General features: G+C 41.0%; 4 protein-coding genes across 6 annotated transcripts; 2 read left to right on the forward strand and 2 right to left on the reverse strand.

Annotated features, from left to right (window-relative positions):
- The first annotated feature begins 710 nt into the window (after positions 1-710).
- On the forward strand, positions 711-9,756 carry haspin (histone H3 associated protein kinase). Its single transcript, XM_056265063.1, has 18 exons — positions 711-793; positions 1,490-1,668; positions 1,778-1,882; positions 2,205-2,375; positions 2,468-2,555; positions 2,677-3,278; positions 3,586-4,378; positions 5,176-5,350; positions 5,571-5,731; positions 6,305-6,490; positions 6,688-6,773; positions 6,862-6,924; positions 7,102-7,193; positions 7,276-7,355; positions 8,100-8,188; positions 8,288-8,430; positions 9,210-9,312; positions 9,414-9,756. Exons 2-18 carry the CDS (start codon positions 1,502-1,504, stop codon positions 9,616-9,618), a joined length of 3,309 nt encoding a protein of 1,102 aa, XP_056121038.1. The 5' UTR covers positions 711-793; positions 1,490-1,501; the 3' UTR covers positions 9,619-9,756.
- On the reverse strand, positions 9,739-51,472 carry fam184b (family with sequence similarity 184 member B). Its single transcript, XM_056265064.1, has 19 exons — positions 51,002-51,472; positions 42,127-42,306; positions 41,330-42,001; positions 31,460-31,595; positions 30,424-30,575; positions 28,467-28,739; positions 26,925-27,020; positions 22,918-23,097; positions 22,506-22,612; positions 20,250-20,367; positions 19,993-20,175; positions 19,461-19,677; positions 14,663-14,793; positions 14,409-14,572; positions 12,951-13,115; positions 12,356-12,464; positions 12,160-12,264; positions 11,774-12,027; positions 9,739-10,424 (listed from the first exon to the last, which is right to left on the reverse strand). The coding sequence occupies exons 1-19, from the start codon at positions 51,158-51,160 to the stop codon at positions 10,334-10,336; spliced, it is 3,492 nt and encodes a 1,163-aa protein (XP_056121039.1). The 5' UTR covers positions 51,161-51,472; the 3' UTR covers positions 9,739-10,333.
- A 1,369-nt stretch (positions 51,473-52,841) lies between these two features.
- On the forward strand, positions 52,842-74,574 carry ncapg (non-SMC condensin I complex, subunit G). 2 transcript variants are annotated; one of them, XM_056265098.1, is made up of 23 exons: positions 52,844-52,906; positions 53,302-53,338; positions 53,600-53,717; positions 55,413-55,619; positions 55,751-55,979; positions 56,120-56,265; positions 56,467-56,551; positions 56,994-57,189; positions 60,724-60,873; positions 60,998-61,138; positions 61,333-61,456; positions 64,917-65,006; positions 65,093-65,278; positions 67,722-67,832; positions 68,030-68,149; positions 68,699-68,920; positions 71,147-71,328; positions 71,847-72,009; positions 72,116-72,286; positions 72,449-72,572; positions 73,844-73,888; positions 73,979-74,045; positions 74,149-74,574. In XM_056265098.1, the coding sequence occupies exons 2-23, from the start codon at positions 53,319-53,321 to the stop codon at positions 74,273-74,275; spliced, it is 3,024 nt and encodes a 1,007-aa protein (XP_056121073.1). In that variant the 5' UTR covers positions 52,844-52,906; positions 53,302-53,318; the 3' UTR covers positions 74,276-74,574. The 2 variants fall into 2 exon arrangements, with proteins under 2 accessions (XP_056121072.1, XP_056121073.1); XM_056265097.1 differs by lacking the exon at positions 53,302-53,338 and having other exon boundaries at positions 52,842-52,906; positions 73,979-74,574.
- Positions 74,575-75,983: 1,409 nt separating this feature from the next.
- On the reverse strand, positions 75,984-102,111 carry lcorl (ligand dependent nuclear receptor corepressor-like). 2 transcript variants are annotated; one of them, XM_056265065.1, is made up of 8 exons: positions 101,953-102,111; positions 97,687-97,752; positions 95,403-95,482; positions 94,979-95,108; positions 91,345-91,557; positions 90,934-91,003; positions 80,391-84,811; positions 75,984-76,448 (listed from the first exon to the last, which is right to left on the reverse strand). In XM_056265065.1, the coding sequence occupies exons 1-8, from the start codon at positions 102,047-102,049 to the stop codon at positions 76,435-76,437; spliced, it is 5,091 nt and encodes a 1,696-aa protein (XP_056121040.1). In that variant the 5' UTR covers positions 102,050-102,111; the 3' UTR covers positions 75,984-76,434. The 2 variants fall into 2 exon arrangements, with proteins under 2 accessions (XP_056121040.1, XP_056121042.1); XM_056265067.1 differs by lacking the exons at positions 75,984-76,448; positions 80,391-84,811 and adding an exon at positions 88,374-90,233 and having other exon boundaries at positions 101,953-102,100.
- Between the last annotated feature and the right edge of the window lie 186,247 nt (positions 102,112-288,358).

Genomic DNA, 288,358 nt, shown 5'->3' on the forward strand with positions numbered 1-288,358 from the left:
GCATCATGGACCATTTTGTAAAAGACCATATTGTAAAAAATAAACAAACAAACAAACAAACAAACAAATAAACCTCACAAGGGAGCATCCCCTGAGACACAACTCTGTTGAAATGACTATCAAAATAGATGGTTTGAAATTGCAACATGATTGTTTTGAAAAATATATATAAGTTGATATAATTTCATAACTTGTGATAGGATATGAAGTAGGAATGAGAGTAGTGTCTGTCGTCACTCGTCTCAGCAACTAGTTGTACATCAGTTTAGTTTATACTTTTTTATTGTCCCCTTAGGGAAATTTGTCTTGGGCTCAGTGCATTTCCAGAATAAAAAAATAACACATAAAATATTCTAAATTCATCACAGAATAAATCGATCACATGATGTAGCTGTTCATTGTTTCTGTAATAGAAGACTTTTTATTTTGTAATTATTGAGTTATTAAGTAGTCTCGAGAAGGGATCTGCATCATCCTCAGAAATGAGTAGGGTTTTTCTTGTGTCCTTCCGTTTTACAAAACACTACAAGCAAAGAAACCGATCTGGCGCAACAGGTGCCAATGTACAGTACATGGCCAGTAGGTGGCGGTCATGTTCCAAAGGAGTGAGCGGCCATTAAACACGAAGAAGATGAAAACCCAATCAGCGACTCTTTTCAGTTTGAATGCGAGCGGTTTATTATCATGGTGATTATTGGTACTGTTCATTGTTTCTGTAATAGAAGACTATTTTTTAATTATTGAGTTATTAAGTAGTCTCGAGAAGGGATCTGCATGTCGATAACACATCGAGGTAAATTCAGTTGTCAACATAACGCTTTTTTATTTTTAAAATATGCGCATTGGTTTCCTGTAAGTTATATCGTTAGCTGCTACTGGTTTGTCCGTGTATTCAGTCGATTTCGTGTTAACGCTACTTTTAGTGTTTTCGAGAATCGAGAACAGTGACAGTTTTCATGTTTATTGTCTACTTGTTTTGGTTGTTAATGTTTTTTTTATATCAGTAACGTTATTCAAACTATGTCAGGAGATTTTTGGAATAATACGCAGATTCATATACAATTATCTAGGAAATGTACTAAACACATAAGTCTAAAACATCTCTTGTAGGCAGTCAAATAATGCTACTTACATGTTTATTGACATTAAGAGATGTTAATTAAATTTTTATTGACATTAAGAGATGCATCTCCATCTGTAAATATTATTGTCCAGTAACATCAAAAATACAATAAAATACAAGATGCAAATACAGATTTTTCAGAGGTTATGGACTGGGAAACTTAAACATTCTTAATGAAGTTTTACAAATGAAACACTTTGTTGTCTTCACAAGAATATGCTCATTAGCATGGCAAAGGGGTTTCGTTTAAAACCATGACCTTGCCGTTGCTATCATTTGCTCTACTGTTTGAGTTACAGGTTCAAAAAAGAGTTATGTTGGTTCTCCATTCTTATATAATAATAATATTTTAATTCTACACTCTAGTAAAGATCCAAGATGAACGCAAGAGGAAAAAATGGGCCGGTGTTTATCAAGACATACAGTAAACGGATGCGAAAGGTGGAGCCTTGGTTCTCCCCTGACCTGAAGAAAGCAGCTTTCTCTTTTTCAAGCACTCCTTCATCAGATCAGTCCATACCAGAGGAGACACAGCCCAAGAAACGGTAAAACATGCTCACCCACTTATTCAATTTCAAAACTGTGGTTTGACTTTTTTTTATAGTGAAGCTGTTATTATCCACACCAGTTTATCATTCCTTTCTCTGTTCTAAGGAGAAGAAGAGAAACAGCCTCTCGCCCTGCTAAGAGCAAAGGCATGACTGCCATAAAGGAGAACATGAGTGATGAGGAAAACTATGCACCAACCTCACCATTCAGGTCAGGACTCACGACTGGGACATAATGCCACACCAGAACACATATTTTACTCACTTTGCGTGGAAAAAATGAAATGTCCTCACAGAGAATGTTATTTGACTGCAAAGTTGTCAACTTCCAATGATGTTTAATGAATTAGGCTAACATTACAGAACTGCAAAATTCCATTATTTATTTGTATCTTTTTTGAAGCACAGTTTTAATGTTACTTGAATTTAACCCCTAATCTTATTTGACTTATTTAGAAGATTCTAAAACCCATTAAAAATGAACTGAACAGTTATCTTTTCCTTCACTGTTCTGTATGCCTGTTTCTCTGCAGAAAGAAGACAAATGCAAAACCAGTAAGGACTACAGCTGTGAGAAAGACTCAAACAAAAAAGAAGGCTAAAATATATAAACAATTAATACTCAGCAACAGCAGTGAAAATGACGATGAGTCCTTTACGACGAAGAAAGGCCATGCAAAAACGTCTGCTGATAAACGTCCTGGGTAAGTTTTATTATACGTTTTGTAAAAACAAAATCAGAATGTCGTAACTGTTGCTTGAGTCCGGATCAGTGAAATGCTTTGTATCTCTGTAGTTCCAAGAAAGTGTTAGACCCTCCCCATCTGGGCAGGTTTGTCACTCATCGCAAAAGACCAGCACCACCCATGCGAACTAAGCAAATTGTAAGTAACAGTATTTATTGTTATTATTGTTTTTTTGTGTGTGTAACATGAGAAAATGTTGATGGATTGTCATTGTCAAAATCGGTGTTCTTGCTTCTCCCCTTCTTCTCTTTTCACCTAGTCTGTTGCTGTTCACCGCACGCTAAATTCCTCAGATGATTTCCTCCCTGTGTTTTCCCAAAAGAAGCGCAAGAAGCCGTTCTACATGGAACACCATGACTCAAATAATCATGCTGCTAACAAGAACCGCAAACGCACACAGAACCGTGCGACTCTGGCTGAGGTCTCTTTCAATGATAGTGATGACCAGCAGCTTCCGAGTAAACGTCCCCTGCTGTCCAGCACCCCATCACTGGTCTGCAGAAAGCTCCAGAACTTACCAGAGCCCTCCATCAGTGAGATCTCCTCCCTCAGCTTTGATGAACTTCACCAACCTACTGAAAACAACAACAGTGCTCATAGTTTGAAGAACGTTAAAGCGTGTGACCACACCGCACGAGAGAAGACAAGTCAGCAGCTCCCAAACCCAGACATCTCTTCTGGAGAGAGAGCGGAGGGTGAAGAAGAGGATGCAGTTGTGGAAGAGAGAGCTGGGTATGGAGAGAGGGATCAGAGAAATGAAGGATCTGAAGCAGACGCCACGTCTGCACAGGCAAGCAGAGGTTTTGGATGCGTGTTAACACCGTCACACCTAGAATCCTTAGCAGAGGACCTAAAGGAGAGGTGAGTAATGGCTGCTAATTTACAGAGAGAGGAGAAAAAAAAACCTATTGGTGATTTATGAATGTTTTTTTTACATCAAATGTTTTCATCACTAGCCAAAAGTTTTGAAACCATTTTTGAGTGTGTTTCTCAGCAATTTGTTACGTAACATTAAGCTGTCCCTAGTAGTTGTAATAATAATAACCTAATCATAAAGAATCATGAGTTGGTGTGTTCAAAACTTCGACTGCTAGTGTATGTACAAATTGTCACGTTTTTATTTGAATAAAAAGTGCCAATTCATTTCTGTCTGTTTATGTTGATATAGATGTCGCACAGTGGATGTAGACTTGGCGCTCAAAAGAATCGATGTCTCAGACCATCTGTCGTTGCAAAGCTGCAGCAGGAAACGGGAAAAGAAGATTGCCTCAAACTGTTTGGAGTCCTCCATGGCAACTAGACAGAACAGCCAAAACTTTGTAACTGCTTCATCCAGCTGCTCTTCACTATCCAAACTGTCCCTCTATATCTCCTCTTCGAAGTCTCTTAACACTTCTTCTTCAACTGAAGCGATTGGCTCAAATATGTCCCTTCTTGACCGTCTTAAAGCTGAATGTCTGTTATCTTCCCTCACTGTCTGCATTCCCCGTCTTGACTTGGGTGCGTATCATTTTGTCCACCAGGGGGCAACAAAAGCTCCCTGCACTGACTCGCCACACAGGCTCCCCATCAGTCGCAGGGAAATTGCCACCTCTCCACCTTTTAAGGGGACAGGGAATTATATCCCAAACAGTCCAATAAATCACAGGACTCCCAGTAATGCTGAAGCGGTTGTTCGACACTTGTCTGCATCATTCCAACCACCTCCAGTCTCTCCACCTGCCTCTGCACCTCATAGCAAAACACGACCGCCTGCTGTGCTTAAAGAACGCACAGGTGCTGGTACTGGGACCGGTCGTAAAGTTTGTGTGAGTGGACTGAATGTCAGCCGCTGGTCAAAGAGGGGTACTGGAGAGTTCAATGAAAAACGGAGGAAAAAGGAAGGACGAACAAAGGCTGTGTCTGGAGACTACAGTTCTGGGTGCAGCATGTTATCTGCTGGAGCAGACACTTATGCAGCGGTCAGTTATTGTCAAGAATACATTCATGTGCTTATTATTTTGCTATAATATTTACTTTTACAATATTCATTTTCTCACATTTTTTGAGAATTAAAACTGTTTATTTACGTATCATTGTCTTTCACTGGAATATAGTTCACAGCAATCCACTTTACGATTGAGTTATTTTTTCGTACTTAAACCATTTACTCATATGTTCTTGTATCCCATCTGTAATTCAATTTGGAATTGCTTATTTCAAATCTTTATTACAAAATGTATGCATGGTCAAGAGGAATGTATTTTTAGTATTCCTTTTTTAAAAAAATAATGATTATTTCATAATATTATGGTAATCACACTAAATTAATATGTTAAGCCTACAGACCCATATTAATTTTGTTATCGTAGCTTTATGCAATTTTTGTCAACTTAATTAATCTTATATGTCTCTTATCTTATTTTATGAATATTTATATGGGCATTATTATTATTATTATTACAATAAGCTAAATTTATTTATTTATCCCAGACCAACATCTGACTACCCAGAAATATGCGCTACCTCTTTGAGATTCAGTGTTTTTATTAGTATGTAGAATGCAAAGTCACCCCTACACCACGGGGGGTGTGTGTGTGTTTACGGCCTCATTTGGATATCTTCAGTTTGTATTTAGTAAATGAAATCAAAGTATTTTGACTTCCAATTCTCCAGGGTGTTATTTTTCAGGGGGAAGGAAAATGCCATTGTTTTGCAAAAACCATTAATTGTAACCAAATGTTTCAGCTGCTTGTCTTTTTTTTGTGCGTTCATGCAGGAAACAACATGTGGCTGGCTGCAGGGCACCAGTGGGATTGGTCTGGCTGTGACGCCTATCAGAATGGCGCAAATGAATCTCTCCTCCATCCTGGCCAACTTCACTCCTGACACACTCACGACACACTCCTGGGGCCGACTAAAGGCAGCACTGTCCCTACATAAGAAGAAAACTGGTATGTGTTTACTGTAGCAGACCAGATAATAAGCCAGTAGACACAAACAAAAGGTCTTTGATTCATATACCAAACTGCCCAGGGTTTGCATAATTGAGAATGGTACATGATGGTTGATTTTTAGTGCCACCTTTGTTCTGTTACCTCAGAAAGCATGTAAAATGGCCTAAAGTTCTTGTCACCTTTCCTAAAATGTTGTGTATAAATGTGTGTACTGCAGCATTTCCGACCCCTCGGCGCTTGGTACAGTCTCATCTGAAGTCCCCAGGCTCTGGTTTTCCAGCTGACACCACTAGTTTAGACCTGTTTGCTTCCCCTCTCTTCACACCATCCAGAGTCACACCTTTACGCATGCTCCGGTCCACCATGAACACCCCCATGGTAAAGACACAGAGATATATATTCACTCCTCTTTTTTTCCTCATAATTATGAGATATAATCTTGCAATTCTAAGAAAAAGTCAGATTCGTGAGAGAAAAAGAGAGAAAATGAAAATTCTGTCATCAAGTTGTTTAAAACTTATGAATTTCTTTCTTTCTGCTGAACACAAAAGAAGATATTTTGAAGAATGTCGGTAACCAAACAGTTGATGGGCCCCATTGACCTCCATAGTATTTTTTTTTTCCTATGGAAGTCAATGGGGTCCATCAACTGTTTGGTTACCGACATTCTTCAAAATATCTTCTTTTGTGTTCAGCAGAAAGAAAGAAATTCATAAGTTTTAAACAACTTGATGACAGAATTTTCATTTTGAAGTGAACTATTGCTTTAAGTGTTACAAGTATAATAGAATAATGTACGGTCTGCAATATAATATAATTTTTAATGCTTTTTTTTTTTCAGTTACTTTCTCAGATTTTTAATAAGTCTCTTTATTCCAGTTATTTCTCTATTACAGCTGATCTCTGTGATGTCTCTTTTCTCCCATTTTTTACTCTGCCTTTGTGTTCCAGACATCATATGATGAGGATATCAGCGATGCAGAAAAAGTGTATCAGGAATGTCAGCAGAGCGGCCCACTTTCCTTTAGTGACTGTATCCCTCCAGCTCGCATGAAGCACTGTAACAAGATTGGCGAAGGGACATTTGGAGAGGTCTTCTCAACTATAAACGATTCCAATGAGACCGTTGCTCTCAAAGTATGTGCTCAATTTATCCATATACAATTTCATTGTCTTACACATCACAGGGTGACTTAATGCAAACACACAATATATTTAAAATACATTTTGAACTTCTGTGTATCTATATATGTAAATAGATGTTTAGTCACTGAATTGTAAGCAGAATTATTTCGTAAACATACAAAAATGATGTTTAAATGTAATTTCCATAGATCATCCCAGTAGAAGGCAGTCAGCAGGTCAACGGTGAACACCAGAAAACATTTTGTGAAATCCTCCATGAAATCATCATTTCCAAGTAGGATCTCTGGCATATCTCAACAAATATGTTATACATTTGAATGAATGGCGTGTAAATATTCAACATATCTTCAATGTTCCTACAGAGAGCTGAGCAGCCTTAACCTAAAGGAGATTAACAAGACAGATGGTTTCATTGGGCTCAACAAGTATGCTTCTACTCTTTATTTTTATTTTTTATATAGCTTATATAAGTGTAAAATGAGGTGATTGGAAGTTTGCATGTTACATTTCTAAGAATACACATATAAAGAAGGACATTTTGTTTAGAAAGAAATCGTTTTTCTATAATTTTACCTTGGGTGAACGATTCGTTTACTTTTTAGTTTACATTGTGTCCGTGGACGTTACCCTGAAGCTCTGCTCAAAGCCTGGGACAAGTTTGACCGTCAGAAGGGATCAGAGAATGACAGACCTGGTAAGCTAAATGTGTGAACAATTTATGTCTTTAAATAGTTTTATATTTAGTGACCATTAATGAATTGCTTCTGTTGGCACAGATTTCTTTGATGATGAGCAGCTGTTTTTAATCCTGGAGTTTGAGTTTGGAGGGAGTGATCTAGAGAACATGAATGGAAAGGTACTTGCGTACAGGTTTCCATATTTATACAGGTTTGTCTATTCCAGGTATTCTATAAAGCCTGAAGTCCACTGAACATCTTTGGTGTGAATTCAGGCCCCTTCACTTTAGTGACTGACCTCGCTGATGCTTTTGTCATTGTATGCCTTAACTTGAATTGATTTTGAGTTATTTCACCAAAAAATCTACATTCTGTCACTCATATAACTTGGTTTCATTTTTGAAACACAAATTAAGATATTTTTAATGAAACCACCAGTGAAAGTTCATTGCACCAAAAGTTCAAAAAGGATAATAAAAGAAATTCATATGAATCGAGTAATTTAAACCAAATCTTTTGAAGAGACACAATAACTTTTGATCAACAAACATATGCAGAGCACATCAAATATGGTAAACTGAAGCTTAACCTTATTTCTTAACCCTAAAGTCTTCATGTCTCTTCGGAGGACTTGCATTAAAATGTTCATTTAATTTGGATTTAGTTTACAATATCTTTATGAACTTTGTTCAAAAAAGTTTTGGTGGACTGGCATAAATTTGTGTTTTGAAGAACAACAAAAATCGTACGGTTTGGAACGGTACAAGGTAAACGATAACAATTTTCCTTTTTGGGTGAACTATCCCTTTAAGAATTACTTTAATATCTCAACCTGTTTATTAGAAGTGATTGTCCATAATATACTTTGAGCTATATTGTATCATTATGACAACTTAAAAGTTTGTTTGTGTGTACCATTGCAGCTAACCTCCATGGCCCAGGCCAAGAGTGTTCTTCATCAAGTCACCGCAGCTTTGGCTGTTGCTGAGCAAGCCCTGTGCTTTGAACACAGGTAACAAGTTTGAAGCTGAAATTTAAATGTAGATGCATACAAATTTCTGTATATGCTGTCAGTGTAAGCTGATGCAAGTGGTGTGTGCTGATGTTTCAGAGATCTTCATTGGGGGAACATCCTGGTGAAGAATGTCAAGCACAAGCACAATGAGTTCATTCTTAATGGAACGGTGCATTCCATAGAGACTCGAGGGGTTCATGTCAATATTATTGACTACTCGCTCTCACGTCTGGAGATCGGTCAGTCCAATGCAGAACTCTTTCTCTAACTCCTTTTGGCACAAATATTTTTCAGTCTCATAAATGTAGTTTTTAAGATGCTGGTGTTGCAAATCCCATGTTTATTAACTATTATCCAACATTCAATTAATTTAGCATGTATTCCCCCAGCCTTACTCTTAAAATGGTGACCTTCTCAACTGCAACTCATCTAACAATTAAAATCATACATTATTTTGAGATTCAATGAACAGTTTGAATCTTAAATGAGTCTTTAACTTTTTATTTTATTTTTATAAATGTTGTTGATTTGCATTTGTAAAGCTAAACCATCCCAACCATTCCAAGAAAAATGATCAAAATAAACTTACATTTCCCATAAATTAACTACAAATCAATATTTGGTCCCAAACTAGCTAGCCATTAGTGAAGGACAAATTCGACAATTTTATAACCAGCTTTGTACTGTTGCAATGTTGGTACTGGTTGTATATTTAAACAAGCAATATGTACTTTTTCTTCATGTTACCTGCATGTCGGACTTGCCGACAAATAAACAATGTCTTTGTGACTCTGTAACACGGAGAGAGAGAGTACACATTTGTAGGATTATCCGTGAACGTACTACGGTCATTGTAACAATACAAAGCTGGTTGAAAATGTATGCTTGTATCCTTTAGGAGAAAGTTTAATTTAGTCAAAATTAGCAAAGTTTACTCTTGGTACAAGAGTTGAAAATGTAGTAAAACTGACACACGTGAATTGGAAAATAAGTGCTTGAACACTTTTCTCTCTCTCAGATGGACTGACGGTGTCATGTGATATCTCTTCTGATGAAGAGTTGTTTATGGGACAGGGAGATTACCAGTTTGACGTCTACCGCCTAATGAAGAAAGAAAACAAGTGTGTGCTTCAGCCTCAGACAGAAAGATATTTAAAATTCTTTCATTCTAAATGAAGGATTGATGATTCTCATTGTTCTTTTTTCATTCTCTGTTTCTCAGTAACTGCTGGTCCATTTATAATCCCCATTCCAATGTGTTGTGGCTGCACTATCTGGCTGATAAGCTTTTGAGTATGAACTACAAGAACAAAGCCAAGTCCAACCAGCAAAGGACACTAAAAAGTGGCCTCAAATCGTTCCAGTCGGAGATCCTGAATTATCCATCAGCTACAGAAGCTCTAATGAACTGCACATTCTTTCAGTGAAACTTTTGTTTTAATTAACACAATATATAGACCTGTATATTTAGATTTACCAGTCCAGGGCACGTAAAATGTTCTATAAAAAAGGATATTAAAAACAAATAAAGAAAATGGCCTATCATGCAATTTAAAAAACAAAAATATGTAATTTATTGATACTCGTTAATTATCTTGAGATGGTTAGAGTTTTGGCATAGTATGGCGAACCCAGCTGTTCTTGCATTCTCTTTTTGTTTAAGAAAAGTCGCAACATTCCACACCATATTTCCAGCAATCCAAACTTGGCAGTTCATTTTATTAATTAATAGAGGTCCATGTAGGATTTGGTGCAGAACTGTTCATCTTTTTCCCTTTAGACCTTGATATCATCCTTTTGCTGGGAGAGACCACACGTGAAGCATCAATGGAGGAAGCCTCTACACAGGAACATTCTCTTCTTTCAGATCTTTGATATGTCCACTCTGACCGTAGTGTCCTGTAGTCCTTCAATGTTTATGACCGAATGCATAATCTCTTTATTTTTGCAACAATTTAAGACATTGGGTCTGTGTGCTGCATTTTGTTAAACAGGTTAAACAGGATAATAGTGAGATGTGTCCTGTAGAAAAGCTTATTTGGTGTTTAGCTTGCAGTTGAGTGTAATTATGCAGAAAAGGAGACTTTGGTGATCCTGTTCTCAATATGTTGGGACAGATACAGCCAAATGTTCAGTGGGACCTCAAAAAGAGAAATATTTGGTGAACCACTCCTGTTTTTGAGGGTCTTGTCCATCAGGCCCTGTTTCAATAACCCTCTGCTCAGCAGGAGTCCTGAAACACAAGCACAAGATTAGAACTAGAAATATAGATATGACATCTTGGTAGAAAAAAGGTTTTAATACTGAACCAGGAAAAGGTTGTTTGTTTTTTACATCAAGACTAGGTTATAATGTATGCACCTAATTTTTAACATTTGTGTATTTGGTTTACAATAAGTTACCATTAGTTAACGCAAGTTAATGTATTACTATTAACTAACAATGCAACAAATTTGTTACAGTGTTTATTATTCTTCGTTAACGTTAGTTAATAAAAACACAACAGATCATTGTTAGTTCATGTCAGCTTGGGTCCATTAAATAACAACTTTGGATTTTAATTATGTATTTGTAAATGTTAAAATTAACATGATCTAAGATTAATGATTGCTTTACAAGTATTTTTTATTGTAAGTTACTGCTGTTGTGTACTGCATATTTTTGCCAATGTACTGTAGTTACCTATTCCATACTTTTGTTTTATAATGGTTGGTAAGTTCACTTTTTTTACTGTGGAAAAGTTCAATGCTGCTACTTGCATTATACAAAAGGCATACAAATTAAATAGAGACTCTAAAACAAAGTATTTGATCATTTTGGCATATTTATAGTATATTAATATTATATTAAGTTTTGGTTACACTATTTTAAGGTGATGTCACATTGTAAGTACTGAGTAATATTAATTAACTACATGTACTTACTATAGAGTTAGGTTTTGGTTTAGTGTCTTGTAATTATGCATTATCTACTGTTACTACTATGTACATATAGTAACGTAACTACGTCACCATTAAATAAAGTGTTACCTAAGTTTTAGTAATATTATGTTTTTAGCTTTATTTTGGTTGACAAAAATGATTTTTTTTAAATAGTTTTAGTTAACAATAAAAACCGGTTTTGAATTAAAAATATGATTTTGTATGCAATTTCAATGCATGTTGTACATGCAATATGAGGTGATTTTCCTTGCAATAGAAAAGGCACTACATACTGAGGATTTTTAACTGAATAAAAGCAACTGTTTAACTATGCCGTTCCTGTAGCTCAAACAGCAAGGCATGGTGCTAACAACGCTGAGGTCATGAGTTCGAAACCTGGTGAATGTATGAACTGAACTGATGAAATGTATATTTTGAATGCAATGTAGGTCACTGGATAAATGAGAACATAATTGCATATTATTCATCACATTTATGCATTTGGTATTTTCATGAAATTAAATAGCCATTAATAATTCTCATTAAGAACAAAATGTTGAGATATGTATTAATCTACCTCAAAAGGGTTTTTAAAAAGCAAAGGAGATTACGTTCAGGATTGGCTGGTTAGATCTAGGACTGCTGGTATGCGGGAGATTACCTGATGTGCTGGTTGTAGTTCATTTTAAGCTGGGGCTGATGTCGCACTTCTTGTGAAGGTGGGCGGCTGTGTCTGATAGAGGCTCTGTGTTCAGCATGAGGGGAGGTGGGGGTGTGTGTCCTTGTTAGGGGGGTCCCTCGCCCGCTCTGTTCCACACTGGGTAATCCACGCTCAACTGGTGAGCATTTGGCCTTGGGTGACCCCCCATTGTATGAGCAGAGGTTCGGGATGCTAGTTTCCTCAACCACCTTTTTCTATATACAGAAGACAGATTAAATCTGAAGCTTCAATAAACATCCTCTCTCAGTTATTATATGATACTTGATGAATTGTTTTTTTGAAATTCAGTGTTGTGTGGGGTTTGGAGCAGTGTGTATGTGTGCTACCTTCATAGTAGGTGTGAGGGTTCGTGCTTGTGTCCTGGAGTCATAAGGCTTCAATATTTCATCGCTGCTGAGAGTTGGATGCTGGGATAGCTGGTGGAGGTCCTCCTGAAATAGAAAGAGAAATGAATTCAAGAGAGATGAAGAGACACAAGAGTATGAGTATCCTGTGTCTCCCATGTGTACATGCGTGTCTAACCACTAGACTTTTGATGAGTTGGTCTCTCTCGCTTAGCTTGTCCTGTAGTTTAGCAATGGTGTGCAGGTCTTCTACTCTTCTCTTTCCTCTTTCTTCCCTTTCTCTCAACCTACAAACATAAAATACAAGCACACAAAACAGACATACAAAGATTAAATAAACGCAACAACAACATTAATATATTAAATATATGGCCTTGAATACAACTGTGTTTTAGACATTCTAATATAGATAATATTAATCATTTGAACAGAACCTTGTATTTATATTAGTACTGTATTTGCAGCACTTTTTCACATCAGCAATGAGTCTGTAATGTGATACAGTGTTAGGCGTGGTAAAATATAGTAAAATGTGTTAAATGGACAGGTACTACAATTGTATAGCTAAAATTATTATCAAATTAGCCATTATATTTAATATATTAGCATTAAAGGTGCAGAGGATGTGTGAAACTTTGACAAACACTCCAATTCTGTAGAAATCTGTAGAAAATCCTAGTCGTGAGCCATCGTCATATATTGTCTTGCTTGGGTTAATTCTGTATGTAAGTGTGGTTTGCGTTTTGCATTATTGATGTGGGAGGAGTAAGTACTCTGTTTCCAAGGCAACTATGCGGGCCTGTAGTCGTGTTTGGGCGGTGCTGAAGTCTGATATTATGGTCTGGATCTCCATTCTGTGCTCTCTCTTTACACTCTCCACGTTATTCCTGTGATCAGACCCATCCGCTTCTCCAGCTGCATCTCGTTCCTCTGGGAAACTGCATGTCAGATACAAATACATCAACGTCACACATTTTCTGCTTTGCACGCAGAGCTATATCAGATATTAGATTTACGCACCCCTAAATATCACGAAAAAATGAAGTTGGTCATTTGGTCGTTCATGCATCTTTGTTCTATTTAAAATCACTTTTCCACCCAAAACGTGCAGGTGTTTGTGGGTAGAGCAGGTGCTCAGCTGGCAGATCTGCAAACTCTCATAACCGGCTGAGCGAACAATGATGTAAGTGTTACTACAGCACATACCCTGCCTACGAACTTTATTTACAAGTCCTTCGAGTTTTGAAATCAGGTTTAAATCCAGGTAATTTAATTCAGCTTATTTATGCCATGACAATATGCGTTTGATGCAACAGCCAGTAGTTATTAAATAGATTTCAAATAAAATTCCTCTAAATCAATTCAACATGGCATTTCATTAAATAAAATCATGTTATTTGAGATAATAACGGGATAACGGACAGAAACTGCCCGGAGCCACTGTGCAAAGCGACGTACACATCAACAAGATCTACGGAATGCAGATCTTATCTCTGCATCCCACACTTCAAGTTTTTTGCTAGTCTTGCCAGGCCAAGTTGTTATTCTTCAGAAAACATTACTTGATGAGGACATTCATGTTAGTGTTTCCAGGTTTGACACCAGCAGGTTCAAAGGGATAGTTTACCCAACAATGAAAATTCTGTCATCATATTTTTCCAAACCCATCAAACTTTTGTTCATCTTTGAAACACAAGTTAAGATACTTTTAATTAAACCTGAGTGATTTCTGTCCCTCCATTGAATGGCCATTCCACTAATATTTTGATGTTTCATAAATACATTGTTAAAGAAATCCAAATGAATCGATAGTTTTAATCCAAGTCTTCTGAAGAGACTCAATCGCTTTATATGATGAATTAAAGCTTTTATTCACATATGAACATTGATCAACGCACATACATGGTCAACGGAAGATGAACGGAAGTCTTATCAGTTTTTGAATGACATCATTTTTATCTTTAGCTGAACTTTGTAAAAGAGATGATTTTCTGTAGTGTAAAATGTATAGAATAGTTCCAAATCCATTTTCAGTGGAAATGGGAATAAATAAGCAGTTATGTGGACAAGATTTTTTGCAGACAGGCAACAATCAGTTCTCATCACTGACTGCTGTGTGAGTATGCTTGTGGTCATCTTGTTATTGACCTCCTGTCTGTGTGCGTGTTTGAGGTCATCTAGTTACTGACCCTCTGTGTGTAATTTTGCTTGTTGTCATCTTGGTTACTGACCTCTTGTGTTTATGATTGTGGTCATCTTGTTCCTCTCTTTGTGCACTTATTGCGCTTATCCGTTCTTTCAGATCTTCGTTCTCTCTCTTTAGCTCCTGAACCTCGCTGCTCTTCTCATCCAGCTGTCTCTCTAGTGACTGTAAGCGGTTTTGCTGCTTCAGATCCTGTGAGAAGGAGACAGGGAGAGAGAGAAGTGATGCATCCCTTGAGACAGTGTAATTGTGTGTGTGTGTCTGTTTGGGTTGTGTGTGTACCTGCTGCAGGGCCATCATTTGTGTGTGTGTGTGTATTTCGTTCTGAAGGTCTTCGATCTGCTGCATGTGTCTCTGGGTGACCTGTCTCACCCACTCTGTGTGCTGCTGGGTCAGCTCTGCCTTCTGCTTGTCTACACACACACACACACACGATAGGTACAATAGATCAGACATGCTTACAAAGGTCCTTTGCTCTACTTTAGGAGTCGTGGCACTAGATGTCGCTGTTGTGCAAAATGCAATGCATGATCATCAATTAATTTTAAGGAATAATATTATTTTTCACACAAATTTGTTTTATAAACCTTTCACAATACGACAGCAGTTTTGTTGTTGTTTACAGGCACATCATTTTCTAATTAACATTCACATATACTCTGGTAAATTAGAGCTATGGGAATATTATCAGCATAATATGAATAAACCAAATATCCCAAAATATACCAAATATACCAAAATATCATGCTTTTCTTTTCTGCCTGCACTTTCCATTTATCATGCTCCATTTTAGTCCTTTAATTAACATTCATTTTCATGTCCTAATGATAGCAGATAAGGCTAAAGGAGGAGTTGGATAATATCCGTATAAAAAAATAAAATAAAACCTTTGATACAACAAAAATGTAAATTAAATGCCACAAGTCAAAAGATTTGCTTTTGCTAAACATTCAAATTTCAAGTTTATCATGGACTGCCAAATCTTGACAAAAACTACACTGCCAAAATGTACACATATGATAAATTATAGCACATCTGTGCTTTTCTTCATTGGTGAGCCATGCTAATTTAATTCTAATATGTTTCTGAATAGCTGTATGTAGCGAAAAATATGCAGTATCTGTCATTTTGTGATATTTTGTCCATGTGAGTTGTGTTAGACAATAGGAAGCCAGTGGTCCTCAACCTTTTTGACTCCAAGGCCTGCCAGAGTCAAAGACAATATTTGAAGGCCCACAAATATATTTCTGGTATTTCTACTATACAAACAGAGCTGCTCTTATTTTCATACTCCTATTCCACCACATCCGAAAGGTGCTCTATGGGATTGAGATCTGGTGACTGTGGAGGCCATTTGAGTATAGTGAATTCAGTGTGATGCTCAAGAAACCAGTTTGAGATGATTTGAGCTTTGTGACATGGCACATTATCCTGCTGGAAGTAGCCATCAGAAGATGGTACACTGTGGTCATTCAGGGCTGGACATAGTCAGCAACAATACTCAGGTTGGCTGTGGCGTTTAAACGATGCTCAATTAATTAATTCAAATGAAAGCTTAATACTAACGGGCCCAAAGTGTGGCAAGAAAATATCCCCTACATCATTACACCAGCAGCCTGAACCGTTGATACAAGGCAGGATGGATTCTGAATGTTGCAGCAGGAATCAAGGCCCATCAGACCAGGCAACGTTTTTCAATCTTCTCTTCTCCAGTTTTGGGGAGTCAGTGCAAACTGTAGCATCAGTTTCCTGTTCTTAACTGACAGGAGTGGCACCCGGTTTGGTCTTCTGCTACTGTAGCCATCTGCTTCAAGGTTCAACATGTTCAGAGATACTGCATACCTCGGTTGTAACGAGCGATTAAGTTACTGTTGCCTTTCTATCAGCTCAAACCAGTCTGGCCATTGACCTCATTGACCTGGTCATTGATCTACACTTGACCTCTGGCATCAACAAGGCATCTTCAGCCACAGAACTGCCGCTTTCTCTTTTTCAGACCATTCTCTGTAAACTCTAGATATGGTTGTGGGTGAAAATCCAAGTAGATCAGTTTCTGAAATACTCAGACCAGCTTGTTTGGCACCAACAACATGCCACAATCAAAGTCACATAGGCTACGTTCAGACTGTCAGTCCAAATATCTATATATATCTATATATATACAGTATATACAGCATAAAAACAATGAACAGCAAAAACAAAAATGAAATGATTTTTTACAAATCCATTTCAAGCTTTCAATCCATATGTGGTTTGAAATCCTATTCAAATCGTGTTTCTGGGAATCCGTTTCTGGGAATTCTGATCAGATTTCGTGTGGTTTATGTGACTTTCTCACGCCACGTAAAATGTAAACGTCAGACGTTGTTATAGGAAACATGCTGAAATACGCTGCCAAAACAATGCTGTGTTGTTGCAAAGTGCCGGACAAACGGAAAATTACAATATAATGGAGACATGTTTTTAAACCGGCGGAGACGACAGCACAGAAAAAAGCTGTGCATACCAGCCTCCTCCGGTTCTGCCTCTGCCTCATAAGACGCAGTAGTCGAGAGCGGCGGCTACACATTGGCTGCGTCCGAAAACAGATAAATGCTGCCTTAGGAAGACGCATTCCAAGGTCTGAAGGCATCAAGGCATGTCCGAATCCAATGTTAGCTTCACTTCATGTCTCCTGAGATACCTTCATCTGATCGGTTTTTGAAGGCAGCATAGATGTATCCTTCACTGCCTTTGATATACCACAATCCTGTGCTTTCCATTCTGTGACAGTTGAGCTAGAAAAATAAAGATGGTGTCTGAAAGTTGCGGCTGGTCATCAGTGTCTGCGTAAATGTACAGTTTTGATCAACGTTTTCCACTTATGATGTCATTTCTAGCGAGAAACTACTATTGTAGTAATTAAATATTCACTTAGTTTTCACCAAAGCTCGCTCTATTTAGCTGTAAATCATTAAACCGTTACGCTGCCTCAGAAGTCTGTCTGAAATCAGTTTCGTAAGGTACCTTCATGCGCAGACGCTGCCTGCAAAGTCATTGCATGATAGGGTAGCGAGGCAACAAGTCAGCAGCCTAAATTTTCGGACGTAGCCATTGTCATGTTTCCTACCAACGCAACGGCATTGCCATAGAAATGCAGATATTCCAGAAAATAAAAGGGCGGCATGGACACACAAATTGGATCTGAACAGTTGCGATACACAGTGTGGACGTCAATAATTTTAGATGAAATTCCAATCGGATATACAAATAATCGGATTTGGACTGACAGTCTGAACGTAGCCTGAACGTAGCCTTCATGTCTTCTGAGATGCATCTGATCGATTATTAAAGGCAGCATAGATGTATCCTTCACTGCCTATTATATGCCATAATCCTGTGTTTTCCATTCTCTACGCTGCCTCAGAAATCGGTCCAAAATCAAATTTAGTGAGGCACCTTCATGTGCAAACGCTGCCTACAAAGTTATTGCCTGATAAGGCATCAAGAAACTTTACTGCCGTACAATGAGAGCAGCAGGCGTAATGATATGACGCAGCGCCTGAAAATAGTTCCGTTGTGTTGACGGAAGGTAGCCTATTTTCAGGCGCTGCGTCATATCATTACGCCTGCTGCACTCATGGTACGGCAGTAAAGTTTCTTGATTATTACGCAGGAATGAGAGTATAGTTCCTAGCCATATCAGCCTAGAAAATCGCAACTTTACATTTTCCGTCGGTCTTAGTGCACGATGTAACTACAGAAGAGTCAAGCATTAAATAGGAAAAATATCGAAACTCTTTGGTCATTTTTTTTTTTTAGAAATGCTAATTCGCCTTTGGCTAAGCCCTGTCCCCCTTAGTTACTGTTGCTACGTCCGACAAACAAACTTCATCTGGGCTCTGGTATCAACATGGCTTATGCTGTGACAGCTCTTCCTGCTGAAATTTGATCAAACTTTTATAAAGCAGCAAATAAAGTGTCCGATAGAAGTAGGCAAAAGGGGCTGCAATATACGTTCGAAGGCTATATTTACGACATACAGGTGAAACGCAAGGAACAACAAGGCATTCAAATAGAGGCAAAAGCATAACGTACCGGTCACAGTCAAAAAATGAATCACCGCATATCCTACTAATCGAGACGGAGGCTGGGACTAACAATATCAAGGAGCAACACTGTTCATGCAGAGCTGGGTAGGTCTCTATTCACTTCTATAATCGTTATTACAAAGCAAACGGACTACGCGAGTATAACGTTGTATTTATTAGCAGCGTGTGCTAGACGACAGTCTTGTCAGGATTTGACTTCGGTTTTGTAAAGGGAAAAAAACGGACACCCCCCTCCAACCTCTCTGGGAAACGCGTATCTGTGTTACAAATGCCCCAGGCACAACGTTTAACCATATTTTTTGATAAAACTACGACGGTAATAGCCTGCCGAGACCAAAAATATGAGACGCCTGTGTTAAAGTCAATGGAGCGCTGTGAAAAAGTGTCGGACCTCTCTGGGAGCTCGTTCTTGGCTGCGCTGTGATTGGTCAATCTGCATTCTAGGGTGTGGCTTAGCCAAAGGCGAATTGTCTTGTCCACTTCAATGATGTATGCTAAGCTATGCTAAAAGTGGTACCGCCAGAACCGGAGATCGGCTGAATGGATTCAAAAACGGTAAAACTCAACAGTTTAACTCTGGGGGAGTTGTAAAATGAGCCTATTTCCAAAAAAAGTGGAGTATCCCTTTAAGAGAACAAATGAAAATAAGAAATATGATTTCAGCTTACATCTAGATTTTTTTTAGCTGTTTTTGCTTATTTTAAACTTTGTTTTGTCTTATTTTAAATAATTTCAAGCCATCTTGAGGCCCCCTCTGTGGTCTGATAAGTGGGTACCAGCTCCCTGAATGAGAACCAGAACCAGAGCTTTAGGACAATAGGTACTGTTTTGCTTGATATATATATATATATATATATAAAAAAATGGTTCTTGTCCCTTTGGTGTGATAGACTCTCTCTTTCTATAGACTTCACTCTTTTTCACGTTTTATACCAAAAATGTAACTTTGAGGTTTGCAAAAAACATTCTGTATGAGGTGTGATGCTTACCCAGCTGTAGTTTGTGCTGAGTGAGTAAGCGTTGTCTCTCTGACTGAAGTTCTTCATTGGCTTGTGTTTCCAGGGCCTGAAGAGCACGCTGGTGATTTAACCTCTCCACACGCAACAACTCCTCCTCTCGTTCACGCCACCTCCACTTCTCCCTCTCCTCTTCCCTCTCTCCTGTAGCCTTTCCATCCTCCTCATCCTCATCTTCCTCTTTTACCACCTACAGTACACAGATACAAAGACAACACAAAATTAACAACATGAAGAGTTCTTTCCACAGTTGTGTGTGCCATAATTCCAACTGTTTTTGTCCACACAATATCAGTCAATGGACCCTAACATCATTAGACCCCATTTACTTTTTATTATACAGAAGAAGAAGAAAAAAAACCTAGGCATTTTTCAAAACATCCTCTTTTGTGTTCCAATGAATGGAAACCCCTTTAACGTAAATCTCTGTTATAATAATGATGATAATTATATTATTAATCATGAGAAATATTTTAATATCCTGACATCACTAGTGTATACGCACCTGTAACTGCTGCCTTATCAGTCTCTCTTTCTCTTGAATGGTGGAGTGAAGCTGAGATCTGAGTGAACTGTTCATATCTCTTGTCTTTTGGATCTCCTGCTTCATTCTTTCCATCTCTCCATTGGCGTAACGTCTCTCTCTCTCTCCTTCCAACTTCTCAGAGAGTGCTCTCCTCTCCTCCAACTACACAGAGAGATGGAAAAAGAATGTGTGTATGATGGGTCTGACCGTCTGAGGAAACTAACATTGTGTGTTACCTGTGTCTGCAGTTCTTCTACTTTGTGTTGCCACTGTTGGTTCAGCTTTCTGATCTCTTCTTCTCTTTCTCTCTTCAGTTCCACGATCTGATCAGAGAACTGCTTCTCAAACTGTAGCCTACACACACACACAAACACACACATATTCTAATAAATAAAACTACACCCTCTACCAGTGGTGTAGTCCTAACAAAAAAGTGATTTTCTATATTCTGGAGGTCCTTGGCATCAAACAGTTTTAAAAACCACTGATCTGTAGACCGCGCGCTCTGTCTTTTTCTCCTGCTCTCTCTCCCACACACAACGAGACATTGAAGTCATTTTTACCTGGCATTGCTTAAGCGTGAGAGTGTCTCCACTCACTGACAAGCTTCTCTGACGCCTGTTAACTACGGTAAGTTGTTAAGGGTGGGGAAAGGTAGAATGATAGAAGCGATAACGCACCAATTACAACAAAGAATCGCGAGTTTCACAAAACATCATGGGATACAGTTAAAGGGGAAGCTACTCAACCATAGACTATGGACTTCTGGAGCAGCTAAACAAGAGGGTATAGAGACAAGTGCATATGGCTTCGACTACACCACTGCCCTTTTTACACAATGATTTACACACAGTGGGTCTCATTCATGAAACATTCGTAAATATACAAGTAAATATGAGAGTGATTTGTGCGTAAAGAGACCTTCCCGAAAACTCATCTCCTGATTCACAAATACTTCGTAAACGTCAGATGTGATAGTGAAATGTGTGTGTGTGTTAATGAATTCCAATCAGTCGTAAATGGGACATGCGTGCACGCTCATTCTCAATTACCATAAATCCCGCCCATTAAATCCGACTGACAACTATATATGGGCATCATATTATGAGACCAAACGAAGGATTTCAACATGTCTTCTCAAAAGCGAATGAAAAAGAAAAATTTCTCAGATGCAGAAATCGAAGTTTTATTATCAGAAGTTCATTCAAAACACCACATTTTATTTTCAAGCATAGGCTACATAGTGGCGTATCAGGTCCTAAAAAAAAGGAAGCTTGGCAGCATATTACAGATGCAGTTAATGGAGTTGAAGTTTCATCTGTTAATCAAACAGTCCCAGAAGTAAAAAGAAAAAACGTATGTAATTACTATATATAATATTTTTTCAAAATGCTGTGTAAATATGTACCCGATTAAGGTGAATTAAAATGCAGCCTTATAGTTGTTAATGAGCAAAACGTTCGGATGTTAAACTCACTATTTACGCGTGGCTGGGAGCAGGTGTAGATTTCTTTCGTACCAACTAACATTTGGAAAATACGAACATTTTAATGAATCCGAAAATTTACGCCAGAACCACTTTACACACGATTTACACAAAAATTCGTTCTGCTCGTGTTTCATGAATGAGACCCAATGATGATACAGTAAAAAAAATGTTTTTTTGAAGGAAATTAATCTTCTGTTTAGCAAATATGCATTCAATTGATCAAAAGTGAGAGTAAAGACTTTTAAAATTGTTACAAAAGATTTCTATTTCAAATAAATACTGTTCTTTTAAATTTTCTATTCATCGAATAATCCTGAAAAATGTATCATGGTTTTCATAAAAAAATATAAAATCACACCGGTGTGATTAGAACATTCTGTGTGTCACGTTATCAACCGCTAAATTCAAAGCTGAATTTGCTCTTTAGCAGGCGCTGAGCCAGAGATAGACGCGTTTAGCGCTGGTCATATATCACAACTGTTCAGTGTTTTCAACCATATAATGTTTATTTTATGTTTCTGACATTTAAAAACAGACAAGTAGCAACTAGCAAAAAATCATAGTTTCATTTGTAAAATAAGCCTATACACTGGAAGCGGCAATAATCCTGTTGAGGTGTTTTATTGATATCCGATATTCCGCACATTGCGTAGGTAACTATAAAGTTTACTTTAATCTTAGAATATTGTTGGTGCAAATAGTGCCCCAAAGTTGTTGAATTTCTCAGCTTTGATGCTATTAGTCACATCGATTTTTCGCGTGCGGGTGGTTGGGGGAATCCGTCCAAAATGTTACAAAATATGAAATTTTAGCCTTCTGTTAAAATGACTTTTACTGATCGATCGACTTCAAAGAACAGCCGCTGATTCACAAAAAGCGCTGTACAACACTGAGATGTACTTGCAGAGGTGCAGTTGCTTATATGCTTTAAATTAGTTTGTTTCACATAATAAAAATTGATAATTGACTGAAATGATCTTGTCTCATTGTCGTTCAGACACACCTGATTCTCTCCTCTATACCATGATTGGACTGTTGTAGAATGTCTCTCTCTTGCTGTAGAGCAGAAATCTCTGCCTGTAACACTTCCTTCTGTGCAGCAAACTCCTCCTGTGGGACACATAAAAAGAAAGGTCGACAAGGATAGATAGATTCATGGATGGAAGGAAAGATCCATGGATTAAGGGAGAAAAAGAAGTAGATTGGTGGCTGGGTGAATGTTGATGTCTTTCTTTCCTTTGGGCGGCACAGATCTGCTGAGATCAGCAGAAGCTAGTGCTGCCATAAGGGATTTGCAGATCTGTGTGTGCTTGTGAGTATGTGTGATAGAGCTGTGCAGTAATGGAAAGGGACATCACTGACACTTTGTCCTCATGTCAGATGGAAGTGTGTGTTGAGCAAACTGGAGCGAGAACCTGTATTTGCTGCATACTCCTGTGCATGTTTTCCAGTTCTTCTTTCACCCGTACACACTCCAGGCCATATGCTGACTGCCGCTCCACCTCTGCGCACTCCTTCTCTCTCTCTTTTGCCCTTTCCTCCTCCTCTTCTCTTTCTTTCTCCAGCGTTTGAATCACCCCCTGCAATTTCGCCATCTGCAAGCCAAGAAAACGCAGATCAGGAAACATCCGTAAGAACCATATGAGCATGTGGAAACCACTCAGGTGTGATATAAAATTCATGTGAGCCATACAAAGAAAATCAATTTCAGTTAAAACAGTGGTTCTCTGGGCCAGCGCCCCCTATCCAATATCCAGGTCCCGCCATGTTATGAGCGAGCAAGAACGAGTGAGAGTTAACAGATGAAATAAGTACAAAATTGTAATTTATTAATACAATTGAACTATACTCCACAGTGATTAATCCTAATGATTAAATTTTTTTGTACATTTTAATGTTAAATTCATCAATCTGGTGCACTTTGAGAGTTCAAAATTAAATTATATTCAGTGTTCAAATTAAACAAAGGAAAATTCAAACATCTTTTAGTTGTGTCTGTCTACATTATATTGATGTTATAATGTATGTTTATATCAAATAAATGCTGTTCTTTTGACCTTGAAAGGATTCTGAAAACAGTTTATCTGATAATAAAAAAAAAATTTTTTTAACTGAGCAGCAAATCAGCATTTTAGAATGATTTCTGAAGGATCATGTGACACTGAAGACTGGAGTAATGATGCAAAAAGGAATAAATTACATTTTAAAATTGAACAAATAAACTTGTGGAAATAAGAGACTTCTTTCAAACATAAAACATTTATTGACCCCAAACTTTTCAACAAAACTAGTGTGTATTACAGTGAAAAAATCCTACAAACTTATTATATATGAATTGCAGTGGTAGTGTCTGAATGCTATTAATACCACTGTATGTACGTTATCTCTGTTGTGTAGTAAAAAATGCAGGGCAAGCGCATATTTCACTGTACATTGTAAAAGCTACAGAGAAGAAGCCTAATGGCCCGCTTAGGGATCTTGTTGATAAACATTTTAATAAGCTCAATAAGGTGTCACAGGAAATTGAGTCATCTGTGTGTAGCAGTGATTCTCAGTTAGTGGGTCATGTCTCATTCTTGTCCCCATAGGGTTGTGGATTGCAGGTCCAACAAAAGAGAACCGCCAGTTAAACAAGCAATGTTGAAGCGATTGAAACAGGAGGACATAAATTGTTTGAATCACAGCAATGAGAACTGTTAGTTCATTTCTAATAAAACAATTGCTCATGAGGATAATTTATCACAACATTAATGTCAGCAATTCAGCAGTACTGTCACACTGTGTGTTCTTCATTCTCAAAGTTTTCTCAAAGTGTCAGCTTGGTGCACAGCGTGAATCAGATTACCCGCTTTTCAGTCCTGTTAATTTGCTCACAAAGTTACCATTTGTGAAATTGCTTTCAGGATTCATAAATCACTTTGCAGGTGCTATTTAATCTGCATTGGTTTCATTGAAGTCTATGGCAGCCCGTAGAACCATATAAAAAGTTTGGCACACAGATAGAGGACAGTCTGAATATTAACCAAAGCAATTTTGGAGTCTCTAACTCAATCCATCTAGCACCACCAACTGTTTAAATTTGCACTCATGTATCTTTTGAACCGTAAGGGCTAGAAACAAAATTATTTTTTCTCTGATAATTCAATTGCACCCTATGATATAATTTCCAACATGAATTAAAATTTTTTTCCAACAAACCAACTTTTTCGAACATACTGTTTGTCCGATTAACCAGATCATCTTCAGACCATGCCAACAAAAGCACATGGAATTCTAGTTGATTAATCAAACTGTGTTTGAATAACTTGCAAACGAATTTTAGGAAGAGCATGCCAAAGTGAATGCTATTTCTCTGAAACGCTTAAACGAATTCAGACCAAACTTAGTTATGACAGCCATGACCTGAGGGTACCTGCACAGTTTCGGCACGGGTGCCACCCAGTGGCAGCTGGCCAATAGAGGGCGCTAGGGTGCCACCCTCCCTTAAGCACACACACAAAATAATAACAATAATAATAATTATTATTATTTTAAATTGATATTTATGATATGAAAAACAATCATCTGTGCAAAATTGATGCTTTCCCTATAATATCTCCTCTGCCTGTTCGCATGCCTCAAGTTCAACTCTGGGGGGATGGAGAAATAGCCCACAGGAAGCAGGTCTGTGAAAGCAGTTTAGCCAATTGCCGATTCACGATTTAAACATTTTTCAAGATATGACAAAAAATGTAGCCAATCAGCATCCTCAAATATATTCCGAAAAGGGTGATTATTTTATCGCCCCTAGCCAGTACTTGGGGCTGGATAAAGCAAACCAGCATCTCACTAGTTAAGTTTTAATGGATGACAATTGTAATCAAGGAAAAGACACCAGCATATTTCACTACGGTCATGTGCTTTATAACGTACTCATGAAAGGAGTGTGTTTTGCAGGAGTTTGCAAGAGTCAGTTGTGTTTATATGGACATCAGATGCTCCAAGCATAGACAAGAACACTCAAATAAAAAGAAGATCCAAAAAAAAAAAACAAAAAAAAAAACAAGAACACTCATTCAGACAGAGGACCTGTTCACTGATGCTGTTGCCTTCAGATCACTAAGTTTCCACACAATTAAAATGGTTTTAATTTTCATGTGTTTAGTATTTTGATGTGCTTAGTAATTCTGAACGGATCCGTATAGTATATACACTACCGTTCAAAAGTTTGGGGTCGGTACGATTTTAAATACTTTTAAAAGAATTCTCTTCTGCTAACCATGGCTGCGCTTATTTGATTAAAAATACAACAAAAATCAGTTATAGTATTAAATATTATTCCAGTGTAAATCAGCTGTTTTCTGTGTGAATATATAGTAAAGTGTAATTTATTCCTGTGATCAAAGCTGAATTTTCAGCATCACCAGTGTCAGTGTCTACAGTGTCAAATGATCCTTCACAAATCAGTATAATATGAGGATTTGATGCTCAAGAAACATTTATTATTATTATCAATGTTGAAACAGTTGTTGGTCTGTCAGTTGTACAGTTTTTTTTTTTTTTGGGATTCTTCGATGAATAGGAAGTTCAAAAGAACAGCATTTGTTTGAAATAGAATCTTTTGTAACATTATAAATGTCTTTACTGTCCTTGATAAATAAAAGTATTGATTTCTTTCCTCCAAAAAATAAAAATAAAAATCTCACTGACCCCAAACTTTTGAACGGTAGTGTATATGCAGTCAGGTCAAGACGGCTGGTATAGTTGTTTTTTGACAATTGTTTAATACACGCAAACTTAAGGACTGTGTTTAAAGTTAGTAAAATGTCACAGTATGTCTGGGAAGATATGGCGACATAAAAGGCACAATGAAACATTGATTTATTGAAACAAACAGTAAGGCATCCAAGCATTGGTTTTGTTCAAGGACTGTCCATTGTGGGATTTGAACCTACAACCTTTTGGTAAACCAACTTAGATCATTAGCCTCTAGGATACCACTGCTACAATACAGACATTTGACAGGATTGACAAATGGTTTCCTGATATATAGTAGAAACTTTGATGAGGCTTGCTTCTCTGTGACACAGCACTGAAACAACAGTCTCATTCCAAGCTATCACTTATCAAGTATACTACTTCGTTATCATAACCCAGTTCCAAGCCTGCTGGCAGAGTAGATGAAGCATTAGATGAAGCCCTCTGCCTTGGGCACTACAAATGTTCTTTTTGTTTTCTCATTTATCATGGTCATGTGGAGTGCTCTGGGCCTCTTAGTCTGTCTCTGTGTATTTAAGCAGAAGGACGGAGCTTGAAATGTATATAGTTCAAGTTATTTGTGGTGACCTGATTCATTAGTAGGTCAGCAATGTTATGCAAACATATCTTAGACTGTTTTGGTTTTTGAGAGAATAAGAAAAGGTTAATCTTTGTAATAATTTACCTCTGTTTTGGACAGCTGTAGTTGGTTGCTTAGCTCGTCCCTCTCCGTCTCTAAACCCTTTCTCTCTTCTTCTTCGGTTTGCATCAGCTCCTCAGCCTGCACTCAAACCAACATAATAAAAAACTATTATCTCATTATTTCATAATCAACAAAAATATCAGATCATGCATCAGATATTTTAAATACTGCTTTTAGTAGTTACTTGTTCTGTTTTAAAGGGAGCAAATAGTCCACATCTTTGTCTACATTACATTTTTTCCTTCCCTGAAGTCCACTTACCATGTTAGTCATTTACATTTATGCATTTGGTAGAAGCTTTCATCCAAAATGACTTCCATTGCATTCAAGTTATACATTTTTTCTCAGTTCATGCGATCCCTGGGAGTTGAACCCATGCACTTGGTGTTGCAACTTTGATGCACTACTGTTTCGGCTAAATAAACACTTGTACACAATTAGGAACTTTATAGAAACACTTTCTTGTAACAAAATAATTATAATATAGAATTAATTAAATATTGCATAACCATTTTCCACTTTCCCTAACTCTTAGAATAAGTTCTCCCAAAATGAACATTTATTTCATGTCATTCTAAACCTTCTTGTCTTTCTTCTGCGGAACACATAAGGAGATGAATAAATCTTCCATAAAACAAAAGACAACTTAAGTTTCAGTCTATGGCTTCAGATAGCTCAGAATATAGTGCATGAGTTGTATGGACCTTTGCCGTTTTTATTGTGCAATTTTTCTTTTTTCATTTTGGAGCTTGAAAGCCCATGGTTCTCATACACTTTAATTACATGAAACAGAATAGTGTGTTTATAGAATAGAAGAAAGAAAGTCATGTGGGAATGACATGATAGTGAATAAATGATGAAAGAAGTTTTATTTACGAGTCAACTAAACCTTTTAATATAAGCGTTTTTTAGTTTCTGTACCTTTAAGAGTTTTTATGCAACTGACTTATGATATGATGGCTAATCTCTGTTCATAAGGGTGGGCCAAGTTTTTGAATGCTGAATATGCGTCATATGTTAATGTGGTTCTGATTTTGAAATGACCCATTTTTGCGGCTTAGTTTACACAATTTGTCTAAATGGACTGGATTTGGAGCTTTGCATTATGAATAATGATGTATGTCTTTATACACAGCAACAAAAGAATTCCCTGTAACAGTAAACATATGGTATAGATGAGTAAAAAGACAGATTATGTTGGTTATACATTTTCTCAAGACATTCTTAAAATCCTAGTCAATCTTTTAATCGCCTTTTTTATTGGAAAAATTATTGTAAACACATTGGCCATTTAAATATTGCAAACAACATAATTGGCATTATATTGCCAAACAATATAAAATCAACATCAAATTGAGAATCAAATCAAGAGAGAAATCAAATCAGAAAGTCAGAACTGATAGCCAGCCCTTCACACTAGCAGCAACAGGAGCAAATGGGAAGGTAAGAAATTATTCGCAAAGCTAATGCTAATGCATCATAGTAATGCACCATGCTAACAGCAGCTGAAACCTGTAGTTGTACCTGCTGTGTCTTCTTCTTCTCTGCATCCAGCATCGCGTGCGCATGCCGCAGCTCACTGGCATGTTTGCGTATCACTTCTTCCAGTGCTTTCCGAAGCTGTTCTTTAAGCCTTACTTTCTCTTCTTCCATCTTCTGCTGCACCTGTTTCTTCTCTTCCTCCAGCTCCTGTCTGTCATTCTTTCTCTCATTCTCCACCTCCTGCTGAAGGCGTCTGATCTCCTCAGTGTGAGCACGCTGCAGCTCCAGACGCATAGAGGATAGAGCATCTGCATGCTGAAACCCACACACAACGCTTAATGATATAAAACTGTAATCCTGTAGTTTCAAAAGAATGACAAAAAAAAGAGGTGTCAGTTTTGATGTTTTAAGATGTTCTAAGGGTTTGGCTGTTTCTGTGCATACTAACTAATGCTTTTAAAAGAACATTTTAAAGCGTGTTTGACGGAGAGCCTGTGGAGTAGTTTTCCAGTGTTTATACTGTTCTTATGTAATGTTTTAAATATAAGGTGGGGTTCTCTGTTTTATTTCCTGTAAGAAAAGGCCTGTAAGGTAGCGCAAAACTGAAGGGGGACTGCTCATTTGAACTATTTATGGAAATGTTTGTACAAATCTATGATGTTTTTTTTATCCATTCTATTTATTGTACTTGCTGATTTGTTTTAACTCTTGTTCTTAAAGGGTTAGTTAACCCAAAAAAGAAAATGATCCCATAATTCACTCACCCTCTAGCCATCCAAGGTGTATATGACTTTCTTCAGCCAAACACAATCAGAGTTACATTAAAAATATATTTAAAAAATATCTTGGCTCTTCAAGCTTTATAATGGGTTTTTGAAGCTCCATTCATCATAAAAGTAATCCATACGGCTCCAGGGGATTAATTACGGCCTTCTGAAACATAGCGATGTTTTTGTAAGAAAAATATCCATATTTATAACTTTATAAACTATAATCACTGGCTTCTGGTAACGGCTGTACGCGAGTCAAGTTCCGGCCGAAGAGTGACATCTGACCCGACATATGACGTAGGATGTAGGAGTAGTGTAAGCTTAGGTGAGAGTAGATGCCTGTCGCGGTACAAACAAATAGGGCTGGGCAACAAACTCAAGCTCCTGGAACATTTTTCTTTAAAAATCCTCGTTTTAAACTTCTAATTTGTGACCGGTGTTTTGTTTTGCTCTATCCTCTGCGCTTCCACATTCGTCAATACGTCATGCGTCGGGTCAGAGGTCACTCTTCCGCCGGAACTAGACTCACGTGCGGCCGTTACCGAAAGCCAGTGATTATAGTTTATAAAGTTATAAATATCTTCGTTTCAGAAGGCCTTTATTAACCCCATGGAGCCGTATGGATTACTTTTTACACCTAGGGTGGCACCTAAAAAATGTCCTTTGGAAAAAACTTTACCAGGCACAAATAGTCCTCCCTTTAGATGAGCTCACAAAAAATAGTTAACTGACAACAACTAAATGTTTTATAACTAACGGAATTAATCATGAATCACAGTAGGAATACGTGTTAAAAAAGCATTTATTAACACACTGAGTAACTATTACAATATGTCTAAATAATAAGATGTATAAATGTAAATTTAAATAGTTTATTAATCATTTCCTTGCACTTTCTAAATGATCTAACTATTTACTAATGCTTAACTAATGATTCATAGCATGCAGTTAGTATAAAGTGTTACCCTTTTATCTTTTTTATAAAACAATTTAGTTAGTTTTTTTTTTCTAATTAGCTTTAATTTATTTTTTATTTCAGTTTTAGTCATTTTAGTACTTCGTCTTATTTCAGTTAGTTTCCAAGGTAATACCGGTATTTCTTATTTTTTGCTAAAGTTTTTTATCTAATATTTATATATATATATTTTCTATTACAGAAAATGATTTTTAACAGTTTTAGTTTACATTATCAACATTGCTGACATTGAAAGCGTGTGGGCATGGCTTGCCTGTTTGAGCATGCGGGCGTGGTCATTAGATCGGCCACTGTTCTGAAGCTCCAGCTCTTTGTTTCGAATCTTGAGACGACTGAGTTGAGACCTCATCTCTTCCACTTCAGCAGAGACCCTCACCTGAGATGAACTCTGACTCATTAACTCCTCTGCAGAAATGAGAAAGATGATGATTAGATCAAAGGAAGCAGAACAATCAGTGAACAAGCTTGTAATCACAACAGTCATATGACAAAGACAATAATTTCAACAGAGATGAAGAAGAAAAAAAAAATCAACAATAGAACAATTCACATCAAACAGACTGTAAACGATGAGTGCTGACAGTAAACTATCAGCTTATTTAATACTGAACTGCAGTCGACGTTTTGAACGATAATTATGGCTGTTAACTTAATGTTAAATTAGTACAATTAATTATATAAAATAATGCATTAAACATTATGCATTTATGTTAAATTCTGTAAAAATGGATTACCCAACACTCAGAGCAATTCAAGCTTGAAGTACCACAATTATGCTTTTGCTTTGATTCGTGAGATGCAGACAGACGCAGCGCAAATGCAATGGAACAGAATTTTCAGAACTAGAGACACATTTTTAAAATTTGAACTTGACAGCAAAAACCACTGAAAAAAAGGGATGTGACAACATGCAAAGAGGCCATCTGATACAAGTCCACATAAACCAACAATTATAAAACAATAGTACTGACAAAACACTGAAAACGCTTCTTGTGTGGAGGTCACATACGTTTATCTTAGAAAGACTGACAAACTCGATTTCAAAATGAACGTCTGTGGACTGTAAACCTCTGTTTAATTATATTGAAATAAAACAAACCTATAGATATACTAACTTTGTAAAGCAACTTTTTATATAGACTATTTAATGATTTACTAGGCTGTCTTTATTAAAATATCTTTATTTAGCGGTAATTCATTTGATATTATTTATTCAGCATATGCAAATGATTTGATCAATAATGATAAGAAAATAGATACACAACATGCCTTCCACTGTGCATGTGTACCTGACTTGCTCTGTAGCTCATTCTCTTGCAGTAATAAGCGTTCTTTGGCAACAGCTAACTCCTCCTCTGCTTTCTTTGCCACAACCTCAGCCTCAGCCACCCGGCGTCGCCCATCCTCCAACTGCTCCTCCATGTCCTGGAAGAGAAATGAATAACTGAATATGCATAACTATTATAATTGGGTTTAGAGAATGGGTTTGGGGAAATCCCTCACCCGAAGTATTAACTTTCAATGCATTACTTGTACTGTTTGTGATATGGACATGAATGATACTCCAAATCATGAGGCTCGTTGAGTAAAAAAATACTGCACTGAAGGAAGCACCTGTCACGGTATACGATTCTCTGGTTCCTTCTTGTCTCGTGTTTATGTTGTTGTGTGAATGCACGTGCGTAGTGGGCGTGAGTGTTGTGACATTACCTGATCCGCTCCAGCTGATCATCATTATCACCGCCAGCTGCAGTCCATTTCCTCACCCTATTTATAGTCACTGGTTTTTGTCCTCTTTGTCAGATCGTTGTTTGATGTCTCCTGTGTCGGTGTTCCAGTCTTGTCTTCCCGCTCGTCCGGTGTTCGTGTTTCGTCGTGGGTTCGTCATCGTCTGTGGATTATCGTTTGGGTTGTGTGGATTCCGTCTTCAGTGTTCACCACTTCACGGTTCCTGTCTTCACCACTGACCATCGAAGTCCCTGCGCCATCGTTCCACGCCCGTGTCATTGTTTGTCTCAAGTCTGTCAATAAACTGAGTTTACTTGCTATTGCTTCCAGTGATTCTGTGACCCGTCATGACAGAACGATCTGACCAAACCATGGAAGCAGCGAGTGTGCCATCGTCTTCGTTGGAGGAGTTCATTCGGCACAGCATACGAAGGATGGATTCCCAGGAGAGGAATTTGAATGACACGGGTCGTGCGGTACAATCTTTGGTGGCGCAGGTGTCCGAGCTTACCCAACAGATCCAACAACTACGAGCTCCCACTGCGCCACCCGCACCAGCCGTTCCCCCCACACCACCAGAGACCCAGCATCAGTCTGAGCCCCGCCTACCGGCTCCGGAGGCTTATTCCGGGGATTCAAAGTACTGCAGAGCTTTCCTGACACGATGCTCGATGCATTTTGCTCTGCAACCAAGAACCTTTCAGACGGAACAGGCAAAGGTAGCGTTCGTCCTGACTCTCCTGACGGGAAAGGCGGCGCTATGGGGAACGGCGGTGTGGGAGAACCAAGACCTATGCTGCGCCTCGTTCCACGCACTCTCCACCGAGATCCGACGAGTCTTCGATCGCGCCGTCGCGGGGAGAGAGGCCGCCAGGGTTTTGGCCGACCTGCATCAGGGAGAGAGGTCGGTCGCGGAGTTTTCCATCGAGTTCCGGACCCTGGCGGCCGAATGCCATTGGAACGAGGAGGCGCAGTGGGACATGTTCCTGCATGGGTTGGCTGACCGCGTCCAGAGGGAGATCTACGCCCTGGACCTCCCCACATCATTAAATGGGCTGATCGAGCTAGCACTGCGGGTGGACGCTCGACTCTCACGAGTCGGGCGAAGAGGGGCGTCCACCCGCACACCGGAAGGAGCCGAGGGTCCATGGTCCAGCGGCAGGGACGCGGTCAGTCCCGTCTACGATCACGAACCCATGCAGGTGGGGCGAGCTCGGCTTTCCCGGGAGGAGAGGGAAAGGCGGAGGTCCCAGGGCCTTTGCCTCTACTGCGGTGGCACGGGACATTTCGCATACAACTGCCCGGTAAAAGGTTAAGCCCGATAGTAAGTATGAGGCTACTATCGGGTGGGATCTCCGCCAAGAAGACCTCATCCACATCTACCCTCCTCCCGGTAAGACTAAGATGGTCAGTTCACCAGCACGACTGTAGAGCACTTTTGGACTCCGGGGCGGAAGGTAATTTCATGGACAAATCATTTGCACTCAAGTTTCAAATTCCCCTCAAGCCCCTCACTCACAGGATTTCAGTACATGCACTTAATGGTCAAGAACTTCCCACTATTTCATTCACGACTGAAGACATCACCCTCATCACATCTGGCAACCACACTGAGACTATTTTTTTTTACATACTGGATTCACCCCTCGCACCTCTTGTTCTTGGACACCCCTGGCTCATCCACCACAACCCCCGAATAGACTGGCAGCAAAGAACTGTGCTGGAGTGGAGCAAGGAATGTCATAAGTCCTGTCTTGTGTCTGCTTGTTCGTCTGTCCCTGTTTTTGTGTTTCAGGAGGAAGCGGGGGATTTGTCTAACGTGCCCAGGGAGTACCTAGACCTGAAGGAAGTGTTTAGTAAGTCTCGTGCTGCTTCTCTTCCTCCGCATCGTCCCTATGACTGTGCCATAGATTTACTGCCAGGTAAGTCTCCGCCTAAGGGCAAGTTATACTCACTGTCTGTTCCGGAGAGGGAGGCCATGGAGAAATATATTTCTGATTCTCTAGCAACCAAGTTCATTCGCCCTTCCTCTTCTCCAGCGGGGGCGGGGTTCTTTTTTGTGGGGAAGAAGGATGGTTCTCTGCGACCTTGTATCGATTACCGGGGGTTGAACAACATCACGGTAAAGAATACTTATCCTTTGCCGTTGATGTCTTCAGCCTTCGAGAGGTTGCAGGGAGCATCCGTCTTCACGAAATTGGACTTACGTAACGCATATCATTTGGTTCGCATTAGGGAGGGGGATGAGTGGAAGACTGCGTTTAACACCCCCAGGGGGCACTTTGAATATTTGGTTATGCCGTTCGGGCTGTCCAACTCCCCCGCGGTCTTCCAGGCACTCGTCAATGACGTGCTGCGAGATATGATAGACCAGTTCATATATGTTTACCTGGATGACATATTGATTTTTTCATCTTCTCTCCAGGAACATGTGCAGCACGTCCGACGAGTGCTTCAGAGGTTGCTAGAGAATGGGCTTTTTGTCAAGGCGGAGAAATGCGAATTTCATGCACAGTCTGTTCCTTTCCTAGGGCACATCATTTCGTCTGAAGGAGTGCGTATGGATCCTGAAAAGGTTAAGGCTGTGGTCGAGTGGCCAAGCCCAGATTCCCGTAAGGCCCTACAGAGGTTTCTGGGCTTCGCCAATTTCTACCGGCGTTTTATTCGTAATTTCAGCCAACTAGCCGCGCCTCTGACTGCCTTGACCTCCCCCAGAACTGCGTTCAGGTGGACAGACACAGCGGAAGCTGTGTTTGCCAAACTGAAAGGCCGCTTTGTTTCAGCCCCCATCCTTATTGCCCCTGATTCTTCACGTCAGTTCGTGGTGGAGGTCGATGCGTCAGAGGTAGGGGTAGGTGCAGTGCTATCCCAACGCTCTCCTACAGACGACAAGATGCATCCCTGCGCGTTTTTGTCTCATCGCTTGTCCCCAGCCGAACGTAATTACGACATCGGTAACAGGGAGTTGTTGGCAGTCAAAGTAGCGTTGGAGGAGTGGCGTCACTGGTTAGAAGGGTCGGGGGTACCTTTTATCGTCTGGACTGATCATAAGAATCTAGAATACATTAGAACGGCTAAAAGACTGAACTCCAGGCAGGCTCGGTGGGCACTTTTTTTCGGCCGTTTTGACTTTACTCTCTCGTACCGCCCGGGTTCTAAAAACATCAAACCCGATTCATTATCTCGTATTTTTGAGCCTTCCGAACGCCCGTCTACTCCCGAGTGCATTTTACCCGAAACCATATTTGTTTCCACACTCACATGGGAGGTCGAATCGAAGGTCAAGTTGGCCTTAGAAGGGGTAACGCCTCCGCCCGGTTGCCCACCGAATCGTTTATTTGTGCCGGAGGGATTACGGTCCGACGTCATTCAGTGGGGTCATTGCTCCAACGTGGCTTGTCATCCAGGAGTCAACCGAACCGGCTTCTTGGTTAAGCAACGATTTTGGTGGCCACTTATGGCTCGTGACGTCCACAGTTTTGTCTTGGCTTGCTCAGTTTGTGCCACTGGTAAGACTTCTAATCGACCCCCAGATGGGTTACTTCAACCGCTGCCAGTCCCTTCGAGACCCTGGTCCCACATCGCGCTAGATTTTATTACCGCCCTCCCGCCCTCCCAGGGTAACACAGTCGTTTTGACCGTGGTGGACCGGTTCTCGAAGGCGGCTCACTTTATTCCCTTACCCAAATTACCCTCAGCTAAGGAGACAGCGTTGACGGTCGTAGATCACGTCTTTCGGTTACATGGCCTCCCGGTGGACGTGGTCTCCGACAGGGGACCCCAGTTTGTGTCCAAATTTTGGCGAGAGTTTTGTAGATTACTGGGTGCGACGGTTAGTCTGTCCTCAGGGTTTCATCCCCAGAGCAATGGCCAAACTGAGAGAGCCAACCAAGACCTGGAAAGGGCGTTACGGTGCGTGGTTTCCAAGAATCCTTCCTCATGGAGCCAACAACTATCCATGGTGGAGTACGCCCACAACACGTTACCGGTGTCGTCCACGGGCCTTTCTCCGTTTGAGGCTAGTTTAGGTTACCAGCCACCTATTTTTCCTAGTCTGGAATCCGAGGTCGCGGTCCCCTCTGCTCACGCCTTCGTCCAGAGGTGTCACCGTACCTGGACTAGAGCCCGTGAGACTCTACTCCAGGTGGGGGCGCGCACCAAGGCCAAGGCCGATCGCCACCGGTCAAGGCCTCCCGTATACATCGTCGGTCAAAAAGTGTGGCTTTCTACCAGAAACATTCCTCTCCGCTCCGTCTCCAATAAGCTTGCTCCCAAATTCATTGGCCCGTTCACTGTCACCAAGATCATTAGTCCGGTGGCAGTCCGCCTCAATTTACCTCCGGCGTACAGGAGAGTTCATCCCGTCTTCCACGTATCCAAAATCAAGCCCGTGTTTCATTCGCACATTAATCCGCCAGTCCCGGTTCCCCCCCCGCCGCGACTCGTAGATGGGGAGACCACTTATTCGGTCAATCGTATTCTGGACTCTAGGCGGAGGGGACGCGGATTCCAGTACTTGGTGGACTGGGAAGGTTACGGTCCGGAGGAGAGAAGTAGGGTACCTGCTAGAGACATCCTGGATCACTCCCTTATCGATGTTTACAATCGGCAGGTAAGGAGTTCTGAGAACGCCAGGAGGCGTTCTTAGGAGGAGGGGTACTGTCACGGTATACGATTCTCTGGTTCCTTCTTGTTTCGTGTTTATGTTGTTGTGTGAATGCACGTGCGTAGTGGGCGTGAGTGTTGTGACATTACCTGATCCGCTCCAGCTGATCATCATTATCACCGCCAGCTGCAGTCCATTTCCTCACCCTATTTATAGTCACTGGTTTTTGTCCTCTTTGTCAGATCGTTGTTTGATGTCTCCTGTGTCGGTGTTCCAGTCTTGTCTTCCCGCTCGTCCGGTGTTCGTGTTTCGTCGTGGGTTCGTCATCGTCTGTGGATTATCGTTTGGGTTGTGTGGATTCCGTCTTCAGTGTTCACCACTTCACGGTTCCTGTCTTCACCACTGACCATCGAAGTCCCTGCGCCATCGTTCCACGCCCGTGTCATTGTTGGTCTCAAGTCTGTCAATAAACTGAGTTTACTTGCTATTGCTTCCAGTGATTCTGTGACCCGTCATGACAGCACCAAAGCCATATGTAAGGGCCAGATTTAATTATTATTAACTGCTATTTTCTTGTTTTTAACTTAAGAATAAAGTTAAGAATATTTTGTGCACCCAATTTCTTTAGAGTGTTCTTATCTTTATTCTTAAGATTTTCTTACACCCCAATGACGCTTTGCAAGAATTATAGGAATAACTTCCGTTAAACTACAAACAGTCAGCGAAAGGTTAGCTCTATGAATGCAATAATAAGCATTATCAAAAACTGGGTACAATGAGATGACATTATTCTACTCACCCTTCAAACCATCGAACATTAAAAGGACATTTTTAAAAGTGATTTCTGTCATTTAGACAGATTTACCTGCCTAAAAAACATTCCAGTAAACACTGATAAATATAATAGGGATTAGAAGTGACAGGAGGAGACAATTAAACATTTTTTCTTTGTTGTTTATGTATTTTAAACTTAAAGATTTGGGGAGAAAAACAAGAGATTCTTAGTGCATTCCAGTGAATTATTGATGGGATATCGTAAATTAAATCGGGAGAGCAGACCACAAATCCGGAGTATATGTTGTCTTCATACTGTTACAGCAGAATACAAATAGAAAAAAAGAAAATAATCAGGAGGAAAAGAATGCAGCGTATGAAAAGAGCTTGCCATAGATATTCTTGTTTTACCCTGCACATTAAATTACCAAGTGTTACGTTATTCTCCTGACGTCTGAAAATAGAACATTTTACAGCTAATTCAGTCAAACTGACAGATAATGATTATTTATAGCACAACCTTATGATTTGATTCAGTCTTCTTTAATGGAACTTCCCCAAACCGGAAGTGCTGAGCGCAAATGAATGCAACAGACTGCTCCATCTTGAGACAGACTCTTTAAAAACAACTATTTAAAATACATACTCATTACAAAACACGCCTCAAGGGTACTGTACTTCTGTCAATCCAGTCACAATGGTAAAAGCGTGCGTGTTTAATTTAGTATGATTATTATGGTAATGCAATATTGTAATTTTCATTGAGTTGATCAGCAAGACTTCGGGTAAAATCAACTTTCTATCAGATATCACCAAAGTCTGTAATTTTCTTAAGAAAACAGTGTTCTTAAGAAAATATTTGAGAATTCAATAATTTCACTTATGAACAATTTTATGAACTTAGAATTTATATGATTATCTGTGAATTTTTTTTTTTTTTTCTTACTTCAGAAGAAATTTTCGTGAATCTGTTCTCAGAATATCACTTCTAGGTAGGATCTTTTAACTAGGAGCAGTACTGATCCACAATGTGATTTCTGACTTGATGCAGCCTGAATCATAATAACACCGTGTTCATTTGTTGGCCATAGAAGAACTGACCCCCCGACTGAGCCTGGGTTCTCCCAAGGTTTTTTTCTCCATTCTGTCACCTGATGAAGTTTAGATTCCTTGCCACTGTCGCCTCTGGCTTGCTTAGTTGGGGACACTTAATATTCAATAATATTGATCTGACTGTACTGACTGTTGCATTAGACCTGAACTGAGTTATACGATGACATCACTGTTTTCCGCAGAGCTGGTTTATAGATTAAATGAACTAATTTGATAATTGGTGATCTTTACAATGGAACTGAATGACACTATTTTCTTTTAGAGCTGCAGAACAGCCGAAATGAACTCTGTTTGCATCATTGAATCATTTTTCTGTTATCACTGTAAAGCTGGTTTGAAACAATCTGTATTGTATAAAGCGCTTTATAAATAAGGGTGACCTGACTTGAGCAGTAAGCAACTACCCAGAACACCCTAGCAACCACAAAGCAAGCGATTAAAAACCACTCTGAACACCCTAGCAACAACCTGACAACCACCAAAACACCACTCACATCTTCTTGATAAACACAAAAAATCTAGTTGTCCGTTATCCTGCTGGATCCTCTCATTGGATCACCTGATAGCAGAGATGTACAACCGAAACTGCATCATCTGTCAGGCCCATGAAGTCCAAGATGATTTTAATCAGCCAATTCTGACCACCCCATGAACACATTGGCCAAATTCCAAACAGAAGTGAGAATCCCTGTGCCCTACTCCCTTCGAAGGGACTCCCCATTATGTAGCCATTTGGAACGCACTTGGTGAAGGGAGCAATGAAAGACAACATAATTTCCTCATTATCTTCACCTAGGACAGGGGTAGGCAAGTTCGGTCCTAGAGAGCCGCTGTCCTGCAGAATTTAGTTCCAACCCTAATCAAACACACCTGAACCTGAATCAATGTCTTCAGGATTACTAAGGCTATAGGCAGGAGAGGTTTTTTTCAGTGTTGCAACTCTGCAGGACACCGGCTCTCTAGGACCGAACTTGCCTACCCCTGACCTAGGATGTTCCCATGACAACGCAGCACGGTGTTTATCAGCTGAGTAGCTGTTTCTTACGACAGAAATGTCTTATTATTGCTGTTAACATAACTGTTGCAAATATATATACATTTTATACAAAAAAAGTTTTTAAAATATGTGTTTTATATCTGCGTGTGAGTGTATTTTGCTGCTCTCAACTTTAAAACTTGGCGCCTCTTCTTTGGACCCTGCATTACCAAACACATTTCATACATATGAAACTTATTTAAACATAACATAACAAAAATGTGAAAAAAAACCACGAACAAAACAAAACAATTTAAATTGCTGTGTTTGTAAATGAACTCAAACTCTCCAGGGACCACCGCATGTACCCTTCGCTAACGGCCTTGTGGAAGGGCCCTTCATGGAGGGATCTAGTTGTTCACTTTCGTTTGGAACGCCCCTACAAATGGCGTCCCCTTCCCGAAGGGCCCTGTAAGGGTGCAAAAATGCCGTTTGGAATTTGCCCTTTGAGCCTACGACTCTTTGATTACATCACAGCAGCTGCTCTGAGTTTGCAGATCTGAGGTGCCTCTGACTAATTTTCTCTAAAGGATGTCAAGCCAAAGCAGAGAAGAGAGGGTGTTACTCATCTCACTCTGTCTGACATTTTTAGCCACGTCTAATGCGCATTAGCCGCAGTGCATGTAAAAAGCTACGTCAGAGATGGTGGTGTCATTGTTGCGTGCCTAGCAACTCTTACTTATTTAATCACGTGGGTTTATCCTGTTCTAAATACAAAGTGTAATGACTTACTTTTGTGTCCCACATAAAAAAGCCTATGTTATTTTTATTTTCTGCAGGTTCTGTGCAGACTTCGCTGTAGAAAGACTGGCAGCAGATCTGTGGGGTATTGTCACAGACTGTTTAAGTCGGGTATGCCATCTGTCTCTGCACAGCTGTGTGTGTCTGAGTGACGGTAATTGTGGGTGTTTGTCTGATCCCTCTAATCTCGGTCTCAATTAGATTCGGAAGTGTCAGTCACAGCGGTAATTACTGCCCCCTTACAATGAGACGAACACCCCGCTGAAAGGTCAGTTACACATGGCCACTCAACTAAATTTATGTGAACTGGCTTGTAAAGCAATACTGATTTGTTTGTACACAATGAATTATTTTTTTTATCTCACTATGCATAAATAGGAAAATGTATATCCACAATATATATATATATATCCATGAATTACCAGGCCTGGAAGACATCATTTCCAGTTTCATAAGGCTTGTTTTTGAAATGTAAAAAGAAAACATGAAAATCTCACTAGACAGCAATAGTGCTCGACAGCCCTGATAAATCTAACAAACATAAAATACCATAACTAAAATTACTCTCAATTTCGGCTGGTCCCATCAGGGATCTCCACAGCACGCAGCTCCATCATCCACATATTTATTTGGAATATGTTTTACGCAGGAAAACTAAATAAAAACTAAACATTTAAAAAAAACGAACACCCCCAGCCCCCCCCCCCCCCCAAAAAAAATAAAACTAATGGTCATATATTAAAAAATAACCAAAACTAAATTGGTTAAATTGGTTTTAAATGTATTAAAATAATCAATTAATAATAATATTAATAATAACTACATAAATAAATAATAATAAAATATAATGAACATTTTGAGAGAGCAAAAAACTGTGGCCAGGCCTAGCTCTTCAAAAAAAGTTGACTAAAGAAAATAACTGTTATTCTTTAGTCTATTATGGGAGTAAAACACTTCCAAAGTTAAGTAAATAACAATTTCTTAAAAAAATACAATAAATAAAAATAATGCTTAATACCCCAAAATGAACACAAAGAAAGTAGAAAGGAAAAACATTCAAGATAAGAAATATTTAAGGGTGTGATTGTCTCAATTCACCTGGCATGGGCAGATGTGTCAAAAATGGAATTTTGGACCGTGTGTTTGGGTATTCATGTGTACCTCTACTCTCTCCTGAAGTTTGCTGCAGTGTCTGTTGCTCTCATTCAACCTCTGTTCTCGAACCTCCAAGTCCGTCTCTGCTTTTCTCAGCCTCTGCTGAAGTGTTGCATTCTGGGACTTGCGGTTTTCTTGCTCTCTCTGGTGCCACTGGTTGATGTGTTCATTAAGGCTCTGTTGTAGTGTTTTCTTGGCTGCCTCCTGCTCCTCCCTCCTCTCTTCCTCCACGTCCTTCACTCTCTTCTTCCACTCCTCCAAATCTCTCTTCCATTCCTTCTCCGCTCTCTCCTTCTCCTCCCTCAGAACCTGTAGCTCCTTTTTCACTGTTTTCAACCTTTCTTCACACTCACCCTCTACTCTTTTTCTCTCCCGTGACTCTCTATTCCTCTCTTCTGTTTCTCTATTCCTCTCCTCGATCTCTCTCTTCCTCTCCTCCTCCACTCTATGCATCTTCTCCTCCTCTCTCTGTCTCTCTTCATCTCTGGCTCTGCGTAGCTCTTGGCACTCGTTCTCTAAGCACTTGTTTTCTTCTTGAGTTTGTTGTAGTAATTTGTGTTGGTTGTCTCTATCTGTCTGCAGATTCTGGTAGTCTCTGCGCAGATCACATGTCTCTTGGGTTAGCACAGCTATGCGCTCCGCAAACTCTATTTCAGTCCTCTGTCCACGCTCCTCCACCTGAAATGGACACACATTCACACATCCTAAGATAATGAAGTGATTCAATCCAAGTTGTATTTAATATACTTATAACAAATCCATATACAGAAGATATGTGTATGTTTGACCACTTATGTTTTTACTTCCTCTACGGTGGCCTGCAGCTCTAGAAGGCGTGTCCTCAGGATAGATGCTGACTCCTCCTCTTCCTCATCCTGACCTGTGGTTGGCTGGAGGCTGCCCTGTGTCTCCGTGGCAACACGGCGTAACGATTGCAGAGTTGCCTCTTGCTCCTCATTCTTAGTGTTTAAAGAATAAATGACCTATACAAAAACAAACAGTTATAACTGTATCTTAATAATTAATCTGGCAGAACAGCACAGAAAAAAAATGTATCCACATTGTGGATTGCTGTGCCTGTATTACAGGTGTACAGCGCTAAGCTAACAGTCTTGTTTTTGCAGATGAAATCTTCCATCTCTCTGATCCAATCAGTTGTACACCCACAGTCTGCAGTTTATCTAGTAGGCTACATGTGTGTCTGTTATAATGCGCAGATGTCTGTTTTAACCTTGGTTGTGCACAGCTGTTCGAATGTGTTTGGCACTTTGACAGTGGTGTCCCATGGCATCTCCCAAGCATAAGAGGCACTAATCCCAAGTTTTTGTTGTGAGAATGTCTAGATATGTGATAAACTATTTTCATAATATAAAATTAAAACAACATGAAAAGTACAAGTTTTAAACACGCAAGATCTCTGCATCACTCTCTTAAATTGAGGATTTTAAGATCTGTTGAACTGATATTTAATCTATTGTAGTATAAGAAACTACAATTCCCAATCCCACCCAGTCTCAAACTCCAATATTTTGTGCACAGCCACATGATTTTTTCTTCATTACAAAAAAAGTAACATTCTATTAAGCTGCGACACCCAAGAAGCATAATTTGAACCCTTTCTACACTCTGCTGGGAAGACAAGTAAATAATTTACAAATACAGTGTGATGACTGTATTCTTGAATCAAAATCGTTAAATATTTTTCTTTCATTTATGGAAAATAGAATTTTATCAATTACAAACAAACCAACATTTGGTCCCCAAACAGCTACTGAGTGGTAATTTCATTTAGGCTAAATTTTCAACCCTGTTTTCCATTCTGCATAGTTTCATTTTTAGTTCAATTTAACTCTATTTAATGATTATTAATGGTTGTAAAAACACAAAAAGTACACAAAATTTATTTTGAATGGCATTATTTTATATTCATGTTTGAAAATAACACCTCTTATAAAAAAAACTGAAAAAAGTTAGTATTTAGTTACTCAGATACATTTTCTGAGGGTTAATCACCTCCGTTCACTGACTATTTATTTGACCAAAAAAAAAAAAATTTGTACCCTATTTGTGGAAAGTGCATTTGTATGTTTGAGTCTGAATGTGTAGGCAGCATATGAGAGAGGCCTAATATTATGTGTCACGTTGACTCTTCATCAATGTGTCCTACCCACAAGTCCCCATGCCTGGGGTGTCATCAGATTCCCAACATCTCACTCATCCCTCCAGCGGGTCGTGTGTTACCATGACGCCTCACTGTCTGTCGTTAATCGCCACTGCATTCCGTATGATAAACTGCCAGGAAGTCACTCTATCCTTTTCACTCGCCCGTCTGGCCGTCACTCTCTCACTATATCTTTTTCTGGCCCCCACGGTGTTTCTGTAAGCCAACCACCTTCTCTCTCTCTCTGTCTCTCCCCTGACTCCACTACAACTTGTCTTTCACCCACCCTCTGTCTATTTCTCCCTCTTTTTCTCTCTCAGTCCTTGAATATGAACTCTCATGTTTTACGGCGCACAGAATTACAGGGAAAGTAATGTCCTATATCTGTACGACTGAAATGTTTGCTAGCTTTATATAGAGTGACTGTGACAGCACTCATAACTTACTTGCAGACTGGAATGGAGAGAGAATATTAGGATAAAGAGCAGATTGAAGGAGGAGAGTGAATGATTTTTGTGTACATAAATGAAAATTTAACATAGAAAATGCTGAAATACCTGTCTCTCTCTATATATTTGTCCATGTTTTCATTCTTTGCAAATATGGCACCTTGCCAGACTACGGTCCATGCTAATGAAACCTGATACACACAGTCTTATCTTCCTTCTCCCTCCTTAACAGACACAAATAACAGAAGCACATTCGTTTCTCTATCCATTTGTCAGCATTTCAAAAACTTTATATAACAGGCATTTCTGGCCCAGCAAGTGAAATGAATGAGTCTATGCGTATGTGTGTGTGTGAGTGTAAAGGCCCGTTAACATCAAAACTGATAACTATAAAGATAACTATAATAGCGTCCACACTAATATTTTGTTTATTATAAGCGTGTTCTGCAGTTATGTCATCTGCAGTTTTATATGCTCAAGCTCTTTAATGCAGAGTGGATTCTGATTGGGTATTAATGTTTTTATCAATCATCAGCCAGAAAAAAATTGTTATCATTAAATCTGTGGTGTGGACTTCCCTACCACTCATATAATTATTGATATAGGCAAGTTATCCTCATCATTGATGTGAATCAATGACCCTTAATGCTACTGAAAAGTCAAATAAACATGGCTGTGTACTGTTGAGTAATATGAGTAACCAGATTTTCTATGTCTAAGGTTTTCATTTATCTTTGTTTGATTATGAGTGTGAGTTGACCAACCACAGTTTGTTTTAGTTCAGTTTATTTGATACAAATAATACCTATGGAAGATTGTTTCCAGTCTTTTTTTCATGAGAAAAAAAAGTCAGAATTACGAGACATAAACTAGTCAGAATTCCTTGAATTTCTTGAATTTTCAAGTTTAGAATTGCCGGATATAAATTTGAAATGTTTACTTTTTTACTCGCAATTGTGAGGATCCACAGCTAGTAGATCAATACTCTCATTCCTGCGTAATAATCAAGAAACTTTACTGCCGTACCATGAGAGCAGCAGGCGTAATGATATGACGCAGCGCCTGAAAATAGGCTACCTTCCGTCAACACAACGGAACTATTTTCAGGCGCTGCGTCATATCATTACGCCTGCTGCTCTCATGGTACGGCAGTAAAGTTTCTTGATTATTACGCAGGAATGAGAGTATAGTTCCTAGTAGGGGTGTAACGATTCATTCGTTTTCTCGATGCATCGATTACAAATCCTGACGATGCATATGCATCGATCTTGAAACATGTATTTCGAATCGTGAATCGTTTATTTCGGTCAATATTCGATTTAAAATGCTAAGAATCGAATAATTTTCGATTCTATATCGATTCAGTGCTTTAAAACATATAAACATTAAATGACTACATGCGCGAATTAATGAGGCGTTGTGCGGCGTCATTTCGCGTCCTCACACACAGCTCTCACATACTCGCTGCACTCTTACCATCTTTCACTGGATTTCGCTCGCGCTCGGTCCCATATAGCTCTCATCTACAGATTTTTGAGCAGTCCATGTTTGAGCTCTCCTCAGGACAGCCATTGGTGTTCACATGAGCAGATGACAGCTCTCTATCGAGAAAGCAAGCCATTGATAAAGCTGCCATATCATTGCGCGGTCACTGCTATGAAACAACGCGTTCGTTGCGTGGAAACGTCACCGTTATTTTCTTTAAGATAAGATAGGCTACTGAAGTTTTACGGAAATGGGTCATACCCGTCCTGAGCAGTTAAAGTAAAACCCCACTTATTCAAGGGTGCGCATTTATTACATGGAAAGAGAAAACGTATAGGTGTCTAAAATGCACACGCTTCCGATTAATCATGAATGATGAATGAAATGTAACTTAATGTCGTTAAACTGAACTGATGAAATAACTACAACATTAATTACACTGAAATAAGAGCGCGTGGTTTATCCATCAATCAGATGCGCATTAAAGTTGCATTCGTAATCGTTAATATAGCACAAGTAGACAGCCGGCGCGTTTTCTTTCAGAATCACAAGGACAATGTTCAGTCGGATAAAGAGAACAAAGAGTAGCTATTCCATGAGGAAACGTTAGTTAAGGTTTAGTTGGGAAAGTTCATGGTATTTTTAGTCTCACAATGGAGGATGTTTAATGTACCAGGAACACTTTAAGGTTGTGTATCCATTCCTACAAAATAGTTATCATGATGAACTAACTATACTTTTAAAGCCTTTTTAAATCTTGGTTTACATTTGTACAAATGCTAATTTATAGGCTTTGGAAATATTTTTTATAATAATAGATTCATTAAAAACTAACATGGACTAACGTTAACAATAGACAAAATGTCGTTTTTTTTTTGTTTTGTTTTTGTTCCCACTCTCTGACCCCCGAAGGCAGCTGCATGTATAATTTACACCCTGACTAAGACCCATTGGGGGAAGCGTTTAAATAATCCTATGAATGCATATAAAAAATTAAGAATCGAATCGCATTGAATCGAATCTTTCTGAATTTGCAAAAATCGTTCTTGAATCGAATCGAAAACCTATGAATCGTGAATCGAATCGATTCGCTGCCTACCCAAAGATTCACAGCCCTAGTTCCTAGCCATATCAGCCTAGAAAATCGCAACTTTACATTTTCCGTCGGTCTTAGTGCACGATGTAACTACAGAAGAGTCAAGTTTTAAATAGGAAAAATATCGAAACTCTTTGGTCATTTTTTTATGAGAAATGCTAATGGTCTTGTCCACTTCAATGATGTATGCTAAGCTATGCTAAAAGTGGAACCGCCAGAACCGGAGATCGGCTGAATGGATTCAAAAACGGTAAAACTCAACAGTTTAACTCTGGGGGAGTTGTAAAATGAGCCTATTTCCAAAAAAAGTGGAGTATCCCTTTAACTGCGACCTCGATTCAATTACTTAGCAAAAGTTATTACTCCTGCATGTCTTTAATGAGAGTCCCATTTAAACCAACATGGTTGAAATGATGGAGGTGTGATCAAGCTACTACGGTTTTGGGAAACAGATGTGACTAGTTAATTTCTCCAACGATGCATCATAGTGTTTAAGCAGCGAGTTATGTCATTGTACAGGACACGCACCCCATTCCCATCATGCTCTTATAGGCCTATCCATATCAGACCAAAGTAGATCAAATCTCCTACACTCCTGATCGGTAAAAATAGTATGCCTTGTTGTGTAGCATTACTAAGCGTCACAAATCTTAGCTGAATGTTAGCTGAATGTAGAGAGGGTATGACTCAAACATCTGTTCTTATAGACAGACACACACACACACACACACACACACACAAAGCTAAAGATAACTAGTAGGAGTATGTTTACATGATGATAGAAAGCGGGATTCCACACAGCTGTGACATTCAAGCTCACAGGCATACTCCCACATATGCATACATATACACTCACGACAACGCGGCAGGTTTGAATTTCGAGTCATAGCTTATTTTGTTCAGTAAAAGTGCTGCCATGGACCTTAGTCACGGCAGACGCCATTTTTTTTATTTGACAAGAATGAAAACGAGGCTTTGAGGGACAGTCCGTTCAATAACTTGCACTGTTGTATACCTGGGTATAAAATATTACAAAAAATGCTTTCCAAAATCAATTCCAGAGGAAAACAGACCATAGAATCGGCTTACATCCCTCACAGCCTTGTTTTCATTCTCAGTAAATATGGCATCTTTCCTGACTGAGGTCCATATTAATAAAACCTGATACACACTCTCACTTTCCTTCTCCCGCCTCAACAGACCCAAATGACTGTGTATGCATTAGCCATTAATAGTGTGTTGATATTACAGCCTTTAACCTCTATCTTTTCAAAGTTACACTTTATAATTGTCCAAGGGGATTCATTTTTCACACAATGACATATATATAGTTATGGCCATTGATTTTATCATACATCATCAAGGTGCAGTTTATACAAAAACGCATAATTCAAACCTAAACTCCAGTGTTCGAAAATAAAGAGTGTAAATGTGTTTGCTTCTATTAGGGAGTTTTGCTGATAAAATTCAATTTTGTGCTGATTTACATTTAATTTCATGTGTTGTGACTGTGAAAAGTGTGGAGGCTAAACATTAGGCTGTTTGGTCACTGGTATTGTAACATATGGTTTTAATCCACAGTGACAAACAGTATCATAAATATGTGCTTTATTCCAAGATCATAGAGAAGAATATGAGCTTTTTAAGTCTTATTTTAAGAAATATTTTCTTTTCTTTTATAGTCCTGTAGTTTAACCTCCTTAACATTACGGTTTCATAGTTATACTTCATAGTTGGCCAAGTCAATTTTCACACAGTGTCATTTTTCAAAGTGTCAGACATACAGTGCCCAGCCAAAAAAAAAAAAAAAAGATTTGATTTTAATAGGCATATGCTTAAGAGTCTATGATTGGATCATTATTGCAATGATGATTGTTTCTAGCATGTTATATGTTTGGGAACAGTTCTTTTAACCCTAATTGATGGAGTGTGTAGCTTTTCATTTCTTAAACAACCATATAGGAAGACACATCATGACCGTATTCCAGGATGACAATGTCAAGATTCATCAGGCTTAAATTGTGAAAGAATGGTTGGGAGGGGTAATAAAAAATGATTTTAACACATAAATTGGCACCTCTGAGCATTTTCACTGGTCCACAATCGAAACCGTGTGGAAAAACAGCCATATATATATATATATATATATATTTATATTATCTCATAATTTGCATTAGGAATATTAGGCTGCTGTAACTTTAAGATCTGACACACGGATCCATTATACTGCTAGTGCTACACATGCGTTTTCTCTGTCAATCTCAACTGTTTACGGTCACTTAAAACATAACTGAATGTGTTTACGTGAATATTCACCAAGATCAGCATTTTGACATTTTGTGTGTATTTGACTGTTTAAGGTCAATAAGCAACGAAAAATAACTCCATTTAGTACTGAGAGACAAAAAACGTTCTACTTTGGGTGAGCACAAAATCTGCAGGAATGAATAAAATTATGCGCAATATGCGCAATCCCACAACAAAATTTAAGCCCTGTAACACCAACAACATTCATCCAGAGCATATGAAATGAGTGAGTGAAGGGAGGTTGTCAACTCGCTGACGGAGAGATAAGAGAGTAAGAAAGCACAGCTGCTATCTATTCTGTGGAAAATAAGTATTGGAAGCGTTTCAGTTATTTCAATATCAATATGTATCGAAAAATCTTCCTACATGCTAGAAACATATAGGCTAATAATCACTGCAATCATGATCCAATCATAGACACTTAAGCATTTGCCTATTAAAATCCAAACAGCGACTTTTTTTTATTGTGATTTTTTTTTATTGATTTTATTATACATAACCTAGTTGCAAGTTTAATAAAAAAATGCATAAATCACTGAAACTCCAGAGTTCAACAACCTGGCAAAGTATGTAAGTTGTAATTTACTGATGTTTTTTTTTGTTGGTTTTTTTTTTTTTTTTTTTTTTTCATTTCATGTGTTGTGAAAAGTGTTGCTTGGTCACTTGTTATTTTACCAGATGCATTATATCCAAAGTGACAAACAGTGTTGCAATTGTATTTGTAAGTGCTTTGTTTCAATGGCACAATGTGTACGGCAGGAGGGGTATCCCAACAACTGTTCAGATTTTCCATATCAAAATTCAAACTAGCAACATGTGTTCACTTCACATTCACAACACCTTGGCTACCCTTGGTCTACCCTGCCACTAGAATGCATGTCTGGCCTGTCTAATGGAAACATAATAAGCCTACATCTAAAACAATCTAATATTAATAACACTATTTACAGGATTAGTTCACCCAAAAAATGTAATTCAGTCAATTACTTAAAAGAACTCATCAATTACCCTCATGCCATTTAATGCCATTTCAAACCTGTATGACTTTCTTTCCTCTGAAGAACGCAAAAGACGACATTTTAAAAAATGTTGGTAAACAAACAATTTTGGTTAGGCCTATAACATTAACATCCATTGTAAGGACCACTGACACATTTCTCAAAATATCTTCTTTTACATTCCCTCTACGACCTATACAGTTCTATAATGCATTCAGATCCAATGGATATGAGTTATTTAAGCCTAAATGGTTTTATTACAGTCTTAGTAAAGATGGCTAATAAGGTGCCATCAGATAGCCTAACATAGGCAATAACATAACAATAGGCCAATATACAGAATGATTACAATATTAATGTACTGTCAATTTTGATTATTTATATGGTATAACAAACATTACCACTGCACAGTCCTAACAATTCCAGCGTGCTTCTTTGTGGAACAAACAAAACTAACAAATGTGGCTAAAATGAACTAGCCTACAAATGTATTAACTGTCTTTTGCCAGGCTGAACAAGTCTGTTACGTTTGCATCAACCATATTACAAGCTTCTACGGTCATAACAACTGGATGCTGCTTGTGAAGGGGTGGTTCTTAATACACAGTCACACACACACACACACACACACACACACACACACACACACACACACACACACACACACACACCTAACCCTGATAATAGATAACTGCATTTCTGTTGCCAGTGATCACCCACGGACCACGGTTCAGATTATTTTAGATGAGCCATTAGTAGTGTGAACTTCAGTAGCCCCCTTTGAACTATTTAAACTCAATGAAAGCGCGTTTGCTACCATAACATCTCAAACGTGATGTGTTTTATACCTTCTGCCTGGTTCTTCTGCATCACCTGTGATGGAAAGACAGTGATGCGACGCTGAGAGCATTAAAACCCTGTTGCATTCCAGTGCCAGTGGGTTAGGGAGCATAAAATACTGATATGTGTCAATAATGTATATTTACAGTCTTGTCGATCACGTAAAGGATGTAAGGTTAGCGTACAATTTGCGCAGTAGCAGAAAGGGGTATTATTAGCATACATAAATACAATCATCATACATACAAACACACACCTCTGCGGCACGTTAAGTGAATGGATATCCAGGAAACAGTTAAGTAAATGAGTCCCGTTAGTTGAGTAGTAAAATTACGCACTTACCTTTGTCAGCTGCGCTATTTTCTTGCACATTTTTGTGTGCATTTGATAATCATACATTTCCTTCTCTACAATCACATTGGGGATGTCCGCAATAGCGGTCCCGTTACATGCACAGCTGCCGCCGGGGGACTGGTTCATCTTCCCAGAGCTGGAAGCCATAATAACCAGTTCGATCACGCTGATCAATCACAAACTGGGCTGCGCAACACACTGGTCGTCTGTACGTGATCCTGAAGGTAGAGTCCTTACGACAGCCGAAAGCATTCTGCATGCTGCAACAGCGACCGGCGAACACCCTCCCGCTCCGCCGTGAAGCTGCCCCCGGTGAGAGCACTGCTCACAGGATAATGCCATCGGTACACGACTCACTGACACTGACGGCATGCGCCCCCAGCCCGCCCGGACACCTGTCTCTCACCCCGGGCGTGACTACAGTCTTACATTACAAGCCACGGGTACTGCAGTGTAATCTTAGCCCCTCCCATGAACACCAACACGCCCAACAGCACAACAAATACCAAGCGTCAATTTCTTTGATAACCCGGTGGGTTACTCCCTTTTGATTTGTTAGTGTGTAAAGATTTACGTTTTGTATGAGCAATTCTCAACAGCAAACAAAACTGCAGGCAAGTCTACTTACTAAATAAAGAAATATAATTGATTTTAGTCCCCAAAATGTAGAGAGGGTTAGAGGGCCAGGTAAATTCTAAAGGTAAAATGTGATTATTTCAAATAAATGTGAAAGGTGAAATCCCCTGAACCATATTTCGAAGTCTGAACCATGTTTCTTTATAACCGTAATATAGGCTATATAGTGATATATAGGCTAGTCTATTGGTTATTTTCAGAAGATGCATGACTGGCATTCAGGGCTGTAGGCAGGGTTTTATAAGTACCGAGGTCCAAAATTTGAGCTAGGGGGGTTTGGGGGCACGCACGCACCCCAGAGAAATTATCTGCAGATTATCTGTGAATACATGCTCTCTCTCTATCACTCTTTCTTTTTCTCTCAGTCTCCTTGTCTATTTCCCTCCTAAAGCTAGAGAACATTTGCGTAGGCTATATCAGTGAAGAAATGTTTAAAAAAAAAAAAATTTCTTAATTTACTGAAGGCTACGAACACTAGGTAAATTATTCACCGTAAATAAGTTTATTAAATTAATTCACTTCACAATATGTACACATCCATTATTAATCTTATGCCTAATATGATGAAAACATTATTACATTAACTTGAATCACGTAAATTATATAGGCCTATTTTCAATTCACAATTCAAATGACAAATTGTGACAAATTGTCATTAGACAAAAGTGTATTAGTTTGCCTGATTATTTTTTATCTGTCGTTGAACATTTCTATCCTAAAACAGCTGTCAAATATGAAATATTTAGTTTAGCTTTTTTTTTTTTATTTGACTTTACTTTTTTATTTCACTGGAAACGTGTAATCACGTCTCGGACTTATCATTCGTTCGATCCGCAAGAAATTGCACCAGAAATAATATAATAATACAAATAAAAAAATCAATATCTGTTACCTTTCGCAGAGTTTAAATGTGGACCAATCAGAGCTGTTCGTGATTAAGTATAAATAAGGCATTTTATTGAATTATTGTAGGCCTAAAGATATTTAAACTTATATGTCAGACTCAAAAACTTAAAATGAATAAAGTTAAACAAAACACTTCTTGAGATAAGGAGGTCCATATTCAAAGCTGCAGAGTTACTAAGCCTCTCAGCGCCCCCTGAAGGAAACCCCATAGTATTGTCCGTTACAAACATGATTGACAGCCAGGGACGGAAAGAGGCGGTTCTACGTAACTCTCGCGAGACGAGAGCACATTTTGAAAAGTGGCGCTTTCACCGTTGGACAAGATAGAAGTCTCTTAAAGATTTCTTTCAGGTAACGTTACGTCGCGGATGAAATAACATTTTGAGCAAAAATGAACATTTAAGCATATACACTAGCAAGGACGAATGCTTTGATAAATTTGTATTTGTTAAAATTATAAGTATGAGTTAACTTAGTTCGACATGTTTTTGTGTTGTTGCTAGCAGTAGCATCTAAGTTAACTGTCGGGGCTAACGTTAGCAGTTTATCGAGGCGGTGTCGCTCATTTTATAAAACAAATAACTTAACGTTACCTGTTAATAACTTACCAAATTATTAAGGTAACTTGAATTGTAATCCAAGCATTTCATCAGTGCTCTTTTTCATGTGTTTGATTTGATGTGGGATAACATACATCGTACGGTGTCGTTTATGCTAGCTTATTTAATGAATAACTTTTTATTTAGATCATTAGAAGTGTCCAATGGGTGGAGGAAAGATCAGGTAACGTTAACGATTCTGTCGTGCTGAGTTAAAGTTACCCGACATTTGTTGTGACTAATTATCTAATCTATAACCTGTGAAGTGTGTTATTAACATTTAACGCTACAACAAATAAAAAACAAAATAACTTAAGTTAACGTTACATGTTTAAGCGCATGTCCTCAATGTGCGGTGTTCCATGGGTGTTTTGGATTTGTAAACGTATATCAAATATCATTCATTCACATGCAGGCTGGCATGTAATTTGTTTTTGTGTTTTAGCAACATCACCATGCCTGGAGACGCTGATCTGGAGATTGAAGAGGCTTTCCGTCGCGCACAGAAAGCTCATAATAACAAGGCGAAACTTGTTGCCAGTTTGAAGACCAGATATAATAAGGTGCAGCATAATACGTGAATTTTATAATGTATACTATCGTTCAAAAGTTTGGGGTCAGTATTTGACAAATTAATACTTTTATTCAGGAAGAATGCATTGAATTGATTTAAAAAAAAGTTCTATTTCAAAATAATGCTATTGTTTTTTTAACATTACATTCATCAAAGAAACCTGAAAAAAGGTATAATGGTTTCCTCAAAAATATTGAGCAGCATAACTGTTTTCATCATTGGTAATGATGTTTGACACCAAATCAGAATATAAGAATGTTTTCTGAAGGATCATGTGGGACTGAAAACTGGAGTAATGGCTGCTAAATAATCCACTTTCCCATAACAGGAATAAATACAATTTTAAAATGTACTAAAACAGAAAATATTATTATTTTAAATTATAATAATGGTTCACAATATTACAGTTTTACTAAATTTTTGGTCAAATAAATGCAGCCTTGGTGGTTATAAGTGACCGTTCAATAAAGGGATAGTTCACCCAAAACTGAAAATTCTGTCATATTTTACTCACCCTCATGTCGCTACAAACCTGTTAGACTTTCTTTCATCTTCACAACACAAATTAAGATCTTTTTGATGAAATCTGAGAGCTTTCTGTCCGTCCATAGACGGCTACTCAACTGAAACTTTGACACTTCAAAAAATTCATAAAGAGATTGAAAACTAATCCATATGGATTGAGCGGTTTAGTCCAAATTTTCTGATGAGACTTGTCTTGATCGCCTTATAAGATGAACAGATTGAATTTAGGCTTTTATTCAAATATAAACATTGATCAGCAAACAATAAACAGAAGCTTAAAGGGATACTCCACCCAAAAATGAAAATTCTGTCATCATTTACTCACCCTCAAGTTGTTCCAAACCTGTATGAGTTTCTTTCTTTTGCTGAACACAAAGGAAGATATTTTGAAGAACGATTGGAACCAAACAGTTGTTTGGCACCATTGACTTCCATAGTAGAAAAAAAATACTATGGAAGTCAATGGTGCCAAAGTTCCAATCGTTCTTCAAAATATCTTCCTTTGTGTTCAGCAGAAGAAAGAAACTCATACAGGTTTGCAACAACTTGAGGGTGTGTAAATGATGACAGAATTTTCCATTTTGGGTGGAGTATCCCTTTAACCTTCTTGACCCGCTTGAACAAACCTTATGCGGAAGCTCAAATGTCCTGCGTAACACACGAGAATAAACCTCTTTGGTTCTTGCACGTAAAGCAAACATGCTTGAGCTTCTGTTTACCACAACTTATGTGTGAGATGATGGATGTTTATTTGTGAATAAAAGCCTAAATTCAATCTGTTCATATAAAGCTATTGTGTCTTAGAAAATTTGAACTAAACTGCTCAATTCATATGGATTAGTTTTATGATCTCTTTTTGAACTTTTTGAAGCTTCAAAGTTTGTCGTGTAGCTGTCAATGGAGGGACAGAAATGTCTGATTTTATTAAAAGTATCTTCATTTGTGTTCTGAAGATGAACAAAAGTCTTACACAGTTGGAACGACATGAGGGTGAGTAATTAAAGACAGAAATGTTCATTGAGTGAACTAATCCTATAACATAAAATCTTACAAACCCCAAACTTTTGAAAGGTAGTGTAGGTGCATGGGAAATTTTTCTAACCTGTTGTCTGACACATCAAACAATCTTCTAAATTAGGTCATTTTTAATTCTGTGTAGTTGGAAGATAAGTCCGAATTCCATGATGAGTTCATCCGATGCCTGAAGTATGCCATGATCATTTACACCCGAGAGCCTGCAGTGGAGAATATCATTGATTTTGTCACTAAGTTTGCTGCGAGTTTCGAAACGCCTGTTAATGAGGAGGAGGAGGAGGAGGAAGATGACACTGAGTTTTTGAACTTTCTGTTCAACTTCCTGTTGGAGGTAGTGTCACTCATGTAGACATTTGGGTTGGGGGAAAAAGAGCAGGCAAAAAAAAAAAATCATACCTCAGTGTACCTTTGTTTTCATTCAATGTCTTATCCACCTCTTTACCGTCTTTCTCTCTCCCTCAGTCTCACGGTGCAAACAGCCATGCTGTGCGGTTTCGTGTTTGTCAGCTGGCGAATAAGTTGCTGGGCAGTCTTAGTGAGAATGCTCAGATCGATGATGATCTATGTGATAGGATCCATGAAGCCATGCTGGTCAGAGTAACAGACAAATACCCTAATGTCAGGATTCAGGCAGCACTGGCCTTGGCCAGACTTCAGGACCCCAATGACTCAGACTGCCCCACTATTAAAGGTACTCTGAATGCTCATACTTTCACTCACAGACATTCAGCTACAATCCCTACTTAATGTTAACGTTCAAAATTGATCCATGAATCTCCAAGGAATGTAAATTTAAATAAGGTAAATGTGATTAATTCTGTGTGTTTGTAGCTTATATTCTGCTTTTGGAAAATGACTCGAACCCAGAGGTTCGACGTGCTGTGCTGTCTTGCATCGCTCCCTCGGCTGCTACACTCTCTAAAATCTACAAGCGCACCCGAGACGTCAAAGAGAAAGTCAGGAAACTTGCTTATCAGGTAAAAATGTCTAAGAAAATACCAAATTGACTAACCTGCAATGAAAGTTAACAATTAGTAAATAGTGTTTTTTTATGTGAAAGTCTTTACTGTCAGTTTTGATCAATTTAATAAATAATTGGTGAAAAATAAAGATATTAACTTAAAGTTTTTAACGGTAGTGTATGCAATAAATATGATGCGTTTATGTATGTGCCTCAGGTACTGGCAGAGAAAGTGCATATTCGAGCTCTGAGCATCGCTCAGAGAGTGAGTCTATTGCATGAAGGCCTCAGTGACACTGCAGGTAAGGACATTGTGGTGTTTGTTGATCAAATTGTCTCCAGTTGTAAACAACTATGCATGTATTAGAGTTTATGTGCATTGTCTCCTAACAACATAGTCCTCTAAGTCTAGGCACAAACAAGTTGTTTTTTAGGTGACAACTGGGCCATTAAAGACTTGCACACATGTTTCTACTATTAAGGAAAACACCTCATTATGTCTGCCCTTTCAAATCATTTTACTATCAAACATATCTTACTGCAGTGCCTATGATAATATCAGACAACAAACATGTTTATTAGAAATATTTGGCAAAGTATCGCCTGAATGCATATTATAATTTTTGTCTTGTATTAAGCTTATACTTGATTATCTTAGAATTTTGTAAATTGTATATCTTATATTATATTTACTGCTGACAGGGCAGTATAAGTCAATAAACAAATCATGTCCATCTCCCTTAGACTCAGTGAAGGAGGTCATCAAGACCCATTTGCTGCCTGCTTGGCTTCGCTTGCTGCAGGGAGATGTTTTGCAGTTGCTGCACAAACTGGATGTAGAGAACTGTGCAGAAACTGCAGTGACTACCTTACATGCCATCTTTTCCATGGCAACAAACCCTGATGAACTCCTGCAGAATGGTATCAGGCTGGATGAGAGGTCAGTTACTTGAATCTAAACACCAGAACAAGCATACTTCAGTCACTGTAGTTTTGCACCATAATTCAATTCACCAAAATTTAAAAACGTACACATGCCCTGCCCTTTGTATGTCCATTTGACATCTTGGAAAAGGTTTATTGCAAATTTTTAATTATTATTATTTTCATTGTTCTTTGCTTTCAGCTATCAGTAGAAGCATAGTACTTTCAGCTGCATTCAAGCAACAGGGTTTCTGCGGGGCATTACAAAGCATTAAAAGTCATTAAATGGATTTTGTGAAAATTAAGGCCTTAAATGGCATTAAAAAGCATTACATTTTAATCCTACAGGCATTAAAAATGTAGATATAGTTTTGAAGAATTTTATATAATCAATTTATTTGAATATAGCCTTCATAATTAATCATTTTTATTTGCTGTCGCAAAATATGTACGGTAGTGTGATAAACGCAGAACCAGTTTGGTAATTGCTTCCAGCCGGACTAAAATTGCCGTGATGCGGAGGTGATGCGGGCATTTTCTACAGAATAACAGGAATAAAACTAGACCAGAAAAATGGGAAAGTGCAAATTCCAGCAGAAGTGGCCGGAAGACAGTTTAACGCGTTAAAATATTTAACGCAGCATCCGTTAATTTTTGTCATCCTTTGGCTAGTTTTACATTATATGATCCCGCTCTTATTCATGCAAATGCTTTTAAACCATTCAAGCGCGACGAGAAAAGAGACCGCGCTGCCTGTGAATGTCCTTTCTAAGTAACACACGACGCATAGAAAGACGCGCGCCAGAATACAGTTCTCTTTCACGCTTAAACAAACAGTAACGCACACAATTATGCCAAATGTCCATCATTTTTATCCAGACATCAATAGCTGTATTAGTATCAGTGACTACGTTTACATGCAGACAATTTTCGGGTTATGGTCGGGTTAAGGTCACTATTCGGGTTTCTGAAACATTAGGAATAACCCGTTTACATGCGTGAGCAGAGAGAGTTTCTCCTGTATACATGGAATTGCAATATCCCGATGTAAACGCGACGCGCGGTTAGCGTCTGGACGTACGGACAACCTTAAGACGCATTATGCGTCATTTCCGATTCTTCTTCCTGTATCCAAAGACATCAACAATGGCAGCAGCACGCGGATAATGAATAGTTCGGGGCAGATAGCGATCGCCTTTGTTTGCGCTTTGGTGCTGGTACTGACCTCGCTCCAAAAGTATGCTGTGCTGCGTCTCGCCATGTTTACTTCCGGTATACTGCACGCAGGTTTTTGTATGCGCCGAGAAGTTCCTCTACTCAAAAGACCAAGATTCCTTGCGAATAGAACATGCGCAGAACACAAATCACTATGGGGATATGCCGATGCGCGTTTACATGACCAAAAATTCGGGTTAGAAAAGGGGTACCCCAGGTATCATATCCCGGTTTTTAAAATCCGGGATATGAGCATATTCGGGTTTTTGCCGGTGTTTACATGGCCGTGCGCGACCGGGTTATTGCTAATATCCTGGTTTTGAACGGGTTATTGGCTGCATGTAAACGTAGTCAGTGATACTGACCTTCATTCATAAAAAGATGCCATTAAACAAGTATTTGAAATGTATTGTCTTTATGTTGGTTCTAATTTGGAGAATAACTGTGAAATGAATACATTATAAAATATATAAACTAAATATAAACCTACAAAAATGTTTTTTTAATTGCGGTTAATCACAGAAAAACATTTGATTACCCAAGTTAATTTTTTGTGGTTAGTCATGGATCATGTATGACATAAAAAATAAAAGAAAATGGCATTAAAAAGCATTACATTTAATTTGAAGATGCCTGCAGAAACCCTGAAGCAACTGTTACCATAAATATTCTGCTAGTTTTTCCCATATTTGGCATAAGAAATTTGAAAAGTTTGAAAATCCATTGTGGGTCTGCCAGTCACTAATGGCAGAAGTAGTGGTAAACTGTACTGGATATTAAAAACCCATATCAGATGAGCTTTTAGATATTTATTTTACTCAATATATATATATACTCATTTAAAAAAAAAGTATAACCAAACAAAATATCCAACTAAATATTTACTATTTACTGACTAAAATGTCTGTACTCTGTAAACTTTGATTATTACACTTAATAATGTAATGTGCAGTTTAGTGTTGCACGGTGCACCGATACTTCAAAAGTATCGCGATACTCGGAAATTAAAAACTTCACGATACCTAAATTTATTAGTATCGATACTTATAAGAATGACCGCGTTCCAGATTTGTAAGAGAGTATTGCATGTTGGTGTGTGCAACGCACGCTTCCAGTGCCTCCCTATGGACGTCTGTGTTTTTCTCCTCATGCGCGTGTGACAGGGCGCGTGAACTGAACGAGCAGAGAGAGAGAGAGAGAGAGAGAGAGTGAGCGAGCCCCGGTCGCGCGCGCGCACTCTCTCTCTCTCTCTGCGGAGCCAGGCAAAAGTATAAACAAGGCTTCACCGTCTCAAAACTAAGCGCTGTCTTGCTCTCTCTCTCTCCCTCGCACATATTAATCAAAATAATTAGACACGATGGTAAGGTCGGGAGACTAAAGTTTCATGTGGAGCATTCGGAGTTTTTTTTTTTTTTTTCTGAATTACCGCTGGGTGTAAATTGTGGTAAAATACGTTGCCTTATCTTCTCTGAATCGTTCCGCACATTCAGCTGACATAAACCACACTTTAAATAAACGAAAAAAACTATCCAGTCATGAAATGTTTTCTGTGATGACAGTGGGATGTAACCGCCTGGATAATCACACAATTAACGCGCACACGTCCGATAATGACACGTCCAATTCGCGAACTAATGACTCATTTGAACCGATTCGTTTTAATGAATGGTTAAAACAACTGATCTGTCTGAATCGGTGTATAACTAATCGTTAACACTTTGTAATAAGGTTTCATTTATTACATAAATTACATAAAACAAATAAAACACTTGTTTTTTTCCCCCGAAAAAGCATATGACTACTTTTTTCCACACAATGCTATCATGAATCGATAAGAGAATCGTTAAAGAATCGGATCGATAAGCAGAATCGTCAGTGGCATTGATATTGATAAAATCTTATGTTTCTTATCATAACTGAGATAATGCTGCTAAATTTATTTATTTTTTTACCTTGAATGTCATTGCTCTAATTTATTTTTTATATTTTTCATATTTCATATTTTGTTCAAATGGTTATTATAGCCTATCTGCTGTTCAAATGTTCATTTATTAGTGTGTTATGATTGGAATGTTGTCCCAGTTTTAAAATAAAGCACAGCAATGATATTTGAGAGTGTTTCTCCCTTTTCAGGAAAAGTATCGAAAAAGTATCGAAATCGCAATTCTTGACTTGGTATCGGTATCGAAACAATAATTTTGGTATCGTGACAACACTAGTGCAGTTATTACATTATGCTTTAAGTTACGAGTTGCTACACACTGCCTGCTAGTATTTGTTTGGGCAATCTTCAACATTAGTCTCATTTCTTAAATGTGTATATCTCTTTGTACAGGAAACTAATTACTGTGGACTCCCTAACATGTGAAAATGTGTTGTACTGGAGAGCGTTGTGTGAGTTTGTCAAGAGTAAAGGAAATGAGGGTGAGGAATTACTGGAGAAGTTACTCCCTGAGGCGGCCATCTTTGCAGAGTATCTATACAGGTGAATATGCTCTACACTTTTGTTTCTTGTAACCCTTTTAATTTAATTTTCTTTTTGAATTCAGTTAAACACTTAACATTTGCAAATGATAACCCAGCTAAATAAGGAAGCTTTTTTGTTTCAGTTATCTAAAGAGCATTACTCCGCTGTCTGAGGAGCAAAGAGCTGATATGACACAGCTTGAGATGGTGATGACCCAAGAGTTTGTTGGACAGCAGCTGATTCTGCTAGTCGGGTGCCTTGACACTTCTGAAGAAGGTGGCAGGTCTGAGTTCTCAGTACTCTGATCTCTTACTGATCAATGTAGAATAAACATTTTAGACTATTATTATCTTTAGTTTTTGATGGTCCGTTTCCTCCCTTTATGTCTGTGTAACTTAAACACCCTTAAAAGTCTGTTGTATTTTTTAACTGCAAATTTAGTTATTAAAGTTTTAATCTTCACATGAACTGTTCTAGGAAGCGCATGGTAGCAGTGCTCAAGGAGATCCTTGTGATGCCCAACACACCCACGTCTCTGATAGGTTTGCTGGTGGAGAAACTGATTGGCATTCTACGAGATGACGCACAGAAAATTCAAATGGTCAGTCCTTGTGAGAACATCATACTCTTTAAAAAAAAAAAAAAAAAATCTTCTGTTTGTGGCAGCCAGAGATTGTATCAGTGTTAGATTTGTAATGTTATGAGAATTTCATGGTATGATAACTGTCTCAGAAAATTGTTAAACAATCAATTCTTATTATCATCAGTTAAAAGGACAGTTAAATGAATGAAAAGAGGGTTTTTGGTTAAAAAAATGCTTTACTATAACAAACTTGAAACCATTTGTTTGTTTTGTTAATTATTTTTGAATCATCCAAAACATATAATCAATTCAATTTAATAATCGATTAATGATTGGAACAACTTTTTAAGAATGAAATGTATTTTATTTAGAACATTTTATTCAAAAATATTACAAAAACCGGCAGTAATCAAATTAATGCGTAAAACTAAAATTTCAAATTAATGTTTTAAAATGTAATCAAATGGAAAGTGCTGCACAACAAAGATTTGATAAATTAAAACATACAAAAAAATGAAATCCCTAATGTTTAAATAAATTGTGGTGGTGTTGTTATTATTATTTTGAGAAGTACATTCTATTCTACAATAGTAACCTACTTCTTCATAGTACATACTAGTACTTTAAGGGATAGTGCACCCAAAAATGAAAATTAGCCCATAATTTACTCACCCTCAAGTCATCCTAGGTGTATATGACATTCTTCTTTCAAACGAATACAATCAGAGTTATGTTTAAAAATGTCCTGGCTCTTCCAAACTTTAAAACAGAAACGGCCATTCACTCCCATTATAAAGTCCATAAAAGTGCATCTATCCATCATAAGTGCTCCACACGGCTCTGGGGGGTTAATTAAGGCCTTCTGAAGCGTAGCGATGCGTTTGTGTAAGAAAAATATCCATATTTAAAACTTTATAATGTAAAATAACTACCGTATTTTCCGCACTATAAGCCTTATAATCCGGAGCGCCTTATATATGGATGGTGAACACACGTTCACCAAGATGGGGAGACAGCGCCGGGCTGATATATCAGTCTCAACTGTGATCCGAGCTTTCACGAAGGCAGGAATAATCTCTTTATTCAGCCGGCTCACATACCCGTATTTACTTCCTGTTTTCGGTCGAAGTCCACAGTAGTTGATTGTCGAGTTTGCGCGCGCGCGATCAAACCTCCTCCGTGTGTTCAACATCTGATTCGGATGAACTATCCATTTGAGCTGATATTCTCAGAACACCACACAGCACCGTCATCGGCTGACAGCTGACAGTCTGAGTCTCCACTGTTGCTTAGTTACCAATGATCGCGCGTGCGCACTCGACAATCGCCTACTGTGGACTTCGACCGAAAACAGGAAGAAAATACGGGTATGTGAGCTGGCTGAATAAACATCATTTTTATTCATATCTTTCACATTTACTGCAGTCAGATTCACCGTGTTCACTCACATGGCTGTGCACTTGTAATGACACATTAAGGTTGTTAAGAGGCTAAAAGCAGGTTTAAAACTTGTCCCGTTTAAGTCAACAGGGTGCAAATTTTAAAAAGAGGATAACACGGTGTAGGCAACACCGGTTTTTGTCATTGTTATCTGTACTGACAGCACTCCAAATTTACAAAAAATTAGCTCAGTGTTAAAATTGACCGGAGTTTTCCTTTAACGTTTGAACAACGTTACCATGGGAGTGAACGGAGTTGTCAGAACGCTTAATAAAGTTTGACTTTATCTGACTGTTTTGTTGACATTTGTTGACATCTAGTGGATGCATAACGCAAACCCAGTCAAACGTTTGACTGCAGTATCTCATGCGCCTTATAATCCGGTGCGCCCTATATATGAAAAATGTTCTAAAATAGGTCATTCATTGAAGGTGCGCCTTATAGTGCGGAAAATACGGTAGCTTCCGGCTAAACGAACATACGGATTGCGCCTAAAGTGCAACTTGTGACTTCGGAAGTAGCGTAGTGCGTCATGGTGTAGCGTAAATATCAGCAGTGCGTCGCATAAGTTGCGCTTTAGACTTAAGTGTAATCAGAATGTTCCTTTGGCCGGAAGCTAGTTATTTTACTTTATACATTTTTAAAAATATTTTTCTTACACAAACGCATCGCTACGCTTCAGAAGGCCTTTATTAACCCCCGGAGCCATGTGGAGCACTTTTATGATGGATAGATGCACTTTTATGGACTAAAAAACAGAAACGGCCATTCACTCCCATTATAAAGCGTGGAAGAGCCAGGAGTCAGGACATTTTTAATATAACTCCAATTGTATTCGTCTGAAAGAAGAATGTCATATACACCTAGGATGACTTGGGGGTGAGTAAATCATTGGCAAATTTTCATTTTTGGGTGTACCTACCCTTTAATTTCTTTAAGTTAAACCAAACTTTTATTTTGATGGGTTTTAGTGAAGACCGTTTCAGAGCAAATTTGGCTGGTTTTTCTCCAATAAAATGATAATGCTCATTAAGCGTTCTCTCAGAGCAGCTCTGGATATGTTCATGTGTTCTCGTCCACATTATTGTGAGTTGGCAGATGCTGAAAACACCATGAGGTCTTCACGCATACTTGAGTATGTAGTAGACAAAACTGTGCAGCTCATTCACACAGAGACACGCAGATTATAGCAGTCTTTTTGCTCTTTAACATCCACAGACCATGTCGCGACTTAATCTATTGTACATCTCTACTTTTGATTTATTCATCCGTCCATCAATTCATGTGTTTTATGTGACATCTGCATTATACTGTAAATTCCATTTTCACGACTGGATTAAAGGGGTTTCCCTCTGCATTGTGGAAATCATATGACCTAAGTTATTAATGGGACATACCTTTATCTGCACTGAGGGATGGAATATAGGTGAACATGTTCGTGTTTCCTCTTTTTGCAGCCACTTGCATCCACCTTTTTTTCAAAATTGGATATCTATCCTCGAGGACAACCACGCGTTTGTATTTTCTGTATCCAAAGTATTTCCATACTGCAAATTTTTACTTTTTCGACGGGGATGTAGATTAGAGATAACAGCTTCTGTCTCTGATATTTTACTGCTATACGTGTGGGTGGAGCAAGTTCAGTTTAAGCAGTCAAGAGGAAAGAATTAATACCGTTTTAATTAATTACCCCCCCCCCCCCAATACCGTAGATAAACAAATGTGCACGACATGATAACCATAATACCGTGATATTATCGCCAAAGTTACAACCCTAATCAGTGTAGTCCTCTCAGATGGAGTATGTCCTTTTCTTTGTCTGTTTACGTTGAAACTGGCCTAAATTGGGTTCCACAAAAAATCTGATTCAATTGTCTTTCAAACATGCAACAAGAATTATCGGTGGCAGTTGGCTGAAAAAAATTTAATTGGTTGACTGTAAATGTGGCCTTTGAGATCTGCTGATTTATGCAGTCAAGTGTCTCTACAGCAATTCACTGAAGGTTTAATTTTGTATGTGTGCGGTTATTTTAATCAGGTTGCTGAAATAATCTCTGATGTGAGAGAGCCCATTTTTCCCATCTCTGAACCTGTGGATGAGAATGAGAAACGCAGAAAGCAAGTTAGAGTGAGTAAAACTTCATAAACCACTGATACCTAATGGCATCAACCTAATGCATTAGATTGGCATCATTTTAAAATATTTTTTTATAGTTAGCTGAGGTGCGAGTGCAGATAATGGAGGCCAAGCAGACTTTAGAAGATTGCATCAGCTGTCAGGACTTCAGTCGTGCAGCTGAGCTGAAAGACTCCATCTCTCAGCTGGAAGAGCTCAAGAACCAGCTCGCCCTGGAGGCTTCACAGCCTTCTGAAAATATCAAGGAGCAGCGTGTGGAGAAGGTACTAATTTACAAAGACACTCACATACATTGAAAAAATTAAATAATACATTTATTTAGCAAGCTTACATTTTAATAAAAAGTTACAGTAAATAACCTAGGATGGTATAATGTTTCAAATAAATAAAACTTTTTTTTTATTCAAAGAATTCTGAAAAATTAAGCATCAGTTTCCACAAAAATATTTTAGTAGCACATCTGTTTTCAACTGTTATTATTAATGGGTTAATTTGCCCAAAAATAAAAATTATCCCATGAATTATTCACCCTCAAGCCATCCTAGGTGTATATGACTTTCTTCTTTCAGATGAACAATCGGAATTATATTTAAAAATTTGCTCTTCCAAGCTTTATAATGGCGTTCCTAATTTTGTCCAAAAAGGTCCCCCCAAAAAAAGCCATCCATCATAAAAGTAATCCATACGACCCAGGAAGTTGATAAAGGCCTTCTGAAGCAAAGCATTGGGTTTTTGTAAGAAAAATATCCATATTTAATACTTTAAAAACTAAAATAACTAGCTTCCGGCAGAAGGCCTATGCAGGTCGACTTACGCCAAAAGAGTAACCCCTGACGCAATGTAGGAGTAGCGCAAGCTTTGATGTCTTTCGCGGTTCAAACAAATAGGGCAGGGCAACAGCCTCAAGCTCATCTTCTCTTATATCGAAATCCTCAGAATGAGAAGTCTAAAACAAGAATTTTTAATGAAGAAATGTCAGTTTTGTTTTGCTCTATCCTCTCCGCTTCCGCGTTAGTCAATACATCAGTTTAGGGGTTACTCTTTCACTGTAAATCGATGCGTACGGCCGTCTGTCGGAAACTAGTTATTTTAGCTTTATAACGTTTTAAATATGGACATTTTACTTACATAAACGCATTGATTCGCTTCAGAAGGCCATTATTAACCCCCCGGAGCCATGTGGAGCACTTTTATAATGGATGGATGTGGTTTTTTGGAATTTAAAATCTGGTCCTTTATTCACTGCCATTATAAAGCTTGGAAGAGCCAGGACATTTTTTTTATATATCTCCAATTGTATTTGTCTGAAAGAAAAGTCATACACCTAGGATGGCTTGAGGGTGAGTAAATCATGGGCTAATTTTCATTTTTGGGTGAACTATCCCTTTAAAGGGATACTCCACTTTTTTTGGAAATAGGCTCATTTTACAACTCCCCCAGAGTTAAACTGTTGAGTTTTACCGTTTTTGAATCCATTCAGCCGATCTCCGGTTCTGGCGGTACCACTTTTAGCATAGCTTAGCATACATCATTGAAGTGGACAAGACCATTAGCATTTCTCATTAAAAAATGACCAAAGTGTTTCGATATTTTTCCTATTTAAAACTTGACTCTTCTGTAGTTACATCGTGCACTAAGACCGACGGAAAATGTAAAGTTGCGATTTTCTAGGCTGATATGGCTAGGAACTATACTCTCATTCCTGCGTAATAATCAAGAAACTTCACTGCCGTACCATGAGAGCAGCAGGCGTAATGATATGACGCAGCGCCTGAAAATAGTCCCCAGCTCGATAATTTCCAACGTGACCGGGACTAACTGCCTGCGCCTGCTGCTCTCATAGTACGGCAGTAAAGTTTCTTGATTACTACGCAGGAATGAGAGTATAGTTCCTAGCCATATCAGCCTAGAAAATCGCAACTTTACATTTTCCGTCGGTCTTAGTGCACGATGTAACTACAGAAGAGTCAAGTTTTAAATAGGAAAAATATCAAAACACTTTGGTCATTTTTTAATGAGAAATGCTAATGGTCTTGTCCACTTCAATGATGTATGCTAAGCTATGCTAAAAGTGGTACCGCCAGAACCGGAGATCGGCTGAATGGATTCAAAAACGGTAAAACTCAACAGTTTAACTCTGGGGGAGTTGTAAAATGAGCCTATTTCCAAAAAAAGTGGAGTATCCCTTTAATAAGAATCTTATTTGAGCACCAATTCAGCCTATTAGAATGATTTCTGAAGAGTCATGTGAGTGCAGAGGAATAATGATGCTGAAAATTCAGCTTCGCCATCACGGTAATAAATTATATTTTAAAATATAGGTCTTCTGACAAATATCTGCTAATTAGATAATTGTCCATTTTAACTTTGTCTATCACTATGCTATCAGTCACAGTATACATGAATTGGTTTTGGAATTATTTTTGTGGAAAGTTGTTGTATTACAATTTGTTCAACTTGTATCATATGAGCATAAGTTAGTTAGTGAATTGCTCGATCAGTGTCATAAATGAACCTATTAAGACGTGTAAGTGTGAGAACAAATGTCGTGTGAATGGCCTGAGTCTTGGTGTCACATTTTAGGTGAACACTATGGCATAGTTGACACCATTAACGTGCATGTACATATTAAGCCTTACATTAAGTGCTTAATTTAAATATAATCTCACATACTGTAATCACATGTCATGTGTGTATTTTCCCCAGAGTGATCCAGAGACTTTGTTGAAATGTCTGACGATGTGTGCCGGGTTGTTCAAGCAAATGAACATCAAGAGAGGAATCTGCCCTACCATGAATGCTCTTATAGAGTCACTGGTACTCATACTCATTCATAAAAGCACTCACATTAATAACCATTTCCTGCTTTTCTGCAGTATAGGAAAAACTTGGGTCTGCATGGCACTTTTATCACAAGCCACTTTGGTTACTGGACTCTGTACACAAATCAATGTAGTGCTCAACTGGAGCTGCAGTTATGGGAATATAACTTCAAAGTGCTTTCTCATTCCTAGATACTGCCAAGTGTGTCCAACCCTAACCCTGCTGTGCGCAACATGGCTGTCATCTGTTTGGGAACTGCTGCTCTCCATAGTAAAGACCTCGCCAACACACACCTTGTGCTGCTCTTGCAGGTATTTAAACATTTGTGTTAAAGGGATACTCCACCGGTTTTTCATATTAAACTATGTTATTCCCTTAACTGACGGAAATGAGAGGGAGGGAGAGAGGAAGCGGGAGCCGGTAAGAGGACTTTTCACGAGTGATGATATTATTGCGCAAAGTCGAACTGCTCAAAAGCACTTGCTATGGTATTCCGCCATACAATATAGTCATCAATTTTAAACGCGTAGAAAAGCGCAACGTTTTATTTTGTGTCACCAGCCTAGGTCGAGTTACACTACTCGAGTAACTGTTTAAATAGGGAAAACGAGGAAGTGTTTGGTCGCTTCTCTTTTTGGCCCATATTTAATGCACTGGGCTAAGCTAAGTGCTAACATAGTTTTGCGGTAATACAGAGTGATTAAATGCACGCACTGAGACGAGAGAGGTATGTATCAACTCGTCTTAGTTAAGGGAATAACATAGTTTAATATGAAAAACCGGTGGAGTATCCCTTTAAAGATAACCAAATTCACTTTGTCTTGAAAGCTTGGAGATTATTTTGTGTGTGTGTGTTTTAGATCACACAGCTAGACGAGCCTAAAATCAGGATCAGTGCTCTCCGAGCTCTCATTGACCAGCTCCTGCTCAATGGCCTTAACATCCTGCAAGACAAGTCTGCTCCTCCTACCTCCCAGGCACCTGACTCTCCAGACAATAACGGACAACCTGACCAACAAGTTGAAGAGGAGAGTACCGTCCAGGGCATTCTGAGGATGCTTTCAGAATTCCTTGATAGTGAGGTACTGCATATCCATCACTTTAGGCACTTTCACATGTTAAAGGTACACTATTGGAACCAGTAAAATCTAACCCAACAGCTGAAAATATAAATCATTATTTGGAAGCCTATTGTAATAAACAGACTGAGGCAAAAAAAGTTTTGTACTTGCACAAAAGCAGAATTGACAGTACATTTTTTATTTTGTTGAACTTTTTAAAGTCAGCATGAAATGTAAGTTGCGGTCGTATTTCCCATATTGTACATATCAAAGTGAAATGGGGAGGAGCCCTCACACTGGTGTATGTGTCATCAGAGAAGAAATGTCAGGGCTCCAGACTGCGACCAAATGGTTGCATTTTGCGACCAAAATTTGAGAGTGTGTGAAATTTTACATCCAGTCGCACATGTGCGACCAGTAAAGTTGCCCCTTTTTTTTTTACACGTTAAACGTGGAAGGGGCGCATCAATGAATCCGGAATGAGTGGCAGGCCAATGAGTGTGACAAGGATAGGGAATGGCCACTGTAAGTGGCTTATGTGTGGAGGGGGAGGGTCCTAATCGAGCGCGCGTAATTAAACGTCTGTGAGAAGAGACGGAGACAAATATCACAGCCTGCTATGTGCGTCTGAGCAATGAGCAAGCGATCTATCGACTCATTCTTCTGACCTGCGACTAGTGCCAAAGTCTACAGTATCACAGTCGGATGATGATTTAGAGTCAGGTTTGTGTGGCGAAAAAGGCCCGAACCCACCATTTTCTGGAAGACTGGCTGCAAGAATTCAGCTGGTTGAGGTACTGTAAGGAGATGAACTCCATGAACTGCGAATGTTGCAGTCGCTACCTTGTTCTAGTGGAATGTTATTGGCCAGTGCCCCTAATGTCTACATACATTTGTTAAGTATTGTTTGTAACTGTGAAATGACCGAAAGGTTACTTAAAGCACTTTGTTACTAAGCACTAGGCTTGCTATGATAGTCAGTGTTACCTGTGTTCAAAAGCAACACAGGTTACATCTCTTCCCCACCGCGGCACCGCCCACCGCGGCACCGCCCCCCACTGTCGATTTTTATTTTATTTTTATAAAATCATTTAGTCCAGTTAGAGAACACGCTATTAAACTGAACATGTCTGCTTAATAAATCGTGAGCCGAACAAGAGTCGCCGCACAGATCAGCAACAGGAGTCAGATTTCATTCATTACGAGAGTGAGGAGCTGACTGACAAGGTGACTGCGGAATATTTGGTGTCAAAGCAAAATGTAAAAGTGCCTATTTAAGTGAATTTGTCATTGCACTGTTTTGTTGTTGTGTTTTTCATTAAGAATAATAGGCTAATGAACTAACCATTCAAGTAATATAGCAAGCGTTTTCAGTTTATTCCTATGGAAAAATTCTCGTTCTGCTCGCTCCGCTCCCGATGACGTGCGGCCGTGCACATGTTAGTTTTGTTGTCAAATTAGCGCCAATTCGGGGCACAACAACAAAACAGTGCTGCTCCGCACCATTATGAATACCCGTGCAAACTCGCGCATTTTACGCTTGCCTTTAAATTAGCGATTTAAAAGCCCCCGCCGGTGATACCGATGTTGTCACATGTCGATTAACCTGTGGTAAAATATCCTCACCGTCACATCCCTAATGTACTGTCATGACAGCGATGGTGCTGTCGATTTACCTTGTTGTTGCAGCTTCAAAAGTGCACAATAAAATGTGACACTGATAATAGATACAGAAATGACAATGTGCTGTTTCAAATTCAAAGTATTTATTAGTAATACAGTGGAAATCAGTAGAAATGTGAATATTTGGTTAGCATGTTGATTTACGGTGTGTGCCCCTAAATTTTCTGGTTGTGCGCCTAAAATTTTCATTTGGGGGCCACTGTGCTCCTAGTGAAAAAAGTTAGTCTGGAGCCCTGGATGTTGTAAATGTTGTTGTTTTCTGAAGTGTTCGGAAAAATTGTTTATAATAAACACTGCTGCATTCCATTAAACAATAATTTTTGATTTCATGATGACTTGACATTGCTGTGAACAGCCTTTATTTGATAGAACTGTTAATGTTAGTTTCATTCACATGTTGTGTTGAACCTATGCAGTGATTTTTCTGCCAACTCCTTAAGCTAGCATCTTGCTGGAGCTGATTGGCAGGCATTTTGACAATGTGCCCCATTTATACATGATGTCTAGATGGTGTAAATGTACTGCAAATGCTGTAGCAAATGAAACCTATTTCAAATTTTTCAGATCTGTGAGCTCCGCACAGAGACGGCAGAGGGTCTGGCCAAGCTGATGTACTGTGGGAGAATCCTAAGTCCAAAGATGCTTTCCCGTCTGGTGCTATTGTGGTACAATCCTGTAACGGAGGATGACCAAAGACTACGGCATTGCCTGGGGGTATTCTTACAGTTATATGCCCGGGCCAGCAGGTATACATATAGGGAGATCTACTTAAACTGAATAAAAATCATGTAAATGCTTTGAGCAATTAAAGGGGTAGTTAACCCAAAAATGAAAATTGTCTTTTACTCACCCTCCTGTTTTTCTAAACCAATGTGACTTTCATCTTTGAAACACAAATGAAATTTTGAGATTTTTAGTCCCTCTACTGAAAATCCATTCCACCAAAACTTACATTTTTTCAAAGGGTAATAAAGAGATTGTAAAAGTAATCCATATGAAGCAAGATGTTTAATACAAGTCTTCTGAAGAAACATGATTGCTTTATATGGTGAATGGGTTTAATTTAGCCTTTTATTCACATATAAACATTAATCAACACACATACATAGAACACATCAAATATCAGAATTTTCATTTTTGGGTGAACTAACCCTATAATGTAACGTGTATACCTGAATTACAATAATAGTGCCATTAACATTAAAGTCTGTTGTAACAGCACAGCCAGATATTTACAGTTGTTCCTGTAATTGTTGTACACTAGAGCAAATCAAGAGTGTGTGGAGGAGAGTTTTCTGCCAACCATGAGAACTCTGTTCAATGCTCCCGTGACCTCTCCATTGTCTGAGGTAGACGCATCCAACGTGGCTGAACTGTTTGTTGAACTAACACGACCCAGTGCTCTTGTGCAACCTGCTGCCGTACAGGTACACTTGAACTTGCATGCACGCTTACAGAAACAACAGTAATGGGTATGTTTAAAGCACTTTAATATGTTGATATTATGTAAATGATCAAACATCTCTTATGCAGGCTGTGTCTGTGCATGACTCCCTGGCAGTGCGTGTTTGTAATGAGATCTTGAGAGACGTTTCTGCTCCTGAGGTGCGTCTCTACTGTAAAACTCTCAGCTGGCTGGAGATTAACACTGAGCCTGGACCTGCCAACAATGAATTGCAACTACTGTTAAAAGACATTTTACAGGTACTGCTGGAGTTAGGTCTCTTTTGTGAACATGCAAATGCCAGATTAAGCAGAAAGGGATGAGAAATGAATGCCAATCTATCTGATGGGATATTTGATTAATGTATGCAATTATTTATGATCCATCAAGTGATCACTGTTTTTCCATCTTGTGTGTTACAGGAAGTGAAAGATAAGTACTGTACAAGGGTTATTGAAAAGCTTCGTAACCAGCTAAATGGGGATCGTTCCAAATCAGACAGTAACCAGGACACAACTTTGCTTAACTTGGATGACAATACTGGAGGTACTAGCAAGCAAGCTAAGCATTCTGTGACTAAGTTCAGAAATTTATAATGGCCGAGGAAGAAAATAAAAAGGGTTTTATTAGTATAAAACATTGTTCTTAGTCCTATCTAGTTTCATTTATGTAAGGATTGATGGTTGAGCTAATATTAGATAATTTGATTAATTTAGTTGTAATTGTTCAGATTCATAATTTTCAGTTGATTCCGTTTAAATCTTTACAAGTACACTATGCAACTTTTTGCCCTCTAGCGGTTAAACAAAACTGCATGCATTTTGAGGAAGAACATCGTATTGGTTGTGCTTTGGCTCTCCATGACTGCGGATAAATATGGTTCTGTCTCTAACTAAAACAAGAGAAAGATTATCCCACTGCTCAAAAAAACATGCACAAAAAACAAATTCCAGCACAGCGCTTCAACAACTAGAAAAATAAATAATTAATGCTTTACAATGAACTGTTAGAGAGCTACATATGGCAATTGATCTGCTCAATAAAATACCTTACTCACCTGTTGAGTTATAAAAACTGAATACAACATCGCTTTTACAACATTTTAAATCCCTCAGTTTTAGCCATCTCTAAAAAGACAAGCCAATGTTGATTCATATTTAATTACGAGCTCTGTCGTGTTTTCTTTTTGGCAGCAGACTTTTCCTTTATTTAATGTTTTTAAACAAAAGGGTGATTCCCCAGAGGTTAGAGATTTAGGGCTCCATTAGGAGCCTGTAACATAGTCAAAGTAGCCAGAGTAACTTTTCTCCGTTTACGGATATGATGAGACGCACAGGCGAGTGGCTTTTGTACGCAATTTCCTTTGAAAACATTCCCGCCCGATCTAAAATATAAATGCTTATAATGGGCTTACCATAGTGAATCAGGGTAAGACTAGAAGTATTGCTTTATTGACTGGTTAACAACTTAACTTAAATATAATTTAATAATTTATAAAATAATAATTTAAATTCATTTTGAACAAAAAAGTTACACGGCTTCCCTTTAAGTATTTACATTTTTTTTTTCTCATTTTTTATATATTTATGTAAATTATGATTTAATTTATAAAACAAATATATAATTTTTCAGTTGTAGTTCATTCTCGATTAATTGAATTAAAGTACTGTAAATGGACAGTACACTATATTTATATAGTAACAGTAAAAACGCCCTTTAAAATCCACTCCTGGTTGCAAATATTGACGTGATATGTTAATACCTGTAGTAAATAAAGTAGCTGTTACATTAACAAACCTATCCGTGTATCCTTGCAGAGGTGGTGAACAAAGATGAGACTAAACCTAAACGTGTAAAACGAGGTACAGTCTAATTTAATTTGATAAAATGGGGAGAAAAAATTGGTGTAGCTTTTATGATGGTTGTATTTAGCTCTGTCTGTTGTTTTTCAGGCCAGAAAAAAGCTTCAACTGCAAAAAATGGGAAGAAAACCAGTAAAGTGGAGTTGTCCTCTGAAAGGTTTGTTCCACATCTTGACTTTTTTGTTGTTGTTAATATACAAAATGGAAAAAAATTACATTTGAGATTGTTCAATTGTGTTTTGTTCTTATCCTTTCTATAGTGATGAAGAGAACGTTCCAGAAGTGCCTCCATCAGTGCGACCAAGTCGCCGTGCCAAGATGGCTTCTCTGGAGAAAACCAAGCAGGATCTGACTGCCCTCATGAACCAGGAGGCCAATGGTTCATAGAGTGGATTAGTTATGATGAAAGTTGACCTTATAGCATCCTACAGTCACTTCAGATCTACCTGAGAAATTACATACTGCTATATATTTTTTTTATACTTTCTCAAGAAATCTTGACTCCTTAGTCTAAACCTGGGTTGATGTCAAAATGGTCTTTGTTAGAATGCAGCATCTGCAGGACCTCTCAAGAGGCTGTCCTTGGGAAGGAGTCATGTTAACATTTATTTCATCTTTCTAAAGAGAGTGCCTTGGAGTTTCCTGAATTTTTGCAACATTTATTTAATTGTTTGAGGCTGTTCTCTTAAAAATGCACCAAACTACCCCTTTCGTTTATAATCGACTATTAAGAAAATGATGATCCTAATATGAACTAAATGTTGGAAATTTGGTGCATGTCAATAACAGCTAATATTTGAAAGTTGGTTGTTATATTATATTTCCATATAAAATGTTTACTTGCATTTGTATGCATTTTTTAAACCTGAATAAAATGTTTAAAACTGTAACGCAATTACTCTGACAGGACAAAATCTGTTTGCAAGAGATTTTATTGTTCTGGATTGAGACAATCTTTAAAGGCAAGTATAAAAAAAAAAAAACAGAAAATACAATGTGTGTACATAATTTGTATGTTTATGTACAACATCTAGCACCAGGTAACAAGTTTACAGTGGCCAAAACTTTTAAATGGCATATTTGAATATTGTAAGACTATATACAGAAGAAGGCCTCCTGACAATTCCCATTACAAGCTCCTACTCCAGCATATGGTTGGCATAGGTATAGAGATATAATGCATCATTTTAACGACTCCATTAGTTTGAATGGTTATTGAGGCCCTAAAGTAGTAGATGGAGTGTCTTATTTCAGCAGTATACAAATCGAATTGTCCATCTAAAGTGGTCTCAGTGTAGCACTGACTAAACTTATTGCAGAAATGCTAGCCAGTCTTGTAACAAGGAGCCTAAATGAATTCAGGTGACTCAAAACCTAAACCCACAGTAGGGCAACTTCAACCTTTTACATACTCAAGGGGCAGGGCAGCAGGCTGCTAACAAACAACAGATGTAAAGAGCTACCAAACAAAGTATTTAAATAACTAAACATACAGGCTGTATAACCAGTTAAAATGTTCTTGGTAGAGACCTAAATTAATGACATGTTTACAAAAATGGGTAATCAGTTTAGGCTGCTACTACCATGCCTTACCAGTAGATTTCAGGAGGTAGGTGTCACATACTGCTATAGATCAAAAATTAAGATTTTTTTTTTTTGTACACATTTTATATTCAAGAAATGATATGTGGAGCATAGTTGCCTCTGGGTGATCTTAAAAGCTTTTAATTTAAAAGAAAAACTGAAAATAAAACATTGCACCAAAAATACGCTGTACATTATAACAATGGTTGTCAGAAATAAGAATACAAAATGGGTAGCAGTTGGGTTTGGTAGTGCAACAAGAACATAAACCTGGATGTAAATTAATGCTTAAATGATTTTCCACAACTTGAAAAACAATGTAAATTCACAGAAGTTGTAAGAAAGGTTTCCATAACAGGATAAACATACAGGGTAAAAGCACACTACAGACACTTTTGAGAATAAAAGATGTGTAAAAGAAGTACAATCACTTTCAAATTTTAGAATGCACCGAGTACACGTTTTGAGTGGGCCGTTTTTGTCACAAGTTTACTGAATAACCACATTTAAAATATCTACATTGTTAAAAAACAAATAAAATTGTGAAGTATCCCTGTTATAATACAAAAGATTACAAATGTGAAATTAACTGATCTTCTCCAGAATTACATAAAAGTTAGCCTTAAAGTTTAACTCTGCAATGAGACTCCAAAATCATGGGTTGAGCAAACCAACCAACATACTGCCCATTTAACCTTTGATACTCCATGCAACTAGAAGACATTTACTTACTTCACTAGGTCTGCACCAAAAGTAAAATTCAAACGAAAAATTTTACAAACATAAAAACAAAATAATATTAAATAGTGCAACAAGTGTCTTAAAGTTTTTTTTTTTTCTTTGCTACATGATGCTTGCCGAGGTTGTGTGTCATAATGCTTTGTGATACTCATCCAGACCACCGTTGAAAGGCACCTTATGTTAGAGTTCAAGAAAATGTCTTGCACAAAACTGGACCCAAGTTATTTCAATGACCCTGTGAAGCACAAATTGGAGACATTGAGTTCTCCTCAAAGGTAAAAACCTCTACCTTATAAAAAAAACAAACTATTATTATACATTGAAAGCAGACAATCCACACTCCCAAGATCAACACAAAGTAAAAAAATAAATAAATCTAATATCAAAACATTCTTTACGGAGGCCAGAAACAAACTTTATGCCAGCATGCAGACGGGAGCCTTTGGTCAACACGTAGTCTGAACATATTTGACGTGATGTTGCACTGGTCTACTAAATCTCAGTACATACGAATGAGTTATTCAGTTACAGCTGTAATCGAAATTATTCAACCCCCATTGCAAATAAGGTGTATTGGCAAAACGGCAAAATGGTGTTTTACTAAGTACTAAAGATGCTTGCCATGAAGGTGTTGAATAATTTTGAGACGGCAGAAGTCATTAAAAGGTGCACTTTAAGTTGAATTTGGGGAAACCACTTGAAACATTTGTTGTTGAGCTATTTCAATTACTGTTGTTTGATTTGTTCATAGCAAACAGCTGAAAGTCTGTACATTTTGCCAATAAACCTGATTTGCAATGGGGGTTAAATCATTTCGATTACAACTGTAATTGTGACTTTAAATGATTCTCTTCAAACTTTCTCTGCCATGATGCTCAAATCTCACACATACTCCGTTTGCAGTGCGTATTTTTTCCCGTACCCATGTAAACAGGTTAGAGCTTTCACACTGCACGCGGGTGCGGTCCGGCGATCCGTTCCAGGAGCGGTGCGTATACAGCAGTGCAGCGATCGTTTACACAGAGTCGTTACAGCAGAGTCTATTTCTGCTGTGCTGCACGCGCTGAATTAAAGTGACAGCGCATAGTTCGTGGTCAAAATGAACACAAATTGACATGAAAATGTAGTAATTTAATCATAAATGCATTTAATTAAATAATACTATTTTTCAGTCATCTTTTTACTTTAAGACCGGGGTCAAGCAAGGAAAACTACAATTTACTTCAACAAGGCCACATAACGACACTCGTCTCATTCGTTGGTGGAAAAACAAGTTATTTGTGACGTGCAAGATTTATTGTATAAAGATTTAAATTATGCAAAAGAAAAGGTATGAGTTTGCTGTTTTTGTCAATTTTAAGTTTTCATTTAAAATGTTTGCGATTTTAATAAGTACATGGTTAAATATGTTACCACTTGCTTGAGCAACTTAATATATTTATAATCTATATAAAAGTAATGCATTGAATAATACGTTGTTTAAATTGTGTTTAAACGTGAATAGGCTACATCTATTAAAGAGTGTAGATGTGTACAAAGAGAATCGCACTGGTGAAGACAACTTTTTTAAATAAAAGTTGCTGATAACTTGATTTGATTGATGATTTGAGATACAAATAGTGAGTAAATGTGTTTGTGGTACAGCCGCGGATCAGTTGCGCACTGAAAACGCACGCAGCATATGTGAAAGCACTATAGCATGTGCTGCTCCTGTACCGCATACGGAGTCTGCGTTCACGAGTCCGCAGTGACGCTGGTGACGTAAGACGCTGCTGACGCGTTATCTGGTGCGTCCGTGTATTCGGGTTCAAACAAATATGGCTGAGCAAAAGAATGCAAGTCTTCCTCTGTGTCGAAAACCTTAGACATGTGTGCGAAGATTGTTTTGTTTACAGCGTGCGTCTCCCTCAGACTGTAAACAAAGCTCTTTCGCACCAGATAACACGTCAGCAGCGTCTTACGTCAGCAGCATCACTGAACGCGGATTGACAACAGAACCGGAAGAGAATACAATGCTGAATAAAGTCGTAGTTTTTGTTATTTTTGGACCAAAATGTATTTTCGATGCTTCAAAAAATTCTAACTAACCCACTGATGTCACATGGACTACTTTGATGATGTCTTTATTTCCTTTCTGGACAAGGACAGTATTATACCGTACATACATTTTCAATGGAGGGACAGAAAGCTCTCAGACTAAATCTAAAATATCTTAAACTGTGTTCCGAAGATGAACGGGGGTCTTACGGGCTTGGAATGACATGAGGGTGAGTCATTAATGACAAATTTTCATTTTTGGGTGAACTAACCCTTTAAGTTTAAATGTGAATACGTCTGTGAAAGAGTGTAGACCTATAACTACTGTGTCCAAATAGAATTGCAATGCTTAAACTTTTTTTTACATTATTTTATAAAAGTCGCTGATAATAAAAATATTGAGACTGCAAACGCAGCATACAGGTCCTTCTCAAAAAATTAGCATATTGTGATAAAGTTCATTATTTTCCATAATGTAATGATAAAAATTAAACTTTCATATATTTTAGATTCATTGCACACCAACTGAAATATTTCAGGTCTTTTATTGTTTTAATACTGATGATTTTGGCATACAGCTCATGAAAACCCAAAATTCCTGTCTCAAAAAATTAGCATATCATGAAAAGGGTCTCTAAACAAGCTATTAACCTAATCATCTGAATCAAGTAATTAACTCTAAACACCTGCAAAAGATTCCTGAGGCTTTTAAAAACTCCCAGCCTGTTTCATTACTCAAAACCGCAATCATGGGTAAGACTGTCGACCTGACTGCTGTCCAGAAGGCCATCATTGACACCCTCAAGCAAGAGGGTAAGACAAAGAAATTTCTGAACAAATAGGCTGTTCCCAGAGTGCTGTATCAAGGCACCTCAGTGGGAAGTCTGTGGGAAGGAAAAAGTGGCAAAAAACGCTGCACAACGAGAAGAGGTGACCGGACCCTGAGGAAGATTGTGGAGAAGGACCGATTCCAGACCTTGGGGGACCTGCGGAAGCAGTGGACTGAGTCTGGAGTAGAAACATCCAGAGCCACCGTGCACAGGCGTGTGCAGGAAATGGGCTACAGGTGCCGCATTCCCCAGGTCAAGCCACTTTTGAACCAGAAACAGCGGCAGAAGCGCCTGACCTGGGCTACAGAGAAGCAGCACTGGACTGTTGCTCAGTTTTGCATGTCATTCGGAAATCAAGGTGCCAGAGTCTGGAGGAAGACTGGGGAGAAGGAAATGCCAAAATGCCTGAAGTCCAGTGTCAAGTACCCACAGTCAGTGATGGTCTGGGGTGCCATGTCAGCTGCTGGTGTTGGTGCACTGTGTTTTATCAAGGGCAGGGTCAATGCAGCTAGCTATCAGGAGATTTTGGAGCACTTCACGCTTCCATCTGCTGAAAAGCTTTATGGAGATGAAGATTTCATTTTTCAGCCCCGCCTGGCACCTGCTCACAGTGCCAAAACCACTGGTAAATGGTTTACTGACCATGGTATTACTGTGCTCAATTGGCCTGCCAACTCTCCTGACCTGAACCCCATAGAGAATCTGTGGGATATTGTGAAGAGAAAGTTGAGACGCAAGACCCAACACTCTGGATGAGCTTAAGGCCGCTATCGAAGCATCCTGGGCCTCCATAACACCTCAGCAGTGCCACAGGTTGATTGCCTCCATGCCACGCCGCATTGAAGCAGTCATTTCTGCAAAAGGATTCTCGACCAAGTATTGACTATTGAGTGCATAACTGAACAATTATTTGAAGGTTGACTTTTTTTTTTGTATTAAAAACACTTCTTTTATTGGTCGGATGAAATATGCTAATTTTTTTAGACAGGAATTTTGGGTTTTCATGAGCTGTATGCCAAAATCATCGGTATTAAAACAATAAAAGACCTGAAATATTTCAGTTGGTGTGCAATGAATCTAAAATATATGAAAGTTTAATTTTTATCATTACATTATGGAAAATAATGAACTTTATCATAATATGCTAATTTTTTCAGAAGGACCTGTATGTGAAAGCACAATAGCGCGTGCTGCTCCTGCGCGCATACGGACCGCATACGGAGTATGTGTGAAGCTAGAACACACCATTGTTTGCGTACTTGCATAAAGTATGTTTCAGGAGTAAAGAGAAATAATGCTTAAAGACTTACCGAGCACAAAGTCACACCACCTTGCTCCCAAAACACCCCTGCTGCTCCTTGATTGTCTGAGCATTTTTGTTGGGGGAGATAGACTTGTGCTGCAACTTTTCCTTTTGCCTCTTTTTCTTCCTCCCTTGCTCTGGCTTTTCGGGGATGAGGGCAGCTGCACTGGAGAGTTGAGTGTCTCTCCCACCATAACATCTTCATTCTCCTCTTGTTCCGAGACATCATAGAGCTTTACTGTGCAAATGTTACATTCCTCTGTCGTTGACTTTGTGTTTGGGGAGTTGATCTTTTTCAGAAACACCCTGCACTCCTTTAAAGACTCTGGACTCCAAGCTTTTGAGCAGATTCTGTTCTGCTTTGAAATTTTGGCAATCCCAATCATTTTCTGAGGAGTTTTGACTAGAAGCTTTAATGCATTCTGAACTTTCATGACTGGTCTTGATGTTTTGTCTACCAAGTTAGGCATTTCTTTCAATAATTCTAGAGTCTTAGCACCTGAAGTCATTGTCCTCATCTGCTCACGAAATACTTTTTGTGCCGTATCATCTAATGTTATCCTGGGCCTGGTTTTAAACTTTAGCCTTGCTCTAAGCAGAGCTGTTCTGTAGACAACCCATGCGCCACTAGATCTAGACATTTGCTGCCTAACGTCATGCCTCAGTTTAAGTGGCGTGTGAAAAAGCTTTCTCTTGGCTTTTGACCTCATTGATTTGGACAGCAATTTCTGTGCTTGTTTGTGCATTGACGGACTCTTTGGGACCACTGTAGCAAATTTTTTGACATGTTTCCTGAGCCGCTCTGCTTGTGGACTTGGGCAAACATTCACTTTGCAATTGGGTCTGCTGAGGTTGTAATGAAAGACGTCCTTGGGATTTCTTGCAGTGGCCTTCTTTACAATTGCAAGGGACTGAGTTTCTGTCGACTGCATAAACCAGGTACAGAGCTTATCCATATTATAGTTTTTCTCAAAAAGCATTTTAATGGCAGAAGCAGACTTCTTAGCAGAACCATTAAGCTTCTCACAAGTTTTTGGTTTAGGGTCAGTTTTAATCTCTCCTGACTTGGCCTCAAGGACATCTGATACCCAAGTATTGGATATCAGTCTGATCCTCCTAGCGAACTCTTCATTTAAGGTCTCAGGTGATGCTGAGGTGGGCCACCACCTGAAACCCTCATTTGATGAGAAAATGGAGTCCACTGATACTGCAGAAAAACGACTGACACAACTGACATTCTTGGTCTTTATGGAAAGTGCATTGTCTGGGGGCTCCTCTTGTCTGTTCTTTGTATGCTGGCTGGCCTCACAGCTAGCCTTATTCAACAGTAGTTTCCGTGACCTGCGAACCAATGCACAGGATCTGGCAGTAGCGACAGAATGGAGTAAATGAATGGAGGGTTTCCGCTCTCTAACAGAATGTCTCACTGGTATGAGCTGCCCTCTGGTATTCCGATTATTTTCCTTCGGTGGATCCACTCTATCCTTGTGAATGTCAGTAGGAATGCTGATTTTCTTCTGCTCTTTGGAAGGATGAAATTCAACGAGAAGAGTCCTTCTGAGCAGATGTGAATCTTTTGCGTCCCTTTTCATATGTATCTTTCTTTGTCTTGGTGATCCTGTGGTGACGGTTACAGAGATCCCAGAAATTTTGACTTTGGGAGGTCTTCCTGGTTTTCTTGACACAGCTGTATCACTCAGTCTTTGACATTTTATGTTGCTGCTAGAATGGACACATTTCCGGTCTTCAATAGGCATAACAAAATGAAGATCTTTATGATGATCGTTGGTCACTTGATCAGTACTTGTCTTTCCAGAACATTTACATTTACTGTACATGCCTCCATTACTTACTTCATAAACATGTTGCTGTGCTGGGAAATTACCCAAATCTTCAGAAACTACTCTCCTTGCCCTTCTTGATCTTCCATACACTATGGTGATTTTTAGATTTTTGTTTCCATCATCCTTACAAGACATTTCTGTTGTTCTATGATTCACTGCATTGCAATTGGTTGCGTTACCTGTTGAAGAACTTAAGTCTGTTGGTTTGGATTTTGGAGGTCTACCAATGGGACGTTTCACAGACTTAACAATATGTGGTCCTATTTTTTTGGGGCGCCCAGGTCGCCTTTTTACTGGAATTGTATCATGTACAGTTGGTAGTGTTTCTTGGTTTTCACCTTCGTTGTTTGAACAACTGGGCAATAATGCATCAAGTGAAACCACTTTTGGTGAAGTGCACTTGTTCCCACCACACTCAACAGTTCTCCCCGGTGCAGATTCAAGGACTGAATCCTGGAAATGTTCATCAATGGCACTGCCTGCCCATGAGGATTCCACACATGGATCAAACATCTCTCGATGTGAATTTGAGCCAGAGGCAGCTGCTTTGAGTGTATATTTTACACCATCTTTACCCGCCACAGAGGAGACAAACATGAGCTTTATCGGACTATCATATTTCAGTCCAGACGGGCTTGCTTTAGCCTGTTGTGCACTCTCAGTGGTAGTCAAGTTAGACATAGTTTCAGTAGGACTGTGTGAGTCAGTGTTTAGACTGTTGGTTCTATGGCGTTTAGATCTTTTTGATGGTGAGGTGGAATTCTGGCATGGTTTCCTTTTTCTTGCACTCTCTTTATCAGGATTCCTTACATTATTCTTGTGCTCTAAGAGTGGCTCATTTTTGGGTAAAATCGCATATTTCTGTGAAGCTATGTTCTGCGGCAGAACACAATCTTCTTGTTTATCCACAGTTTCAAATGGCTGATAGTCACATTTATCACTTGGCCAGGCAATTTCTTCTGTGAAGCCAAGTGCTGTTGAGGTACTGTCTTTAGGGGAATGCTTGGTGAATATACTCTCTGAAAAACAGGCTGCAAAATACATCTTTCGAGGCTCAGTGACATAGGAAGAGAAACGCTGTGGTGGTACAATATTTCGTCTGGACCTTCCAACTTGAACAGTCAGATTGTTCTCTTTATGGATTTTTGCTTTCACCTTCTGGTCACTATCGGTTGTTTGTAATTGCACAGTTTCATCTGAAGCAAGTGGTTCCTCAAGACATACATGTTGGGGTTGAGCTTCTTGGATCTCTTGATTATTTGGTGTCTTTTCACTTTGTGGATGCGTTGTCAGATTTTCTATGGTATCTTTTACAGGCTCTGTGTAAACTCTGTCCAACTTTCTGCATGTGATCTGCGAAGGTTTAACAGTTTTTAAGCAGCGATCCCTCTCAAAGCCTATATTCCTCTTAAAATATAATGGACTAAGTCTGGCCAGATCTCTTTTGATTTGTAGGCTTTGTCTTCTTGATGATGGAAGGTCAGGTGACTTGCTCATGGCAACTAAATTTTCCAATCTCTTACGGGAACGTGTCTGAGGGGATTGCTGTTCTGTGGCCACATGCTGTTGCAAAAGCTCATTAAGGTTGTAATCTTTGTCACTACTATTGTGTAGCACAGTTGTTATAATCTCAGTCAAATGCGAGTCATCTCTTGTCTCGGAGATTTGACTAGCATGGGTAAGAAGATTTTGTTCCTTATCTGAGGGTTGGATACTCTTGAGCTTTTCAGTGACTCTATCCATTAGATCTCCTATAAAGGATCCACACTGGTGGTCACTCTCTTTCTCTGCGTGTGTATGCAATGTTACAACCTCTTTGCAACATTCATCAGGAGATCCAACACATAGAGGAGTGTTAGAGTACAAAGCTGTATCTTCATCCTCAGTTCTGTGAGGTAGGAGAGAAGGAGGTGCCATGTTCAGGGCCTTGCAGTCCTGAATGTGCAAGACACTGGACTTGACAGCTATTTTACAGTCCAGGTCCACAGGTTTTGGTGAGAGTGGTGGAGGGGAGGGGCTCCGGCTTCCTTTGCATCTATTATGAGAATTACAATCACCCTGAGGGGTGATTAGGGCACCACTTGTATGAGAAATGTAGGTATGATCACGGTGCTGCCATGAGGGTAGTTTTGAGTGAGTACAACAAACAGTGGTGTTAGAACAGATGACTTGGCCAACACATGCCATGGATGTATTTTGGCAGCAATGGCCATTAATGTTCCTTATACAGATGGATAGAGGAGAAAATGCACATGTTGGAAGCATACTAGCTGTTCTGCAACAAATGTCAGCAGTTACTGAGCAGTCACTTAATGAAAGTGTTGGGGCTTCATTAAGCATTTTTTTATCAGCATGGCAGCAAAGGGATCTGGCCTTAAACTGTCGACTGTGAGCATCCCGCATAGGTAAAGAGATGTTGTAATCTTCCTGCACATCCTTTAAAATGTGATAGAGTAGCAGTCTATGACGGGAACAAAGCAAAGACAGGACCTTCTCCAACACAGTGACTCTCCAGACCTCTGGAGCTTTAGGATAATCTTCCTTCCCCAGCCTGGACTGGTCTTCCACACTTGGTCCTAAGGAACTACATAAATAAATTAGGTTAAGTCATTACTCAATCACTGACATAATCAATTTTCATGAATGTGACCTGAGCTAACCCTCTCACCTCGTTTAACTCTGTTGTGATGATTAATACATTTTGATTGGTTTAAAGGAATGATACAATCCAACTATAAATATATATTTCATAATTATAAAGCTGGCATAGCTGTATTTAAAATCTTGTTAAAGGTACCACATAACATTGCATAGGCCTGTTCACACCGGGACGAATTTCACGCGCGATATTCGCCGACGTTTAACGCCTTGTGACTAAACAAAGGGCGCCAATGTGAGTGTGCACACCGACGCGATAAACGCCACGCGTAAAAGCGTCATTTTTATTAAAACGCCTCGGGTTCGTTTTTTTTAGTTAAAAACTATCCGACCAATGAGATTGGCGCTTTTGCTCACGTGTCTGGAGCTTCTGAAGTTACCGTAAAACACAACTTGGGGGCGCTCAAACACAAAACGGTCTTGCCGAGCACACATACGTAACGGCGAAGAAGATATACGCCAAGTAGCGTCTACACTGCCGGGAAGAAATAAGACGAGGAAGATGCAAGGCAAGATGAATGTAGAGCTGCTGGTCTCGTTGGTGTCGGAACATAAAGAACTATATGACAAACGCGACAGCGACTACAAAAACCTTGATAAAAGAGAACTGTTATGGAGTGGTATTGCAGAGCAAATGGGCGCCATCTAATGTCAGGGAATGAATTTGCATGTTCACTCGGATCATCGTCAGCCAAAATCGCTTGGGTGTGAACACAAAAAACGCGTTGAAAAACGCTGCCGAATAACGCGCGCCGATATTCGTCCCGGTGTGTACGAGCCTTAAGGGTGTTATATCTATACATGCAGAATTACAAAAGTGTAAAAGCCACAGAAAAAAGTACTAGCAACTGTACATGGAACAATTTTTTATTGGTAACTTGAAGGCAAAGGATGGCGATTGTAGTAACGCTTACACTCAGGAAAACTATGTATATAAACAATTACTTTAATCAAACCTGAATAATTTTGTTTCCTGATAAATCAATGTGTCTCCTGACAAATCCAATTACAAACCAACAACATTTGCAGGCAATATGTTGTCTTTTGAAAGCAAAATACAACTACCCCAAAAGGTAACAGATTTGTTAAGGGGTGGAGAAAAAGAATAGAGAATGTTTGATTTTTTTTTTATAAATTACACTTTTTCTAAAATGTAGGATATTTAAAAACACGGAGTAATATGCCTTCAGTATTCCTTCTTATTACAATCAATTCAATTCTTGCTTTGATTAGCCTTATCCTAATCCTGAAATGTTAAAAAATAGACCACACCAAATATAAATATTTCAGACACAAATAAATGCTTAAAAAGGACCAGTTTTTCCCCATTTGATCACAAGTTGATCAAAAAGTCATAACGATTAAATATACATTAACCTGCCTGGGGTAAAAACAAAACATGTTGAGTAACATTACAGGACAAGGGACTCAATTATGCATGCAAGTGCAGTAAAGCATTTCACATATCAATGTGCAAGAGCATCAAAGTGCTTCAACACAAAACCCAATGCTTCAACCCAAAACACAATGTTTAAACGTCATATTCTGATTACATCAAAAGAAATAACACAATACAAATACAATTATATATTAGAATTAGAGGGATTACAAAAATCAAATCTTAGTACAGCAGATATATGCATAAATAACTGATTGCAAAATTATTAATATCCTGAACCTGTTATGAATATGAAATTACACATACTTAGAAAGGCCTAAACCGGTGATATTGATCCATTTAATGATCCATCTATAAATCAAGCCAAACTGTTTCGGGGGGGAAAATAAATATTTAAATTTATATTTTGCCTTTCTGATGAACCACCTCTGCTGAAACATGCTGTCCCCATAATATGGGAGAAAACAAATTGGCTTTGGATGAACCATATTTGACTATAACAGAATCCTAAGGGCCCTCATTTTGATATAAAAGAACCGTTCTAACACAATCATGCTGTTTTTTTAGGATTGTTGTTACCCTGAGAATACTAATGTTATGTTTTTGGACAAATTATACAGGACACTAATAGGATGTTAGAACAACAATGTGAAATAATGGGGACCAACATTCTCCATTGGGAGCCTAAAAGTATCCCATATAATGAAAATATGAGAGTGCAGCACTGACAATACATGTATATGATTTAAAGGAATCTGTATGATATTAACACTTACATGACCACCCTTTACATTAAAAGTGAAACTGTGCCAGCAACATATCTATCCCCGAGAAAAATAGAACAGAAAAATTTAAGTTACATTGGTAACGGTATATAAATCCACAAAACAGATTTTATACATGATCCACAGAAGTATATAAATACTTGTTTGTATTTTTTTTAAAGATTTGTTATGTAAAACGAATGTAAAAACTACTGGCCAACAGAATAACTGAGCCGTAGCTGTAAGAGGAGGCACTGTGTTAATTTTAAGAGCCCATGAAGAACATTCAGGGTTGTTTGATAAATGCTTCTAAATCAGAGGTAAATTTAAGAATATATCAGTAAATTATAAAAGTTTTTTTTTTTTTTTTGGATGGAGGGGAATTTAACTTCAAAGACCAACAAGAGGTAAACCATTTACAGAACACTCAACACAACGATAAACACATTAACATTGCATATGGAAATGTTCATATTTCCTAAGCTTCAAATCACAAAATTCACATGCTTCAGCTACACTTTTCAAAGCACTAAAAGTATACTTGTGAATCAGATATCAGAACTATGCTAAAAAAGATGCCATTGAAGGTCAGTATATGGCCATATCCTTCATCGCAGGTATGCAACAATAACCTGTATCACAAGTATGTGTGCATCTTTTGTAAAGTGCAACTGAATCTTATATTCCAATTATACAAACTTCTAAACTCATTTAAAAAACAGGTCCATGCTATAAATAAGGACTCAGTTAAATTACCAGTATCATAAAGTGAAACAGTTGTATAATAGGTCATTAAAAGCTATAGTAATCATTAACATGAGAGAAAAAAAACCCAACACAAAGCAAGAGCAGCATAACTATAGAAACTGGACATTTAAAACAAAGCTTTTCAGAATAGCACTTGGATCAGCCTTCCGATTTCTGTCCCAGAAGAAATTCTGATCCAAGATCAGCAGCACCCTACTCTGAACTAGTTTGTTCATGGCGTGTGTAAGTGGAGTGGCAAAATGACCCTGAACTGTTTTGGTTACAGCAGACAGATAATGCTAGGGTGTCTCTAGTGTGAGGAAAAACAAGATTATAGAGTAGAATTCAAATCAGAAAAGAGAATATGGAGTGAGGATTTCAGTAGTTCTGATTACTGAAAAAAAGTAATAAATATTATTCTATTCTTCAAGGTAAAACAAACATTCACTGAGACTATCATCAAGCTTCTTTTTTTTCCAGTGCACTATTCTGACATGCATTACGTTGCAACTTACCCCGTACAATTTGCTGAGCAGATATGCAGGTAAAATGGAAAGGGGCAAGACATACACACACACATATATATATATATATACATACATACATACATACAATGTTGTGTGTATAGAATTCTAAGCATCTTAACTTACCAAAAATAAACAAAATAATAAAATCAATATCAGTGCAGGATGTGGGAAGTCTCATCCACAAAAAGCCTGAGATGGTCCAAGCTTTCACTCCAAAGATCTGGCAACAGTCCCGATTAATGTACTTCATTAATACTTCATGAAACTGATATAATTACCTCTTTTATACAACAAAACGTACCAATAAGTATTAAGTCCAAAAATATTTACATAGTGTTGTTCCTTTGCTGGAGTGGAAACTTGTACCTATATCTACCCATTGCATATATGGTTAGACATCTCCCACTGGTGAGTTAAAGAAGATGTTAGTCATGCTGTCACCAGATGTGCCACACAGACAGCATAAAATACTGTTGATAGACATGAAATGAAATGACCAGTCGCTACAAAGACTAATCGGTGTGAAAGCTGCATACAACAATCATTAAGCTGAGATTAGCTTATGTATTAACAAAACCTGAATATTTCTTAGTTTTAATTGTAATTAACTTAAATTCAACAGTGCTTTACAATATTTTAAATATATATTCATAGAGATATCCACAGTGAAAACCCTGAATAGATTTTTTTAAAGGCATGTTTTGTGACTTGATAAAATGTACCATTTAACCTGTGGTTGAGGATTCAAGTGTATCTTCCAAGTCTGAATGAGGTCCTGACTGCATGTTGAAGTAAAAAAAAACAACAAAAAAAACCTTCTGTTGGCTGTAGTTTAAGCGATGTTTTTGTTAAAACCATCTCTAGGAAATAGTTGAGGTTTTGGTTTTGAGTTAAGACTGTTTGTAGGCAGTAGATGAGGCATTGGTTGTTGTCCCTGACTTTCCGGAGCCTGAGGTTGCCGCTTCAACAAGGCGGAGCTTCTTTTTTGGTGGGGTCTTGAGCATGCCTGTTCGCTCTTTGACTTTGTACTCAAGGGTGCTGTGTGGAACCCCATAGACACCCTGAGCTTTTGACACGCTCATCTTCCCACTAATCACCATGGCTATGGCCTCCTCCAGGATATCGTGGTCATATTGCCGATAACGGCCCCGCTTTTTCCGTGGCTGCTTGTCTCGACGGTCATCATCTCCAGTGTCAACCAGACTTCCAGTGACGCTACCGCCAACACTCCCATTCTTTATGTTCAGACACAATGGTGGCACGTCACCCTGGAGTAGACGTGACTCAAGGCCTGAGTGGCTTTCGACCAAGCCCTGTTTAGGGAGAATGGTCTTTAGCTTGTGGAAAGCAGTGGAGCCATCAGAGCCTTTGTTGGCCTGGTACACAGCATCCACCAGGCCAGCCAGATCCAGCTGGGCTTTGGGCTGAGCACTAAAGCGTACCTGAGGGATTCGGATGTGCACAGCTGGCCCAGTGGCAGGACTCTGAGGAGATGTGGCTGGCTCGGTGCTGGCGAGAGACCCGCCGTTCTGCTCCCGTAGCTGCGAGACCATCCTCTGCAAGGTTAAGTGGTGAAGGTATGATGAGGCAGTCACGGCTGCAGGGAATTTCAGCTCGGTGTGCTCTGGTGACGTTAATTTACATTTTCTTACTTCGGATTGCTCGGACTGCGAGCGAGCCCATGCTGCTACCTTCTGCAGGATGAGTCGAGTGTCGTTGGTTGGCCAAACCGACTCAGTCTTCGGCGATAAGGCCTCTGTCTGGAGCTGTAAGGTTTTCTGAGGTATCCCATATAGTATGGCTGCTTTGTGAATGTCCAGTGATCCAGAACGAATATCTTTCAAGGCTTTAGAGAGCAAACCCTCAGCAAACTCAGAGCTGCGATCCAAATAGTCCGCTCTGATTGGTCTCCTAAGGGGAGGTGGGTGGGAGGATGAGAAACGAACGGGTGAGCGGACCAATGACAGGACGCACTCAGGGTCCACTCCTTTACTGCCTTGTCTTTTGGTAACATCACTCGCTTCTCAATTGTCTGTATAACACAAAGCCTTTGTAAACACTTTGTTTTTGGCCTTAGGTTGCAAACGATACTTCTTGGAAGGACAGTCTCGTCAATTGTGTGGAGAAAGACAAGCGTCTATGGGAGTACTTCCAGTATCTTTGCAATGCAGATGCATTTTGTAAGACTCAGGTATTTACTTTTCACGTGAAAATACTGCATAAATCAACGAATAGATAAATAAACAAATGAATAAATACAGGCGGCACAAAGGAACAAGTAATGTCCCTGACTGCTGGCAAACGTGACGTTACCTTCCAACAAGTTAGAAAAGAGTCAACCCTTTGGCAGTGCAAAAAAAACAACCACTAAATTATACATTAAAAACATCAAAATGTATGAGGAGTAAAATTTGTTCACACAAAATGATCAGATAGGATACAAATGAAACAAAGACTCAAATATTTTTTAAAATAAAAAGCATCAATTTTTACTGGGTCAATTTTACCAGTTAAAAGACCATTTTGGAGCCAAAATTGTCTTTGGCTCTGTTGGCTCTGTAAGTCAAACACACCACTTGGTAAACAAAACAGGAAAAGGAGAAGTACTCACCCTGAAACTTTACGTTGAGAGGTTTCATTTTCTGAAGATGTGTTTTTCTTAGAGAGGTCAAGTACTCCATCTACTATGAGAAGTAATCCATGAAAAATAGCAATTAATACATTTTGAGAACAGATGCACAATATCATCAAATATTTGCACACTCAGTAAATTCACAGTTGGGTTCCTTCCAGAGCTAGGCTTAATAAATAAAAGTCAATAGACGAGTTTCTCTGAAAGCAAGGAAAAAATTCTGAATCTGTACAGTGATCTAATATTGCAGAGCTACAAACTTTTTAATTTGTATGAACATGGCAGTGTACTGGTCTCTTGAAGTGAAAACAGTTGTGATTTACATTACACCAGTATTTGATTACACAATTGTGATTACACAAGTAATGAGGATTCATTTTTGGTGCTTACCTTGCAAGGCCTGAGAATCTCGGCTGACGGTGAGGTCCAGGGGTCCATCAGTATCTGGATGTTTAGGGAGAAGCTCATTGTTGTCACTCAGGCCATTCAGGCCCTCATGAGCCTGGCTTTTACACGCATACTCTAAGGCAAACCGCTGAATCATCTTGCGCATCAACTCCTGCGCCGCCAATGGTATACTGGAATCGCAGCTCTGAGGGAATTCTGGGAAATTGATAACCACAGGACTAGTTGAAGATCTCATGCACTTGCAAAACATGTTCCTCATGTAAAAACATCAAAACTACTTTCACTACATATTTGTCTTAAAACATAACACTTCAAGAATTCATACTTTTTTGCACCATGATTTTCAAATCTTGTAGTGTGTGCATTTTTTAGATTTGAAAGAAAATCTGCAAAGATTCTCTTTGAGTGTAATGCAACCAGATTTCATAGTCATTTAAATTTTAAAACTCCTGTAGTCTGAGCCCAGCTTAAGTCAAATGTTCTTTTACCTTGCATAACTTTGTTTATGGATTTTGACGATGGGGGTACATTAACCTGCCCGTGTTGCCATCAGCCTAATCTGTCATAACAGCCTTGGCATTTTGCCTAGTTACCATTAAGTCACAATTTACAACAATACTGCAGACAGAGTTTGAATCAATGCATGGCCACTGACATCAACATATGAAAAGTATTTTCAACTTCCCTTTAAATGTCAGGGGTCAACACTAAGGATTTATTTTACTAGCCCTGTCAGGCCAGTGGTTCAAATTTTCACTTGCCCCACCATAAAAAAAGTTAAATAGGCCTATATAAAAAAAAGAGGCCTTGTTATTGTTTTTGTTGTTATTGATTTCTTTGTGTTTTGTAGTTTGATTAACATTAAAAACACAGACAGGAGCAGGTATATTAGGCTGCTGTCACTTTAAGACCTGATGCACGGATTTAATATACTGTTACATGAGTTTTATTTCTCAACTGTTTACGTTCAGACTGTTTATGAGGATACTCTCCAATACTGGCATTTTGAGGTAATTTTGTGTGAATGTCCATTCAACCGCAAGACGTGAAAGAGAACTCAATTTTTGTCTTAGAAGCAACTTTCTGGGCGTGCGCTTCAAATGTGTGCACGAGTACTGATTTGAGTTCTCTTTCATGTCTTCTTGCACTTGAATATTTAAATGGGCAAGGCTTAAAAACACATGCTAATGATAAACTTTTGTGATAACGCTGCACTGTTCAGTCAACTGTACCGAGCGCCATTCACGCTGGCTCCGGGCCATCAGGCAGGCAGTCCTTATTGTCGAGCCCTGAATGTAGATAAGCCTTTTCATTTTGCCATCTTACCTCTACAAGTTTATATGGATCATGGTTTATATTTTTGGATCATGACTGGGGCTTTGCATCACCAAGAATCGGACGATACAATGTGTATTATGATACAGGGGTTATGATACAATATATTGCAATTCTATAAGAAAGGAGATATATTGCGATATTTCTTGTTTTTTTAGGAAGATCTAATTTATATTTAAAAAATTCCACATTGCTATGATCAGATGCTTTCTTAATTGTGTTCTCACCACAGTCCTTTTTGTTGTTATTGAGAGGAAAGCGTGCAGCACAACGCTCAGCAGCACAGATTCAATGTGTTTCCCGAGTATTGTATTTTAGCGTGGTTTATTTTGCAAACAACAAGACTTGTCGATCTCCTTAGTGGTTTCATTATAGTGGAAGAAAAAGGAGTCCACACTTCAGCTCTGAACACCGCGGCAGGAGCTGGTATAATTCTATCATGTTGTTTGCTAATGCTAACGCTAGCGATGCACCCTTGTGCTTCTCCCCGTCACAGTTCACGTGTATTTATATCTATATATATCATTACCCTCATGTTGAAGACAATTGTTGTGCAATTGACCCTTCGCAGGAAGTTTGATTGACAGGCGATCTGACCAATCATAATCTGCCATTTTTGTCCGACAAAGCAGTCAGGGGAGTTAGTAGATGAACATTGGAGGATTTGAACTTGAAAAATGGAGTGTACTGACTAGGGCTGTACTCAACCAAAGAAAATCTTGGTCGACTGAAGTCCTGAAATTTTCAACCTAAAAATTAAGCTAAATTAATTAGCTGCACACTGTGCGCAGTACTTGGCAGCCTTGTTGTCCGCCTAAATGAATTATAAATAAACATAAAAAAAACTAGTAGACTATTTTGCAGTATATTAAATCGTTTTTGACCTAATTATTTTGCACTGAAATGAGTCTGACACACGAGTCTGTCGGCTCTGACAGCGTTGCATCACGTGCACCTGCGCAATATAATAGCCTATGATTTCCGAAAATAGTACTATGTTGTCAACTAGTGATATCATCACAAGAACGGTTGAGGAATATGCAAGATAATTTAGACAATTCTTTTTATTATATGTTATAATAATAAGTTATAACTGTCAGACACTATCATTTCAGCCGCTCTGTGCATGTCCTCGCACAGAGCGAGGCTGAACATAGGAGCTCAGCTTCGCGGCTGAGACACGAATAGACTATTATTAACTTAAAGCTTTTAATTTTAATAAACACAAAAGGCACGTCCACTTTAATAAAAAAAGAATATTTATTAAACAAACCAGATCAAGAGCAGAAACGAAATAAAGTGCATAACTCATATGCCAATTCTGATATGTTCATAGCCTAACGTTACTCAAAACAGACAGGGAAACCTAACGCAGACAAGTTAGCTTACCGCTTTTAGATGATATGTCATTTTTGTCGTCGAGCTGTAGAAGGCAAAACTGTTGCTTGCAAACTTTGCATTCAACCTTTTTCCCGTTAGCAATTTTAACAAAATGCTGCCACACTGTTGATGTCTTTGTTGACTATTAAACGCGCTCACAATTAAATAAATAATATTCAGCGTCAAACCTTCTATAGCCTACTTATCTGTCTCTCTTCTCCAGTGGGTTGGGCTAATCCAAAAAAGTGAAAACAAAGGGGGTGTTCTGAAGACAGACTGTTACCTATGAAACAGGGGTACTCTGAAAACACCCCCATTAGCAGTTATTGCTTTCCACCTGATGAAATCAGCGCGTCAAAACTGATGAAATGAACGCAGCAAAAAATCGACCAATCAGAATTTTGGTCGAACCAGAACGTATCGACCAATTAATCGACTGGGACAGAACAGCCCTAGTACTGACGTCTTTCCGCGGTTAAAACAACATTCCTTCTTATGTTCATTCATGTTTATTTGATGCTGTAAATTAACTAGAAGGAAGAGATGATCGGTTCACGAGCAGCTTTAACTGAGGCTCTACAGCGATCTGTCAGACACATTAAAGAGCCACAAAATGATATTTATTGTTTAAATTTCTTTTAAAAAATGACCAAATTTGAAAGTTGAGACTTTGTTTCATATCAAAAGTAACCTGGTCTGTCAGCGCGTTGTCAGTGTCCTCTCTGCTCCGCGATGTATTTTTCACTGCGTGAGAACATGGTGGGGCGTGAGAGCGGCGTAGCTTGTCAGACATAGCAACAGTAACTAAAGGGGGCGGGTCTTTGCGAACGGTCAATTGTACAGTATGTAATACATGTCAAAATAATTTTGCTCTGTATAATGGGAATAATTTATTTCTCACCCTTCTTTCGAAATACAGAATGGAGGAATCGGTCTGCTTGGCACTGGAGTTTTTCAGAGGTGGACAGGCCCTGAGGTGGGGGGGTTTCAGCAGTGGGTGGCGACCCGGGCACGGCCACAGCAGGATGGTCCTATGTAAAAAAAAAAGTGAAAAAAAAAGACTAGTTACTGACACATACATCCCAAAGTGTTGATTATAGTCTCACAGGCTTGAGTTGTGATCCATTAGAATGAATTACACTGTATATGCTTCAACTTGTTTAACCATATATTATAAAGATTAATACTGCATTAACAAAAACCTCAAACAACAACTGCTAAACACAGAGAACTATTCATTCTATACAAATGTCAAAACAAGCCTTTTCTTGCCAGCTAACACCCCATAATAAACATCTTTTTGTGGCTTTTGAGGGTTGACTTACATTCAGTTTCTCTAGCTGCAGCTTGCAAAAGGAGCAGTTTGCATCCATGGACCAATCATCCACAGCCTCTGGTTCACACTCTGAGGGAGAATCGGATGAATAACTGTCAGTAGCTGTTTCCGTCCACCAATTTGTGTGTGTATTTTGGGATATTGCATAAAAAAATAAAAACACCGGATGGAAAATTCTAAAAATGCACATAAAAAAAAACGTATGCACTCAATTGAGGCAGATACATATTTGATCTGATAAGACGACGTACACAAACATACACATTTTTCACACTATGAAAATCGAGAACTTCTAATATGTAAGCAAATTTAAAAGCACTTGTTAAGTGATGGTCCTATTCCCTTTATTCACTGTAAAGACAAGCTTCAGAGGTTTAAAATGACACCTATTTTGTGGTGGTTAAAGGGATAGTTCACCCAAAAATGAAAATTCTTTCAGTAATTACTCACCCTCATGTCGTTCCAAACCCGTAAGACCTTCGTTCATCTTCGGAACACAAATTAAGATATTTTTGATGAAATCCGATGGCTAGGGGGGGCTCCATTGACAGCTATTTAATTAACACTTTGAAGGCCCAGAAAGGTATGAAAGACATCGTTAAATTGTCCATGTGACTACAGTGGTTCAACCTCAATTTTATGAAGCGACAAGAATGCTTTTGTGGGCCAAAAAAAAAAAAAAAACGACTTTATTCAACAATTTCTTCTCTTCCGTATCAGTCTCCGGCGCACGTTCACGAAATCACCCCAACGTATGCGTGTGGTGATGACGCAGGAGCTGGCGTTCTGACATATGACCAGGATTGCTGTGTTTACAAGCAGAGGAAGACGCACGCTCAATATAAAACAGTTTATAACTATGTCTGCAGATTTCGACAGAGGATGAATTGCATTTTTTTGCACAACCTTACGTATTCAAAACAACCAGAATATACAGAGAACGGACTAAAAGAGATAGAAGAGGCTGCAACAAAACAGCCGCTTCTGAAAGACAGAGCAATGGAGAGCAGGTGGTGTAGATGTCATCAGTGCCAAGCGATGTCTACTGAACAGGAGTGTGTGCTGCATCGATCGTGATATCATGCCACATCTTGAAAGTTTGGATAATTCAGACGATAAGACAACACATGTATGCGTCATCACCACACGAATTGGTGGTGCTGTCGTGAACGCGTGTCGGAGATTGATACGGAAGAGAAGAAATTGTTGAATAAAGTCGTTATTTTGTTTTTTTGGCGCACAAAAAGCACTCTCGTCGCTTCATAAAATTAAGATTGAACCACTGTAGTCACATGGACAATTTAACGATGTCTTTCCTACCTTTCTGAGCCTTCAAAGTGTTAATTAAATAGCTGTCAATGGAGCCCCCCCCTGAGCCATCGGGTTTCATCAAAAATATCTTAATTTGCGTACGGGTTTGGAACGACATGAGGGTGAGTAATTAATGACAGAATTTTCATTTTTGGATGACCTATCTCTTTAAGCAAGTGGTTAAGTAACATAACCTGGTAGCACCCCCTCCTCCTCCCCCCACCACCTCGGATTTAAGAGGTTATGGATAATGATTAATTTATCGTTACATTTAAACAATGATTGATTATGGGAATTTATGTAAATTGACATCCCTAGTTTATTGCATTTATTCTGCGCACTCTGAGGCACAAGTCATTTATGATGGAGGAAAAAAAGAGCCAAATTTTCTTCCCTGATTACAACTACTATTTTTATCACAAATATTTTGCGCCAATTTCCCAGGAAGTGATGATTTTGTTCTCTTGAACACATGGGATGGAAATGGTGCTTAATTCACAAATGTTTTATGTGGTATTCTAATTTTGAGCATAAGTTGAATTCGCAACTTTGGATGGAAACATAGCTAGTGTCAATCAGGTATAAAGCTCAACACTGAGATTATGAGAGAAAGGAAGATTTTTCTAAGAGGGAGCACAGATCATTAGGCAGTCGTGGCCTAATGGTTATAGAGTCAGACTGGTAACCCAAAGGTTGCGGGTTCGATTCAATACCAGCAGGAATGACTGAGGTGCCCTTGAGCAAGGCACATAATCCCCAATCACTCCCCAGGGGCATCAAAGATGGCTCCCCACTGCTCCGGGTGTTTGTGTGTCCACGGTTTGCATTGTGTGTGTGATTGTTCACTGCTACTTACTTGAATGGGTTAAATGCAAAGGACAAATATGGGTTATTACCATACTTGGCCTTCACGTCATGTCACTTTCACTAGATAAATATTATCTAACAAACACCAAACTCACCATCAAATATATTGAGGTCTTGCAGCAGCCTTGGTCCATATATTCCCTCCAGAATACTTTCAAACCCTGCAAACAAACACAATACCATCTTATCTGTATGAAATCCCAGAGTAAAAAGTGCTCTAGAAAAACACATTATCATAAACCTACACAGATGTCACAACCTGTCTGCCAGCAAGTCCTGTCTAATGTCTTTTTTTTCAGAAGGCCTATGCTTTTTCACATCTTCAAATGTAAAGTTGTTTTTTTATTTATAACATTGGCTAATATATGAATTGATTTTACATGCAATATATTATTATATTAAACGCCCTAACAGCAAAAGCCAAATACCAACTGCACACTAAATCACTAACTGCAAGACACAAGTACATGCCTATATAATACAAAATGTCTGGTGTTTCTAATGCTATGATTAAGGGTAGAATTTTATTTGTAGTTTATTTATATAAAGTTGGAAATCACTCATATTTGCAGATCTGTTGCACATCCTGTTAGTCATTGTCTGTACCACTGATGCCCTTCACTGCAGCTACATTTACATTAAGACAACAAAAGCTCACCCAAGAATGTCACATTCTGCAAAAACTTTGATGTTGCGTAACTTAAAAATAAAATAAAAAAGCATTAGATCCACAATTGAAGACCCTACTATGTTTCATAAACTATTAACAACTTTCAATTAACCTATCATTAAAAATAGCTCATTTGAAACCCCATCAAATGTCTGTATTTTGCCTTAAAGGCCTTAAAGCTGCAGTCCGTAGCTTTTTTTGAGTTAAAAATTATCCTAAATACATATTTTATCAAATACATAACCAGCCAGTGTTCAAAACTATCTGCTTGCCTTAGCTCGATGCATAGCGGTAAGCTTGTAATAATGTTTTTAATTCCAATGGTACTGGTGGATTTCCGCGGGAGATTCGAGCATTTCTTTGCGTCATTACGTCACATCTGTACACATTAAGAAGGAGTCTCGGCTAGTATAAGCTATATTGCGTGTGAGGATGTTGGAGGTGGAGATTTATAGCCTTTTCTCACAGCACTTGATATAATTAAACTTATCAATTTGATGGCGGATCCAGAAAGGTTCAAACGACGATCATCAGTGACGACAGATTCACCCGTTGTAAAATGCAAAAGACTTCGTTCGGACTTCGGAGTGGCTACAGAAAATAAGAGACTGCAACCGGACCCATGCGAAAACAAGGATAATATCGGAAGGACATTACATGTAGACACGTAATGCTTGCTGACGTTGTTAACATTAACAATTTGAGAACATAGTATAGCTACTTTGCACGGTATTGCGTGATATTATAACTTATAAGCGATTGTTAGATATAATCAGCGCGATTTACTGCAATGTCAGAACCAGAACAAAGGTGGATGTTTCTTACTAGTTCAGATGACATTTTCCGGTGAAAATTCTTATGTTGGTCATACTTCCAAAAAGAATAATCTGTGATTCTGAATGCCAGTATCCACACCGGCGCGGCGACCGACAGCTGCACAGTCTCCTCAAACACTGTGTTCATCCGCGCTGTGCCGTGTCGAGGGTGTTGAAGTACAACTCACGTAAAGTTGATAATTCCGCGAATGACTGCAATTGACCGTTCGCAAAAGCCACGCCCCCTAGTTATTGTTGCTACGCCCATCAAACAAATGGTCAAACACGACCAGTGCGATAGATTGCCATGACGGGAAGCGGTATACCGGTGCGTGTCAGTGACCTTTTTTGGAGCAATACCTCAGCGATATCCTCCAGATCGAGGCACAAGGGGTTACAGTATGCAGTGGAGGGATATATTCAAAACATAAAAATACGCAATGAAGGAGACACACGACTACTATCGAGGCTAATTATACCGGTCTCAAGCGAAATCTGAGAAACCCCATGACCTGTACCTCAAATGCAACCAGCACAGCCTTGAAGAAGATTTTATAAGCTGGTTCAGTGGCTAATTGTTTGGAGTTAGAAATATATAAACTTGCGCTGCATATTTAGTAATTTTGCCTCAGATAAGCCCCTTTCACACAGCGCTTTGAACCCGGCAAATTGCCGTGTTCAGACCCGGAACGCGCGCTGTGTGAACAAAAGCCAGAACCAATGCCGTATAAGGGGTGTGTCGTAGTGATGATTCACGACACGAGCCTTTGCAATGCCGTAGTTATCGTGCGACTCAGTTACTCTAGAAGAAAGTTTGTGTTCGTCATCGATACAAGAAAGAACGAAAAAATGTCTGCAAACTGGACTGAAGTAGAGACCCGTCACATCCAACGTCACGCGTCTTTCCGGAACATACACGGGTTGTGTGTGAACGCGCTCTCTGATTCCGGCAAATCACTGGCAGTGTGAATGAAGCAAAATCAAACGAAACCGGGTCAAATCCCGGGTCACTTTATCCGTGTATTTTCCGGAATCTCTGTGTGAAAGGGGCTATACAGGATTATTCGCTTTAACAAGCAGGTTGTTCGTTACCACGGCAACCGCTTGCGTCATGCTGAATGCGATTTTCGTGTTTAAAAAGTAACTATAAGAGACGGAAAGATGCAGATAACCATAACGTTATATTATTTAAGGTTATTTCTATTCGTTACGATATTGATATATGAACTGATGTTGTCAAGTAAGCTTCATGCTTTCCCCATTGCGAACGTGCACTCCTCTAAACTGTAACATTAGTCTACGGGTGCTTCACTGCTGCTCATTTTCCCCTGAGAATATCATGTTAACAACAACCCTTTAGAAAACGTAATTCCTTTGTGGATCCTCTTGATCTGGTTTCTCCATGTTTGACTAATCTCAGTGTCTCCGTCTCACGCACGCTGCACGCGAGTTAATCATGTTCAACACATTTAACTGGGAGTGGGGCCGTCCACACTGTTTTATCCATTGTAGGCACCGCTCACGTTGTGTTTTCGGCTTTAGAAACGGAAAGAACACAACTCCTCCAGACAATCTCTCAGGGTACCTAGTGTCCGATTTACAAACGCCGTGGGCGCACCGCTTCACCATCTTGCTTGGAGTCAATGTTTGACGGACCTGCTCACATAGTAACAGTTGCTATGATGTGTGATTGGACAATGGCAGTTTTGTGGGAGGGGCCTGCGAATGGTCAATTGCAGATTTCGAACAGAGATGGCGACAAAGAGGAAAAACGCCGGACTGCAGCTTTAACATTCTCGACTGTATATTACAACCATTTAAAATCTTACAACTTACAATCTGTTAAACTGGCATTCTATCGATCAATTCTACTCTACTCCGGTAAAAACTTCTTTATTTTAAATTCGATTATTTTAATTAGCACAAAGTTAATATATAGTTGTCCACATTTTGCTTGCAACCCTGTTACAACACGATTAGAGTAAGTTAGCCTATAATCTAGAAAAACGACTGCAAATGTATTTGATGGCAAATTTTTATTGCAGATTACTATTATTATTAAGGGTTTCAAAACCTATTTCATACAATGTGTATTTTCTTATTTGTGGAAAGTTACCGTTTACAGTATTAAATGCATGGCAATAGTTTCACATAATCGGAGGTTAAAGTGATCAGTTTATGCAGCAAACAGTCATGTGAACGTGTGGATTTGCGCTGACCACCGTAAACTCGGCCAAACATTTGTCAACACCTGTTTTCCCAATTTTTAAAAGAGCAAATTGGGTAACGTTATCTATTCACCTACCAACTTTCAAAGCATCAAAAATGCACAGCGATCGTTCAATATTTCATAAAAGACAAACATTCTCTGATGGTTTTTAAAACTGCACTACTTTTAGACATATTTGTCAACAATGAAGGGGCAATGGGGAAATTACCATATAATTCACGAGAGAGAGATTCAAAACAAAAGCCGGACCGTATTGATTCTCTATTACAATTACACCGTCATTTGTACATCGGTATTCGGTGGAGAAAAGGGTCAGTGAGTGCAAAGCTAACTCGGTTATTATCGAGGAATCAAGAAGTAGGGACAAAGAAAATGGAGCCGGTGTTGGCCGTTTTTTCTGTTAGCTACAAAAGCTACCTAGGGCTCGCGCGGACAACGACTCTACGCTAATGATATTTTTGAACTTGACACACGCTCGCTTAGCAACTCCATGAGCTAACAGTAAGCTGGGGGAGGGAGCTCCGCGAGACCCTGGCAAAAAAGAAACCGAGCGCGAGACTGCGCGAATGGTTGCCCGAGAGTGATATGTCCGCTTATGGAACCACACAAATATGGCTTTTCCGAGTACGAGGTGTTCTGATCTTACCGACACAGTGGATGAGTTTGTGTCGCCACGAGTCGAGTTCCCGCCGGAATCCTTTTCTTTCGACCGTGCATTTGGAGCTCCGGCACTGGGTCGCCATTCTGTCCGTCCACCTTCCCCCCGGCTCTGAGTGTGACGTCACCGTACGTCATCCATATCACGCTGTCGATTGATTGACACGTGTCAAAACAGGCTAGGGGCGGGGCTTAGCGATGTAAACAACCTTCCCCCCGGCCCAGTATGTGCATTTATTCAGTAAAATTGCTAGATAAATACCCAGTGTTTAATTACTACTTTCTCTTTTATTAGTACAAAAAAGCTTTAAAGCTAAGATGACATGTCTGCACCTGTCATCTAAATAACTCGTGTAACATTACCTGTAACTACCCAGCAAGCAATCTTCATTTCACTCTCTAGGCTAACGATAGACCCGATATAGTCCGGCTATGAGTAACCTCTAGCCAAAATAACCTTGAACTTGGTTAGGCGTCATTTTTGCCTAAATAACTTGCGAGATATTCCATTATGTAAGCAAAGTCAACTGTGATTAGTGTTCGGTTTCATTTCCTTGACATGTTCTATGCGTAGCCTGTGCGCCTATCTTGGGCTGTGGTTAGACGACTATTACATTTTCAATGACAGTCCAAATTTTGCCTTGTTTTAGCTTAGATGTCAGGGCTGTGATTTGGGCGGCTATTTGACGTCTTTTAAACGCAAAATTGCTTGCTGGGAATCGTCAGTCACACAATTGTTTATATCTTTACAATGGGTTCATAAACTATCAGCTCTTATGTAACAGATTGTAGCCTATACTCTTTAATCATCAACCAGAAGCTGATTGTGATAATTCACTTGGAGTCCCATAATAGTCCCACAAAAGCAGCTTTACCAGTCAGGATAATCAACCAGATATCACATTATGTCAACTAAATTCTAAAAGGTAAAAATTACACTGCATTATTTTCCTCACTTAATTGTTCTCTAGCATTTAACTACAGCGAATCAGGAATATTTTCTTTTGTCTTACATTTCCATAATTTAACATCAAACACAATGTGGGCCCCTCCCCCATGTCACTAAAGTGACACACACACACACACACACACATTCACTAACGAGTGAAGTCCAACTGTCCTCACACACACACATTCACTAACAAGTCCAACTGTCCAGAAAGAGGAAGGCACTCGGAGAGAGCAGATGGAGTTAATGCCCAGCTGAGCATCTGTGTCAGGCGCGCACACGCACGCACACACACACGCATTTTTAACGAAAAACATGGTCATAATGATTTTTATTCTGCACAAACTGTTATTCCCTAACCCTAAACCTACCCCTAATCCACCCATCACAGAAAACTTTCTGCATTTTTATATAAAAAAAAAAAAAAAAAAAAAAACCCAGTATGATTTATAAGCTGACCAAAAAATGTCCCCACAATGACAATGATTTCAATATCAGGACCACACACACACACACACACACACACACACACACACACACACACACACACACACACACACACACACACACACACACACACACACACACACACACACGTGTCTGTCTAATTCTGATGCACATGCACTGATTTTATATTCTTGTTCTCCATTTAGGATCAATACATCAGGTTATATATTAAAGCATTGATCGGTGTATTCATTTTGATTTAGTGCAATCTGAGGTCATTTTGAACTAATTTTTTTAACCTCTTTGATATCTGTAATACAGCCTTCACATTGCATGTGTTCAATCCCACTTGATGCCATCAGCTAGAATTTCAAATCTCAACAAGAAACTATGATAGACAAACAAATGGAAAAAAGGAAATCTCAGACTTACGAATAAAAAATCTCTCTCCATTGTCTTTGTTTACTCTCGGTAACATTAACCATTAAACTCCTCGGTTCTCTAAGGATTTTAATAAACTCTGTCTGAGAACAACAAATAATCAAATGTGTTTGAATGTAGTGGAGGAGGTGTGATAATTTTTTTATTATTCTGTATTGGAAAGACATTAAAGTATATTCCAAGAACTAATAATTTTGAGCTTTGCCATTTGAGAATAACAACTTTGTTAGAATGACTACTTGTATGTATTCAGGTCTGTTTTAAATTACAGAAAGCCATTTTATTTAACAGTAAAACAAATAGTACATAATTGAAAAAGAAACTGATTTATTGCACACACTTATTTTGTTAATGAGAACATTTAAACATGTGCCCCTGCATTGTGTAAATCCATTCGTATTTGAAGTCTCGTCTGACAACAACTGTGCTTGCTTTGAAGAAGTCAGACAAAGTCATCTGATTCATCTCAGTCTTGTTAAACACACTGCTGACTCTCTGCAACAACCTTTTCTCTAATTGCTCATATGAGTCCCTGAGGCAAAGAGCTCTTTAGGGTGGTGGCAACCATGCCCCTCATCCATAGCAACCATGGCTAAAGGTCTATGTGTGTGCATGTGAGGGGGAGGTAAGGACAGCTTCATTGTTCCACTGACAGGCACATTCATTATCATAAAGGATTTTGTATGTAACCTTCACTTGTTGAATAGTCCAAAAATAAGATTGCAACAACCATACAGTCCAATATGCAATATACAGCCCAACCTGATCTCATGAGAAAACGTAACTATTTTACATAGTGGCGATTTAATAAGAATTTGAACAGAAATGTACGTTTTTTTAGAAAAAACCCAAGCATGAAGGTCCACCCCTAGGCCCACCCCTGAACCTATAACCATCAGTGGGGCGTAAGCAGATTGTACAAAGTGTACGAATGAGCTCAGAACTCAATCCTCCCTGTCTTTCAACTTGTTTCATTCTGCTCTATACTGTCCTTTAAATAGAAAGGCAAAAAGCCCTGAAATTACATTACGAAAAAATAATAATAACCAGTTACGGCATAATGAGGATTTTGATGTTAAATTTGTTCTTTCTATGGACGTGATGGATTTGGAGACCAGTTTAGTGCATCGTTGATATAGAACAACTAGGAGTCATTGAGGATGGTATAAGCTTAGACATGCGGCCATCAAGACAGCAGAAGTTAAACTGGTGATGGTTCCTGATTCCTGTCATAAGCTGGCTTGAGGGTTGAAGAAGCCAGTTGTACAGTGATGTTGAGGTTGACTGATGTGTTTGCTGGGATAACAAGATGATCTCTCTCCTGAATGTGGTGTTTTTGCACCCAGGTCGAGATACCAGGCTGGAAAAAAGCCACGCACCTTCATGACTTTGCACAATGAGGTCTAGATATAAGAAAACTTTGAAGGCATCAGTCTCCATAAGAAGAGAGAAAAGGAGGATAGTTGACCGTTTCTGAGTCTCCACCTTTTCAGTGAAAAAGTGGCAAGGTCATCAGCAGTGAGAGAGGTGGTGAGAGGAGGTGGAGGAGGAGAGAGAAGAATGTTGTGAATAGTGTTGCTGATCTTGTTGCAATAGAAAGTGACCTTGGCAGCAAAAGAGGAGAGGAAAGATTGATACCTGCACAGCTCTTTTGACTTCTTCTCAGTAGCTGGTCAGTGGTGGTGGTCATGAAGATTATCAGCCTATAGAATTGTTCAAGTGAGGATAGGTGGGTAGTGGAGGGAAGGGGCTGGGGAAGGACATTCTCAGAGCGAGTAGTGCTTGTGTGAAATATGAATAACCAACTCAAATTTGGTTAATTTTGTTGAGTCAAGATAAATAAATAAAAAATGAAAAACTAAATGGATACAAAATAAAATTTTGTCCTGTGTTTTCTTAGTTTCTCTTGTATAATTTGACATTTTATTTGATTAATTGACAGAAAAGGACATCCTTCATGCTGTTTATTAGTATTTAATCATTTAATTTATGTAAAGATTTTTGTATGTTATGTTGTCATTTAATCGGAAACACAGGTTCATTGACTTGACCTTGAACAGGGCAGAGAAGGGGAGGTTGTATCCCTTTATAATTTATATTGTATTGTACATTTTATGGATGACATGGATCTGATATGAGCTTTTTCATTGTGTGTCAGACAGTGTGTGCATGCATGTGCATATTCCTCTGTTTAATTAAGTAAACGTGACTGTCTTTAATAATAAAAAAAAATATATATACATTTAAATGCTTTTCCACTATTTAAAATGTGGATCAGCAACAAACCATTAGCCCTTCCAGGAGAAGGGTACAGGTGAACAAAAAGAAATGGACATTTACACTGTGCAAGGAAGGATGAGTGTTATAACATGCAATAATTCAAAATCAAATACAGAGCAAACTGGAGGGGAGCAATGGAAGAGATATGCCATTACCTTACATGCATTCTTTTATGAATTAATTCTTTCTTTCGATCTCTACATCCACTCACTCTCTGTGACATTCATATAGAGCCCAATGGTTTGTCTGATATCTTCACAGATAAAAACAGATTCTCCCTCTGGACTGGTTCTTTTGATCTCCAGTGCCTTATGCCTTATCTCCTTGGTAACCACATCTGCAGCAATTAAAATGTCTCTTTAAAGTTGCCCTAGTGTGGTTTACAATAAACTGCCCCTATTATGCCATTTTGAAGGCTCCTAATTTTGTTTTGGAGGTCTCATATAACAGGTTTACATGCATCAAATGTAAAAAAAAAAAATCATTTTCTCATAATAGCCTATACATTGTCATGATTCTGCCATCATGTTCTTGATTTTCTTAGTCTTGTGGCAGGATCATGGCAGAACCATGTTTTGTGTACAAGCGCATGGCCTGTTTTTTGGACCATGTGCTTGTGTTGTCTCGTTATGTTACTCCGCCCCCTTGTTACCCTCGTCTTGTCATTATTGTCTAGTCAGTTTCACCTGTTCTTGTCATTAGTGTCTCCCTATTTAATCCCCTTGTGTTTGCTGTCCTGTGTCGGTACATTGTCAACTAATATGTGTAACTCTTTGTGAGTACTTTGTCTGAATCTCGTGAAAAGTATTGTAAGTTTGTGTAGCTGTTTGTTTCTTTTGTTCTAGTCTTCAGTCAGTATCTAGTCTTTATTTATTATCTAGTCTTTGTCTTGCTTGTTGCCTCTAGTCTTGTTTTGCCCCCTCGTGGGTTTTGTTTTCTCTGTTTTGTCTTTAATAAATTGTGTGTAGAGCATTCAGTCTGCTTTTGGGTTCGTTTATCTGCACCCTCATGACATTACACATCACAACATTTTTCAATGATTCTCAAATGACTCGACGGATGAATCAGGGGCTGTTTACACAATACCGTTTTCAACTAAAAATGGGAAACTTTTAATGTGTTTTGGCCATTCAATTACGACAACAGCGTTTTGGGAGCCTGAAAACGCAAACTGAAAACGGTCTCTGTGTAAACAAAAACTGGAATTTCTGAAAATGACATGTCATGCACATGCATATTACGTGTTTAATCTTTAGGGTTTCTTCACCATCTAATGGCTTGGCAGCAGACTACATTTTGTCGTTTTCGCGGATCTGTGTGAATGGGGATTTTGACAATGGTTTGGACAATTTTGATGTTTTGACAATGGTGTCGTCTGTACGTGTAAAACTGAAGGGAAAAACTTTTCCGTTTTAAGGCATCACGTTGACGTGTAAACATACCCTCAGTCTCTCTAAATCCTTCCTTTCCGAGAGCCTACTCTGCTTTGATTGGCCAGACGGCCCAGTCTGTTGTGATTGGTCTACCGCGTACAGCACGTGTCTGAAGCTAAATGCCCATCACCATAACTGAATTTCAGCTCCAGAGGCTTCCTAAAGCTCAGCGATTAAACACACTGTAAAGCAGGGTTCCTCAAACTCGGTCCTGGGCTCTCCAGGACCGAGTTTGAGGAACCCTGCTTTACAGTGTTTAGCTTTAGGAAGCCTCCGGAGCTGAAATTCAGTTATGGTGATGGGCATTTAGCTTCATTTAGCTTCCACTGTCCTGAGCTAAACTCTGCAGGACAGTGGCCCTCCAGGACCAAGTTTGAGTAACCCTGCTGTAAAGACATCTTGCTCAATCCTTTATCTTTACTCAAGTAGTAAGAACGACAGACAATCTACATTGATAGACGCAGTTTAAGGTAATAGTGGCCCACTGCTGCTTAGCAGAAGTATTTCAGTAAGACAGTATTAACGCGAGTTAGACAGTTAGCCAGAAACTTACACAATATAAACCACAAAACTACATATTTTGAACACCTGGTAGAAAAAATAGGCCTACACATCAATAATTATTCATACTTACAGGTTGTGATTCTCAGGAGCAAGCTGGTCCAAATAAACTGGGTACTGACCCATCTTTCAAGAGCAAGCATTTTACGAAACCCACTTTGAACTCTGAGATTTGAGAAGCATCCATCAGTAAAATGACGTTTGTGGGTTCGTGGGCGGACAACATACAGCATTATGAAAAACTATTATGGACTTTACAAGTTTGCAGTATGTTTACATTCACAAACAGCTATACAGTATTACACACTGCATGAAAGGGAATATTTGAAAAACCATAACAGGGGCACTTTAAGATTATGGAAAAAGTGGACTAGATATTCCAACCAGTCATTTTCTTGATTCATTTTAGAAGAAAGATGGGATGATACAAAAGAAGAGATAGAATAAAGGGACAAGGGGGATTTGGACACGAGTTAAAAAAAAATCTTAGATTAACTCAAGCAGTCTTCAGACTAGCATAGAGCAAAACCGAATAAACAAAACATGTTTGGTATGTCCTTTCCTGAGGAATTTGTGAAATGACTCTCTCTTGTTCTGTTATGATTTAACTTTACAATTAATTACACTCAAATTAGCATCAGTAATGCAAGCAGCAGTGTTTTGTAAGTAACTTTATTTTGCATAAATAAAGTGTTGATCGAAAGCCATGGGAGACCTGATTTTTTTCACCATTACGCGTTGGAGACGACTTCAAATTCCCTCAAGTAGTTTATTTGTGGTACGATCGCCACTACATTAAGTTGAAAAACTACGCTTCAAGGGACGGATCGGGCGGAATGTTGAGAAAGCAGAAGCACAGCGCTCCAGCTGATTCCAATCAGTGAACGCAGACAGGTGAAATTGGACGCTGATAAATGAAAGTGGGCTAAAGCAACACCGGAAAATAATGGTAAGATTGTTTTGGAATTAGGCTATATAAGCTGTGTGGAAGAGATTGGACTTCTCACAATCAGGATATAGGTAAATCCTGCTTCAATTCTAAAATAAAGCCTTCGGCAGCTTGTCTAAATCATTATCCAAATGAGTAACGTGGATTTGAATGCACCTGTCAAATCAAAGTGAAACAGAGAATGAACTTGGTAAAAGACCAGTTAAACTCACGGTTAAAGCTTTGGAAGAAAAAATATTATCACATCAAAAGGAAAGGAACCTTAGGATAAAGAAACTCTATAAACTAAGAAAGGAAGTTGAGCAACTGATGCTTTAAAAAAAAATGTGTCCGAGGTACAGACCACATATGATATTTTTTAAAAATGTAGTGTGGAAACAACAGAGTTGCATGAATCATTGAAACCATTGCTACCAAAAGAGGAAATGTTAAAATAAAATAAATGGTTTGAAACCCAAATGACCAGCAATACAGAAATAATTAAAAGGATTAAAGAGTGGTTGCTTGACACACTAAGGAGCAATGCAAGGATGGTCTTCTGCCCTCGGTTGAGTGTGTGGCTACTCAGCCTATGCAGCGAGCTAAACATACAATAAGAGAAGGTGGTTCCAGGAATAACAGGACACAGTTTTCTTCTCAGTGCCTTTACTGAAGACCTCTCTTTTTTGATTGATTTGTAAAACTGTGAACATACAAACAAAGTTTATTAAAAATACATTATTTAACAAACCAATACACATTGCTGTGAATTTAAATACTGGAAGTGATAAGAATTCAAGATATAAGAATCGCAAGATTACATTCTTTAAATTATTCAGTTAGTGACAGATTGCCACCATGTGGTTGCAGAATATACTGCAGTTATTGCGGTTTCAGTACACAAATTCACCGGTAGTTCAAATTACTGTTCAACATATCTGTAATCCCGACATATATTTCCTGCTACTGTAGAAGAACGTTGTAAATTTATTTTCTTTCTTCACTATTCTGTAAAAGTATAACAGATCTTTCCTCTTTAGTTAGATTTAGTAAAACACGAACTCAGCAAGCCTTCGTCAAAGCTACACAGGAAAAAACAAAAGCTACTTGTTTTACTTTTTACAATTTGTAAGTACAACCTGGCGAACGGAGAGTGAGAAAGGTGGCGCCAACATTGACTTATAAGATATTGTGCAACCACATACTAAACAGAAGCTAGCGACATTAGCGTGGCTAGAATAACAAACAACATTCGCTTGTAAGAGTTACAATAACCTCTTAAGTAATGGAACATTTAAAAAACAACATTAGCCACTAATTACTTACAGATTATGGCATGTCAAAGCATCCCAACGATATAAGGGGTCTGAGAGGAGAGTAGAATGTCAACACCTCGGGACATTTTTCTAACACTGCGTGAAACAAACTTTTTTCCTATTGCCTCCACACATCCCCAACGAGCGCCGAAAAGCGCACGCGATATATCGTAGAAGAAGAAAAACACTAAAGGAGATACTGACCCCTAGAGGGAAGATAAAGAAATGCACCAGCGAACTAATACAATACTATTGAACATAGAGGGACAGAATAGATGGTGATGGTGATAGTGATGATAATGATGCTGATGATGATGAAGTTGACAATGCTGCGCTAGACATGACTGTGATCACTGATGATATTGGTCCAAATTACAGTGTTTCTAATGTTGGTGGTAAAAGGAGGAACAAATTAGACAAAAGAACGATCGAGGTGCTTGAATTGCAAAGTCAAATTGCTGCTCACACAGCGAAGGTTACGGTGCTTAAGTACAGAGGTTCTGATGTGCAAAGCTCAAGTGCACATTCTGATGGAATGAATTCATATCTGAAAAGGTCAAAGTACAAATCCTCTCTTAGATCTGCTATGGAATTTGTTCCACAAAGTTCAAGCCATCATCTCAATCATCCACCAAAAGGAGGCAGCAAATCCACAGTGTCAATGGGGATGTTGTGGCAAAAATTCATCTCAAACAAACATCACTGCGTAAGAGACACTCAGAGTCAAATTATATAAAATAGAAGTATTTATTCTTGCAAGAATAGGAGCAGTCTAATACACAGTTGTTACCCTGTGCAGAAGAGTGACACACCCCCAGACAGACTGAACTAGCTTTTATCTTAGTTTCAAGGCCTTCTTCCCCCCAGAGCCTTCCTCCCAGTAGTTTTCCATAGACGTCACTAGTTGGCCCACTAAGCTCCCCTGCACCAAAATGGCCTTCTGACATCTAGGTCAGAGGTCCTTGTTCGTCTGTTCTCTGGAGTGTCTCCCTCTTCTGCCTCCCCAGGTACATAAACAGAATCTTCTCTCACTACAAGTGAGAGACACACATGTCAAGTCAAGTCAAGTCATCTTCATTTATATAGCGCTTTTAACAATGAATTGTTTCAAAGCAGCTTTACAGAGATAAACATATAATTTAAGGTAACAGATTGTTTTGGCGTTATAGCGGTTCTTGAATAATGTTACTTCCAGCTAAAGTTAACTTTGATTGATTCACCTCCGTCGAAATGATCAGACTTTAAACGCGAACCTGTGATTAACGCTGACGGCGTTCACATGCTCATTCAGAATTCTATAGTTATGTGCTTTTTAAAATATGTGCGCAGGTTTGTAATTCATACAACCCAGCCTAAACAAACTACTTTTCTTGCCTATAAATTTTGATACAGAATTTTGTTTTATTTTATCACTTCGGGGTACGCGAGCCGGAATTCACAGTGCTTTATCTGTAGAGTGGGAAAGGGATCCTCCATAGGGAGAGGATAGTGGATACTTCAGCACTGCATTGTCATCGGGTCCAGGCGAATCTCCTTCGTCAGATCTGGACACGGCCTGGATCCGGCAGGCTGCAGGAAAACCTCGGGATAAACAAAGACACTAATATTAGCGTAGATGCCATTCTTCTTATGATGTAGCGAGTACATCAAGATTTAAGGGAAGTGTTCCCAGTTCCGGCTGACCTAATCTATGCAGCCTAACATTGAATTTATAGAAGTCTATAATGTATTATGTGTATGCTAGGTCAAAGAGATGTGTTTTTAGTCTAGCTTTGAACTGACAGAGTGTGTCTGCTTCCCGGACAATGGTAGGAAGACTGTTCCAAAGTTTTGGTGCTAAATAGGAAAAGGATCTACCGCCAGCAGTCGATTTAGATATTCTAGGTATTATCAACTGGCCGGAATTTTGAGATCGCAATAGACGTGAAGGACTATAATGCGTTAAGAGCTCGCTCAAGTACTGCGGAGCTAAACCATTTAGTGCTTTGTAGGTAATCAACAATATTTTAAAATTTATACGATGTTTAATAGGGAGCCAATGCAGTGTTGACAGAACCGGGCTAATATGGTCATATTTCCTGGTTCTGGTAAGAACTCGAGCTGCGGCGTTTTGAACTAGCTGTAGTTTGTTTATTAAGCGTGCAGGGCAACCACCCAGTAGAGCATTACAATAATCTAGCCTTGAGGTCATGAACGCATGGACTAATTGTTCCGCATTTCCCAATGAGAGCATATGGCGTAATTTAGATATATTTTTAAGGTGGAAAAATGCAGTTTTACAGATACTAGACACGTGGCTTTCAAAAGAAAGGTTGGTATCAAATAGCACACCCAGGTTCCTAACCGACGACGAAGACTTGACAGAGCAGCCATTAAGTGTTAGACAGTATTCTGGGTTATTACGTGTGGAAGTTTTTTGTCCAATAATTAGAATCTCTGTCTTTTCAGAATTTAGTAGTAGGAAATTACTAGTCATCCAATTTTTTATATCAGCTATGCATTCCGTTAAATTTGTGAATTGGTAAGTTTCGTTGGGTTTTGAAGAAATATACAGCTGAGTATCATCGGCATAACAGTGAAAGCTAACTCCATGTTTCCTAATGATATCTCCTAATGGTAGCATGTACAGAGTGAACAGCAGTGGTCCTAGTACTGAGCCTTGTGGTACGCCATACTGAACTTGTGATCGATAAGACATCTCTTCATTTACTGCTACAAACTGATAACGGTCAGTTAAGTATGATTTAAACCATGCTAATGCAATTCCACTAATGCCAACATAGTTCTCTAGTCTATTTAAAAGAATGTTGTGGTCAATAGTATCAAATGCAGCACTAAGATCGAGTAACACTAATAGAGAGATACAACCACGATCGGATGATAAGAGCAAATCATTTGTGACTCTAATGAGAGCGGTCTCAGTGCTATGGTACGGTCTAAATCCTGACTGAAAATCCTCGCAGATATCATTTCTTTCTAGAAAGGAACATAGTTGTGAAGATACTGCTTTTTCTAATATCTTTGACAGAAAAGGCAGATTCGAGATCGGCCTGTAATTGACTAATTCTGTAGGATCAAGTTGTGGTTTTTTAACAAGCGGTTTTATCATAGCCAGTTTAAAGGTTTTTGGTACGTATCCTAGAGACAAAGATGAATTAATGATATTAAGAAGAGGATATATGACCTCTGGAAACATCTCTTTCAGTAGCTTAGTCGGTATAGGATCTAACATACAAGTTGTCGATTTAGATGAATTAACAAGTTTGCAGAATTCTTCCTCTCCTATTGTCACGGTAGACATATTCTCTGTTCCTTCTAGTCTTGTGTTTATGTTGTTGTATGAGTGCACGTGTGTAGTGGGCGTGAATGTATGACATCACCTGATCCGCTCCAGCTGATCGTCATTCATCACCAGCTGTAATCAATCTCACGACTCCTTAAATACTTACCGCTGTTCTATCATCCCTGTCAGATCGTTGTTTGATGTCCTGCGTGTTGGTGTTCCGGTGTTCTGTTCCTGCCTTATGTTCCTGTTCCTCGTCGTCTGCATCTGGTTCTCCTGTCTTCTCACCGTCACCTCTGCACAGCACTTCTTCACGGATCCTGGCCATCGAAGTCCCTGCGTCACTGTGTTCCACCTGCTTGTACTGTATTCTCATTTACCATCCATTAAACTGTTAAACTTGCGATTGCTTCCTGTCCTTCATCCAGACATTATGACAGAACGATCTGACCTGCAAATGGAAGCAGCGAGTTCATCTTCGGGATCTTTGGAAGAGTTTATCCAACATAGCATTCGGAGGATGGATTCTCAGCAGCGGGATATCGGCGACACGGGCCGGGCAGTACAAGCATTAGTGACGCAGGTGTCCGAGCTCACCCAGCAGATCCAACGCCTACAGAATCCCGCTGCGCCGCCCACGCCGGCCGTTCCCCCACCACCTCCAGAGAGACCATCGCAGACCGAGCCCCGCCTACCGGTACCTGAGTCATACGCTGGAGAACCAGCCTTCTGCAGAGCGTTTCTGACACGCTGCTCCATGCACTTCGCTCTTCAACCACATACTTTCAACACGGAACAGGCTAAAGTGGCGTTCATGCTGACGTTGCTAACCGGGAAGGCGGCGCTTTGGGGAACGGCGGTGTGGGAAAATCAGAATCCATGCTGCGCCTCGTTCCAGACCCTCGCCGCCGAGATGAGGAAGGTATTCGATCGGGCTGTCTCTGGGAGGGAGGCAGCCAGAACATTGGCGGACCTTCGTCAGGGAGAGAAGTCTGTCTCCGACTTCTCGATCGAGTTTCGGACCTTGGCGGCGGAGTGCGGCTGGAACGAGGAGGCGCAGTGGGATATGTTCCTGCATGGGTTGGCTGACCACGTCCAGAAAGAGATTTACGCCCTGGATCTGCCGACCACACTGAATGGTCTCATTGATCTTGCTCTGCGGGTGGACGCCCGACTGTCAAGAGTCGAGCGTCGGGTTCCGTCCACCCGCACCTTCGGAGGAAATGACGGGACACGACCCAGCGGCAGGGACGTGGTCAGCCCCGTCTACGATCCCGAGCCCATGCAGGTGGGTCGAGCTCGGCTTTCCCGGGAGGAGAGGGAGAGGCGGAGGTCCCAGGGCCTTTGCCTGTATTGTGGAGGAGCGGGACATTTTGCTTATAATTGCCCGGTAAAAGGCCAAGCCCGATAGTAAACTTGAGGCTACTATCGGGTGGGATCTCCGCCAGGAAGACCTCATCAGCGATTACATCTACCTCCACGCTCCTCCCGGTAAGACTAAGATGGTCAGTCCATCAGCACGACTGCCAAGCACTTCTGGACTCTGGGGCTGAAGGTAATTTTATGGACCACACTTTTGCACAGAAATTTCAGATTCCCCTCAGACCTCTCACTCATAGGATCGCAGTTCACGCACTCAATGGACAAGAACTCCCCACCATTTCCCTCTCCACTCAAGACATTACCCTTATCACTTCTGGCAATCACTCTGAGACAGTTTCATTCTACATCATGGATTCACCTCTTGCACCCGTCGTCCTCGGACATCCCTGGCTCCTCCAACACAATCCCCGGGTGGACTGGCTTCATGGATCAGTGCTGGAGTGGAGCAAGGAATGTCATAAGTCTTGTCTCGTGTCTGCTTGTTCGTCTGTGCCTGTTTCTGTTTTTCAGGAGGAAACAGGGGATCTGTCTAACGTGCCCGCAGAGTATCTGGATCTGAAGGAGGTGTTCAGTAAGTCTCGTGCTGCTTCTCTTCCTCCGCATCGTCCCTATGACTGTGCTATAGATTTACTGCCAGGTAAGTCTCCGCCTAAGGGCAAGTTATATTCGCTTTCTATTCCAGAAAGAGAGGCTATGGAGAAATACATTTCTGATTCTCTAGCAACCAAGTTCATCCGCCCTTCCTCTTCTCCAGCGGGGGCGGGGTTCTTTTTTGTGGGGAAGAAGGACGGTTCTCTGCGACCTTGTATTGATTACCGGGGGTTGAATAACATCACGGTAAAGAATACGTATCCTTTGCCGCTGATGTCTTCAGCCTTCGAGAGGTTGCAGGGAGCGTCTATCTTCACAAAATTGGATTTGCGTAACGCTTATCATTTGGTTCGCATTAGGGAGGGGGATGAGTGGAAAACTGCTTTTAACACCCCCAGGGGGCACTTTGAATATTTGGTCATGCCTTTTGGGTTGTCCAACTCCCCAGCAGTTTTCCAGGCACTGGTCAATGACGTGTTGCGAGATATGATCGATCAGTTCATATATGTCTACCTGGATGACATATTGATTTTTTCTTCTTCTCTCCAGGAACATGTGCAACACGTCCGACGAGTGCTTCAGAGGTTGCTAGAGAATGGGCTTTTTGTCAAGGCGGAGAAATGCGATTTTCATGCACAGTCGGTTCCGTTCTTGGGACACATCGTGTCGTCTGAAGGTATGCGGATGGACCCTGAGAAGATCAAGGCTGTGGTGGATTGGCCAACCCCGGATTCTCGCAAGGCCCTGCAGAGGTTCCTGGGGTTCGCCAATTTCTACCGGCGTTTTATTCGCAATTTCAGCCAACTAGTCGCTCCTCTGACTGCCTTGACCTCCCCCAGAACTACGTTCAGGTGGTCTGACACGGCGGAAGCCGTGTTTACCAAACTGAAAGGCCGCTTTGTTTCAGCCCCCATCCTTGTCGCCCCTGATCCCTCACGTCAGTTCATGGTGGAGGTCGACGCGTCAGAGGTGGGAGTAGGTGCAGTGTTGTCCCAACGCTCTCCGGCAGACGACAAGATGCATCCCTGCGCGTTTTTGTCCCATCGTTTGTCACCAGCCGAACGTAACTACGACATTGGTAACAGAGAGCTGTTGGCAGTTAAGTTAGCATTGGAGGAATGGCGCCACTGGTTAGAAGGGTCGGGGGTACCTTTTATCGTCTGGACTGATCACAAGAACCTAGAATACATCAGAACCGCCAAAAGATTGAACTCCAGGCAGGCTCGGTGGGCACTTTTTTTCGGTCGTTTTGACTTTACTCTTTCATACCGTCCGGGTTCCAAGAACATCAAACCCGACGCCTTGTCTCGCATATTTGATTTTTCCGAACGCCCGTCTACTCCCGAGTGTATTTTACCCGAAACTCTATTCGTTTCCACACTCACATGGGAGGTCGAATCGAGGGTCGAGAAGGCCTTAGAAGGGGTAACGCCTCCGCCCGGTTGCCCACCGAATCGTTTGTTTGTGCCGGAGGGATTACGGTCTGACGTTATCCAGTGGGGTCATGGCTCCAATATAGCTTGCCATCCAGGAGTTAATCGCACTAGCTTTTTAGTCAAGCAACGATTCTGGTGGCCACTTATGGCTCGCGACATTCACGATTTTGTTTTGGCCTGCTCGGTTTGTGCTACTGGTAAGACTTCCAATCGACCTCCAGACGGGTTACTTCAGCCGCTGTCGGTTCCTTCGAGACCCTGGTCCCATATCGCTCTAGATTTTATCACCGCCCTCCCCCCCTCTCAGGGGAACACAGTCGTTTTGACTGTGGTGGACCGGTTCTCGAAGGCAGCCCATTTTGTTCCCTTACCCAAATTACCCTCAGCTAAGGAGACAGCGGTGACGGTCGTTGACCACGTCTTTCGGTTACATGGCCTCCCGATTGACGTGGTTTCCGACAGGGGACCCCAGTTTGTGTCCAAATTTTGGCAAGAGTTTTGTAGATTATTGGGGGCGACGGTTAGTCTATCCTCTGGGTTTCATCCCCAGAGCAATGGTCAAACCGAGAGGGCCAACCAGGATTTGGAGAGAGTGTTGCGATGTTTGGTCTCCAAGAATCCTTCCTCATGGAGCCAACAGTTGTCTATGGTGGAGTACGCCCACAACACGTTGCCAGTGTCAGCCACGGGCCTATCTCCGTTCGAGTGTAGCGTAGGTTACCAGCCACCAATTTTTCCCAGTCTGGAATCCGAGGTTGCGGTCCCCTCCGCTCACGCCTTTGTTCAGAGGTGTCACCGCACCTGGATTAGAGCCCGTGAGACTCTACTCCAGGTGGGGGCGCGCACCAAGGCCAAGGCCGATCGCCACGGGTCAAAGCCTCCCGTATACGTCGTTGGTCAAAAAGTGTGGCTTTCAACTAAGAACATTCCACTGCGCACCGTCTCTAATAAGCTTGCACCCAAATTTATTGGCCCGTTTCCTGTCACCAAGATCATTAGTCCGGTGGCAGTCCGCCTCAAGTTACCTCCAGCGTACAGGAGGGTCCATTCCGCCTTTCATGTATCCAAAATTAAACCCGTATTTCATTCTCATATTAATCCGCCCGTCCCGGTTCCTCCCCCACCGCGGCTCGTAGATGGGGAGACCACATATTCGGTTAATCGTATTCTGGACTCTAGGCGGAGAGGACGCGGATTTCAGTACTTGGTGGACTGGGAAGGTTACGGTCCGGAGGAGAGAAGTTGGGTGCCTGCTAGAGACATCCTGGATCACTCCCTTATCGATGATTACAATCGACAGGTAACGGAGTCTGGGAACGCCAGGAGGCGTTCTTAGGAGGAGGGGTACTGTCACGGTAGACATATTCTCTGTTCCTTCTAGTCTTGTGTTTATGTTGTTGTATGAGTGCACGTGTGTAGTGGGCGTGAATGTATGACATCACCTGATCCGCTCCAGCTGATCGTCATTCATCACCAGCTGTAATCAATCTCACGACTCCTTAAATACTTACCGCTGTTCTATCATCCCTGTCAGATCGTTGTTTGATGTCCTGCGTGTTGGTGTTCCGGTGTTCTGTTCCTGCCTTATGTTCCTGTTCCTCGTCGTCTGCATCTGGTTCTCCTGTCTTCTCACCGTCACCTCTGCACAGCACTTCTTCACGGATCCTGGCCATCGAAGTCCCTGCGTCACTGTGTTCCACCTGCTTGTACTGTATTCTCATTTACCATCCATTAAACTGTTAAACTTGCGATTGCTTCCTGTCCTTCATCCAGACATTATGACACCTATAGCAACAAATAAATCAAATTTTTCCTCAGGGAGACTACAATGCACTTCCTGATGCGATACTGTGGTAGACGGTTGCATAGTTATAATTTTGTCCCTGATATTATCAATCTTATAAGTGAAGAAGTTCATAAAGTCATCACTGCCGTGTTGCTTTGACACTTCTGAGCTTGAAGCTTTCTTTTTCGTTAGTTTAGCCACTGTTTCAAATAAATACCTAGGATTATGTTTATTTTCTTCTAATAGGTTTGAAAAATAAGCAGATCTAGCAGCTTTTAAAGCCTCTCTGTAAGCAATTGAGATCTCTTTCCACGAAATTTTTCTGGCTGCTCTCTTTAGGGCCTGAGTGTGCTCGCTGTACCACGGCGTTGGACTATTTTCTTTAATCTTCTTTAAGCGCAACGGAGCAACTGCGTCTAAAGTGCTGGAAAAGAGAGAGTTAAACGTTTCTGTTGCAATATCGAGTTCTTCTAAGCTATCTGGGATGCTGAGATGATGAAACTGATTAGGAAGATTATTGATAAAGCAATCTTTAGTGGCAGAAGTTATAGGTCTAACGTATTTATAACACGGAGTCGGCTTTGCAGCCTTGGCTAAATGTAATTTACATGAGACTAGATAATGATCTGAGATGTCATCGCTCTGCTGCAGAATTTCAACAGCATCAACATCTATTCCATGTGATAATATTAGATCTAGAGTATGATTACGACAATGAGTAGGTCCTGACACGTGTTGTCTAACTCCAATTGAGTTTACAATGTCTTTAAATGCCAATCCCAAAGCATCTTTTTCATTATCTACATGTATATTAAAATCACCAACAATTAGTACTTTATCTGCAGCCAATACTAAATCTGATAGAAAGGCCGCAAATTCTTTGAATCATGTGACATGTGACATTCTTTGAATCATCTATATTTAACTAAAGATCAATGAATATCATTAAAATTGCCACTACAACTCCTCACTTTTTATCATTCTGATTACCCATAATCACAATAATAAACAATAAGACAAATTTTAAGTCATATCATCACACTTATACTTTTCATCTCTGATTTTTCCATAAATGATCACTCTCCTTGAACCTGTGAAGAAAAGTTTAGAATGAAGAAGCATAAGGCTGTTTTTGTGGGGGAAAGGCCCCGTAATATTTTAGCTAGCAAGTAAACATTTTTACGACGCCGGGCTAAGCGAGAAATCACTGTTCCTGCGCTCCTGTAAACAGACCATCAGTCACGCCAGTAAGGAAAAAGGTAGTTATAACATAGTAAGGAAACAAACAGATAAAGTATAATAAAAATCACTCAGTTTCAAACCCTATCTTTGTACGCCATCTCGTAACACGGATGACCGCTGCTTGTAACCTTCTTTAAATCTTTTGCCCTTAATCTTTCTCAGAAAATAAACAAATAGAAGAAAAACAAACAGAACATACATTTAACACATATCTCACTGTAGCTCCCGCTACCTGTATCGTCGCATAATTTTGTTCATCCTTGGGATAGACTGTCATTTCCACCAATTGAACAGACAGCATGTTTCACCTGTCACTGTAATCGTATTCCCCCATGAATAACAAAATTATTAGAATAACAATCCTAACTCCTATCATTAAGCCTTTTCCATTATTCTACGCCCATCTCCATATTTCACCTCGGTTTTCCTAACCATATTTTGTTCACTTCTAATTCAATTTAGTAAGCTCTATTTAATGCCATATTTAACAAAATCTAACCAGAGAAGTCTTATAATTTTATCCATTCTTCTAACCAATGCAGTTGTTCAATATTATGTCAGGAGTCTAGTCTTATTCCTCTGCTTGTTTCTCTCTCTCTTTCACTTGTGCTCTCGCACAGCTGAACCCATTCTTAATCAGCGTTCACTCTCCTGCTCTCCTCACACCTGTTTCCCTTTTGCCCTGATTTTCTGGCTATTTAGACCTCATGTTCTTTTCCCCTCTTGTTGGTTTATTGTTTGTTCGTTCATGTCCGTCACTGACTTCTGTATATCATTGCTACAGTTTCTTGTCCTGTGTGTACGCATATGTCAGATGAGTTACTGCTCCGGCTATCCTGTGTCAAGTCTGATTCTCTGTGCTGCGGTTACTGCCTGGTGGAGTCTGCGCTTGCCTATTCCTGCGAGCACTACCTGACCGCGAACCTGTGACGATCATCCGGCCTGGTTTCTCTCTGGAGATAATTTTCCTGTTCTGCGTTCAAGACTACCTGTGATCGGCAGACAGCCTGTGTTGCATTTATCATTTTCCTTTTCAATAAATCATTAACCAGCTTTCGCTTTTGGGTCTATTTCGAACTGTTACAGAATAAACCGACCATGACGGACCCAGCGAACGATTTAACCATCCGCTCGGCTGTTGAACTGCAGGGTGCACTGCTGGGCAGACATTCCGATGAATTAGCTGCCGCCAGACACGCTGTGGATTCACTCGCTGCCCAGGTGTCGGATCTGACTGGTCAGCTTCATCACCTGCGCCAAGACCAGTCTTCTCCTGGGTCGCGACACACCGCCGAGCCTCGTATCAACAATCCTCCCTGCTACTCTGGTGAGCCTACTGAGTGCCGTGCATTTCTTACCCAGTGTGAAGTCATATTTTCTCTTCAGCCTGTCACGTATGCCTCCGATCGTTCCAAGGTTGCGTATGTGGTTTCCCTTCTCACTAGTCGAGCCCGGGAATGGGGAACGGCTGTCTGGGAGGCTGGAGCTGATTGCTGCGACCAGTTTGATTCATTTAAGGAGGAGATGTTGAAAGTTTTCGACCGTTCTGTCTTCGGTCGCGAGGCTTCTCGTCAGTTGGCTGCGCTTCGTCAAGGAAGGCGCTCCGCAGCTGATTATGCCATTGAATTTAAGACTTTATCTGCTACTTGCGAATGGAATGAAGCAGCACTCACGGCACGTTTTCTGGAGGGCTTGAATGATGAGCTTAAGGACGATATTTTTGCTCGAGAATTTCCCTCTAGTCTGGATGAGTTGGTTGAATTAGCCATTCGTTTAGACAACCGTTTCGACTTACGCCGACGTGCTCGCTCTGACGTCACGGGATTCCGGGGAGCCCCATGCACTCAAACTGCGTCACCTGAACCTCATCCTGAATCTGAGCCAATGCAGCTAGGGAGAATTCACCTCTCTTCTGCTGAACGCCAACGCCGTATTCGAGAGAGGCTGTGCCTTTACTGCGGTGGCACGGGTCACTTTGCTGCCACATGTTCGGTAAAAGAGAGAGCTCGCCAGTAGTTAGGGGAATATTGGCGAGCGCTACTCCACTATCCCCATCCTTCAGTTCCCGCTCCATGATTTCAGCCGTCCTCCGCTGGGGCACCAGTTCTGTTGTCTGCTCCGCTCTTATTGACTCCGGGGCTGAGGGGAATTTTGTCGATGAGAGGTGGGCTATTGAACATAGTTTGCCCCTTCATGAATTAAAAGAGACACCCACAGCCCTCGCCCTGGATGGCCGCGTTCTTTCCAATATTCACCTGGCTACTGCCCTGGTGAGTCTCACCACGTCTGGCAACCACCAAGAAAATATTTGTTTTTTTGTTTTTCAGTCTCCTATGGCCCCCATTGTCCTAGGACATCCATGGTTAACTAAGCACAATCCACATGTTAACTGGTCTGATAGTTCTATTGTTTCTTGGAGCTTGTCTTGTCATACCAATTGTCTTGTCTCTGCTGTTCCCTCTGTTTCTTCTTTGTCTGTTTTTCAGGAGGAGTCTATTGATGTATCTGGGGTTCCGGAGGAATATCACGATCTGCGAGCGGTGTTCAGTCGATCCCGGGCCGCTTCTCTCCCTCCCCATCGTCCTTATGATTGTAGTATCGACCTTCTCCCTGGCACCACTCCTCCCCGTGGGCGTTTGTATTCTCTATCCGCTCCTGAACGTGAGGCGCTCGAGAAGTACCTTGATACTTCACTCATGGCCGGAACTATCGTTCCTTCCTCCTCCCCCGCCGGTGCGGGATTTTTCTTCGTGAAAAAGAAAGACGGCTCTTTGCGCCCCTGCATCGATTATCGTGGACTGAATGACATCACCATTAAGAACCGGTATCCTTTACCATTGATGTCATCAGCCTTCGAGATCTTGCAGGGGGCAAAGGTTTTCACGAAGTTAGATCTTCGTAACGCGTACCACTTAGTGCGCATCAAGGAGGGGGATGAGTGGAAGACGGCGTTTAATACTCCGTTGGGGCACTTTGAATATCGGGTTTTACCGTTCGGGCTGGTAAACGCCCCAGCCGTTTTTCAAGCGCTCGTAAACGATGTATTAAGAGACATGCTCAACATTTTCGTCTTTGTGTACCTGGATGATATCCTCATTTTCTCCCCATCTCTCCAGGTACACACCCAACATGTGCGCCGCGTATTACAGCGGCTATTAGAGAATCGCCTCTATGTTAAGGCAGAGAAATGCGCGTTTCATGTCCAGTCAGTTACTTTCCTTGGTTCGGTCGTGTCTGCGGAGGGCATAAGCATGGACCCCTCCAAGGTTCAGGCAGTCACTGACTGGCCTGTTCCTGAGTCTCGCTCGGCGCTTCAGCGTTTTTTGGGGTTTGCAAACTTTTATCGCCGTTTTATTAGAAATTTCAGTCAGGTTGCCGCCCCTTTGACTGCGCTCACGTCCGCGAAGTGTCGTTTTGTCTGGTCCGAGGCGGCTCAATGTGCATTTGTGCATCTTAAAAGTTTGTTCACATCCGCTCCCATTCTGATTTCGCCTGATCCTAAGAACCAGTTCATAGTCGAGGTGGACGCGTCTGACGTCGGGGTGGGAGCGGTTCTCTCGCAGCGCTCTGCTCTTGATCAAAAGGTTCACCCATGCGCATTTTACTCGCATCGACTCTCATCTGCCGAACGTAATTATGACGTGGGTAACCGGGAGCTTCTTGCCATTCGACTGGCCCTGGAGGAGTGGCGCCATTGGTTGGAGGGATCCTCCTGTCCATTTATTGTCTGGACTGATCACCGTAATCTTGAGTATATCCGCTCCGCCAAGAGGCTTAACTCTAGACAGGCTCGCTGGGCTCTTTTTTTCGGGCGTTTCAATTTCACTATCTCTTACCGTCCCGGGTCAAAGAACATTAAGCCTGACGCTCTTTCTCGCCAGTTCTCTTCCTCCGAGGGTCGTCCCACCACTGAGACCATCCTACCTGAGGGATGTGTGGTTGGATCCGTCACCTGGGGGGTGGAACAGCTGGTGCGAAAGGCTCTTTCTCACACTGTCGTTCCTCGTGGGTGTCCTGAGGGGAAGCTATTTGTCACCAAGTCCGCTCGTCCGGCTGTCCTTCGTTGGGGTCATGCATCTAAACTGGTCGCTCATCCGGGGGTGGGTCGTACTTTGGCAGCTGTCCGCCAGCGATTCTGGTGGCCTGTCATGGAACGTGAGGTACGCCGGTTTGTTGCGTCATGTTCTGTCTGTGCCCAGCAGAAGTCCAGTAATTCGCCTCCCGACGGTCTGCTTCGCCCTCTCTCTATTCCCTCCCGGCCTTGGTCCCATATTGCCCTGGACTTCGTCACGGGGCTTCCCCCCTCCAGCGGCAATACGGTGATACTCACTGTCGTTGATCGGTTTTCTAAAGCGGTTCACTTTGTTCCACTCCCCAAGCTTCCGTCGGCTAAAGAGACTGCGCAGGCGGTTGTGGACCACGTCTTTAGAATTCACGGGCTTCCTTCTGATATTGTTTCGGACAGGGGACCCCAGTTTGTCTCTAACTTTTGGAGGGAATTCTGCAAACAGATTGGTGCTACTGCCAGTCTGTCTTCAGGGTTTCATCCACAGAGTAATGGGCAAGCTGAGCGCGCTAATCAGGACCTCGGTCGGATGCTCCGCTGTTTGGCGGCTAATAACCCCACCTCCTGGTGTGAACAATTGACATGGGCTGAGTACGCTCATAATTCTCTGCCATCGTCGTCCACTGGCCTTTCCCCGTTTTCTTGTTGTCTGGGCTACCAGCCACCTCTGTTTCCCTCTCAGGAACCAGAGGTCGCCGTCCCCTCGGTCCAGGCCTTTATTCAGCGCTGTCGTCGCACTTGGCGGAGGGTGAGGTCAGCTCAGTGCCGGACCAGGGAACGCACTTGTCGTATCGCCAATCGTCGCCGTTCCAAAGCTCCCAGGTATGTTTGTGGGCAAAGAGTTTGGCTTTCCACACGTAATTTACCCCTTCAGGCACCCGCTCGGAAACTGGCTCCCCGTTTCATTGGACCTTATGCCATCACTAAGGTCATCAGTCCAGCGGCTGTACGGCTCAGGTTACCACACTCTCTCAGACGTGTCCATCCTGTTTTTCATGTCTCGTGTATTAAACCTGCGCTCCGCCTCCGTTCTCCTTCTCTCCCTTCCCCCGTCCCTTCTCTTGCCCTTGCTACTAACCCTCCTGTCTTTAAGGTTAAGAGGCTGCTGGACGTCCGACCCCGGGGACGGGGTTTTCAATATCTTGTTGATTGGGAGGGATACGGCCCGGAGGAGAGAAGCTGGGTACCGGGAAGGGATGTGCTGGACCGCTCGCTTATCGACGGTTTCCTCCGCTCCCGTCAGTCCTCCTCTGGGGCGCCAGGGGGCGCCCGTTAGGGAGGGGGTACTGTCAGGAGTCTAGTCTTATTCCTCTGCTTGTTTCTCTCTCTCTTTCACTTGTGCTCTCGCACAGCTGAACCCATTCTTAATCAGCGTTCACTCTCCTGCTCTCCTCACACCTGTTTCCCTTGTGCCCTGATTTTCTGGCTATTTAGACCTCATGTTCTTTTCCCCTCTTGTCGGTTTATTGTTTGTTCGTTCATGTCCGTCACTGACTTCTGTATATCATTGCTACAGTTTCTTGTCCTGTGTGTACGCATATGTCAGATGAGTTACTGCTCCGGCTATCCTGTGTCAAGTCTGATTCTCTGTGCTGCGGTTACTGCCTGGTGGAGTCTGCGCTTGCCTATTCCTGCGAGCACTACCTGACCGCGAACCTGTGACGATCATCCGGCCTGGTTTCTCTCTGGAGATAATTTTCCTGTTCTGCGTTCAAGACTACCTGTGATCGGCAGACAGCCTGTGTTGCATTTATCATTTTCCTTTTCAATAAATCATTAACCAGCTTTCGCTTTTGGGTCTATTTCGAACTGTTACATATTAACTCTAATATTTCCATTACAGACACAATCAATATATTTTCTACATTTACAATCAAATCAATACCTAGTTTGATTCAATCAAACAAAATCATCACAAAAACAGATTCTTCTGTTAAACTTAAACCATCAGTTGTGTTGATCATCTCGTTCGCCCCACGGACGTTCCGTGTTCTTTTACCTTTAACTTTTAATCCAAAACATGCTGTGGTTCTACTTAATAAGCTTCAACAATTATCCCTACAATTTACATTAATTAATAGATCTTCTCTTCCCAAAAACATTTTCCTTAAATATTTCCTAATGAATAAGTAACCAATCAAATCTTTTGATCTACTGTATATCAATACTAAGCCCTATTTTGATTTAATCAAATCAAATCCTCAAAATAATCACAAAACCACATTCTTAAACCATTAGTTGGTTCACATCCTCCTCCAGGCGTGTTGATCATCTCGTTCGCCCCATGGACTATGGGATGGTTGTGGCCTGTTGGTGTAGGTGAGAGGCTTGGACCCAGGTGTCACACTCTCCAACCATTTTCTGATCCTTATAAGGTTTTCCCTTATATCACGACCGCACCCCCACTGGAGTGAACTGTCACCTGTGAATGGAGACCTTAAGTATTTTGTTAGTGACCGCTTGTCTAGCAGCTCGTCCCCTTTGGTGTGACCTGTGGAATCAACAACCTGAAACTTAATAGCACTCGGGGTCCTTTTACCCTGAAAAACAATATTTATACATTTGGAACAGAATTAGTTCTGTTTGATCCAATCCATCCTGACATTCTGTAAAAGGAAAATTTTAAGTTATGCGCTGCGCAGGTGTAGCACCTTTCTGCCACAATAATAACCCAGGCCAGGACAGTTAGCCAAATTCATCCATAACCATTATTTTATTGGCACATTTTGCCCTGTCTCCCAATCCTGCATGCTCTCTGTAAAGAGAAACAAATTTCGAGGTTATTGTCAGATAGTAAAGTACGTAGTTTCTTTTGTCTACTGTTCTCCCGTGTCCTTCGATGCCCTGGCGTTTCCTGTTGAAAACAATCTTTGTTATTGGTGTGTGTGGCACACTCACAGACATCCATTTTGTTAGGCAGAAAAAATGGCTTCTTTCAGGGCTTTTATCAAATTACCCCTAGTGTTCTCCCAACATTTATTCAGCAACTGTGAACCCCTTAATAAACCATATTTGGCAATTGTTATACCATCTCCCTCTTGATGCACGACACAACTCGAGCATCAATTTAACATAACATTTAACATAGTGTTTTTTATAAAGTTTGCCATCAACACTAACCCAAACGTTGTCCTTCAGACAAATTTCTCTGCCTCTGAAACAAAAATATTACATTCTTCACTTAAAGCCACAATCTCATCTTCTTCTCGCAGTATTTGAAAGGCAACGGCCCTCAGTCTCACAGCGTATTCTGCTTTTCAGGCCTGTTGTTTGGTCTCTCAAGTCAGTCATCTACAAACATTTCCAAAGTCATCAATTTTCCCTATCAGGTCAGGTCGTGCTGTGCAGACTTGGTCAATGTCAGTCAATCATTTCTCCCCCTTTGTTCACAATAATCATAAATGTGAGGGGCTCTCTTGATAATTTCATGTTGACTTAGCCAATATGTCACTTTGTTGTTTCCCTCAAATCTACAACATTTTCATTTATCTCAGCCCATGCCAGATGGTGATCTACAACTACACAATTCCAATTTACTTAAACTGATCTTCAAATCTACATTATGTATGACAAAAGTATTACTACCAGACAGAGCTTGATGGCCAATCAACTTAAAGCTTGTCCCATGTTCTGTATTGTCTTTTCATCAGAATTATCAGCTTCTTTAAAATTCGTCATTTGCCTTAACCCATCTGTAATGATAAACTCATTCCAGAGGTTAATGACGCAATATACACACCATTCAGGCGGAATATTAGTGCCCCAAACTAATACATACAAGACATAAAGTGCTGTCACCATCACACGCACTCATACTAGACACACATATGTTAACTGCTCATTTTCAATGTTCATTTTTCTTTATATTATTGCTAAAAGATTTAAATTTTAAATAAGATTTTAAACTTCCCATTTTCCGGTAGCTTCTACCTAATTTTACATGGTCTCCTAACCACTTTCAAAGCACGTCTGTTCATTATTCATTTGAATTTAACAAGGTCAGCTGGGTTGTTTTGTTTCATTATCATTATTTTGCTTCAGCTTGCTCTAGCAGGCCAATAATGGAAAGACAGACACAGTTACCATCCCTTCCTCTGCTCAAGCAGTCTCTCTCACTATAAATAAATAATCTTTTTCAACAGCCTTCTAAGGCTGTAACTTAGACAAAATTTGTATTCATTACAATAACCTTTGACCATTCACCTTTGTCATCCAGACTTTCCTTAAATCAAAAGCTGTCTTCATCTTTAGCCACCACCATGTCTAACGACCTTCAAGAGTTAAAACTATGTCATAGACCTATTAATTCAAAATCAACACTATGATTTTTCTTGCCCATAAGGCAACCAGTACATAAAAAGTTTTGCTACTGTCTCCACAACAACTAATGGGAATCACTCAATGGCCTCAGCTGGCTCCTGCTCGCCCACTCCTGTTAGCCCTTTATCTATAATCTCCATCAGGGTGTTTTCCCCTGGCATATTTGCAGACGCTTGTCACAATAAAAAAACAAGCCATACAACTAATGCGGTTTCTTCTGGCGAGTGGTAAATAGAGGAACTCACATTTTCTGGGTTAGACTGCCGTAACTGTTCCTCACAGCGCATCTCACCTCTCAATGCCCTGCTGACCCCGGTGGCCTCCAGTAATCAGCGCTCAACTCTCATACCTTTCTCAGATATAACACCTCCATCCCGGAGGTGCCCAATGTTCGTGACCCCCTGCGTTAGGCTATCCCCTGGCCAGGAAGATCATCCCGTCATTGAGTAGCCACTGTACACACTGGTGACCGCTCTTTCCCATCACAGGCTGTTTGCTTCAACAGAACTCAGCTGTTTTCTAGAGCTTAGGAAAGGCACGTTCAAGAGTCACCAGAGCCATTCCGATTGCCTAATAGTGTTCACACAGGGAGACAGGTCAATAACAACAGTATTTAATCACTTAAATCCATTAACCATCTTAAAAGCAGAAACCTAGCTGCTTGGATTATACTCAGTGAATTTAGATCACAACCGTACATTCAGTGTACTTCATCTGTAGCCGGAGCCATCGGTCCTGAATGGTGGAGACTAAATGAGACAAAGAAGTTACTGGTCCTAAAATAAGCTAATCAAAATGCCATCTCTATCTGTATTATTATTTTAAATACTTCTTTAAAGTCATTCAGTTTTATGTTTAAAATATCTCTGTGTCTATGATCCTTCAACTGAAACACTGTGCTTTACATATTATCACAGATACCAGCTTTTAGCTGACTCATTGAATGAGAGAGACTCTGAGACTCTATTGGATGGTACACTGCTCTCTCATATACTTCTAACATCAAAAATTTATCTATCATCTTTTAACTCTATCCCAGCTTAAGGCATCTTTGCCAGAAATTACATACGGTTTCAAATAAACATATTATTTATATTTGTCTTTTGCCCACCTCAGGGAATTTAGACATTACAAATTTCCTCTCAGATTGAGTCTCTGTCGCACTGGCAGTTTCAGGCACAGCACACATCAGATTTTAGATAAGCGAACTGTTTCATTACAGCCAATAGCAAACTTATCTTTTGAAAGCAAAACATCAGCTCTGTTCTTTTCATGGTCAACACTAGCAGGCCTTTTTTGTTTAATCAAATGCCTCTCTATACATTTTACATTTAGCAACTGTTAATCCTATAACACTGCTTCTGCTTATTTTATCTTAAAGAATGAATAATAATTATTCTAGTTCTTAGTAACGTTTCAAATTTCATCTCAATTTTAGTTGTCAGGTTCTTAATTACCATGGTTTCAACACCTGACTTCAATGTTTTCTCTAGGAGTTTATCAACCTGCTATTAGGATCCACAAAATCATCCTTTTAGTTACTTTCATATATTTTGCAACTCAAATTTCTTTTTAGTCATTATCTGTAATTTTACATCAGTACTTATCCATTCACGTTACAACAACCGGTGCTTTAGATCTTTCCTTTAAAAGGAATTCCTTAAGTCTTCAATCTTATGACCTTATTTTTATCTCCTGTTCTTTCTCAGACGACAACTTTAATATCGTCATTTAAACAGTTTGATCACTGTGAGCTTCCAAACGGCTCCAACTAACTGCACACCCTTGAAGCAGTGTGTGTCCCATTCAGGAATGTAAACAGACCCACTGATAAGCAGTTCTCTGTATTCCTTTGACCATCCACCAATGGCGGATTCAATCACAATAGCCAAATCATACTCTTCATCATTATTATTGGCAGAACATAATTTCATGAGCAGCACAGAAAATGCTCAAAATATTCTAATTTGTTTTCTGTCTTTACCTTACTAATTTGGTATTATCATCAACAACACTAATTACAAGTACATGTCTAACATCCGGAAACCGGGCGAATAAGCAAGCACTGTTGCTGTTATCCCAGCTTATCTTTTACAAAACATCATCTGCAAATCCCTTCAAAGTGAGATCTTCAGAGCAGAGCTGTTTACAGCATTTGCTCTCTTCTGTCTCACTATTTATTTACTTATTTATTTTCCCGGACTGTTCCGTTACTCTTCATAAAGTGTAACAATTTGTACATCATTATTTTCATTACAACTGGTTTGAAGCCTTTTTTCTTCCACCACATGGTTAGTCTCCAGTTTCAACTTAATATTATCATTATTGTCTCAGTCTTATCTCTACTGTTTCTCCAAAACAGATTATATTACTCAGTCCGTAAATTACACAGACAACCATTATAGCTACTTGCTTCAATACCCTTATTTTCTTAACATTAATAAAATAAAGCAGATATATCATAATTTCAATCATTATTTTATCAAAATCTAGAATTGTTCCCCATTCTGCTTAAAACATTCTTCATATCATGTTAATCCCTGTCAATCATACAATGCCTTATTTTATTCTAAAACTTTTCATATCATTTAAACAGTTAATTTGACTTCCATAAATTCTGTCAGACCATGTCTATTTTCATCACATATAGTTTTCTACTATATTTATCCTTTCTTTTCCCTACATGCCAGTTCCTTCATTATCCTCTCCTTTCTTTTCTCAAACATGCCAGTTCCTTCATTATCTAACCAGTACATGATTGTTTGAACAATCCCCACACATATCTCACACACCAACCTTTTTGTTTTTTTCACTTCCCTCTTCCACCAAGTCTCACTTACAGTTCCCTCTATTTCACACAGACAGCCTTATTGCTTCTTGCTACTTCAATCCTTGTCATATAAATTTAAGTTCTATAGACATCTAATGTCATGCATCCATTTACAATCCATTATCTGTTCACATTTTTTACACACATGTTGAACGCAGCCACAACAACCTTTTGTCCCGCTGCCCTGTTCCACTGATTCTCGCACACTCTTAATCTATTTTGTGCTCAGTGTTTCCTCCCTGGGGAAATCATGGTATTTTCTCAGTTTTTTCAATATCTAAAACATACATTTTCCCCCATACTTTCCTAGTTCTACAGAAAACCGGTGTATCAAATTTCGCAAGCTTGCTTTTGAGACATCCCCATACTGGCTGTTTTCTGTTCTCTGTGGATTTCTCTTCAACGCGCGTTTTCTTTAATCTGTTAGGCGTCCCTAAACAAATCCGATTCTTTCTTTTAACCCAAATCGGTCGGGTTGCACTATTAGTGCCCTCCTAATTACGGTTTACCAAAAACTGTTCTGGTTCCCCCCAATTAGCCTCAGTACCTAAAAACAATTTGCTCCGTCGTGGAACAACTAATTTTCAGGGTACCTATCTGTTTGAAATCTCTTGATCTGTTACAGTTCTCAATTAATCCCAGATTATTTATCTGCTTGAAATTTCTTGTTCTGTTACAGACCTCAATTAATCTCAGATCATTTTCCCTCGTATCTGTTTGAAATTTCTTGATCTATATAGATCTCAATTAATCTCAGATTACGTACCACAGAAACAGCCTTCAGCCAATATGGTTCAATTTCACTCTTCTCCCCAATTAAACTGAATTTAATTAACTTACCCAAAAGAAAATAAATTGAACTGTCTCTTACCAGAGATGCTTCTGTTGCCACCTGCGGGTTCTTTAGATTCCAGTGGTCGATTCTCCCGGCCCTGATATCGGTCGGCCCCTCTCTCTCAAGTTTACGAGGTAGAGCTGGAACTTACTTAGTCCAGGTGGCCAAACACCGTCCGATCTCAGGTCCAGGAGGCACGTCCAAGGAATCCCACTTCTGACACCAAAACTGTTGTGGCAAAAATTCATCTCAAACAAACATCACTGCGTAAGAGACACTCAGAGTCAAATTATATAAAATAGAAGTATTCATTCTTGCAAGAATAGGAGCAGTCTAATACACAGTTGTTACCCTGTGCAGAAGAGTGACACACCCCCAGACAGACTGAACTAGCTTTTATCTTAGTTTCAAGGCCTTCTTCCCCCCAGAGCCTTCCTCCCAGTAGTTTTCCATAGACGTCACTAGTTGGCCCACTAAGCTCCCCTGCACCAAAATGGTGTTCTGACATCTAGGTCAGAGGTCCTTGTTCGTCTGTTCTCTGGAGTGTCTCCCTCTTCTGCCTCCCCAGGTACATAAACAGAATCTTCTCTCACTACAAGTGAGAGACACACATGTGACATTCTTTGAATCATCTATATTTAACTAAAGATCAATGAATATCATTAAAATTGCCACTACAGGGACACGACCTAAGGAAACCAGTTTACAACAAGGTGGAACAAAAGCTCATGCTCTGGATCACAAACCAAGCATGCCTCAACAATCTCAGCAAACCAATCACACCACATATCACACACAGGAAACGGCCATGCTTTCCACGCAGGAGTCCATACAGCGTGATGGTTTAGTGCAAACCAATGTGGAACAAGAAAATCAAAATCTTCTCACTATTATGCAAAGGCAAAACGACATAACTGCTTTATTAGTGCAGCTGTTATGTCCGTTCAGGACAAATTAATCTGTGTTCGTTTGGTAATGCCTTGATGCATGTGTTGAGTATGCAGCTGTTTTGGTCTGAAATGGGAGTTCCCGTTTTTCTAAAAGTAAAGTGAGTTGTGTGCATTAACCTCTTGTCCAGCGTCCTTTTTATATGCAACATTTGGCGACGAGGATGGCTGAATATTCACTTCCTCCTCCACCTCCTTTCCTCGCACTTCCCGGTGAGCCCACAATACCGTGGAATCGCTGGCATCAGTCTTTTGAAACGTACCTTCAAGCTACGGGACTAGCCGACGTGAGTGCAGTTCGGAAAACAGCTTTGCTGAGGCACTGTTTAGGAGTCGAGGGACAACGCGTACTGGAGACGTTAACCGGCAACGGGACAGATACAGACTATGCAGAGACAGTTAAACTTTTAAAAGACCAGTTTGCTGCCCCACAGAGTGCTTTATTGAGACGGTTCATGTTTAGACAACGACATCAACTCCCGGGTGAGTCTGTCCATCAGTACGTCTCCAACTTGAAAGGTTTAGCCAGCCATTGCAAATTTGGCGCGTTGACGGACGAGATGATACGAGATAAGCTGATTGAGCACACTACACAGTCTAAAATCAGGGAGACGTTACTACTCGAATCAGATGATTTGACACTAGCTAGGGCTGTTGCCATTGCATTCCAAATTGAAAGTGCAGCTGAATGTGCAGCTAAATTAACACGGACAGAATCATCATTAAGCCAAGCAGTATGCATAAGTGCACAGTCTTTTGCTTTTCTGCTGTTATCTCGGGACGCGAGTCCCGAGAAAATGGCGTTCATCAGCTCCAGTTTGTATCCAGCCTCTCACGGAGACTTCAGATGCTCCAATCACAAAGCCTGTGAAGTGACGACTCAGCACGGGCGATATGGACTCTCTATGGTGGACGGCACTGATCCTCAACAACTCGTCTTAAGACCGGCGTGCATACTTGGACTTCCAAAAAATACTCTAAATATTCCGATCCAATCTGACTTGTAATGCTGCCCGAATCATGCACTGTTCCTTCGTTGGCCAGAGGAGAACTGGCCCCCCGACTGAGTCTGGTTTCTCCCAAGGTTTTTTTCTCCATTCTGTCACCTGATGGAGTTTTGGTTCCTTGCCACTGTTGCCTTGGCTTTTGGCTTGCTTAGTTGAGGACATTTAACATTTAATATTCAATAATATTATTGATCTGCCTTACTTAAGGTGGACGTTGACGCAATTTCTTTTAGAAACAAACTTTGTTATATTGTTTTCATGTTATCACTGTGAAGCGCTTTGATACAATCTGTATTGTAAAAAGCGCTATATAAATAAAGGTGACTTGACTTGACTTGACAGTCACATGAGCAGCAACAGCAGCAGCAGCCATCTAGCGCTGGGTTGGATGTACCAGACACAGCCCCAGACTCAGTCATGCATCTCACAAGACAACAAGGGCTGCGTCAGCGTCAAAGGCAGCTTTCCTGTGGTAACTGTGGATCAAACACACATGCCACCAGAGCCCAGAACTGTCCAGCTAATAACCAAACATGTCGTAACTGTGGATAAAAAATCACTTTGCAAAAATGTGCCGCTCTGCCCCCTCCAGGTCGGATGGACACACTCCCCGTGGTTCACCCACCATAATTCGCCATGTAACATCGGGGCCCATGCAGTTCAAGTCATGTACAGTGAATATTCCCCTGCTGTTAGACACAGGCGCAAGTGTCTCCCTCCTGAATGCCAGTACATACCATAAGTTCTTCCATTTCTCTCCACTGTCTACGCCCACTGCTGTCCTACATGGGTATGGTGACTCACAAATTGACCTGTTGGGGTCCATCACAGTGACTGTTAGCTATGGCACTAGGGTCTTGCCCTCCTTTGTTTTCAATGTGGCCTAACGAGGGGCGAATTTAATGGGGCTGGATCTTTTCATGGCATTGGGATTTTCACTAATTGACACAGGGGGGGCTGCCATCATGACTGTCGCTGCCGGACCGCATCAGAAGTGGTCATCACTGTTTGAAGGGATGGGCTGTCTGTCTGCCTTCGCGCATCTACCCCTCATTGACTCCTCGGTGACTCCAGTCGTCCAGCCACTGCGCCGTATTCCACTGGCCCTGAGGGATGGAGTGTCCGTTGAGCTGCAGCGGCTGCTGGATGCCGGTATCATTGAGCCGGTTGATGCTTCACAATGGATTTCGAATTTGGTTGTGGTTAGAAAGAAAACAGGGGCTCTGCGCATCTGTGTGGACCTCCGTGCAGTAAACAAAGCAGTCATCCCAGACAGATACCCGTTGCCCACGTCTGAGGAGCTCACGGCACAATTTCACGGCTCCACTGTCTTTTCAAAACTGGATCTTAGAGAGGGCTATCTCCAGGTGCCCCTCCACCCTGAAAGCAGAAACCTTACGGCCTTCGTTACACACCTCTGTGTTTTCCGCTACACGAGGATGCCATTTGGCCTTAGCTCCGCCCCCTCCTGCTTTCAAAAGGTCATGACCTCAGTGCTGGCTGGTATACCAGGTGTGGTTATTTACCTTGATGATGTGGTGGTACATGGTGCTACTTCTGCTATCCATGACAGTCGGCTGCAAAGTGTGTTCGAAGCCCTAGCCAAGCACAGTTTAACCCTCAATGGCAGCAAATGTGTTTTTGCGGTGCCGGCCATTGAATATGTAGGCTTCCGACTTTCCACTGAGGGCATCTCTCCCCTTCAGTCTAATGTGGAGGCCATCCTCTCCGTTCCCGAACCAACCTCGGCTGCCCAGCTCGCTTCATTTCTGGGCATGACGGGCTACTACATGAAGTTCATGCCCCAGTATTCAGCCATAACAGCCCCACTGCGCCAGCTGCTTCGGAGAGATGAGCTGTGGGTCTGGTCTCTAGAATGCACCAAGGCAGTGCAAACTCTTGAAGCTCAACTTACCTCACCTCCAGTGTTGGCGCATTTTGACATATCTAGTCACACCCTGGTCACCTGTGACGCCTCGGCCATGGCGATAGGTGCCGTACTATCACAAGTACAGAATGGCGTGGAGAGGCCTGTGGCATTTGCCTCCCGTGCTCTGAACCAAACCGAACAAAGATACTCAGTTGGGGAGCGGGAGGCACTCGCTTGCATGTGGGCTTGCGAGAGATGGCACCTCTACCTTTATGGCCGCCAGTTTACGCTGAGAACAGACCACCAGGCATTGACAGCTCTGCTCTCCTCTACAGGCACCGGTCACAAGCCGCTGAGACGGCATCGTTGGTATGACCGCCTCCGCCAATACAACTACACTCTTCAGTTTACCCCGGGCCGGGATAATGTCGTTGCAGACCTTCTCTCTCGGTCAGTTCCTACCCAGGCCCATCCACCAGCGTCAACCACATCGAAAGTGAGATTATTCACATGCTACACACTCCGCTCGAGTCCACGGTCACTCTAGAGGAACTGAAGGCAGCCTCAGAACAGGATCCAGTCATCTCCCAGCTCTGCACCTACATTCGTCAGGGATGGCCAAGAGAACTACCAGAGGAGCTGTTGGCCTTTTCTCGGGTCAAGCAGGAGCTCTCTTGTTGGAATGAGACATGTGTGGCACATGGGCTTTGCACGGTGATTCCACGGGCTCTTCGCGCCCGCGTGCTGGCCATGGCACACGAGGGCCACCTGGGCATAGTAAAGCTTAAACAGAGATGCCGCGACCTGGTGTGGTGGCCAGGCATAGACAAAGACATTGAGGCTCTCGTTAAAGAATGCCCAGCATGCCTCGTGAGTGGAAAAACCGGCCGCCGACCCCCACCACCCCTGCAACCTCTGGCCTGGCCCTCAAAGCCATGGGAGCATCTGCAATTAGACATATGCGGCGAGATCCACGGTGCCCCCCACTATCAGCGGTTCTTGGTCGTAGTGTATGACTTACACTCCAAATGGCCTGAGCTGACCACTACCGGCACTGTCACTTCCCAGGTCATTGTGGACTTTCTGGAGTCCCTCTTTTCCCGCTGGGGCCTTCCACAGACCATTACCACCGACAATGGTCCACAGTTTGTATCTTTGGAGTTTACTTCATACCTGGAAAACAGGGGCATTCGACACATCCGCACAGCCCTGTATCACCCACAGGCAAACGGCGGGGTGGAGCGCTTCCATCAATCACTAAAAAATGGCATCAGAGCACATCAGGCTCAGGGCTGTTCCTTTAAACAAGCCATACGTCTAACACTGCTACACTACCGTGCTACCCAGCATTCAACCACAGAGGTTTCCCCAGCCTCACTCATGCTGGGTAGGGAGTTACACCTACCACTGGACAGGCTCCGCCCCACTGCAGTCCAAAACACACTCACACCAGTCAAAGCCTCAGTCACCCGCCGTCAGAAGCGGATGAAACAGTGGTTTGACAGGAAAAAGAGGGTTAGGATACCAGATATCACTGTGGCAGACTGGGTGAGAGCTCGCCGACCGCACAGGGAGAACAAGATGGCATCATTTTGGTCCAATCCACAGCAAGTGTCCCGCAGACTGGGACCAGCCACATACCTCCTAGATGATGGCACCCTCTGGCACGCCAGCTGCCTTCAGAAGGTGCCAGCACCATCTGCAACCTCAACTCAGAACGGCGGGGACATAATGCCACCCAGAGCAGAGCAGGAGGACTTCTTACCTCAATCAGCCGCACAGCCTGAAGATACTCCCTCGTTGTCACACCCAGTACCCCCATCACCATCACCGCTGCCCCTGTCTCCAGCCTCCACACCACTGTTCGCCTCATCTTCAGCTGTGTGTCCTCCACGGCCAGTGCGCGCGAGGGCACGCCCTGATTACCTGAAGGACTATGTTTCAACCTTTCATATTTGAACCCCCCAGAGAGGGGAAAATGTTATGTCCGTTCAGGACAAATTAATCTGTGTTCGTTTGGTAACGCCTTGATGCATGTGTTGAGTATGCAGCTGTTTTGGTCTGAAATGGGAGTTCCCGTTTTTCTAAAAGTAAAGTGAGTTGTGTGCATTAACCTCTTGTCCAGCGTCCTTTTTATATGCAACAGCAGCAGCAGTCTTCACTATCATTACCCCCAAGGGATATACCAACCTTTGATAGAGACCCTCTCGAGTACAGCACGCTAGCAGTATAGATTGTTTGTACTTTTTAGAGCAGTATACCAAAGGACAACCTAAGGAGCTGGTCAAGAGCTGTCAACACATGCCACCTGAAAGGGGGTATCAAAGAGCTAAAGGCAGGCGTACATGGTGCAAGTTCGGACACTCTGGAGGTCGTGAAATATTGCACACGGTACGAGTCAGTTAACTCGATAATCGCGTCAAAGCAGCTGGTACACGTCACGACTGTCCTGCACGAATTTTATCCCGAGCCGGCGGCAATCACGTGAGCTTTCGAGACCGGAGCTTTCAATGCTTTCAACTCCGAAAAGCAGAGAACAGTAGCCATTCCTTTCAACATAAATAACATAAATAGAGAGAGAGAGAGAGAGAGACGTGTGTGTGTGTGTGTGTGACAGTGTATGCGCACGCTGTATGGTTGCTGCCACATGAGCTATAGTCCCATCGATCTAGCCTGTGACGTGGTTGTGTATGATTTGGCAATAGGGGACAGCCTATACGCTGGTGAAAATCGCGCCGACTCCCCGAATTTTTTAAACATGTTAAAAAATTATCGGGAGGTCGGGAGGTGCTCGTACAGTGCTCGGCTCGAGACCATGCGAGCATCACCGATTTCCACGCGATCTCGTAAAGATCTCGTTTTCCGCGAGCTCGTAAAACAGCAAAAATCGCACCGTGTACGCCCGCCTTTTGACACTTCTTCAGGAATGCTTTGGAAATTAACAAAGAATAGCCACAGCTTACATGGAGAAAGCTCTGGGATGGTCACCAATCAAAGCAGAAGATGTCAAGGGCTTGCAAGCCTTTGTTTTGTTTCTACGGGTTTGTTGTAACGCAATGGAGGACATTAGCTACATGACAGAGATGAATATGCCATCCAACATGCGTGCTATAGTCTTGAAGCTACCATATAAAAATTGAGGGAAAGGTGGAGAAACACTGCTTATGAGTTGCAGGAGAGGCACTGTCGTCAAGCAAGTTTCAGTGACATTGTCAGTTTTATTGAGAGGCAAGTATCTATTGCCTCTGATCCACTCTTTGGAAACATTCAGGACACATCCATCTTACCATCAAAATATAACGTTGGACATAAAGTCTCACAGGTTCGCTTCAAGGGAAGGGGAAGCAGTTTTGCTACCTCCGTGGAAGCTGTTAATACTGGAAGCACACATCAAGTGCAAAAGGAGAAAAATGTAACTGTTAAGTCAACTAAGGTGTCCTGTCTGCTGTGTGAGGAGGGTCACAGATTGGAGTTGTGTCCCGGAATGGAGAAGAAGCTGGACAGAGAGAAAATTGACTTTCTAAAGGTGAAAGGTGTTGTTTTGGGTGTTTGACTGTTGGACACATGAGCAAAGATTGTCATAGATTGTCATAGATTGTCAGATTGTCACATCTGTCTTGCAAGTTGTGTAACCTGAAACATCCTACCTGCCTCCACATCCATTCAAAGGAAAAGGAAATCAAATCAGAGGACACACACCAAGAAACAAGTCATGTAGTTTCTCTAAGACTTGTGGCCATATAGGGGCCGGTGCGCAAGACTGTGTTTTGCCAATTGTGCCTGTACAAATCAAGGCTGTGAAAGGCAGTAAGATGCTCAAAACTTATGCATTTTTAGATCCCGGCAGTACAGCCACCTTCTGCTCTGAGCGACTCATTAGGGAACTAAAGGTGAGAGGAAAAAACGCCAAGATCCTGTTGAGAACCATGAGCCAAGAAAGGTTTGTCGACAGTCATGTTATCTCAGGACTGGAGGTATCTGCACTCAATAGTAACACTTTCTTTGAATTGCCTGATGCATTTAAACAATATGAGATGCCTGTGACTCGTGATATTTTTTGTTAGAGATTACGTATGTAACCCTTGTTCCCTGAGAAAGGGAACGAGAACTGCGTCGAACAACACTTTGGGGGAACGCCCCTCAGCGTAGCGCCTCTGAAGTATGAATGAAACTAAGCCAATCCTGATTGGTGTTGCGTGATGACGTAACGTGTGACGGCATAAGCGCAAGCTACAAAAGGACTCCGGCACACAAGAGAGATAGCTTCTGTGATGAAGCAAGTGCTCCCAGGCAGGGGAAGGCGTGGCGGAGGGACACAGTTCTCGTTCCCTTTCTCAGGGAACAAGGGTTAGATACGTAACCCGAAGCGTTCCCTTTCGAGGGAACTCGAACTGCGTCGAACTACACTTTGGGGAAAGGAGTACCCACTATGCCACAATGAGCCCTGCCTGTCCCAGTGTGAAGGCACACTTAGGACGAGAGCACAAGGGTGCCAGGTGTCGATGGAATGTCCAGGCTGTAGAACCTAATAAAGGTGTGAGGGGTGGCCCAACCCGCTGCATCGCAGACTTCCTGGATCGGGGCCCCTGAGTGGAGGGCTCTAGAGGACGCCATGTCTCTGGTAGAGTGAGCCCTCACGGCCAGAGGTGAAGGCAAATTGCGCACCTGGTAGGCCATAGATATAGCTTGGACAATCCAGTTGCTAACGGTCTGTTTGGAAGCGGGAAGCCCCTTCTTGGGCCACCCGAAACACACCAGCAACTGGTCTGACTTCCGCCATGAAGAGGACCTCTGAATATATAATTTAAGCGCTCTGACAGGGCAGAGCAGATGAAGTCTCTCGTCATGCGCCGTCGCGTGAGGTGGAGGATGAAAAGCCTGCAGAACCGTGGGCCGTGCCACATTGGATGGCACCTTAGGCAAATAGCCCGGCCTAGGATGTAAGATGGCCTTGATGTCGCCTGGAGCAAACTCCAGGCACCCATTGGAAATAGAGAGCGCCTGGAGATCTCCTACCCTCCTCAGAGAAGTAATGGCCAACAAAAAGGCCACCTTAAGGGACAGGTTCTTGGCCTCAGCCGACTCCAGAGGTTCGAAGGGGGCCTCGGCCAGCCCTTCGAGAACCACCACCAGGTCCCAAGTGGGAACCCTGGTACGAGCCGCAGGTCTCATCCTCCAAGCCCCACGGAGGAAACGTACGACCAACTGCTGCCTCCCCAGAGGCCCATCACCCAGAGGAGCTTGGAAAGCCGCAATGGCAGCCACGTACAGCTTGAGTGTGGACGGGGTAAGACCAGCCGAGAAGCGATCTTGGAGGAACTCCAGCACCGAAGCCACTGGGCAGTTCACTGGGTCCACCTCATGCTCTCTACACCATACAGTGAAAACATTCCATTTTAGGTCGTACAATTTCCTCGTAGAGGGATCTCTAGAGCTGAGTATGGTCTCTACTACTCCTGCTGACAGGCCGGCCTCTCAGTACTGTGTGTACACAACAGGGCAATCAACAATAGACTGATCCCGGCGTGATGGACCCTCTCTAGAACTCCCGGGAGCAGAGCGATCAGGGGAAATGCATACAGACGCAGCCTCGGCCATGTTAGTACCATGGCATCCAACCCCAGCGGGGCTGGATGTGTGAGGGAGAACCACGGTGGACAATGAGTCGTCTCTCGAGACGCAAATAGATCCACTTCCACTGGGCCGAACCTCTGACATATTGACTCCACCACCTCGGGATGGAGTCTCCATTCCCCGGGCCTCAGCCCCTGCCTCGACAGGATGTCTGCTCCCTGATTTTGAACCCCCGGGATGCATGTTGCTCTGAGAGACAACAATTTCCCTTGGGACCACAGGAGGATCTGATGTGCCAGTCTGCATAGAGGGCGAAACCTCAGACCCCCCTGATGGTTTATATAGGCCACCACCAACATATTTGAGGTCCAGCAGGAAGCTCCTCAGAGCTCGGAACACCGCCAACATTTCCAGGCAGTTTATGTGCCAGGAGGAATGATGGTCCTGCCATAGACCTCTCATAAAGCGGCCGTCCATGACCGCGCCCCAGCCCGTGAGGGAGGCGTCTGTTGAAACAGCTTTCCGGCGACATGACGCTCCCAGCACGGGACCGTGGGACAGAAACCAAGCTTTCTTCCACATAGATAGGGAACGAAGGCACCTGCGTGTGCCCGATCGGCACACGCAGGTGGCTGGGGCAGGGATCCAGTCTACAAACTGGCAACAGCGGCCATAGAACTAATACAGCCGCAGTGTCATTTTCTAGACGCGTGGACAGTTATTCCAGGCGTTTTACCTTGGCTACTGGGGATAATTCAGCACAGGTATTCTCTTCAGTCCAGACGCAGACCACCCCACGTCAGGCGTGGGTCCGTCACTGACTTTGCCTCAAAACGCCCTATCACCTCTTTATGGGCCATGTAGGTGTGTCTTTAGGGTTGTATGTTTTGCAACCGGCTGATCTTCACAGAACAGTGCTTTCGGTGAGTGATTATCCTCAATTATCTCCTAGTCTTGAGTCTTGACTACGGTCGATACCGCTTCGCCTGCTGACTCTGTGCTTATGTACATACTGATATGTGTTTATGCTGTAATGTTGCCCTGTATCCTTCAGTGCAACTGGCTATTCTGTTGTAACTGCGTATATTCACAGTTTGTTGCTACGGCCGCTGACGCTGTGCTTATGTAATGTACTGATATGTGTTTATCAGTGGCGGTTCTACATTGAATTACACCCTGGGCGAGACCCCCTTCGAGACCCCCCCCCCCCCCCCCCCCCCCCCCCCACACACACACAATAAAAACACAAATCGTTCATTTAAAAAAAACACAGTAAGAGAATCCAGTTATTTAACTATTGCTAATTAATCTAACTTTCAGGGAGGAACCATTAGCTCATTGTTTAGTTACTGCCTCGAATGCATGGCACACTTTTAGTTATGACTATACTTTGTCACGAAATAGAGTTTTTAAAAGTGAAAGTGGCCGAGAGATACTTATGTAACACAATACTTAAATCTCTTAAATAATGTCTCATAACTCTCATATTAACAACTATCCAAACTGTTTTAGACCTAAAACAGTTTTTGTAGGCCTATGTCACCCTTCAATGTCAGAGAAAAAACAGAATCAGAGATTATTTTTTTTATAGAAAATAGTACTTTGCATATTATAGGCTACTGTAAAACACATATAGTTGATCATAACTAGAGATGAAATGGTATGAAAATTTTATTTCATTAATATAGTGACCAAAATGATCACGGTTATCACAGAATCTTGTTAAAAAAGTAGGCCTTTACTAATACACAATGAAATCAATTCAAAGTTAAATCCAAGTTTACACCAGAAAAGAACATATAAAATTAGCATCAATATGCACTTTTTGTTTACATAAACATTAAAATAATAACATTAAAGATGATGGCCAGATTTTAAAGGAGTGTCTTTTATGTCATCCACTATGTACACGTTAAAATAAAGTTTTGACAAAAAAGGTTTTATAAAAAGATAAACCTCACATATTTCAGCCTTTATCATTTTTTATAAAAAGAATGAGTCAAAAAAGATAAATTACTGACATTTGCAATGCACATTAGCTTATCTTTTATTATTAATAGTAAAATTCGGTCCGATTTTCCCGTGGCATCTGTCGTTGCTATGCAACTATGCACTGCGCTCTCCACAACGACAAAGAAGTTTTAGTAGCTAATGGATTTCCACCACCGAAAAACACTTGCTGTAGCTCTGCTACAAGATTTATTTACGGAGAAGAGAAAAACACCCACGTGTTTGGGTGCACCCCCATACTGAAAAGTAAAAAAAATTTCAACTCGCTGCCCCTGGAAAAAATTAGCGCGTCGCTTCAATTATGAGCACGCTTCCCGTGCGCCTAATTTGAAATAACAAACTCGAGCGCGCAAAAGACGCGATATGTGAACGGCCCCTTGGTGAGCTACCTCCAATCTTGAGACCCCCTCGACATAGTTTCTGTGCACGGTACCTTCTCAGCAAGCAGGGGCGCCATGGCCCATTGCCAATAATTGAATTGAAATTGTAGAAAATAGAAAACCGCTTCGCGGCACAGAGGATTTTTTTTAACTGCTCGTGCCGCCCCCCACGTGACATGAAAAAATGCACCCCGGGCGACTGCCCGGTTCACCCGTGCCAAAAACCGCTACTGGTGTTTATGCTGTTATGTGTTGCCCTGTATCCTTCAGTGCAACTGGCTATTCTGATCTAACTGCATATATTCACAGTTGTCGCCGCTACGGCTGCTGACGCTTTGCTTCTGTACATACTGATATGTGATTATGCTGTTGTGCTGTTATGCTGCTTTGTATTATTCAGTACAGCCTAAGATTCTATCTGATATGCAGATTCTGGTGTACTTAAGCTGAGCAGCTCATTGGTCTGGCCCTGCCTATCAGCTGTGAGCACTCCCAGAGGAGCGACGCTATTGGCTGTTGTTCTACTCTGTGATTGGTGTAAATGGTGCCAGGATACTGACGTTGACCCGGTGGTTCCCCCCGTGTTGGATGTTTGGCTCTTCCTGCAGCACAGACTGGAACATAATGTGAGTGTACCCACGCTGAAGGAATACGTGGCCGCTACTGCTTCGTTTCGCTCCCCGGTTACGGACAATCGATCGGAAGGCATGCTCTGGTGGTCAGATTCTCAGGGGAGCGAGGAGATTATGTCCTTCACGGCCGCCTTCAGTGCCGCCGTGGGATCTAGCTCTAGTTTTGAGGGCTCATTCTCTACTGCCTTTCGAGCTCTTGGTTTCGATTGCTATTAAGGAGCTCTTCCTGTAAAAAAAAAAAAACGTCTCTGCTCTATGCCCTTGCTTCAGCGAAGTGCATTGAAGACCTACACGTGTTCTCATGGATAGTGATATTACCTGTTTCAGACTCGGCGCCTGCAGTGTTACTCTCCGGCCGAGACGGGGCTACGTGCCTAAGTCTCTCTCTAACGTTACATGCTTAAAGGGTTAGTTCACCCCAAAATGAAAATTCTGTCAGTAATTACTCACCCTCATGTTGTTCCACCCCCGTAAGACTTTCGTTCATCTTCGGAACAGAAATTAAGATATTTTTAATTAAATCTGAGAGCTGGATCACTCCTCCATAGGCTTCTTAAGGGATCGAAACTGGTTAAAAGTTATTAAAGACATCGTTAACATAGTCCAAGTGACTACAGTGGCTCAATCTTAAGTTTATCAAGCGACGATAATACTTTTTGTGCGCAAAAAACAAACAAAAATAACGACTTTATTCAACTCTTCATTTCCTTCTCTGTTGGCCTCGAGATTTCACGTAGTGAAACTGCGCAAAGCTTCTAGGTTATACGTCACACGCATCACACACATGACCAGCGTCGGCCAATAGTGAGCCTGCGTGTGACGTACAACACAGAACCGTTGCGCAGTTCCACTACGTGACATCGAGGCCAACAGAGAAGGAAATGAATAGTTGAATAAAGTCGTTATTTTTGTTTGTTTTTTGCAAAGTGTCGTCCTTCGAGGTACTCCCGCAATTTCTCCATGGCCCATACCACAGCGAGACACTCTTTCTCAGCTGTGGAGTATGACTTCTCAGCACTTTGCAGCAGCTTGGAAGCATACGCTACTACAATACTGCTCCCAAACCAACGTTACTGGCATCTGTTTGCACTCTGAAGGGTGCAACTGAAATCGACTGAAATCTTGAGGTCTAAGTATAGGGGCTTTCTGCAGAGCTTCCTTAAGCTACTCAAATGACTGTTGGCACTCCTGAGTCCATACCCATAAGACATCCTTCTTTTTCAGGGCATGAAGAGGTGCTGCACGCTCTGAAAAGTTAGGTATGAAGCAATGATACCAACCCACCAAGCCAAGGAATCGCTGGACTTCCTTCACATTCTTGGGAGTTGGGAAATTATGGACAGCTTCAACCTTAGAGGGCTCAGTCTTTACTCCTGAGATGACATGACACAGAAACAAAAGGGACTTTCTTATCAGGTTGCATTTTTTCAAGTTCAAAGTCAGACCAGCAGCTTCCAGCTTTGTGAACAACTGTCTTAAATGCCCAAAGTGCTCCTGAACCGTGGCCGAATACACAACAATATTGTCTATATAGACAAAACAACATTTACCGATGAGCTCTTGTAGGATGGTATTCATTAATCGATGGAAAGTCAAAGCAGCATTTTTCAAACCAAAAGGAAGACGAATGAACTCAAATTGTGCAGATTTGGTGACAAAAGCAGTTTTGGGAATGCTATCTTCCTCCATACAGACCTGCCAATAACCACTCTTCAGATCTAAAGTGCTGAAAAACTGAGGCTCCATACAAAGAGACCAGAATGTCCTGCACCTGAGGCATAGGAAACCCAGCTAGTGGAGTTTTTGCATTTAAGGACCTGTAGTCTACGCAAAAGCGCAAACTACCATCCTTTTTTGGCACCAGTACAATAGGTGCAGCCCACGGGGAAGTGGATGGACGAATGATTCCCTTTTCCAGCATCTTCGACACTTCATCCTCAATCAATTTTTGCTTGTGAACTGGGGTAGGGTATGCCCGTTTCCTCACTGGAATTTCATCACTGGTGTTGATGCTATGCCTGATGGTGGAAGTTCTTCCCAGTGAATCCGTACACTCTGAAGGCCAATCAAAGAGAAGGCTTTCTAACTGATGTCTCTGGGAAGGTAAGGCTTCTGCTGAACTCACAAGGTCTTTAAGGATAGTTCTGGTGGCCTCATTGATCTGAACAGCAGGTAGTGGTTGCAGTGGTTGTAGGTGGTTGCAGTTGGAAGGAAGTCAGTATTATGTGAAGATGAGGAGTAGGGCTGACTTCTAATTGTCGAGGATTCGACGATTCGATTCGGAGAGGTCTGATTCGACTATGAACCTCATAGTCGAATATAGTAGGCAAGTGTAATGAGGGGTGTGATGTTATTATATAACTGTGAGACCGACGGTTATAGTTGAACACCGTCATTAGAACTCTATAACCGCCAAAACCGTGCTATTAAAATATTTTTTACAAACATTTTTTATCATAGAGAATGTTTAAATATCAATATCATCTTACGAGGGAAACGGAGGCGGAGTTAGTGGTGCGATCGGAGGCTGCTACTGCTGGAGATGATTCGGGAGAGGTCTGTGCACCTTTACCGATCAGAGCGCGCGCTGACACGGAGTAAAGCCTTGTTTATACTCGACGCGTCCGCACGAGCGCGAAGGTGCGGACGGCAAAAAAATGACGCGTTGGGTGCGCAAGACCGGCAAGACCCCATTTTTGCTTGGCTGTGTGCACAGCTCTTTTTGTAACAGCGCGCGCGACGCCGCATCCGAGGATGAACGACTTCAAGCCGAATCTGCCCGAGCATGTAGGCTACGTCTCACCGCACCGGCACGCAGTTTGCGCGTCTAAATTGCAAAGTTCATTGCAAAGTTTTTTTGTTAAGGTTTGGTTTACTGTGTGTGATTTATTTAAAACAAAGCACGTTCATTGCAACGTTTTTTTGTGTTAAGGATTCATTTAATGGAAAGCACATTCACTTCTAGTTGTCTTGCTGTTCATTTTAAATAAACGTAGAGCGAGTTGTCCTATAACAGACGAACAGTTATTCAACCGAACGTCTGCTATCTAAAAAAAAAAAAAAAATGGTTCGACTATCAGTCGACTACGGCAAAATCTAACGAATCAGATTCGACTATGAAAATCCTTAGTCGAAAACAGCCCTAATGAGGAGATGGAAAACTGATGCACCTTATCCTCTTCGGGCAAAGAATATGTTGCGCCACAGAAGTCTAAGGCCATACCCGAGACATTCAAGAAATCAAGGCCTATTATCAACGGAAAAGTCAAATCACAATCTCTCATGACGTAAGCTTTAAAAGGATAAACATGGTCATGCACTATACATTCTAATGTTACCTTTCCTAAGGCATGCTGAAGGTGTCCATTGGCAAGGAAGAACGTCTGCCCTCTGGCAGACTGCCAAGCTTCCTCTCTTTCCCTGATACGATGCCAAAGGGATTCTTGTATCAAAGAGTAAGTGCTCCCTTTATCTATTAAAGCGTCAAAGGGATAACCACGAATAACTAGAGGTAATGTCAGAGGAGTTATAGAACGCTCACAAGTTCCATCCAAGAGAGCAATAGGTTGACTATCGTGATGACCTCGACCGGCTCTTCCAACAACCACAGCAGGTTTTCGTGATTGCTCAGCCTGCCTCTGTCTCCAATATGCTCTCTCCTCATTGAGGTCTCTCTCCACCAATGTTCCAACTCTAACCATCTCGTCCACTGTGGATACGGTACCCCTTAGTACGCTAGCAATACGAGGATTGCAGTTTCGGAGAGTGGCTTGTAGAATTTCTCTTTCAGACAGAAGGTTTCAGTCTTCGGCACAACGCTCTGTATTGATAAACAAAAGTGTGTATACTTTCTCCTATTTCCTGTTTTCGCTCCCTGATTTTTCTTTCAGCTTCGACTTCGTGGTCATCAGGTAAGAACGATCGCAAGAAGAGGGTCTTAAATTGAGCCCAAGTTTTTACCCGGGTTTTCTCAGCAATCCACCATACTTTTGCTGTGTGGATAAGTACTGATGGAAGCATGGATAATATTTATGTACTACTTAGAGGGTGGATGGCCAGATATTCATCACACTTCTCTAGGTAGGCTATCGGATTTTCTCCTTCCTGACTGCTGAACTTTGGAAATTAAATTTTGATGAGAGCACTAAAGTGAACTGATCGCTGACCAGTGTCAAAAGGTGGGGCTGAAGTTACAGTGGGAGTGGACATGGCATATGGAATGGGGAGTACATTGGCCTTTAACTGTTCATCTCTTCGTCTAAGGCAGTCCATAACGGCATTTCCCAATGATTGCATATTCTGCTCAAGGAGCTGTTTCACTCTTTGACATTCTTGTTTAGTCCCATCAAGTATGGTTTCTGCCAACTTCTTGTGCGACCTTTCTAGGGCACTGACTTGAGATTCCAAATTATACATCTGGTCATGCTGGTTTTTAAATTCATCAAGTACCTGTGTTTCAAAGTCCTTAATGCGACACTTGATATCATTCTCCAACCCAATCACTTTTTGTTCAACTTGGCTTACCCTTGAGGCGATCACCATATATATCAGACTCTCATCATCCTCTATTGGCGGTGGCAGCACAGCTAGCTCTTCTCCCTCTTCACCCTCCAATGCAGGATCCAAATAGAGACTACTGAGCGACTGTAGGATATCTTGCAGGGGTTCACGACGCCCAGTGAAAGCATCTGAACCATAGTCTGGCTCTATTGGGCCCTCACCCAATGTCTCGGCAGGATCAGCATCCATTTTGGGATGATATGGGTAAACTACCGTATAAAAATATAAGTTGGTATTAAAGCAACATGAATGACTAAAAATGTAAAAGGTATTACTGCTCAACTATAAACAGTTAAGTATAAAACAAAAATACAATCGTTCGTACAATACCCAGTACACACAAACAAATAAATGAAGATTCTTTCAATTGAAATGGTTGCCTTTGGAAGGTCCCTGTTCGGGCGCCATTTTATGTAACAACTCGTCTGATATCAAAGACAAAATTAAACACAAAAAAACAAGGGGAATCACATCCAAATATAATTGCCAAACACCAGCACAAAATGAATAGGCCCCTAAAATAACATATCACAACACCATAAAACAATAATACCCTACAACCACCCAAAACCCAGTCCAATGAGTCCTTCAATATTAGTTCAGTCCATACAATGTAAACACAAAATCATAAAATGATAATATGGATATATAATGTGCTTGTAATGGAAATAATGAACCTGGAATCCAGCGATGACCAATCCGATTATTAGTGCACAATAGTTCAGTTCAAAGTTAGATCTGAGACGAGGGAACTGAGACGGAGCTCTGGGTCTGTGCCATTGGCCAACCACCATCGTCACCGCCAGGGGATCGTCGTCCTACCATCACCATTCTTCTGTGTCATCCTGCCAGTACCATCCTGGATGCCAGTACCATCCTCGTCTATGTCTCACCATTCCTTTGCTACATCCTGCTACCATCCCTTCTCTTCTGCCTCCCCGCATCGGTTCGCCATCTCCTCGTCCCCCTCCAGAACCCCCACCATTCCTCCCACGGCGCAAGGACGCACCTTGCCGGAGGGGGGCGCACTGTCTGTTTAGTTCATGGACTTCACTGTCAATAATTGATATAATCGACACCGATAATTCACCGTCATTATGAGTTCATCTAGATCAGCTGTGTACCCTTCATTATCTCGTTTGTGCTTGCCTTATAAGTTGTACCCGTTCCTTCACACCGTGTCCGGACCGTCTCCATCACCGTTATATTTAGTTGTGTTTGCCATTGCCTGTCTGAGGTATTGAGATTAAACTTTGAGTTTTCCGAACTGGATCTGTCTGTCTTCGTCTTCCTGCCTGAAACACAACGTGACAACATTAAACATGTTTGTTATATATTGTTTTATTAGTGTAAATCAGTTTACTAAATAATGTAAACTTGACTGACTACTTCATTTCTGTCACAGTTCTGTTTTGTTTAGTTTGTTTTCATTGGACTTGTCTGCCTGTCATCACGTCACGTGTCACCTTCATTGTCATTATCAGTTCATCTGTATCACCTGTTCAGTTAATCATCGTCATCTGTGTTTGCATTTAACTTCTGTCTGTTCAGTCAGTCTTTGTGCGATCTACGTTGTGTGTAGTACGTTGCTGCCTGTCTTGCTATCCTTTATATTATTACCATTAAACCTTCGTGTTGAAAATTTACCCTCGTCTGCCTTCCTGCAACCACACGTGACAATTTCCACTTTAAGCTGACTGTTTTTTTAACTGTAATACTTTATCATTTTCGTATTTTTTTAATATAAATAGGCTATTAATATATTCATATTTAATATTTGTTTCTATTTATTTTTTTAACAGCCCAAGCATACATACAGGCCAATAGGCCTAGCCATTGCATAGGCTTGTTTGCAGCGATGTGTCATATAGATGTGCACAAGAAAACCCACCCACGTTCAAGTCTCAGCTTTTTTGTTCATCTGCGACGACATCTGTCAGATTAAAAAAATTCTGAAATCGTTCAACCTCTTATATATACAGTATATATATAAAAAATAATAACTTAGCCTATATAGAACAACTTATTCTTGTAGAGTGGGACATCAGGTTGAGTGGGACACAGCCCCCCATGCCTCCACCCTCACAACTGGGCCAGCCCCCCATGCCTCCACCCTCACAACTGGGCCAGCCCCCCATGCCTCCACCCTCACAACTAGGCCAGCCCCCCATGCCTCCACCCTCACAACTAGGCCAGCCCCCCATGCCTCCACCCTCACAACTAGGCCAGCCCCCCATGCCTCCACCCTCACAACTGGGCCAGCCCTCCATGCCTCCACCCTCACAACTAGGCCAGCCCCCCATGCCTCCACCCTCACAACTGGGCCAGCCCCCCATGCCTCCACCCTCACAACTAGGCCAGCCCCCCATGCCTCCACCCTCACAACTGGGCCAGCCCCCCATGTATCCACCCTCACAACTAGGCCAGCCCCCCATGCCTCCACCCTCACAACTGGGCCAGCCCTCCATGCCTCCACCCTCACAACTGGGCCAGTCCCCCATGCCTCCACCCTCACAACTGGGCCAGCCCCCCATGTCTCCACCCTCACAACTGGGCCAGCCCTCCATGCCTCCACCCTCACAGCTGGGCCAGTGCCCCATGCCTCCACCCTCACAACTGAGCCACCCTCTCTACCCAGCACTTCAACAGCTGAGTGGGCTTCCATTGTAAGGTTCTCAGACCTTATTGAAGTACCCACAAGAGAGAGGGGAAAGAAGAGGATGATGGCGAGGCCACCCAGCTACAACCTAACAAGCCAGGAACACTTCAACTTTGTCCAGGCCAAAGCAGACAAAAAGAAACCAAAAACAACCAAAGTGCGTAAGCCTGCTACTGGTTGCAAGGGGGTCAATGGGGATGCAAGCGACCCAAAGGCCAATGAGGAATGGATGGCTTGCTGCCACTGCCAACGGTGGTATCATGAGTCCTGCGGAGAGCTCAACGGACTTATGGATGATGATGACTTATGGATGATGATGACATGGATGATGATGTTCACTGAAGTTGTTAAAAGGTGGTAAAAGGATGTAGGCTTAATGAAAGTTCCATTCATTGAATGTAGAGTTAAGTTTACAATGTTACAATTTTTGCATTAGTTCCAGAAATGCATTTTTTTAAGCATTTCCAAGTATTAATTAACTGAAGGTCTCCGTTGTTGTATTTTGCGCTTCATAATGCGCCACACATTTTCAATGCATGTATTCTGGTTTCATTTACATTTTACACAACGTCCCAACTTCATTGGAATTGGGGTTGTATTTCTCATGTTCATTTTAACCATAAAATAGTGTCCCACTTTCCCTAACAAAGTGTCCCACTCAACCTGATTGCTTCCAGTTTGCTGAAGAGGGTGTCAGATGGTGTTTAAAGATGAACAGTTTGTAAATAAATACATAAATTGGGAAAATTTCATCATAGTGGCCTTCATTACAATCTATTTCAACAAAACACATACAATTTTAATACATTCTAACTCAGGGATGGGCAACTTCGGTCCTGGAGGGCCACTGTCTTACAGAGTTTAGCTCCAACCCTGAAAAAATCACCTGCCTGTAACTTTCTAGTACTCCTGAAGACCTCGATTAGCTTGTTCAGGTGTGTTTGATTAGGGTTGAAGCTAAACTCTAGTGTCCCACTTTACCTGACTTCACCTCTAAGGGACAAAACATGTTTTAGAAGCAAAACATGTTTTATTTAATAATTCAATTATTATAAACTGATTTGTAGACAATGGTCTCAGCTAATGAACCATGTAAGGGAACAGGTTTTTCAGAAAATATTTTTTTCTAAAAATGTACATTTATTCACTTCATAACTTAATTTGTGTCTACTCCGTCAGACGCATTAAAGCATGCTATTTTAATTTGATTTATCCAACAACAGTGTAAAGTCTTCAATTATGTAATAATGGCGTTCAGTAAAGGAGCTAAGTGAAAAAGTATATTCTCTACATTTAGGGTTATTATGAACAAACCAGTTCTACCAGAAAGACTCGGGAGAATAATACTGTAACAATTAACCATTTATTAACAGCCCAGCAAGCAATATAATGATAAGTTCTTTGGCGTAGGCCCCGTCCGTAGCTCGCAATCCGAGGGTCCGGACTCTGTATTTCCTGCCTGAAGACGAAGGCAGAGGCTCAGCCGACGCCCTGTGAGGTATGGGAAGGGACCATCCTGGTGGTGGGGAAGGATGGAGGGGAAAGAACCATCATGATGGTGGTGGGGAGGATGGAGGTGAATGGAAGCGTCAGCATCTGGGAACTCAGACATGTGTAAGTACCTCTTTTATTCCACAAGTATTAGAACACGATTGGATAGATGAGAAGGTAACAAGTGACGTAACAAATGAGTCTTACCTGCAGAACTTATGCTAAAGCTTTCATTGCCTAGATTCCTTAATTCTCAACCCTCATTTTTATTATTAAACATTATAACCAATGTTATTAGGTAAATCAGACATAATATCCTGTAGTTCAGTTGATATTTGAATATTTTAACTCAATAAATAAAAAAATAAAATATTTAAAAATGGTAATTTGCATTTATATAGCGCTTTCACAGACCCAATGGCCACCAAAGAGCTGTAAATTTGCCTCACATTCACACACTCATTCATACACCAACAGCAGTGTCTGCCATACAAGGCGCCTTCCAGCTCGTTGGGAGCAGCCGGGGTTAGGTGTCTTGCTCATGGAGAGCTCGACACTTGGTCAGGTGGAACCGGGGATTGAACCACCAACCTTTCGGTTCGCAGACAACCTACATAAACCACTGAGCCACTGCCGCCCCTGAACAGAAACCTTCATCTGACAGTGTAAAATACTGAGGGAGTTGACATAAACTGATGGAGTTGACAAAGGTCCAACTGAGGTTATACAACAAGATTGACATGAATTAAGACAACACATTTTTAAACTAATATTTCATTTAATACAACAATTCCAGTGGTAAGTTTTTCTCCTTTTAGCAGTACAGTATAGGCCTACGTCTCATTCTGGGTCTCCAGTTGCTCACAGAATACAAGAAGTGTGTGTTAGGTTGTGTAAAGGTAAGCATTATTATGTGCCGCCCTGTAGCAGCAACAGAAATGTTCCCAATGTGTATCCAAAGGATCTGTAGCCTGCATGTCTTTAAAGCGCAACAATTACGTAAATTTTATTTGTGCCGACCTGCATGACTTAAAGGAACACTCCGACTTTTTGGGACTTTAGCCTATTCACCTTATCCCCCAGAGTTAGATAAGTCCATACATACCTTTTTCATCTCCGTGCGTGCTATAAGTCTGTTTGACGCACCCACCGCTAGCCTAGCTTAGCACAAAGACTGGATGTAAATGGTTGCAGCTAGCATACTAATCCAAATAAGTGACAAAATAACGCAAACATTTTCCTATTTACATGTTGTGATTTGTATAGTCACAGAGTGTACAAAAAACAAAGTCACATGAGACACAGACATATTTTAACCGTATAAATACTGGGAACTATATTCTCTGAAGGCGAAGCACTGCTACTTGGGCGGAGTGATAACCGCAGCACCTGAGAAGTACCGTACCCAAACTCTGAACGAACTCTCTGCTCCTCACCACGGCGCGTCTCAGGTGCTGCTGTTATCACTCCGCCCAAGTAGCATTGCTTCGCCTTCTGAGAATATAGTTCCCAGTATTTATACGGTTAAAATATGTCTGTGTCTCATGTGACTTTGTTTTTTGTACACTCTGTGACTATACAAATCACAACATGTAAATAGGAAAATGTTTGCGTTATTTTGTCACTTATTTGGATTAGTATGCTAGCTGCAACCATTTACATCCAGTCTTTGTGCTAAGCTAGGCTAGCGGTGGGTGCGTCAAACAGACTTATAGCACGCACGGAGATGAAAAAGGTATGTATGGACTTATCTAACTCTGGGGGATAAGGTGAATAGGCTAAAGTCCCAAAAAGTCGGAGTGTTCCTTTAAGCAGTGGGAAACTGGCTTTTCCCTCAAGTCCATTACATCAGGGTTTGCTGTGATCTCATGCGAGTGACAAAAAAAAAAAAAAAAAAAAATGTGTACAAATTAATTATTTATAATAAGAACTGCAATATTCCATAAAAAAATAAGAATCATCAATTTTGATTTCATGGTGACAGTAGATGTAAAGATCCTATGTATATAAGGTATGTAAATCAGGCCAAATATACAGTATATGTAAATAAAATCATGAAACAACATTAGAATAATTCCCAATTATTATTCCCCCCCCAATTTTTTTAAATATATATATATATATATATATATATATATAAAGCAAATTACAAATAATTTGTTATTAAATGTTGAAATTAACTAAGATTAATGAATGCTTTAGAAGTATTTTTCATTGTTAAATAATGAAATAACCAATGTTAACTAATGTAGCCTTATTGCAAAGTGCTACCGAACTATAAATCTAAAAAGAATCATAACATTTTCAATCAACATAGGGCATGCTGTAGTCCAGATTAAAATATATATATATAAAAAAGTTTGAAAATAAATAGCCTATTAAGTCTTTAAGTATTTGGTGCTGTGATGAACACCACTGTGATAGCAAAAATCTGAATAGCTGTTTGAAACATTAAACACTGTTCAGAGAAAGTAGGACATCTGGCCAGATGTTTTGTTTGGGGGTTACCGGGGTAACCGCAACATTTCTGCTGTTCCATCAGCGCCATCTGCTGTCAGAGAGTGAATGTGCATATTCATTCAGTGCGTCTCCATCACTTGTTCCGCCATGCGCTGCTCATGCCTGTTGGGCTTGTTTACATCAGAGTGCGCGCATACCTCTTTAACTGTACAGTATAGACTACTCTACAACAGTTGTGTATTCTAAACGGTTGATGGGTAAAGTATTAAAATGCACTCTATACATATGAACAATTCGTAATAATAAATAATTATATACGCTATATAAAAATATCGTGCATGGTCATTATCGTGATATATCGTATAGCTACCGGCACATGTCATAAATAGTTTTGTGAGCACTTGTCAGCTCCATCAGCTTATAAGTCAACTCTCCCTGCTGAAAAATCCAGCTAAAACCAGCCTAAGATGGTCAGGCTGGTTTTGGCTGGTCTCCCAGCCTGGTCATAGTTGGTTTATCAGGCTGGTTTTAGAGGGGTTTTGAACACTTTTTTTTAGCTGGTCAGGCTGGTTTTAGCTGGTCAGGCTGGTCTTAGCTGGCCAGGCTGGTTTTAGCTGGCCAGCCTGGCTGGTTTTAGCTGGCCAGGCTGGTTTTAGCTGGTCAGCCTGGCTGGTCTTAGCTGGTCAGGCTGGTCTTAGCTGGCCAGGCTGGTTTTAGCTGGCCAGGCTGGTTTTAGCTGGTCAGCCTGGCTGGTCTTAGCTGGTCTTAGCTGGTCAGGCTGGTCTTAGCTGGTCAGTGTTGGTCTTAGCTGGTCAGTGTTGATCTTAGCTGGTCAGTGTTGGTCTTAGCTGGTCAGGCTGGTCTTAGCTGGTCAGGCTGGTCTTAGCTGGTCAGTGTTGGTCTTAGCTGGTCAGTGTTGGTCTTAGCTGGTCAGTGTTGGTCTTAGCTGGTCAGTTTTGGTCTTGGCTGGTCAGTGTTGGTCTTAGCTGGTCTTAGCTGGTCAGTGTTGGTCTTAGCTGGTCAGGCTGGTCTTAGTTGGTCAGTGTTGGTCTTAGCTGGTCAGGCTGGTCTTAGTTGGTCAGTGTTGGTCTTAGCTGGTCAGGCTGGCTGACTCTATGTCTTCTCTATTTTTCCTGCCACTGATTTTTGTGACAAAGAAAGTCACAAATTCCAAATACACTTTAAATAATCTTCAGGAGCACAGGCAACCATTCAAACAAATTGCTTTTTTATTTGATATTTCAGCCCCTTAAAACAAACCAGTGATATGGTCACAGTTATGTACAAAATTATTAATTGAAATGATTAAAATGCTAAAAACTGTCCTAAAAACTAAAACTAAAAACTGACTTAACTGTAAAGGCACAGGAAAATCAGTGTGAATTATATAAACTCTGAGCAGTGTTAAATGAACACTGAAGCAGTGTTTAAGTTAATGAGATAATTTTGTGATTAATTGATTGATGATTAAGTATTATTGAAGACACCTGATGGTAACAAGCAGAATCAGTGAAGTCGAAAACCCCCCTGGAATCTTAAAGGGTTAGTTCGCCCATTTAAGACATGAAGTTGTATGCAATCCTTACCAGCACTATAGTGCATACACACTGACCCACTCTGTTGTCACCTCCCTGGTCAGAGTTCTGGCCGCTGGAAGTTTTTCAATAAAGTACTCCCGGTTATTTTCCGGGGCCACAAAACTGTGCGTTTTTACGTGAAAAAATGATTTGCGTTTCAAAGCTTGATTAATTTACCACACAAAAAACACGCCGGTCAAAATTCATACCTCAGTTTTAATCGGCACTATTTTCTATCCATTTCTATCAATCCGCGCTGCTGCTGTCAACGTCAACAGTGCGCACAGTGTTTACACAATCGATTGACAACGACGTAAAAAGTATTAAATTAACAATTTAAAGTGCGAACTTGTAAATTCCCAGGCTGTGAACACAAGGATGTGCCGGGATCAAAGTTCAGATTCCATCGTTTTCCTGTTTCGAATATAACTAGAGACAGCTTACCGAGCATAATCTCCATCTGCTGTTAGTCGATCTCACCAGCAGGGGGTGCAAGCGCTTGTTGTTGGCTGGTTGCCATCGGCTACTCTGCGGGAGCTAAAATATCCAGAATAAAGGATTTTCGTGTGCGTAGTGCTCACTTCAGCGAAGACGATTACATCCCCAACCGGGAGGAAAAGGAAAATTAAAGAGTTTTGCTGTACCAGTAACACGGGTAAGCTCTATTTACTAACTTTATTATCCCATGTCTAAACTGTACGGTAAACAAGCTGATGTTTAGACTCCATTATAAAACACGTGAAAAGATGTCTAATATAAAAACAGTATATAGGGATATTGGTACAATTTGCTGAGAAAACTATTTGATTGAACACACACACAATTGAGGTTTTGTGTTGCAATCAATAACATTGTCGATGTGGTAAAATTACTTTAATCATCTGATCCGTCTGACATTGTGCTAAAATTGGTTTCATCATCAGAAGTTTCCAAGTTTCGCAGTCAGACATGTTGTCAGCGAGTCGCACTATCAACAGCTGATCGGAACGTTGACGTTGACAGCCGCGCGGATTGATAGAAATGGATAGAAAATAGTGCAGATTAAAACTGAGGTATGAATTTTGACCGGCGTGTTTTTTGTGTGGTAAATTAATCAAGCTTTGAAACGCAAATCATTTTTTCACGTAAAAACGCACAGTTTTGTGGCCCCGGAAAATAACCGGGAGTACTTTATTGAAAAACTTCCAGCGGCCAGAACTCTGACCAGGGAGGTGACTACAGAGTGGGTCAGTGTGTATGCACTATAGTGCTGGTAAGGATTGCATACAACTTCATGTCTTAAATGGGCGAACTAACCCTTTAAGTCACCATTATGATGATCAGTGTTTGTTTTAGTTGGTCTCTTGGCCCTTAAATCACTAACTTTAGCTTTTGTTATGCTGTTGTACATGAGTTATAACAGCCAGATGAACAAAGAAAAAAGATGATCTGATGGTATTACTTTACTAGTATGTTTTTGAAAGAAATCTCTTCTGCTCATCAATGCTGTATTTATTTGATCAAAAATACAGAAAAAACTGTAATATTGTGAAATATAATTACAATTTAAAATAATGGTTTTCTATTTTAATATACTTTAAAATATAATTTAATCCTGTGATGCAAAGCTGAATTTTCAGCATCATTAATCCAGTCTTCAGTGTCACATGATATATTATAAACAGGAATTAATTACACTTTACTATATATTCACATAGAAAACAGCTGTTTTACATTATAATAATTTTTCACAATATTACTGTTTTTTTTTTAACAGCTTGACCATCTAAGCCAGGCTGGGAGACCAGCTAAATCAGGCTGGGAGACCAGCTTGACCAGCTGACCACCAACTTGACCAGCTGCAGGCTGGGAGACCAGCTTGACCAGCTAAGTCAGGCTGGGAGACCAGCTGACCACCAACTTGACCAGGCTGGGAGACCAGCTTGACCAGCTAAGCCAGGCTGGGAGACCAGCTAAAACCAGCTACTTCCAGCTTAAACCAGCTAAGACCAGCCAACCAGCTTAGGCTGGTTTTAGCTGGATTTTTCAGCAGGGCTGTCAGACATAAAACCTGACAGAGTGACAAAACTGATTTTTTTTCACCTTAACCACGTCTTGTAGAGTGAAGCAGTTTAAGAGGCTTTAATAAACATGTTTGTACCTATAGGCTAGCCTAAAAAATGGCAAGATTTATCCCACAAATATTTACAGAAACTATTACACCGGAATGACAGAGTTGACATGTTAAAGCTGTGACTGCAGAGACTTCAACATTGTTTGTATAAAATATAACAATATATAATATTGTTGAGATCCATAATGAGCAGGAAATAGGAAAGGGGTCCTCAGTGTTAAAGATGAACATGACATTGCTGATTTATTCAGAAGAATTATAAAATATCTTGAGTTGACGGAAATTGAGGCATTTTTTTATGGAAAATATAATTCAAGGTTTACTTTTTGTATTGTTTGATATATTACAGATCTCTACCTTTCAATTTAAATGTATATTTTTGAAGCTGTGGCCCTCCAGGAGTTTTGCACCTCTGCGCTAGAGGCTGCGGTCTTTAGCGTCCTTGTTCTGGTTCTACTCACACCGCTCCTAGCGGGATTCAAACGGGCTTTTCCGGCATGGGAGGCGGGCACGGTAACAAGGACGTTATAGAACTCAGGCTCTAGTGTCAGTCTTGAATGCTTGCTGACATACAAATAATAAGAATGTGAATATGGTGACTACAATTGTCTTGCTGTATTCTGACTTTATGACTTTTCTGACTTTAAAAAAAACTTGGTTGCTGATTTATGTTAAATAATAATAGCACTGTTGTAATTGGACACTTGCTAACAGGTTTTTAGGCACTATCCCTGGCAGTGAATCCATTAACACTTTCATTTTTTCAATGCTAAGTGTTTTTTTTAAAACGTCTGGCAAACACTAGAGTACTCTAGAGCTCTCTGCACAACAGGCACATTTCCATGAAGGAACTTAACGCTTTCCAAAAGGTTTTGATAACTCTCACTATCCTCATTCCTGCATGTTCCTAAAAAGGGAAGACGTTTGTACTATATCATGTCTGTTGTTGTATTTTATAATAGTAATAATTTGCTGTGGTTGTATTTGGCGTGGTGGTGGGGTGGTTCGGTACATTGGTATAAATCACTCAACGGCTCTGCTGTTGATAGATAAAATGTTTGGCAGTAGAGAAGAACTTTGTGGTGTGTGAAGGAACGTGCAAACATCGCTGGTGGAATAAACCATTTAATCTCCTCTGTTCCATTTCCTGTAGAAAATCAATGTTTTCTCATTAGGACCCCCATGTGCTGGCACTGAGCTTTCAAGATATTTCAGAAAAGTGGGGGAAATTGGCTCACACGCCCAGATCAAAACAATGAAATAATCTTCAAAGTGTGAAGCTCTAAGACTTTTTAATGGGTTATTGCTTGATTTTATGCTTAGATTTTTTTGTCTGTTTCGGTTTATATCTGACTGCAGTTAAAGCCTTACAAAATGAGAAAGCAAACAGATGTTTTAGGTTAAAGATGCCACTGAGAGAGAGAACAAGAGACACAGGCACCTGGTTTGTGTTATGTTGTTTGGTGAGGCGACCAAAACCAGTAGCATTGTGTTTTCATTATTTCACTGCAGTTAAAGTCCAGTTTGAAACACATACTCAACTTATACACACAAATGAAAAAACCTGATTACATACTCATCTGTGTCTGTATTTTTTATGCACCGGGACATCTTCCCATCTCTCCCTGTCTCTCTCTCATTCTTAGAGACTGACTCTTGAATGGATCTCCCATGATTAATGCATGACTTGTGTGTTTCGTGTTTGCGATGACTTGTTATGTCCTGTCTTGACCTATAGTGAAAGTAACTGAGTTGTCTGAGGAAAAGCTTTCAGACAACTCCTTTCATTTTCACCCATTTTGACTGCACCCCACCACCTCCTTCCTCATATTGGTCCAAACTCTGTAAACTGGGCCTCTGTTTACACACTAATTTACGAATTCCACAAATTAAACAAGCCGTACTGGTTTCAGGAACATGATCCAAGTCTGCACAAACACAAAACTCAAATCTAGAACCTTACCCAAGAACACAGTAATTGCATGGCAAGTAAATTTGATCCAAGAGACAGAATGTTGTGTTGCCAAGCTTAAAGGTGCAGTGTGTGATTTTTAGCGACATCTAGCGGTTGCACTAAGGGCTCAGCCCACTGCTCACCCCTCCCTTTCGAAGAAGCTACGGTGGCTAAAACGGGCCAGAGTAAGCCAAGAGTGTGTAACATTGTCACTGTTTCTGTACCACAATCCAAAACCACATCATGGATAAAGTTTACAAAGCCATAGTCAGGTGAGGATCAAGGGTCTTAATATATAATATAATGATAGTAATCAGCTGATTGTCTCACAAACGTAACCAGCACATTTCTCCCCACATAGCAAACCCATAATACAGCAAGGGAGAAGAACCACATGAAACTATGCAACTAACGTTATATATTTTTTCTAACAGGGTAGTAAAAGTTTAGCTGTAATATGAGCTGTTACTGTGGCTGAGCTGGTTAAAACCATAGACTGTAAAAAATATGGACAAAGCGTCTGTGACGTCACCCATAGACTCTCTGAAGAACGGGTTTGAAGCCGATAATGGGGGGTATGGGCGGCGCCATCTTGGAAAATCTTGGGAAATCCTAGCCCCGCCCATCGTCTGGCCAATCCATATATGGGTAAAAGGGCGGGGTTTGTGTGAGAAGGAAATGTAGTTTATGTAGAATGTAGAATGTAGAAATTTTAATGTAGAAATGCAAATGGGGCACTTCATGCGGACTTTCGGTCTCGTGGACTTAAATTGCGCTTGCTCGCCGAGTCTACGAGTCCGTAGGCCGTCCCATTTAGCATTTTAACGCTCTGAAGTGTGCTCAGCAGCGCCCCCTTTGTACCCTTGAAGCGGTCTTCCGCGAAGCCCACATAGATGCAGGCTCCACGCACTTTAACTACCCAGGAATCCTTGCGAAAGGCCAATCAGACAACGGATGGGAGGAGATTTCGCTCACGGACAATTGTTAACATGGCTGAGAAGAAAATATTTAAGTGTAATTATCATTACGGTTTTTATGACAAGTTTATATAAACATTATGATCATCAACCAGTGGTTGATGTCTCAAACATAGGCTAATAATAGCGAGCTGAATAATACGATCGCATTATGATTCATTAAATAAATAGAACAGAATGTCAGGGCTTTACTGAGTCATATGTAAACACAACAACAATAGGCAGCATATTTCCCCGAACCTGTAGCTCCTGTCCATAACAACAATCAGACCGTCTTCCTGTTTCCCGCGTGACGATCGAGTCTGTCCCAAAAATACCTCTCAATGCGCCCTCGCGGTCTCGCGCTAAGGGCCCTATGGGTCTGGACTACATGACGTCACCGAAGTGTTGACTCTGAGGAAGTCCACAAGTCCGGAGTGTGCCATTTGGGACAGGGCCATAAATGTCTCATTCTAAGGTAATAAAAACATTACGGTTTATTAAGTAAGTTCTTTATACACCACTGAACACATAGTTATGGATGTCATATTGCATTTCTGTTAATAGATACTCAAAAATTGTACACATTGCACCTTTAATTGGTTTAAGAAAAAATATTTTTTGGGGGTAGATTCATCATAGGATGGAATACTGATTAAAGGTTTTTATACCATGGTCTGTCTGAATACTCCATTCTGATTGGCTGGAAGGTGTGCAATAAAACAGTTTAATGCACAGGTAGTTTCAAGTCAGTTTAATCAGCTCTATATTAATGCACTTTTTTTCATTGAAGCACACACACACCCATGTCACTCGCAGTCGCACACAGAGATCCACTTCGCATCGGGTGGTTGGTTCTTTGCCTCCACGTCGTGCATTAAAATTGTTAGCTAACTGTGGATTATCCCTTACATATTCTTTGTGATCTTTTAAATGTAATTTGTTTTTACACAGCGTTTAATGTATTGCATGTTCTATGTGATAATAGATATAAATGTAGCCTAGGCTTTGCGTTTCACATGAACTGTTTCAGGTGTAAATGGGACAGATTATTAATAAAAGTTTGGCAGTTAGTAAATTAGTATCTGACTTTAGTAATGCATTATGAAGGCCTACCTTATCTCAGCAATACAAGGTAGTAATCCTTCCGATCCATTACATAGTTTATGCTTTGCTAGCTAATAGTATGATGATTAAGCACCATAAACCATCGGGACCCAACTGTCACACTCTTTCTAACAAGTTAAAATAAAGAGGCCACTGGATGGCGACAACGATCTAAACTCCTCAGCTCAGCCCAGGCTGCCAGCTTCTCTACACATGGTCACCTAACAAGATTAATGTCTTAATGTGGAATGCACATTGAAATGCAGTGAGGAATCCAAAAATAATTAATTAATTAAATTAAATTGGTATGCTGAAATCCACAAACGTGTGTGTGTGTGTTTGTATACTTGTGAGGACATTCCATAGGCGTAATGGTTTTTATACTGTACAAACTATTCTATTTCCTAACCCTAAATCTACCCATCACAGAAAACATTATGCATGTTTACATTTTTAATAAAACACTGTTTAGTATGTTTTTAAAGCCATTTGAAATACGAGGACTCAGGAAATGTCCTCATAAATCACGTTCACGTTGTAATACCAGTGTAATCGCCATGTCATTATACAAATTTCTGTCCTCGTAAATCAAAAACAAACACACACACACACACACACACACACACACACACACACACACACACACTCCTCTTCAATGGCTGTGCGAAGTTGCTGGATATTGGCAGGACCTGGAACACGCTGTCTTATATGCCGATCCAGAGCATCCCAAACATGCTCAGTGGGTGACATGTCCGGTGAGTATGCTGGCCATGCAAGAACTGGGATGTTTTCAGCTTCCAGGAATTGTGTACAGATCCTTGGAATATGGGGCCGTACATTATCATGCTGCAACATGAGGTGATGGTCGTGGATGAATGGCACAACAATGGGCCTCAGGATCTCATCACATTCACAGTATCTCTACATTCAAAATGCCATAAATAAAATGCACCTGTGTTCCTTGTCCTTAACATACGCCTGCCCATACCATAACCCCACCGCCACCATGGGCCACTCGATCCACAACCGCTCACATACACGACGCCATACACGCTGTCTGCCATCTGCCCTGCACAGTGAAAACCGGGATTCTTCCGTGAAGAGAGCACCTCTCCAAAGTGCCAGACGCCATCGAATGTGAGCATTTGCCCACTCAAGTCAGTTACGACGACGAACTGCAGTCAGGTCGAGACCCCGATGAGGACTACGAGCATGCAGATGAGCTTCCCTGAGATGGTTTCTGACAGTTTGTGCAGAAATTCTTTGGTTATGCAAATCGATTGTTGCAGCAGCTGTCCGGGTGGCTGGTCTCAGACGATCTTGCAGGTGAAGATGCTGGATGTGGAGGTCCTGGGCTGGTGTGGTTACACGTGTTCTGCGGTTGTAAGGCCGGTTGGATGTACTGTCAAATTCTCTGAAACGCCTTTGGAGACGGCTTATGGTAGAGAAATGAACATTCAATTCACGGGCAACAGCTCTGGTGGACCTTCCTGCAGTCAGCATGCCAATTGCACGCTCCCTCAAAACTTGCGACATCTGTGGCATTGTGCTGTGTGATAAAACTGCACATTTTAGAGTGGCCTTTTATTGTGGCCAGCCTAAGGCACACCTGTGCAATAATCATGCTGTCTAATCAGCATCTTGATATGCCACACCTGTGAGGTGGATGGATCTCGGCAAAGGAGAAGTGCTCACTAACACAGATTTAGACAGATTTGTGAACAATATTTGAGAGAAATAGGCCTTTTGTGTACATAGAAAAAGTCTTAGATCTTTGAGTTCAGCTCATGAAAAATGGGGGTAAAAACAAAAGTGTTGCGTTTATAATTTTGTTCAGTGTATTTAGCTACAGATCCAACACTCAGAACTATTTGAATATCTCATTAATCAAAATTAGACATGTATTGGATCCAAGCACTGACTGCTGCAGGTGTTTATCAGAAAAAAACTATCCTATTCTCTTTCCCTTTTTTTCAATAATTGCTGAAACTACGCAGACAAACAGAGTGATTGTGCCTATGATTTTCAAAACCACTTGTTTTTGTTTAAAAAGTAAGTAACAAAAAAAAAGAAGAAGAGGAGAGACAGAAAGAAACAGGTTTGATTTAAAACTATAAATATGGAAATTATTATGTTGGTTTATAGTTTAGAGCTTGGTGTGTGAGACAGAGACTAAAGAATTTGACTGGAGTTGGATTTTGATTACAGCAATTTTATACCAGTCAACAATTTATTTGTTGAAAAATGTAACTCAATCTTTAGTATGAGTATGTGTGTATATCAATTTGTAATGCGTGTATTGTTGTATGAGATGTTCAATAAGAATGTATTTAATCATGGCGTCTGTGCTATCTTGAGCAGTGCAGTTAAAACGATGAGTGTGTGCCTGTCAGTCTGTCTTATGAGGCAGCACTACATTGATTCCTTGATTTGCTTGTGGCTAACCACAGACCCAGTGGGCACGAACAAAAACCGTTAAGTCCAATGTCTGAGTTGGAGTGTGTGAGGTGGTTTTAGAAGGAAAATATCTAAAACTAATAAGACATGGCTTTGAGTTTAAAGAATGTATGCCCTTGTTACCATGCTTGAACCATTAACGGCTGATTGAATGAGTGAGTTTGTTTTTGAATTAACTTTTAATCCCCAGAGACTCACTGTTGAAAAATTGCATTACTTTTTTGAAGGAGTTAATACCAATTCTTCAATGAAATATGAGTAAAACAACAACAAAAAAAAACAGCTAATGTTCTGTATCAATGCAATAAATTTGGCTAGAAAATATTTACAGTTTTAAACTCCCAGAATGCTGAAGTCACATTGCTGTCTACTAACATCACTGCTTACAGCAATTTTAGTAAGCTAGTACACTGTTCAAAAGTTTGGTGGTGATTAGATATTTTTATGTTTTTTAAAGAAGTCACATGCTCATCAAGGCTGCATTTAGTTGATCAAGAATACAATAAAAACAGTAACATTATGAAATAATTTTACAATTTATAATAAACGTTTTTTATTTTAATATATTTTAAAATGTAATTTATTCCTGTGTTGGCAAAGCTGAATTTTCAGCAGCCATTACTCATCTTCAGTGTCACATGATCCTTCAGAAATCATTCAATGCTGATTTGGTGCTCAAGAAACATTTCTTCTTATTATTATCAATGTTGCAAACAGTTCTGCTGCTTAATATTTTTGTGGAAAATGTGATGGATTTTTTCAGGATTGTTTAATAAATAAAGCTTTTATATTTTTTGTAACAATGTTTTGGGTTCATAACAAAGTCTTTACTGTCTCTTTTGATCAATTTAATGTGTATAATTTTTTTCTCTCCAACAATTCTCATTGATATTAATGAAGAAAAAGATGCTTGTTGCAGCCATCATCTAACAGCAAGGTATAACATGGGCATGCTAACAAGCCAAAGCTTGGCACCTTGGCCCATTAAATAAATAATTTAATAAAAAATAAAAAAATCATTTTCAGTGTATCCTGATTAAACTTTATAGAATGATCAAGTATAAAATGACTGCTTTGAGATGAACATGTCCAAATTTCAGCCTCCTATTTTGATGGGAAGACTTCTTAAGAAAGTCATGTTTTATAGCAGTGGCTTAGAAACAAGGTTAAAGAGGAAACATAAGACCTCATCAATATAAATGCTTGGGTTTATGAAGGTTAATTGAGTCTCTGGAATTTGAACACAGCATGAGAGGATAGAAAACAAGAGATGGAAGGAGGGATGGGGGAAGAGGAAAAGCAGAGGTAGGCAGATCCCATGACATGAAAGAGAGGGATCAGGAGTGTATCAATCATATGAGCGAAGAAGTGATGTTCATGTGTTGTTTTTCTCTCTTTCTCTGTCGTATATCAGTGTTTGACAGTTACTGTGTGTTTCAAATGTTACACATGTGAGTCCACACACTCAGTTAGGGGAGATTTTTTAACTCAACGCATGTACTAAATGTGTGTACAGAAGGGTCATGCCCACCAAAACTAAGCCAAGCGGATTTTAAATGCAACTTTGATGCAATCAATCAATCAATCAATCAATCAATCAATCAATCAATCAATCAATCAATCAATCAATCAATCAATCAATCAATCAATCAATCAATCAGTCAGTTAAACTTTGAAAATGAAGTTACGTATTTACTGTAGATGTTTATGTAAGACTCATTTAAATCTCTAAATTTGGCCTTGCTATTGACTCACCCCTTCCACAAATAATTTACTTATAATGTTGTCATTCCCTACATTCTCATGATTCATATGATGTTTCCCCATGAAACAAAATGTTAAAGCTGCTTTTTCCCCAACTTAAAAAATACATTGTAATCTTTGTAATCAGTTGTAAATTGAATGACAGCCAACCTATAGAGGATGTAAATTTTACCTATAGGTTTCCTTTCGGTGAATGTGATTTCACCAAGTACAACATGTTCCTGGATCAACATCTTTGTTGATCCTGGAACAACAATCCAATCAACCAATCGAATCTGAAGGACACGTTTACAGTTTATGTCAAGTTTAGGCTTACAACCAGGGTTAGGTGCTTCTACATCAGTGTTATTCACATATCATTTCTCTCTGATTTTAGGGATAACTTATGGGTAATGTTAGATTTAGGGGTAGGGGATAGGACAAAATTTTCGGGACATGAATGTTGTTATGGGATCAACAAAATATGTTGATCCAGGAATATGTCTTGGCAAAATCCCGGTGCCCGTTCCCTTTTACACTAAACAATGCATCTACCACTAGGTTGTTCTGTCTTACACAATGTAACTACAAAGTAACTACTAAGTAGATTAAAAAAAAGTTTTCTTTTTGATAAAAAATTGTTTATTTGGAGGAGTCTTATAGGAAACCTAATGAATCTCAGAGGGACTGGTTCCTCCTCAAATAAAATAGGTGCATGATGCCCCTGTTTGTTTATGATTTTAAAATATATTCCAAAGGGTTACAGTTCAGAAAACAGTAAAGGTTTATTATCCCTCATTTAGAGGGTGCAGCAGTGAAGGAGATTGTGAGAGTCACCTGAAAATGAATTTGATGAGATATTAGCACTCTTCATATTGACTGCTTATCCATTTCATTAAGGTAGATTAGCCCTTCAACGACTTTTTTTATTTTAGTTCTCTCTCTTTTTGCATTCTGGGAAGTTTAACTTGACTGTAAACTGTAGAAACTAGATTCCGATATGGAGGAAGATAAGGCTCTCCCCGAGGACCTGTGCACTGGGGTGAGAATTCCTTCGTTTGTGTTTATGCAGGCTGTTCCTGGCTGGCCTGTCAAATGTGTGTGCTGCACCCAGATAAGACCAGACAGAATGTGAAAAATGTAAGCACTAAAAACTAATAATTTTGCATGGCAGATTTACTTTAGGTGTATATGTGTGTGTATTTGTGAGGCTGAGCAATATTGCTCAATAAATTATATCTTGATAATTTTCAGCTCTTTGGCGATTCGATATACATCTCAATATTTACGTATTTTCTCTGAAATGGCTTGGGTGATTTCAGTCAGAGGAACCATTTCAACCTCACAGCCATTGCAGTCAAGTAGGTAGAAGTAGAATTGAAGAAGTAAAATGCATTTTTAGTTAAAAGCAAGAAATGCATGTTTTCCACATGGGCCTGAAGATGCAAGCTTTTGAAAACGGGTTTCAAAGTGCAAGCTTTTGAAAACGATGCCTTACCGTCTCCACGTAAACAACAAATGTGAATTTGTGTAAATGGTTACGTCATGCGCATGCGAATTATGTGTTCACGCATGCGTATTACCTGTTCACGGGTTGTTTATTCACAAAGTGACTTTGCCAACTACTTGCCTTTTTAAATTTTTCGCAGATCCGTGTGAACAGGGATTGTTTTGACAACTTTGTTGTCTGTTTTTAGTACATCATTGTCGTGTAAACGTTAACGTACCCTTAAATACACAGGGAGTAATGAGGTTACTCAAGGAACAACATGTGAAGGTAATCAGTAACTATAGAAACAAACAAGGATCAAGAACACAGGCAAATGGGCACAGGGAGAGCCAAACTAAAACACACTGAAACTAAACAGAACCTAAGCATACACCTGACAGAACAAGAAGTGGAGACCTGGGCAGAGCCGATGAGCCCAAGCGACACCGACGGATCTGGGCAGAGGCGGAGCCATGACAAACGTCCGAGGTGGAGCCAGGGTGCCACATGACAGAGGCGGAACTGGTGGGACTGAGGACCAAGGCGGAGCCCGACGGAGCAGAAGGGGTGGAGTGTGAAGTGCAGCAGAAGACCCTGAAGTCCATGGCGCAGGCAGAGTGACTACTGACCAAGGTGAAGCCGGGAGGACAGGGGAGCCCAGTGGAGCCGTAAGGATGATTTTTCTAGGTGGAGCCGAGGGAGGGAGGAGCCAAGGTGGAGCCGACTGGTCGGGGAACCGTGGTGGAGTGAGGAGCTCGGCGACGGGGCCAGAGGATCCACATGCCATGGCGGAGCTGGAGACCAGAAGACCCGAGGCAGATCCACGCAGGTTAGTGAAGCAAACAGAGGAGCCCGAGGAACTGAAGGGAGTCAGTGGAGGCAGGGCCAAAGGACTGGCTGGCGTTGGTAGAGGAGGCAGGAGAGGGATGCTTGGTGGGACGCAGGAAACTTAGAGCTGGGCGGGACCAGTGGCGACAGGAAACTTAATGTCCAAATGTTTAATTTGATATCACCAGCAAAATCATTATTCATTATCATCGACTATAAGTGAGTATTCAAAATATCCCCCAGTCATGTTTGGAAGTGTGAGTGTGTGTGTGTGTGTGTGTGTGTGTGTGTGTGTGTGTGTGTGTGTGTGTGTGTGTGTGTGTGTGTGTGTATGTGTGTTTGTGTGGGGTTCTGATAAACCCTGTGTTGTGGGGACCACATCCCCACAAAGATAGTAATACCATTTTGTTTGTTTTTTGTTTTTACCTTGTTGGGTTACTATAGGGACGTTTTGGTCCCTATGAGGAAAAAAAAAGCTTATAAATCATACTAATATCATTTTCTTTTTTAAATGTAAAAATGGAGAAAGTTTTCTGTGATGGGTAAGTTTAGGGTTAGGGGATAGAATATACAGTATAAAAACCATAACACCTATGGAGAGTCCCCACAAAGATAGCAAAATTGGGTATGGGTGTATTAACAGTCAGATATCAGATGCTTTCAATAAAGCTGCCATCTTAAATCATTTAAGTTGTTTTCAGTTATATATTTATCAAATTAATAACCCCTCAGACGGTCTTCCTTTCGGAGTCACATCCTGGGCCTACCCGGTCAGAAGTGACCGGAGACCTAAAAATGAAACTTCCTCCATCCCAGTAAAACCAATGCAATTTATTTTTGTTCTATAATATTTATTCTTTTTAATTTAGCATTTTGAGAGAATTTGATTGAATTTATTTATGCAATATTTATGGTCTATTTTTTGCTATTGAAATTAATTAAAAAAAATGTATATATATATATAAATGATTTTTTTTTAAATTATTAATTTTTTTTATGCAGTATTTTAGTTTAATATAGAGTCTAGGCCTTCAAAAAAAAATGTTTTAAGCAGATTAGCACCATCTGGTGGGAGTATGGAGAGAAAGAGTAGGACCATGGTGTAACCACTAGATGGCATCTACAGCTCTCTATGGAGAGGCATGTGAATTCCCCAGCTGTTTATGGACACATTTACTTTTTTTTTTTTTCGGTGGATTTGAATACATATTTAAACGATCTCAAAAGCTATTTCTTATCAAGTTTTAGATATATATATATTTTTTAGAAATAGTGATTTAAAGTGTTAGTTTTTGCATTATGATTACAGTCAAACCTAAACATTGTGTTAGAAAGAGAAGCTTGTGTTCACAAGAAGCAAATTTTATACCCATTTTTTTATTCAGAATTTGTAACAAAAAATTATTCATTATTATAAATTATTCAAGCAATTCATTCAATTATAACACTATGTAAAATAATATTTAATGAACATGTCTATATAATGAACATTTGTGTAAGTCACTGAACGTAACAAATCAGTGAACAGTAAAAAAGAAAACTACTATATTAACTTTATACAATATTTATATTTATGCTATATAGTGTAAAGATAATGAACATGTATATTTGTGTAAGTCATTGAAACATAAAACAGTTAACAGTTATAAAGGCAAAAGTTATAACAGCAACAAGCTACAGTGAAAGAAATAAGAAAACTATATACAATATTTATACTATGCTACATTTAAACTATTTATAATTATATACTATATATGCTATATTTAAAAAAAAAAAAATTGTGAAAAAAAATTTGGTGAATTTTTGTGTTTTGTCAATTTCCCATTCATTTCCTATGGGGGGCATTTTTGACCGAAGACCACAAGTGTGACAATTTTTTTACGACCACTTAGCATGCTTGGATCATGACCTCGATTTTTTTGTGTGTTCACATACCCAATGCCATAAAATTCACCACGTTTCGTAACATTCCGATGAAGCTGTGATTTTTAAAAATTCAAAACAGATTTTTTGTAATCAAAATTTATTGGTGTGTGTATAAAAGTGTGTTTGTATGTGTGTGGGTGGGTGTGTCTGTTTTGCACTCTTGATGTTGTAGAGTGTCACCTCTTTACTGCTGTGTACTTTTTTTTAGCATTGTGGCCGATTTGTAGATTGTTTTTGTCAATTTCCCATTCATTTCCTATGGGTCGGTCATTTTTTACCGAAGACCAAAATCGTCACTATTTTTTTTACGACCACTTAGCATGCTCGGATCATGACCTCAATTTTTTTTTGTATTCACATACATAATGCCATAAAAGTCACCAAGTTTCATAACATTCCGATGAAGCTGTGATTTTTAGAAATTCAAAACAGAAAATATTTCGGTCAGAAATGACCGAGGACCGTCTGAGGGTTAATTTGATTTATTTTGCCATCTGATATTATATATTTAACATCCACACATGCACACATAGACCCCCTGAGGGAATATCTAGCTAATAGGCTGAATACAGGGGGCATGGACTTGAATGTTAAATCATGAATAATTAATGAGAACTGATGAATAATGAAAAGAGTTTAAGAGTAATAAGGGTAATGAGAGAACGCTCAGCGTTCCGGAATCTTAAGGAATAAAGCTGTGGACAGTTCAGTGTGTGTATATGTGTGAAAGTGAGGAAGAAAGAATATTGAGAGAGAGAGAGAGAGAGAGAGAGAGAGCTGAAGGAGAGATTGGTGGTGGTGAGATTATTCTATGTTGATTATTAGACTAAATACAGTAATTTAGTTTAGCATGTAATGGTGTGTATCCTTATAAACGCTTTGCTTTGCTTTCAACTTAGTTTCTGAAAACAAACTCACAGCTTGACTTCCTATTATTTATATGTTGTCATACACACACATGCTTTGAAATAATGGGAACTTGAAAGATAATGAACTAAACCACAAGCAGGAGTCTCTCTGTGTGTGCGTGTGCATGTGTGTGTGTGTGTGTGTGTGTGCGCGCGCACATGCATCAGAGTGCATTATTTGCCATCTGTAATTCCAGCAGAACAGGTAAAATTCCTGCTAAATAATATCACATTTAACATAATGCTGAATTTACTACAATCTCATGTGACACCAGGCTAACCCAAATCTCTTTAGTTTTTACATTTTCTCCTAGAGATCACAATTTAAATCTGTCCATGAGTACAAATTCATTCAGTTCATTTAAAACTGCAATTCAGGTGGATAAGTACAGCTGAATTTGTTTTACTGATGATGTTTTGAACTCGTTTTATTGTATTTGTAAAATTGTATTGCCTACTTTTTTACTTCAGTTAACAGAGTTCATAGGAATTATAGACATAATGGTACTTGAAGCTTTTAATTTTGTACATTTTACCACATTCTGGAATTTTATGGATTAATTTCCAGAGTAATTGATTTTTTTGTGTGGCACTTATAGGCCTATAGGACCATAGGACCAAAGACCTCTACTATAAGCATTCCCATTCATCTCACTGACAGTTGCTTGGCAAGATGCAGGTCCGTGCTGAACAGTACTTGTTTGACTTTCAGATTTTCATTCTATAACACACAGTCATACCTCAAATACAATTTTTAAAACCATTGTTTACTTTTTAAATGTTGACAACAACTAGGTCTGATTCTTGTCTTTAAATTTGCATAGTTGCTGTAGTTTTCATGTTTAAATTTTTGTTAGCAACTTACATTTACATTTTACATTTAATCATTTAGAAGACGCTTTTATCCAAAGCGACTTACAAATGAGGAGAGGAGCAATAGAAGCAATCAAACCAATCGACTAGTCCCAGTTAGTCTAGTACAGTACACATAACAAGTTTTTTTTTTTTAAATAGTTATGTAGAATAGTAAGTGTTAGTATTAATGGGTCAAGTGCTGACGGAAAATGTGTCTTCAGCCATTTCTTAAAAATGGCTAAAGACTCAGCAGCTCAGGTTGAGTTAGGCAGGCCATTCCACAAGCTTGGAACAGTCAAGGCAAAGTTCTGTGAAAGTGATTTTGTGCCTCTTTGGGATTGCACCACAAGGCGCCGTTTACTTGCAGAATGCAAGCTTCTGGAGAGCACATAGGTCTGAAGTAGTGAGTTTAGGTATAGGGGTGCAGAGCAAGTGGTTTTCTGTAGGCAAACATCAGCGCCTTGAATTTGACGCAACCAGTGCAAGTTTATGTGGAGAGGTGTGACGTGCTGCAGCATTGTGGATCAGTTGCAGAGGTTTGACAGTGCATGCTGGAAGGTCTGCCAAGAGAGCATTACAATAGTCCAGTATGGATAGAACAAGAGCTTGGACAAGAAGTTGTGTAGCATGCTCCCATAGGAAGGGCCTGATCCTCCTTATGTTGTATAAGGCAAATCTGCAGGTCCGGGCAGTTCTAGCAATGTGGTCTGTGAAGTTTAACTGATCACCGATCACAACTCAAAGGTTCCTGGCTGTCTGTCTTCGCAAGGTTGAGTTGAAGGTGGTGGTCCTTCATTCAACAAGAAATGTCTGTCAGGCAGGCAGAGTTGCGAGCAGCTACCGTCAGATCATCTGGCTGGAATGAGAGGTAGAGTTGTGTGTCGTCAGCGTAGCAGTGATAGGAAAAAAACCTGTTTGTGAATGACAGATCCTAGTTGTCATGTGGTTGAAGGAGAGAACCCAAACGCAGACGATATGCAGCAACAGGGATTTATTGAGGCACAAAACAGTAAACCAATAACCCACGAGGGGGCAAAACAGAACTGAAGGGCAGTACACCAAGACTAAGACAAGAAAATAAACTAGGACTAGATACCGACTTGAAGACTAGAACAAAAGAAACAAACAGCTACACAAACTCACAATACTCATCACAAGATTCAGACAAAGTACTCACAAAGAGTTACACGCATAAGTTGACAATGTACTGACACAGGACAGCAAACACAAGGGGATTAAATAGGGAACACTAATGACGAGGACAGGTGAAACTGACTAGACAATAATGACAAGACGAGGATAACAAGGGGGCGGAGTAACATAACGAGACAACACAAGCACATGGCCCAAACAACAGGCCATGCGCTTGTACACAAAACATGGTTCTGCCATGATCCTGCCACAAGACTAAGAAAATCAAGAACATGATGGCAGAATCATGACACTAGTGATGACATGTAGATGGAGAAGACAAGTGGTCCAATTACTGAGCCCTGGGGCACCCCAGTAGCTACACGTATATGCTGCGACTTAGACAACTCACCCCTCCACGAAACCCTAATGGACCTACCTGAGAGGTAAGACTTGACTTACATTTTTAAAGCTCACATTAATTTCAAAATTCGCATTTGAGATTTATTGTTAACAAAATATCAAGTCTCTTCAATTAATAATAAAAAGAGATATTATTTTACTTGTATATCAATTCTATAAAACCATTAGAAAGTCCTGAAGGAACCCATGACTCCGAAATTCTAGTTCTCTTCTGGGTTTTAGAACCCCAGAACTGCTCAATTGTATCTACTTCATAGCTCCACCTTTTCGTTTTTTTTTATATAAAAGAGAGTGACTGAAGTATTCCTTTATCATCTATCCAAGTCTCTCAGACATTACTGTATTTGTATGGGTTTGAGCGTGAATGAACTGTATGTAGAACTGAAATAAAGATAAATGAAGCAGGAGGTTTTTGTGATATATTGCTGTTCTACACTGACCAGTACAGCAGTGCTAATCTGTCTGACACACTCAAAAACGCTTGCACGCACACTTACAGACAGTATGCTAACATTATAAGCGTTATTTACCTCTAATAGAAACACTCATGTGACTTGTAACTTTAGTTTGTTTATCTAAGTTGCGTCGTATATGAAAACACAAGCTAACAATAGCATAGTGGATCCAACCCAAACCCTGAGGACGTGTGTGTGAGTTTGCATGTTTATAGGCTATTCATTCCCGATAAATGTCTCAGCGGTCTCATTCTTTTGAAAATAAAACACTGTTTCCATCTCTCCCTCCAAGATCACCTCATTCTTCCTTCCTCTTTTTCCCCCTTTCACACATTCTCTCTCATTCTGAAATCACTGGGACGGGTACCCTTATGGCAAATGTAATGGGTTTTCATTTATTAGTGTACAGCGACTTACAATTTTGTTCCCAGACACACAAAAACATATAACCACACTCACACTCTTTTATCAAAAAAACAAACAATTGAGCTTTAAAAAAACATTGATGCTGAACTGTGTAATTTATGCACCATTAATGTGTCACTAAAAGGAATTGCAAAAATAATGATTGTTTTCTACCACTGGTTAGACAAACAGCCCCGCCCTGAACTCACATCCACACCAAACACGGAACATTCCCCTAACATTAGTATTTGGTTTCCGTTTAGTTATTTTATTGTGAACCAAAGTATAAAATGTTCTAGTTATTTTTTAACTTTTATTTTTTACAATCATAAAATAACATTCCCAGAATGTTACACAGAAGTTTTAAACCGATTAATTTATACAGAACATTCCTTAATTTTAAGGTTTTATTTTTTACAACAATTACATTAACTTAAATATGCTAAACATTGCCTTATTTTTACAGGGGCATTCTGGAAACTTAGAACAATAATTATATTTCTGTAATGAAATCTGTCCTGTCAAATCAAAAACAATGAATGGACCATTCTGAGAATGTTTGTTATTGGTTTCCAGAATGTTGGTTGCTCTGGCCCTGTTGTGGTCTTGTGGACTTGCAATGGCTGTCATGTGTGCATATACAGGAGACAAGAATGTCTAATTTGGCCTTTAAGGTTTAAGAAGGGTGCTCACGAGCACGCTTTGTAGCATCTGCTCTTTTGCTGGGTCTGCACTGATGCCAACAGGCTACTATCCAACAGTCTATGCAGCATTACGTCACCAAGTGTTAAGGCCTGTTCACACCAAAGACGATAAAAATAACAATAAGATAGATAGTCTAGACTTAAAAAAAAAAAAAGCTTTTTGCCGTAAACAGTAGCTTTTAAATGGGACGCCGTCACCGTATTGATTGTTTTAGCAACTGGAGGTTGTACAAAGTATTGTATGTAATGTATGACAACTGGATATTGTCTGAGTGGAAGAGTGGAAAAGTCAGATTAGTTTTTGTAAAATAGTTTGTATTTGTATTAGGGATTTCCACAACAACAACCAAACAGAATTCATCCTGCATGATGGTTTTTGAACAAACTCAGGGTTACAGGATTAGTTTAGGGTTAACAAAACCAAACCAATGCAATCAGGCTTTGTTGGTACCATGACGCTGATCAACTTTCTCTGTTAACTCAGGCTTTGATCCTTGAGTTCAGGAGTTTAGGTGTGACATCAGTAGTGAACAGCCAGTCACGTGCTGTGCAACAGTGAAACTGAGATTCACTACTCTCTAGTGCAGAATATTACCAGATTGAAAAATATTAATAATTTAATAAAATTTACACAGCAAGAAGAAAAGAGCTATCTGTGAAAGAGGACAGCTAAAAGACTAAATGTTGCTATATCAATGCAAGTAAAAGTTATGATGTTAGTGATTTTTATGGCTTTATCTATTGATTGCTTATTTATATTACCTTTATACTGTATATTTATTGAATCTAAGTGCTTAATAATAATTGATTAACTAAAATTGTACGTGTAATTGATTAAGGGTATAATCATTAGATAAATAATATCTAAATCATAGAAAATTATTATTTTAAATAAGCATTGCTAAAAGCCAGACGATTTTGTCTTTAAAAATCATTTGCTATGTAGTGACATTTAATTTGGAGTAGAAACTGGGGAAGTGACTTTATTGCATCAGTCATGTGACACTTTGATCATAGTTCATTGGTTCATTTTCGGTTTGAGATCTCTTACCTGCAACATAACCTGCAGGTTAGCCGTGGAGTGTAAATTACTATGGCAATGAACACTGCTAAAAGCCAAACTACTTTCATGGTGCTTAAAACCCAGGGTTGGCGCAAACTAAACTGAAACATACCTGGCTAGCCACCTAAACCGGCTTCATGGTATAGGCCCCTGGTGTTAGGCTGGTGTTGATTCCTCAACAAACAGAGCACTGTGTTTACACTTTTTGGTAGAATCAGCGGTCACAATGCATGTAGTTGTCTTTGCACATTAAGATGGGATTGAGTAAATTATTTCAACATAAAATATAATCAATTTAGATTTAACTCTTGTTACTTTTACCTTAGCTGTTTGCATTCTGGTAAAGTGGATGGTACTGGTTTTCTTTGATTTGGAGGTTGATTGTGTCATAGATTGTGTGTAATTTTGTGTAAATCTATGTGTGCTTGAGATAGAGATGATGACAGTGTTTATGTACATTAGGTGCAGGTGAACATATTACAGTATGTGAGGAACAGTTTACACCACATTTACTTTTTTATTTACATACACATTTTCTGCCATACCATAAACTACTAATGTTTTTTATGTAAAGGCAATTCTAAACACTGCAGACTAACCTTTGCCTTAAAAAACGTAATTTAATTTAGGAATGTTTATACAGTAGTTACAACTTCTGAGTGCAATTTGTTCCCAAACTTCACTTGGTAAATGTGAGTGATTGACAGGATGTGTGAATGACTGACTAATATCATCCATATCACACCCTACCTCTGCCTGGAAAGTGTATGGGTGTATGTCTATTTTGGTGTGTGTGTGTGCGGCAATGGGAAAGGAAGACTGGGCAACAGGAACACACTCAAATTTCTGACACTTCCTGACACACCCACCCACCCATTCCATACTGGCCAGTCATCTGAAGGGATTTACATCCTTTTAGCACATCGTAAGTTGTGTGAATGTGTCTGTGTGTTGAAGTTGTGTTTGTGTGTGAGAGAGAAGAATCTATCATCAAGGATAAAAATACATGTTTTATGATAATGGAAAGGTTATTATGTGTCTCCACAACACATATTTATATGACACTATCTTTGATTGATTGACCTGAAATTAGAGCACATGCAAACAGATGCACGGACATGAGCTTGCATAAGCACACACAAACTGTTACAATCTGTGTTGTTTATTTTTGTTTTGAGTGTCTTGATTGTCATGCTGTAACAATTTGTTTAATTACTTTTTGCAGCCTCGTAAGAACACAACAGGAGAATGTATGATAGACCTCAGGACGTTAACGGCAGGGCATGGTAAGCATGTTACAATCTGTTTTACATGTGATTTTGTATTTGTGTTGTCATTACAGAGGAATAAAATAAAAAGGAGGATGAAAAGACTGATATACACAGAAAAGTATTGGGCAGAAACAGAGAACAGAATATTTTCACAATCATTGTCTCATTACTTCAACTCTTTACTTTTTCCTTTTACTATTATAAAGCAGAAAGAAAAAGAGTTTCCACCATCATAATACACTCTTTTGCATGTGTAAAGATACTTTTGGTCATGTGGAACAGACAGACAGATAAACAGACAGACATAGAGAGACAGACATACATAGATGGATGGTGATCCAGAGAGAGAGAGAGACCGAGGGAGGATCAGTCGAGGGAAGTGTGAGCACTGTTGCGTGATTTCCCCTCTGTCGGTGTGTGGGGATTGTTTGCAGTCCCAAATCAGTGTTGAAATCTCCTCCATTCATCTCCACTCCCTATACAAATCACACATATACACATACACTCCTACATGCATCCCCTCTCTCCAGATGCCTCTCCATCTTTACCTTCTCTGGCATCCAAGAAGACATTTCCTGGAAAAAATGAAACAGTGCTGATGACTCCCCTGTCTCAAGCTCTCCGTCTTTTTCTCGTTTATCATGTCAGTGTCTCCCTATTGTCTTTTTTTCTTGTGTAATCTATTGTGTCTTCCTCTCTTGTACTCTTTGTGCTGTTTATTTATTGATTGTGAGTGTCTCTGAATGAATTGTACGGATTGGCTCGATGACTGGTGATTTCATTTCAGCACATAGATTTTTGGTAGTGTATAACATCCCTAAATCCCCACCTTGCCCACACACGTACACACAAAGCATTATTCATTTTGACTTTTTCTTAACACCATCAACTCTTGCTTCAGATAATCACATTTAGATCTATCATTGCAAGGGTAATGGTCATTTAAAACTAACATTTATACTCGTTTATAAACAGGTTTTTCCATAATGGAAAAATGATCCCAGGGCAGTGTATTGTTTTTCATCTCGATTTGAATGTTATATTGCAGGTGCTTCAACCTGATCAAATGTTGTTGGGTTTTCAGCTCCTTTGAGGCTCTTTTCTTACCTACCTATTTTAGTTCTCTGAATGAGCCTTTCAAACAATTCAGACCTCTCATTAAGAAACCCAGAATGTTTATTGAATAATCTGTGCCTGATTACACAGCTGGACAGCAACGTGGCCAAATAGCTTTGAACAATGCCTAGTGATTAAACCAGTCACTGATCTGATTGGACTGTGAGGGCCCTAGGCCCTGTTTACACCTGGCATTAACATCCGTCTCGGGTGATCAGATCACAAGTGGTCAGGCGAAGCAGATTGCGGTTTACACCTGACGTGGCACAAGGCATTTGAAATGTTGTCCCCTGCGACCACTTGTGATCAGGTCTCTGGTTTTGTGACTACATGTGACTTACTACATCAGTGTGTCACTGCATGTTGTTAGTACTTGAATACACCTTGTGGTGCAACCTGGACACATCGTCAGTGATACTCCCGGGGTCATAGGGTGTTTCGGGTCTTACATCAGACACCCTCACCCGGGCGACCCAGCCGGGGGTGATCAAGCCCCGACTTGTGTCCAGGTAGCGCTCTACGCCACGCGTCCCCCCTCCTTAACCAGAGCCACCGTGCTGCCTTTTCAGCGGCTTCCAGGATGTTCTTGATGGCTCTTTGCCTGTGCAGTCCGCAAATCCCTAAGAGTCCCAGGACCCGGTGTAGAGACTGGCCTGCGAAGCCCCTACAGCCCACTTCAACAGGCTCACAGCGGGCCTTCCACCCATTCCTCCGACACTCCGCTACCAGATCAGCGTACTTGGCCCTCTTTCTTTCCTGGGCTTCCTCCATTCTATCTTCCCAGGGGACCGTTAGTTCCAGTAACACCACCTGCTTACTTGCTGCGGACATCAAGACCATGTCCGGTCGTAGTGATGTAACTGCAATGGTGTCTGGGAACCTCAATTGAGTCCCCAGGTCCACCAGGAGGTGCCAGTCTCTTGCTGTTGCGAGGACGCCCCCTTGGGTCTTTCTAGGGGGCTGAGGCTTCTCTCCTGCTCGAACAAAGGCAATTGCAGACTTGGTTGGATGATGCTGCTTGCTAATGTTAATGCCAGTGCTGATGGTAAAGCTCTAAAAAGTAGCACACTTTTTCAAGTTATATTTGTCACGGAATAGTCAAAAGTGAAGCGAGGATACAAGTGCGGAAATAAGGATGTTTATTAAGTAAATAAAAGGCAAAACCAAACCTACAAACAAAAACTACCCCATGGGGGAAAAACAAGAGAGGACTCAGGGAGGAACAGGAAACACAAGGGAAATATGGACAACGAACCAGCACAGGACTGCAAACACAGGGAGACTAAGGCCCTGTCCACACGGACACGGGTATTTTTATAACCGTGACTTTTTTTACGCGGTTCGGCCGTTCGTCCACACGAAAACGCACTGAAACCGAACATTTTTGAAAACCCCTGCCAGGGTGAGGATTTTCAGAAACGCCGGTTACAGTGTTGTCGTGTAGACAGTGAAACCGGGGTTTTTGCCTTGCGACGTCAGAGTGTGCGCCGTTATCCGCTGTGTTTGACGTCAGATTTGCGCTTCTGATTGGCCAACAAGGCTTTACGGTTAAGGTTTATATCGCCGCCTGCTGGCGTGGCATGCTCTTGACCGCGCTTGATAGCGTGTTTTTGCGTTTTCATGTAGACGGAGACCGAGTATGTGTGGACGGGATTTTTTTTAAAAACGCCGTAGGAAAAACTCCGGTTATAAAAATACCCGTGTCCGTGTGGACAAGGCCTAAATAGGGAGCAAACAAAAGAGGGTAACGAACAAAGCAGGTGGGGAAGATTAATCAATTATCAGGTAACGAGATGGGAGGGGCAAGACAATTTACAGGAGAGCACATGGCACAAGGAATACAAGACAAGCCACGTGCTTACAATGAACCAGACTAAACATAAACACAGGACAACTGGGAATGTCAGAGCTCTGTCACCAACCAGAATATAACCCAGACAGAAGTGACAGAACTCTGACAATATTTACAAATTTCAATCTCACCACAAACATGTAGTTTAAATCACATTTTACTTACCTATCACATTCAAACTTTTGTTAGCACAAATGTTAATTGACAGGTGAAAACACATCCGAACATACTAACATTTATAGTGTACTAGCATTTATAAATTATAATATAAATGGGATTGTGACTGCCATTGAATATAGCTCTAATGTCTCTTTTTTATTCCTTTCCATTCTTATTCCTTTAAAGAAGGCAGCATTTTAAGTTTTTGGATGCAGCATAAGTACTGTATATAAATCCTTCATGTTCCCATTGTCTTTTGTCTAGCTTTGTTGATGTAAGTCACTGTTCGTGAGTATTGTCAGGTCTATGTCAAGTCTGCTCAAGTAAATTTTAAGTCAAATCTTTTTTTTTTTTGTATTTGAATTGTTAATTTCATTAAGAAACTGCACATAGGTTCTCAAATTAAACTCGTCTTCAGACTTTTGTTACCGAAAGCTGACCCCAGCAGCCTTGCTAGCAGGCGCGGATTTATGGGCGGGCCTATGACAGGTGGCCCACCCAATCAGATTCATAAAAACAATTAATTTTAATAATATTAATGAATTAAGTTTGGCCATATACGACCCGCCGAACACTTTATATGATATATGACAAGCGCTGAGCGCGTCCACCTCTGGCTCAGCGCCAGCCAACGCGCGAACGCACAGTTTGAATCTGGCAGTTATGTCATTTCACTGTACTGTATTTTGTCCAGACTTTGAAACCCTTGCAAGGAGAGGCGACGAGGCTCATTGTTCACATGAACACCATGTCTTGGAAAGACAAAGACTAAGGGCCCGTTCACATATCGCGTCTTTTGCGCGCTCAAGTTTGTTATTTCAAATGTAGGCCTACAAATGTTACAAATGTATAAATGTTATTTCCATTCATAATGGAAGCGACGTGGTCAGGCGTCTGATTGACTCGTCAAACGCGTGCGTTTCGACAGCCAAGGGACGCACGATTTGCATTAAAAGCGTGCGTTCTTAATGTGCGCTTTGTGGTCACGGAAAACACGCGTCAGAAACACGCGGTTTTTGCATCAAAACGTGCGTCCTGGACGTGTGATCTGCTATTTAAATGAGATTGTTTCTGTCTGCAGGTGTTTTATGCATCAGAAGTGTTTTTGTAACAAGAAAAGAAAAACAACTCTCGGTTTCACGTTCACTGTTTTTTTATTTCAGCACCTCGGACAGACCCCTAATCGCTTCGTTCGAGACACATCTCGCAAATTTTCCAGTTGTAATTCTGGTAACACTTTACAATAAGGTTTCATACGTTATTTTTTATTATTTTTTTATGCAAAAACCACGAGATTCTGACGCGCGTTTTCCGTGACCACAAAGTGCACGTTAAGAACGCGCGCTTTTATGACAAATCGCGCGTCCCGCTTGCTTTTGACGGGTCAGTTTGCAATCAGACGCCTGACCAGGCGTTTATGAATAATTTTGCTTGCCATACGCAAGTGGTGCAGGCTGCAGCGCGCTCGTTTTTCTATGCCGCGACGAGATGAAAACATATCAACTTTTCAGAGAGTGCCGCAACGCAAGCATGTCATGTGATGTGACAAAAACCAACCGTTCAGCTTCTGGCGTATTCAGTTTCCGAAACAACTTCGAAAGCTCGGCCAAACAGCTGATCTTAGCTGTACAGTGCAGTTTTTATTTCTCATCGCCATAACTATCTAGTAGCTAATACAAAATCTAGAAACCCTAGATTCAGGCCCACCTCGACTTAATCCAGGCCCACCCATCGGTCACGTTCTGCATCCGCCACTGCTTGCTAGGCCAGAGCCTCGTCACGTCCGGTGGTCCCAGAGGTCATCACACTCTCTAAGGTGCTTCCAGTGGTGGCCACCGCTATTCTGTGTGTGTGGGCCGAACTTAATGTAACCCATGTTAAATTTGGTACTAAAAAATTAATAAATGGATAATATAATTGCATATTCTAATAGCTAAACTTTTAATAAAAAAGTTGAAACGATCTATTCATATCCATTGTGAATTAAATAAAAATAAATAAAAATAATATGCATTATGGTCTAGCACCGAACATGTGATATATTACGTGTCCACGAGTTGCGTATGACGTCAGCGGATGACACACGGAAATGCGAGAGACGCGCTGAACACGAGATGAGAGACGCGCTGAACACGAGATGAGAGTGATTCAGAAAGGATTAATAAGGTTTATATTGTTCAAATTCATTTAATAAGGTTATAAGCAACTTTATAATACTTTGTGGTTGATGATGATAAATCATTTTAGAATGGTGATTGCTGATTTAAGTGCGGATTCTAGCCGATTGTGAAGCTCCTTTGAATCTGAAGCGGGTGTTTAAAAAAAACTGTGAAACTCGGGATTTGGTGAGTTTATTTGTTTTATTTTCTATAATGGATGTATTTTATGTTATTATGCATATTATGCACGCTGTGAAGTCTATTTGCATATTTTCTGAATGTTAATATGATTTTTGAAATGTTGAGTAATATATTTTTGCTTAGCTATGAATGAATATTAATTTGCACATTGTCAATATGCCTGTGAGATATCACATGTTCGTCATGAAAGTGAAAATGTATGTTTAAACACTGTTAAAGAGCAGAAAAGTTATAAAGAAATAATATCGAATGTTAATGACACTGTTTTGGTAAAACAGGTCAGGTTTACTGCTTCATTGGAAAATTCTCTCATGGATTTGAGATGGCGAGCCACCAAAATTGAATGCTGATTTCTGAGCCTGGGGAAAAGACACTTTTACTGTATCACAAGGTTTTCGTTGCGCCAGAGACATCAACTTCTTCAATTAGGAGGACTTTTCTTTTTTTCTGTTTGGACCACTTCTTCGAACTGGTAGGATTGAACTGATTGTGCATTTACCCACTGGATCTCTTAAAGGATTTTTCTGGACAATATTCAAGAGACAATTCAAAGAAAGAGTTAAAACAAGAGTGTTGTTTATTGAATGTGGGTCACATGTAAATATTGAATTTCCTTTTACCATTTCAGTGTGATAAGAAGTTTCCGTTGGTCAAATTATGGTTATACACCATTTTACTTTGTTTAAGAGATTATTTGGTTTGTCTAACACGGTATAGGAAATTATAACACTAAAAGTAAAATAGAATTAGAACCCTAAACTCTAAAATAATAAAACAAAAGAAAGACAGGGAGCTGTCCAAAAATACGGAACAATCTAATAAAAGTCTTACTAAAGATATATGTAAACAGAGATAAAATAGATAACATTTATTAAATTGTTTTAAGAAAAAGAAAAGGAATTTAAATCTTAAAGGAATAAGATAAGAAAACCCAAAGACAACAGAGAATTCATAATTTGTGTATAATTTTATGGTTTTGTTATCATTGCTGTTTAAAACTCTGTTCCATTTTATGTATATGACTGTTCAATTTACAATTACAAATACTTTCCTTACTTGATGTCTGTGATTCAGTTACTGCCAATATTCTGTTCTCCACTGACCTAGAAACTGGTCCATTGCTCCAACCTACGTTGAGGGCCCTTGTTACATAAATCTTGGCGAGCCAGCCAGGAGAACAGTGGTAGTAAATATATCCTGAATGGGTTCCTAAAAAAAAAAGAAAAAAAAAGAAGAGAAATCAGATTATACAAATTTGAGATCACGTCAGTCCTTAGAAACATGGATATTGTTGAAACTGAGAATGTTAAAGTTGCAAACTCCGTGATAGTTCGTGGGTTGACTGACACAGAGTGTGACGAAGACTTGGTTGAGTTTCTAAATAAGCACGGACACGTTAGTAGACATCTGAGAGTAGATGACCCAAAGTCGCCTTTTCACAGAGACGTTATTGTAGAATATGAAAGCTGTTCTGCCCTTGTAACTCTTGAGCCAGTGTTACCTTACACTTTCAGAAGCTCTCATAATGTCTCTTATGTCATATCACTCTTGTCAAGTGCCTACTTGCCAGCAGCAACCAAGCAAGCTACCGCCTGTTACTTTGCTGAGCTGCAGAAATTAGCTACAATTAGTGGAAAGACTTTTGAGGAACTTCTGCAAGAACAGTTATCTCAAGCCACTACGTCATGTGCTGAAATTGCAACAGATGAGAACGAACTAAAGCTTTCCTTGGGGACTGGCACTCCCACACATGATCCTCTTACCTCATTCAAGGAAGGGAAAAGTGCAGAAGGGTGTCAAAGCCCGGAGACCGTACGTTCAGTTGTCTTTGAAAAGAAAATGGCAGCTTTCGATGTGGCTGATGTAAATCCACCTGAGATCCAGCGTGTGGTAGTCGAACATCTAATAAAGAATGAGGGAACTTCCCACATGCATGCACCTTTCAGACTTAGAGTGTTCTCTGGGAAAATTCCACGTCCAACCACTGAAGTTGATTATGATGCCTGGAGAGGGAGTGTTGAACTGATTCTCCAAGATCCTTCTCTTTCCGATTTGCACCGATCCAGGAAAATATTAGACAGTTTATTACCTCCAGCATCGGAAATTGTGAGGCATCTGGGGGCCACAGCTCTACCTAATGCATACCTTGATATTCTGGATTCCGCTTTTGATGCAGTTGAGGACGGAGATGATCTTTTTGCTAGATTCTTGAACACATTGCAAAATACAGGTGAAAAGCCTTCCTTGTACCTACAGCGTTTACAAGCAGCTCTCTTAAAAGCAATAAAAAGAGGTGCCGTTTCCAATGCTGAGGCTGATAAACAGCTCTTGAAACAATTCTGTCGAGGCTGTTGGAATGACACGTTGATAACAAACCTCCAGCTCGAGGCTAAACGAGAGAGTCCACCTTCATTTTCTGAACTGCTTCTGCAGTTGCGCAGTGAAGAAAATCGACATTCCGCCAAAGAGAGCCGTATGCGTCAGCATCTGAATGTGCATCGACATAAAGTCAGCTCAAATGTTGTATCCACAAGCTCTTTTGACTTGGATAATGGTGCGGCATCAGAGGGGAGAGAGATTGCAGAACTAAGACGGCAAGTTACAAAACTTCAAAATCAGCTCAGTAAGCAGAAAGCAAAACAGACGGAGAGTGATGATGTGCTCCACTTGAAGAAACAGATTGCAGAACTTCAGAGTCAGTTCACAAAGCTTGGATCCCAAAAGCCTCAAAAGCAAAAAGACCGTGAGACCAAACAGGCTTACTTTAAGCCCACTGTTTCAGCTGTTGTCCCAAAGTCCCTAGATAGACCTAAGCCAGGTTATTGTTTCCGCTGTGGCGAAGATGGACATATTGTGTCTGGTTGCGAGAACGATCCAAACCCATCTTTAGTGAATGAGAAACGGAAGCAGCTGAGGGAACGGCAGAGTCTGTGGGACCGCCAACAGTGCCAAGGGGCCTCAGAGTCTTTAAACTGGAATTAGCCCCTGTAGCGAGACGTACAAGGGCTACCATATGCAAAACTAGTCTCAAAAGATCCACAGGAAGAAGGGGTAGTTCAGAGTTTTCCGACAGCAGAGGTCCGTTGGCCAGCCTCCCAAAGGGGCTGATAGGGGCCAAGTGTACAGCTCAAGTGTACATAGAAGGGAAACTATGTTCCTGCCTCCTGGACACAGGGTCGCAAGTGACGACAATCTCAAAATCCTATCATGAGCAAACTCTGCCTGAGCTAACTATAATCCCTTTGGAGAATCTGCTGGAAGTGGAGGCTGCGAATGGACAGGTAGTACCCTATTTGGGGTATGTAGAAATGAGGGTCGAGTTCCCTGAGGATTTTCTTGGGAGTACTGTAGAAGTGTCAACGCTTGCGCTGGTTATTCCTGATACAAGTGGTACTGCTCAGCCAAAAGTGCTCATAGGTACCAACACTTTAGACTTGGCATATGGGAAGCATCTTGAAGCCAATAACACTGTCTGCAAATTCATTCCATTTGGTTATAAGGCAGTAGTGAGAACGATTGAATATCGACGGAATCAGAGAGTAAACAGTAATGTAGGAGTTGTCAGACTCCCCACCGCTGATGCCACTATCGTACCTGCAGGGCAGAATCTTGTCATGGAGGGAGTTGTGAGTGTAAAAGGACAAGTGACGGATAGGTGGGTAGTCATGGAACCCCCCTCTCATTCCTCTGTTCCTGGAGGACTTTTAGTTGCAAGCTGTCTTCTTGACTTACCCAAGCATCCATCTCGTAAAGTCTCTGTAGTGCTTAAAAATGAGACTGAGCATGATATCACCATTCCTGGAAAGAGTGTAATTGCGGAAGTCCATGCCATACAGAGAGTAATTTCAAGTAAGAGCAATCCGAAGGGTGACGTGTCCTCCAATGGAGAAGAGAGATCTACTAAGGAACTCTGCTTTGATTTCGGCGACTCTCCACTAACCAAAGAATGGAAGGAGAGGATTTCCCAGAAGTTAAGGGACATGTCAGAAGTTTTTGCTATGCATGATTTCGATGTGGGGCGAACTGACAAGGTGAAGCACAGCATCAAGCTACATGACAATACTCCTTTTAAGCACAGGGCCCGACCCATACATCCTGATGACTTTGAAGCAGTTCGTCGACATCTGGAAGAGTTGCTTGAGGCTGGAATCATTCGGGAATCGGAATCATCCTTTTCGTCACCCATTGTGGTCGTCAAAAAGAAGAACGGCGATGTGAGGCTGTGTATCGACTACCGTAAATTGAACACACAGACCATAAAGGATGCTTATGCACTGCCGAATCTTGAAGAAGCCTTTTCGGCACTCCGTGGATCTAAGTGGTTTTCAGTGCTCGATCTTAAGTCTGGCTATTACCAGATTGAAGTTGAGGAAAAGGATAAGCCCAAAACCGCTTTTGTTTGTCCTCTTGGGTTCTGGGAGTTCAATCGAATGCCTCAGGGGATAACGAATGCTCCCAGTACATTTCAGCGCCTTATGGAAAAGTGTATGGGCGATATTAACCTCACTGAAGTTCTGGTATTCTTGGATGATTTAATCATATTTTCTGAGACACTAGAAGAACATGAAATCCGCCTTTTGCATGTCCTAAATCGCTTGAAAGAGTATGGATTGAAGCTTTCAGTAGAGAAGTGTAAATTTCTCCAGACATCTGTTAGGTATTTAGGACATATTGTGTCACAGAATGGCGTGGAAACCGATCCTCAAAAAATAGAGACTATTAAAACCTGGCCAAGTCCTAAAACTCTCAAAGAATTACGTTCCTTCTTGGGGTTTTCTGGCTATTATCGCCGTTTCATCCGAGATTACTCCAAGATCGCAAAGCCACCAAATGACTTGACTGTCGGATATCCACCGCTCCGCAAGAACTGTAAAGGCAAGAGCAAGATAACGTCCTACCTGAGTCCTAAAGTGCCTTTTGGAGGAAGATGGACAGAAAGTTGTCAACAGGCTTTTGACACGCTCATAGAGAAACTCACCACAGCACCCGTATTGGGATTTGCTGACCCCACACTGCCATACGAGTTGCACACCGATGCTAGCACAACCGGGCTAGGTGTCGCACTTTACCAGCAGCAAGGGGGAGAACTGCGAGCAATTGCTTTCGCCAGCCGTGGGCTTTCAAGGAGTGAGGCTCGTTACCCTGCTCATAAGCTCGAGTTCTTGGCCCTGAAATGGGGAGTCACGGAGAAGTTTTCTGATTACCTGTATGGAAGCAATTTCAAAGTGGTCACAGATAGCAATCCGTTAACTTATGTGTTGACATCTGCAAAACTGGACGCGACAAGTTACAGATGGCTTTCTGCCTTGTCCACATTCTCTTTCACTCTTCAATATCGTCCGGGAAAGAGTAACCTAGATGCAGATGGACTGTCAAGACGGCCTCATGGAATGCTTACCAACGACAGGATATCACAGAAGGAGCAGGAACGCATACGTCAATTCACTTTGCACCACTTACCTGAGGAGGGGAATTCAGTCTTGGTCTCCACTGATGTAGTCCAAGCTATCAACGATAAACATCTGGTACGCACAGCTGCGGACGGTGATTACATTCCTCTGATTGAGTCCCTTTCTGTGAGTTCAGAGGCGATTCCTGAGACTTATGAATACTTTGAAGGATTTCCAGTGGTTCCTCAGATGACAGAGGAAGAACTGAAAGATAAACAAAGAGCTGATCCAGCAATACAGGAAGTCATCTTACAACTGGAATCAGGGAAACCGTCTTTGCCTGTACTGAGGAAAGAATTACCAGAACTCCCATTTTATCTGCGAGAATGGAAAAAGTTAGAGCTGAAGGACGGTATTCTTTATAGGAAAAGAGTGGTTGGTGAACATACAACTTACCAGCTTGTTCTCCCAAAGAATCTGAGGCCTATTGTCATGGAGCAACTGCATGACAATATGGGCCATATGGGTATGGAAAGAACCCTTGATCTTGCTCGAGCCCGTTTTTATTGGCCAAGGATGGCTACAGATGTGGAGGTGAAGATCAAGACATGCGACCGGTGCGTGTGCAGAAAGACTCCACCTGAGAGAGCAGCGCCATTAGTGAATATTCAAGTATCTAGGCCACTTGAGTTGGTATGTATGGATTTCCTATCTTTGGAACCAGATCGTAGCAATTCAAAGGACATCTTGGTGATAACTGATTATTTCACGAAGTACGCTGTAGCGGTCCCCACATCAAATCAGAAGGCCAAGACAGTCGCAAAAAGCCTTTGGGAAAACTTCATTGTGCACTATGGCATACCTGAAAGGCTTCATAGTGATCAAAGGCCTGATTTTGAGAGCAAGACCATTAAAGAGTTGTGTGAGATTGCCGGTATTCGTAAAGTCCGAACCACACCGTATCATCCCAGGGGAAACCCGGTTGAACGGTTCAACCGAACGCTGTTGAGTATGCTGGGTACTCTGAGAAACAAAGACAAAACCCATTGGAGAGACTTTGTGAAGCCTGTTGTGCATGCATATAATTGCACTAAACATGAAACTACAGGGTTCACTCCATATGAGTTGATGTTTGGCCGGCAGCCTAGGTTTCCAATAGATCTCGCGTTTAGAGTACCTGTGAGTAACAGCCATAATGAGTTCCATTCCCAGTATGTGAAAACTTTGAAAACACACTTGCAGGAGAGTTATGAGCTTGCCAGAAAGAATGCAGCAAAGGTTGCAGCAAGGAACAAGACACGGTATGACAAAAGAGTGACAGAATCTTCACTTGATGAGGGTGATCGAATTCTTGTCAGAAATGTGCGTCTCAGAGGGAAGCACAAATTGGCTGATAAATGGGACTCTGAAGTATACATTGTGGTGAACCGTGCTGGTGAGCTTCCTGTTTACACCGTGAAACCAGAAGGAAAGGAAGGACCTTTGCGGACGCTCCACAGGGACTTGTTATTGCCTTGTGGTTTCTTGTCACCCTCTGTGGAGGAAGAGAAAATGGTACTTAAGTCACAAAGAGGGAGAACAGTTCCGAGAGAAGTAAATGAGGAAGAACCAGAGAATTCAGAGCAATGTCTGGATCATGAGGGAGAGGACGATGATTATCTGGTGCAAGAAATTGAGCCAAATTCCAAAACCACTCCAGTGAGATTTGTTAAGGAGTTTGACGTTGTGAGAACATCAAGAAAAATTCCTTTCAGAAATGTTGAACCTGTTACCCAGATGCAACCTGATTCAAACATTGCCAGTGCCAACATCATTGAAGGTACACATGAAGAATACTTACCTGAACCAGCATACTTACCTGAAACTCAGTCTTGTTCTGGACCAGCCTCAGTGCACAGTGATGTGATACCTGAAAGGGAAATGTTGGAAGAGAGAATATGTCTGTCTGAAACAGAGCAACAAAGTCTGAATGCTCCTGCAAATTACAGAATGGAGAATGAAACTAACACTAACACAGAACAAAATCAAAAATCCATACCTCATATTCCAGTGGAAGGAGACAGACTGGATCCAGTTGAATCTGCAACACCTGAAGAAGACACAGAGTCAGATGAATGTGAAGGCGAAAGTAGATTAAGGAAGTCCAAAAGAGTGAGACAAAGATCCAAAAGATTGACTTACCCTGAGTTGGGAAATCCCATGGTATCTATTATTCAATCTCTTCTGCAAGGGTTGAACACAGCTTTCATTGAAACGTTAACAGAGCAACCCAGATCGGTTAAACACCCTAAGAAATAGGCCTTAACACTGATTAGAAGGCATCATCATAACGCAAAGGGACTTGCGTGGATTTAAATCGGGGAGGGTGTAACCCATGTTAAATTTGGTACTAAAAAATTTATAAATGGATAATATAATTGCATATTCTAATAGCTAAACTTTTAATAAAAAAGTTGAAACGTTCTATTCATATCCATTGTGAATTAAATAAAAATAAATAAAAATAATATGCATTATGGTCTAGCACCGAACATGTGATATATTACGTGTACACGAGTTGCGTATGACGTCAGCGGATGACACACGGAAATGCGAGAGACGCGCTGAACACGAGATGAGAGACGCGCTGAACACGAGATGAGAGTGATGCAGAAAGGATTAATAAGGTTTATATTGTTCAAATTCATTTAATAAGGTTATAAGCAACTTTATAATACTTTGTGGTTGATGATGATAAATCATTTTAGAATGGTGATTGCTGATTTAAGTGCGGATTCTAGCCGATTGTGAAGCTCCTTTGAATCTGAAGCGGGTGTTTAAAAAAAACTGTGAAACTCGGGATTTGGTGAGTTTATTTGTTTTATTTTCTATAATGGATGTATTTTATGTTATTATGCATATTATGCACGCTGTGAAGTCTATTTGCATATTTTCTGAATGTTAATATGATTTTTGAAATGTTGAGTAATATATTTTTGCTTAGCTATGAATGAATATTAATTTGCACATTGTCAATATGCCTGTGAGATATCACATGTTCGTCATGAAAGTGAAAATGTATGTTTAAACACTGTTAAAGAGCAGAAAAGTTATAAAGAAATAATATCGAATGTTAATGACACTGTTTTGGTAAAACAGGTCAGGTTTACTGCTTCATTGGAAAATTCTCTCATGGATTTGAGATGGCGAGCCACCAAAATTGAATGCTGATTTCTGAGCCTGGGGAAAAGACACTTTTACTGTATCACAAGGTTTTCGTTGCGCCAGAGACATCAACTTCTTCAATTAGGAGGACTTTTCTTTTTTTCTGTTTGGACCACTTCTTCGAACTGGTAGGATTGAACTGATTGTGCATTTACCCACTGGATCTCTTAAAGGATTTTTCTGGACAATATTCAAGAGACAATTCAAAGAAAGAGTTAAAACAAGAGTGTTGTTTATTGAATGTGGGTCACATGTAAATATTGAATTTCCTTTTACCATTTCAGTGTGATAAGAAGTTTCCGTTGGTCAAATTATGGTTATACACCATTTTACTTTGTTTAAAAGATTATTTGGTTTGTCTAACACGGTATAGGAAATTATAACACTAAAAGTAAAATAGAATTAGAACCCTAAACTCTAAAATAATAAAACAAAAGAAAGACAGGGAGCTGTCCAAAAATACGGAACAATCTAATAAAAGTCTTACTAAAGATATATGTAAACAGAGATAAAATAGATAACATTTATTAAATTGTTTTAAGAAAAAGAAAAGGAATTTAAATCTTAAAGGAATAAGATAAGAAAACCCAAAGACAACAGAGAATTCATAATTTGTGTATAATTTTATGGTTTTGTTATCATTGCTGTTTAAAACTCTGTTCCATTTTATGTATATGACTGTTCAATTTACAATTACAAATACTTTCCTTACTTGATGTCTGTGATCCAGTTACTGCCAATATTCTGTTCTCCACTGACCTAGAAACTGGTCCATTGCTCCAACCTACGTTGAGGGCCCTTGTTACATTAATTCTCCCGAGGCGGCGGCATCCGCCACAGCTCCTCCTGATCTTTAGCGGACTTCTGCTCCGCCATGGCCTCCTGATATCTGGGGGTGTTCTGCTCTGCTGAGGAGGTCTTCTGCTCTGCCTTGGTGCTCTCCATCTCCGCCTTGGTGCTCTCCATCTCCATTGGCTCCACCATGGCCATCTGATCCTCCGTGGTCTCGGCCTCTGTTCCACAGTCTGGGCTTGCCACTGCTCGGCGATCCAGGTTCACTCTATGGCCCAGGCCCACTCCACTCCACCACCCTCCTGTTTTGGTGCTATGTTTGGGTGTTGGTAGCTGCCCATAGAGATCACATCTCTTTTAGGTTATGTTTATGCTTTCATGCATTATTTTCGATATTCGTCATGGTCATGTGTCCGGTTTTGTCATGTGATTCACTGTTCCATCATGTGATCAGGGCTGCGTTCAGCCCCGACAAAAAGTTGCAAAACGTTTTTTAAACGGAAACGGTGGTGCGTTGAACACCCTGTTCTGATGACGCAAGAGTTGCAACTATGGCAGCTGAGAAGGCCATTCTTTGTGTTATATTTGAAGAATTGTCTGAGCCTGATGAAATCGGTATAAATACGTGTTTAATACCGCAAAATACGCTCAATTTTACAGTCCCTGCCCTTGCTGTCCAGAATAAAAGAGAACATCCTAATAGAGTGAAGGGATTTGTGGAAACTGTGGTTTCTAATTATTGTGATCCAACATTTGCCTCACATTTCAGGATGAAAAGACAAACATGTCTTCTAATATGTCACTGCTGTGCTACCTTAGCAGTGAAAATGTGGCAATAGTCATACAGCAGAAGTGAATTTGTGATTTTGTTCCTAGATGTTTACAGTTTACATTTCAAAGGAGACTTTTAGAATGATCTTATATTATTTAAACATTACTTTTCAGTCAGAGCACTGGTTTCCTAAGTTTGCTGAATCCCTCTGAAGTGAATCTGAAGTGTGTGAATACAGATCAATCATTTCCTCTGTTTCCCACGCCCCCTCAGTACACAGGTGTTAAAGTCTTTTAGCTGCCCGAGTGTCTGACAGGTCCTTTCATTCATTGTTCTGAGAGATGGGCCAGTGTTGTTATTAAAACAACTTCTGTCATGCAGAGAGGAGAGAAAGTAAATGCATATTATTAATTAGTCACAAGCACATGCTCACATGCACACAACACACATTGGGATCTTTGAAAATTACACACAGATACACGTGTGTATTTCCTCAGATTTAATGAGGGAAAATCTTGAATTTGAACTCTAAAACCTTTGAGTTTTTTTTCACTTTTCTACATTGGCTGTTTCTAAGTAGAAATATGAATCTTTGTCAAAAAGAAAAATAGTCATCCAAGCTAAATTGACCAAAGAATTTCCTAATTTCTCAGCCCAGATTTGCAATATGTTTAGTGCAGTTGAGCCATTAGTGTACGTGCTGTGTTTCTATGACACCATCTTGTTGAAGGTGTGTGTGTATGTTCGTGGAAGAAGAATGTTCAGGCAGGTGGCCAGACACTCTCATCACCACGGCAACATCCCAGACAGCAGCCATTGCCACAGCAACAGTGGCTTTGATCTTTAGGAGCCCTGTGAGCGCAACCTTTAACCTAGCAACACACACACAATAAATGCACAAAGTGTGTTTTGAGAAGTGGATAACTGCGGCCCAATGAAGCATATAAATATAAACAGTGTTGGAGTTTATATTTCAGGTCTTTGAGATGTAATCAGCATGTCATATCAAATTTCATCCAGTGACTGATTCTTACAAATCTATTGCATATAAACACTAAACTAATACACCAGATGCCACTGATGGCCCACAGTCATGTTGTATTATGTTAATTACCACAACTCTCCTCTCCTCTCCTTTCCTCTCTCCTCTCCTCTCCTCTCCTCTCCTCTCCTCTCCTCTCCTCTCCTCAGTTCATTATACAGTTCATGTAGATTATAAAAACAACCCAGGCCAACCCACTCACTCATACACTCAATCATTTAGTCACTCACGTATTTCCTTATTCATTCACTTACTTTTTCTCTGACTTATTTACTGTACTCACACACTGGGTGTTCATAGCACACTGTTCATTCCATTGACTTCCATTCATATGCATACGAATGCGGGAGACAGGAAATCCAAGCTCATGCAAATTTTGCTGCATTTCCAAGTTCAGGTTTGGCGGACTCTGTGTCCTATCACGTGAAGACGTATGGCCAATAAAAGATTTATATGTCACAGCATGACCTCTTAGCTTAATTAAAAGAACATAACCTTTAAAACGGCAGGATTCCAGTGTTGCAATAAAGTGGAGTAGATTGTATATTTTTACATTTTGGGTGTATTATAAAATCATGTTTTTAAAAAAGACGTGTGTCATATTATGACAGTTTCAGTGTCTGTAGAAATGTTGCATGCTCAAAGTCTAGTGTGATTGCAGCTCAACACACTTTCTCCTTCACTGACTATTCTATTCTATTCTATTCTATTCTATTCTATTCTATTCTATTCTATTCTATTCTATTCTCAAGTTTCAATCCAGTATTCATGGAAATGATATGGTAGAGTTCCGTTAATGAAATGATAATAACTAAAATCTAAAATTGCAGACTTAACCCATAATGATGAATAGGATCAGGATCACAATGATCCAGATAATTCAAAAATATCCTTAAATGAGCTTTATTGAAATGTGTCTGCCAATGTTAATTCATCCAGTAATTCATCACTCACTTATTCACTCACTCACTCACTCACTCACTCACGTTGTTAGAACCGGTTGGGGAACTATTTTTCCCTGACTGATGTTAACTCTATTTCTCTCCTTTGTCCTGAACCCATTGTCTCTCTCCAACAATAACAGCTTTAATAATGGGAGTGAAGGTTAAGACACTCAGATGAATATTTGAAGCTACTCAGATTTCACCTTCACCAGTAGAACTCACCACCACATGCATCCAGGGGGCTAATGTCTGAGTGAATGGGACTTTTCCAGTGGTGAAGAAAGAGCAATTTTGGTTTTGGAGTGATTAACAAAAACAGATGTTGAAGAAAAATATACTCACAAATGTATGCCAGGCCAATTAGTTATAGAGCCGAAATGGTTTTCTCTCTCTCTCTTGTTTTTTTTTTCTTTTCCAAAGAAGCTTTGCTCACAGGTATCACACTGCTGAATACACAGAGCCACACATGTACACACACTGAGAAATATAAAAGGAAAAGGTCTTTAAAGAGAGTATGAATCCTTCTAGTTTTATTACAGTAAAACTCTTCCACAGATTCATGTGGAAAATCCTTTGTACTGTATAATGTGTTTCCCTAGAGAAACATGAGCATTTCTGTGGGGAAACAAAACTGTGAACTCCAAGGATGGACTGTGAATCTCATCTCATTGTTCAGCAGATGTTCTCCATGGGTACCACCACAATGGAAATGTGAAATAATGCATGATTTTTCACAAGTTTTCCCTTTAAGTTTTCCATGTATGCTGGTGCAGCAAATCTAACCTCATGTTTTGACTGAGACTAAGGGTATGTTTACACAACAACGATGTACTAAGAACAGATGACAACGTTGTCAAAACGATCCCCGTTCACACGGATCTGCGAAAATGACTAAAAAGGCTGTATTATGCACACAACACATATAACACATAATACGCATGCGTGGACATGTAATACGCGCATGACATCACCGTTTACACAAAACTCGTTTTCAAAAGCTTGTGTTTTTAGGCCCCAAAACGCTGCCGTCGTGTAAATGAATGGTCAAAACGCATACAAAATTTTACGTTTTTGTTTTTTTTAACGGTGTTGTGTAAACATACCCTGAATGAAATAAGATGTTCCAGTCAGATAAGAGCAGTAGCCTTCAAGTTATTAGTGGACAAAGGCTATCTTACACACCCTGAAGGTTTGAAAATGTCAAAATGACCCACTCCTGAAACTTGCCAAGATGACAACCTCTTCAATCTCCTCAATCAGATGCCCCATTTTAGAGTCCACAGCTCATCAAAGACTCTCTGTCATCATCTGAGACATGGTTAACATTGGACAGGGACAATGAAAATAAGGAGTCACTTTGTTCTATCTTGAGACAATAAAAGCGCTGAGACAGGTTTAACGGGTCAGCTCTTAAACATGATGGATGATGTGTCCATGCATAGCAAGCTTTTCATTTGTCCAATGATGTTTTTTATTCATCCAGAATACGCTGTCCACACCATCTTGCTGAGATTTTCTCATAGCATTTTACGGCTAATTGACTAGTGACGCAGCAGCCACATGGGGATTTTACAAGTAGCTCAGTGTTCTTTAACAGAGACTCTGAAGGTCATAAGGCTATAAAGTTTGTGAGACGGCGTTGAGTGTGGATGTGTTTGCTGCTAACAGGCTTAAAAGGTTAAAACCCTTAGCAGACGAGTAGCAGAAGAGCTGTTGTCAGAATATATCATGGTGTAGCTTCATCTGTGTTTAACATCATTGTGATGTCACAAGAGACTCCGCTAACTCTGTGGAACAATTTGGTACAGTTGGAATGGAGCTCTGTAATGGTGGAAAATCTAAATTAGGCTCATATTCAGTGGCTCAAATTCAAACAGGTTCTGCAATGGTAGCAAAACCGGGACATTAATAGTTTCATAATAGTGTGCACTGCTAAATGGCTGTAATGAGATCATTGCCCATAATGACAGCTTAAATTAGCAGAGCTGTCTGTGAATAAGCAATGCACCCTCCTGTCTTTTCCCTCCCGATGTGTGAAATGTTGACTCAGTCACTGCAGGCTCCATATATCTAACCTGACTCCGCCAGATGGATTTGCTCCGCATATCCATCTGGAAACCTTCCGTTGAAGTAGTTTTGGTAAGGGGCGAAAATACTGGTTAGCTGATTGGCCTATGTTGGTGATAGACGGGCCAAATCAACCAATCAGATCAACGAAGCATATGACGTACTAACAGAGCGTATCTTTTCCTCTGAGAAAAGCCTCCAGAGCAGTGTTTTGCTCTTCTTTCAGTGAAGAAATACTCTGTAATTCCGATAAAACTTGCTCGATAGCCACGCTGATGCTAGTTTCATCCGCTGAAGCCGACATGCTCTTTAGACTGAACTGACGCGCTTCTCGTTGCGTCACACCTCAACCCGCCTCAAAGCCAACGCTGATTGGACGTTCGTTTGGTGAACTGCTCCCAAATTTTCTTTAACGGAAAGTATCCAGACTGATCTGCGAGTGAAACCTTGAAAGCTCGCGAGATCAGGATGGTCTCACGAGGCTACCATATATCAGCTGCAATGCGTGTGTGACTGGTTGTTCATAGTAGCAGCAGATCTCTGGAGGTGTCAGCTATGTGTGTGTTACAACTGTTAAAAATGCAAAGTTCATTTATTTAACCCTCTGGGGTTCTTCATTTTAGACTCACACTCAGGACCGTCGGGTCAAAAATGACCCGGAGGGCGGCATTAAGATACATTTTATTTGAGTAAAATCAATGAAATATATTTTTGTTCAATAATATTTTTTCTTTTCTTTTTTGGTGTTTTGAGATAATTTTATGATTTATAATTAATATTTATGCAATAATTAAGACCCATTTTTTCCCATTGAATATAATTGAAAATTTATATATATATATAATAAAAAAATTTTTTTTATTAAAGCTGTATTTCATTTTAGAGTCAAGTCTAGGCCTCATGAAAGCAATTTTTGAAATGAGATCGGAGCCATCTGGTGGACACACTGAGCATTTTTATCACGCAATAGCACATTTTTACCACTAGTGGATTTACAGCTCTCTGTAGAAACCTATGGTAGAAACACTCTAGTGATTTTTTCACATATTGTTTAATTTTTTTCAGTTTGTTGATTTGAATATATAATAACAGATTCTTAAAGACTATTTTTGTCATTTTTTTAAATTTAATTTTTTTTTTTTTTTTTTTGGTGGTTTAAATGGTAATTTGAAGTGGCAGTTTTACTTTATAATACATTCAAACCTGAACATTGCATTATAAAGAGAAATGGAAAGCATTTTGTCACCCATTGTTTTAATAGATTCACCCCTTCACTGTTGTGTGCTTTTTTTCTGCATCCTGGCTGTTTGGTAGATTGTATGCACAAAAAAACTCTGTATTTTCATATTTTTGCCAATTTCCCATTCATTTCCTATGCGGGTCATTTTAGACCGGAAGACCCTGAGTGTGACTATTTTTTTTACGACCACTTAGACTTTTCAAATCCTGTCCCCAATTTTTTTGGGTGTTCATATACCAAGTACCAAAAAAGTCACCAAGTTTTGGACCATTCCGATGAAGCTACGATTTTTGTACATTTTTTTATTTAAACGCTTCGGGTCATTTTTGACCCGAAGAACCCCAGAGGGTTAAACATTATTTATTTTAATGCAAAGACAGGCCTTGGGAGGCATTTAACTGTTCAAGAGGGAGATGACCTGTGGGAAGAAGCTGCTCTTCTGCCTAGATGTTCAAGTCCTCAGTGTTCTGAGTCAACGACAGGACGACATCTGCTCAAAGAGGTTGTCCACTATCATCTCCACTTTTTTGAGTGTGTTAATCTTCAGGTTGTTTTGACTGCACCAGAAAGTCATCTGCTCAACCTCCCTTCTGTATGCAGACTCATCACTATTCTGGATGAGACGATCACTGTGCTGTTGTCTACAAACTTCAGGACCTTAACAGAGGTGTCTGTGGAGAACAGGTGCTGATTGTGTAGGTGTTGATGTGAATTTCCCCACCCTCATTAGCTGCTGGTGATCCACTCACAGATGAAGATGGGCACAATGAGCAGGGTTAATTTGGACAGGAGGAGGTTCGGAAGGGTGGTGTTGAAGACCAAACAGAAGTTCACAAACAAGATCCTTGCATAAAACACTGGTTTGTCCAGATGTTGCAGGATGTAGTGTAGTCCCATGTTGACTGGATCATCCACTGAGTTGTTTGCTCGATAAGCAAACTGAAAGGGGTTTGGCAAGGGTCCAGTGATGTCCTTCAGGTGGGCCAACACCAGTCTCTCAAAATGAAGTTTTATGTAACAAAGTTCGGGAGGAGCACGTTCAGGTAATCAACCAATCAGCACAAGAGCAAGCCGATATAAATATAGCCTTCCCTCACCTCTGTCCCATGACCATTTCAAAGCATCCCTCCACCACCCCATCACCTTACTCTTGGCTGGTTTTCTTTCCCAGTCAAGGAGGGGGAGTACTCTGGGTTCGGGCCAAATTTTTAGAGCTCGGAGCCCTCCCCCGGACAGCACTCCAAAGAAGCATAATTTACTATATCTGATTTCATATACGTGTGAACTTGTGAATGACTTTATGACCACAGATGTTAAAGCAACAGTTTTGCAGTCATTTAGTCCAGGAAGGGACTTTGCACAGCTCCAGAGATCTGTTGAAGGTCTGGGGGAAGATGGGGGACAGCTGGTCTGCACAGACTTTTAGACAGGTGGGTGAGACATTGTCTGGGCCTGGTGCTTTTCTGATCTACTGGAAGAGCCGACATACATCCTCTACACAGATCCTAAGTGCAGGTTGAATAGTAAGAGGGGGGTTAGCAGGAGGTGTTGGTGGTTGTGCGGAGAGTAGGTCGGAGTGAGGTGTGAGACAGCCCTTATCAAAATGACAATAGAACTCATTAGCTGTGTTTCCACTATTGGGCCAAAAGCAAGCGTGCAAGTGCGTGCCAGGGCCAGTCAAGTTTTCACGGTCACTTCCAGGGCTTAATCAGGCCTCATTTGGGCTTCATCTGGGCTTCACTGGAGTCCACAGCAAGGGGTTTTTGGCCCACCGAATACCTTGGTCAAAAGCGGGCCAACTGGGGCATGATGAGTGGTCATGAACAAAGGCGAAGTTTACCAGGAGAGTCAGGAGACAGTTAACGCCGCTGCTCATTTACCATGTTATTATTTGTGGCTACCAGCTAACTTCAACATTTAAGACATTTTAAACAATTTTCAGCTTATAACACACTTTCAGACAATAGCGAGTGTTTGACATAACTTGCTAGTGATCTGATGAGGATTCTGATCTCCGTATGAGGCAGAAATATAATTAAATGCTATGCTAAAGCCTACTTATGCTAACTGTTGCGATAATAAATACACATATGTTTATGGAAAATATAAGTCTGCTTGAAGAACGTTGACAAATCATAAATAATTTAGTTCTGTCAATCGTTTAAAAAAATTAACTGGATTAATCACACATTTCTTTCTGTGATTAATCGCGATAAAGTTTTTTATATATTTTGTAATGTAATCATTTCACAGTTAATCTCCAAAATTAATGTAGAAGCAACATAAAGACAGTATATTTTAAATACTTGTTTAATGGCACCTTTTTATGATTGAAGGCCAGTATCACTGATACTAATACAGCTACTTATGACTCGATGAAAATGATTTTTTCCACCCAATTTTAAACATTAATTATAGCCATTCAACATTACAGTAACGAAAGCTATAATTGTTTTTTACATTTATTAGGCCTAAAAAATATAACAACTTTTAATTTAAGTGAAACTTAAAACAATCCTCACATAAACCCATAATAAATGTCATATTTACCTGTGCCCTTCCTTGAAAATTGTTTAAAATGTCTTAAATGTTGAAGTTCGCTGGTAGCCAGATATAATAACATGGTAAATTAAAGTGTTAACTGTCTCCTGACTCTCCTGGTAAACTTCTCCTTTGTTCATGACCACTCATCAAATAATTTAACGCGTTAAACTGGACAAAAATGAATCGCATGCGTTAACCCTCTAGGCGCCACGGTCGAGTTTACTCGACAAGATGCGGCACTGAATAAAACGGCCAATTTTGTCAAATAGGGTGTCAAATTTCATTCGACCTCCCCTCCACTAGATGGCAGACATGTCATACTTCATGCCCGACGCAAAAAAAACGTCATACTTCTATACAAAATCTTCGAGTTAGAGCGCATTGAATCAGTGTGATGAAAAGCGGAGCTAGTGTGCGAGTGAGCCATTTTATCAGTCGCAATGACAATGACATAGTCCGAGCTGTGCACACTCGGCGCGCGAGGCAGATCTGGCCGCGCTGCTCGTATCATCTCTCACTCATGATCTGTGCCTTGCTGCGGCGAGTGAGCTTTTGAACTAAACAGGTCTTGTCTACTTGTGTTTGTGTGTCATATGAATAATATATATGTGGCCCATACATGGAATCAGAGTGCCTACTGTATTTTCCATAACACTGCACTTTAGATGTGTGTGAATTTCCCACACCAGGAGTAATTTATATAGTCCTATTTTATAGCGATAACTGTTAAAAAAAATTTCTATGCAAAATGTAAAATGTTCTACTAAAGAAAAGAGAGAAAATAAATTTCTGTGTGCTGTAAAGTGGTTAGAAAAAATAAAATCGGAATTGGCTAAAATCGGTATTGGCAGGTCAAACTCTGAAAAAACGGAAATCGGAATCGGCCTAGAAAATTGTAATCGTGCATCTCTACAATTAAGATGTCAAAATTGAACATTTTAGGGGAAACCTCTGGCGCCTAAAGAGTTAACACGTTAACGTTAACAGCACTAATATAATTATAATCGTGCATTTATTTGGTTTCATGTTTTATTTGTCTCTTTCCTGTGCCTTTGTAGAGACCGGAATAATGCATCCACATGTCATAGAAACCATGCATTCCGTAAACCCATTAACTTGTATAACTAAAAACTCCTGTTTTCTTCTTATGAGCTCACGAGCCCCCTCTGACTGAAAGGATAATAGTATTGTGAGACGGGAGAGATCGCTCAAACCTCCTCAGATCGTGTAATTTCGCATAATACCCTAACCCTAAAATAGGCTATTTCAAAAGCCAATCTTGAATGGAGTGAGTGACGTGACACTGGTTGAGGGCCAGCATGTCTCAGATTTCATTTGACACTTATGCATGTTCACGCATACATTGGTGAAAAACTAATTAATCAAGGTCTTGATTAAAGCATTTATTGGCACTAGGGTCCAATCCCACAGAATGCTACTTTGTTTCCTTGTTTTTCTACGTAATTGCGCTAGATGGACGTGCTTAACGTCTCAAACTACATTTGAGTATCATAAGGTAAGATTTTTGTGCTGCTGCCATGTAGTGAAATATTCAGTGTTTTTAACATGTTTTTAATAATGTGTTCTGAGCATTCTCACATAACTCTGTCCTCAATCATTTGTATGTTCATCTGTAAGTATTGTTTGGGCTGTTTAATATTAGGATTTTGTTTAAAATCCTCAACCATGGCACTCATAATATCAAGCCCCGACCCCCGGCACCCAACTGATAAAATGTTTTTTTTCCTGCAGCTATGGTGGAGCCTTAAGGATGATGGTCCCAGGTGGAGCCAAGGGAGGGAGGAGCCAAGGTGGTGCAGTCTGGTCGACGAGCCAAGGTGAAGTGATGGGCTCAGCAACTGGAGGCAGAGCCAGGGGATTCTCCTGCCAAGGCGGAGCTGGAGATCAGAAGACCGCAGGCAGATCCACGCAGCAGAGTGGAGTCAGAGGAGGAACCGAAGGACTGAAGGGAACCAGCGGAGATGGGGGAGAGGAGCTGGCTGTCTGTGGCAAAGGAGGTGGGAGAGGGAGGCTGGGTAGGATCACTGGAGATGCAGGAGACTTGGAGCTGGGTGGAACCAGTGGAGACACAGGAGACTTGGAGCTAGGCAGGACCTGCGAAGATGGGAGACTCAGGGGAATATCCCCTTCCAAATCCTTATAATAATTTGCAGAGGCCAGCTGCAGCTCACCCTCATTGATGGGAGTGTGGGCGGGTCTCCATTCTATCCCCTCGAACTCCACGAGCACACTGGCATGAACGATGTGGCCGACACAGAGAGTGGTCAGGGAAGTTGATGAGGCACGCCAGGTCTAAAAATTTCCTTCTGCTCGAGGCAGAGCAGCTGGACGGCCAGCGAGTTCATTTTGGGCCTGTTTACACCTGGTCACTTCATGTTTTTTGCAAAACGGATATAAATCCGATTTTCTGTCACGTTTAGTTTGTTTAAGGCTGAATCCGAAATCGCCCCCTATACCCTCAAATAGTGCATTATTTGAGGGGACAGCCATTTGTAGTGGTGTCCGAAATCAAAGTGGACGTTATTGAGTGCACTCATTCTATCCCACATTGCACCGCAATAACGAGCTGTCCGAATTAGCTCAATCGTTTTCATTCACTCCTTCCAGTGAACTGTATTAGTGGACTAACGTGATTGAGGGTTTAGGGGCGATTTCGGATTCAGCCTCAGTTTCATTTTCATGGACTCTTATGATCTTTATTATGTTTCTCATTGTTTCCTTCTGTCTATGTTCCTATTTACACGTCCTTCATCAGTTGTCAGTTGTCATAGTTTTTCATTATGTTCGTAATTAGAGCACACTTGTTTGTAATTGAGTTTGACACCTTGTATATTTAGGTTCCTCTGTCTCTTATGGCCATATTGTCCGTGTAAGGCTCCAGCTTGTAATGACTCTCCCTACCTGTATTTGGCGCTGATCTGTAATGACTCTCCCAGCCACTAGGTGGCCCCAGCTTCTGTAAAATTCATTGTTGTCACTCATTAGTAGTTGATTTCTCCCGCCACCTGTGGGGTTCATTAGCTTGTTTGTGGTGGCCTATTTAAGCATGCCTCTTTCTTTCAGTTGTGTTTGTTCTTGAGCCTACTATGCTTGTATTTTTCTTGCCATAAAGCTAAGTCTATTGTTTTTTTGGGGGATTTGCCTTTAGCTCATCTTTTGTTTCTTTTTTTTTCTGTGGAAGCTCGGCTTTCTTTTTGTTGTACTTTTAAACTTGGACTCTTCAGTAAAAACACCTTTTGTGTCATCTAACTCTGCAAGTTATTCTTCTGCTCTTGGGTCCATCTGCAGTTTGTCATCCACAAAAGCTCAGTGGTAAAGAAGCAGTTCAGTTGACTAGAAGACCAGAGTTCAATCCCAGCCTCAGACACCCATCACAGTCCGGTATTGTTTGTGCTACGCGATATTTATTTTGTCTTATTTAAAACTACTCTATTTTGAACCACATCACTTATCTTCATCATCTGTGGATATTAACGTTACAATATGGAAGTACCATATAATATCAGATAAATATTTAGCTATAGATTTTCTTATATTTATGTTATTAACACATATTTATTTTATTTATTTAACATTAAATTAATCATTTTGTATAAACATTCATCGTTTTGTATAAACATCATTCAAAATGTATGAAAACGTGACACTTTAACTTAAATTATTAATTTTTTGGTCCACCACCCCTCTTCGGAGGACAACTTTATATTTAAGGAAAAAAATATATACACAATATATTACAATACAGACAATAGATTTATATACAGTGCGTAACCATTCACCCCGTTTAGTGAGACCCTGGGTACATAAGTGGAGGGGGGATTATAGCACCACGTACAGAGTGTATCACGTACGTAAGACACGACAAGGTGACAGACAAACAACATAAAAAATTTTTTATAAATTAAAAAAAACAACAAGCAAATTCTTCTCTTTTTAAAAAAAAATAAAAGAAATAAATTTAAACTTAATTATTTGACCTAAACTAGAATTAAACTATATTGAAGCGTGGAATTTTGTACACTCAGTGCCCTTTTCTATGTGTGTGTTTTGTAGCTATTATATGTATTCACAAGCCCCAGGCCTTCATGCCTTTGAAAAACTGAGTCTTAGATACAACATTATTGTTTTTGACTTGTCTCTTACTAAATGTGTGCTTGTTTGTGTAACAATGGCACATCTGTCATATACTATCATTGTATTGCTCTGGGCTTTTGTTAAGAATTTGTCATTTTATTGGAAGCACTATGTCCTTAATCATACAAAAAAAACCCATAAATAACGTTTTATTTAGAAGCATATTACCAGTTATTATCCAAAGGAGCAATGTCTTTCAATTTGCAGTCTGGGACTAATTTAGCTCATGTTTACATTTCATTTGTACAATTATATCCTGATTTAATATGATTTCAAGTCATAGAGAGAAGTGATAAAAAAGAATGATTATAGTTAAAATCTAATAGTAAAAATCTGTTTCCCTTTTTCACAGTCAGTGGATAGCTTCTACCAAATGCAAAATACACATTTTGAAGAGCTCAGTTTTCTTTGGCCTGTGATTAGTGTTTTTTCATAGCAGCATTAGTAAGTGAATGACATGAGGCGGCTTTGGTGTCCTCACTAAATAAAACGTCTCAGGTTACGACTGTTACCCAGGTTCCCTGAGAAGGGGAACAAGATGTGGCGTCTGGAGTCGTAACCTGAGATGTTCCCTTTCGAAGTGGAACTTCAACGCGGAGTCTGAAATGATGCTATAGGTAACAAATACCCATGCTGAGGGGGTGCCTTCCTCCCTAGGCTGTGGTATGCCGACCATGGTGGGCATAAAATAACCTGACTCTACAGATTAATCAGTTAGAGTCAAGACGTGGTGCAAAACACCCAGGTACAAAATTGCGAGCCATAGACTGCTTAGTGGAGCCACTCTCTAAAGGCGGGCATACACTGTGCGATGTCAGCAAGGTTACCTACTCACACTGAACGAGTAGATCGCATGCGATGTAAAGCCAAAGCTTGCGTTTTATGTGTTCACGCTATACGGTCCGATCATCGAGCTGCAACTTGACTGCTCACACTATATTTGTGAAATATGTGCGATTAGGTCGATTACAATAAATTATAGGCCTATAATTAAAATTATTAACAGTCTATGTCCGAACACTGCAATAATCAGTCATCAATGAATATTAAAAAAAGCTTGTTTAACATGAGCATTTAACAAATTAATTAAAGAGGAACGGTAGCTACATCGCAGGTGGCTTGGAAGACGTGGGTAATATGGTTTATCCATTTTGCAACACGAACTGGAGGTAAGCAACAGTAATTTGTAGCTAGTTTGATATCTACAGAACTTAAAGATCTCCCTTTTGTTTTCTTTCTTGCTGCATTAAAGATGAAATGGTTAAACTTCTGTCTTCGCGCAGGCGCAGTGAGAGAAAAAAACACTTGAGTTCAGGGCAATCAGTTCGTAGCTCTGCTTCAACTGTTATAGTCACGAGGAGCGACCAAAATTTCTGACATGCCAGAAAGTCATCCGACCATCCGATTGTCTGGGGAGAGGTTAATCGCCTCTCGTTTCCCCCTGTACACTTCACGAACACTGCACGCCAAACGACAAAGCTGAAAACCAGCCATACCAGAAAAAGAGTTGCAGGAGTCAGAATTCGGCTCAAAATCGTACAAAAATCGCACAGTGTATGCCCGCCTTAAGCTTTAATTACAATTCCGTTTATCCGGCTCTTGCCCTAAAAGATACCATTAGAGCAGCACAACAACAGGGAGCAGGTTTCCATAATGCTTTCAACCCTTAGTTCTGTCATGTCAACTCTTGGAGAGATTTGCATGGTAATAGAGGTTGGCATGTGTTTTACGTATACGTTACATGGAGGAACACGCGTTGTTGCTTGTATGTATTGTGTGTGTTTCAGATTCCATTGGGTCCACTGCCAGTCATTCTCCATCGAAGATGACACCCACTGGTTCACGCTGCCAATCTGCCAAAATACCCGCATATTCTCTGTGCAGGAGACTTTTGCTCTTTTTGCTGTTTGCCACTCTTGTTGTGTGTGTACCTGATATTAGAGTTTTTGTGTACTGCGTGTCTGATACTTGGTTAAAACGTTCTTTGTTTGGTTTTTGTGGTTGTAAAATGTATATCGCATTTGTTCTGTTCTATTTTCTAAAGTCGCCACATTGTATGTGGGGCTGGGAAGGAGAGGAGGTAAAGGTTGCACAATATACACTGTGCACCACTTAGGACGTCCAGCTGTATTAGACACACTAGTTTAGGAGAGAGTGCCACCCCCTGTATGTTTTTGTTATTTGGTTAGTTTAGAGTAGTTTAGTTTGGGCGTTGCTACACCGAAGACTTTTCTTTTCTACATTTTTCTTTTGTTAGTTAGTTTAGTTAATAATTACTTGGTTAGCTGTGCTTTGTTTTATTTAGTTATTTGATTTGGCACCTCTCATTGTTGGCCTTCCCACCTTTTCTGTGTGTTATTTGTCCCTTTATAAATATTGTAAATATTGAGTGGAGTTTGCCTATATCCTTTTCTTTTGTTGCCTACATTCATTTTGACAGACACACACACACACACACACACAAACACACTCACTCACTCACTCACTCACTCACTCACTCACTATTATACTCCCGTATATCCCTAGACCTAATATTTACATCTGAGGGACGTAACAGCAGGGTAATGTATATGGCAATGTTGTCTTGGCATAATAGGTCAAGACATATTATTGATTTTTTTTCTCTTCTTCGAAGAGCCATGAGACCGCATGTTTTAATATCTATGTGTGCCTGGGCTACCGTGCCGGATGGCTTAACTGTAGTAGCCTATGACTATGTGTGCCTGGGCTACCATGCCGAATGGCTTAGCTCCAAAAACACGCAATATGTGTTCTCATTAACCAAATATATACATTGCAAGCTGATAGAGATAAGAACTAATGAAAACTCTTAGATCCCCCTCGCCCCCTCGGCTCCTGAAGACAAAAAAGCTGATGACGTATTTTGCAGGTGTCCTCTATAACTAGCGGGCACTCTGCTTGGGAAGTCATGGACTCCCATTAGCCAATTGATTGGCGTATTGGGTACACGTGTTCAGGCACCGGTCCCGCCAAGTGGCATTCCCCATAGCGTCAACTCAAGCCACATCAAAGTTCCACTTCAAAAGGGAACTAATTGTTAAATAAATTAAACAATCATACTCTCAAGACCAGGGCTGTTCCAAATTAAACTCTAGTCAGCTGGAAAAGTAAACCTATCAAAAACAACGATAAAATAATTTTATAACACTTCACTTAACATGCAGTTTAATTTAAAAGTTGGTGTGAGTGGTAAACTGCACTGTAACACACACTCTCTTTTTCTGTCACTGGATTGCTAACTCTGTGGTCTGCCACATTGTCTGGAGTCATTTGTGTTTGAGGTTTAGAAGCAGTGATGTGGTGTGTGACTGTGTGTGTGTGTGTGATGTGGTTATAGAACATACTCTTTAAAGCAAACTGCATCAAAACCAATGATAAACAGAATCTGTGCCGCCTTTATGGCTCGTATCACCTCAAGATGCTGAAAACAGCGTACAAGGCATTTGTTAGCATAAGTGTGTATGGATGTGTGTGTGTGTATGTGTGCGTGCGTGCGTGTGTGTGTGTTGTGTGTGTGTGTGTGTGTGGTGTGTTTTTTTGCGTCTGTCTGTCTGTATTTGAAGTTGAAAGACTTAATAACAGTTCACTGCTGGCTCTTCAAAGTTGGAATACCAAATATGTGTGTGTATGTCTGTGTACGCTGAGTTTTGTCATGGTTTCACAATCATCCATATTCATACATCATTGAACACATGGTCTGTGATCGCAATGGGTGTTCCCTGACAGAATGTGTAATGGTAAGTGTGCTCACATGTGCAGATTTACTATGTGCTTCTGATGACTAAGGGAGTTGTTGATGTTGTGTGTGTGTGTGTGGTTTTATGTATTATAGATGACTAGATGACAGTAATCGGTTTTTCAGATAAAGGCACCTGATTCCTATTTCAGCACATTCTGCCTTTTTGATTTAGTCTCTGGCACCTCATCTGCTAGATCTCTCAGTCTCAGCAAATCCTAATCTACATCTTCTAGTCTCATTCAATGCTGACTCCTCTCAATCTCTCTCACTCCTACTCTATCTTCTCTTCTCACTCTCTTCTCTCTCCTCTCACTCTCCAACTCATCTCCTCAATCACTCTCTCTCTCTCTCTCCTTCTACTCTCTCTCCTCTTCTCCTCTCTCTCTCTCCTCTCTCTCTCTCTCCCTGGTCTCTCTCACTCACTTTCTGGAGTGGCAGTAATTGATTCAGCTTTGTGATAAAGGGTTGAGAGAGAAAGAGAGAGAGCCCCTCTACTTTTCCTTTGATTTTTAATTCCCCTTTTCTCTTCTCCTCTTTGATTATCGTTTTTATTCTTTGCGCGTTGCTTTCGGTGACAGTCTGAATTGATATTCAAAGCAGATTAAAGGTTTCTTTGCACATGTCTGTGTATGTTTCTATTATTTAATTTTGCTATGCTCCTCCTACAGTATAATATTCATTAAATCTTGATACAATGATACAAATCTAAAATAAAAGACACAAAGGAGAGAGTAAACAACAGTGCAACTAATAATAAAAAAAACTAGTTCAGAAAGACAAACTGATATGCAGTAAGATGCAAACAAGCCCCAAACTGATGCATAATACAGTGGTAAATAGAACTGAAATATATAAAAATATATTTCTCTATTCCCTAAAAAGTATTTGGACACTTAAACACACTTAAAATGTAATTTAATTGCACAGATAACAAAATATCACTACATGGCAGAAACTTTGATCTAAGTCGAATTACATTGCATTTCAAAGTACACATTTATATTCGATCAGTTCTTGCTTTCCACTGGGAATCAAACCATTACCTTGGTGTTACCATATCTACTTTTTGAGCTTCATGAAATATTAAACTGAGTAACAAACTGAGTAAAGACAGACCTCAAAGAATTAACTAGAGTTTTATAAATTGGCTACTACAGAGGGGTCCTTAGACCATGAATGAAAAATGTGTAATAAAAGAAAGAAAGCAATGTGTTAAAAAGAAATGTAAGAAACAAATAAAATAAAATAAAATGATGGCAAATGAAAAGGGCAATTCAAACAGTGTGTTTTCTCCAATGCCTGCATTTTATAATGCCTGGCGATGAACAAATGCTTTATTACCTTTTTTAGAAATGGAGCCTGTCGCGAACTGGTCTCCTGTTTCCACAGATTTGAGGTATGAATGGTGACGTAATGCTATTATGTGTTGCTTGCCTATATATTCATTTCATTTGAAAGTCACGTTTCTAGCATCTGTAAAACCGCATTCTTCCATCTTAAAAATATATCTAAATTACGACATATGCTTTCAATGAAAAATGCGGAACAGTTAGTTCATGCATTCATGACCTCAAGGCTAGATTACTCTACTGGGTGGTTGCCCTGCACGCTTAATAAAGAAACTACAGCTGGTCCAAAACGCAGCAGCTCAAGTTCTTACTAGAACCAGGAAGTATGACCATATTAGCCCGGTTCTGTCAACTCTGCATTGGCTCCCTATTAAACAGCGTATACATTTTTAAATATTGCTGTCTACCTACAAAGCACTAAATGGTTTAGCTCCCCATACTTGAGCGAGCTCTTAACGCATTATAGTCTTTCACGTCATGCGATCTCAAAATTCTGGCCAGTTGATAATACCTAGAATATCAAAATTGACTGCTGGCGGAAGATCCTTTTCCTATTTAGCACCTAAACTCTGGAACAGTCTCCCTAACATTGTCCGGGAAGCAGACACACTCTGTCAGTTTAAATCTAGACTAAAAACACATCTTTTTTACCTGCCATTCACATAGAACATTATACATTTCTATTATTCAAATCAGTTAAATGATTATTAGGCTGCATAGATTAGGTCAGCCGGAACCGGGGACACTTCCTAAAACACCTGATGTACTCGTTACATCTTAAGAAGAATGGCATCTACGCTAATGTTAGTCTTTCCATTTATTCCGAGGTTTACTGAAGTCAGCCGGATCCGGGCCGTATCCAGATCAGATGATGAACCTGCGCCTGGACATGACCACAACGCATCCCTGAAGTGCCAGCCTCATCAGCCCTCTGAAGGCCTCATGGACACCTCAACAAACTCGTCTCCATACCGGCGTGATGACTCCGACCTCCAACCAGATGGAACTGGATAATATTGTAAATGTTCTGATCCAATTTGACTTTTGACCTGTAATGCTGCCTGAATCATAATCACACACTGTTCGTTTGTTGGCCAGAGGAGAACTGGCCCCCGACTGAGCCTGGTTTCCCCCAAGGTTTTTTTCTCCATTCTGTCACCTGATGGAGTTTTGGTTCCTTGCCACTGTTGCCTTGGCTTTTGGCTTGCTTAGTTGGGGACATTTAATTATTCAACAATATTTTTGATCTGCCTTACTTCAGGTGGACGATGACGCAATTTTCTTCTAGAAACAAACTTCTTGTATTATTTTCATGTTATCACTGTGAAGCTGCTTTGATACAAACTGTATTGTAAAAAGCGCTATATAAATAAAGGTGACTTGACTTGACTATAACCAGTATGAAAAAAAAAACATTGCACGTCCCGGTGTTTGTGTAGGCAGTATGGCACTTCTGTTTTGCTGTTCACATTAGTTACCTTGCATAAACTGCCGGTACACCCATCTTTCCTTTTCGGAGATAAACTAAAACTAAAACTGTTTCTTTCCTTGATCTCTTGCACGCTGGGTCTTTCGCGTATGCATAGTTTTATATATTTAGGTGTAAAGAGCAATATAGTGCAACGTTATTCCATTGCTCAACAAGGCCGCGCCAGCTACGTTCGAGACCAGCAAGTTTTTAGGGCCGGATTTGAACCGTTCTTTCCGGCCCGGAACCCTCTTGTCTGCAGTGGAAAAGTGTAGTTTAAACTGGTTCAGCCCTAAGCGTGAGATCCCAGATGGCCGCTACCTGCGAGGTCATAAGTGTCCAGCTCTGGTGAGCCTTACTATTCTCCCTGATCTGCACACTGAGGTGGCAGTCTCATGGAGACACCCATATTCTGCTTGGGTGGCGAATACCGCCTCAAGTTGTTCGAGGGGCCGGGTATGGCATGATGCCTCGGGTTGAAGGGAATTTAACGAGCTGGGAGGAAGCCGCAATCAGATCTGAGGACTGCTATTGTTTTTTGATTAACACTTAGGTGTAATTTCTTTTTGTTGCCACTATTTGGCTGGAATGATGGTGCAAACGCGGTTTGACCTTAATGGATTAATTTTATGTTTCATTTATATAGGTTATACTACAAGCCAAGCTGCTAGTAGATATAATGGATTTTGGTAGGTATCAGTCTCCAGAACTGGATGTTAAGTAAGGTCATGCTCTTTCTTATTCAGTCCTTCCAGAAAAACTCGGAGTTTTTTTGTGATTGTTGCGGGCAAAAATCCTTGATTACGCGGCCCGTTTTCTTTAAAAATGCGATGGAGTATGCGGGATATTTATGCAATCTTTTGCGATGAAATTGCGGGAACTTGCAAAAATTGCGGGAACTTGCGAAAATTGCGGGAACTTGCAAAAACTGCAGTTTGATGAAAAAGAGGGAAAAAAAGTGATCCCCCCAACACCCTGTTCTCACTAGGCTACTACCTTAATGTAAAGAGTCCTTTCTTATTACTTCCTATGATAAGCAAACATACTACATCACAGAAAGTTCTGGAAATATTTAATTTCTCATCTTGTTTTATTTCAGACTGTATCGAGTGGAAATAAGGTGTGGCCCCTTTAAGAGTTGCGCGCTCCCTGTCTAACTGTCTGCAGTATTATATTGTATGTGCCATGCGCCTCGAACACCCCATGTGTGCGGGTAATTTCTGTTTGATGCTACTTCTTTTATCTTATTTTGTTTATTAAGTAACGACGTGGGCGGTAGAACGTGTGACAGACAGTTACGAGTTCGATTTGGGAATAAAGTGCGAGTTGTGAGATGCCAATTGCCTCCGTGAGTCTGTCTGGCCTCTGCAATAACTTCAGCTGTGAGCTATCCCTATTTTTCTTCCCGGCACAACGCGTTACAAGACCTTAATAAACACATCAAACTTACAAAACATTGATGAGTCAAACAAGTTCTGTAGCTTTACTAGAGGAATATGCTACAACTTCAGTAAAAATGAATAAATGAAATATTTAAAAATAAAGTGTGCTCCTGTTTTACAGCTTTTCAATGATGTTCACGTCGCGTAATTACTTCGCTTCATAACGTTCCCATGGCAACAGGGGGAAGTGGCTGCTCTTGTGTGAAGCAAACGCAACATTTTCCAACTTTCTGCTAAGATATATGTGACTTTTTTGCGACGAAAATGCGGGGATTATGAAATCATGCAAGCCCCGCATATTTTGCGCGGAAATCAGCAATTTATGCGGCGAAATTGCGGAGTATTTGAAAAAATGCGACCCCCGCATAAATATGCGGACTTTGGATGATTTTGCATTGAATTCAGCGATCGCATAATCGCGTTTTTCTGCAGGGACTGCTTATTGCTCCAGCTTAGTACAACTGGCTGAGATGCTACAGCAACTTCATATTCTGAATTATATCCTGGATATAATCTGAATCTGGATCTGAATTTTATAACCTTGAGCAGTTGGATTCTGGCATTCTGGCTCTTCTATCTTCCTTCTGCTCTGAGGATCTCGGACAAGTTCATGGGTCGCTAACGCTCTGATACTAGTCGCTGGGATGGTGTCACAGGGTAGATACCACTTGCTTGCTGATGCTTGAGGCTGAGACTTTTGAGGTGCCTAGATTTGAGATCATGTAACGTCCCCATAGAGTCAATTGACACAGCGTGGAGTTCCCTTGAAAGGGAACGTCTAGGCTACGTATGTAACCCTGGTTCCCTGAGAGGGAACGAGACACTGCATCACGTTGCCATGCTTCGGGCGTGCCTACACATCTTCCTTTAGACAATACGAACCTAATGACGTTTTTACAGGTGCCTCCTTATACATTTAGGTGCACCTTGAGACGTCATCACACTGCGTCAGCCAATGGCTAGTTTCAAATGTGCCCCAGACACCGGGATCCGCGGAATGTGTCCCCATAGCATCATTTGACGCAGCGTCTCGTTCCCTCTCAGGGAACCGGAGTTACATATGTGACCTAGACGTTCTTCAATGTGGCAGATAGCGTGGTCCAAAAGGGTTACTTCACATTACCCCAAATTAGCTAAACATTCCTATACCTTAACTTACAATACTGTGCCTGCATTGTGTGTATTATTACAGTAGCACAGGTGTATACATAAATTATTTTAGGCTAAATTTGGAACTCTCTTATCTCTAATCTCTCTTATTTGATTAAGTGTCTGTTAATGGAGGTTGTTCATGAAGCCTAAACCCGATGCTGTATCTTAAAGGAGAAGTTCGTATTTTACACTTAAAGCCTTGTTTTAAGATAGTTTCTGATGAAATAGAACGGTTAAGATTGAAATTTGGACACATGCTGCTGGCCCGAGAATTTTCGGTTTCTGTGGTAGCACCATAGGCGTCATTTACGGGGGGGACGGGTGGGACATGTCCCCACCACGTTTTGCCAGGGTCGATATTGTCCCCACCACTTTTGAAACATCTCGCGTCACGGATGTACCAATACAAATAAAACATCTCCAGTTAACTAGCAGCATTCGTTTCATTCATTTGTTAAATAAGAGGCGATCTAGCGCTGGAATGTGTTGTCTTCACTCGGACGCGCGCTTCAATCCGTTGCAGAGATTCTATTCGTTCCAGAGAAATCACAATTCAAAATGCACACAAACGTGTCCCTGCTTCTCTGGGTTCTAATCCATCCGCACTCGTATAGTTTTTTTTTCCCCCTCATCAAAACCGATAATGTTTATCAGTGATAAAGTATATCAAGATTCTTGATATACAACCACTGATAAACATTAGGTTTTGATGAGGGAAAAAATACTATACGAGTGCGGATTAGAACCGTCAACCTCCGACACGCTTGGCAAATATTCCACCACTGGACCATTACAGTACATAAGCGATGTAGGCGGATCTATGAATATATTCACGTAAAAATTCACGATACTAACAAACAACATTATATTAGATCTCATTTTACGACCAATTCAATTTAAACCCAAAGTACCATCACATTTTTGGTCGGACATCATCACATCTTTGTATACATTTTTATTTATTTAAATCAGTAAGCTACAGGACATCGTCTTTCAAACCATGACCTGCGCGAAAGAGAAAAAAGAATGAATGCGTCATTGTACCCAGCACTTTTGAAAATGCCCTTCCGAATGCGTCTCTGTCCCCCCCACATTTCAAACCAAACTGACGCCCATGAGTAGCACAGAACCCCCCCCCCCCCCCCCCCCCCCCCTCCACAATGGTTGCATAGGTGCACTGGAACAATCCTTCCTAAAACAATCCTTCCTAAAATGCATTAAACTTTAGTTTACAAAGACGTGAAACTCACCGAGTGGTCTGGGGTGTTCACTGATAAGCTCACACAAAAATCGCTGCAAAAGATGCTTTCCAACAGGTTTCATCGTAGTTTTTGTCCAACTCCATTGACTTGTATTGGATGTGCTGTGAGGTACGTGTAACCCAGGTATAAAGATGTTTTATTTTTTTGAAATAGAAAAGAAAGAAACTGACACTTATGTGAATAAACAGTTATTTTATTAAATATCTGTAAAGAAAAGAGAAAACAAGAATACATAAATTAGAGAAGAGTGATTTGATTAAATGAGACAATGATTGGTCCTAATAGACGAATCAGAGTTGGCCGCCTTAGTGGGTGGAGTCATCGGAGTCGAGAGATCATGCAATGATCATTTTTTCCGAGAGAAGCACCGAGAAAGAAGCCCTGAGCGCGATCTGAGAAGAGAAAGAATTAGACTGAGCGAGCTAGTAGTTTGTTTAGAGAGATTTAGAGATATAGAACATAAAGATTTTGAGAAATAGAAACAGAACTTGATGCTGTGATTGATTGATTTTGAGTAAAAGTGAAACTAGCTTTTGTACGTGCATTGAAGTACGGGCCTAAAGCTGAGAGAGCTGCCGCGAACTTTTTCTAATTGATATTAGAGTACTCTTGGTAAGTGAAGTTTTCGTTTTATTGTTATTACCAAGGTTCTTATGTATAAATATCCGATAAAATGTGTTCAAATGCCAAATATGTGTGTTATATTTAGCTAAATTTATGTAAGAGTCAACCTTCTGTAAAAAAAAAGGGAAAAATAATAGAAGATTCCTTCATAAATGTGTTAAATAAGTGATATTATAAAGGGAGAAGTTATTTTTGATGATTTGTGAAATGTAAATTTGTAGTTTTCGTCGAATAACTGAGTTTGAGCTAACGGATGAGTGTGACGCACGTGAAAATTGAGCAGATGTGGCCTAGCGCGTCATTTGAAATCCTGTTTTTTGAATATAAATGAGAAGTTAATGTGTTAACATTATATGAAAAGTGAAGTTTGAAATGTTAATAGTTGAATATATTGATATTAAGTGTGGTAATATGTGTATTTTTGAGAAAAGTGCCTAATTGTACTTTTGGCCTTGTTTTTTCCATGGTTGGGTTTTTTTCCTTCCCCCCCTTGGGCTTTCCATTTCTTTTTATATCCTTTCTGGATTTTCTTTTGGTTTTGTCTGATATTTTCTATTTGCTGAGTTTGGATGCTGAACGAGAATCGAGAAAGCTGCACGTGAGATGTCCCTGCTTCACAGCGAAAGTTCGAGAGTTGGTGCAAGCAGGAACTGGCGAGCCATGCCCAAATAAGGATCGAACTGTGAATATTGTGGTAGGATTGAGTACAGGTTTTCTCTTCCTGTTGCTATTGAACTGTGAGTTAACTTGAGTTGCGGAAGAAGGATCTCGTGAAGGAACATTGAACTGGAGCTGAGAACTGAGATAAAATCTCATATCACATTGAGATTTCTGTGAACACTGAGATAATTGGACGGTGATTTATTTTCTTTATTGTTGTTATTTTGTTTCAATTCTATTGTGATTTATTTCTTTTGATTTGTCTATTAAGTGTTCATAATTTCTATTTTTGGGTAATAAGAGTGAACTGAAAGGTAATTTGAAAGGTTGAAATTGAAAAGTTACATTTAAATCAGACCAGAGGAGAAAAGTATTCTTAATATAAATAAGTCAAATTAGGAATAATTCAAATAACTAAAGAAACCTTATATCTTACTTATACCAAAATAAAAGCTAATTAGGTGAAATTAGATTTAAAACTAAATAGAAAGTATAAATTATAGTAGATAAAAAGAAAGAATAAAAGGTTACAATTAGGATTCAAATAAGAGTTTATTTATTTCTGGTTTATTTTCTTTTATGTGATGTGGTAATAATTTAATTTTATTGTCTTTTTGAACATTTTCTTTTTTTTGTCTTAATTGCTTGTTATTCCTTTTAAATATATCGTACCTGTTTTTCTAACTCAAACAGTGTGTCCCTGTGCTTCTTTGCTGCTAACACAGTCTCTTGAGCGAATTCTGGTCTTCTGATCGCTGGTCCATAGATTGAAGCAGTGTCTTCTTTCACTCCCCTCTGTGTCTTTTACTGAGGAGAGTGAGGGTAACACACTTGCCACGACACGGGTTACAGAAAGTTGGCGAGCCAGCCAGGAGACTGTTGCTTAGCAACAAGGATAGTAGTAGGAAACGAGCTAATTAGTAACCGAAATTTTCTCAGAGTGTTGATCTTACATTGTGACGATGGAAATCATTGAGAGAGAGAGTGTGGACGTAGCAAATGCGCTTCTTGTCAAAGGTCTCACGTTGACCGAAACGGATGATGAGCTGAGTATTTTCTTGCAAAGGTATGGCTCGGTTAAACGTAATTTGATAATTGACGATCAAACGTCTGAGTTCCATCAGCATGCCATTGTAGAATATGCTCACAGCTCTGCAATGCTGGACTTAGCGCCAATGTTACCCATAACTTTGGGAAGTCTTTCGAATCCAAGCGTCATGTTCCAAGTACGAGCTTTGGCTAGTGTCCGTAACCAGACGACCAGTGAGAAACCTCTTTCAAATGTATTTCAAGAGGAGTTGAATGAACTCCAGGAAGTTCACTCTACCAACTGTACTCCAGAGAGAGTGCGAAATGTGAGCTGTGATGATTCTAGGAAAGCAGAAACAGTAGAAATGCGAGATTTAGAATTCAAAAACCCAATCAAGAGACAGACGGGCCCTATGGCCTTTCCAGAAACCACCGTTGATGGTGTTACAGTGACTACTCGTTCTGGTTTCCCCATGAACATTGTAGACCCACCAGGTGTTCAGAAGATGGTTGTAGAGCACATAGTGAAGTCGGCTGATGCTACGATGTTACAGCAAACGTCAGTCCGTCTTAGGAATTTCTCAGGGAGGTGCCCGCGTCCTCCAAATGAACCTGACTTTGACACTTGGCGAGTAAGTGTAGAACTCCTGCTAAGTGATCCGGCTATTTCCGATTTGCAAAGAGTACGTAGGATCCTAGATAGCTTGTTGTCCCCTGCCGCAGACGTAGTGAAGCATGTACGACCTCCCGCTTTGCCTGCGGTGTACCTTGAGTTGCTAGAATCAGTGTATGGTTCTGTAGAGGATGGTGACGAACTGTTGGCCAAGTTTATGGGCACCTTGCAGAACCAAGGTGAAAAGTCATCAGATTTCTTACACCGGTTGCAAGTTCTTCTGAGTTCAACGATTAAGAGGGGAGGCATCGCGGAGAAAGATCATGACCGTTGTCTTTTGAAGCAATTTGTGAGGGGATGTTGGGACAATGGTCTCATTGACAGCCTTCAGTTAGGGAAAAGCGGAGCCCAGCCACTCACTTTCGCTGAGTTGGTTGTGTTAATTCGAACAGAAGAGAGTAAACGTACTTCCAAAGAAGAAAGAATGAAAAAGCACCTTGGGTTGCCAAAAACTCCTGTTGTTTACCCGAAACCTCGAGCTGCCACCCAGCAAGTGGCAGTGTATTCTCATGAAGCACCAAATGCTAGTAGTTCTGAAACAGATTCTCTAAGAAAGCAACTTGCAGAAGCTCAGGCCCAACTTGTTACTTTAGGTGGAAATTCAGATCAGAAACGCCAGAGCGGATGTTCTGAGAAAACAGAATTTGATGCTTTGAGAAAAGTAGTGGAAGAGTTGCGTGCTCAGATAGCCGCTATGCGAGTTTCCATGACTCAAGAAGCAAAACGTGAAGATTTAGATAGCTTAGAAGTCGCTAACCTACGACGACAGGTAGCTGAACTGCAAGCTCAGAATGTTGCTCAGAGAAATTTTAGAGATCACTCCCATGTGACTGCTAGTCCTTGAGTTTTTCCGCCTCAGAGTTTAATAGAGACAGATACTGGTCGAGATGTTAGAAGGGCCCAACCAATGACCAATCGGCCTCGTCCCGGATATTGCTTCCGATGCGGAGAGAATGGTCATTTGGCTGTTGCCTGTGATAATCCAGCAAACCCCTTGAGAGTTGAAGAAAAGCGTCGTAAGTTGAGAGAGCAGCAGGCCCAGTGAGACTCTCTGCAAGGGAATTCTTCCTTGTCTTTAAACCAAGGGACGTCTCTGTAGCGGGGCATACAGAGACGAGGTGTAATTTGAACCGCCCTAAGTGTTATAGACAAGCGGCCGTCACGAGTAACCAGAATAGATCACCATTAAAGAACCTGCCAGAGGGGTTAGTAGGAGTAAAGTGCACAGCGCAGATTGTTATTGGGGGTAAAGAAGTTAGTTGTCTCCTAGACACAGGATCTAGGGTTACTACCATTCCTCAGTCGTTTTACAAGTCGCATCTGTCTGATCATTCGTTGAAGTCATTGGGAAACCTACTAGAGGTAGAAGGGGCCAATGGACAAGCAGTTCCATATCTAGGGTACATAGAGTTGGTCTTGAAGTTTCCGAAAGAGTTTGTGGGTGCAGAAGTTGAAATCCCTACCTTAGCTTTGGTAGTTCCGGATCTCAAGAGTCTGTCGCAAGTTCTAGTAGGTACCAACTCATTGGATGTGCTTTATGGTCACTGTATCAACGAGAAACAGAACAATCCTTGTTCAGACTTTCACGGGTATCAAGCAGTGCTTAGAGTTCTTGAAGCGAGATGGAGACAAGCTGGCAGTGAACCGTTAGGACATGTGAAGTTGATGGGAAGTATACCCGAGGTTGTGCCTGCCGGGAACACAGTAGTCTTGAATGGTTATGTTCAGCTTCGGGAACCTTGCTTAGAGAAATTGATAGCTCTTGAACCGCCTTCAACCCCAGCGTTCAGCGGTCTTTCGGTGGCGAGTTGTGTACACACTTTGCCATCCAGACGATCCTCCCAGCTGTCAGTTCTGCTTAAGAATGACACTCGGACTGATATAACGATTCCTCCTAAAGCTATACTTGCAGAGATCCACGCTGTAGAGAAAGTGATAGAGAGCACCAAGAGTTATTGCGGGGTAGAGTCATCAGCACCTACCTCTGCCAACCTTACCTTTGACTTTGGAGATTCTCCTTTGCCTTCACATTGGAAAGAGCAAATTTCGAACCGGCTAAATTCCATGCCTGAAGTTTTCTCTTTGCATGATCTTGACTTCGGTTGTACAAGTCAAGTGAAGCACCAGATTAGATTGACAGATGAGACACCCTTTAAGCATAGGGCGCGTCCAATTCACCCTCAAGACATCGATGCCGTTCGAAAGCATCTTCAGGAATTGATTTCTGCCGGAGTCATTCGCGAGTCCGAGTCTTCCTTTTCTTCGCCCATAGTGGTGGTCCGGAAGAAAGATGGTTCGGTTCGGCTCTGCATCGACTTTCGGAAGTTGAACTCTCAAACGATTAAGGATGCTTACGCGCTACCTAATCTAGAGGAGGTCTTTTCTGTGCTTACTGGTTCCAAATGGTTCTCGGTACTTGATCTGAAGTCTGGATTCTACCAGATCGAAATGGATGAAGCTGATAAGTGTAAGACTGCTTTCATATGTCCCCTAGGCTTCTGGGAATTCAATAGGATGCCTCAGGGAATCACAAATGCGCCTAGTACATTCCAGAGGTTAATGGAGCGGTGTATGGGTGATCTCCATAGGAAGCAGGTCTTAGTTTTCATTGATGACTTGATTGTCTTTTCAAAGACTTTAGAAGAACATGAGTCGCGGTTGGTACAGGTCCTAAACCGGCTTAAGGAGTACGGGTTAAAGCTAGCGCCTGAAAAATGCCGTTTCTTTCAGACATCAGTCAAGATTTGGGGCATGTTGTTTCAAAGGACGGAGTAAAGACCGACCCAGTTAACCCTCTGAGGTCTAAGGGCATTTTTTCACTTTTTCCTTCGATTTTACATATCTTATTAAATTCACCTTTTAAAGGCAATTACATAACATAATCCCACATGTTTTATATCAAAATGTGCAGAGAAAACCCAGCTCTCTTACTGGTGAGTTCACCACTTGTCCTGGAGAATTGTGTAAAGAGAGAGAGAGGGATAATCTGTCTCTAAAAGGTGAAAAATTTGAGTCCGATTTTTGAAATTCTTCAAATCTCTTGTGGAAACATACCATTACTCATGTGGACGAATTATTTTGGTCCTTGAAATGGGTTTCCCAAAGTCTTAGGGTCACAAAAGGAGTGTAATATATGAATAAAATAGTAGATAATGAATAATAATTGTCTAAAGTGACATTTTTGAAAAATCGTTTTTTAGTACAAGTTTTGTCTGTGACTCTACCTTCACCAAATGTTAGAGGGACTGAGATAAAATAGGACTAAAATAACTTCCTACTACATATCAAGCTTTATGGGATGTGTGCAAATGAAAAAGTAGCATTACAACAGGTCTTTCTTTCAAGCAAAATGTTTACTTTGTGAAAAAAAAACTCACTACTAACAATATTCACAAAATGTACACATTTTCATGTTTTACATGTCAAAAAAAAAAAATCAAACCAAAGATGAACTATATATTAGAAATATATATATATATATATATATATATATATATATATATATATATATATATATATATATATATAAAACACAGAAACTTACCACTATTTACAATATTTACACAATGTGCATGTTTTCATGTTTCAGTTTTTCAGCTGTCATGCCATGCTGCAAAACAGTTTCTGTCCAGCTGCATGCAAAGCGCAACACCACACTCCCTGCATTTCCAAGGTGTGTCCTTTCTCTGGCCTTGGCTTTGGCAATGCTCACACCTGCTGCGACCTGTGGTGGCTTTTGTGGAAGAATCTGCTGCATGAACGGAAATTGGCACAGGAATATGACCTGCAGGTACCGGGACCGGAGCAGTGTGAAGAGGCTTACCACAGAGTTCAGCAGTCAGCTCCTCCATGAAAGCTCTGTGTGTCATGGGTGTTGTTTGCTGGGCCAGACAGAGTTCCTTGTGGAGGATGTAGCTGTTGGTGGTGGCAATGTCCAGAAAATGGTAAAACAGGTGTCTGTACCAGCGCATTGTTTTGTGTTGTGCAGAGTAATATTGAATGAGCTGGTCTGAATGATCAACTCCCCCCATGTGTTCATTGTACGCCATAACTGGTGTGGGACAGGGGATTGATATCTTTGTCCAAGAGCCATCTTGTTGTTTCACCCTCCTCTGAACAGCGTTACCAGAGTGTGCTGTGTGAAGTGTGGAGCAGACTGATACTTCTCTCGTGTCCATCCATTTCACATAGATGAGGGGGCCGTCCCGGATCCATCTTATGGAGCCTCTTTCTGATTTTTTTGTGAGGGCGTTATTTGTTGTCCGAGGGCAGTCCTTGCGGTTCTCCCTGTAGGTCCCACAGGCAGCAAATTTTTGCTCATGGAGAGCCCTGAAGAGCTTGGGGCTTGAATAAAAATTATCCATGTAAATGTGGTAGCCTGTGCCAAGGTAACCTGGTTGTACCAGGGACATCACAACATCATAGGAAAGGCCATGTCCAGAGGGGATGTCACTTTTGCCGGTGTAAACGGAAAGTCCACTGTGTAGCCATTCCGTGAGTCTGCCAAGACAAACAACTTGAATCCCCACTTTATCGGTTTTGCCTTCATGTACTGCGTCATCCCAGTTTTGGCCTTTGATGCAACCATTCTTTCATCCACAGCCACATCTCTGTGAGGATGATAAAATGACTTGCAGGCATGTATATGTGGAAGTGGAGCTGAGCTGTGGCCCTGGTGTTCGAGCTGGTTGAAACCTGGAGACAGGGGGAGCGATGTCTGGGTCTTTTTCCGTCTTCCAAGACCGTGGAGCTGGCTGCTGTGTAGGTGGGGGTGCTGGTTGATGCTGGGGGTTACGGGACCTCTTGGCTGGCCGGGTTGCTGATGATGGTTGCTGTGTAGGTGGGGGTGCTGGTTGATGCTGGGGGTTACGGGACCTCTTGGCTGGCCGGGTTGCTGATGATGGTTGCTGTGTGGGTGGGTGTGCTGGTTGATGCTGGGGGTTACGGGACCTCTTGGCTGGCCGGGTTGGTGATGATGGTTGCTGTGTAGGTGGGGGTGCTGGTTGATGCTGGGGGGTACGGAACCTCTTGGCTGGCCGGGCTGGTGATGATGACTGCGATGTAGGGGCTGGTGGTGACCTGGTGGCAGGCACAGGTGAGGCTGCCTGTGTTACACTGGGCCCTGGTAGCTGTGAATCCTCTCTGAAAAAACACAAAAACAAATAAGTTAGGACTTGCATTATCAATTGAATTGCTCTCTCTCTCTCTCTCTCTCTCTCTCTCTCTCTCTCTCTCTCTCTCTCTCTCTCACACACACACACACACACACACACACACACACACACACACACCAATCTCCACCTAACAAGAATGTGGAAGATGTGTGAGGATTTGACACATCCTTCAGCTAATCTTCTCTTTATCTAACGTTATTCCAATTTATCACATGTGCTAGCTGTCCTGTCCACCCCAAATCACAGCAAATAACACCTGAATGAGATGTGGGAATACTGTCTCTTCCATTTCAAAACTCCACAGAGATTTATAATTTTACATTCAGTATAAATATAGGCCTACTAAACATAAATAAAATTATATGAAAGATCAAGCCACATCTATACAAGTATAAACAATATGATAAAAGAGGTCAATGGCCAAAACATATCGATTCATCACTTCAAGAGATAGGCCTAATGTTATTCAAATTGTGAATTGAGGTGAAGAAATATTACATTAGTTATCATAAGGAGACCAGCAAGAACAGCCTACAATGTTACTATTTGTAAGTGTACCCCGGTTTTACACAAGAAAATAACTTTTACATAAAGTAAACACTTTGCTAAAGGCGCAGTCAATTTGTCAAAGCAGCACAGCGCAGCTTATTTTAGCCAAGATGGTCACCATGCGAACGAGGTTTTTATAAAATAAATACGCTTACCCGTCTTCAACTGGATCTCTTCTGTGATCATAATCCTCATCTTCATCAGAAGAAAATCCATCAGGCTCGGAAACTCGCCTTTCATCCTCGTCGCTGCTATCCAAAATCGCAGCAAGTGCGTCTTTCAATGTCAATGTCTTCGCCATTTTCTCTCCTCGTCTTCTTCTTACTTTTCCTCTTCTTTATATATATTTTTGCCATGTTTTTTTCGCGGACTTTTTCTTTCGCGGACTTTTTTACTCTTTCTCTCTCCATGTCAGCTGGTATTTTCCTCACTGTGAGGAGATGGGAGGGTACTTAGGGATTTCAACCGCATCTATTGGTTGGTTTCACACAAAATGCAGACAGGCAAGCTAGCCCACCAATCACGCACGGTGAATGACCATCTTGTCTTCCCTCTTGCTCTCTGTGTGAGTCACATATGATCTCGCGAGAATAAGGACGTTGAAGCTGAGAATCTATCGATTACGGCAAAATCAGAACCATTTATGTGTGCTGCACAATCGCGGAGATATTAATAGAAACATTTAGTAAACATTGAGTTGACGCGCTCGCGCGTCATCCGACCTCAGGGGGTTAAGGTCGAAGCTTTAAAGACTTGGCCGAGACCTACCAACTTGAAAGAGTTAAGAGCTTTCTTAGGCTTCGCGGGGTACTATAGGAGGTTCGTGAGTGACTACTCGAAAATAGTCAAACCTCTCACGGGACTCACTGAGGGGTACCCTCCACTTCGCAGGGGCCGCAGTGGGAAACGAGAGGGGGGCGAGTATTTTAACACGAAAGAGCAGTTTGGTGATCGATGGACTGATGCATGTCAGAATGCGTTTGATGATGTTATTTCAAAGTTGACCTCTGCTCCTGTCCTGGGCTTTGCTGACCCCAGACTTCCGTATACGCTTCACACTGATGCTAGTAGTACGGGGCTGGGTGCGGCATTGTACCAGGAGCAGGACGGGCAGATGCGAGTGATAGCGTTCGCCAGTAGGGGATTGACAAAAAGTGAGGCGAAATATCCGGCCCATAAGTTGGAATTTCTTGCATTGAAGTGGGCTGTCACAGCTAAGTTTAGTGATTATTTGTATGGTAGAGACTTCACTGTTGTAACAGACAGTAATCCTTTGACGTACGTTTTAACATCTGCGAAACTTGATGCTACCAGCTACCGTTGGCTGTCTAGTTTGTCGACCTACACTTTCAAGCTCCAATATAGGGCTGGGAGCCAGAATCAGGATGCGGACGGTCTTTCCCGGCGTCCACATGGTGAGCCTTTAGATGATTTGGTCTCTCAGAAAGAACGAGAAAGAATTGAGAAGTTTACACTTCATCACCTTGCAGATCCTGAAAACAAGTCTGATGTTCTCATGGCTGATGTAGTGAAAGCTATATGTGAAAGGCATCAGGTGATTAGTTCACCTGAAAGTCTCAGTTTGACACACCCTTATATTACATTAGTTGAGTCTCTCGCTCATTGTGTTAATGCTTTGCCGAAGGAGTTGCAACATGAGACTGAGCATGGGTTGCCTGTTCTTCCCAATCTCTCGGAGGCAGCATTGGCAGAATGGCAAGAGAAGGATCCAGAGCTCAAGGTGATAGTTGAGTGGATGAGGAATGGAACTAAGCCAGGTACCCTGAGGGGTCAGCCATCTGATTTAGCATTGTGGTTGAGAGAATGGAGTCGATTTGAGTTGAAGAACGGAGTGTTGTATAGGAAGAAGCAAGAGAACGGAGTCTCTCACTATCAGTTAGTGTTGCCAGTTGGACTAAGAGACATGGTGTTGCGTAGTCTTCACGATGATATGGGGCACTTAGGTATTGAGAGGACTTTAGACTTAGTGAGGTCCAGATTCTTTTGGCCAAGAATGTCCCAAGCCGTGGAGAAGAAGATCAAGACGTGTGAACGTTGCGTGCGTAGAAAAAGACCTCCAGACAGAGCCGCTCCCCTGGTTAACATTCAAACCAGTAGACCCTTGGAATTGGTCTGTATGGACTTCTTGTCATTAGAGCCAGACCGCAGTAATACCAGTAACATATTGGTTATTACGGATCATTTCACGAAATACGCCGTAGCAGTACCGACCCAGAATCAAACGGCTCGTACAGTTGCGAAGTGTCTGTGGGAAAATTTCCTGGTACATTATGGGTTTCCCGAAAAGCTACATAGTGACCAAGGACCTGATTTTGAATCCCGTACAATAAAAGAGTTGTGTCATGTAGCGGGTATTCACAAGATTCGTACTACGCCTTATCACCCCAGGGGTAACCCGGTAGAGCGTTTTAACCGGACGCTTCTCCAAATGTTGGGAACGCTAGAGAATGAGAAGAAGTCTAGGTGGAAGGAGTTTGTAAAGCCCTTGGTACATGCATACAATTGTACGCGTAATGATACAACAGGGTATGCTCCTTACGAGCTTATGTTTGGACGTCTTCCTCGTTTGCCTGTAGATTTAGCTTTTGGATTGCCAGCAGAATCTCCAGCTAAATCTCACTCTCAGTACGTTAAAGATTTGAAAGAACGGTTGCGAGAGAGCTATGAAATAGCTAAGAAGAATTCTGCTAAGATAGCAAAGCGCAACAAGGGAAGGTTTGATAAACGTGTGGTTGATTAAACCTTGGAAGAGGGTGACAGAGTTCTTGTGCGCAATGTTAGGTTGCGAGGAAAGCACAAGCTCGCAGACAAGTGGGAGCAAGGAGTTCAAGAAGTGGTTAGGAGAGCGGGAGATTTACCGGTGTACACTGTCTGACCAGTTGGGCAGAGTGGTCCCCTCAGGACATTACATCGTGACTTGTTGTTACCTTGTGGATTTTTGCAGCCGAGTCAACATGAGAAACAGCCTAAGCAAAGGGGTCGCAGGCCCAGAACTAGAGCCTGTGCAGATGATAATGATTCACAAGAGCCAGAATCTGAGTGTGAATATGAGTCTGACACTGATCGATTCATTAATCCTGCATTTAGGGATACAATTGATTTTGAAACCCGAGTTTTGGTGAGCCCCGAGCACTTGCCTTGTCGAAATTCTTGTAACGTCCCTGTTGACTTAACTGTGGATGAACCTGTGAGAGAGAACTGAGATAAAATCTCATATCACATTGAGATTTCTGTGAACACTGAGATAATTGGACGGTGATTTATTTTCTTTATTGTTGTTATTTTGTTTCAATTCTATTGTGATTTATTTCTTTTGATTTGTCTATTAAGTGTTCATAATTTCTATTTTTGGGTAATAAGAGTGAACTGAAAGGTAATTTGAAAGGTTGAAATTGAAAAGTTACATTTAAATCAGACCAGAGGAGAAAAGTATTCTTAATATAAATAAGTCAAATTAGGAATAATTCAAATAACTAAAGAAACCTTATATCTTACTTATACCAAAATAAAAGCTAATTAGGTGAAATTAGATTTAAAACTAAATAGAAAGTATAAATTATAGTAGATAAAAAGAAAGAATAAAAGGTTACAATTAGGATTCAAATAAGAGTTTATTTATTTCTGGTTTATTTTCTTTTATGTGATGTGGTAATAATTAAATTTTATTGTCTTTTTGAACATTTTCTTTTTTTTGTCTTAATTGCTTGTTATTCCTTTTAAATATATCGTACCTGTTTTTCTAACTCAAACAGTGTGTCCCTGTGCTTCTTTGCTGCTAACACAGTCTCTTGAGCGAATTCTGGTCTTCTGATCGCTGGTCCATAGATTGAAGCAGTGTCTTCTTTCACTCCCCTCTGTGTCTTTTACTGAGGAGAGTGAGGGTAACACACATGCCACGACACGGGTTACATACGGTATTACTCCGCCGCCGGAAACGGAAATGGGGTTGTTTGTATTCTTCTGTGTATTCAATGAAATGCCAGTGGTTTGCTTGCAATTGGCAAAGGTGCATTATCGCCACCAACTGGGCTGGAGTGTCTATTATTCATGCTCTCAACGGAAGAATAAGGGTGTGAGACGTTTGGAAAAATAGGTCCACAGTTTTACAATGAATGGTAAAACACCTGTTGGAAAGCATCTTTTGCAGCGATTTTTTCGTGAGCTTATCAGTGAACACCCCAGACCACTCGGTGAGTTTCACGTCTTTGTAAACTAAAGTTTAATGCGTTTTAGGAAGGATTGTTCCAGTGCACCTATGCAACCATTGTGGAGGTAGTGGGGTGCTACCACAGAAACCGAAAATTCTCGGGCCAGCAGCATGTGTCCAAATTTCAATCTTAACCGTTCCATTTCATCAGAAACGATCTTAAAACAGGGCTTTAAGTGTAAAATACCGAACTTGTCCTTTAAGCTTACTTCAAATAGACTAATGCACACCAGACGAGAAGCGGCATCTTTGTTTCACTGCATCCACACAGACACGAGTAACACGACAAAATCAAATAGAACCCATTATAATCAGTGATGCTGTCTACACTGGATGCGGCACCACAAATTTCCAACAGTAAACTGATGCCCCGTTCTATTTCTGACATACTTCAAGTGCTCTCACAACTTCTGACATGAAGAACAAATTGATTTGCAACAGCAGCATCCAGTGTAGACAGCTTCAAACTGTTGCAAAGTGGTGCGAAAAGGAAAGTCTTGTGTTAATTTGAAGTGAAGTGTGATATGTTACTTTATGTCTGTGCATGTTTACTGTATATGATGTACATTCTGTTAATATAGATTAACAGATTATATATATTTTTTTTCTGAAACTTTGGTTTGAGTTTCTACACAGCCCTTTAAAAGTCCACATGGCAGTCCAGAACCCTCTTATGCCCTCTCTGTTTCTGTCAATATTTTCTTCTATCCCAGCTTATTATGCAGTGGAGATATTATGAGTTTTTTTTTTTTTTTTGTGGTATGTTGTGACTTTCTGACACCTGTAAGATGTAATAATTGTTTGTATTCTGATTCAGTCTTTACAGGCTCTGTTGACATTTCCAGTCTGGTGTGGGCATGTGTGTGTGAGACTGTGTGCTAATGTGTGTGCGCATTGTGAAGACACTGATGGTTTGTAATGTTTCTGTCAAGTAGAATTTACCAGGCCACACATCTGTCTGTTAATGTGTGAAAACCAGTGAGATGTCGACATTTACAAACCAAACACATACACGGAGTGAGCGCTAATTATTGCTGTCATTAACAGCTGGTTGGAATCCTTAAACTCAAAACAAACAACCTAGGGGTGGGAATGGTTGCCAGTGGTTACCATAGCACAAAGTGATATTTCTTTTTTTATTCCTCCAGCATTGCTGCCTTATTTATTTTCCCCCTCTTTTTCGTAAACACCTGCCACAAAAATTAAAGATTTGAAATGACAGAAGAACTTTGAAGATGTATGTATGTGTATTGTAGCAAGGCAGAAGTGATGCACACAGACGGGATGTGTCTTGAGGTGAACAGAAATGTGTGGAACACCTTTAGGCTCTGTCATTTATAGCAAAGGACTGTGTGACCAGCAGCTTCCACATGAGGAACTGGAGCTGTATGTCAGTATGTGTTGAGGTTTATGTCTGTGTTTATATGTTGCACAAGTCAAGTTAGGTCAAGTCAAGATTTATTGTCATTCTTTTCATCACAAACTAAGTGTACAAACATGTGAGACCCACAAGCAAGACTATACAAGGAAAATGGCAATGGCTTTCCCTTTCCATCCTAGTAAACACAAACAGGGGTTACATTGGGATTTTGGAGTTAGGGTAACTCAAATATCTAGCCCTAGGCAAAATAAGACATTACCACCTGTTCACTTGTGTATATAACTTATAATAATTTGCTAGATGTAATGTCTATTAAATATGTTCATATGAGTAGGCAAGTATTTATAGCACATTCATTATTTGTATGTTTGCATAGACACTGAACCACACATTTTTAACATATTGACAACATATAAAAAGTGATATGAATACAAACAACTTTCATAACAAATGTTTACAAAACAAAAACATTTTTAAGGAATACTTTGAGGTTCATGGAATTTCATGAAATTGACATGCTGATTTTATTCAGTTACATTTTCAAATAAATTAACATGTTCAAACAAATAAATTTAAATAAATATATTTAAGACGATCATATTTTTTTCTCCCAAATAGAGGTGCCCAGAATACCATTGCAGTTTGCACAGAAAAATTAATACAGTAAAAGGTATATGGATTGTACAAAAAAAATATTCTAGATATAGATACTTCAGGGTGCAAAAACAGGACATGAAATGACAGAATAAGATGATTGATAGATAAGTACCTCAATAAGTTCTGATTGAACCCAGAGAAAAAGTAGTACAAGAAGATAAAAACTTACAGGCTTAGTTGACATCAACTGTCATAAAACTCAACAATGTCATTTTCAATGAAATCTGACATCATCCATTACGTCAACTGTGTGAACAGGCTTCTCTGATCTAGTTGAACAGATCTGACCTGCTCTTATAGCGCTTGGAGCTACTATTGCCATACAAAATGAATCAGGGCACAAATAATTTATGTTAAGGTGAGCGTGAACATGTGTTATAGTGAAACCTGGATTTATGTCCCAAATGTGTGTGAATTCTGTTTGGCCTACAGGTGGTCAAAGATCATCATCTGGTGCATGTTATGCAATGTCCACTGGTTAGAGATGATGTGAATGTGGTATCTTTAATGGCAAACTAATAATATTTTCATTTGCCAGACACTATATCTAGATCGGCTTTCCTCCCATGAAACAGTTGTTTGTTTGTTTTTAATTTGTTTATTTGGAGCACATTGTAATTGATGTGTTTTGGGCACGAACAAGGATGTACTCAAATCTAGAGCCTTACTTAAGCAAATACTTCCTCCCATACAGTACAGGACATTGCTATTGCAGATACTGTATTTTGATATGTTTATTTCTCCAATGCTCAGAGACATAGAAAAATGCTCACACATCTGGTCCAAAGGAAAGCGGCCAAGGTCTGTGTTTGTGTATGTTTGACATTGGTACTCTTCCATCGACACTTAACTTAACTTTGATTGTCTTTCTCTATGTGCCAATTCTGACATGCCTTTCTCTCATTTCACAGTGTTTTCTCAGAGTTTCTGGGTGTCACCTTGCTCCAGGGCTGTAGAGGTTAGCGATGGAGTGCTAGCCCAGATCAAAGCCTCCTGGCTGGGTCAGTGCTCTCCCTGTCCCCTCTCCGAGCTTTGAAGGAGCTGGTGCTGACTTCAGGCTACTGATGTCTGCCGCAATCGGCACTGTCAACTACAATCAGGAACAGAGTGATGAACACACACACACACACACACACACACACACACACACACACACACACACACACACACACGCATTATATACCTCTCACAGATGTCATGGATTTCATATTGAAAAAATTATGTTTACTATGCCCTATAAACAACCCTCAGAGAAAGCTGTTGAAATTATTAGATTTGGCATGATTTGCCAGATTTATTAGCCACACAAATGCAGGTCCACTTTAGAAGTCTGTTGTCAACAATTTCCACTTTATTTGTGAGGACCATTTGTGATTTTTTTTTTGTTATTTTTTTTGAAAAAGCAGAGTCCAACCTGTTCATTTATATTATATTAATTGGACGAGTGGCAATTTTTATCTTGATTATTTGTTTTTCTCTTCTTCTTTGTTGATTTGAAGCTGATGTATTTGCGATAACATAGTTTGTGATCAGATGGCTGTAGTAGGTTATTTTGGGTTATTTCTTCTCCACTCACATTCTGATAACAATCTTTGTCCTTTGGAGAGGTCGGACGGTGAGCTGTGTATCTATTTAACATTCCTGTGGGAAGGGAAACTGCAAAACAAATTCCGGAGGTTTTAGCCTCAAATATCTGATGAGATGGACAGCACATTGAAATGAAAACAGACTGATTTCCTTCCTCATTTTAAAAGATGCAAACATTGCTTTGACACTTTAGTCTAATTTGCCAGGAGCTACAAATACCTTGAGTGTGTGACCATACAAAAATACTTCTTGTTTAATGTCAAATACCTCCATCTTAGAGTGTGTTGTAGTCTTTAGACGTTTGTGGGGCTATTTAGGGTTTCAGAAAACTGAACAAACTGAGGTAGATAATGATTTCTCAGTGATGTGGTTTTCTCGGTTTATATTTTTGCACATACACTTAACACATTTACAGTACATGTAACATGATCTGTGTATAGGTGGTATTAGTAAGTATAGGTGTCTTCCTGCTGTAAATCAGACTTAAAGCTGCAGTCCGTAGTTTTTCCTCTTTGTCGCCATCTCTATTCGAAATCTGCAAAAAAATCTGGCCAACCATTGGGCTACAGGGTGATATAGCTGTTGGCATTAATTGAGTAATAGGCTTACAACATTATTTAAAAATGATCCTTTTGTCGTAACACAAGAAAAAAAGATAACACAAGTTTACATGATGAGTAATATGACAGAATTTTCATGTTTTTGGAGATCCCTTTAAATTGGGTCACAACTTGTACTTTAACATTCCACGATACACAATCAAAGCCCTCAGTAACTTGCTGTCATAGTTTTCTTTCTCCAATAAAGTAACTTTCACTGTTCCCAAATCCATAAGTGTCAGCAGTTTTGACTAAACTGTATCTTGGTGTTTGTGTGCCATTTCAGAGAAATGTCCCTATGACCTGCTTGCTGAACCTGTTGACAATGTCAGCAAGTCTTTATTTACCTTTCACTTTCAGTTTACAACTTACAATTCCTCAGTAAAGTTGTAATTCTCTGGAATTTGTCATGAGAAACATTATGCATGGGTTTTCCTAATTCAATTTGCTTTTTTTTTTTTGCTTTAGTGTTACTGTCAGTGTAAATATGTAGGTTTTTTTTTTTTGTACGGGTTTGTGGAATGGGTGGACCTCATTAGAAATACCTAATAAAGCCTGCAGTCTTAGTATCACACTGTGAAGCTCATTAAAATCAGAAACTAAATCCAGCTGCCCTGCTATACATGAGCGTGCACACACACACACACCATAGAACATAACTTTATGCTTATTGTAGCTCTCTGCTTTTAAACTGTTCACAGTTACAATCATTAGCACCTAATAGTAACAACATGTTATTGTTGCAGACTGTAACTTAAGATTCACACACAGACCTGAGCCACATAAGTCAGTTTCAATGTTGGTTACATGTGTTTCTATACCCATCGATATGTCTCTCCTAATATACATTCATAAATGGTGCCCATCCCCCATCTCCTGCTTCCTCTTCTTGTTTCCTTTCCTCTTTCTCTTCCACTCAGCCATGCTAAATTAATGCATTGTCTTTGTAGCGGTTCATTGAGGAACATTACTGTTCTCCATACAAACAAACCTGCTCCACTAATCAGTGCTCTAAAAAGAAGGGCCATGTTTGTGAATGAGCAGTTGGATTTCTGTCAGACAACTACCAATAGTGACATACAACATGGTATAGCAATGTGTGCAACAAGTGTGCATGTCCTCAGAATTATACAACTCACTGCCTTCTTGAACAATTCAATGCCTCGAGTTTCCCTGTAGCAATTTTGTCGTCTTAACTATTAAAGCAATATTCCAGGTTCAGTAGAAGTTAAGCCGAATTGACAGCATTTATAGCATAGCCTAATGTTAATTTCCACAAAAATGATTTTCCACGTCCTTCCTTTTTTGGAAAACGATTTTTGTTACAGTGAAGCACTTACTGTAGAAGTGAATGTGGGCAATATGTAATCAATCAATTACTGACAAATTTACTTGTATTGACCTGTAATATTCCTGTAAGTCATTACCTTAGTTATGGCAGGTTAAAGTTTTTAAAATAGTCCTTAAAATTATATTGACTTATATTATTATTATTTTGCTCAGGGGTCAGTTTTCATGCTTTGTTAAGACATTTCGTGACACTAAATTATGTAGGCCTAGTTGCATATTCTCACATTGCAGGAATCTTATTCATCCTGCAACTGTATTTAAAAATGACAATAGACAAAAATTGCTTGGGAGCTTGGAAATCTTTAATTGTTATCTTACGCTCTCATTTTCTCTCTGTAGTTCTCCCTCTCTCTTAACCTCTTTTGATAGCTTATAACGGAAAATGCTTTTGAAATGTCACTCCAATCAAGGTTTGGCTTGGTGAGTCAGACTCCAATCTAGTTATTAATTTATCTTCCCCTGCAGTTATAAACTGCAAATCACAACAACATAAATGCTCTCAAATGTCAGCAAATAAACCATTAAAACATCTGTCAGGAGAAGCACGTCTGAGAGGTTTCTATTGTGTGTAGAATTATCACCCTCATCATTTTTATTTTCTGTGATATATTGAAATATCACATGGTCGATGGTGACTTTTACTTCAGAATTTGATCCTACTGGGGAATACAGGTCGATGATTTTTATATTTAGCTTGCTATATTACTTACTCTCCATATTCTGTTGTGTTCAGCAAGGCACATTTTTTAAATAGCCTAATACAATTTCTATAAGAAACATGCTCATATGAAGAAAACAAAATGGCTAGACCTAAGAAACGAATACAAAATCAACAAACATCAAGTTCCGATAAAGAAGGAGAAAAAAGATTAACAAATTGCACAACAGTCCAGTAGATGGTGATCTGCAGATAACGTTAGTAATAATTTCTCTTTCAGTCGAGAACGTCAGACGTAGTCGACGTCGACTGAATGGGATCACGCCAGGGAGCCAGTCATCTTCAAGTACTATTGAACGAGCCAATGGAATTGGCGTGCGTGATTTGCATCGCACACTCCGCCCCTGCGGCGGGGGTATAAATACGGAAGTGGATGCATGCACTAGTTGCCTTTCGCTTCGGAGCAGATCGTTTGATGTCTCTGAAGAGTGCTGTTATTTACAACGAGCGAGTGTGTCGGTGTTCTTCTGGAAGACTCTCCCAGTGCTGGTGGTTTCTACAGCGCGAGTGCAGCGGTGATCGCGAGCTTTGAGCTCTCAACTGCCGTTTTAACAGCAACAAATTTCTAAATGTTTGTGTATGTTGACGGCTGGTTAGAGAGCGGAAAAGTGAGTGCTTCACTGTTTCAGTTCACTGTTCAGTGTTGCCGTGGTCATTCCCCTGTGTGCTCCGGTACTGGTGATGGGTCCTATTTCCTGAAAGAGCAACACGGGTGCGTTTGCGTCTTTTTAAGATGTCATTCCACCTGTGCGTTTCTGGATGCGGTCGGTCCCTGTTCCTCTCTGAACGGTCACAATTGTTACATCACGTGTTTGGGCTTACAGCATGCTGAAGCAGCTTTTGTGGACGGTTCATGTTCCCATTGCGGGAATATGACTGTCACGGTGTTGAGTTCGAGACTCGCCTTCGTCCGCAAAGCTGGAGTCCCCATTACCATGCCCCACTGCCGGGTGCCGTGTGGGATGGGTGATCGGAGGATAGTGATGGATGTCTCGCCCGGTAACCATTCCCTGTGGGATCCTCACTCCTCCATCACACCGCAGCCGATGGAATTTCCTGTTGAACGTGCTGGTCCCTCTGTAATGGACCGATCAGCCATTTCAATTGGGGTTCCCCCAGAGGATAAGATGTCGATAGCAGCATCGGAGGGTGAGTTGGCCTCTGGAGATGATGACTCGGCTGCGTTATCTCCCTCTGGGAGTGTAACGTTGCCCGAGCCAGATCCAGAAATGTCAGCTATGCTGAAACTGGCTGCCGAGGCTGCCGGGCTCAAGTGGAATCCTCCACTGTGTCCCGCTCAGGCTCAGTTGGAGGATTGGTGTATCGGGGCGGGCCACGCTGGTTCTCAGCTTGCCGCCCCAGTGCCTTTCTTTCCCAAAGTGCATGGAGAGCTTACCAGGTTGTGGACGGCATCTTTCTCTGCCAGAAACTGCCTGAATAGCTTTTTCCCCCTCACTACCCTTGACGGAGGAGCGGTGAAGGGTTGCGAGGCTATCCCTCCAGTGGAGCAGTCTGTCGTGACACACGTGCACCTGTGTCCGGCGGCCGCTGCCTTTTGGATGGGGGATCCTCGTCTCCCCCTAAGGCCTGTGAGTTCTCGTATCTTCCGACGGGCAGAGCTTACAAAGCCTGTGGGCAAGCCGCCTCCTCTTTGCGTGCCAATTTCCCAGGTTGGGCTGGTCGGTGACGTGGCGGAGAACTACGCTCAACAGTTCTCTGCCGCCCAAGCGCAGACGGAGGCCATCCGGCACATCCTGCCCCGACTGCCCGCTGCTGCCTCCACCCCGCCGCCGGTGGCAGTTCCTCTGCCTGCTCGTCGCCGAGGGCGTTCCCCTGCTGCCACTCCCACTGGGCCTCCGCAGCAGCCTCCAGCCAGGCCTCAGCATGGAGCCGGCCGCAGTAAGGACGCCCAGCCCGCTCCAGGTGCTGCCAAGCCAGGTGGCAAGCGACAGCGAAAGCATTCCTGAGCGGCCCACTCAGGGATGGAGGAGGATGCTCTTGGAGTTGGTCACCGATCCACTCCCTCCCCCCGGGTGAGGACCGGGTGGAGTCTTTGTTTGTGTGTGTGTCTGTTCCACCGCTGGCTTCCAAAAAAGCGGAGCAAGCGGTACCCACACTTCAAAGAAAGAGCAAATTCCTCTGTTCCTGGGTCCCAAGAGGGCAAGTCTGGCGGTGGGCGACCCTGTAAAGCCTTGCACTCCTCAGCCCCCTCTTGTTCGCCAGCACGGCAGCTGGGTGCGGTTCGAGGACCCGGTCATCCGCCTTCTCACGCATCCCTGGCCGTCTCATGGAGATAGGTAAGTGTTGTGCACCACACTCAGACCCTGCTTTGGGCTGCCTTAGGGCCTTCCGAGCCGGGTTCCTGTCCTCCACCTCGCTGCCCCACCTCGGGTACGTCTGTGGTCCCCTGGCCCCAAACTATACCATCCGCTTCCGCCCAAGTTCAGTGATATTCATCACACCTAGGTGTTGAGGAAATATGCTCCTAAAAAGAGTGACTTTAGTCACAACTAAGTGTTAAGCAGTGCTCCTGTCTTGTTTGCACACATCGCAGTCTACTGGCGAAGGACGCGATGCAGCCGCTCCCTCCAGCCGATATGAAGGCCGGCTTCTATAAGCCTGTACTTCATTGTACCCTAGAGAGGTGGGTCACGACCATCTTGGTCCTGTGTTAATTAATTGAGACGGGCCCTTTTTCGAAAGCCTCCGTTCAATTTGTTACACAGAGATGCATTTCCAAATGCTCCGTCCCCAAGATTGGACTGCAGCGTTCGACCTGAGAGATATGTACTTCAGATCTCTATCCTTCTACACCACAGGCCATCATGTGTTTGTGCGTTCGAAAGGTGTGAAGTATCAGTACAAAGTCCTACCCTTCAAGTGCTCATAGCCAGTTGGGTCCTGAGGTCAACTGGGAAAGAGTAAACTCATCCATGGACTGAGGATCTCTTTTCTAGTTTGGAGATGGATTCGGTCCACAGCATCTCTGAAAAAGAGTGTGTGGATGGTTAGTACTGTATAGAAGTGAGAAAGGGTCCCACTGAAAATCAGAGGCTCCTGGGGCATATGGTAGACGCAGCCGCTCGGCTTCCTCCATATGAAGACAGCTTCAGCACTGACTTAACGGCCGAGTCCCGAGGTGGCCGCGGCAGAGTGGCACGCTCCGTGTGAAAGCACCCTGGCCTGGTGCCAAACTCTCAGTCCGTAAAAGACCTTTTGTTTCTCCGGGCCAAAGGTCCCTAGAACGAGTGTCCATCAATACCGGCTGAGGGGGCCACGTACAAAGGGCATGCAGTATCGAAGGTCTGGGACGGCCCTCCGACTGCATTGGCATCCATTGCCTCGAGTTGCCTGCAGTTCATCTCGCTTTGAGACACCGCTACTCAGCGAATTTGTACTGGTCTGAAAAGACAACATTGCGACTGTTGCGCTACGCTTCCCTCGCATGTCACAACTCGCCCGCCATCTCCTCCTCAGAGTCAGAAGCTTCTGAGGTCGCTTCATTCCACTTATTACTTCTGGCCTGCTCAATCGTGCCGCTGACAAGCCTCATGAAAGCTGTGGCCTAGGGAGAGTGGAGACTCTGTACCCAGGCGGTCCAGCTGTTTGGGACCACTTCGGGGCCGCACAGTTACATCTGTTGCCCCCTGGACTCGTCCCTCCGCCAGTTCTTCTTTCTCCTGTCTGAGTGAGCATTCCTCGACACAGAAAAGATTCTGGCCACAGCTGACCCCGGGGCCCTCACAGAAATGTGTTAAAACCCCAGTGAGCCTTCTTGCACAAGACTGTGCTAAGGTCAGGGAGGAGATGGAGCAGGTCTTGCTAGTTGCCCCTTATTGGCCCAACCAGACCTCTCTACTCCCTTACTGACTCCTTCCTCTGAGCACTTTCTCAGAGACGGGGCACGAGGCACCCGCGTTCGGACCCTGGAGAGTCTCCGGGTCTGGTTCTAAAAAAGGAACGGGATGCGGAGGTTCTGGTTACTACCGCAAGGTTTTTCTGTAGAGACCCTCACTTCTGTTGAGCACCCTGAAAATGAGGCTTGCTCCACCTTAGAAGTGGAACCTATTCGTTGAAAGAATCTTCTCTCCGTGAGGAGATCTCGAATGTTTTCGATCACTTCAGTGTTTTCCTCCTGCTGGATGGGTTGGAGTGAGGCTGTTTCTTCCACCCTCAAAATGTATGTTGCCTCTGTATTGACGCACATCATGATGCAGTTAAGGGGTGCAAATCCTTGGGAAGCACGATTTGATCGTCAGGTTCCTGAGGGCAGCGAGGAGAATAAATTCGCCTTGCGCCCCCTCTTTACCCTCTTGGGGTTATCTGTGGTGCTACTGAACTCAGAGACCTCCCCTGAGCCTCTTCAGGCAGTGAGTTAAAAGTCCTGTTTTTAAAGAAACAGTTCTCCTGCTTGCTTGGTCTCTACTAGAGGGTAGGGACTTGCTTACATTTTGGTCAGCGAATCGTGCCTGGAGTTCGGGCCGGCTACCTCTCACGAAATCTGAGACCCCGGCCTGGATATTTGCCCAAGGTTCCTAACCTCTCCTACGGGACCAGGTGGTGAGCCTGCAAGCGCTGTCCCCGGAGGAGACAGACCCAGCCCTGGCTTTTCTCTGTTCCGTCCGCTCCATTTCGGTTATACGTGCACAGAATGCAAAGCCTGGACCTCAGACCAGCTCTTGTCTGTTTCGGAGACCAGCAGAAGGGAAGGCTGTTTCCAAGCAGAGGTTGGCCCACTACATGTGGTTGAAATTTTTTTTATGTCCGCAACACTGCTTTAAACTCCCATATTTAATAGAAAAGGCAACGTTTCGACCCTGCTGGGTCTTCTTCAGGCAAATGGTGGACACATTTGATGAAGGGATATATATAGGCCTTACAATCAACTGACCCACCATGAGATTTCAATTAGTTTGATTAGGTCTAAACAAGCCTAATAGCCCCACACATTACTCAATTAAGAAAACACTTACATACAGGTTTTTTACAAACTTATACATCTCAAAAGGGGGCTTTTAAACTTCAATATCCCCAAAAGAGTACATAACATAGCTCTCCACAGAAAAGAAAAAATTGAGAAAAGTAAAAAGAAAAACAATCAGAGGAAGAAACAATTACAAATAAACAAGCCAACCCCAAACAAATAAAGAAAATTACCCCACATATTCATAAAACCTGCTGAAATGTATTCAGCATAGAAACAAACAATTTCTTAAAAAAAAAATTTTTATAAGAATGGTTTTATATCAAATTCTTCATTAAGACCATGGGGAGACATTGTATTTAAGTAATGAATCCAAAAAGTTTCCCGTTGGAGAAGCCTTTTATCATGATCTCCTCCTCTAGACGGTTTGTTAACCCGCTCCACTGCAATATATATAAGGGCGCTGACATTATGCCCGGCTAGTTTAAAATGAGCGGCGACAGGACTGCGCTCATCCCCTGTTCTAATAGTACTTCTGTGCTCACTAATTCTGGTCCGTAGCACTCTCGTTATTTAGAACCTGTAACTTTAATGTTTCCATGGTGACGCGTCATTTCTTGTCACATGACACAGCGCAATCACAACACAGAGCTGAATGAATGATGATCTGCTTTTATGTCTTTTTTCCTTTTCTATTCTAAATATTCACAAATGTATTAGCTATAGCATGAAACGATACTCGGTTACTGACGTAACCTCAGTTCTCTCTAGAGAGGGAACGAGTATTGCGTAAGTTTAGCAAACAATCATGATCTAGAGAGGGAACGAGTATTGCGTAAGTTTAGCTTACGCTACGGGAAAGATTCATCTTCTCGAGATATTGAAGCCAAAAAATTATCCTTAATTTTGTATTCATTGTCAACTCAGTGCAGCAGCTAGCAGACCTAGAGCAGGCCATCTCGCGTGCTCATTGGCTGCCCTGCGGCAACTGCTGCAGCCTACCAGTGAGCCCGGCGTGACGTCACGCCCAATGAGCGCTGCTCTGCACATGGCACGTACCCTACTAGTGCAGCTCAACCAGGAGAGCTGAGTCACGTGAGAGTGATCTGAGCAGGGATATCTGGGCAGAATACACATCTCCTTCAAACTGACAAAAGCTTAGCCTGCAAGGCAGGAACTTCTAGGTTATAAAACCTGACAAAGGTAGACGGGGAGCTCCAGCCCGCCGCTACACATAATGTCATGGATAGAAATCCCACTGGACCATGCCCACGACGAGGCCACGCCTCTCGTGGAATGAGCCCTGATGCCCAGAGGGCATTGCAGACCTTTTGATGCGTAAGCAGCTGCTATAGCGTCCACTATCCATCTGGACAGGCTCTGTTTCGAGGAGGCGAGACCCTTGGTGCACCCACCAAACGAAACAAAAAGCTGTTCTGAACGCCTGAAGGAGGCGGAGCGCTTAATGTAAAATCTCAGCGCCCTGACAGGGCAGAGTAGATTCACATCGCTTTCGCTGTCAGATGCTGGCAGAGCTGACAGCGAAATAACTTGCGCTCTGAATGGAGTGCCCATCACTTTAGGAACATAGCCATGTCTAGGTCTGAGGATGACTTTAGAGTCATTCGGCCCGAACTCAAGACACGACGCGCTGACAGACAGCGCGTGCAGGTCCCCCACACATTTTACTGATGACAGTGCAGTCAGAAAGACGGTTTTCAGTGATAGATATTTCAACCCCACGGAGTCTAGTGGTTCAAATGGAAAGGCTTTCAGGGCCTCGAGGACCAATGAAAGATCCCACATAGGAACCGACGGGGGGCGCGGCAGGTTCATCCTTCTAGCTCCTCTAAGCAAGCGGATGACCAACTCATGTCTTCCCAGTGACTGGCCGTGCGTCGATTCTGTGAACGCTGCCACGGCCGCCACGTATACTTTGAGCGTGGATGGGGACCTCCCCTTATCCAACAGCTCTTGTAGGAAAGTGAGCAGATGCGCCACCCCGCATGTCCGTGGGTCCAGACCTCTGTCGGTGCACCATCCGGAGAACACCGACCATTTAGACGCGTAGAGCCTTCTCGTGGAAGGAGCCCTAGACTGCGTGATCGTGTTCATCACTCCTTCTAGCAGGGCAACGAGTACCCGTTGATCAACCATGCGTGCAGAGACCAGCGCTCTGGATGGGGATGCCAGATCGCGCCGCGAGCCTGAGAGAGGAGATCTGCCCTCACCGGAATCGGCCACGGAGCTGTGTGTGACAGCCGTGCTAGTTCCGGGAACCAATTCTGATTCTCCCAACGCGGGGCTATGAGGAGCACCGAGTGGCGCATTTCCCTGAATCTCTTGATCACCTGTGGCAACAGAGAGACCGGAGGGAAAGCATATAGCGGGAGGCTGGGCCAAACCTGGGCCAGCGCGTCCTCGTCCTTCGAGAAGAACGTCGGGCATTGAGCGTTGTCTTTTGACGCAAATAGGTCGACTTCCGCTCTGCCGAATAGGCGCCACAGTTTCTGGACCGTTTGGGGGTGCAGGGACCATTCCCTTGGGGGAACATTGTCCCTGGACAGTTTGTCTGGGCCGTCGTTCAAGTGGCCAGGCACATGCGCCGCCCTCAGCGAGCGCAGGTGCATCTGAGACCAAATAAGGAGGCGTTCTGTCAGATTGCAGAGATTTCTGGATCTGACACCGCCCTGACGGTTTACATAGGACACCACAGACATGTTGTCCGAGCGGACAAGAACATGTTGGCCCTGTATGAACGGGAGGAAGCGCTTCAGCGCGTTCTCTACCGCTGTCATTTCCAGACAGTTTATGCGAAAACACTTCTCTTGGTCTGACCACTGGCCGAAGACCGGTCTGCCCTCGAACAGCGCGCCCCAACCCGAGTTGGACGCATCTGTCGAAATGACTTTTCGATAAGAGATGGTTCCCATCATCACTCCCTGCTGGTACCAGTCGGCCACTATCCAGGGCTGCAGAGCCGCTATGCAGGTCTGAGTCACTCTGATTTTCTGGCCGCCAGAAACCCAAGCTCGGCGGGATGCGCGACCATTCAACCAACGTTGGAGCGGGCGCATGCGCAGTAGGCGCTGCAGCTGACGCCATACAGCCCAACATCCTTTGAAATGATTTCAAAGGGAGAAAGCTGCCCTTCTGGAATGATGCGGCTAGGTGGCGAACACGGCGCGCGCGCTGTGTCGATAAACGAGCCGTCATGGTCACCGAGTCCAGTTCTATTCCTAAAAAGGAAATTGACTGGCTGGGCAGTAATGAGCTCTTGGTCCAGTTGACCGTGAGACCCAAGCTTTCCAGGTGACTGAGAAGCACTGTTCTGTGAGATAACAGCTCTGTCTCTGACTGTGCCAAAATCAGCCAATCGTCCAGATAGTTCATTATTCGCAGCCCCTGACTTCTCAGGGGGGCGAGCGCCGCGTCCATGCACTTCGTAAATGTACGGGGTGCTAGAGACAGGCCGAACGGCAGGACGGTGTATTGATATACCTGACCGTCGAAGGCGAATCTCAAAAATTGCCTGTGATGGGGTATTATCTGAATCTGAAAATAGGCATCCTTCAGATCTAGAGAAATAAACCAGTCCCTCGGGCGAACGTGCGCGAGGATTTTCCTGGTCGTAAGCATTTTGAACGGTCTTTTCGCAAGCACTTTGTTCAATTGTCTCAGATCTAGGATAGGTCTGAAGGCTCCGTCCTTCTTGGGTACGAGAAAATATCGGCTGTAAAAGCCTGACTCGCTCAGAGAAGGCGGTACCTTTTCTATAGCCCCTTTGCACAGCAGCTTTGCTATTTCTGCGTGAAGTAGGTGTGCTACTTCCGCATGCACTATCGTCGCGGTCCGGGCTCGAAAGCGCGGGGGACGGCGAATGAATTGAAGTGTATAGCCCTGCTTTATTGTGCTCAGCACCCATTCTGAAATCCCTGGGATAGCTTCCCACGCAGCTATGTGAGCCGCTAGGGGGCGAATGGCCTCCGGGTTCAGATCGCCGCCATTTACGGGCTTGTGAAACTGAACCGGAGCCGAAAGCACGGCGCGCGCGGGCTCTCGGTTCTGGGCAATGGCAGCTCGCTGAAGGCCGAAACCGGCTGATTTATGTGAGATGTCCCAATCATAAGGGATGGGTAACCTTTTCTTCTCACTGCGCGGGCACAAGACTTACAAGTGTATTTGACGCCCTGATCGTAATGGATGGGGAGCGTCTTATTAATGCCCTGCGTTTTGTGATAACACTTAAACGCGCGGGCGGCGCCCGGGGGGAGGTTTGTGTTAGTAAGCGTGAACGCTCTTTGGCGGGCACGAGACTTACATTCATAACCTGCTTTCTTGACCGTGTAACAGAGCGGGCAGATAGTGGGCACAGACCTGTGGACACATTTCTTACATTCAACACTCGAGCGGCTTTTCTGCGCTTTATGAGAGTGTGCTCTGTGGGTGACACGAGATTTGATTTGGGTCTGAGGTGTTTTTGGGGCCCTTGAGATGTTTTGACATGCCCTGACATTTGTGCTTATTTCAGCTACTTAAATCATACCATTTGCCAACATATACATTTGCTGTATTCAGCACAAACTCTGCTACAATAATATGTGAACAAAATGGATGTACATGTTTGCATTTTATAGAAAAAAAAATATTATGCGTGGTTAGTACGTTTTGGGGAAAAAAATGTCACCGCAATAAGGCCATTTAACACATACTGAATAGTTGTCCACAAGACTTTTGAGTTACTATTCTTGTAGGCTAGAATTTTGACTTCAAAATTAAGTGAAAATCATTCTGACCACTCTTTCACAAACAACAATATAACTATTTAAATTTCTTACGTCAGTTTTTGGTCAGCACTGCTGTATGCGTGGGACTGTGAATGGCCATGAATATTAATGTGATTTACACCTGGGTGGGAAGACTAAAGACACTCCCCCAATGGCCCATCAAGGTGCTGTGAGGCAGCCTGAACTAAGAATGATTCACTGATGAATAAAAAGTTAAAAAGAACAGCATTTATTCAAAATAGAAATCTTTCCTAAGAACGTAAAGACTTAAAGTCATTACTATCACTTAACACATCCTTTAAAAAAAAAAAAAACATAAAAAGACCAAACTTGTTTTGTTTTTTTATAAAAAAAAATTTATTCAAAGAATCCTAAAAAAAACTATTACAGGTTAAAAAAAATTAAGCAGCACAACTGTTTCCAACATTGATAAAAAAAAAAATCATATCAGAATGATTTCTGAAGGCTGATGGTTAGTTAGGTAAGTTAGCGGTACATCTCACTGATGCTGACATCTGTCCATTTATATTTGCAGCCTTTTGCAGTTGCCTTGGCAGCCTGGGTAATAGACTAACCAAAACTGAACATTTTTTATATAAAAAATATATTGTATTTACTTAGACAGTATCATATATTTGCATAGGCGTCGATTTCGGTGAGGGCGGTGGGTACGCGTCCCCACCAGATTTCGTCATGAGTCATTTTGTACCCACCACTTTTGGAAACATTGAGGCACGGATGTACCTAATACAAATAAAACATCTCCAGTTAACTAGCAGAGCATTCATTTAGTCCGCTCTTAAATATGAGATCTAGCGCTAAAATGTTTTGTTTTTGAACTCAAGCGCTCGTGTCCGCTGCTATCAGTGTCATTGATACAGTGTTCTCTTGTGGCGGCGCGCGCGCAGTCTTCACTCGGACGCGCTCTTCAATCTAACGCCGTTGCGGCGGACACTATTCATTCTGGTGAAATCACAAAATAAAAGGCACACAACTGCTTGATATAGACTGTAACCACTGATGAACATATTCGGTTTTGATGAGAGAAAAAAAAAACTACACCGAGGGTGGATTAGAACCCGTAACCTCTGACACGCTTGGCAAAAGATCTGCCACTAGACCACTCAAGCAAAATTTGCGGATCGATATATTTCACTAAATCATTATAACCTAAGCAGTTATTCAAAAAGTTTACACGAGCGTATAGGTAATATTTCCTATATGTTAAGAGCTAGCCAAAACTAGGCAAAATATAGTCTGAAAATTCATTTGAGCTCTATGATCAGAAAAGGAATTATATAACACTAAACAACTTACTCCGAGCTTGTATCATCGGCGGGGTCAATTCGTTCTTCAAAATGCAGCCGTTCGTCGTGAGTTTCAAATTCCTCTGAGGAAAAGGTGAATTTTTCCCTGCTGTCCATAATCCTCTGAAGGAGTAGCGTGCTGCCATCCTCGAAACGCGATTAACTATCAGTGATTCTGATGAAGAAAGCTATACTTCGTGTTGTTATGGCATTCATCGGGGGGCGTGCCGCGTGTGCGATGCATAGATTGCCTATTTACCATGTGAATAGCGCCGAGGGTGTGGCGGCCTCAACTCATTAAAAATAATGAGGGGAAAAAGAAAAAACTGGACCTCTCCTTGGTTTCAAACGGATTACATAAACTGAGAATATTTGTTTTTTATATAAATTACTTCATTTAAAAGAAGAGAATTCAAGCTTCATAAAGAAAAATCTCTCGTGCCTGTGTGACAAGTATTCACGGAGTTACAGTTAATCTTAGGACGCGTTTCAGAATTGACTTCACTGACAGAGAGAACGCAGAACTCGCATCATGTTTGTTTTTCTTTATTTGGCGAAAAGCACAACACTTTGTTTTTATTGTGAGTATCCACAAAAAAAAAGAGACTTAATAGGATCGATTGATGTATAACACTTATATGTACGATCAAAATCAACAGAGTATTTTGAGTCTCTTTTGCACTGATAAGGAAAAAAGCGAGCAGATCACGCCGGCGTGATTGCCGACCCCAGAGGGTTAAAACACCGACGGCGTGAGCCGGACCAGACATAATACTCTTTTTGAGATTTCTCTGGGTCGCCGTGAAAACGGCCTTTGTGTGCAGGCGAGAGGGTGAACAAACCGGCTCGTTGGCTGCTAAATGAACCACTGCAGTAGCCTGTTTGAAGGGGACTGACAGGGAAACAAGCTTTGACGGCGGTCCGGCCGCAGCAGGACACGCGCGTCTTTTCTCTCTCTTTGTTAGGAGGGCTTCGCATGCTCAGGCTTCAGCGTGATCTTTTGCCGAGGCCCTCTGGGGGGCGGCGGTCTGTGACAGCTGTCTGAGCGCGACCTAGGGCGGCCGCCCTGACGTCGCTGCGAAGGCTGAGGCTGTGCTGGACGCTGGGCGCTAGCTCGCACAGGAGGCTGGCTTTGTTTGGAAAGCCACAAGCACACTCACTGAACAGCTGTCCAGCGAGGGAGGCTGAGTGCAGCAAAAAAGGGCACTTCGCTGCAGTCTGCAAAACAAAAAAAAGACTGGAGGAAATATATCATTGTGATGAGACGGAGAGCATAGAGACTGTTTTCCTGGGAGTCGTAAAGTCTGAGAATTCGACTGATGTCTGGCAAAAGTTCATTGCAGTGAACGGCGAGAAAATTCTTTTCAAACTGGACACAGGAGCAGCAGTAACAGCCATCCCAGAGAGCATGTACTCAAAGACGAGCCACGGTGTTCTCAGCCCGCCGAACAAAAAGCTGTATGGACCAAGCAACATGTCAATACAGGTGAGAGGGCAGTTTAAAGCATCACTTTGTCATCTGTGAAGAGTGATAAAACACCCAGTGTTTGTGATACCAAGACTGGTGTCCCCTCTCCTTGGACTACCAGCCATAAAAGAGCTGGACTTACTTCACACAGTGGATGCAATGCAGACAGCAGATCCGAATTACAAAGAGATGTTTCCAAAAGTCTTCACAGGACTTGGAAAATTGGAAGGAGAATACAAAATCAAACTCAAAGAGTTAACCACTCCATTTGCTCTGGCTGCCCCTCGTCGAGTGCCCTTGCCCATGATGAATAGAGTGAAAGAGGAGCTAGAAAGAATGGAAGAAATAGGAGTTATAACGCCCATTGAAGAAGCGACTGAGTGGTGTTCAGGTATGGTGATAGTGCCGACACCAAATGGCAAGATTCGAATCTGCGTTGATTTAACACATCTAAATAGCAATGTCTGCAGAGAGAGACATATTCTTCCTGCAGTCGATGAAACACTGGCTAAACTGTCAGGCGCAACAGTGTTCTCTAAGTTGGATGCTACTGCTGGATTCTGGCAGATTCCTTTGCATAAAGATTCGGTCCCGCTCACTACCTTCATTACGCCTTATGGAAGATACTGTTTTAACCGCCTTCCATTTGGCATTTCCTCAGCACCTGAACACTTTCAGAAACGGCTGACAACTGCTGGAGGGCACACTGTGCCACGCAGATGACATCCTGGTGTTCGGTGCTACACGTAAGGAACATGATGCAAGACTTATCAAGGTTCTGAACCGCCTGGAACAGAAAGGGTTGACACTGAACGAAAAATGTCAATTTGCAGTGCCTCAAGTTAGGTTCCTAGGACACATTGTCAGTGCAGAAGGCATACGAGCTGATCCAGACAAAATAAAAGCTATCAAAGAAATGCCAGAGCCTAAAAATACAGCTGATGTCAAGAGATTCCTTGGCATGGTGAATTACGTTGGAAAATTTTCACCCAATATTGCAGAGTTGACTGGACCTATCAGAGACCTGCTCAAAGCTGAAAACGTCTGGGTGTGGGGGAGTCCACAACAACAAGCTTTTGAAAAATTGAAGCAAGAACTCAGTTCTTCGGCAGTATTAGCACAGTACTGTCCAGATCGACATACCAGAGTTTCAGCTGATACGTCTTTCTTTGGATTAGGAGGAGTATTATCTCAGCTGCAGCCTACAGGTGAATGGAGACCTGTTGCTTTCAGTTCAAGGAGCATGACGCCTACGGAGAAAAGATATGCTCAAATTGAGAAGGAGGCCCTAGCAATCACGTGGGCCTGTGAAAGATTTCAAACCTATCTTCTGGGACTGGATTTTGTGGTCAGGACTGACCACAAGCCGCTAGTCAGTCTACTTGGCTCGAGATCGCTAGATGACCTGCCTCCACGCATATTAAGATTTCGTCTGCGACTCCTGCGGTTCTCCTACTCGATCATGCACGTTCCTGGAAAAAATCTAATCACAGCGGACACACTCTCCAGAGCTCCACTCAAAGAAAACCCATCAGAAGCAGACCTAAAAAGAGAGGAAGAGGTAAAAGTGAGTGTTGATCATGTCATTCAACAATTGCCAGCAACACCTACCAAGCTTGCTCAGATAAAGTGGGCTCAGGAAGAGGACGAAGTGTGCAGACAGCTAAGTTCTCTTGTACGTACAGGTTGGGATGGAAAAAAGAGTGTTCCACCACACCTAGCATTGTTTTGGCAACACAGACAGGACCTGCTCAATGCAGAGGGTTTGCTGATGAAGGGAAATCGACTAGTGATACCTGGCAGTATGCAAAAAGAAGTTCTAGAGAAGTTGCACCAGGGACATCAAGGCATCATTAAATGCTTGGCAAGAGCGCAAATGTCAGTATGGTGTCCAGGTATAACAAAGCAAATCAAAGACAAAGTAAGTCAGTGTGAAACATGTGTCAAAAACAGCTACAGTTACCCAGAACCCCTGTTGATCACTCCATTACCTTCACGACCATGGCAGAGAGTGGCAGCAGATCTTTTCCATTGGAACAAGGGTGATTATGTTCTGCTGATAGACTATTTTTCACGCTACATAGAAGTTGCTTCTCTCACTTCAACAACATCAAGAAATGTGATAGAGAAGCTTAAAGCGATGTTTGCTCGCCACGGGGTCCCAGAGGTCCTAGTTACAGACAATGGCCCTCAGTTCGCAGCATCAGACTTTGCTGACTTTGCAAAAGACTATGATTTCCATCATGTAACCAGCAGAACATCAGAACTACTCTCCCAGTGAGTCCATCCACACTGAAACCAGCCTGGCCAAACCTCAACACCTTCAAAAGAAAAGACAAAGAGTTGAAGGTAAAACAGACTAAGTGGTACAATAAACGCCACAGAGCACATACAAAACCTGCTCTACAGTCTGGACAATCAGTCTGGATTAAGAATGTGCCAAACCCAGGCATAGTCATGAGTCCTGCTGATACTCCACGTTCCTACATTGTAGAAGGGCAGTCTGGTAGTTTGAGAAGACACCGTTCCCATCTGAGAGCAGTTCCTTCACAGCCAAGAGAGATTAGGGACTGTGTTAGAAGCAGAGTGGGCAGGGTGATCAGACCACCATTAAGATTAAACCTTTAGAGTTTGACTTGTTATTGTCCGTTCTGAGGTTATTTCCCTTTCTTCTGTTGAAACATAGTAATAAGTAAGGAAAATTAGTAATAATACCTGTGTTTTGTATTTCTCCTACAGAGACATTGTTTTACTAAAAAAAAAAAAAAAAAAAAAGGAAGGGGAAGGAATATGTTATGTTAATGCAGGGAACGTTCTTTAGCTAAAAGGGGGAGATGTAATGGTAGAATATTTTTGTACAAACTCTGAACATCAAAAGTAGCCAACAGCAAGTTGTCAGAGGTTACATCAAAGGTTTTCAGTGAATTGATAAAATCGATAGAGTCACGTATATAAGAAGGGAGGGTAACCACTTCTCATTTAATAAAATAATCAACGAAAGCAGATATATTTTCCGTTAGGCTACCAATCCCACTGACAATAGGTCTTCCCTTCAGAGGGATATCTAAGCCCTTGTGTATTTTAGGGAGTGTGTAAATTACAGGGATCACTGAATGTTCAACCTTAAGAAACTCAAAGGCGTTTTTGTCAAACTCGCCATTGTTGAAGTGATGTTCTAATTGGGAATATACCCAGATCTCCAACCTATTAGTAGGATCAGAGGAAAATTTCTCATAGAATGTCAAATCACTTAATTGTCTATTAATTTCATTTTCATAATCCACAACATTTTGCAAAACAACAGCTACCCCCTTATCAGCAGGCTGTACCACAATCCTATTATCCTTACTCAAATCCATTACAGCTCCTCTTTCCTCTTTAGACAGATTATTGCTCCCTCCTAGGCGTTGACACAGAGTGCCTCACTGAACAGATGTTAATAGAGTTGGGGACTGGGCAACACCTATCATGTAAGCCAGAGAACTAGCCTATGTGTCGAACCGCTGCTTCCCGTGGGCTCCCTTCACATGAAGCCAGTTTCACTGTAAGCCCGGTTCGAAGTGTCGGCTTGCTGTGCCATTCCCCTCCTATGGACTGGATATGTGCGCAATTCTTGCTCCTGTTGAGTTCCACTTATTAGCCGAACCCTGTCGAGTTCCTCCGTACCCTTCGGCAACGGACGTGGTGGAACGTCCGAAGCCAGGCCTATCACTCGTATGCACTGATGGAACCTGTGTTAGGCTGGGTCCATATGTTGTGATCCCTACGGCGATCCCATATGTGTATTCTTCCACGGAACGGCTCCCTCCGGTGAGCCCGTGTCTTCCCTCGGCCGAGCCTGCTCTGCCGTCACTGCTCGGTTGATCCTCCCTTCTGTTATAGGCTGGAGTCATCCCAGTGACATTCCATATGTTGTACTGCCCGGTCATCTGCCCAGTCCATATGTGTATTGTCCACGTTACCTCCCTTCGGGCAGGATGTTGTTTCCGCAGCGTCCCTTCCTTCCATTGATAGGGTACGCTTTCCCAGTGGTCCTGTGGAACAGCAGTGACTTCCTTGGCCTAAGCCCTTCTATCACCGCCTCAAGTTGTGGAAGGTTCAGGAGGCTTTTGTCCAGGCACTGGAAGGTGGCAGCACTAGTTCAATTAGTGATCCCATTCAGTCAATTATTCCCACTATTAAATGCCTGTTAGACTTTATTTCCACTTTTTGACTATTTTCTTAATATTTATGTAAAATGGTAATTTTAGCTGATATTCAATGGGAAAAGGGTGAAGAATAAGTTGCAGATGTGAACTCAGGTCGGTCGCATCAAAAGCTACGTCATATCACGACAGTTACAGTGTCCGTAGAAATTTTGTGTGCCCAAAGTCTAGTGTGACCGCGGCTTTACTCTTCACACCACTTATGGGCGATATGCCCCCCAAAAAATAATCTCTCCGTTTTTATTTCAATACTCCTTTTCTGCAGTATCAATACACCAATACCAGCTGCGCGTTCTCACTCTCCCTTCTCTCTGACGGTGAATTGACACAAACTTGCCTCCTCTCACACGTCTCATTCGCTCCGGTTGAATAGTGCTTGTATTGCGCATAATTTTAGTCATTCCCGCAGATTTTGCGTTCACACCAAAAGCGTGTGCACCACTGGTCTAAGTGGCGCTCTCATAAAGCCGACTCTCAAACAGCTCGCAAGTACCAAATTAACTTATTTTTCGTGGCTTATTTTGCTTAAACGGTCAAATACATACACAATTATGTCAAAATGTCCATCTTTCCGAGTATTCAAGTAAATACAGCCAGTTTTGGAATGTAAATAGTTGAGAGAGAATGCATGTTGTGTAACAGTTGGACCCGTGCATTTGCTCTTAACCCTTTCATGCGTAAGTTTAAAATATTCTAACTGACCCCCCTGAGTGATTTTTTTCAAGGCGACCGTTATTTTAGAACGTTTCTCCTTATTGTTTCCATAGGGATGCGTCATGCTTGTCACATGACACACCTCAGCCACAATAACACTGTATGACAGATGTATCGCTTTTATTACGTTTTTCCTTTTTTTATTCAAAATATTCACAAACTTGCTTACCATGTCATCAACTATCTGATATTCAGATTCTCAAATACGTGTAAGTGAGTGTGTTTTGTCGTTTAAAAACCTTTATAAAGGATCTTGATCTATAACGTGAGATGGGCGCCGCCATGTTTGTTTGCGACTGACAGAGTCGGATTTACAGGACGTGAATTCATCAGTTTCTCCTGAAATACATGCAAGTAAGTGGCCGGTGAACTGAGAGAAGAATAGAGTAAACGTTATTGTTACTTCCACTATGTGTGTCTGATATGAATAAAACAAGTTATATTTGAATAGATTGTTATTGCTGCTTCCATAGACATCAGTGTGTATTTTACAAATTCCAAATGTATTGTTCTACTAGTGCTTATGTGTATTTCACGAGTTCACACTTACATCAATTAAACAGAGTAAAGATTATGCGTATTTGGCGTGCTGTCCGGGGGGAGGGCTCCGAGCTCGGAATTTTGCCCGAACCCAGAGTACTTATATATACCCAGATTATTTATAGTCAGGGAGCCAAAGTCACAAAAGCTCAATAAAATGGGTTGAACCTGACATGGTCTGCCATACTTTTTATTTGTGTTTTTTCTGTTAACTTTGACCCTAAGAACCAATAATTTGAGGGTCTGCTCTGCCGGAAATATTGCGGAAAAAAAATGTGGCCATTTTAGTGTATGCACCCTTTATCTTTTATCAGAAAAATGTGAAAAATTTTTTTTTTCCTCAAATCCTTAGTGGGTTGGGAAGGCTGTCAACAAATGCATTCCAGATACACAGAACACATGTGCTGACAACATCCACTGAAAAAATAACTCTTAAAACACATTTCTACATGATTTTGCATCAATTTAATGCAAAAAAAGTCAGTTTTCTCACTTTTTTCCAATATTTTCATCTTTACTTCAATGGCAATCAACTATTCCCCTAAGTTATGACATCAGTCAATATGCCATTCTTTACACCAAACACAATACTCATTCCACAGAAAAAAATGATAAAAATCCAACCAAAATCAATGGATCTGTGATGATTTCACTACTAGTTGGCGGTCAACAGGCTCAGAACTTCAACTTAGACTACTCTCAAAATTCTTAAAAACATGCTGGATATTTAGCATCATGGCACACTTACACACACACACATACACAATCAATCAGTTTGGAACGGTTACCAACGGTTACCAACGGACTTCGAAGCTGCTCATCATTGTCTGTGGTAAGTGACAGTGACTTTAGTGAATACCGGTAGGTCTGCCCCAGCATTTTGGGAAAAGAATGGTAATATGGATATTGTAATGGTAATTAACTGAAAGGACCATGCCAGTCTTCAAACAAGTATATTTCTGATGATTCCTCAGAGTGTTTAGGACTAGAAGTGAGGAGATGTGGTGTGGAGGGATGCTGTTAAACTGTCAACGAACGGAGGTAAGTTTGCTGTATGTATACACCTCTTAACTCGTTGATTGGATTGATTAACAGAGTGTGCTCCACTCGTGTCTAACTAGGTTTGATTACCTGAATGTGCTCCACATGTGTTTAATTAGGTTTAATTATCTGAACGTGCTCCTCCCGAATTTTGTTAATAAAACATCATATATGACAAGCGCTGAGCGCGTCCGTCTCTGGCTCAGCACCAGCAAAAGCACAGTTTGAATCTGGCAGTTATCACTAAACATTCTAAATCCCATATGTGGTACTCTCAGGGACACAGAAATAAAAATGTCATATATGGGACCGTACCGCTCAAAAGGTTAAAGTGACAGCAGCCTAATAAACCTGATGTGGTCTGTCATGTTAACCAAAGAACAAAAGACAGAGAAAATTACTTTTGTAACATAATTGACCGTTCGCAAAAGCCACGCCCTCTAGTTATTGTTACTATGCCCGTCAAACAAATGGTCAAACACGACCAGCACGACAGATTGCCATGACGGGAAGAGGTATAAGTTAACGTTACCCGTGCGTGTCAGTGACCTTTTTTGGAACAATACCGTAGTGGAGGGATATATTCAAAATATAAAAATACGCAATGGAGACACGACTACTATCGAGGCGAATGCTTACCGGTCTCAAGTGAAATCTGAGAAACCCCATGACCTGTTACCTCAAATGTAGTCTCGCGTAGCCAGACCTTCAGACTGACGGCTGAAGGTATGGAACTCATAGCAGCTTTCTTTGGCCAAGGCCCGCCCATAAGGCCGTTTGACCGACATGTCAAACAACCAATTACAGTTCGTTTCGTTCAGCGTCACGTTTCGGTGCGTGAAAATGTCCCCACAACAACAGACCGGCGTGCAACAAGTCAGTCAGCATAGAAAATCAAAGAAGGAGAAGAAAACTTCAAGAGTCTATGCCGTGAACCTCGCATACTTTTGAGAATCCTACGTTCAGCTGATCTTGATAAATGCTCATTGTCACTCATGTAAACACAACAGTTTTTCTTCCGCAATCACACATCTGCACTTTGTTTCCCGGCGGACCGAAAATAAACGCGACACTCGCGCCCCCCGGTAATCCGATAAAATTCAACCAATCAGATGACGACTTCGACATTCCTGAAGTGTTTCCAGTTAAGTGTACCATATGCATCAGACGTTTAGCCAACGTTCCGTGGGCGTGACGTCTGAGGCTGAGACTACCTCAAATGCAACCAGCACAGCCTTGAAGAAGATTTTATCAGCTGCTTCAGTGGCTAATTGTTTGGAGTTAGAAATATATAACTCGCGCTGCATATTTAGTAATTTTGCCTCAGATACAGGATTATACATTCGCTTTAACAAGCAGGTTGTTCATTACCACGGCAACCGCTTGCGTGTCATGCTGAATGCGATTTTCGTGTTTAAAAAGTAACTATAGACCAATTTTCAGTTGGTAAACATGGTGACGTTTTTCTGTGGGCGGAGCTTAGGTGGTGGCAGAACGATCCCTCTGGCCGCTTCACTAACGTAAAGTCTGCAAGTTTTGTTAGCTTGTTTTTAACAATGGCTGGAGAAAATCCGATTTTATCTTAATGTGCAAGGTCGCTCACTGTCCAGGACCACGATTGTTTTTTGCAAAAGTTCATTTTAACGGACGGAACCAGATTGGCCGACCCTTACACTCATTGATTGAGGATCTGACAGTATTAACGTTAACGCTACCTCCGGTTGAGTGGCCTGACTTCTACACCTACCTGATAGAGAAACAGAGGGCACATACATTTTTAGATGCCTATAACTATGTGCTGAATGGTCAAGTACAAGACTTGTGTGGTACGATCCGCAGTTCTGCTGAGCCAGCGCGATGAAGACGACAATGTAAAGAGTGACATTACGGTGCAATTTTAATGAGGTGAATATTTTCTAGAAATAAAAAAAATGCAGATAAAGCATATTCATTTTTCATTGATTCTTGCACCCAACAACACAACAAGATGACATTTAATAATAAGAAGAATAATTTAAGATCCTTATTTTGTAGCCGAATCTGTGCTGGTTTGTATTTGCCGCCTCCAGTTTTCCCTTTGTTCTGCCACCAGCTAGTGCCGTGACGCAACTGTGACGTCGGCTGGAAATTGGTCTATACATAAGAGACGGAAAGATGCAGATAACCATAAGTTACTTTATTTAAGGTTATTTCTATTCGTTACGATATTGATATATGAACTGATGTTGTCAAGTAAGCTTCATGCTTTTCCCGTTGCGAACGTGCACTCCTCTAAACTGTAACGTTAGTCTACGGGTGCTGCACTGCTAGTGGACTGTTGCTCATTTCCCTCATATCATGTTAACAACAACCCTTTAGAAAACGTAATTCCTTTGTGGATCCTCTTGATCTGCTTTCTCCACGTTTCTTTGACTAATCTCAGTGTCTCAGTCTCACACACGCTGCACGCGAGTTAACCATGTTCGACACATTTAACTGGGAGTGGGGCCGTCCACACTGTTTTTATCCATTGTAGGCACCGCTCACGTTGTGTTTTCGGCTTTGGAAACGGAAAGAACACAACTCCTCCAGACAATCTCTCGGGGTACCTAGTGTCCGATTTACAAACGCCGTGGGCGCACCGCTTCATCTTGCTTGGAGTCAATGTTTGACGGACCTGCTCACATAGTAACGGTTGCTATGATGTGTGATTGGACAATGGCCGTTTTGGGGGAGGGGGTGGCGAAAGGTCAATTGTAAACATTACTTTTTTTTTTCCAATGAAGACTATCCAGTGTTATTTCACCTTTGATTAGCCTACTTTAATTTCTGATTTTCTGATTTTCAGGTAGTTTGTTGAGGTCAATTTGTAGAGAAAGACTACACGCCTGTGCACATACAAATGCACATACCTAAACACGCAATACGCATGTGCACGCCGTTGGTGTTTTCACATATTCGCGTTTTTGAAGTTTGCACGGAGATTATAATTTTTTTTTTTTCAAAATGATTCCACGCCTGCACCTTGGACCCTATTTCAAGGTTTGCATTCTCGAGCCACCAGGCACTGTTATCGTGCGAACGAGCAGGTCGGAGCGCATTAAGGGTTTTCTGTTAGAACGGTGTCGTGTAAGCGGCCATAAGTCAATAACTAATGATCTTGTAACTGAAGTGAATCCTAACTTTAGCTGGACAATAACTTTATTCTAGAGTTGCTGTAAAGCCAAAACAATCTGTTACTTTAATTTCCTATTATCACTTTGAAACAATATATATTGTTAAAAGCACTATATAAATGAAGGTGACTTGACTTGACTAGTATTTCTTATCTGAGTACTGTTAGACCCAGCTGAAAAACTTAAAGCCATGTTTATTTCTTTGTTTCGTTATTCTATTGTATTTATTTGTGCTATCGTGCAAATTGTTTTTGTTCTTGTTTTTTTACTGTTGTCTTTTTTTCCCCGTAAATTTTGTTCAGTGACTCAAATAAAACCTCCCTGTGCTGTGTGTAAGCTATTGCAACAAAATTACCCAAATTATCAAGAAATGATGAGATTTTAACAAATTACCTGTATGGCGGTAAATATGGCAGTTTTCCCATGGTATCGAAAATGGTATTGAATATTGATATTTTTCAACGTATCGTATCGAAGTTGGAAATTCCAGTATTGTGACAAGACTATTGCCCAGTGTTGTCCTACAAACAAGGTTCTTATTGAAGGTTATGAAAACAAGTAGCCTATAGTGAATGTAACCATCTTGGGCTGGGCTAGGCTATATGTGCAATAAAGGGTTAAAAATCACATTAGCCTACATTCTATTGTAACAACATTACAATCTAAAACAAAAATTATGTGTTTTAAAGCAGAAGTTAGAATAACTAAATTAAAAATGAAAGGCTGGGATACACTACACGAATTTTGCCACGATTAACAGTCTGGACAAGTTGACACTAGTTGCCAAAAGTCAGAGCCAGTCTGCAGATTTGAGTTGATGGATTTCACAGAAAATCGTGTAGTGTATGATGGTCACAGACTCTGATTTTTTAGCTTCAAAGTTTGATTCCATCCAGTTAGAGTATATCAAATATTAAATATTATAATATTTTGAGCCGATTTTAGAATGCATATTGTTCCACGCAGTCGGTGGATATCAAAATGTTTGATATTTTGAGCCGTTTTCAGAACACATATAAGGGGATTTCGCACCGGAGGAACCTTTTCATAGTTCCTAGAACTATTGGCGGAAGTACCCGGATTTTGGCGCGTTTGCACTGCAGGAACTAGGAACGATTTTAGTTCTAGGAACTCTTTTTGGAGGAACTAATAGCTCCTACTTCAGAGTAGGGTCTAAACCAGCACTATAGGAACAATCAGTGACATTATTGTACACTGATTGGCCGAACGCACGCGAAACACCAGCACCCACCATTTTTAAAAAGGCTGTGTATACACACAGATTATAGCCTATATATTTAATCCACAAACTAACTCTACGAACATGGAAAACAGTGATAGATGGGCCTCTTAACCTTCACGCTGAGGAGGAAATCCAACAAAACTTTGAGAGGACCAAGCCAAACATGATTATGTATTTCTGCTCAGCTAGCAACACTGAACATCAACCACACGGCACACGCTAATACCTTTTCATACTGTCTACCTTCTATGTATAACAGTTCAACCTAATAACGTATTAGACAGGACTGTTAGACAGATCGTAAACTAATAAAAATGGAAAATGCGAGCACTATTTTTTAAGGCTCTGACGCCAGAGCGTCATCAAAATAAAGGTCTGCCGCACCGTCAAAATAAAATTCACACCAACAAGCTTGTTGTGTTCGGAACGATTTGAAAGTCTGGTAGTGTATGATCCTCAGTCGTTTAGTGTATGATGCCCAGTTTTTCCTCTGTAACCATTTACAAAGCCAGCAAGTATATGATGCCTTGTGTTTTAAAATCTGCTCAGAATAATCAGAAAGTGCATTTCTGTAGCCCACTGAAATACAGTGTGAAAAGGTAGCAATAATGGTTTAGTAAATTTGGCCTAATGTTTTAAATGTTGAAAAACATTTTTTTTAATCTTTTCAATCAGTTACCATCAGTCCAATTCAATTCCTTAATTTAATGTACCATAAAACACACTGTCTGTTCGGTTTGAACCCATTGGATTCTTGCTTGTTTTGTTGCGTGCAGTGAGTCTAACACCTCAATTTGTAAAACACCCACAAGCTTTGAAACTTGTCATGAGTTTTGATTTGGTGGGGTTGTATTGGTACAAGTTTTTCACTGTGAAGCTTTTGGACCTCTTTTGTGTTGTTCTTTTGGAAAACCCCCGCATGACATCAGCATGGTGTGGTTCAGATTGACTTTGCCATAAGAGTCAATTAGAGTCTCTCCCACATGTACTGTGGGTTAGTGCATTTGATCAGAAGAAGGTCTGGAAATGATTGTTGTTGTGTGGCTTTTGTTTCAAAGAGACTTTTGATTTTGGAGCATTTTTACTGTCCACCCCCCTAAAGTTCAGACGCTATGGCTCTGTTTCACTCTTTTGTTTTCACTCTTTCTTTGTCCCTGTCTCTCTAGGCCACAGATAATGTATAACTCTTTTACTTGATGCCTAGTGAGCTACGCCTTGATGATGTACAAAACATTGGAATGATACAGTACATTGTTGCTCCTTTCTCCATCTGTCTCTCGCATTCACGTCAGGCTCTGTGCATGTATGTATGTTTCATCCTGCAAGTGACTTTTAAAGCTTTTAAAGTTATAATTCAATCCGTAATAAGAATTCTATTATAATTTACCCACCCTCATATTGTACCAAACCCATAGGATTTTTTGAAGATTCATTATGATTGGAAGCTTGATGGCAGTTCATTGTGACCAGACTCCAAGTTCCACAATGGAGAAAAAAAAAACACAATAAAAGCACTATAAATGTTATCTATATGACAATATATTTCAACACCTCAGAATCCAAACAAGGTTTTGTATGCTGGACAGACTAATATTTCAGTCATTATTTATGTGAATAGTTACTAGGCATTTAAATTTACATAAATTCCAAATCGATCGTTGTTTAAATTAGCGACTAATTCCTCGATTAATCATTAACCTTAATCGAAGTGTTGGTGCAGAATAGGCATTTTCACTGCGTCCCAGTGTGACTCTGCGCTCAATATTCCGCATAATGTGCGAGCGCTCAGTTGCTCACCTCCCATGCGAACGCTCCACTCATGTATCGCTCAAGCTCATTGAAAAAAACAAAAACCGCTCAAATAATTCGCAGACTTTAAATTTCTATGTAACAGTAGGCTATACTTGTTTCTGTTTGCAATAGCCCTACTGTGCTGTAACATGGTGTGGTATAGCCGTGCTGGGCAACGCTGGTAAAATGACTCTACCCTCTCGTTCACTGATCCACTCCCCGCTATGCTCTGCTCACATGCTCTGATAATAATAGCTTTGTAAGAATATTCATTATTTGGATAATTGGTCAAAAAATAAATCTCTTAAATCCAATTCTGTTGCATAGAACTGAATAAAGAATAATATATTGATATTTAATATGAATATATTTTCTGTACAATTTTAGTGTTACATTCAATAAAATTATTAGAATAAAGTTTTTTTTATATAAAATAAAGTAATATTTTGGTTTGTATTTTTTAAATTCAGTATCATTAAAATGATTGAATTACATTAAAAAGTCTAATATTAATGCAAAAAAGCGAATTTAAAATTAAAACAAGCATATCTGTTTCAGTTAGAGCAAACTTTACCAAGTATTTGAATGAACAAACGCTGCCGATGTACGTGTAAAAAGTATACACATGATGCTTTTGCACCACGTTTTTGTTTGTAACTTCATGAAACATTAGTAAACCATAGTAGATCATATCTTTATTTAGTGCAGGTGGTCTCGAACAAGCCCAAACAAAACATATGTTTCAATCCACCTATTTTTATACGCATTTTAGGATATCGCATAAAAAACTGCTGGATGGAAACACCAAAGTGTGCATAAATTCAAAAAATCTTATGTGCTCGTTTGAGTAGGTAAAAATTTTTATCCGATAAGAAAACGTGCATAAATTAGCCTACAATATTAAACATTTAAATTAAATTTCTGAATAAATTCCTCGATGCGCATCAAAAAATCATGTGACTGTGCAATGAGATGGCATATGCTGATTTCACGCAGCCACCATTTTGAAATGGCTCCGGTGGGAAGAAAACCGTAAGTGTCGCCTTTAATCATAGGAGAGTCGCGAATGCGATGGCGTATAGTTGTGTTTAATGTAGAAATTAGTTCTTCTAAAAATGTACATGCATTTATTTCATACGTTAGACTATATACAGTGAAATTCATTTATAAATAAAATATTTTTTATATATATAATTCAGAACGTAAAAAAAGAAGCAGGAACGACCTATATACATATCCTATATTGGATATTAACATCCAATAGTGTAAATCGCGGCAGCAGCTTCAGGTTGGTAGTCCAAGGCATTGTTGTCTATCTGTACTTCCGGGGTTCTTTCCAACGGAGCCTCGCTTTCGATATCAAAATGGCGGCTGCGTGAAATCAGCGTATAACTGGACTAACCAGCAGACCGATCTTTTTGCACAGTATCTCAAATGCTGTTTTGGTTTTTCTGAAATGCCTGAGCACATTCATCAAAGTGATTCTGTCTGTATAATACCTTCCCAAACAGCAGAATCTGCCTTCGAAAGCAAGATAACACATTTATTGTGCTATGTCTGCACGCTCTGAGAGTGATATTTAACGCCAGTTTATCGGGAAGTGAAGATTTTGTTCTCTTTAACTCGCTGGAAGTAAACGCTGCAAATGCAATATTCCAATTCCAATTTCCAAGTTAAATTTGCAACTTTGAATGGAAACACTAATCGCGTCGTGGTCATGACGCAGTGTTTGCCAGCGTCATTTGAAATTTCAACCAATGTAAACTGGATCTCGGTATGGTGGGTGGGTATAGCGGGTAGGGACGAGGTGTAGAGACTGTTATGACGATAGCAGATGAATCCAAGCGCAGACGGTAGGCAATCACACAATGTTTATTATAACAGAAAACAGGGGAAAACAAAACCCACGAGGGGGCAAAACAAACGAGGGATAACTAAACTAGATAACACTTGACAAGAACTAGACTATTAACTGAACGCAGCTACAAGATTAAGAACTAAACAATACTTTCTACTAAGATAAGGTACTCACGGAGAGAATCTCACAAAGTATGAAACAATGAACCGGCACAGGACAGCAAACACAAGGGGATTAAATAGGGGAACACTAATGACGAGGACAGGTGAAGCTGACTAGACAATAATGACAAGACGAGGATAACAAGGGGGCGGGGTTACATAACGAGACAACACAAGCACATGGCCCAAACAAAAGGCCATGTGCTTGTACACAAAACATCGGTCTGTCATGATCCAGCCTCAAGACTAGGGGAAATCAAGGACAAGAAGGCCGGATCATGACAGAGACCAATTGGACACTGTTTTACAGCTGGATCGCTCAGATGGTCAGGGCTGCGTTCAGCCCCGACAAAACGTTGCACAACGTTTTTTTAAACAGAAACGGTGAACACACTGTTCTGATGAAGCAAGAGTTGCAACTATGGCAGCTGAGAAGGCCAATCTTTGTGTTCTTTGTGAATAATTTTCTGAGCCTGATGAAGTCGGTATTAATATGTGGTTAATACTACAAAATATGCCAGATGTTACAGTTACTGCACTTGCCGCCCAGAACACAAGAAAACATCCCATTTGAGTGAAGGGATTTGTGGAAACTGAAATGGAAGCACACATCTTACCTAATTCAGACTAAAACTTTAAAAATTTAGCCTCACATACTGACTTTATTTGTAGTTCATGACTGTTTTAATACCCTGTATTTTCTTTCTCATTTTTAGGAAAAGCACTTAACTACCATTGTTTATTTCTATACCAAATGAAATGTCATACACTTGCAATGAAGCTAAAAATATAAACAACTACATCATTATGTTGATATCCTATATTTTTACAATAAAACTTACGACAAACATGTCTTCTAATATCCTCAGTTGTTGCGTATACCGAGCTGCATCGAACACGAAGGCTTGTTAGCCAATGGCGGCCCCCGGGGAAACTTCAGTTTCCGGCTGATGGATTACCCCATTGGTTTCACACCGGTGCACGCCATTTCCAGCAAACATGACGTTCAACCCGGAAACCGTAGCAAAACGCTGCGCACCGTTTTGAACTTGAACGTGCCCCAGGTCCTGATTTAGCATGTTCCATAGAATAGCGCTGGAAGATGACTTTGCATCATTAATAGTTACTCAAATTTTTCTGTTCTTGTGATGCACTAAAATTAATTTTGTAAACACTGAAACTGAAAGTTTTCATTTAGCCGAAAACCCAAACTAAAAATAAAGTTTCAGTGATAAAATGCAGCTAATTGAACTCTTTATGCTGTTAAGGGTGTTGTGTTCTCAGTTAATAAATTAAACCAATCGTCTCAGTATTTTAGCCTAACAAATGTTAAAATCGCTTCATAATATTGAAGCGCGTTCACTGCTGATTTACTTTTTGTAGCTTATCCACGTTGTGTGCATGAAATAGACAGACATAGTCAAAACTTGTCATCTGAGAAGCATTTATTTAACGGCACTGGTTTAGTCAATGATTTTTGGTCTCCAAAACGACTACGTCTGAAACCAAATTTTTTTTACAGTTTCGTCTGAATATTTCCTGTCTGTTTCTTTCTCACACAAATTATCATGTGACTATCAATAGACTTGGAATATTACAACTGCTGTATTGTGTTTTTGTTGAATTGTATTTACTGTCCATTTTGGAATTTGACAGCCTTTGGTCACTATGAACTACATTTGTAAGGACCTTTTGTCCCACCTAATACCAATAATACCATATAGAAATGGTACAACATGAAGGTGAGTAAATTACAGTATATTGATTTTTGGGTGAACTACTCTTTTTACAATACAATACAATACAATACAATACAATGTTTATTTATAAAGCACAATTTAAAAACAACTGAAGTTGACCAAAGTGCTGTACAAGTACAAAAGAAAACCAGTAGTAAAACACACAAAACAATAAGAATTACGAACAATAAAATACAAGCTGTAAAATAGGTGGACCGCATAAAAGTAAAATCATAAAACAGCAAGTCAAGCTATATTAAATGCCAAAGAAAAGTCTTAAGAATAGATAAAATTTAAGTTTTTTAAGGAATGCAAATAATTAGCCCTCATATGGTCAACATGACCTTGAATTCCACCCCTCCTTGACTTTGCAATGATTTTCTATATGACTCTTTTAGTAAATGAATATATTCATTGTTTTGATTTGAGCTCTCTGGAGTGCAATAATAGCCCTGATGATTACAGGCTATGGACAGATTTGATTGGTGCTTAATTCAGATGGTGTTTAGGTTATGCTTAATCATTTATGGCCACTGCTGACAGGCCTAAACATCTCTCAGGCTCACATTCCACAAACTGCTCCCAAGAGTAGGCCTATTTAATCATTAGCAACCACATTATTAGCATTCTAAAGTTACAAAAGCAGCTTTGGAGGCGGCATGAGCTCCTCCTAATATTTTGATGGAGAGAGAGAGAGCGTGTGTACTTATGACCGGCAGTTTATTCCAAGCAGACAGTTTAGACAGATATACAAACACACACACACACACACACACACACACGCTTCACAAGGACCTCAACTGAAATGGAATTTGTGCGTGTGTGTATCTGGATTATTTTTTTTATTGATTCATTCAATTCACGTAACCTTGAGTAAATAAGTAGGCCTATTCTTGGCATAGTTGTTCCTCATTTTGTTATTTTAAAGAGGTATTTACATCAATAAGAACAATTCAAAACAACATTGACATGAAACTAGTTTTCAGCAGTTAATTAAAGATACCTTCCTGCAACATAAATCAGAAGAGTTTGTGTTGTGTTTAGCAAAAGCACGCAAGTGCTGAATGCTGTAAGTTTGTTATTCTTTGTCATTTGTGATGTTGGTTAGTCTCATGACATCTTGCACTCTCTCTCTCTCTCTCTCAAACACACTCACACAGTGTGTTTGAGAGAGAGAGAGACCACGAGGGCCAATAAATGAGACTCGTATAGTTTGCTGGCTGCCCAAAACACAATGATCTTCATCATTACTCTTGTACTCAAATATTTGCAAGTGTCTTATTGAGGAGATTTCGACTCCATCTATACATGCATTTGGACAGCCAAATGTCTCTCTGTGTGTGTTGCCACACTTTCTGTGGACCTTGGGAAAATATCCGTTCAAGGGAATGTTTGGAAGTGTATTTTAGCTTTCAGTGTGTGTGGTTTTGTGTCGTTCCCGGTTTGCTGTTCATATTTTATGTGCGTTGTTAGCTGTGTATCAGTGGTTTGTGGTGGACTTCTGTGTTTAATTTGATTACACTTTATTTTAATGTGACGTATTACATTGTACTTACTCAAATAAGTAATAATATATAACATAATATTAGTAATATTAATTAATGTATTTACTATAGTTAGGGTTTGGTTTAGGTTTAGTTACTTGTAATTTATACATAATTTACTGTTATTACTATAGTAAGTACATGTAGTAACATTTAAGTATATCACCTTAAAATAAAGTGTTAACTTTATTTTTTTTTAAATTAAATGTTCCATTTCCATTTGTTATATGATGTTCATACAGTTTCAGTTCAGTTACAGTTTCAAATATTTTGGTGGAAAGTGTATTTTTTAAAGGATTTTTCTTGTTTATTTAGGAACATTCTTGTAACATTATGAATGTCAATATTGTCACTTTTTAGCAATTTAATCCGTCCTTGCTCAATAAAAGTGTCTTAAAGGGTTAGTTCACCCAAAAATGAAAATTATGTCATTAATGACTCACCCTCATGTCGTCCCAAGCCCGTAAGACCTCCGTTCATCTTCGGAACACAGTTTAAGATATTTTAGATTTAGTCCGAGAGATTTCTGTCCCTCCATTGAAAATGTATGTACGGTATACTGTCCTTGTCCAGAAAGGAAATAAAGACATCATCAAAGTAGTCCATGTGACATCAGTGGGTTAGTTAGAATGTTTTGAAGCATCGAAAATACATTTTGGTACAAAAATAACAAAAACTACGACTTTATTCAGCATTGTATTCTCTTCCGGTTCTGTTGTGGATCCGCGTTCACGAGGTCGCAGTGACGCTGATGACGTAAGACGCTGCTGACGAGTATCTGGTGCGTCCGTGTATTCGGGTTCAAATAAATATGGCTGGGCAAAAAAATGCAAGTCTTCCTCTGTGTCGAAAACCTTAGACATGTTTGCGAAGATTGTTTTGTTTACAGCGTGCGTCTCCCTCAGACTGTAAACGAAGCTCGGGCGCACCAGATATCACGTCAGCAGCGTCTTACGTCATCAGCATCACTGAACGCGGATTGACAACAGAACCGGAAGACAATACAATGCTGAATAAAGTCGTAGTTTTTGTTATTTTTGGACCAAAATGTATTTTTGATGCTTCAAAACATTCTAACTAACCCACTGATGTCACATGGACTACTTTGATGTCTTTATTTCCTTTCTGGACAAGGACAGTATACCGTACATAAATTTTCAATGGAGGGACAGAAAGCTCTCGGACTAAATCTAAAATATCTTAAACTGTGTTCCGAAGATGAACGGAGGTCTTACGGGCTTGGAACGACATGAGGGTGAGTCATTAATGACATAATTTTCATTTTTGGGTGAACTAACCTTTTAATTTAAAAAAGTATATGTATGTTTGTCTGTCTCTTTATTTGTCAGTAAATGAATGAATCAAGATAGAAATTTTTCATTATCTTTTATAATGAAAGTGTAGTTCTTATGTAGTTCTTCAGTTCTCTCCTCACCTCTTCCTCGTCTTCTGCTCTTTTTTATTCCTTCCGTATATCTCTGTTATTAAATGAAAATTAAGCTATGAATGAGTTTCAAATGACACACTTTGTCATGTGTGTACACGGTTGTCATAAAAGCTTGACTGATCAGACTCAACCCAGCTGTTGTTCCACTCAGCAAAGCCCATGATGAAAGTATCATTGTAATTCTCACTGTTCGTGTACCTGCGGTGTAGATTTTTTTAGTGTGTGTGTGTGTATTCCAGGCACACTTGCTGCATGTGTGTAAAAGAGAAAGGGAATGTGTAATTGATTGTAATTGAGGGATAAACCAAAACGAACTCTGGGCTTAAAATCTTAACCACACCCGTGATGTCATCTAAATGACATCAGTATTCCCAGACCATTCCAGCGTGCTCCTAAGTCTGTGTGTCTTGTTACACTATATACTGTAAATGTGTGGTTTTATGTTTTTGGGTAAATTACACACATTGTCACGTTTTCAGGACAGCCCTTGTACCAGATTCTTTTTTTTGTGTTTTTGTTTGCAGTTCCCATAGTAAGAGAGTGGCAGAATTTGCTGTTCTGCAGCTCAGATCTTGAATAATTTTATATATATATTTGCTTTAATGTCAGGTGGATTTTTTTTTTTCAACTGCATCGTGGTCTATATGTTAATATTTCATATTTAATGTTAAGTGTATAATTTCTGCTCTAACAAACCAAATAGCAAAATTTTCCAAACACGCCTTCCAACCCATACCCCGCTCCCATTGTTTGGCTAAATGTCCCAGACAAATACATGCAATTGGTCCTTCCAAAAGATGACATGTCAGATTGCTTAAATCAAGTTTTTGTTATATTTTGAAAGCACCTCACTCTTAAAAAAAGTCAACCTATGAGTGTTAGCAGTGGTTACCGAGCCGGATTTACCTCATATTGTGACATAGGCAAAATATTTTTTTGGAAGTTATGAAGTTTTTGACAAATGAATGTCGTGTTTTTTTCCTTCATTAGAACGGCAGCATCTGAGGCAGTAAGTGCATTACGGTTTCATTAACTTACAGGTTATGAAGTTGTATATGTAGGGGCTTGGTTTTTTTCTGTCATTTGCCCAAAATGTCATGTTATAAAAGATGAAGTGCTACGCACATGCTATTTAAGACAGTACTGGCTATGAAAAGCTACACTAACACACTCTTGACACAGCTGGTTGTGGTAGTAATCACACAAAGACTAGAAACTCAAGAAAGCATTATTTAATAACATAAACCAACACAGAAAGTCACTGGAGATCATGGGGAGTTAACACAACCATAAAAAGATGAAACCGAAAAATTAAATCAGGAAACACAGGGCTTAAATAACAACGAGAACTAATAAATAATTATCAGAACAAGTGAACGGAATCATTAATCAAACACACTGGGAAACTAGGCCAAATGACAGGACACGCAGGCAAACAGGAACAAAACAATAGGTTACTATCGTAACCCCGGTTCTCTGAAACATCGAGTGGAGAGATCCACCTATGGGAAGGGCATCCGTACCTGACCTCTGCAGAAGCATCCAATAGGCCTATGTCACACTTCTTGCTTCCGGAACGCGGAGTAGGGATTCAGAACTTCCGGTCAACAGTATTTCTCGATAAGGATTTAGTTTATCAGCCATAATGTCTAAACCATCCGAGGTAGACTGACCACGAGCTATGAGGTTGTGAAACGAATGTTTTTGCTCCTGTAGAAGCTATAAGTTCGTATGAAATCAACCTTGTTTTAAGAAAAACATGTTTTATCCGTGATCTTATGAAAAAAAACCTACACTACCCACAACCCTAAGCGTAGCAGCAACGTCTGCTGATTGATCCAACTCGCTTTTACCATAGAAACGTTTACCTTACTCGCGAACGACTAGAGCTATAACATATAAGTACTGGCTTCAGATAAAGTACTAATTGTTGGTGATTTTAATTTACATGTAGATAATGAAAAAGATGCATTGGGATTGGCATTTAAAGATATTCTTAACTCTATTGGAGTTAGACAACACGTGTCAGGACCTACTCATTGTCATAATCATACTCTAGATCTAATACTATCACATGGAATCAATGTTGATTGAAATTCTGCAGCAAAGCGATGACATCTCAGATCATTATCTAGTTTCGTGTTAACTTAATTTAGCCAAGGATGCAAAGCCGACTCCGTGTTACAAATATGTTAGACCCATCACTTCTGGCACTAAAGATTGCTTTATTAATAATCTTCCTGATCAGTTTCATCATCTCAGCATCCTAGACAGCTTAGAAGAACTCGATATTGCGACAGAAACTTTTAACTCTCTCTTTTCCAGCACTTTAGACTCAGTTGCTCCATTGCGCTTAAAGAAGATTAAAGAAAATAGTCCAACGCCGTGGACCAAATCTCTCCGCAAATCTCTCCACAACCTGCCTGAAGTCACATATGACGATGTGGTTCGGATGGTAAATGAAAACTCTCAAGTGGAAACGTCAAAACTGAGGAAAGGGTACAAGTGTTGTTATAGCTTTAGCCACTTGGTCCAGCGGTATCTATTGGACTCCACCATTGTAAAAAGCTAACCGGAAGAGCCGTATCCCTACTAAAAGACGTACTTCCGCTCTTAAATTTTTTCGTGACATAGGCCTATTGCACCAAATCTGGCTAGACAGACAGAAACACGCAGCCAATGCCAGGTAAGGCCCTGCCCCCTTACCTAGGGGTATATGATGCCTGCAAGCGCTGCTATTCTTCAGTAGTATATTCGCTTCTCGTGCGGCAAGCGGGGCAAAGCTGGTGGATCTCTCCACTCAATGTTTCAGAGAACCGGGGTTATGATAGTAACCTATTGTTCTCTTTCATCATCTCGTGTTCGAGATCCACCAATGGGAGAGACATGGACAGCTCCCCGATTGCCCAATACACTTACAATGAGGTTCTGAAAGCCAGAGAAGGACGGTTGCCCCAGGGAGGCAGTGCCTGACACACAGAACTGCTGTGTACAGGCAGGACATGAAACATGTATGTGGCACACACATGATAATAACCCCAGCAACACAAATATGCATATATACACCCAGGAAGGAATGGAAATGCATGCTTGGTGACAGGAATGTGAATGGCCTGCCAGTGCCGGCTTATTCACTCTTTATTCGTTACTTCCAACAGGGTTGCAGGGAAAGGCTAAGAAGACCCCACCCCTAAAACCGAATGTGCTACCGAGATTCTGGTGACATCCAGCCGGTAATAACACACAAAGGTATGAGGAGAAGCCCAGCTGGCAGTGGAGCAGATGTCCTGCAGTGACACTCCTCTAATCACAGCCCAAGAGGCGGCTAAGCCCCTCGTGGAATGAGCTCTGATGTCCCCTGGGGGCTGCACTCCCTTGGATTCATATGCCAAAGCTATAGCATTCACAAGCCAATGTGAGAGACATTGCTTAGATATGGGATTCCCTCTATGAGGGGGCACCCATGAAATAAAGAGCTGGTCGCTCTTCCGGAAAGCACTGGTCCTGGTCATATATGTCTGTAAAGCACGGACGGGACACAGAGCATTTAGCCTCTGATCCTCCGGGGAGGAAAAAGGAGGAGGGTGAAAAGCGGACAGCTCCAACACCTCCGAAGTGAACGCAGGGAAGCATTTTGGCATGAAGGCCGGATTAGGCTTAAGGGAAAATTTATCTCCACTAAGAGAGAATTTAGTGCACGAGGGATGAATCGAGAGTGCTTGTAGCTCACTGACACGTTTGACACTCAAAACCCACATGACAGGCCGAAAACGCATCCAGGTAGACCGTAATTGTGGAAAAAGATCTCCCTTTTTCCATGAGGTCTTGAAGGAAACACAAAATATCAGGAACTGAGCACTGATAAGATGTGAGACCATGCCTATCGCACCACCCTTCGAACACTTGCCACTAACAGCCATATAAGGACCCTGTAGAAACGGCCCTGGCATTCTGTATAGTAGCAATCACACGCGGCGAAAGCCCCAGTGCGCTTAGGTTCGTCCTCTCACGGGCCAGGCCCAGAGAGCCACCCTGTCCGGGTGTGGGTGATAAATCTCCCCGTCCGCTTGGGACATTTGGTCCGTGCGGGGGGGCAGGCGCCACGGCTCGGCATATAACAGAGGGACGGTGCTTTGGGCCACCTGGGTGCTATCAGAATGAGAGACAGGCCCTGCTCTCTCACCCTGGCCAGTGTGCAATTATCAGGCACAGGGGATGAAAAGCATACAGCAGCACTCTGGGCCATGGGTGTCCACGTCCTTTAGCGAGAAGAACATAGGACAATGGTAGTTTTCGCGCAAGGCGAATAGATCTACGGTTGCCTGTCTGAATCTAATCCATAACATATCCACTATCTGCGGGTGAAGGCGCCAATCTCCGTAGATTGGGTTTCCCCTCGATAGAAGATCCGCTCCTCTGTTCAGGATGCCCGGAACATGAGTCGTGTGTAACAACAGGAAAACCCATCTGCTCCACACCAAAAGCTTGTAAGCTAGAGTGTGAAGTTTCGACGAGCGCACGCCGCCCTGACGGTTGATGTATGCCACTGCCGTGGTATTGTCGCAGCGTACGAGAACATGATGTCCCTGCAGGCGAGGCAAAAAATGATTCAGAGCTTTCCATATGGTCATAAGCTCTAAATAATTTATGTGCGCTGAACGTAGTTTGCTCGTCCACAAACCGTTCACCGTTCTGCCCTCCTGGGTGGCACCCCAGCCTGTTAAGGACGCATCTGTCATCACGACTTTCCGCATCATAACCGTCCCCAGAGGGGTTCCGCTGTGCGTAAAAGTCTGCGCTCTTCCAGTGGCTCAAGGCTGCCGAGCAGGCGCGTGTCACTATAACAAAGCGGCAAAGATCGCGAATCGGGCTGAAATGTAGTGACAAAACCCATTTCATGAACGCTCTCATTCTCAGGAGTCCCAGCGGCAAAACCTGGATAGATGAAGCCATAAGACCCTGCAGCCTGAGGCATGTGCGATATTGTACTTTCACCCCCTCTCTGAACTGCGACAGACAGTTCATTTGAGAGAGAACGCGCTCTTGAGAGAGACGCGCTCGCATGGAAACTCCAAGCACAGGAAAATGACATTCTGACTGGGTATAAAATTGCTCTTGCTCACATTCACCCTGAACCCGAGAGATGTGATGTTCGCAAGCACACGGCAGGTGTCCTGCAACACTTTCTCCTTTGATTCAGCTATGATGAGCCAATCGTCTATATATGTCAGAATCCTCAGACCTGACATTCTCATGGGTGCTAAGCCCGCCTCTGCACACAGACGAATTCACTGTTCTGCCATTTGGACTCGCCCTAAGTCTTCAGTGTTTTTGTCTGTGTGCAGAGGCGGGCTTAGCACCCATGAGACCCATTGTATTTCCTCAAATGTTTGTTCAACACATGGGGTCTTTCCTTGCCCTGATGGAAATTTTGGCCCATGGCAGGTGGGTTAGGCAAACGCGCAGGGGGCACCTGCCGTGGGGCCGCCATCCTAGGAAGGCATAACTTGAAGGCCTCGTCCTCCTTCTTTTTGTCGTCACACCGTTGTTGCATCAATGCGACGGCGGGGCCAAAGAGAGCCTGGCCGGGCTCCACCGACACGCCCGCGATCCGCCTCTTCTCACTGTCAGGAAGGCCCAACAGGTTAAGCCAGAGCGCGCACTCTCCCACCACAGAAAGCGCAATAGAGCGCCCGCAGGCTTGGACGGCCTGCCGAGCGTTACGGAGGACGAGGACCCGTGAGGATCTCCTTCCACAAGGGTTCCTTTTTCCAGCTGTTGCCCTAATTCGCCCAAAATCTCCGCCTGGTAAGCGGAGAGGAGGGAAGAGACGTTCAGGGCCCTGACAGCCAAGGCTGAGGACTTGTATGCGGCCTGGTGAACTGGGGCAGACAAACGGTCCATCTTGTTGGCCAAGACCGGCTTAGGGGGAGCGAGCAGCCCGTCCTGGGCAGGGTTAAGGTGCCTGGCGATGGAAGGCACTTTAACTTAATTTGATTAATCTATTGTTCCAGAGCAAATCAATTTTGGTTAAGGCTTAACCAAAATTGATTTGCTCTGGAACAATAGATTAATAAGACCAAATTGCCCATTTGATATACCCCAAATTAATTATATCTCATAATTAAGGGGAAAATTAAGTTTTATAACTTTATATTTAGACTAGATTTCACTTAAATCCTGTACTAGATTGCTGCTTGTAAATGTCATGGCGTGTGAAGAACGGCTGGAAGCAATAGCAAGTGAAAACAGTATTTAATGATGGATGTGAAAGCAGTACAGGCAGATGTAAACAGGTGACACAGGGACTTCGGTGGTCAGGATCCGTGATGAAGTGTAGAAGTGCGGTGACGATGACGACGGACGAAACCCAGCGACGAAGACGAAGAACAGGAACACAAGGCAGGAACTGGACACCGGAACACCAACACGAACGACATCAAACAACGATCTGACAAAGATGATAGAACAGCGGTAAGTATAAGTAGAGTGGTGAGAGTGATTGCAGCTGGTGAAGTGGATGGGAATCAGCTGAAGTGGATCAGGTGATGTCATACACTCACGCCCACTACACACGTGCATTCATACCACAACATAAACACGAGACGAGAAGGAACAGAGAATGCGTCTACCGTGACAGTACCCCTCCTCCTAAGAACGCCTCCTGGCGTTCCCAGACTCCTTACCCTGTCGATTGTAATCATCGATAAGGGAGTGATCCAGTATGTCTCTAGCAGGCACCCAACTTCTCTCCTCCGGACCGTAACCCTCCCAGTCCACCAAGTACTGAAATCCGCGTCCTCTCCGCCTAGAGTCCAGTATACGATTAACCGAATACGTGGTCTCCCCATCTACGAGTCGCGGTGGGGGAGGAACCGGGATAGGCGGATTAATGTGAGAATGAAACACGGGCTTAATTTTAGACACATGGAAGACGGCATGGATCCTCCTGTACGCGGGAGGTAATTTGAGGCGGACTGCCACCGGACTAATGATCTTGGTGACAGTAAACGGGCCAATAAATTTGGGAGCAAGTTTATTAGATACGGAGCGAAGAGGAATGTTCTTGGTTGAAAGCCACACTTTTTGACCAACGACGTATACGGGAGGCTTCGACCTGTGGCGATCGGCCTTAGCCTTAGTGCGCGCCCCCACCTGGAGTAGAGTCTCACGGGCTCTAGTCCAGGTGCGGTGACACCTCTGAACAAAGGCGTGAGCGGAGGGGACCGCGACCTCGGATTCCAGACTGGGAAAAATTGGTGGCTGGTAACCTACGCTACACTCAAACGGAGATAGGCCCGTAGCCGACACTGGCAACGTGTTGTGGGCGTACTCCACCACGGAGAGTTGTTGACTCCAAGAGGAAGGATTCTTGGAAACCAAACATCGCAACATTCTCTCCAAATCCTGGTTGGCTCTCTCGGTCTGACCATTGCTCTGGGGATGAAACCCTGAGGACAAACTAACAGTCGCCCCTAGTAATTTGCAAAACTCTCGCCAAAATTTGGACACAAACTGGGGTCCCCTGTCGGAAACCACGTCAATCGGAAGGCCATGTAAACGAAAAACGTGATCTACGACAGTAACCGCTGTCTCCTTAGCTGAGGGTAATTTGGGTAAGGGAACAAAATGGGCTGCCTTCGAGAACCGGTCCACTACAGTCAAAACGACTGTGTTACCCTGAGAGGGCGGGAGGGCGGTAATAAAATCTAGCGCGATGTGGGACCAGGGTCTCGAAGGAACCGGCAGCGGCTGAAGTAACCCATCAGGAGGTCGATTGGAAGTCTTACCAGTGGCACAAACCGAGCAAGCCAAAACAAAATCGTGAATGTCGCGAGCCATGAGTGGCCACCAGAATCGTTGCTTGACTAAAAAACTAGTGCGATTAACTCCTGGATGGCAAGCCACGTTGGAGTTATGACCCCACTGGATAACGTCGGACCGTAATCCCTCCGGCACAAACAAGCGATTCGGTGGGCAACCGGGCGGAGGCGTTACCCCTTCTAAGGCCTTCTTGACCCTCGATTCGACCTCCCATGTGAGTGTGGAAACGAATAGAGTCTCGGGCAAAATGCACTCGGGAGTAGACGGGCGTTCGGAAAAATCAAATATGCGGGACAAAGAATCAGGTTTGATGTTCTTGGAACCCGGACGGTATGAAAGAGAAAAATCGAAACGACCGAAAAACAATGCCCACCGAGCCTGCCTGGAGTTCAATCTTTTGGCGGTTCTAATGTATTCCAGATTCTTGTGATCAGTCCAGACAATAAAAGGTACCCCCGACCCTTCTAACCAGTGGCGCCATTCCTCCAACGCTAACTTAACTGCCAACAACTCTCTGTTACCAATGTCGTAATTGCGTTCGGCTGGAGATAAACGATGAGACAAAAACGCGCAGGGATGCATCTTGTCGTCTGTGGAAGAGCGTTGGGACAAAACTGCGCCTACTCCCACCTCTGATGCGTCGACCTCCACCACGAACTGACGTGATGAATCAGGGGCCACAAGGATGGGGGCTGAAACAAAGCGGCCTTTCAGTTTGGAGAACACAGCTTCGGCTGTGTCTGACCACCTGAACGTCGTTCTGGGGGAGGTCAAGGCAGTCAGAGGTGCGACTAGTTGGCTGAAATTGCGAATAAAACGCCGGTAGAAATTGGCGAATCCCAGGAACCTCTGCAGGGCCTTGCGGGAATCTGGGCTTGGCCAATCTACCACAGCCTTGATCTTCTCAGGGTCCATCCGCACTCCCTCAGACGAGACGATGTACCCTAGAAAAGGGACCGACTGTGCATGAAAATCGCATTTCTCCGCCTTGACAAAAAGCCCATTCTCTAGCAACCTCTGAAGCACTCGTCTGACGTGTTGCACGTGTTCCTGGAGAGAAGAAGAAAAAATCAATATGTCATCCAGGTAGACATATATGAACTGATCGATCATATCTCGCAACACGTCGTTGACCAGTGCCTGGAAAACTGCTGGGGAGTTGGACAGCCCGAACGGCATAACCAAATATTCAAAGTGCCCCCTGGGGGTGTTAAAAGCAGTTTTCCATTCATCCCCCTCCCTAATGCGAACCAAATGATAAGCGTTACGTAAATCCAATTTTGTGAAGATGGATGCTCCCTGCAATCTCTCGAAGGCTGAAGACATCAACGGCAAAGGATAAGTATTCTTTACCGTGATGTTATTCAGCCCTCGGTAATCAATGCAAGGTCGCAGAGAACCATCCTTCTTCCCCACAAAAAAGAACCCCGCCCCCGCTGGAGAAGAGGAAGGGCGAATGAACTTGGTTGCTAGAGAATCAGAAATATATTTCTCCATAGCCTTCCTTTCTGGAATAGAAAGTGAATACAACTTGCCTTTAGGCGGAGACTTACCTGGCAGTAAGTCTATAGCACAGTCATAGGGACGATGCGGAGGGAGAGAAGCAGCACGAGACTTACTGAACACCTCCTTCAGGTCCAGGTACTCCGCGGGCACGTTAGACAAATCCGCTGCTTCCTCCTGAAACACAGAAACAGGCACAGACGAACAGGCAGACACGAGACAAGACTTATGACATTCCTTGCTCCACTCCAGTACTGATCTATGGTGCCAGTCCACTCGGGGGTTGTGAAGGATGAGTCAGGGATGTCCGAGGACGACGGGAGCAAGAGGTGAGTCCATGATGTAGAATGAGATAGTTTCAGAATGGTTGCCGGAAGTGGTGAGGGTAATGTCTTCAGTGCAAAGGGAAATGGTGGGGAGTTCTTGTCCGTTGAGTGTGTGAACTGCAATTCTGTGAGTGAGGGGTCTGAGGGGAATCTGAATCTTCTGTGCAAAAGTGTGGTCCATAAAATTACCTTCAGCCCCAGAGTCCAGAAGTGCATGGCAGTCGTGCTGTTGGACTGACCACCTCAGTCTTACCGGAAGGAGTGTGGAGGTAGATGTCAACGATGATGAGGTCTTCCTAGCGGAGATCCCACCCGATAGTAGCCTCAATCTTACTATCGGGCTTGGCCTTTTACCGGGCAGTTGTATGCGTAGTGTCCGGCTCCTCCACAATACAGGCAAAGACCCTGGGATCTCCGCCTCTCCCTCTCCTCCCGGGAAAGCCGAGCTCGACCCACCTGCATGGGCTCGGGATCGTAGACGGGGCTGACCACGTCCCTGCCGCTGGATCGTGGAGGGTCGGTCCCTGCGAAGGAACGGGCGGACGGGACTCGGTGCTCGACCCTAGACAGTCGATTGTCCACCCGCAGAGCCAAGTCGACCAACCCGTTGAGAGTGGTGGGTAGATCCAGGGCATAGATCTCCCTCTGGACGTGGTCAGCCAGCCCATGCAGGAACATATCCCACTGCGCCTCCTCGTTCCAGCCGCACTCCGCCGCCAGGGTTCGAAACTCTATAGAATAATCGGAGACCGATCTCTCTCCTTGCTGCAACTCCGCCAGTCTTCTGGCTGCCTCCCTTCCAGAGACAGCCCTGTCGAACACTTTCCTCATCTCGGCGGCGAGGGTCTGGAACGAGGCGCAGCATGGGTGTTGATTCTCCCACACCGCCGTTCCCCAAAGCGCCGCCTTCCCAGTCAGTAAGGTGAGGACGAACGCCACTTTAGCCTGTTCTGTGTCGAACGTGCGGGGCTGTAAAGCAAAGTGCATCGTGCAACGGGTCAGAAATGCTCTGCAGAAAGCGGGCTCACCGGCATAATGTTCAGGCACCGGAAGGCGGGGCTCTGACTGGGAGGGTCGCTCCGGTGGTGTGGGAGGAACGGCAGGTGTGGGCGGCGCAGTGGGACCCTGTAGGCGTTGGATCTGCTGGGTGAGCTCAGACACCTGCGTCACCAAAGCCTGTACTGCGCGGCCCGTGTCGCCGATCTCCTTCTGGTGAGAATCCATTCTCCTGATGCTATGATGAACAAACTCCTCCATCGATCTCTGAGTCGCACTCGCTGCTTCCATTTCCTGGTCAGATCGTTCTGTCATGGCGTGTGAAGAACGGCTGGAAGCAATAGCAAGTGAAAACAGTATTCAATGATGGATGTGAAAGCAGTACAGGCAGATGTAAACAGGTGACACAGGGACTTCGGTGGTCAGGATCCGTGATGAAGTGTAGAAGTGCGGTGACGATGACGACGGACGAAACCCAGCGACGAAGACGAAGAACAGGAACACAAGGCAGGAACTGGACACCGGAACACCAACACGAACGACATCAAACAACGATCTGACAAAGATGATAGAACAGCGGTAAGTATAAGTAGAGTGGTGAGAGTGATTGCAGCTGGTGAAGTGGATGGGAATCAGCTGAAGTGGATCAGGTGATGTCATACACTCACGCCCACTACACACGTGCATTCATACCACAACATAAACACGAGACGAGAAGGAACAGAGAATGCGTCTACCGTGACAGTAAATTTGACTGGATTGCAGGTCTGTAGCTATCGATTATTTTAGTAATTGAGTATTTTACAGATTATTCCATCGATTAATTGAGTAATCGGATAAAAAAAATTTTGTGAAAAAAGAGATCCAAGTTAACAACAGCCTTTAAAATGATTTAAAATACAAATATATAATAACAAGCAATAATTGGTTATTGTTATTGGTTATTAAAGTATCAAAGTAAGTAATCATATGGGTTTTATGTTTTTATGTCTGTTCCATGTTTAATTGAAATTGCGATGAACAACAATTTGCATATTTAGAAACATATTTATGTATTCTCCTGTACTGGCATAGATTTACAAATGAGTTACGCTACAAATTTTGTGAAATAGCACACACATGTTCCCAGAAGAACGTTATAAGCAACCCAAACTCAAAGCATGCAGAGATGGAGTTGGAGAAACCCGAGACGCTCTACGATAACAGTGCAACTATGAAACACAAACAGCGTCCAACGTTTTGCGTTCCCAAATGCACCTTATTGGAAACCTAAACAAAAAGCACATGCAGAGACTGAGTTTGCATGGAGCACCGTTTAGCTACTGTGAACGGAGCTGAGGTAATTTTAACATGTAATCTGCACACATGCAAATAATTAAAGCCTCGATCGTGCTTCTCTGTGAAAAAAAAAAACAGCGCATATATTTATTTAACTGAATCGCAGCCTTCAGAATAGCAACCTTTCACAATAGCATTATGCACTAGCACTATTGTAAATGGTTTTAAATATATTGCGTAGCCTTAGAGAACGGTGCAATAATGCGGTTCATGGATTCTCGTCTGTGTACACGCCACTTCCGGTATTTTGCCAGTTACTCGACACAGTAAATTGCAATCGAGGATTTTTGTTTTTTATCAGTTGGCTACTCGACTTAAATCGAGGAATCATTACAGCCCTATTGGATTGTTGTCTTGTGTTTATTTCATATTGTCTTTTATAATGGCAATTGTTAATTGAAATATTTTTGTTCAATAAATATTATTTGATATTTGATATGAATGATGAGAAAGGATGATGATATGGACTTCAGTGAAAGTTACATTACGCCTGTAACGTTAGATGGCGGCAAAGACCGTTCCCTTTCGTAAGGGAACTCCCGCTTTATCGATACTCTACGCTTTGGGGAATGCCTTCGGCATGTAGCGTCTGAAGTCAACTATGGAATCATTCCAATCTCGATTGGTGTAGTGTCATTACGTCACTTGTGACATCGCATGTGACGGTGACCCGGAAGCTATAAGCTATAAGCGGCAGTCCTGTGGGCGAAAATGCCTTGTTGATGCTAGAGGTCAGAGGAGAATGGGCCGACTGATTCAAGCTGATAGAAGAGCAACTTTGACTGAAATAACCACTTGTTACAACCGAGGTAGGCAGCAAAGCATTTGTGAAGCCACAACACGCACAACCTTGAGGCGGATGGGCTACAACAGCAGAAGACCCCACCGGGTACCACTCATCTCCACTACAACAAGGAAAAAGAGGCTACAATTAGCAAGAGCTCACCAAAATTGGACAGTTGAAGACTGGAAAAATGTTGCCTGGTCTCGATTTCTGTTGAGAGATTCAGATGGTAGAGTCAGAATTTGGCGTAAACTTTAGGCCCCTTAGTGCCAATTGGGCATCGTTTAAATGCCACGGCCTACCTGAGCACTGTTTCTGACCATGTCCATCCCTTTATGGCCACCATGTACCCATCCTCTGATGGCTACTTCCAGCAGGATCATGCACCATGTCACAAAGCTCGAATCATTTCAAATTGGCTTCTTGAACATGACAATGAGTTCACTGTACTAAAATGGCCCCCACAGTCACCAGACCTCAACCCAATAGAGCATCTTTGGGATGTGGTGGAACGGGAGCTTCGTGCCCTGGATGTGCATCCCACAAATCTCCATCAACTGCAAGATGCTATCCTATCAATATGGGCCAACATTGCTAAAGAATGCTTTCAGCACCTTGTTTAATCAATGCAACGTAGAATTAAGGCAGTTCTGAAGGCGAAAGGGGGTCAAACACAGTATTAGTATGGTGTTCCTAATAATCCTTTAGGTGAGTGTATATAGAATGTCATAGATCAGTGATATTAGCCATGATTAATTATGTGATTCCGGAGTTGTATGTTCTAACTTCTTCAATAAGAACAATAGTTGAGGGGGAAATAAATGTGATTGTTGTTTACAAATTGATTTTATGTTTTTTATTAAATAGAATTTTGATTACAGTTTGATTATTTTAATATATAAATAATAATTCATTAATTTAAATATACTTTCAAGTCATTCTGGTAGTTTGCTAAACCATTCTTAGTAGACCCCTGTTTGAGAGGCACTGGATTGTAGGATGGAAAAGAATGTAAAATGACACACTTTTGAAATTAATATTATTTTTCCAAATATATATAGATTTTTTTAATACAATTATTTCATTTATTCCAGTACATCTGTGATTCTCATATGTATGCACTTATGTTATAAAACTCGTTGTTTACTTGTCATTAACTATTATTATTAAAAATATGAGCTCAATACATATTTTAGATGCTCAGCTTGATGCCTTCTGAACTTCTAGTGATTGTAAGCAGCTTGCCCTGGCTGTAGCTGAGCCTTATGGGAATTGCAGTTTTTCTGACTTTATGAGCTGTGGACAGCTTCAAATGTGCAGGAGATTGTACAGAGAGAGCATTAGATTTGGCAACATCAACATCAGAGTAAGGTGTTTTTTCCCTCTGTCTGCCTCTTTCACACACTCTCCTAAACATGTGGTTTGAGTTTAGTGGCGTCTCAAGCTCTCAAATACACACACAGGCCACCCTGATACCAATAATGTGCCAAAAGTCTGTTTGTGTGTGCATTTAAAAATGTGTGACACTTATGCTGCATTTTGGTTTTATCTGATGAACTCTCTATTGTGTGTGTGTGTGTGTGTGTGTGTGTGTGTGTGTGTGTGTGTGTGTGTGTGTGTGTGTGTGTGTGTGTGTGTGTGTGTGTGTGTGTGTGTGTGTGTGTGCATGTTTGTGTTCTTGGAATCAAATTATTATATTTTTTATTATCTGATTCATAGAAGGGATTATATTTCATTATTGTATTTTATTATCTGTATAAAATATGAAACACACTCACTCTCCCTATATTCACAGTATATTTCTTTCTCTTTCTCACACACACGCTTCTGGGAGATGGATTGATGGAGTGTATTACTTATATTATGCCATTCCTAAAAAATGTGGAAATTATTTAGTACTCATATCGCCCAAGTTATGTCAGTGGAATCATGAAGTCATACCTCATTCCGAGTGGAAATAAGTCCTAGAAATAGAAAGATGGGGGAGAGAGAGAGAGGGGAAACAAAATAAATCACTTTCTGTAAAAGCTTCTCAAATGTTTTATGGCTTATCTAAATTATTTAAATAATTTAATAGTTTATAAGAGAGATATTAAGATACAAGTTTGTAGACATGTGTTTTTTTTTTGTATCCCCTGCAGTCCTCCAGTTCTTCAGAAGTTATCACATCATATACCAACTGAGTGTGTGTGTGTGTGTGTGTGTGTGTGTGTGTGTGTGTGTGTGTGTGTGTGTGTGTGTGTGTGTGTGTGTGTGTGTGTGTGTGTGTGTGTGTGTGTGTGTGTGTGTGTGTGTGTGCGTGTGTGTGCGTGTGTGTGCGTGTGTGTGTGTGCTGCTAGAAGACTAGGCTTGATGCCACGATTTTGGATTCAGTATGATACAGTCCCTGGTACCTCAATAATGATACTAAATGAATACCTCTATATAATAATATTTATATATTATTATTTCCTACTTTACAATATAGGCTAACTATATTTATTATTATTGTTGTTTATTAAAATATTATTATCTATTATTATTTAACACATTAAATGATCACATTTCTAAATCATGCATTAATTCTCTGCTTAACTGTCGAAACTGTCAAATTTTGCCTGAATAGCACAATAACATTTATAATCTTTGGTTCTGAGATACTTTTTTGTAACACAAATTGTGCAGCCTTAGCTGCTAGACTTGCTCGGTCTTCGGCAACTCAGAAGGTCTAATAGTCTAATAAGGTTTATTTCTTCCAACTTTCTACACTATCACACTCTCATCTGCTCTTAATCTGACAGGAGGGAGTGGGATGGAGACTCATCCAGTTCTCATTTGCAAAAGAGCACTGACACACATGCACCACTCCCATAAACAAGCATGAAAGAATCCAATAAAACAAGTCACCCAGACATGCACAAACAGCTTCAACTTATACTTAGGAGTTTTAAAAGTACTGAATACTCGATTCTTGAATTCTGCTTGATCAATTGCGACATTCTGTAGTGAAATGTTTGTGAATAATGACCATTAAAATGTTTATAATTGACCGGTGTCCATAAATGTTCTAGTTTAGGGATATCTTATCATTCCAGGTTCTCTTTCTTTTCACAGAATTTCAACTCAAAGCAATATTATATGTTCTTTACAGTAGATGTGAGTGGGATACAGAAAAACTAAACCATTTCGTAGTGATGTTATAAGTTGTTATTTGGTACTGTTATTTGGATGTTATTTATTATTTGGTGGTATTAAATCTCGGCAAGCACTGTATATACTATGTGGTTTAAAATTCACATGGATTTCTGTACAGACATACAAATTACTGAATGGACCAGATCCATCCTCATTAGGGGACTGATGGGAAATGTAAATGATTGTTGTTGAAAACCAATAAATGTTGTAGCTCTATTTACTGCTGTTAATGTTGTTAGTTTCGTTTATTTATGTAAAATGAAAATACACTGAAGAGATGATGGTTTTAATATTCTTTTTTACTTCGTTGAAGGTCACATTTACAGGGCAGTTCTCAACTAGTTTGTGATAGGACCCTGATTTGAAACTGGACATCAAGAGGAAACGTAACACAATACTAAAATTGTTTACTGTAGCATGTTTAATGTAGTCTGGGCCATTTTCTTTAGCCATACAGAGTAAAGGATAAGAACCTAATTTGACTAGCTTCTACAAAGTGACAAATACATTTGTAACAAAATAGTGTAGTTTAATTTTTTTCTTTTTCTTTTTTCCATAATAATAAATTGTATGAGAAGTGTTTTTCCTTATTTTAAAAGATTCCTATTTGCAATATGCCTATTTATTTTGCCCTGTAGTTATGTTTAAATGCATTCAGCATTGTGTTATCCGTGCTATCAATGACCCTTTTAGAAAAGACCTGTGACTTATTTTTGGTTTGTGACTCACCAGTTGAGAACCACTCGAATGGGCTACTATTCCTTTACACCGTCAGGGTACAGTATGTATGAGTAATCCCTGCTTATTAATAGGTCACTGAAGTCTGTAATATTTACAACATACATACTGTTGCATACTCAGCAAAATCTAGTTCCAGTGTGTCGCTTCCAGCTTGTCTGCAAACTGGGCCTGTAATATCATTGTCCAATACTATGTAGAGAGCAGTCAATGATTCACTCCAGACCTATTTTAGGACATGCTATTGTTGTGACTTTATTTGCGTGTTTGCTGAAACATTTCAGCCAGAAGTTCCATGCTGGCAGGCAACCGAAGCTTTCTATGCTTGGAAAGAAAATCTTTTCTTGTGTTCTCAGTTTGCCCTCGCTTAAATTTGTTAGTTCCACCTTGGATATCCATTGCCTTATAGTGTGTTTAGCTTTTGATAAGATGGGAACTGTAGCTTGCTTCCTGCTTGGATCCTCCTTTCAAACATTTGAGCAAACCTGCAGCGTCTACCATACACTGCATTGATCAATGCTAATGGAGACTTATGTGGGTCTACGAAATAATGTTTTTTTTATATATATTGTATATATATCCAACGCATTCTCACCCCAAGGCGTCACTAAAATGACAATTTTGACCATGCTTCAATATTCGACGCTTTAGGCACCCTTTAGCGTCAGTTACATGACGCGATCCTAGGGCGTCATCTTACTGACGCTTTACCTAAGCGTCAGTTAGATGACGCGGGTAGGTTTAGGTCTGGGGTAGGGTTAGGATTAGATAGCGTCATCTAACTGACGTTAAAGGTAAAGCGTCAGCAAGATGACGCCCTAGGATCGCGTCATGTAACTGACGCTAAAGGGTGCCTAAAGCGTCGAATATTGAAGCATGGTCAAAATGATTCCCAAGGCGTCAGTTTCATGACGCCTAGGGATGAGAATGGGCTGATATATCACATAAATTGTAATAATTTTTCAGCCTTAAAGGAACACTCCGACTTTTTGGGACTTTAGCCTATTCACCTTATCCCCCAGAGTTAGATGTGGTCACATTAGCAAAATTTTTGCATTATCAATAGTGTAGAATAGCAATGTATAAATCACTGCAGTTCACACAGAAGTTACTTTCAAGTTCAATGCGGCGATTTTGCCTGACCAGCTTGAACCCAATGTGAAATCTGCATGGGGAAACCTTTCGCCCACATGTGGAATTCTTGATTGAAAGTATTTCTATTGAAATGACAGGATTTCCCTGAACAACGGTAATCGTGACTGCACCTTTTCTCTTTCTGTGTAAGACAGCTACTCTGAAAGAACATTTAATTTTTTAGCATTTACTTTTTTTAATTCCTTTACTTTGTCACACAGTAGAGTTATCTTAATAACCCGCACTGCAGGAAATTACATGGTAACATCTTGTTCAAAAGTATGTAGTCCCTTCTCATTAAATAACATTTTCATGTATCCTGCATGAATTCCAGCAGATGCATTTGCCATATGATAACTGTTATTTTTAAAAATACCTTGCTGTATTTGAACAGTTGAGAGTGAAATGTGATAAGTTTAGCCTGTTCTAAAAGTTTTTTATGGTCTCATCTATCCATAATTTGTCTAAAATATTCAACATGCCATGACTAAAACATGTAATCCATTCCAATCCAAACTCATTCAGGCTTTTGTCATTTCTTTCATGTTTTGGAATGTTTAAGAAAAACAGCAATGCCGATATATTTGGGATTATTTTGAAATTTTTTGAGCCTGACAATATCTTTAATGTTGATATTTGGAGAGAATTACAGTGCCTCATTTAACAATTTTTTTTTAATACAATCTCTAGGACACATTTCTCAGAACACGTCACTTCTTCACACAGTTCCCCTTACCAATTTTCAGCTTGGCACATCAGTTAATTTCACATTAAATATTCACAAAAATGTCAGAGCCATATACACTCAAAAAAATGGTTTTGTGGCTCTGTTATTTTTTACCCAAGTATGTTTTGTTAAAGTAACACACATATATTTCTTTTACCACCAAAACACTATTGTATTGCATTTAATTAACTTAACCTGTCACTCAAAAAAAATGACTCTTTAAACTTACTCAATTTAATTATGGACAGTGGTTCCACACAAGCACATTATTTTTTATTAACATTAATGGAATTTGTTGAATCTATGTAAGCTCCTTGTGTTGTGACAACACAACTGAATCAGAATGAATCTATGTGAAATAGTAATGTCCAAACAAATCAATGGAATTGCTTCCCTGTAACTGATACAGACTTAACTGAACCGATATAGACTTTCATCGAACCTTCGTACAAGGTTAAAAACTAGTTCAAATGTGGCCATTGTGGACATATTTTCAACATCATTTATGGTCTCATTTAGACAGAATTACTTTGACTATTGCTGTCAGATGATCTTAGTGAGAATTGGCAGAAGTTTAGATATTTAGATTATTAGATATTTAGATATTTGTTTCATTTGAAGTGTCACCATTGTGGTGATCAGTGTTTGCTTTAGTTGGGCTCTTGGTCCCTGTAGATTTTATTTTATATTTTCATTGGCTGCTGTAACTGTGTGTTTGTATAACACAATTGTTGTGGCAGAGAAAGCCAAGAAAAAGTTAGATCAGGTGTTATCAGCTCAATGTTGATGATGACATAATCATCACAAATCAAGTTTCAAATGTTGAGTTTAAAATTGTATTTATGTTTGGCATTACCAACCTTGTGGAAGTACAATATTGGTGCCAATAGAATAAGAAATATTTTTAAAATCTAAAAAGCATGTGTACATGATGTTTTGAGCAAATGTATTATGTAGTCACACACAGACATCATGATTTTGGATATGAATCACAACAACGGTGACAATCAAAACAAAAAAGCTTGGGAATCAATGATGAGTTTTGAACTATGAAAGCTACCCATCATGCATTGCAGCATGACCTTTTTTATTGTCACCATTGTTGTGAATCATATGCAAAATCTTGATGTCTGTGTGTGACAACATGATATGTTTGCTCTGAACATCGTATGCACATAATTTTTATCTCTAAATAAGTGATCATAAAAATGCTATTGGTGCCAGTATTGCAGATCCACATGGTGGCGGCTAGAAATGTGAAAGTGTCTGACAACATTAGATGCATGTTTTGTGAAGCTTTCATCATCAACATCAACACGAAGCTGATAACACCTGATCTTACTTATTCATGACTTTCTTTGCAATATTGACTGTGTTATACAAACACAGAGATACAGCAGCCACTGAACCAGGGGACCAAGAGCCCAACTAAAGCAAACACTGATCACCACAATGGTGACACTTCAAATGAAACATCAACATCTAAACTTCTGTTAATTCTCACTAAGATCATCTGACAGCAATAGTCAAAGTAATTCTGTCTAAA

The sequence above is a fragment of the Rhinichthys klamathensis genome, unplaced genomic scaffold, assembly GCF_029890125.1.
Source record: "Rhinichthys klamathensis goyatoka isolate OS25496 unplaced genomic scaffold, OSU_Roscu_1.1 h1tg000229l_1, whole genome shotgun sequence".
In the NCBI taxonomy this organism is placed as follows: domain Eukaryota; kingdom Metazoa; phylum Chordata; class Actinopteri; order Cypriniformes; family Leuciscidae; genus Rhinichthys; species Rhinichthys klamathensis.

Excerpts from the sequence above, each read along its gene's own strand:
- fam184b (XM_056265064.1), bottom strand. The coding sequence starts at position 51,160 with ATGGCTTCCAGCTCTGGGAAGATGAACCAGTCCCCCGGCGGCAGCTGT. Across the intron at positions 20,368-22,505 it reads GGTATAGAGGAGAGAATCAG|GCTACAGTTTGAGAAGCAGT; the intron begins GTGTGTCTGAAC and ends GTGTGTGTGTAG. Across the intron at positions 19,678-19,992 it reads TGATAAGGCAGCAGTTACAG|GTGGTAAAAGAGGAAGATGA; the intron begins GTGCGTATACAC and ends TGTGTACTGTAG.
- lcorl (XM_056265065.1), bottom strand. The coding sequence starts at position 102,049 with ATGGCGACCCAGTGCCGGAGCTCCAAATGCACGGTCGAAAGAAAAGGA. Across the intron at positions 95,109-95,402 it reads TGCAGCTAGAGAAACTGAAT|GACCATCCTGCTGTGGCCGT; the intron begins GTAAGTCAACCC and ends TTTTTTACATAG. Across the intron at positions 91,004-91,344 it reads AGATTCTCAGGCCTTGCAAG|ATGGAGTACTTGACCTCTCT; the intron begins GTAAGCACCAAA and ends TTCTCATAGTAG.
- haspin (XM_056265063.1), top strand. The coding sequence starts at position 1,502 with ATGAACGCAAGAGGAAAAAATGGGCCGGTGTTTATCAAGACATACAGT. Across the intron at positions 2,556-2,676 it reads CCATGCGAACTAAGCAAATT|TCTGTTGCTGTTCACCGCAC; the intron begins GTAAGTAACAGT and ends CTTTTCACCTAG. Across the intron at positions 5,732-6,304 it reads CCACCATGAACACCCCCATG|ACATCATATGATGAGGATAT; the intron begins GTAAAGACACAG and ends TTTGTGTTCCAG.
- ncapg (XM_056265098.1), top strand. The coding sequence starts at position 53,319 with ATGGGTGGAGGAAAGATCAG. Across the intron at positions 53,718-55,412 it reads TGAAGACCAGATATAATAAG|TTGGAAGATAAGTCCGAATT; the intron begins GTGCAGCATAAT and ends AATTCTGTGTAG. Across the intron at positions 55,620-55,750 it reads TGTTCAACTTCCTGTTGGAG|TCTCACGGTGCAAACAGCCA; the intron begins GTAGTGTCACTC and ends TCTCTCCCTCAG.